The sequence below is a fragment of the Zosterops lateralis genome, assembly GCF_965231275.1.
Source record: "Zosterops lateralis genome assembly, chromosome: 2".
Taxonomy (NCBI): Eukaryota; Metazoa; Chordata; class Aves; order Passeriformes; family Zosteropidae; genus Zosterops; species Zosterops lateralis.
Window position 1 is genome coordinate 69,732,006 of NC_139763.1, and position 288,358 is coordinate 70,020,363.

Below are 288,358 nucleotides of genomic sequence, written 5' to 3' on the forward strand. Positions count from 1 at the left end.
GAAATTTTCATTTTAAGGGAACTTCTAGAGAAAAAGACTGAAATAAAACCCTGGAAGCAAGGAAGGAAGCATTGCACTAAAGTAATAAAACTGCTTCAACCCTTGCATGGTGAAATACTTGGCTTAATCTTTTGTGAGACAACACGTTCTGAAACTCATTTAATACAAGAAAAGCCCTGTCAGTTGTTGAAATGACAACAAACACCAGACAGGTTTCAAAGGATCTACTTGTCTTTCCCAAGTTTAGTTTTATAGGAATTTCTAAAACTTTCTGGTTTTGATCCAGCAAAGAAAAATAGCCCATTGCAAAACTGGGGAATTCCCCACATAAATGAAAATTCCAGCTCCTGAACAGTGCTAGTTACTCTCACTAGCTTTAGTTTCTGGCTTGAACACTCCCTGTTTTCCCTCTGCTTCTCAGGACACCATGATGCAAACAAGAGAGACCAGCCAGTGCTGCTCAGCTGTGTCTGCCCCCTCCCCTGCCTTCTGCAGCCACAGCCTGGGAAAAGCACCAGCTCAGCAGAGTGAGGAGGGACAGGGAGCTCATCCAGCATGGGAAGAGGACCCATGCTTCTTTGTGTTTTGCCCACAAAAGCAGTCCAAGAAGAAAGGAGAATGGGGCTGGCAGCTTGGCTGAATGTGGTCATGAAGGCTGGGAGTGCCCTCGTGCCCCTGGAGGGGACATCTGGCTGAGGAGGGAAAGTCTTCCTCCAGACCTGCAGGCAAAAATGAACTCAGGTTTGGGCAAATTGTTTGCAAAAATGGAAAAGCAAAGTCCTGCTACAGCTGCAGCATGAGATAAACCTGGTCCCATCTGGGCTTGCCTCTGGCAGGAGTATAGCCAGGTGGCTCCTGTGCCGAGGCAGGAGTGAACTCTTCTTCTCTACCTGGACACCTGTTCTACCAAATGAATAGGATAGCTCCTCCTGCAGCTGATCTCCTCTCTGCAGTTAGGCTAAGGGATGTTGAGGGATGGAAAGAACGATGTTGAAGCACTTGTGGGAAAACTGCTTTTCTCCCTCCCCAGCATGACTGCGCCAGTTCACCTTGAAAACTTGGCCAGAAGAGGGCTGAATGTAAATTGATTTAGCACTGGATAAAAAAATTGTGAGAAAGTTTTTCCCATTCCTACTGTTCTTTGGTTTTTTTTCTCTACTTGATTTCCCCACTTCAGCATCACACAGTTGCTTTCCATGGAAAAATTATACTTACCACCAGGAAAATAAAATTTCTGCTCTTATGAGCAACAGAGCTGCTTGTCCTGGCCAGGAGTTTGCTGTCCCAGATGTGTGTTTGCATGGGCTCACCCCATCTGGACCCAGACAAGCAGCCACAAGGATACATGTCCTTCATGGCCCACAGATCCGTAGCACAGGCAGCCCTTGTGCACCTCAGTGTGATGGTGCACTCATACTTTACTCTTTGACATGCTTTAGGCTCTTTACAGCAAAATATTCCAGCGTGAAGCTTCCCTTTAGGATGAGAAAGATGCTGCACAAGAGCCCCAGCTGCGATTCCACACTGCAGTTCTTAAGAGCATACTTGTATCATGTATACAATTTTTACATAGTCCTGGCAAACATTTCTGGGCATTGCTGCAGCATTAATGAGAACCAGGAGTATCCCAGTGTGGTGGTGCATTTTACAGTTTTCTGTTTGTTGTCTGTAACCTTATTGTATTTCCATGTGAGTTGGTTTGTTCCATGTACCCCCCTCCCACCATTTCCCTTTGGTTTCTCCCTTGTTACTGTTAGTTGTCAATCTTATGTTATATAACTCCCGGCTCCTGTCCATCACTCCGGGGCCTCTCCCTGTGCCTGGAAAGTTCCAGGGAGAGCATCGAGTGATTGGAAGGATCCCAGCTGTCCCCTCCCACGTTGCCCTGATTGGTTATTGTATTTATCAGTTATGTTCCAGGCTTCTCCCCTGTTGCCACCGATTGGATCCTCACCGAACCCACCCCCCTGTACCACCCCAAATAAAGGTTGTTGCACAAGGGGGTCCTTGGCACTGCCGAGGCTGCCAGTCTGGAATGTAGTTACTCCTCCTGTGGGACAATAAACCCTGTTTGGTTCACCTCAGCAGTGTCCCGCTTTCATTCCTTCGCCATCGTTGCTCTCAGCCAGAAGAGCCTGAAGACAAGCCAAGACTCCCAGGGTCCGGAAGGTGGTGTGCCCACTGGAAGGTACCTGACTTGCCGTGGTGCCAGGGCTGGCCAGGGTTGAGGAAACCAGCACACTGTGACATCCCAGCCTTTGAGAGCATTCCCACAGGTAGGTCCCACCTGCACCCCTGAGTTGAGTGACAAGGGGAATGCACCAGCACATGGACTCGTGGCAGGATGTATCTCCAGCCAGCAACAAATAAGCAACTCTTACAAGGGAAAAAAGGAAGCAATTGGGAGAAGGAAAGGCAAAAGTAACAAACTGAAAGAATAGAGTCATTTGATATGATAGAAAATAATTCTTTAACAATACAGAACAGAACGTGGTCTAGTTGGGTTTTTAGGTATGGACTGAGTCGTGTCAGAGCATCACTGGTTATATAAAGGGATATATTCTTGAAGGTATCTTGTGGCCTGAAATTTTCACAATGGAATTTAGATAGGGGCCTCTATTGTTACATGGCTGGATCATTCTGGCAGTGACATACTGCAGAAAGAAGCAAGAAGAGGGCAAACTTGAAACACGTGCTTTAAAATTAGGAACTCGTGAAGTTTTCCCCAGAGAGGGGCAATGCTAGCACCTCAACAGACACATGGAGCTCATTGCTCTCAGCTTCCTCCCCACCACCACAGGCTACTGCAAACACTGCTATCGCCCTGTCAGGGCACATCCCCCTGCTGCAGTGACATCTGTTGCTTCTACTGTGGTCCTCGAGATGAAATAGAATCACAGAATTATACAGGTTGGAAAAGACCTTCAAGATCATCAAGTCCAGCTGTTAACCCAGCACTGTCAAGTCTACCACCAAACCATGTCCCTCAAACATCTACTTGTCTTCTAAATACTTCCAGGGATGGTGACTCTACTGCTTCCCTGAACAGTCTATTCAGTAGTGCTTGAAAACCTTTCCCATGAAGAAATTTTTCTAAAATCCCACCTAAATCTCCCATGGAACAACCTGAGGCCATTTTCTTTTGTCCTGTTACTTGTTACCTGGGAAAAGAGACCCCACCTGGCTACAATCTCCTCTTAGGTAGCTATAGAGAGCAATAAGACCTCCCCTGAGCCTCAGTTTCTCCAGACTGAACAATCCCAGGTCATGATCAGGATTTTGGCAGAAAATGATCACTTGAAAGAGCTGTATCACCAAATTTTCCACATTATTAGTGTTTCACTCAGAGGAGTGGATATTCTCTACTGGATGTGGATAGCTCCTGGTACTATAACCATCTTCAGGTGCTATGAAGGTGGCCCATGGACCCTGAAAGCCCTCATTTTGAGACATGGGCTTTATCAGGGGAGATCAGGGCACAAAGAGGACCAAAAGGCTTATGAAACTGATGAAACTTTTAGTTCTAAAGAAATACTTCTAACTTGTGGTGTTTGATGTTGATGCTACAGCCACATTCTTCATGTTGTCTTACTGTGATGTGGATTTAATGTTTAGATTTTTTCCTTTATAGAAAAAATAATTGCTTCATCTATTTTTCATTTCATGTTTTCATTTATAAGATACAACTATTGTCAACCTGGAATACTTATAGGGAGCAATTAGGATAATTGTTTTTATTAAGGTAACACCAGAAAGCCTTCAGTGAGGGCGAGGTCGCTATTATTTCATGCATTGTTCAAAGAAAGGGCAGAGGCTGTTTTTGTTCTACCTTGTTGTCTCTGTCTTGCTCTTTATTTATTTTAAAAGGTAAACAAGCCCAGAAGAGAGACTGAGCAAGAGCTGAGGATTTGGCCCAGTGATGTTGCTGCAGAGTTAGAGACAATGCCATGGAGAGTAGTCTCCAGGAACAGAGCTCCCTCCCAAATGAAAAGCCTGGGGGGTGCTTTTGGGCTCAGAGATTGCTGGGGCACATGAATCACTGCTTTGCTGGCTGTGGAAATATTATGTCCAACACCACTGCAGTAGGAAGTGCAAATCATGTGGACTGAGCTGCACCAGGTGTAGGATGCTGAGGACTCACAACCTCAAGCCAATGCAGAGCTACTTCAGAGGCCAAGAGAGAACGTGTTCACTCTCTGCTCTACATAGGCAGTAAAAATGAAACAATCTGCAATAAAATGAACCTGGATGGTTATTTATGAACAAACTTGTCCAGTGAAGAGTGCTACCAAGGGCTAAGCATTAACATAACAGGTGGTTGAACCCTTAAGTGTCCTGCTCAGATATTTCCTTTGACATTGATACCCAAAAAAGTGGTTTAGACGTCAGACTTCCCAGTGTTGGCTCTGTATAGACTGTGAGGAGCAGGGCCTGTGTTCAATTCATAGTCTACTGGCACCTCCCTAGGGTGTTTGGATGGCTTCTCTTTATGGACCACGTAAGCAGGCAGGGTCTGGGCATGCTGGAAAATAGGCCTTTGAATTGCTGATTACTCTCTCAAACATAAACTCTACAGGAGGCACCAGTGACAATTGTTGGTATTATAGAAAATTACCTCAGTATCATCAAATTACCTCAGTCTCACTTTTTGAGATGTTTGTCTAACCCAGGACAACCATTGATCTGGACACAGATTTGTTCTTAAATGATGGTTTTCCACAAATAGAGCTCTAAAAGATATCCATGATTAAAAACTTAATTATTGCATAAACAACTTTAGCTTAATTGCAAGCTCCAGCTGAACAGACCCACTGGGACAGTGGGGAATTAAAGCTAATACAAACAGAACCCTGATGTATTTCTCCACAATATTGTGTTAAGTAAAATCCTTGAATTCCTCCAGTGTTATTTTAAAGAACTGTGTGTGATAAGTCAACTTGGTTATATGTGCTTGTGTGACAAATTGCCAAACATCCCACAGGGCAAATATGAAAAAACAACAAAGAAGTAATTCTGAAGAAATGAGACTTTATTGACTTTTTTTGTCCCACTTTCAAAGACCATCAATGACATATTGTTGAAGACTCTGATTTCACAATTTCATTGCAATTCCAGAGGGTGGGTAGCAAAGTGAATCTCACGTTGGCATATCATCGATTGTGTAATTTTTCTTTTTCAAACCAAAAAAAGAAACAAAGCGACTGAGAGAAGAGTGACAGAGAGCGAGGAAACAATGACAGTCTTTGATTCACTCCTTTCTGATATCCATGACAGCTGGTGCTGGTCTGTTACAAGGACAGGATCCACACAGAAGAGGATATGATGGGAAAGCAAAATCCATCATTGGGGAAATCACTTTTGAGCAGATCAAGAAAATCTGGATCCTGTACTTGGGCTGATTTGTTTTGGGTTTGGTTTTTTTTTGCAGAGAAATAATAACTAGAGACACAGGTATCTAGTTAGTCCACAGTGGCATTTTGTTGTTCTTTTCTTCTTTGCAGTTGCCAAATACTGCTGTTCCAGCAGATCAAAACTGAATGAGGGCTTTTACTCTGTGCCACGTCATGTTTCTGTTTTGCATGTGGTATTCCTTGAGTAGAGGAAGCACTGTATGACAAACCCATTCGTTCACACAGGACCACAGCTGGGCTTCAGCAGCAAAGTCCCTGGAGCAGGTGCAGAGAAGCACAGCTGTCCCCATGGGCTCCACTCATGCACAGCCTTCTCCATCCATGTCATCACAAAGATTTAGGGCCTGCTCTACCATCTGGTTTCTACCATTTTCTCCAAACCTTTCAAAGTCCCACATCACACACTCCATTACCAGAGGTCACCTTTGATTATTCTCTTTGCCCTGTGTCTCATAGTTCAAGAGCTGGTTCTCTTTTTCCTCCTTGCTGTTTAGACTCCATATTGACACTATCACCATGTTTTTGTCTATGGATACATATTTTTACCTATTGGCAGTGTAGTCCCTATCTCAGAGAACATTGTGGGCTTGACAACAGCAGTCTGTATCTTCCAACACCTTCAGTGGCCTCGAGCTGTTAATTGTCAAAGACCGCTATGAACTACATCAGGGGAGGATCTGATGCTGATAATTTACAAAAGCAGTAATTTTTGAATGCAATCTTCTAAGTGAGCTTGTGATGTGAACAATAATGGAAGAAGGAGAACTGGGGAGAGATGCATGCTGAGGAAGCAACAAGGGATGCCAAGAATGAGCATAATTGCAGGTGAAAGGGTAAGAATACAGACAAGCCAGGCAAAAAATAACGAGGTAGCTTGTACTAAATTACAGCACCAAGCTGTGAGTGAATTGTTGCCATGAAGTGGCGTAACAGGCAAACCCAAACTTTGTGTGAGCCTTTAGAAGTTTTTCTAATATTCCTATTTCCAGATGTTGCTTCTCAGGATTTGGGTCCTGCTGGAGGTAGGGCAACATTAATTCAAATGCTGACAGTCATTGATGCTTCTTCCTGGAAGGCTGCGAAGTGCTGTTTTTCTTAACATTTCAAATGAAATGTCCTTGAAACGTCAATGAGTGTGACAGCCTGATGAAAAGGATTTACAGCAGACCTGCCTGGAATGTGTATGAGGGGACAATGACAAGCAAGGAAAGAAGAAAAGAAAGTAGGCAGAGCTGTAATTGAGTGAAAATATAGGGTTTATTTATTAAAACAGAATTTAGTATCATAGTAACAATCTAGTTGTCCATTACACCAGAATATGTGTTATATACCAGCACCTCCTGCAAGTATCAGAAACATCATCCTGTTTCTCTTAGCAGTGGGAGCCTTTCTTTCCTGCCAGATTTTGAATCTGATTTCCAGATTACCTTAATTACTTTCCAACTGAGTCAAGATACTGGAATGTTTCTTTTGGAATTGTCCAAAATGAGCTTTTTCTTCTTTTCTTGGAGATTCACTTCTATTTCTGTACGGAGTTCAAGAAGTTCTGAGTGTTTAAATTTTCTTCAGCTGAGCAGTGTCAATGGCAGCTCCAGACACAAAAGGCTTTGTACAAACAGATCCTTGGCACTACTGCAGATGAAATGCATTAAATGACCTGTGTGAAACCACACAAATCAACATGTATTTTCCAGCAAACTTAAAGGAAGGAGAATAACCTGGACAACCCTGACCAATTTTGCAGCTATTCCTGCGGTGAGAGTGGCTGATGAGAAAGGAAATGAAGGACGTGAAGATGCATTGAGACACTTCTGTCTGTCATGTCTTAATTAATACAACTGAAAGGCAGAAGCTGTAATTGAACATGGGGTCCTGTGCTGAAGTCTCTGACAGACACATGCTTTGAGGAGAGCTGATAAGCCAAGCTGGTTTTGGTACGTGAATATTGCTATGATTTATGTTTACCTAAGCATTAAGGAGATGAAAAAATTGAAGGGGAAAATGAGCTCTTCTCTGAGTTTAAAATATTAAACAGAGGTTAAACGATTGGTTCTGAGCCCTAAAAAGCCTCCTTAGATGAATCATTGACGAAGTGAAGACATGAACTTTATTTAATATATCAGTTCCTAGAATGGGACTCTGGACTTTTTACTATGGAAAAATGTTCCCTGAAAGTAATGGCTTCATCAGTGTGATTAGCACTGGCCAGAGTGTACTCCCTTCTGAACTCAGTGGTCCCTTGTGAGAGGTCCAGGACAATACTTGGCTCTTGTGAGTGGTTGTCCTTCCTCATGCACAGGTGCGTAAAACAGGGCAAATGTAGCCAGGTGACATAGCTATAGCTCATGGGACTGGATTTATCTGTATGCTGGGGAATGAGCTGATTTCTCTACTTTTTCATGAACTGATTTATTTTGCATTCTGCTTATGAATATAATTCCTTAAGGGGAAAGACTTCCTGATTGCAGTTATATTTGTTCTTGCCACGGAGCCACTCCCCATCTCAAAGTGCTTAATTTACCTTCCTAATGTTGTCACGTTGCTCTCAAATTTAGAGTTCAAGCTTTGATGTAACGAAAATACCAGGCAGGACTCTCTAAAGCACAAGTAGTCTAAAGCCTGTGTAGAATCGCTGCCCTGGAGACTAGTGAATTAGCCGAGAATTTTTTTTAGAAAAGGTATGGAATAATAGAGCTATATTAGGATCTTCTTTTAAAATCAGTGGCTGTCTAAGAATGGTAGCTCCTAGCACAGCTTCATTGTAACTGGAAAATGGATCTACCCAGAGAGTCCAATCACACATATATCACACAGGCTGACAGCTCACATTCTATTACCTTTCTTTAATGCTTCATTTCTAAGTTATAATTATTTTAATGAGTGATAATTCTATTTTTTAGCAGTTTAAGCAATTTCTGGTATGGGTAAGCAGGTGTAACTTTTAAAAACCTTTGCTTCATGTAAATTCTCTATAATTGATCATATCATCTCTGTGATACTATCGCTAAAAAATTATCTAAAACCTATCATTTTATCTCCTTTGAGATACATATATCCATTAGTCAAGGTTCTCCATTCTCTCTTTAATTATTTGTTCTGGCAATGAAATCTTCAGTGGCTGTTTAAGAAATAAACCTGGAGTCCAAAAACTCCCAGTAGAAATTGTGGTGAATATAATTTCATTATACACAGCACAGAAAACATTCTATCTGCCGAACCCTTTGTGGCCTACTGGGAGAGTCCTGGAACAGATAGAGGAAAATGCCTCCTTCTATGGGTTGCAAATTGGATCATATCTAAGTTTTAATTTTGAGCTGAGACTGCAGTGTCAAATGAGTCACTGGCCAGATGAAGAAAAAAAACAACAGACTCCAGTTTTCTTTTTTGTTTCTCAGCCTTCTCCTGGCCCTTTTCTGCATGCAGGACAAAAATAAGAGTTCTAAGCCTCCTTCATTCTTCAGGAAACCATGGAAAGCAACTGTCTGGCCACAGGAGCTCCTAATTAGGTGGTCAGTGAATGAGAAAGAAAGGCATGGACACAAAGCTGTTCACACCAAGTCTGTCAGGAGAGAGATTCAGGATAGGGTACTGTCCCTGCCAAGCAAACTGCGATGAGTGGATACCCAAGGAAGGAGAATATCTGCTTTTCAAGGACCACCATTGCAAGGAAAGGCTCTGGAGCTACTGGTGCATCTGCTTCTCACGTTCAAGTCTGGTGTGGGTGTGGATACATCTGTGTTGGACCTTTTCCCACTTACTGCAATTATGAAGAGGGGATTACCCAAGGATTTTCCCTATTTTGAATGGTGACAAAGGCAGATGTGCCAGTCTGTGATGAATACATTGGGAAAGGGGAGCTGCTGCAAAACACTGTGTTCCCTCCTGGTCATGGGGTAGATGGGTCAGGATCTGGTCTGGTCCTGTTTCTTATAACTCCAAGAGGGTGGCTGGAAGGAAGGCAAGGCAAGGCTAGGCAAAGCAAGGCAAGCTGTGGTAGGGGAGAAATAAAACAAATGGAATCCTGACTTTTTTTTGACTACTGCATGAATGTACATTCCATCACCAAAGAATAAATTCTCTCAAGAGGCCTGTGGTGTCCAAAATATCCATAATATTTTCCTATGCTGTCTAATCTCATATTCCTGATGAATATATATACATATGGAGCACAAATTTGTGATAAACTGGAATAAATGTGCTGGTAAAAAAAGGACACAGTCAGTGTAGGACACAGTAAGATAATAATACCTTGTATGTGTGACCAGCTCCTGCTAGACAGATCTTCATAGTCTTCATCACTGTTTCAATGCGCTTCATGAACAGGAAGGTCTCCAAGTGAGGTGGCTAAAGCTGCAGGCCTTGGGAAAAGTCAGCTCCCTTCTGGCAGTCCAAAGATGGACTTTAAGGGATTAAAAACAGTATTAGAATAAACCCCATGAAGTGTGGCTGGCCCAGAATTGTGTGATACTGGTCAGACACGAAATGGTATTATTTGCTGGTGAGATGAAACGAGTCAGCTCCTCTTCTTTGACAAGGACATGGGAATTTTTCAACCTGCAAAGTTCTTGGATGAGCAGAAAGTATGTCTTTGTCAGCTCTCCAGGAGGATGGGTGACCTTTTGTCTGCATTTCTAGCTGAGACTTATTCAGTGTCCTGAAGGGCAGAGCTCTTTGATCATGTTTCATCAGCCTGCTTTGCTGAGCAGGTTTCAGCCAACTTTTGATCTGTGGCTGGTACCACACTCCTAATAAGCCAACAGTCAGTTCTGCAATCAGTCAGCCTCTGCCTTCAGGCAACGGGCTTCTTGAGAGGGCACCTGCTGTGGCAAGAGTCTTCCCCTGGGCTGCCAGGACCACAAGCTAATTGCTTTATCCCTCACATCTGGATTCACTGCACTCCCTGGGAGAGCAAGTTGAGACAACCTGACAGGAAGAATTGCTCGTGATCAGCTGTGAGAACTACACAGAAGCCTGTGGTGATGTTTTTTTCTCTCTGTGGGACAGCACTCCTGAGGCATATCCCATCAGCCCAGTCTCACCATATCCTTTCTCAGTGGAAGATCTCCTCTTTCAATGTCATGGCATTGGCACATTTTGCTGGCAGAAAAGAGGTGGGCTTTAAATAGAGCTAATGATTGTCTTGTAACATAATTCCTCCTATGCCAACCATCACTTCTTTTTCTGCACTTCAGTCAAAGTACCACAGTTCAAAGATTGCCAGGTGCCAGCCATTTTGGGATACCTTTTTTTTTTTTTTTTTCCCCAACAAGTTGGTCAGGTAAGAGTTCAGCTCCATGGTGATGTTCTGTAGATGTCCTCAGCTGGCTCTTGCCAGGGGAGTACTGAACATGGAAATGAATGCTTTCTCTTGTGAATCCACATCTGCTTGCATTCAGATGAATCTGGATTTTTGAAAAAGTCATGGTATTTTGGTCAGATGATCACAAAGCATCCAGACAATAAAGCCATGCACTACAATGTGGTGAAGGTCACGCTTATGAATATTACAGTGGGTGGCTAATTGTCTTTCCAAATGTCTTAGATGCAAAAGAAATTTCAAATAATAAATATCTGAGCTTGCACCTTCAAATGCAGCTAGTGGGTGTTCAGAGAGCAGCTCAGACATGAGGGAGTGATACCCACAAAATACCATTCATTTTAGCATGTTCCTGGCACCGAGTTTACCTGGCCAAGTGCATGCCTGGCTTCTAGCCTAGCTAAAGGTTGTGTTCCAGCTTTTCCTGATCTCTAAATTGTCAGACATACCCAGAGGACTTTGCCACCAGAATGAATGCACACACCAGCCAGAAGGCACACAACCAATTCACCAGCTGGGACCATGCCATGGTCCATCACATTTCATGAGCTTTATTTTGCAGAGTTAATTTTAAGGAATATCAGATAGGCTTCCACAGGAAATAACCTACAAAGAAAGGCTAGTTCCTCTAATTTTTACCAAGTCCTCTGTGTAAGAAGTAGAGGCAGGAGCAGAGAGGAGAATCTGAGTGTCACTGAAACTGATGGGCTTGTCTGTTTGCATTGGTGTCAGTGATTTAAGTCTTGTGACAACAAAACACCACATTGCAGTTCTGAGTGGGGCTGTGTGCTGTAAGACAGCTCGTTTGCAGGAACTGGAGCAGCATGAGGCCTGTTGGCCAGCCATGGCTTGCCTTTAGCTCCTCAGCTTGAGTAGGGAATCTCATTAAGCCTCTGTCAGGGCTAGTTCTTCACTTAAATTACAGCTCAGCAGCACTATTTAAAAGGTTTTAACTTAACAGATGTCTTCCTGAGTGGACACCATTTCAAACCATGCTGGTGTCCTGGATACTGATTCTGGCTGTGTGGACCTCTTTGGTACATGTAATTGCCTACCAACAGGGCAGGGCATGTGCTGAGCCAGAATAGATTTGTACATCTTCTCAGGAGTATCTGTTCCTATCATAGTCCTGCAGCAGACTGTACTCTCTCAGTGTGAAATCTCTCTATTTCAATGACTTACTCCCTCTTCTCCCAAGAGTCAGATGTGTGTCTAATGGCCCTTGTGTCCTTTATTACCTCAGCCATTGGAATAAGCGGCTACTGCTGCACCAGATGCATACAAAACTGTTTGATTTTGCCTTATTTAATACAGACTGTTTTTAGCTTGTTTGGAAAAGCTACTGCAGTGCAGGTTTTTGCTGATATTTCTTTAACTGTTGGCATCAAGTAATAAGATGGTTGATGTTTCTTAGGGGACTACTGGACCCTGCAGTGTTGCCTGCTGCTTCTTGGAGTTCTTGGTTTGTGTATCTGCTGTAATTGCTCTCCCTGGCATCAAATCAGTGTCAAGCTACAGCCTCTCTGACACTCAGCGATCTCTCTCACAAAAAAATAAAAATAATTCCCGTAACATTTAATCATGAAACCTGCTGGTGAATTCCCTGTGCAGTGCTGGGATGTGCAGTGGTGTGAAAGCTTTGTCAATAGAATCAATCTTGTACAAAAAAAAAAAAAAAAAAAAAAAAAGAATCATGTCTCATATGAAATATTAATTCAAGTTGCCAGCTTCAGCATTCTAGGCTTTTGCATTTTCAAAGTCATCAGCTTGAAGGAAAACATATTTTCAGCTCTTGGCCCACCAAATACAGAGCAGAGCTGTTCTGAGAGTTTGTCAGCCTGATCCTTGGCTAGACTGCTTGAATCTTATTTTCCATTTGGTCTAATCATCCCCAGGCTTGAAATAAATTGTTCTGGAGCCAGCATCTGGCAGTGGGAGGACCCAGACCTCAGGGCCATTGTTAGAGCTGGATTCCTGCAGAGAACATTCAGAGAACTCTCTCATTCTCTTCCCAAGTTTTTTCCCCCTCCTGTCACCATAGAGCATTTTCTCGTTTAAACAAAAGCTGCCCATCTGCTCTGGTCTCCACAGCATGCTTCTACTCAGCTTTTAGCAAACTAGCCTGAGGAAGTGCCGTGCTTTCTGGGAAAAATCCCAGCAAACCCCCTTCTCCACTAGCCAGTAAATCAAAGCCCACGCTCCAGTACCCTCTGGCAGGAGGGAGCAAAGATGGTATTACTGCAAAGGGGGAAAGAATCCCAGGAACACACAGAGAATAATAACAAGAGGAGACTCGTGATTGGGCATTCCTCAGCAGTAACAGTGTTTTAGAGGCTTTTGCCAGAGCTACTTAGGACATGCTGGTGAGCAGAAGTGAGGTTCCTGCTACACAGTGCTCAAAAGCCAGTGATGCTGAAGGGAGCAGCCTCTACCAGCCGCCTTAGTCTTGAGTGGTTACTGCACAGTACATGGCACCACATGTGAAATAAAACGGAAAATACCCCCAGTGAAAAAGGGAAGCCAATCAGCAAAAAGACACAGCACAAGGACCTGCAGGCTCTATGGCAGACACCATAAACAGAGATGATGCTTGTCATTTGGAAGATGCAAAACCTGCAGCAGCTCCAACATTTTGCAGCATTGACAGAGGTTGCCAGTAGGTGCAGAGCACACATGGATGATCAGCTCCAAACCAAACTGGATATTTGTTTATTTAAAATTGGGTACACATGTCCAAACTAGTGTGGTGCTAAAAACAGTTTTATCAACACTGGAAGCAACACTATAGATAAGAGGAGACATGCAGTAAACTCTAGAGACTACACAAAGTGATCTTTAAAAAGAAGAGTGTGAAAAGCAAACTCAGAAAAGTACCAAAGCGAGTGTAAATTTGTTACATTCACGAATGTATATGTGCAGGAAACAGTCTCTGTTATTTGGGAAATCCTACATGCTGAATTTCAACAGAAGGGTCGGACACCAAAGAAAGAGGAGGCTGAAAGAAGGGAGAGATCAGAACTCTCTGATGGAGAGATTTTAAAGGATTCCTGTAAATGTGTTGGAAGGGAGTGATTTCACTACATGCAAAAGGAATGTTTTCTTTAGGATATACTTGAGGCCAGATATTTTTCTACAATTCATCATTAGCAGGTCTCTGGTAAGGCTGTAAAAAGACAGCACTTTTTTTTTTTTGCATTCTGTGTGAGAGATACTCTTGTCTACAACCACTGCTTAATTTGCATTCAGCAGCTCAGAGGTTTCAACAGGCCAACCAACCATCATTTCTTACTGTGGTGAGGGATGGAGACTGCCCTCACAGATCTTTCAAAGAGCATCTCAAGCAAACAGCTATCTGGCATAGTGCTGGTAAAGATGATTGTTGTGGTTTAAGTTCCATTGTGAATGAGCTGTTCTGTATCCCCCTGTTTCCCTGAATTAATGGTTTTGTCCTGAAAGTTGTTTCCACCCCCTGAGCTGTTAGTAGCACCTAACTCAACCCCTTTTTCCTGAATGTTCTAAGTCAATCTTTCCCCAGGGCCAACCCCTGTCTAAACCCCTCCCAGGAATCCTCCTAATCCACGATGCCCCATTGGTCCATGTGACCTGTTCTCCTCCCACTGTTTTCCCATTGGTTCTTGAAGTATGAAACTTCTTGTTCTCCTCCCTATTGGTTAGAATTTGATACCCGCCCTGAGACCTCACCCATTTATAAGATGTTGCAGACTGCATTCTAGATCATTTTTGTCACTGACTATTCAGAAGAATAAACCCCTCTGGATTACAAAGAAAAGACCTCCCTCTCATTCCTTGTTCCCATCCTGTGCTGATCCAAAGGCCTTTGTGCTGTAGAGCAAGAAGCTCTACGCCGTCTCTCTCATCGCCCACTTGGAGATGTGTCCCACTCTTGGCGCTGTGCCGTGGTGGCTGAGCTGGCTAAAGGACTCTGGCACAGTGTCAGATGATGCTGCATTTGGGCTAAGAACTGGAAACAAGACCCCTTAATTCTGCATCTCATATACGAAGACCTGGGAAAACAGAGTAGCAGAGATGGTGCCAGCACACCAAGTTGGTCTGACACCAGCTGGAGCGCTTGGGCTAAAGCAAAATGACAGTAATAGAAGACAGCTGCAATATGCTTGTCCTGCCAGACAGAAAGGTTTACAGGAAAACATGTGTTTCGTCTTCCTCAGGCAACACCTGGAAGCTGCATAATACGGAGATAGAAAAAATAGGAAGCAAATCTCATTCAGGGGGAAAAAATGAAGGAATGCTTGAAATCCTGCTGTAAGGGCAACACTTGGTTGGCTGAGGTAGCTCTAGGCAGAGCCAGAGGATAGATTTGTCCAGGGTGCAGATATTTCAGCAGAAGTGCCAACACATACACCTCAAAAATCAATAGGACATTTTAAATCAGTGAGGTTGTTTATTTATGCTGGAAGCTATGTGTTAAGATTCTTTCAATTCTTACTTGCTATTACCTTTGGCTTGAGGAAGAAAAAGGCTCTCTTTAAGGGAGCCTGGTAAGAGCCAGACAGAAAGAGCTCTGCTTCCAGAGCTGTGTCAGGCAGCCCAGAATGGCTGGATGTCCAGCTTTGAAGGAGCCTGTCCCAGTCGGTGTCTTTTGCTAGGACTGAACATATTTAGCTTTCTACCATTTAAATGTACAAAAAAAAAAGCATAAACAGCAGCCAAAACCCATGAGGTCTTAGAGAATTGCACACAAGATACGTGCATTAAAATAAAGTCGTATTACAAACCTAGGAGAGGGTAGTAAATGACTAAGAATGCCTAAAGAGGAATGGGCCACATTAGGCAAGCTTAAACAGGACTCACCACATGCACATAATTCCATGCTGCATTTTCATTGTCATCTTCAAGTTTCCTGCAAGGGTAGTAGCCCTTTCTCCTTGAAGACTACATAAAACTTTCCTTCATGAATTCCTGGTTGTAGGCACCCATCTCGGAGCAGGAGAGGGAGACAAAGGACTGGGGCTGGGGAAAACCCACGAGCAAGCACAAGGGACAGATTTTGCTGGAAAGTTGGTGAGGAGACATACAGGAAACACATTCCTCTCTGGGAAAGATGTCCATATCTGCTTCTCACCGCCTTGGTATGGGGCAGCTCGAGGGAAGGAACAGAACAGAAGGAAGAAATCTCAAAGATGCTAGCTTGGGAGATGCTGGTTTCAGGCTGCACCCAGGCTTGACCAGTCTACCCTGCATCAGGAGAGGCTGTGAGACTCTAAAGCAGAGAAGATACAGCCTGAACTGTCTCATTGTGGCAGGGTTAATGAATACAGAAGAAGAAATGCTGTGTTTGAAGGGATGGAAAAGGCTAAACAAATCACATGAAGAGAGGATCTGATCTGAAGTTCTTTGTGAGAGCTAGGTTAGACCATGGAACTGGAAGAACCTACTTTTTCAGGAAATGGAAAGTTTTCTGATGGACAGCAGGGTCTAGATAGGGGAATACTGGCAAAAAGAAAAAAAAAAAAAGGCGCCATTAGCTCAGATGAACAAAAATTTTGTAGCCAGGAACAGATGGCAAATTGGTAAACCCAAGTAATATATGGCTTCTTGTGGTTTAGGAGTGGTATTCTTCAATTTAGTAGTCCCACTAAAAAAAGTAAAATGTTGTCCCTCCCCCCTCCAGTTGGAAGCACAAAAAGCAAAGAACATGGGTAGAGATAAGAACAATTTACTGGAAAGAGTAATGAGATAAGAAAACAGACAGTAACAGCAACAATATTAATAATAAAAGTTATAAGACAAAGAAACGATCTACACAGAAAGTCCCGGTAAATACCGGCCAGCTCTTCCCCACCACATCACGCTCTCCTGATTGAAAAATTGCCCTTCTCCATGGAAGCCAGAAAGTCCCTTACTCCTGGCCCCAGCAACCGATGCAAGGTGGTATAGAATAACTGCCTTAGCCATGTCCATACCCTCCTCACAGCTACTGCAAAGATTAACTCTGTCCTGGATGGAAACAGGACACTTACGTGTCAGCAAAAACACGAGCTATGGAGGGCAATGACCCCACGCTTCACAAACCAGTGGGGAGACCAAAAGGATATTTCTAGAGGATGTGCAGTTTTTGTGGGGGAGACAATGGACCTATGTCAAATGGAGGAGAGTCGAAGTCTAGGCATTTTCTGGTATAATTAAGCAGATTCAAGTAAAAGCTGCAGTGATGGCTTCTTTTGCAGGCAATATATTTCTTACTTGGGAACCTTTAAATAAGGAGAAGGATGCTCTTCCCTGAGGAGCATTTCTCCCAGGCCACATCCAGGAAGGCTGCTGTTATGGCAGTAAGAGCCAGCTTCAGCATAATATGATTTGAACCAGTGCCCCATTGTGTTGTCCCCACTGCAGGCCTGGGGAGGGCTCAGCAGTCACTCTGCTCAGCGTCTGACCTGGCCAAGACCTGGGACACTGCATTAGCCTCACCAGCACTTTGCAAACTGTATCCATGGTATTTAAGCCAGCCAAACCACCCAGCCTCTCTAGAGCACAGTCTCTGGGTAGGAATAGTTTTCCCCTTAGATGTTCTCCCTTTTGTTTCATGGGTACAACGTAATTTCTGGTGGAGAAACACGGTCACCACCTCTGTGGAACACAGGCGCTCCACAGCTACATGGTTGGGAGTTTTGCTTTACTTTATTTTTATGTCAATAAAGCATAGTTTTTAGGGAGTTTCTTGGGGAGTTTCTCCATTAGCCCAGTGGGAAATTCCACATTGCCTGGAGAATGTGAAAGAAATCAAGACCCACACATGTATTTAGGTACCAACATCCTACTGAAATTGGAGGATTGATGTGCCCACATGTCCTTGTGGGTTGGTTCCTTCTTGGAGAGAGGGAGCTTTGGTGGTCAGAGGTCCAGCCGAGGGAGCGAGGGTCCGCCCTTAGAGCCGATAGTAATCGCTGCGACAGGAGCCCCCCACAAACCCTGGGGACCTCGGGGGTGCGGACACCTGGGCTGTGGCCCGGCGGGTCACAGGGTGCAGGCGCAGCATCACCCACTGTGAGCTGGGGCTGGAGCCCCGCCGGTCCCGGGGGTGGGCTGGGGCTGGAGGCGGGAAGGGAACGGGAGCGGCAACGCCCCCGCAGCCCGCACGGGGGCGCCGCAGGACGGCGGCACAACCGGAGCCTCCGGTGCCGGGATGGGCCCCGGGGTGATCCCCGGGCGGGGATGGATGATCCCCCGCTCCTCCCTCGGCGATTCCTGGGCACCAAGGTGTGAACACGCCCTTGGATCCCAGCATGGTTCAGTGTAATCATGTGCGCCCTGCTTAGAGGTGGTGGTCACAGGCAGAGCAGGCTCGCTTGTGGCATGACTTGTCTGTTTTTTCCCGGCCCTTGCTCATGTGCCCAGAAACCATCATCTGGACCAGTGGCAGAGTGAGAGTTAGGAATTTGGCTATCATGGGTTGCCTGGGTTATTAAGAGGGACTGGAAATGAAGCAAGGCCACTAGTTCCTGCTGCACAGAAGATGCACATGGAGCTCTAGCATCACAGTTCGGTCCTGCTAAAAAAGAGACTGTCTAATTCAGCTAGGAAAGCAGAAATAGCAAAACCTCTCTATTACTGCAAGGACTAAGCGGGGCGGGGGGGGGTGTGTGGAAGGGCGGAAAAAATACTCTCACTGGAGAATATTCAAGCACTATTTGTTTGCAATCCTGTGCTGGGATGACCCTGCTTGAGCACCACTGGTGTCTTCCAACCTGAACCATTGTTAACGGTATCAATAAAAACAAAATTTAAAAAGGAGGAAGTGAGGCTGCTGCGTAGGAGGCTGAGATCAAACACAGTATCATCAAGGGCCGGACCGAGGGGGGTACATAAGCTTGTAATGCCAGGAAGTTAATTTAGCCCTGGGAACAAAATGTACAATGCTGAGGAAGCTTCTGGCTGGTAAATGAAAGTCACGTTTTCTAAAATTTTCTAAAATCTACAACAATTGGTGTGGTGTCTGAGCTGTTCTAGAGGAAATGCCAAAGTCACCTGTCAAAAACTGTCTTGTCCGGTTCTAGGTTCACAGCAAAGCTCCAGCCTCCCTGGCTACACCTGTGTCAGCAAATAGAGAATGGTGAGGGCTCAGGATGGTGTTCCAGTCCTCAACTGCCCATGGTGTTAAACAGTTCCTGCCACAGGTATGGTCTGAGCAAAACAGCCCTCTCCCAGGAAATGCCTGTGCACAGTTCATTGGATAGAATCAGATTGTTGTTCCCAGTCAGCAGTTCGGAGGTGGTCACCCTGCTATGGAGTTGTTTTGGAGAAGAAGAGGGTTTTGCTCTATAGATGTGAGCTGTGCTGTGCCATGTGCCCTCAAAGACAGAGAAGAAGCCCACTTTCTTTAGTAACAGCAGTCTAGCTTCTGAGACTGGGATGACTTGGAAGGTCAGATGTTGTTGGGATATACTGGACGACCTCAGTCATGTACTGTTAGATGTCATTAACCACTGGATAACTGTCTTTTTTGTTAAACTGGTAGACAGCTGCTGCATGTCTCCATTTACACATTTTGTTACGTCTTCACATTTGGCTTGATAAATTTTGCAGGAAATATTGAACTGCTTAGTCAAAAGCGGCTCTGCCCTCCTCACTGCCTTATCTATCATGGTCTTATGGTAGACAAGGCAGTCTGGCTCACAGTTTCACACATCCAGCCCACATCTGTGCTTGGTAGTTAAACATAGGGTATGTCCCTAAGCAGTGTTCCACAAACAGCTGTGTTGACTGCTTTTTATTAGTCTACTAAGCTTGCTGAAGACAAAAAATGGGTTAATGCCCACCTATTACATCCTCTTACCTTCCAAAATAGGGTGCTCGTGTGTAAACAGGGAATGGCCACAGGCTTGTGCTAACAGCTCTTGTGTCTAAGGATTTTTCCAGATACTGGTAGTTGGTATGGATGTGTTCCACAGATTAAAATGAACTAGGACAGACTGACCAGCTGCTTAATTAAAGAGCAAGGAAGGATTAAGGTGCAACCAATGATTTTTGAACACAGAGTTTAATTCTAGCAAAAGGAAGAGAAATTTCAGAATAATGGTTTGCTTGGGGTTTTTTTTCTCTATTAATTAGTTCTTGGTGTTCTTGGGTACTTCAGCTTGGCATAAAAGAGAGTTTTTTCCCAGAACAATTTTAAGAGCCGTTATCTCAAACTACCACTCCCCTTATTTATGCAACCACATCTACACAGGAGGTGAAACAGGGCTCTCTAGCAGTGATGGGCAGAAGCAGATGGCAACATGACAGGTATTGTTACTGATCTCACATGGATCCAGTGATGAAGAAACACAGCAGTGAAACATTGTTTTAGGGGATTTTGTGACTGCTTACTCCCAAAATGTCCTCCAGCCTCTCCAGTAGGTAATTGTTAATGAGCATGGTCTAGTTGTAATTGACATTAAACAAATTCTTTCCTTCTTTAGTGTTTATGCCTTTGCCTCTTAAATCACTGAAGGATTGTTCTACTGCTCTACTTTCATCCTGGAAAAAAACCAATTCCTTACACTTTTCTTTAATGAATGTGGTTCTTACCAGCATTTTTTTTTCCAGATTCCACCAAATAGATGGATTTCTGTATGGTTAAATGTCAAAATAAGCACTGGACTAAAGTTTCAGCACTATTGATTACAGCTTCATAATTACTTTCTGTGTACTACTGTCTTGGTTTGGAAAGAAAGGTGTCTGCCAGGGAAAACTCGAGCTTCCCTTGGAATGGAGAATGTAAACTCCCTTCCTCCAAATTATTACAATTTTGCAATTAAGGGGCTTTCAGGCAAAGATATGGGAATAGGAATAACAGTTTTTTACTAGGAATATTAAAAATACAAATGTAGTAGTACAAAAAACAAGCAAACAAACAAACAAAAAAAATCCTAAAAACCTTGACAGAGTCAGAAGATGATGGGATACCTTGTTGGTGTCACCCTATTTAACACAGTCACAACCCTTATCAAAGTCCTTCTATGGTTCTTTGGGATCCATCTTCAAAGTCCAGTGTCCTTTTTAGGGGGCTGTTCTTCAACCTCTGCTTTTGATTAAGTACAATATCATTGTTTCAGTTAGCTTCTATTTTTTCAGCCTTGCAGAGCTGAGCTGGCATCCTGCTTGCATTTTGCTTGACTTCTTCTTTGCCTTAGTTACATCCTTTATTTCTCCAAGACTATGTTGTTCTGTTCTACTGTCCTTGGTAAGAAGTAAAATAGTTGTCCTTATCAAGTGAGTAAAAAGCTGTTCTGTCCTTATCAGGGGGTGTTCAGCCTGGAGAAAAGATTGTGTGGAGACCTCACGGCAGCCTTCCGGTATCTTAGGGACGCCTACAGGAGGGCTGGAAAGGGACTCTTTGTCAGGAACTGTAGTGATAGGACAAGAAGTAATGGCTAAAAATTGAAAAGGAAAGAAGTTAGGTCAGATATTAGGAAAAAGTTTTTACTGTGAGGGTGGTGAAACACTGGAAGAGGTTGCCCAGGGAGGCTGTGGATGCCCAATCCTGGCAGTGTTCAGGGAGAGACTGGATAATGCCTTGAGCAACGTGGTGGAGCAGGAGGTGTCCCTTCCCACAGCAGGAAAGTTTAGGACTGGATAATCTTTAACATCCATTCCCAAACCTTAACATTCTATGATTATCCACTGCATCCGTTTCACCAGAGATGGCGTCCCTCGCTCAACCATGTTCTGCAGAATCCAGCAGCTCTAAAGAGCAGGACCATTAAGCTGTGCCTTACACCTGATATAGTCCAACCTAGCCTTCAGTTCTCATTGCCAAGGAGCATGAGGAGAAAATGGAAAGCTGAGCAGCTTTTAAATCCACGCCAGACAAGCGGCATAAGCGGTTTGCAGGTGCTGGCCTGTGCCCTGGCCTGTGCCCGATCCAGCGATGGTCCCACTGCAGGCCGCAGCCCCCGGCCCGGCCCTGCCCCTCACCACGTGGGGCCGTGCCCACGTCAAACAGCTCCACCCGTTCCACCATCGGGCGGGCGGGCCCGCGCAGGAGCTCTAAAGCTTCAAGGGGGAGCCTGGGGTCGCTGCTGTGCCGCTCGCCCGAGCCCCCGGCTGGGTGAGTGTGGGACGGGGCGGGCGGGGGCCCCACGCGGCGCGTCCATTTCGCGCGGTGCTGCCGGCGCGGCCCTGCGCCCCCGGCCCTGCGCCTCCGGCCCGCCCGAGCCCCTGCGGGCCCCACAGCACAGCCCCACAGCCCAGCCCCGCCGCAGCCATCCCCTCCTCTCCCCTGACCCCCACCCCAGGCTACCAGGGCCGTGCCGCGGCCCCTCTGCGCCTCCAGGGTGCCGGCGGGGAGGGCCTTGGCGCGGGAGCCTGTGCCCCCGGCCATACTGTGCTAGGCTGCCAAGGGAGATGGATTGATTAGTCAGGGAATTCATCATTAATTCTGTTGCCAGCTGGTAGAAGCCTTGGTTTTGGAGCAGGGCGGTGTTTCTGTAGGTGCTGTGGTGAGGGAAAGGCGGTGGCGGCTGTGGAGAGGCTGCGGGTCTGGAGGGGCAGAAGGGCTGCGGTGATGGTGCTGCTGCAGGTACAGGCGTTACCCGCCCTTAGCTCGGCGCTTGTGCCACTTGCTGGGGTCAATTGCAAATGTTATTTTCTGCTTGAGCAAGAACCGCATGGTGAATCAGTCCAGCATCAGCTGAACTAGCGGATAGCCTGCCCCGCTTCCCTTTTCCCCCCTCTGTGGGCTCTGCCAAGCCGTGGGCCGAGGGGTGGGGATGTGGTCACAGGTGGCCATGGGGGTGGCATGTGGGACCCTCTGCCGTGGCACAGTAATGACCCCTGGAGCCATTCGTTCACCCGCTGGTGCTTGACTGTGTGCTGCCTCCGAGTTAGAGGCAAACACAATGAAAACTTGGAAACAACAGGCAGAAATAGGTGCTCTATGGACTTGTGTTGCCTTTAGTGGCCATCTGACATGGTTTTTGGACAAGCTTTCCGTATAATGCAAAAGACTGTGTTATGGCGCAGGCTCTATAGCTGCAAGTGCTGACCCTGGCATAAAGCAGGAGCAAGCTTTTGGATTGCTGTGAGGTTTGAAAGTTACTTTGCTTTCAAGTGTTTCAAGTATCTTGCATTTTGAACCATCTGATAGGGTCAGACCTTGACCGTGCTCTATCCCATGATGGTTATATTGGCTTTAAAATAAGGCCTTTTCTTGGGCAGAGGAGCTACTGGGTGTTTACTCCACGACTTATGCCCCTTTGGTGGTGTTTGTAAAATTTTGAGCCTTGCTGCTTGTAGGGCTGTGCTGAACAGTGCAGAGATGTGTTCATTCAGAAGGCACTTGAGTGGGCTGTGACAGAAACGTGAGGCCTAGTAGGGTTCTAATTATGGCAGTTCACTTGTGCCATGTGGGTGAGACACAATATGCTCTTGCCTCCTCGTGGAGTATATTCTTGCAATACTTTTTTTTCTAAACTGAAGAAATTAGCTCAGAGAAGAGGAAGCTAGTAACTCTTTAATCAGACCGGAGAAACCAGTTCCAAGGTGTATTGTTGAAAGGTTCTTCCTCATTTTTCTTGTGTAATCTGTTGCCAGATGGCAGGTAGCATTCATTCTCATGGTGGTGTGCCTCAGTTGTGTGTCGCTGCTTTGAGCTGTGTGACATGGTGAATGGTTGGATTTGGTCATCTTGGAGTTCTTTTCCAAGCGTAACAATAGCATGGTTCTGATACCACAGGAGTGAGTTACAATCTAGCTGGTGTTGAGCACAGTTGCTGGCCTGGTGTGTGCAAGAGGGAGGGGAAAAAAGGAGTGGTGGGAAAAGAAGAAAAAGCAGATAGGAAAGATGAGAGGGAGAAATATGGTTTGAGTGAAGGAGGACAGGGGTCTTACTGCAATTACTGCCTCTCCTACCTTTTAGTTCACTCTTGATCTAGCAAGTTCCTCCACTCCGAGGACAGGTCGTTGAGACTTTAGTAGCCTTTCAGAAATGTTGCTTCCAATTGTATCTCACTTTTAAGTGAATAGAAAACAAAGTTTTAAGTTTAATTGTCTTTTCATGTTTATCTGTGATGCTAAAAGCACCAGTGTAGAGTGGGGCAGGAGGAAAAGAGAGTGAGTGTGCTGGGTAGTAGATGCTGGCTTGATCCTTTTGGGATTTATTGTCTCTGCCATCCTGGTGACAAAGACAGATAGGGATGTGACACAGCCCCTTTGCTGCTCCAGAAGGATGAGCAAAGAAGTCCTCCTGACTTAACTCTGTATGTGGAGAAACTAGAGCTACTGACCATTGGCACTGTGAGGCTGTGTGCTGTGGAGAGCTCCTTCAGTGCTTTGGGCAGGGTTGGTTGGGGTCAGCTGCAGTCAATGCTAACCCAGAGTTAGTAACCCCGGGTGGGTGTTCTGTATCCTAGATTTTTTTTCGTTACCTGTTATATCCCCATCCTTCATTATCCTAAGGTCAAAATTTCTGAAAATCTGTCACATGCTGAATGGTGTTGAAGGTGGCATTCATCTGGCCATAGGTACTCATCCATGTCCAAGGTGGTCAGGAGAGGGATGGATATTCATGGGGTGTGATTCACCTTAGCCCAGTACACTTAAACAAATTACCTGGCTTGCTTATCCGCTTTCCACTGCGTATAAAAAAAGTCATGAATGGTCCAAGTATTTATCTCAAGAAACTTGTGAGTTTCTTGGAAATCTCAAAGATTTTGGGAAGAGTTATGGCAGTTTTGCTGTAAGAGTGGGTTTGTTTTGGTGTTTGGGTGCCCCTACATAGTGCAGTTGTTGCAACGTTACTGGCTACTAAAACCTACCTAAGGAAAGAAAAAGGCATAACTGAATCTGATGCTCAAACAAAACAAGGGAGCTATCACTTGACATATGATGGGCCCACTAGTTGCATGATTCTTGACTGTTGCCTGTGGTTCCTGGGTAGTTTGGGGGGTGTCAGGAGCTGGGGCTCCCACCTTCCTGTTGTGGTTTGTAGAAATCTAATGCCGTGGCAGCACTGGCTGGAACGGCCTTCCTCGATGGTGAGTCAGCAGCTGCTGCCCTTCCAGAGTCCCTGACGCTGCCGGAGATCACCAAGGTGGTGGATTATAAATCCTGCGAGTGGTACTATGATAACCTGCCTGGTATGTGCAGAAACACAAGGATGATCCCTAAAAAAGCTGTCAGTTCTTGTGTGGGAACTGAAAAAGCAGAGGACTTTCACAGTGTTGCAATAAGCTTACATAGATAGAGATTTGAAACAGAGTTGAATTTTAGGCTTTGAAATATTTGGCGCATACAAAGTTTCTGAGCTGCAAAAAATATGAAACAAGCAACTATTGTATGCTGTAAAGGTGTACGTGTAGTGTTCATTGATTGGCCTAAGTACATGCTTGTAAGCTTTTAGCATTATCCTATTGGCTGAAAAGGTTTTAAAAGGCCGTGTAACAAAGAGAACTTCAGCTTCTGTTATAGTGTGAATTTTACCATCTTTCATGTCTCTGCCTTCACTAAGACTGATAATGCAATAAAAAGCTCTTGGAACGCCTCTTGATCACCCCATCCCGTTATTAGTGATTAGATCCAACACTGTTGTGCTTTGGCTGCTACAGACAAACCGTCACAGATGTTGGAGCATTTTTGAGCCTGTTTTTTCCTTTGAAGGAATTACCTGGAGAGCAGAGCGGCATGGTGCAGGGCACCATCAAAAACACAACAGCAGTGCTTTGTTCTTCACGTTCCTGTTCAGACTCTTGTGGGGGAATGGTAATTATCATTTGTTTCCCTTACTTTCTCTAAAACCACCAATTTTCTTTTGCAAGTCCCAGGCAGGGGAGCTAAGCAGAATATTTACAGCCAGTTGTAAAGCACCTTGCAGCAGCAGAATTTATTATACTTCAAAGTTTTTTGTTCTAGATAAGTGACATGGGGAGAGATGGCACAGTATGTTCTGAGAGGTGTTGCATTATACATTTCGCCATACTTCTCCAAGACTGTCGTATCTAGGTCTCTCTGTGTATTCCCCCAGTCCCATAAACATAATTAGGAATTATTTCCTTTGATGTCAGAATGATGATGTGGAAAAATATACCAATGTTTTAAAAAGTTGAGCAGTTTGTATGATATTAGTCATTTTTCTCCTAATAAAAAGTGTGTACATATCCAAACACTGTATTCTGCTGATAGGGACACAATTATTTTTAAGGATAGGAATATAACTTCCCTTGACAGGACTATGTGCTGGGTGAATTCACTTACATCTGTCACTGGCTTGCAGGAGCATTTTTTGGGGCAAATCAGGCTTCTGCATGAAGGGCAGGGAGGTGCAGGTGACAATTCCAATACATTCAGAAAACTGAGTTAAGATTTTAGCCTACAGATTGCATAACTACTACACTGATGGGGTTGAATAAAAAGTAGATGACAAATTTGGTTTTTGCTCATGGGAGTTAATTAAGTGAGTTAACTTCTCTCAGTTGTCTTGTGCTTCCAAGGGAGCCTGAACAAGCCTTCTTCATGGAGGGATGTGGATTGCAAGACCTGGTATTCAGCCATACAGATGGCAAAATAAACTGTAATTTATAATAAATAATAATAAATGTATAAATAAATGTGTCTACAAGGTAATGCTTGCTTCTCCTCATGAAAACCAGGGACCTGAGTCTGCATGGTATTTTGCAATGGCCTCTTGGCTAGGCCAAGTCTGCCAGCTTCTTGCATTTCTTACCTCCTGGTATCACTGTGTTGTCTTTGAATGGCCTGCAAATCAATGGGAAAACTCCCAAATTAACAAAAATATATTCTAATTACTTTGCTAATGACTTTGTTTTGATTGCAGAAGCCTAAAGGAGTGATGTCGCATGTTTTGAATTTTCATGGAATCCTAGAATGGTCTGGTTTGGAAGGAACCTTTGAAGTTCCATGCAAGGGAACTTGGAAAGGGTGACCAGGGTCTGCAGCTGCCTCATGGTCCTGCCTCCAGCTGGAGCTGCCACTGCTCTCCATGACCTCCCTGTTGGCCTCCACCTGTTCCCCGCTGCTCAGAGACTTGTAGCAAAGTCCAATTATTCATACCCACTTTGATCTGTCCCTTGTCTGCACCTGAAAGTCCCAGCTTGGCTGTGCCCTTCATCCTGGTGAAATAATGGTGTTTGGGGAAGTCTTCTTCCTTTATTCTGTCTGTCTGATCGGTCCCATGTCTGTGCAGGATATTTTTTGTTTTGCATAAAGATTGCGGCTCTTAATGTTTTGTTTGTTTCTCCACTATCGTTTTAACTAACATACTTCCTTATCCCCCAGGGGACATTTCCCACCTTCTTCCAAGTACTATTGTCCAAGGACCACTGTGGAGTCTCTTGTGCCCTTAAAGGAATTTCCGATTTTGAAGTAAGGTTATGTTTGGGGTAAGGGTAGTAAGCTGGCCAAGGCTACAGGGGCCCCTTGAAGGTGTGAGGGGATCCCGGCCCATACTCAGTCTCCACAGATAAGAAACACTCCCCAAGGCTGTGCTTTGGGAGGGAGTGAGAACACAGAAGCTGTAGGGCTGGTGTAGTTGCACCAGTTTAGGGGGGTGTAATCTTTGTTGAATGGGGTTACGTCTTTTTTATGGGCGGACCGAATGAGTTCAGGGTGGGTCAAGAGTGCATTAGGAGGTTGATATTGAACCATTATTAACCTCCAAGGCTCATTACTGCATTAATGAGTAATGAGCCTTGGAGGACCCCAACTGCTCTAGTTCTTGGGGTTCCTCTGATGTTTGCGCTAGGATCTGGGTCCACTCGTCCCAAGTGTCTGCCGGATTGGGTTTCTTGTCTGTGTATGGGTATTCATTTGCTGCTAGGGAACCCCCACCAGGCATGTTGACAGTGGGTTGTCCACACTGCCCATTGACACCAAAGAGAAGATTGCACAATGTTTGGAAGGAGCCATGGGGGCGAAGTCTTTTGTTACACCTGGGAGGGGTTGCTTTTCCAGGGCAAAGGAGTTGGAAATTCCTTTAAGGGCACAAGGAACTCCACAGACCACAACTGGTTTATGCTGAATGACATGGCCAGGGCTTTTGGCTGAGCAAAGATCTGTCTTCATTTTATCCGTGTTTAAAGAGACAGAAGCTCACTTATTTAATATTGTTTCCCAGAGCATTAATTTTTTTCTGCTCAGTACCAAGGCTGAGTCCCTGGCAGATTATGAACGATGGGTTGTTTCATGTGAATCCCTGCCAATCTGTCTCAGGCTTTCATTTGGGAAGTGTAATTATCAGTGGAGATCCCCTTTGCTGTTATGACAAATTGAGGGAGTTAAATCAAGCGATTTTCTTGCAAGGTGTAACTTGAAGTCATGCTGAGGAACTGTTTAACGAGACTGTACTAGAGCTGGTAGGAGACTTTTTCATCAGAAAATAGTGATTCATGTAATTAGAGAGGTGTGATGCCCTTTAATGGCTAGGCAGAAAGACATTTCCTTAACTTTTTTATCTCTGAGGAGCTATGGATGGCAAATGCGCTACTATCCTCCTCAAAACATTGGATGCTGTTTGGAGCTGACAGGATCTTCACCAGCTGAAATTTGAGATGTGGGCCAAAAGGGCTGAGGGAACTGCAGGCACCTTTCACTGGATGGTACTTCTCAGATGGGAATGTATCCTGGAAAGTGTCACATCTCTCTTCTTTGCCCTGGCTGCTCTTTGTGGTGGTCTGCCATTCGCTCAGTTGTAGTCACAGTGTTGAGTTTGTTTCAGTGGTGATAGTTTTCAGCATGATTCCCCAGGTGGTTATTCTGGTACAGCTATGGGATGATAGAAAGTAGGCTAGGGAGAGGAAGATCTGGTTTCATGATTTAACCCTGCCGAAACAAGCGTTGTCTGGCTGCACCTGTTTTCCCTGTTTTAAAGCAGGGTGCACTATATCCAGTTGGAGTCTAAAAGGTATTTTTCTTAACCTGTTTTTTGCAACACGTGGGTGGTGGAGTTCTATTGTACCTGGTCCCAACCTTTCATTGTGCCCGCAGCTGGAAAGTGATTGTAACATCAAATTCCCCATTGCAAATTAAGCATGATATGATGTGTGTTTCTGCATTAGGGGAATTAGTGTCTATCCAACTTTTTCCCTGTTGAATGGCTTATTGTGTTCCACATTTGATGATAATCATAGCTGGAGTTTTGTGCAGAGGAAGGAGCAGCACAACTTCCATTTTGGAGATTTTTTAAGCATGAATCCTGAGTGTTTGAAGTACTCTTCTCATGACTTCCACAGCAGGAACCTCCGTCCTTTACTTTGGTCAAAAATGGCTGCTCATTTCAAAATGGATTTTGCATATCATCAAAAATAACCCAGACTGACTTTGCTGCAGGTATTGAGACAAAACACTGAAGTTTGCCTGCTTTGAAATATTGAGGAAGTTGAAAATCTCCGTCTGAATTTGTGGAAAAGGATGGTCTTTGCCATCTTGGAAATTGTCCTGGGATGAGAGGATTTTCTGACCTTGAAAGTCAGTAGCCATGACTGTTTGGAAAGCAACTGGGTGAGCTGCAGCACCCTGGTGTTCTCCCAACAGCAGTAATTGAGCACTTCCTTCATGTCCAGTGGGACTTGGTGGTCCCCTTTCAGTAACCGAGTGCCGGTCAGTGGGTCATAGGGGGATTATAAAGAACACTTCACTGCACCTTCTCCAATGGAATAAGATCCTCCAGGTCTGTGAGACACCTGGAGAGGAGTAGGCAAATGCTGCTTTGAAAATGTTCTTTATACTCAGGAGACTGAGGAATAGAAACCTGTAGCATGCCCAGCTGTCCGTGACAGTGGGCTGGTCCCCCAGCACCACCTCCCTCCTGGTGTTAAAGGACCAACAAAGGAAAGTAATATGATCCCCTTCCCTTCAGACAGGCAGTATGCCTTTAAACAGGTGAATAAGATTGGGTTTTGTGTACACTGCACACCCACACCTCTGTGTGCCCATACCTTTGTTTAATGTGTTGTTTGTATTTAACTGCCTAGCTCCCTTCCTTTGAGCAGCAAATGCCTTGCTAGTGGCTGATCTTGATTTTTAATGACAAAATTGGGAAAGAATTTAACATTAATGTCCACCTATATGTAAGTATATGCACTCAAATGTAGTCTAGATTAACGGATATTGAGGTATATGCATACATTTGCACACATATTAAAAAATAATAATAATAAGGAAGGGAACAATTTAATGCCACATAGACACCTTCCTTTTCTGGTTAAAATACTTCAGCAGGACAACATCTGTTCACACACAATAAAACAAATGCAAAGAATTGCAGCTATTTTGGTGGCTTTTGACTTGGACTTCTCGCTATTGCTGCTGCTATAGTGAGATAACTCCCAGCTTTGCATAATGCTTGGTCATGCCTTTGCTTTCACTGGCCACTTTGCTGGTGGCTGCATCTGCAAATGGCTGCAGTCAAAGTCCCTGAGTTGGTCTTCAGCATTTGTCCCAAGCATGTCTTCTTCAGCAAGGTTAGGCTTAGATTTTCTTCTATCCTTAATAGAAAACGCCTTGTTCTGCTTAATCTGCTTTAGTTTTGTGCTCTTCTGCAAAGTGGAGAAGAAAATTCTCAGGAATAGCAATGCCTTGAAATAGGTAAAGAGTGGCGTTTCAGAAATTGTAATTGTTGAGGAAGTGATAGTATTGCTTATGTAAAACGTTACCCTGTTGGCTTATTTTTACACATGGTATTTTATGTTTAGCTGGACAGATGTTTATTATGGTTTCCTTTTTGCTGTCAATGACATGGCAGATTGCTTATTTTCTTATGGGTTTCTTCTGAGGAATGGGGAAGGAAATCTATCAACCTGATATAATAGATATGTTAACCATTAGATAAAAGGAAGAATCTTATTTTATTTGAAAATACAATAGTCATGACACAAAAAGTTGGACAGGGAACAAAAGTAATAAACATAAAATGCACTGTAATAAAAACATGAGTAGCAGTTGGACTATTGAAGTTGGTGGGAGCTTTTCCACCGATTTTAGTGGGACAGGATTCACCCAAGGATGTGGCCCCTGTCTTGGGGTCCACCCTGCTAGGCTGCCTGGGTGTGTCCTGCTTCCCACTGCTCCCAAAACCTCTGCTCCAACCAAAACATGGAGATACCCAAAGTGTTGGGGTGAAGCCATTTCCTAACCAGGGTCTGAGTGTCTGGGAGTTGCCGCTCAGTGTTTCTAATTGGAGAAACCAGATCTAAGGCAGTGGTGAGAGCTGGATATGTGCAGAACAAAACTAATCTATATTCATTCAGATTCAAATTTCCTCAGCTTGAAAGTGGTTAAGGTACCATCTGGTAACATTTCTGGAATAATATATAGTTTCTTATGTTATTTGGACTGCTTTATGCCACAGGAATACTGACCGTGGTGCATTGAAAAAAAAAAAAAAGGCTCATCTTTTTTCAGGTGAGGTTGGGTGTGGGAAGCAGCCCAGAACAAAGGGTCACTTCAAAGTCAAGGATGACTGTTTCAGAAGGCGAAATCACAGCTGGATCCAACTTCTAAGGAGAGGAAAGATCATAATCTCTGCCAAAATCACCCTTTGATATGCTTGCAAAGATAACAAATGATACCGAGGAGGTTTTAGGCAGAGGTGTAATAACTCTGTACTACATCCTGCTAAACCAAAAGATTGTTCTCCTGAAAAAAATCTCATTTCTCTTCACTGAAGGTCCCTTTGTCAAGCTACAGTGAATATAATTGAAAGTGGAAGGTTGATTTGGTACCTGCTGTTACAAAAGCAAAGAAAACATGTAAGAGATGCTTAGGATGGTGATTAGTGGCCTGTGAGATGAATGACAGTGCTGTGCTTGAGGGCCACAGAACACGGCTCCATTGCAGGCTCCCTGTTTGTTACCTGCAGGCTATAGGAAGTATTCTATTCACAACAGAGATGCTCAGACTTTGATTTTTTTGGGAAAGAGGGAGTTGATATCTTGATCTGGAGTTCAGCTAGAAGAGCACTGTCCAGTGGCATCAAGCCAATTGCAGGATGTTGGTCTTAATTTCCAGGTCTGTCATAATTAAATAGCCCCTCTTCTAAGCAAATTATCCGTAAAAAGCAGTTCTGCTTTATTCTTGATGGCCATAGTACAGCTTTGAACCTGTAGATAGGCCCAAGGGAGCTTCCAAGTGAAATTGGCTTTGAAATATGTTTTTTCTGGGATACTCTTGAGTGATACATAAACTTGAAATAATTCACTAGGTTATTTTTTTTTTAGTGAATAAATTGTACATCCCCCTGCCCCCTAGGACCTTGCCAAGTTGTCACCCTGATCCTCCATCTCTGCACTACGGGTCTGTTCCTCTCCTGGTGACATTGCCCCTCATCAACCCTGGTTTTGCCAAGGAAGTGATTTCTCATGATGTCTGTGTCTGTGACACAGCAAGAAATTGGAGACTTCAAAATCCCCTTCATTTTCAGTGCAGAATTAAGACCACAAAGTTATGTTTGTTTTACAGGATACAAGATTTCATTAAGGTAGATGTCTGCATAAGAAGTAAAAGGTTTACCGTTGTTGTTAGATAGCATCCCAAAAAGCAACAGAATTCATAGGAGATACTCCAGTGCCACAATCTTCCTGTCTGTTTAACCCAGTTCTGAGTTTGTGACTGCCCTGTCCCAGCTTTAGGGAGTTGGGCAGTTGTCCAGCCAAAAGCAGCCCTGGCTGACGTGGATTTGGGTAAGGTTCAGGTGGAAAGGAGATTGAGTGTACAGTCATGGCATATGCATGTATTTAGGTAAAGACTCAGGTTGTCTTCCTGCTGAAGGGAGAAGATAGTTTTCCTTCTCTGTGTGTGTTGGAACTCCCCTGGTTAATGAAACAAGACTTCTGTGAGATTGGCCTAAAACCTGGCTTTCTTTTTGTCTAAATCCCTGTCTGTTGGGAGCATGTCTGAGAGCTGTTGGTGGGGTACAATTCCTGACACAGTGGGCCTTGTAAATCCTCAGCCCTGTTCCTGCAGTTGTAATTACTTTTTCATAGTAGGGGAGTTAGTGTAAAGCCAAGAGAAGAGGATTTAAGCCAGGACTTACGGCCAGTGTCTTGGAAAAGTGAAGAGGATTTTTGGTTTTGTAGTTGATGCTGAGATGACAAGATTGAAGCATGGATTTAACTGTTGCCTTAGTTAATTAAGTTTCTTAGTACATATTTTTCCACCTTTTACACTAGGTTTTAGCTGGAGCTGATGAAGTACCAATCTCACTGAACTGTACTGTAAATTGCATTTAGGAGTATTTTTGCCTGCTCATTATTCTCAGCACAGTATTGATGTCCATGTGCAATGTGTACTGCTTGAAAGTGTGTGCCTCAATCCAGCATTGCATCTAAATAAAAGGACCTTTTTTCTTTTCCATAATTAATGAAGAAACATTTTTAAAGCCATGTTGCTGAAGCCAGGCTTAATGGTACAGTGTGGGTATCAGGGTAGGGCTGTTGGAGCTAGAGGACACAGTCTGAGGTGGAAGATGAGGTTCGTCCTTGTAGGCTGTGGCCACACAGCCTGTAGATTTGTAGAGCAAAGCAGAGAAAATCTGATGTCTGCACAACCCATCTTACAGATGAGGTGGTCCTGGAGTAGCTGTTCCCTCAGGCTGAGAACCCATCAGGTTGGGATGTGTTACATACAACCCTGCAATGTCCTCAGGTTTAAATTAATCGCATTAGTACAGGGTTTGTGCATTCCATGAGCTCTCTGCACTGTGAACCGAAGTGTAGTAAATGGGGCAGCTGGAACATTCACTTTTAAAGTACTCTCTTGTCCAGGAAAACCCCTCTGAAATCTGAAAGACAAAATTTGTATTTTTAGTTTGCCCACTTGTGTGTGAAGTGAGTGACTGTGGGGCAGGGTGGAAGCTGGGCTGGAGTGTTGCCTCTCTCCTGGGATTGCACAAAGTTTGCAGCGTGACTGAGAGTTGGAAGCAGAAAATGCTTCGACGTTGTTTTTTAATTCCCCATCGTAGGTCTAGATAAAATGCCAAAGGAGGTATTTCACCCTGTAAAAAGGTGGAAAATGGAAAGTTTCATTTGCTGAAATGTAACAGGGCTGTAGCACTGTACATGTGCAGTGATTCAGATGTAGGAGGGTATTCTGGTCTCGATAATGATGGCAGCATCTTCCTTGCAGGCCCAAACAGGAAGATGGAGTGTCAGAAACTTACCAATTTTGGAAACCAGCTTCTTCGTCGGAAAAATGTGGACTGCACTCGAGAAGACAGTCGCCTCTCGCGATGCCTTAACACGTTTGACTTGGTGGCTCTGGGTGTAGGCAGCACTTTGGGTGCAGGTGTCTATGTCCTGGCTGGAGCTGTGGCACGGGAGAACGCAGGACCCGCCATCGTTATCTCCTTCTTGATTGCCGCCTTGGCTTCAGTGCTGGCTGGACTCTGCTACGGAGAGTTTGGTGCTCGAGTTCCTAAGACAGGATCAGCTTATCTCTACAGCTACGTGACTGTGGGGGAGCTGTGGGCCTTCATCACAGGGTGGAATCTAATCCTCTCCTATGTTATTGGTAAGTATGGTGAGTGTGCTGCAAGACCCTGGCTTTAGTTCAAGGCGGTAGCCTGGCCTGTAAGGTCTCCCTTATTTGGGTGCTTCTGTTACTGTTACAAAATAGATGCTTCACTCTTGCACTCATGGAGGATTTCACGACTCATCAGTGGGATGCATTTTTGATGGCTCCTGCCAGCTGGTGAGGTGAGTGTGCTGCTGGCTGAGGGCTTATTGCTGCTGGGAATTCCTCTGAATCTCCACCTCATCCCTCTGGCATCCCTTGGCTGCTGCACACTTGTTAGAGTGCAAAACAGTGTCCTCTCTGCTGAGAAAGGAGCTGCTCACAGAAAGGTGCTTTTATACAGAGCATCTGTACTCACAGCTGATCCAGGATTAATTCTGGTCCCTTTGGGATCTATTTAAAGTATCTGGAGATAAGAGTTTTGTCTTGTGAATTGCTGCAGAATTAATCTTGAGATGATCTGCAGGTTCACAGTCTCTGGAAAGTACAAACCAAATCCCTTATAAGCCCTTGACTCCCACTAGGAGAGGCCCTGGATCAAGCTCAGAGCATGTGCTGTGCAACTCAGCTGATTCATTAAAACTAAGCCACACTTTGCTAATCAAGGATTCATGTCTTTTCAAGCACATTCTGGGCAGGCTGCTTGTTATCACGCTTCTAAGGCTGCAACAGACTCACCAGTTGAGACTGAAAGCTTGCTAGTTAAACTGAAAACCGACTATGCTAAATTACTAAGGGAGTTGGTTTTGTTGTTTTTTTTTTAATGCATTTTATGGGATTTGTAAGCATTACCTTGGAATTTAGTTTCCATGGTGCTTGGAGGGTAAGATCATATGACGAACAATATAGTGGCATAGCAGCTGCCTGTCTGAGATCACACTGGCTTTCCTCTGTGTGTTACCTAAAATATTTTTCTCCTCCTTCTTCTTTTAAAAAAAAGAGAAGATAAAAAGCCAGAGTCAATTAAACTCCTGTCCTTAAGAAATCAGAGTCCCGTAGCTATTTTGTGAATTTCATTCACTGCAAGGAGTAGATAAAAATAATTTTAAAAAAGTAAGCATATAATTTCCTCCAGACTTCTGCGATGGACTCTGCTTAGGCTACACGAAGAAAAATTGAACAGACTTCTTGGTAATTTTTCTTCTGTTCCAGAAAGGTAATGATAAATCGTCTCCTTCATGCCCTTCATCTAGTTGGTTTTGGGGTCCTTTCTACCATGATACTGGACGACCAAAATGAGTGATATAGCCGTGGTTGCTGTCCTAAAACCCGATTCTGCAAATGCACAATGAAAAGTTTTGCCTACTGAATGTTCTGCTCCGAGGATCTGGGCTCAGAGTGGTATTTCTGAGATTTTTTTTTCGCCTCATAATGGATTTTGAGCAACTGCCTCAGTTCTTATTTCAGAGTTGACTGCTCACTGTATTGTCACAAGGCAGAAAAATCAGTAAAAAATAAGTAGATACTATCTGTGGATGTGTTCAAATACAACTTCCTTATTTTTGTTTCAGTCCTGGGTCAAGAATGTGTATTTTCAAACTGTCTTTTGCATAATTTGTGAGAAAGGGTAGCTGAGGTGGAAAAACACTGGGGGAGGATACAAGGTAGAGGAGGCCTCTTTGCCTTACCCAGCTTTTCTCTCAGAGCTAATCACCCCTTTTGTGAGCAAGGACAACTCCCAGCAGCTTCTGGGGTGTGGAGGAGAAAGATATGTTGACTGCCACTGTAAGGCCCCAATCAACTTGCTTGAGGAGACTTTTGAAAGTGTTTATAATGGTTACTGTACTCTGGGTTAGATACACAGGAGAAATACCAACCAGATATTCTCAAGAGGTCAAAACAACACAGAAGTTTACTGGCAAACTTGAAAAATCAGAAAACTTTGGCTAAAGGCTTAGTACAACACCCGATCAACATAAGACACTTCTCACAGATTAATTTAGCCCATCCAACTTAGCACACTTTAAACCCATTCCATGTTAAGTTAGTCAAAATGTTCCAAGAAGAGAGAATTAGAAGAAGGAGCAAAAGACAGAAGATACAGAAAAATACAGATAGTTACCAGCATCTGGGTTCCAGCAGTGTTCAGATACAAACTCCAAGAGGAAGGTAGGGTCAAGATGTGCTGCACTCATGCTCAGCCTTAAAAACCCCTGAGTCTTCATGGACCCTCCCCCCAGGTGGGACTTCTGGTCATGTGGCCACTCAGGAGCTTGATTAGGCAGAGTGGAGCCCTGCCCTTGGTGTGCTAGTGCAGGACTGAAATAAAAGCTGGGGAGTGTGGGGGCAGGGCACTGCATCACCAGGGAAAAACTTGACTCACACACACATGCAACCCTAAGTGTCTTGAGACATCAGTCCTTCCAGTCTCTGACAGGCACATGCTGCACTTCAGAACCAGCGCTTGAGAGGGGCAGAAAACCATTTTTTTTCTTAATCTTGCCAATTAGAAATGAGAAAATTGAGAATGTCAAGAAAATGAGAAATTGAAAATGAGAAAATTCCAAGCAGTGCATTGAAAATGTGTATCTCCAAGGAGCTCAGCCAGTGTGGTGTTTTCATGCTGAGGTTCTCAGACATTGGCTCAGGAAATATTACAACAGTGGAAAAAGAAATCCTGGGATCCCAAGGATGGGTGGCCAGTAGCTTTTAATTAATTGAAGTGACTTGACTTGGGGGAAGGCTCGTGTGGAGTCTTGGAGATGAGTGATGAGAAAAAAAATGGGCATGCAACTTATCAGTTACAGTCTAGAGAGAAGGAGAAAGGTGTCCAGGACCAGGATTTGAAGTGTACTTTCTTCTGGGATGATGTAGGTTTGGGAAACTGTGCCAGACTGTGGGATGTGTTTCAGGAACTAGAAACTGGTGGGAGCTGGTATAATGAGTAATGGCATCTCTGGTAAGTAGATGCTGCTAGGGTTTCCTGGTGCTTGGTAACCTCCTTGTCTGTGCTTGTTCCTGCAGCATGACCAGCACCTGAGCTCTGCAGTTCTGGGAGCTGTGTGCTGTAGGCAGGAGCCAAATCCTCTCTGGTGAGGCTGTGCTGACCCAGAACTAGTAAATCCTCCTGGGTACAAGCTGAATGTCTTTGCACTGTGCTCTCTAATAACAGCAAGATATTATCCAGGTGTCTGTGTTGTTGAAAGAATGTCAGATTCGCCCTGCTCCCTCAAGCCTGTTGGTTACAGAGAGTTCTGGATAAATGGCTGATAGTTATGTAGAACTGGCATCCAAGCAGCTGGCCTCTAATATAACTCATGCAGGAGCTGGGTGTTCCCGTCCTAGAATGTAAAATATTAGAAGTAGGACAAAAAAATAGCACTAAAATAGTCTTTTTCCTCAAATCGTGCCAAAGCTAACCTGAAAAATTGTAATGTGGTGTATGATAACTTTTGCAATTTCTCAAGATTAAATTGGTGGCACTGGTGTCCAAACTCTCTAAAGGTGTTCGTTCACACTTTGCACTTTTCTGTCTTGATGAACAGAAGAGTCTCCCAACAGATCTGTTCTGCAGCTTAATTTTTATGCTGTTGCAAAGCTGGATTGGGCAGGTGCGTGTTCCCAGCTGTGCTGCAGGTGCTGCCCATTGGTGCTGCAGAGGATTTGGCTGTGGGTGAGCACAGACATTGTTTGACAGGATTGCAGGTGCCGAAGTTGGGACCTGAACATGCACTCACAGGTGAGTGTGGCAGGACAGACTGTTCTGGGTGGAAAGGGGCCCCTGATGGCATCCCTTGAGGAACTGCTCTGCAAGCCAAAACCAAGCCAGTCTCTTTTTTTAACTAGGTAATTAGGTACAGTAATAATTATGATATGCAATTAGGTGCTGTTATATACAGCGTATGTACTGTATAAGACATTGGGAGTGTAGCATTAACACAGGAGAGAAAGAAGTTGGCTTTTACCGAAGCCTATTTACTTTACAAAATGCTGTCGCTGTCTGGTGGTAGCTCTTTGTTGTTACTATTTCAGTTCTCTAAAATGGCTTTTATGGCCCAGACGCTGTCCCCAACTTGCTTGTCCTGAGACCCCAGGTTTAGTCATCACCCCAGCAAGCTGTAGGTGGTTGGATGCACTCAAGTGGAAACAAAAAGCAGCCCCAGAGGGCAGAGCCTGAGCACTTATTGCAGGCAGGAGCTGTTCCATTTGCTGTGGTCATCACTAGCATTCTGCAATAGGCTGACTTATGCTCAGATAACATGTAAATTGTATCTGAGTCTTCTTCCTGCTTGGATGCTCTAGCACTGGAGGTCAGAGCAGACCTGAGTGTTGCCAGAGTGCAGAGCTGGCCACTGGTGTAGTCCAGGCTCTGGTGCTCCAGCATTGCACTGCTGGAGGTCAGCTGGATTCTTTAAGGTGTCTCTGCCTGGGCTGCAGCCACCTAACTGGGGCTGCCAGGGACTTCTGCCAGCACTACATTTGGACCTCTCTGGTAATGGAAGTTACCAGGTTTGGGGGAAGATCAGGCCCTCGGGGATGTAAGGAAAAGATCAGTCAGGGCAGTATCTAAGGCAAAGTTGAGGTTTGCAAAGAAGCCAGACTAAAAGGATTTTTCTCATCTTGTCAGCTCAGCATGAGTCTGAGGCCCATCAGCTGTGTGTGTTACCATCAGAGCAGATGCCAAGCATGAACACAAGCTGTGGGCTGGGTATGGGGAGGAAAGGCTACTCCCAGCACCTGGGAACATGTGCAAGGCTGCTTTGAGGCCCTCCATACTGAAAAACCTTTCAGGGCTCCCCCTGTTTTGGATCATGTGCCAGCCACAAAGGGTGATCTTTGTCCTTTCTATCCTCTGGCAGGAACCTCAAGTGTGGCCAGAGCCTGGAGTGCGACGTTTGATGAAATCATAGGGCAGCACATTGAAAAATTTTGTGAAAAATACATGACGATGGATGCTCCTGGAGTGCTTGCAAAATACCCAGACATCTTTGCTGTGGTGATAATCATCATCCTGACAGGTAAGGCACTGGAGGGGTTTTGTGGGTCTTGCACCTCCCTCTTCTGTAATCTCATAGTTTGCTTTTGGAATGAGCATGAAGTCCTGATTTATTCTGAACAACATATTAAAGACTCTTTCTTTGCTACAAGTGTTGGATTGACCTATATTGCTGCTGTGGAGTTAGCACAGAGCATAGCCTGTTTACAAGGTTTTTAATTAGAGGGGAGCATTCTCTATATTTTTTGAGCCATTTTTAAAACCTTCAATCAAATTTTATATAAGGAGGAAAAGAAAAGATGACTTGTTATCCTCAAGCAGGTATAGGAGTTTAATCCTTTTCTCCACAAATCCTATTACACAAGAATTTCGTGCAGTTGGTCTATCAAACTTATTCCCCCTTTGATAATCTTCCAATTTTTGTTGCTTTGAGCCAGGAAAGTGAAGAGAAAAAAGAAAGAGGACTTGGTTGCAGTCTCAAGTACTAATGTTTTGGTTTTTTTTTTTTTTTTTTTTTTTTTTTTTTTTTTTTTTTTTTAAATGCATGTGGGCTTCAATTTGCAAGTGAATACAAGACTCCAGAGAAATAAATGTAGCCATGTTCTCCTTCAAGAAGACCAAGCTGAAATCCTGCTCTCACTGAACTCGCTGGCAAAGCTCTTTCTGATTTAAGTTGGAGCAGGATTTCCAAGATGCCATCTTCTTCTTTGTCTTCAGCTCTAGTAGTAGCTATTAGAAGTAGAATCCTCCTGGATTTGGTCCCTGCTCATATTTCCCTGTTTCTAAGGAAAGTTGAGTGTTGTTCATAACTTCTGCATTTGGCTCTAAGACAATGTTCCTTCATTGAAAACCACCTGTTGTGCTTTCTCCTGGTCTCTGTATGGAGTTTGAGGCTGTGGGAGTAGTTTAAGTGTATTAGCAAAGCACTTTACCAGGGACACGGTCCACATGGGTTTGCTGGGTGGGAAGGTGTGTCACATTCTGCAGCAGTAATGTCTGAGCTGGAGTGCTCATCCTACTTCTGGATGAGTTAATCCTGAGCTGCTTGGTTTGTGAAGGAACAAGGTGTGATAAGTTGGGCAGAGCACAGCATGAACACAGTTGAGCTGTGTCTGCAAGTCCCAAGCACCTGCTGCTGGTGCTGAAATACCTGACCTGTGCCATTTCTTCCCCAGGGCTTTTAGCTTTCGGCGTGAAAGAATCTGCCCTGGTGAACAAAGTGTTCACCTGCATCAACGTCCTTGTCCTGGGATTTGTCGTGATCTCTGGCTTTGTGAAAGGATCTGTTAAAAACTGGAACCTGACTGAACAGGACATTTACAACACCAGCCATAGCACTTTCAAAGACAAGTAGGTTGGATGTTTTCATCTCAGAAGCTGGTGCATTTTCAAAAACAAGTTTAAATGGTGGGGTTGTGGACTCAGTTAGAAAACCATTGAATGGGATGGCTGCCTCCTTTGCCAGATACCTTGGAGGCAAAGCTGTCTTTGGTGTGTGTTTGCTGAAAGCAGGCTGTGCTGATGGGCTTAAAGTGCTAGGAGTAGGCTGTGCCATCATGGGCCCTGCTGCAGGATTGACCATTTCTAGCCTTATAACCAATATAGCATCCAAAGTTGAGAGAAAAGAGCGCTTTAGACAATGTCCTACTCAAGTCTACACCAGGCTGGGTCTGGTGCCTGTATGAAGCCATGTCCAAGTATAGCTGTGGACTTTCTTTGTATACTTGAACAATATTCTTGGGGCATTGTTATACCTTATAGAGACCTTGTCCTAAGTGCCTCAGTAAAGTGAAGGTGAGTTGCAGATTATTTTAATGCATTGCTGCAAGCATACAATAAATCTGTTTTTAATGACATTTTTCTGCTTGGCCAAAATTCTGTCATCCTGCACAAGATCAAAATTAAGGAGCTTACAAGGCTTACCAGTAAGACAACGCTATTAATTTTTGCTTGAGACTGTACCACACAGAATAAGGGCCTTTAAATATCTCCACATATATCAGCTCAGTCCTGGCTTGCTACCTAAATACTTTATGATGGTCTGCAAGGAAGCACAGTTGGACAAAATCTGGTGAGATTCATAAATACTGTAGGCATAAAATTTATCTTGTGTAAAAAAACTGCTTCTTGAGCCTCTTTTCAAAATTCAACCTGCCTCAAACAAATTGCTTCTACAGGACAGGTCCCCTCTCCTTTCCTCCTGCTATTTCCATGCGAGGACCAACTACTGCAAGAGTTTCAAAGTATGAGTACAGCTCTTTGACCTGTAGGACTTACTATTTTTGTAAAACCTGTCTGAGGTTTATTTTATCGTTGTTTCCAGAGTAATCCACATTTGGGTTGTGCTATTTCTGTAGGCTACTTTTCATCTAAGTCTCAGCAGAGCTTCTGTGAGAGAGTTCAGATCTTTATGTGTGAGAAGACTTGCAGATTTGAGGTTTACTTTAGTTTAACTGCCTTAATTCATCTTTACAAAGGCTTTTCACTAATTAATCTTTACAAAGGCTGAAAAAGTGACCTAAGTCACTTGAACTGAAGGGTATGCTTGTTATATGTCACTCAACATAAGGCACATGGATCTGGGGTCACAATCCAGGGTGTACTGGGATCAGCCTGTGTTTCTCTGTTGGCTTAAATGAACTATGGATAAGGCTCAGCAGAGCATTTGGTGTGTCAGGGATCCAGGCTCCGCTTCTCTCTCACGGTTACAGGCATGGTTTGAGTATGAGCTTTGCATACAGAATTTGGAAGTTGAGAATGGACCATGCCACCCTGCATTCTACTCTTATGTCTACTTACCTACCCTTTATCTGAGTCCATCTGAAGTAAAAAGTGGATGGTTCACGTGTTTCTCAGTCTTCAGCTTTTCTAAAAGCTTTTGTTTATATGAATATATGTATCTACACACATGCAGTAATGTTAGGAGAGGATTTTTAACATTCATGTTGTTTTCTCCTTGTCTTACCTAAGATTTTTTTCCACCCCACAAAATCATGAAAATCATGAATCATTTTTATTCCATGCATTCCCCAGGATGTTGCAGGCCAGTCCAAAGCTCAGCAGTGGGTAGGGCTTAGCATTTTGCTTGGTATTTGTATGAAAGGGAGAGCCTGCTTCTTCAGACTTTGGCTATGGATTTTGTTATAGGCTGTATCAGCAGCTTTGTGACTCCCAGCTAGGCAGGATCACTTCTAACCCAGTTCCATGCCTTTCAGTCAAACACAGGAAGAAAAGCTCTACGGTGTTGGAGGGTTTATGCCCTATGGATGGAAAGGAGTCCTCTCAGGGGCAGCCACGTGTTTTTATGCTTTTGTGGGATTTGACTGTATTGCTACTACAGGTAAGAGAGAAGATGTCTTCAATCTAGTTGTGAGCCTGGCTGCTGGTAGATTGACTTGCAGTAACATTGCTGAGCACAGATAAAAGGGAATTCAGGACACGGCATTTGTCGTCCCTCTGAACCTCAGGCCAAAATAGGCTTTTGGCTCAGCTGCTCCTAATAGTGAAAGTGCTGGATTTGCTCAAGTCCTGGAGTGCCTAAGTGCTGAGTTCTGGCTGCTGTGGCACATGGATAAACTGTATAACCACGAGATTCCTCCCTTCTTTGCCAGCAGGGCCCAGGATTGTGGCTGGTCAGTGATGACACCAACCAGGTCAGACTCCGCAGAAAACATGTCCAGGTTTACCACCTAGGCAAACAGGGAAGGCCCAGGTTCACATGACTGGTATGAGTTTGAGCCTCTAACTCCAGATGATACTTTAATCAATAGGTTATTCTGGAACAGTTCTTCAGCGACTTCAGCTGAAGAAGCTCTGATGGCTTGGAGTATTTTAAAGATCCAGAGAGAGAGGAAGCCTCTGGGGAGTAAAATGCACCCTAGAGCTGTTCCTCAGAATCAGGAGTTTTTGCCTGTAAAGTTCAAGAGGTCTCATTTTGAGAGAAAAGCCGTCAGCGTAGTTATATTTCTTGTGGCTGTGATGAGTCTTAATTCCCTGAAGAAAGGATTATTCTTAATTTCACATTTGGCAAGAACGGTTGGAACAGAGAGAGAAGGGAATAATCACAGATAGATAAAGCATTTCTGCATCTCGTTCCAAGCAAGGAGTTGGAGAAGTGTTGGCTCCATTACTTCAGCCAGCCCTGCCGCCTTTCCTTGTGGGAGAAACATTCATCTGCTTTTGTCTTGGAGGTGTATGGATCTGTGTTTATCAGTTCATCCTGCTGAAATGCTATACCTCAGGAGCTTTTGCTTTCAGAGCCGTTCTGTAGAACTAGGAAAGCGCAAATCTGTTCTGTAACTGATAGGTGCCTGCATTTTGAGGAATTTTGCGTTTTTACATACATTTTTTCCTACCTGGTTATTGAAAATTTTCTATAAAAGCTAGAGGCGGGCCTTTTGTTAAGAGGCGTTTTCAAAGACTTTCAGGCACTCTGCCTTTCTCTGGAAATGGATACCTATGGTGTCATGATCATGGTGTATTAGTTCTGGTGGAGATGTTACTAAAATCAACATGCACAGATTTTCCCTACAGCTGCACAATAATTTCTTGTTCCATCATCTCTGATCATTGAACTCTTCTTGGGTCTGCACTATCAAAAGGATAAGAAGGAGTATAGGATAGAAGCACGATCTGTTTTGGGGAAAGGATTATTTTTTAATCTGGATTGTCTCTGTGCCTGAGTTTACAAGGCTTCCACAAATGTGTGTCAGAAGAAGTGGATGTGGTATCCCAAGTGGATGGAGCAGGCCGTCAGCAGGCCATCAGCATATGGTCAAAGAGCACCTGTGTGCCCACAAAAACTTTGGAAGTCCCAGCCAGCACACCTGCTCTAGGTTGGGATAAAAGTTGTTTGTAATCTAGCTGATAGGTAAATTGCTTTCTTCTAGGTGAGGAGGTAAAAAACCCTCAGAAGGCCATTCCTATTGGCATTGTGGCATCTCTTCTCATCTGCTTTGTGGCTTATTTTGGTGTGTCGGCTGCCCTGACGCTCATGATGCCTTACTACCAGCTGGATACCAATAGCCCTTTACCCAATGCCTTTAAATATGTGGGTTGGGATGGAGCCAATTATGCAGTGGCTGTCGGTTCCTTGTGTGCACTTTCTACAAGGTAAGACTCTGCTCTTGATTTTTGCATCTCTCAAGGCAAACATGTACCTCCACCTCCTTTAAGAAATGGAGCGGAGACCAGGGATGAAATTCAGTGCTACTGACCTCAAAAGGACCAGGAATTCACCCTGTGGTAGGTACCAGAGAACCAGGTGACCAGTATCACTCCAGAAACTCCCATCTTAGCAGAAGATCCAGCAGGTGCATCTCAGGAATATAAATCTGGATTGAGTGACTAAGTCATGGAGGCAGCTATGCTATGCAAGCACGGTTTGGGTGCAAGACATCCTGGCCTGCTGGGTGGAGAGCAGACTTGTATCAGGTAGTGCAGGGTGCATCTTTAGGAGTGCATGGGGCTTACCATATCCAGGGCCATCTGTCTGCAGGTTACCTGCAGGACAACCATCTAGATGGGAGGCAGGACAGGCTGGAGGCAGAACATGTCATCTCCTGAACTTGGAAGGCCTATTTCAGATCAACTTAGATGTACTCATTTAGGTGAGCAACTCACAGAGGCTCATAGACGTTACAGCTCTTCTACTACTGAAAGTCAGGCTGGTTTTATGCCCCCTGGATAAGTTTAGCTATCCAAAATCGTGGAGCTGCACCTCAGTTGCCAACTATTAGTAACATGGGTGTTCAGAGGGAGCCCTTGAAGCAAAAGCTGAAATGAACAAAAGCCACCTGTTCTGTAGTTACACTGCCATAAACTTGCTTTTGCTTGTGTGCCTATGCTCAGCAGGAGGTGATATAAGTAGATTATTTCTCCTTCCTGTGTCCGTAGTCTCCTTGGCTCCATGTTTCCGATGCCTCGAATAATTTATGCTATGGCAGAAGATGGACTTCTCTTTAAATTTCTGGCTAAAGTCAATGAGAAGAGAAAAACTCCCTTAATTGCAACAGTGACATCAGGAGCTACTGCAGGTAGGATCCAAAGACTTGCATGAATCTGTGGAAAGGAGACATAAGCTCATCTTCAGGGCAAATAAGTCTGCCTGACTCTAGCCCACTTACTAATTGGATATATTGCAGAACACAACATCCCAGAGGGTGTCCTGGATTTCCAGGGCATGCCCCGGAGAGTCTGGGTGAGCATGAGTAGCTCACTGTGTGCTTGTCCCTCTTTCTCAGAGCTCATTGCTGCCATCCTGTCTCATGCCAGGAACTACCTTTATCTGCTCAGCCAGCCTTAAAAGTAATTAACGCCCTGCAAGGTAGCAGCCAGTGGTGCCCCAGCATCCTTGTGGCTGTTGGCCTGGCTTGGCTGAAGATACAGCACTGCCTGTAGGTAGCAGCTCTGCAGAAGATGCCAGAGCAGCAGATGGCCCGTGTGGCACTGGCATTTGTTAATCACTTAGTCACAGCTGGCAGTCATCCTGTTCTCTCCTTCCTTCTTCTGGCCCCCCAGAAATATGGGAATTAAACCTCCTGGACAGCAAGGATGAGCAGCTTACCCTGTTCTTGCAGCTGCCCCCTTCCTCATGATGCCTGGCAAAGAGGAGAGCCTTGCTGCTTCCTCTTTACCTTCTGCTGCAAATGCAGGATGAGCCATGGGTACAAGAATGTGCCACTCTTGGTGGGGAGTTGCTGCCAGACTGCTGCCCTAGGCTCTGAGCACCTGTGAAAGGGCTCAGTTCCTGCTGCTGGAACTTGCAGAAGCCTCCTCAGAGCTTCCTTTCTCTCGCACCTTCCTCTTCAGGCATTCTTGGGTCCAGACCATGGTGGGGTACGAAGAAAAACAATATAAAGTTAAAAAAAGCTTTGCAGTCTCATCCGAGTGGTCCACAGTGCCTATGACCAAAACTCACATGAAGCTGCAGGGGCAGCATTTGCCAGCTGAGTTCAAAGGTTGGGCTGGTTGTTGGGCTTCAGGTTGTGCATTAAGGCTGGGTTGGGCCAGGCTCCAGCTCTGAAGTCCCTACACTCTCATATAACTGTTGATGTTATCTCATGTCTGACTGTGTGTCTTTTATCCACTTAGGGTATTCATGCACCAAGGCCTGCCTCTCCATGTCTTGAGACATCTTGAGCTCCCCTACCAAGTCCTAAGCAAGAGTCATGTGTGTTCTGCATCGTTATTAACGCTCCTGAGATGTGCATGTTCTGCCATGCTGCTGATTTTTCTTCTCTCTTACCTTCCTCTCCTCCTACAGCTGTCATGGCCTTTCTCTTTGACTTGAAAGATCTTGTGGATCTCATGTCCATCGGGACCCTCCTGGCTTACTCCTTGGTAGCAGCCTGTGTGTTGGTACTGAGGTAAGAATGTAGAAGCTTTGTCTCTTCTGGCACACAGAGAGAATTCCACACAGCAGTTAGATGCCTTCATAGTTTCTATGGGCACATCTCCAGCTACAAGCATGTGAAGAGCTTGTTTCTTTAAGCTCATAAGAGATTGTGTTGGATCTACAGGGAGGTCCTCTGAACTTGGTTAACCCTTGTTCTGTGCCAGTCCTGCTGTGGTCAGTTCTAAACGCCCCAGGAGATATGCCAAGGGTGTGGAAGAAAGATGTGTGATCCTGGATGCCTGCCTTGTCACCACTCTTCTCCTCGCTCTGTCCCCAGTGGGGATACCATTTCAGTTTGTCCTCCTTTTGAAAGGGGATTTGAGATAAAGTCTAGCAGCAGGAAAAGAGCTGAGCATGCGTTTGCAGGATCAGTGTGTGTCTTTTAGAAGTGCTGGGCTGCCACAGCTTCCAAAACCTAAGCTAAAAATCTTGGGTCTTCAGTGCTTGGCACCTTACAGACAACTGCACTCGATAAATGAAAAAAAAGTCTGAAGATCATGTTACTGAAAAATACCTTTGTGTATTGAATGACTTATGCAGAATCAGGTGGAGGCTTTCACAGCAATTGCACTGAACTAAAAACAGTCTTGCAGCAGGTGAAGGGCCAGTGCTGTTCTGTAGTACCATTGCTTTGTGCCTGTGCTCTCCTCCCTGCCCCTTGAAAATTCTTGCCGATTGACCTTGTCCATCTTAAGTTTCCTGATTTCCCAGCCTACTTTTTTCCTCAGAGTTAGAAATGGCTTTTTAATTTGTTTTTGCAAGCTGCTGTCTGTACCTACTGCATGACATTTCCCCCATCATGAGCTGGTAGAGCTGACCTTCCTTCCTTCTGTGGCAGGAGAGAGGCTGGCAGAAGAGTCTGTGGTGGAAGAGTTGGGGCACTAGGAATGTCGCTGCAGGGTGTGATAGCTGTTAGCTCAGCCACCTCCCTGCCAAAATGCAAGAGCTGAACTGCCACAGATGACACGATGGCCTGGTTATGACCATCAGTCTGTCCCTCTGCTGTTTTTTTCTCCTGTCACCCAGTCATGTCTTGGTGACATGGATGAGAGGGTTCATGAAAGGGAGCACTGTCCACTTTAAAACACTTACGTTACACCAAGGTGTGGGTGATAAGAGATGGCCATATTTGCTTACATCATGACGACATCATTCCTCAAATTTCCTCTTGAAGCAGAAGGGTATAGATGTGACGTGGGCCTATTCTGGAGCTGTAAAAGTCTGGCATGCAGCCATGACTGTCTGCATGGCTTTTAAATGAGTGGTACCCTCATTTAAAATCCAAACTAACAGGCTCTTTGTGTCATTTCCTTTTCCTAGGTACCAACCAGAGCAGCCTAATTTGGCATACCAGATGGCTAGGTCTACAGAGGAGACAGATAACAACGAGTCTGTGAGTACCAGTGAGTCACAGGCTGGATTTCTGCCAGAAGAAGAGGAGAAGTTTTCCTTCAAAGCTATACTGTGTTCCACAGATTCAGATCCTTCCAAATTCTCTGGTTCAGTGGTGAACATCTCAACCTTTGTCATGGGTAAGTGCTGGGCAATGTGTCTCTGGGGCCATGAGTCACCTGGTTGGGCTTTGTACCCACCATGGTGGGAAAACTCACCTTCCTGATGTGATTTTGATCAGCTCTTGTACTGGCCAGAATAACTGAAGATTAAATTTCTGACTTAAAAAGAAATCCACAGATGGAGTGTGTAGGGGTGTATGGTGGGAAAGGCGTATTTGTTATGGTTAGGGGTTTTGTGAGTTGCTGTTTTGTTTGTGAGCTTTCAGATTCTGCTTTGCCTGCTTATGATTTATTCTTGGGTTTTCTTTGTATCTAAAAAAAAAAAAATATCAGTAACCTTTGGTGTGTGTTCACAGGTTTCCTTATTGTGGGTATCTGTATCCTGACTTCCTTTGAGGCAAGCATTCTGATAAACACTGTACAGATTATTGCTGCCATCCTTGTTGTCACTATCATCTTCATTATACGGAAACAGCCTGAAAGCAAAACCAAACTCTCCTTTAAGGTGAATGTCCTGGGACATGTAGCTAGAAAAGAGGTGCCTGGGAGGTGGTTGGAGGAGGAAGTGCATGTGTTGGCCCGTATCAAAGGGGGTCACTGGCCAAATGGATGTCCATAGAATTTAGGCATGATGTGAACTTTTCTATCCAGGAGAAGCTGGAAAGGCAGAACCTCCTGCAGAGGTGCAGCTGGAAGGGAAGGGCAGGACCCTGCTTTTGAAAGCAGATGGTTATAAGATAGGGAAGAGACAAGAGACTGGAGGAAAGGGGATGGTTGTGAAGAGCCATATCAGATCATGGATTCAAAAGGAGAAAGAACACAAGAAGTAAACTTGTTTGCGAAGGTCTAAGGCTCTAAGAAAGTGATCTTTTATGTCCTCCTTAGCCCCCATGGAGGCTAAGGGATGACCATGCTCTCTTAAACAGTCTTAACTATGAGGAACTCTGTTGTTTTCCTGCCCTCTCCAAGCACACCATCCTTTCTATATTAAACAAACACTGGGATGGGTTTTTTCTCCCAGTGTTATCCCAGGTCATGCTTTATCATACTGATTGCAGGTAGTTCGCCAATTTATTAAATTAATTTTGGATTTTAATTGTGTTCTCTAAACTGCTTTCCTTTCAATTGCTCTTCAGTTAAAGTTTTTCAGTAAATTCACAGATTTTAATAGCTTCATACAACCAGAGTTTTCCAAGATTGTGTTTGCAGCTCATTTTGGCGTTATGATCCCAAAGGTGGAAACAGAAATGTTCAGGAGCAGAAAACTCAGGAACTCTCATCTAGATCTTATTTTCTGAATGTGCTTCTGAGGAGGTCTGTTCACACAGGATCCTTTTACTCAGGATATTTCACCTCCTTTTTTTCCCCTCAGCCACTACCCTGTCCAAGGAAAAAGAAAATATACCTGTCACAGCTAAATCTGTAATCATAAAATCATAGAATCATTTAGGTTGGAAAAGACCTTTAAGATCATCAAGTCCAACCATTAGCCCAGGACTACCAACTCCACCTCTAAACCATGTCCCTCAGTGCCACATCTACATGCCTTTTAAACACCTTCAGGTATGATGACTACACCACTTCTCTGGGTAGCCTGTTCCAATGCTTGCAACCTTGTTTCTTACCTCCTTGCTGTTCTTTGGGTATTTGCAACCTCACTGTGATTGTTCTCCAAAATCACTCTGGAAATCCAAGGCTGACCTGTTTGTTTCCCAGTTGTTTTTCTGTATTTTTTTAATAGGTAGTTTTTCTCCCTTCTCCAGTCTTCAGAGACTTTACCAGTCTACCAAGAGCTCTCAGAGTTGCTTATTTAATAGTTTAGAGATCACTTCTCCAATCTCTCGGTACATAACTCACCCACCTAGGGAAATTTTATTTGTCTCTACTGACTTGACAAAGTCAAATTTAGAAAAATATTCTTATTTTCTTCTCTAATTTCTGTGCCTATCCCCTTTCTTTAATGATCTTTAAAGATCCCTTTCTTTAAAGCAGCTACTTTACTTTTTATTTTTTTTTTGGCAAAGCTTAAATCAAGAAAGGCCCCCATTTCAGCCTGTTTGTTTCTGTAAACCTCCTTTTCCCTTAGGAGTCAAGATTGCTTTCCATTTAATTCCATCATATTCGAAAACTTTTCTATTATTATAATTTGCCTTGCTTGATTTTATATTTGCAGTGCTATTTTTTGTATTCTCATTTTTGCATTTTGGCGTTGCTGTCTCATTCTTTGATTCTCAGACCACCAAGGCATTCTTAGTACAGCTGTAGTCATCTCCTGCAGTATTTGCTGGTTTTCTTTGCTTTGGAATAATTTGCTCTCTATTGCTTCATTGCCTTGTTACCTGATGGGTGAAGTACCTCAGGTCCCTCCTCTGACATTCCCCTTACCTTCATCTCTTGGCTTTCAATAGGTACCTGTCATGGTACAGTCCTTGGTTTTTACTCTTCTCCCCTTTGCCCCACAAGTATTTAGTATTGCCACTAAAATTTGCCTCTTGCCTCCTTCCAGACCACAAGCTTTTAAAACAGGTGAACAGCATCGTTCACATCCCCCTCCTGTGGTGGACTGATGTCCTTTTGGGTTTTATCTTGCCTTTTCTCAGATCTGGCAGCTGAAGAGTTGGTAGCAGCCATCACTTCCCATTTTCAAGTGATGTGATGTTCTTTCCTGCTCATTAATCATGCTTGTAGATGTAACATATCCCTTGTTCTTTTTCAGGTACCTTTTTTGCCCTTTCTTCCTGTTGGGAGTATTTTTGTGAATGTTTACCTCATGATGCAACTCGATGCAGGCACATGGATTCGGTTTGCAATCTGGATGCTCCTAGGTGAGTTTAAGTGAAAAATCCTATGTTCAAAGTTACTAGATCTTGTTAACCATAAATTTATTGTAGCATTCCAGGGAGGCATTCTGCACTCTTATTGTCCTTGGGCAACCCTGGTGACTTGACTGAAGCCATTTAGCCAGCCTGTAACAAGCTTTGTTTCAAATTCAAGGGTCTTGAAGCTTTTGCGTGGACAAAACAACAACCCATGAACCATTTTATGGGTCTTGTTGCCAACGAGAAACCATAGAACATTCTTCTTGGCTGGCCTTGTGTGCTGTCCAGGTGGTGGGGCTTGTGCTTCTGGAGCTGAAGAAACTGAGCTGCATTCCAAGATGCTCCCAGAAGCCATAGATAAGTCTGAGTAGTGTGAAATGCTCAAATCAGAATCCCATTTGGGGCTGGGATAGATAGACTTTTAAAGACTGGTGCCTGTGTTAATGGCTTTTTTCCCTAAAGAAGATAGTGGCTGTCTGCTAGAAGCTAATCATGATGGCTAGGCTTACACTGGTGGAACTTGTGTCAGTGGCTATGAGTACCTCTTTACAGAGCTAACAGTGCCCTCTCCCTTGGCTTCCACAGGCTTTATCATCTACTTTACCTATGGAATATGGCATAGTGTGGAAGCCAGCTACGCAGCCTCAGCAGAAGCGGAGAGAAACACAGACACTGGCTCAGACAGCTGTAAATGACTGCGTTTGGCGTACGGGCGACTGAAAGAATGGCTGCAGTGAAAGAAACTTTGTGGTGGGGATCCTGAACCAGATTACACCTGTAATCAGTTATGCAGGAATAAGGAAGTGGAATGCAGGCCTCCCCAGCTTGGTCACTGCAGCCTGCAGTTTGTTTAGCAGCAGAGTTAAAAGGGACCATGAAATGAAAAGACAAAACTCTGGCATGTTCCCAGCAGCACTGGCAGCTCAACTGGGGTGCTTCCCTCTCCTGGTTTTTTTTTTTAATCCCAGTGTGTAGAAAGAGAACTGCTTCCGTGTGCAAATGCTGCTATGAAACCAGGCCTCACAAATGTCCTTCTTTCAGTAGCCCCAGGAATTACCTCCCCACAGATATTCTACTTGATTATACATGGAGCAAATTTTGCAGTGCTACTGGCAGGCATAGACCAGGATCCATTCTTCATCCCATGTAAGCTGTACCTTCTGTGTACATAGACAAAAAAAGAAAAAAGGTTCTCACCAAATACTAGATTTCACCAGGTTAACAAAGCACCTGCAAGATTTGCATTCTTTAAAATATCAGGTCTTACCTTTTTTGTTTTATTTAACAGGGTTTTTTAGCTACGTGCTCACATGCTTTAAAGCATGTCACTGCTGTGAAATGTTGGGAAGGTTTGTGGTCACTGATTGTCAGGTGAGTGATCGCTTGCCAGCACACAGGTAGCACCAGCAGGTGTTTCTCCCAACTGTACGCGCCACAGAGGAATTGCCAGCTTTAGGCAGGAAACCAGGTGGTGCAAGTACTGTAAAGACTTGAAAACAATGGGTGTCTCCAAAGAGCAGTCCTGCCTCTTTTCCTCAGAAATCACAAGTGGTGTGACTGTAGTGGTGGGGGTGGCCAGCAGAACTGAGCTAGCTCTGACACCAAGTGGAGCCCTGTTCCTCCCCCCACATCACTTGTGTGTGCTGGCTGCATGGCATTAGCAACTTTGGTTTGGCATTGGTGGGTGGAGCACATTCCTGCCCTGAGAAGGGAAGCACAGGAGGATCCTCAGAGGCATGACATTCTTACATGGGCAGTGCCTGGTGTCTGCCCCCTGCCTGGGGGTGGCTGTTGGGTGTGCAGGGACTTCTCAGTCCTGGCAGAGAGTGCAGCCCAGAAAACACCATTAAGCTGTAGGGTCTGACTTGCTGAGGGGAGCTTTCTCTTTGGGGTTGGAGATTGTCTCTAGAGCCTGCCTATAGTGAAAGGCAAGAAATCTGGAGTTGAGACCAGCGTCTGTATTTGATTGGCAATGCCTTGTTTTTGGCTGTGAGTTGATTTTCTGTTTTAATTCTCTCTAATAGCTTTCCCTAGCCAAATTAATCCACTACCCTAAAAAGGCTTATTAAAGTACCGTGAAGGTGAGCCATGCACAAATAATACCACTGTTCTAAATTAACGCTTCAGCTTGTACTGAAAAACAAATCATAGAATTTGGAATGGTTTGGGTTCAAAAGGGACCTTTGAAGGTCCCCAGCTTACCTGACATCAGCAGGGACATCTTTAACTAGATCAGGTTGCTCAAAACCCTGTCCAGCCTGCTCTCAAATACTTCCAAGGTTGGAGCATCCCAGATAGATACTGCAGAAATCCCCTTTCCCAATGTGAGTGGATGCTTTCCTAGGTGTCCTTCATACTACTGCTTCTGAACACTGGACAATCTTTAATTTCATTGTCAGCATGGCTCTTGCTGATGAAGTGACAGGTTCTTGTGCCTCTCATCAAGTTGGAGACCCAAACAGATCTCTGCATGACTCACCCAGGGTCTTGTGAGGCATCTGATGCAGCAGAAAGGGAATCAGACCATCTCCTGGATTACATGGCTGGATTGTGGACCATTTCTCATGTTTCCAAGAGACTCTGTAGCCTTTCTGCCCACTGAAGGGTTTTAATCTTTTAATTCTAGTACACTGGGAGGTTGTTCTTGTCAGGATTGAAATTTGAGGATGTGAAGACAATGTGTTCATTGCCTCCTAGGTGCACTTTAGGGTGTGTTAGGAATGCAGCTTCCCCTACAGAATGAAGCTGGGGGTCTGCTCCAGTCAACGAGTCTTGACCATCCGCCAAACCTTTGCTCCTCATGCATATACATCTTATTCAAGCAGGGAGAGATGAATATAAAAATTAAAAGCCATTAAGTTGAAGCCTATTTGGCTTAAACACAGGTAAGGTTGACACACTCCACAGCCTCCCAAAAGGCACTAAAAATGTGGTGGGAGGGCAACAAGATGAAAACTCAGACAGGATCAAAGTTTCATATTGTACTAAAAATATAAGAATGTTTTTCCTACCTGTCTGCCAGCTTGTGTTCAACGAAAACATGATGCTTGTGTCCTTGCCAAAGCTTCATCTGCACTGAGCAAGCCAGGGGCTTGGTGAAAAATCTTTCAGGAGGATGTTGTCAGGCACATTCCCAAGGTGGGGTATGACCTGGTCCCTTTTTAATCCTTGTGGCAAAGCCTGAGCAGCTCTGTGGCTCTCAGCAGGAAGGCGGGGTGAAGGGGACAGGGGATGGATAGGGTGTTGAAACTGAGTGAACTGGGACAGTGGGGAGTTCAGGTGTTTGCTGATGAGCCTGAATCACTGGCAGAAATGTTTCTGTTACCACATGCCGCAGCATGACACTTCAATGGAAACATTGCAGATCACAATGTTCTGGGAGCCCCGGTCATACTGGAAACATCCTAGAAAATGAGTCCATGGAAACTCGTAGCATCTGAGCCACTGTCAGGTAATGCAGCTGACCAGCCCTGGTGCCAGGAAGCTAATGACTATCCAGCTTCAGTCTTTACCTTTATGGGGTAACCCTCTAATGGGGTTTTGCTTTTTTCCCATTCATCCCAGCTTCTGTGTTCACAAAAACACGGCAGGACATGCTGATCTGTGTGCGTCAGCCCACAGGTGCACTGGCGCACACATTTATTATCAGGAATATATTACACTTATCTGTACATCATAACTGAAATAATACAAACTCTTCCTGTAATCATTAACCACATAATAAATGGGACCACAGAACTCCTGCTGCATGGGGAAACTGTACAGAGGCTCCTCAGAGTGTCCATGGGACACAACCACCATCAGTGCAGAGACAAAATACCTGATTTTGCACTTGATAGTTTTTCCTTTCCTCCTGCCTGCCACCACCATGAGCCTTTGCCACTGTGCATCAACTGAGTCAACCCATCTCTGCCAGCAGTCAGTGAAGGTGCAATCCCAGTAAGGCCAAATGGTACCGTCTTACAATAAAAAGGAGTTTTCCATGCCCAACACATGCTGCTGGCTCTCCTGCCTTCCCATGGTGGATACCTGCTCCCAGTGCCTGTCTCTGGAACCTCTTGGGAGCAGCTGTAGGCTGGTTTTATTGCTGCTATGCCCTTCTGCATTGAATAAAGATTAACAAAATCAAACAGCTTCCTTAAAGACAGAGATGATAAACCCTTTCTGATAAGTGCTGGCTACATTCCCTTTTCTGCCAAAGGCCATCCTGTTTCCAAATGGGAAAGTCTCCACAGTGGCCATGGCCTTCAGGAAGCTTCCAGCCCTGCAAAAGCAAAGCAGACACTTCCTCTTTCTTGTCTTTGAACAGGGACAAGGAGCATAGAACTATGGCCCTGGCCCTGCTGAGAATGCCAAGCTCACCTTGCATGGTTGCAGCTCCCTGGCCAAGAGCAGGGCTTACCAGCTTGGCACCCAGGGTGCACCCACCTGGGGCTCTGCATTCCCTGGGAATGGCTGCCCCATTCAGGGGCTGCTACCTTTCTCCCACTGTCCAAATGACCTGGGCTTTTCTTTTACACCTACTTCAGCATGCAGAGGCAAAGACAGGACAGAGAGAAAGTATAAAAAAGGAGTAACCTTTTTTGGGGAAAAAAGTCTGTTGTTTATGGGCTTGCGCCAGAAGGAGCCACTCTTCACATCCCCCACAGGGACAGGTTGCTGGGTCCCTCTGGTTAGGCAGAACTTCCAGCAGCTTTGCCTAGTGATTGGGCAGGCCCCAGAGGATTTGCCAAGGAAGAATCCAGTGAGAGGCAGGATTGGGAGGCAAAAATTAGATGGGAAAGGAATTGGCAATGATACCAAATGATGATGGAGCTGGGTTCAGTTGTCCCAGTTTTCCCACCATAAAAGCCCTACTCCCAATTCACTGCTGGAAGCATCTCTTGAATATGACTTCAAACCAATAAAGTAATAAGGAAAGCACCAGATGTAACGGGGAAAGATGAATAAATTACAGCAGGTTCAGCCAGCCTGTCCCTGGGCTAATAATATGCTTTAGTGCATTTAAAGTTTTGAGTAGCATCAAGGTAACAACTCCAGTTGTATCATCTCAGCCATTTTTACAAAAGGTAAAATGGAGAATCCTAGAAACTACCAACAAGCCACTCTGACTAATCTGATGTCCTCCTGCAATGGTGTGACTGTGTTGATGAGTGAGGGATGAGCAACTGATGTCATCTACCTGGACTCTGCAAGGCCTTTGACATAGTCCCACACAGCATCCTAAACTGGAGAGATATAGCTCTGATGGATGGAAGCTGGATGTGGAATTGGCAGGATGGTTGCATCCAGAACAGCTCAGCATCCAAATGGCAATCAGTAAGAAGTGGTGTCCCTCGGGCCAGTACTGGGAACGATATTGTGTAATGTCTTAAACGATGCAGACAGTGGGATCAGGTGCATCCACAGCAAGTTTGTGGATTGACACTAAGGTGAGTGGTTCATTTGGTACACTGCAAGGAGGGGATGTCATCCAGGGGATCTGGACAGGCTTGGGATGTGGGGCCATGTGAACATCATGAGGTTCAACAAGACCAAATGCAAGGTCCTGCACCTAGATCACAGCAGCCCTTGGTATGAATACAGGCTGGGGGATAAAGAGATGGAGAACAGCCCTGCTAAGAAGGACTTGGAAATACTGGTGGATGGGAGGCTGGACATGAACCAACAATGGGTGCTCAAAGCTCAGAAAGTCAATTGTATCCTGGGCTGCTTCCAAAGCGATGTGGCCAGCAGGGCAAGGGAGGGGATTCTGCCCTTCTACTCCACTCTTGTGAGACCCAGCCTGGAGTGCTACATCCAGCTCTGGGGATAAGAAGGACATGAACATCTTGGAATGGGCCATAAAGATCTTAGAGGGCTGGAGCACCTTGTCTATGGAGACAGGCTGAGACGCCTGGAGAAGAGAAGACTCAGGGGTGATCTTTTAACAGCCTTCCAGAACCTCTAGGGTGGCCTATAAGAAAAATGAAGAGAGAAATTTTACCAGGGCCTGTAGTAATAGGACAAGGGATAACATTTTTAAACTGAAAGAGGATAGATTTAGATTGGACATAAGGAAGAGAATTTTTATAATAAGAGTGGTAGGATACTAGAACAGGTTGTCCAAAGAAATTGTGGATGGCCCATTCCTGGAAGTGTTCAAGGCCAGGTTGGATGAAGGTCTGAGCAACCTGGTCTAGTGGGAAGTGTCCATGCCCATGGCAGTCAGGGCTGGACTAGATAGTCTTAAAGTTCCCTTCTAACCCAAATCACCCTATGAGTCTGTGATCTCACTGTATCAGAATTATATTGGTGGAATGAAAAATGACAATGCTGTAGGTATTGCAAATAGCTGTGCAGTTAGCAAGTATCAAAATGATTAAAGTTATACTTGGCAAGAAGGGGCTTTGTGTGCATGTGCGTGCTAGGTATTTATCTTTCAGGTTGTACTTGCTGGACACACTAAAATGCATTTCAACACTAGTAGCTGGGGTGGTGTGATCTATTCTAACAAGATGCTCAATTTACTCAGTATCACAGTACCATGCAAAAGCTGCTACAAAAATAAATTTCTCTAAAAAGGAGAAAAAAAAAAATCTTTCTTTTTAACACTGTGGCACAGGCCACAGGTGCTTTGATGGTAGTTGAAGCTGTATCTAAGCTGCAGTCTGTGAATCCTGAGTTTTTCCCAGGAAAGCTGAAGCACAGCTCCCACTTGGGCAGGATGGCAGGGCTGTGCAATGCCACCCCTGTGGGTGCAGGGCCTGCTGGTGCCACCACACACCCGGGTGAGAAAGCCACCATCCCTGCAGCACTCTTGCACCTCAGGGATTTCCTCCAGGTACTGTCTCCCTGCTGACTTTGACCCCAGTGCACAGAGCAAGCCTGTATGCAGGCTCTTTGCCCTAAGCTGGGTAGAAAAGCATCCCACGGATCTTTTTGGTTTTTATATTATGCTCAGGGATATTTTTATCTAGTTAGCAAAGAGGGTCCATGAGGGCCCTGTAGACAGTCTCATCCTTACTACTTGGCCTCATGATCCCCTCAGGTGGGAGGCCACCCGAAGCCTGGGTGAACATTTTTGCTTCCAGATGGGAAAGTTAAAGGTAGTTTAGCCACTCATTTCCACGAATCTTCAAAGTGCTCTGTAACTCTGGGTAAGCTGTAGCAATGTGAAATAATGCAGATATGTGGAAGGAAAGAAATTGACCTCATCTGCACCTATGAAGTTGGCTATGCTCTATTTGGCATTTGAGGAGAAGGAAGCTAGAGCTCTAGCAGATGCCCAGTATCTCATCTTACTATTGGATCCTCTCATCCAGCAAAGGTCAAGGATAAACAACTTATTTTCTCCTTCTTGCTTCCGGGACTTGAAATAAAACAAAATGGACAGAAACCTACAGCCAGAGATTTTGATTGCATCCTAACCACGACAAGGGAAAACAAGATCTGAGTAGGATTGAAATAAAGACACTAAAATTGAACCATGTTAACCAGTAACCTCAATCAAATTTGCTAAAACTCAGTTTTCTCATCTCTAGCCTATCTCCACTTACAACATCAACACTAAGAGTTAAAAAGCAGTGGATGGTATGCATATCTTTTCTGGTGTTCAATGCAAAGGTGATGGTTTTGAAGGCAGTATTGTCTTAGAATTTCAAATTCGCTGGTGTTCATGTTACATAGAGTACCACTTGGTGGTCACTTGGAAGGCGCTTCTACTTCTGTGTAACTTTCTTCTAGGTTGGGTATAAATATTCCTGGGAGGCTAAACAGAAATGCATTTTCTTTAGATACAAGTCTTAGGCACGAGTTAGAAAACTGCTGACTGTAATGAAAATATATCAGCACTTAATAGTATCCAATAATATAAAAAATGTAATTCAGAACATCCGCAACTACATTTATATGTGTGTGCGTCTATATATAGGTATAAAGGTACAATACGTACATGTATATAAACACAGACACATATACAGAAATATTCACAACTTGAACTATATTTGAAACTAACCTGAAATACTGCAGCAAAAGTTCATTCTGATGAACCATTAATAGAGCATTTCCCAACTTTTGGCTCTAACCATAGTTAAAATGTTCACGCATCAAACTAAACCTTTTGCTATCCTAACCTTCTGGTGTTCTAGTTCTCGGCTATCTTTTTTGCTACCCTAATCAACATGTCAGAACCAAGAGTTTCTATATGGGGACTGTAAGAGTGCCCTGCCTAGTGTAAAGCTATGCAGCTACTGAACATGCTTGCAGCCATGAACCCTGGGCGCCTGTTGATGGTAGTACTTCCTTGTATGGTAACAATTTGCAGATTGGAAATGCATAAAAGGCAGGGAACCTTCAGCACACAGCTGCTGATTCATCGCCTCAAGGTTCTGACTTTTGCTGGAGAGGAGTTCCCTGATGAGCAGCGATAAAAAGGAGTGGACGGTGTGGGTGGGAGTTTGACGGGGCTCACGGCATCTCCCTCCTGCAGCTTCCAGAGGAGCTCCTCGTTAGTCCTGCTGAGCTTCTTCTTCTCCTCCACCTCTTTCTCAACATATTCTTGAAGATTCGCATTCTCCTCTGACAGTTGCCTGGAGAGAGAAGCAGGACAACCTGTTAGGTACTCCAGGGCAAAGATGGTGGCATTCATGCAGCCAGGGCCAGGCAGGACATTGAGCACCTCATCCTTTTCCTTCCCCTCCCCTTCCCCTGCCTCTAGGGCTGCAGCTGAGCTGCCAAAGCTGTGGTACAGCTGTGCCCAGATCACTGCTGAGTGAGAAAGTCATCTTTGCAAGTCCCAGCTTCCCCCCAGTGTCTGATTCTGCTTCCAGATGCACCTGAGTCTTTGCTCTACACCTTTTGAGGCATCTCAGCTGCCAAAGCTTAGATGGGACAAGGCCCAGCCTTTCTCCCTGGCCTTGTGGTACTTGTGGAATGTCAGAGTAAGTGCCAAGAGGGGTGGCAGCAGTTGCATCCATGATTTTTTCAACTCGCTGCTACAGTATGCAAAGGAAAAACAGTCTGGCCTTGCCATGCTCTGAATTTCAGCTGATGTCCTGATGCAGGACACAGCTCAGCTTCAAGGCTTTCCCTCTACTCTGTAAAAGGTCATGCGGTTATGGGTCCTTTTCCAGCTCCTTCATCCTTGCTCCCAAAATTGCCTCTATTCCTGAGTGCAACCCTAGAGAAACTTCACCAGTAATGACCAGGGAGGTGCTCTCCCCAGAAAGCCCAGTAACTTAATGGCTTTTTTTGAGCTGGGGCATGAAAATCTCCTGTGGGCATAGAAATCTCCTATGGGCACCACAGCCTTAGTGAGTCTGCGCTCATCAACCAGGTGACTGCTTTTGAAACAAATGGGACAGGGCAAGTAGACTGTGGGACCTGGTAGAGGTGTGTTTTGGGCATGCGCTGACAACACCTATGTGCCAAAGGATGCATGCAAGAGCACCAGGCTTCTGCAGCCCCACTACGCTTGGGCAAGAGCCAGCTCCTCATGTGATCAACCTGTGGCAGCTCTGGGCAGGCACCTAGCCTGACTTACTGGCAATTTAGGATTTTATAGAAATGAACAGGGAGTAACCCGACCTTCCCCTGGGTGGTTTCAGTGTTCAGCAGCAGCTGGGTGTGGATTTTGGATGCATATACAAAAAATTCTGTACAACTGCTTTTCTGGGTATTGCCTGAGGGCTGTAGCAGATGTCATGGACTGCTGGTCCACTCACCAGAAGTCTATGAGAGGGTGGGGTTGGCATTTTTGATTTTGTTTAAAAGACATTTTTTAAGGATTTGCTTTTTTAGCCTCAATTCCTACAGAAATGTAGCTCAGATAATTAAGAATACATCTCTTTCTTCTCCCAGTCCCCATAAGTTCTGAACTATGGAGCAGTGGCTAGCAGAGCCACTTTTATCTCTTGGGGGTTGAAAACTATCATTCTTCAGACATCCCCAATCCAAAGGATAAAAAAATGCTGGTTGATTTGGAGGGAGGATCTGAAATGCTGGGAGATCAGATGATCTGTTCAAGTGCTTGGGGAAGTCCCAGCAGGGGCTCTGTGTAGCTCCCCCATCCAAAACTGGGTCATGATCTACCCAGGCTCTTTCTTGTCCTTCCCTTTGTACCTGCCCTTGTCCTTAATTGGAAATACCTCTGTGGTGCATGCCTCATACCCCAGTGCCTCTGGGACCCCCTCCTGATGGTGCTGCTGAGCCTGGCTTTGCTCTGTTTCCCCTCCCTCCCCTCACTGCTGCTGGGCTGCCACAGCCACTTGGGCTCCCAGACTGCAAGCTGGCAGAAATAGCTCTAATCCAGGGCAGCTCCCTGAGCTCGTTCATGCTGCACTTCCCAGGCAGTGCCAGTACCATAGAAATCAGCAGTCAGGGTGGTTACTGCTGCCAGGAAAATGCATGCTTTAATAACTCCAACTTTAAGGCCCTGGCTGTTCCTGTAGCTGCCCCACAGCTGTCCCCAATGAATTACTTGTTGAAAATTCTTCTTGAATTTGACTTCCCAGGCTGACCTTGAATTCAGAATTTCTCCTAAAAGGTGTTTTTGAAAGCAGTACCTACACAGTTGCCGGCAACAAGCAAAGTGCTGCAGCTGGATGCCAGCAGGGAGTGGAGGGAGGGTGCTGTTCTCTCAGCCAGAGACAGGGAGCTGCAATGCAGAGATGCCAAGCATTGAACAGGCACCCTGGCTGCTGTCAGGCGTGGAGAGAGACTGCCACTTCCAGGCCACAATTCATCCAGCTCAAAAGCAGGTGTCTCAAACTGCTGTGGTGAACCAGACATTAAAAATACCCAGTTTTCCTCCCCCAGCCCAGAAATGCTGTAGACACCCACCTCAGACAGTGAGACGTGTACTACAAGTATTTACAATCGGGTGAAAGAAAACATAATCCTCATGCCCATCTGAATGTTAGTACAAGCAATGCTGCCTTTTAAGAATATCTACATGCTGGAGACAATTTCAAAAGGCTGAGTCATGAAGAAATGAGGCACGAGAAAGACAAAAACTAAAATTAGAGATGAGACACTGAAAGTTTAAAAATTAAATTTTTGTCCAGTGGCATCATTTCTGGATGCAATGACAGCTAGGTAGCTGCAGTGCTGGGACAAGACCAGCTCTGGTTTCTCCCTCTGGCACCCCTTTCTTCCTGGCTGCAACTGCAGTCTCCAGCCTTACAGCATGACATAAACTCTGGGACAGAGACTGTCCTACCCTGCTCTTTATATGTCCCCTAACAAGGAGCCTTGTTGCCCTTGTCATGTTGTGACAATGTTGCAAAAAGGCAGCGCTGATGAAAAAATCTGTTAAAGGTTTATCCTGCCTGGATGACAATGGCATCGTTAGGATGCCTTTCCCAAGATTTTCCCATTTTGCATCCTCATTGCCCACTGACTAGTGGGTCTCAGATCAGAATCACTGGCAAGCTTGTTCTCAGCAGAATGTCAAAATCATGGAAATGCATAGACAGGTACATGGCCTTCCTTATGTCAAAGGAAGCAAACCCCAATATAGAAACATTTTTTAATAAAACAAGCAGAGCAGAGGAGGAAATGAGTTTTTCCCCTTCCGAAATAAGTGTCAGCCTTGGACAATTAAGACCTTCCAAGCTCAGACAGATTGCAAATACCAGCACAAACCTTGTAATGACGGTATTTTGCTCAATCCTGGCTCTGAGTTCTTCATTCTGCTGTTGAAGCATGGTGATTTTTTCTTCCAGTTTTAAATTTTTTTCAACCTGCAGCAAAAGAAGATTTGTTAAGTCTGAAGAACACTCAGCACCTGTTCCAAGAGAATTTGTTCTATATTAGTCTGTGGAGCAACTTCTAAAATTTGAGGATAGGTGGAGGTGGTTTTCTTGACTGCAACTGAGGCTTAAGAGATCTGACTCACATCACCACATCATACTGGTGAAGTACTTGGGGCCATCAGCAGAGCACCGAGCAGGGGCAGAGCTGAACCAGCCCTTTCAACTGAGGAGGAGGAGGAGGAAGGTCTTAGTTTTGTTCAGCACAAATAGATGTTTTCCTCAGTGGTGCCCCCACAACTTTTGTAACCCAAGGAGCCAGCATTACCAGACGTTGAAGAAAGTGCTGGTGACACTTGAGGAGCACCCAGCATGGAAAGCTGCCCAGCACTGTGGTATGAGTGGTCAGTCTAGTGATGAAGGAGGAGTGCAAGATGGGATGATGTACATCTTCCAGACATTACAGTCTGACATCCAGCCTCCAGGATTATGATTCCTTATTTACAGAGAGGAAAGAGTCCACCCACCAGGGCAGATGATGCCCAGCAGCAGCCTTAGAGTGCTGCTGCATTCTCATGAGGTGGGCTGGCCTCTGGAGACTCTTCTCACTACTGCTGACAATGTCGGCTTAAATGACAGGCATAAACCAGACATTTAACTTTAAGCTGTAATTAATTGAAATTAATCCTATCCCAAGCACAGGTTGCTTTTATTCAGCACAGTTCAAGGGCAGAATTTGAGGGCATCAGTAGCAGTGTGTTAGAACATCAGTAAGATGTTTACAGGCATGCTCCACAGCCTCAGGTGCCCTGTTTTCCCCAAGATTTGAATTTAACACACTTTATCACCTTAGTCCTTGGTTTTCCAGCAGTTTCAATTTTGCTGAATTCAACACTTTTGAAAGAAAACAAGATAGCACAGGGTAACCTTATCTCTGTGTGAGCTTGGTTATTGAATTTCCCAACCTTTTATAAAGAAGCAAAATATTGTGCACTAGAGATAGCAATAACTCACAATGGTGGAAACATCAGATTTAGGTTGTGTTTTCTGGTCTGTGCAGGTAATTTTAAAGGATACTCCTGATTCTCAGATATTCTGATCTGTCCCAGTTTATTTTGTTACAGCAGCACATGGATTCTGGCCCTGTTTTGAAATGCTCTGAGAGAGGAACCACCACCACGGGCTCTCTCTCTGCTTCTTCAATAGTTTCCACAAGTAGCAACTATGCCACCTTCATTTCCAGCCTCCCTTTCAGCTGCCAAGGAGCCAAGGCTGACCCTGTGTTCGGAATGCCCTCTTGCTTCCTTGTGAGGCACCAGAGCATTTGGAGATGTCCTGTAGGTGTTCTGGCATTTAAAAAGGTATATCTTGAAATGGAAAACTGTTGTGCCTTTGGGCCATAGTATTTTATTGTGATAAAGGGCTGTGTATTTTACTGTGATAAAGGAACGGGACTGTGCACTTGCATGTGGTTAATGAGCAAAAGCAGCTAAATGACCGGGAATTATATAGGCTGTTGTCTGGGATTTTTCTTCCCAGTGATTCCAAATGCTGGCTTAGCTCCAAGAGTAGCACATTGGAAGGAGCAGAGATAATAAGCCTCAGTTGCAAAGAGGCACTTTTCTCTACATCTACTTACTCAAGCATCTGTTCAGCAAAATAATCATCAGAGTTCTCAAATTTCCCTGTAAATGGAAACAAATCTTGCTGAATGCTGTGCTGAACCAGCTGCCACAGCTCCCAGCTGAGGTATTGCCTCATCCTGTCACCACACTATTTTACTGTCACTGCAGGTTATGCTGTACAAAATGAATCCTCATTCCCACAAAAAATGTAATTGATGGTGAACTGGGGAGTTCTTTATTAGGGAATCCCACTAGCAAAGGATGAGAAAACAGCATAGCCTGCAGAAAAGCATTAGTGGAGGGCTGGAGAGACCTTTTCTAGAGTAAGCCTTGCTAGGGACTGCTTGCTGAGTATTGCTAATCCACACATGGCTCCCTAAATTGCCTGCAGGAGCAGCAGCAAGACAAACCATGGCTCAATCTTCCTCCATGTGCCCTTTTCAGCCCTAAAAGGCTACCTGACTCCTGTAGGGGCATATGGTGCAGGCTGGTGTACCCTGGACTACCACAAATTTCCCTTTCCTCCATTCTTCCTCCACCTCTCGCCTTGCTGTCTAACCTACCATGCTGAGCAGGTACTGCATGAAGAAGCAATCCAGATCAATGGATGTGAACCTCTTTGACTGTCTTGTCTCAACCTCATGTACTCACCTCTCTCAAGCTCATCTGCTGTACCCAGACTTTTCCTTTATTACCTCAGAGATGTCTCCTCTGTAGGAGAAATGACAACTCACCTGTTTTTCTAGCTCCATAATCATCTTCTCCTGTTGGTGAATTTGCAGGTTCTTCATTTCCAGAACATGTTTTAAGCTCTTCAAATCTTTTTCTAAGTGTAGATACGGAGCTTGCACAATCTAGGAAATATATCAGGGATTTGGATATGTCAGCCACACATATATCTTCAGCCATAAGAGTGAGATTCCTTAATGTAATCCTTGGTTTAGGAGAATCAGTGGTGTGTAAACTACCTAGACCTGGACCTGATCCTCTGCAACCCATTTGACCCCTCATATTGTCTCCTTGACACCCCTTTGGCTAAGATTTGTGTCTCTTCCTCAGAGCTCAGTATTGGGGGTCTCAGCTGGGACGTGCCTCCTGTCTCTGGAGTGAAGATTCAATTGCTCTTCATTGCATCAGGTGATGTGTAATACTTAGAAATGTATCTTGATGACTGTATAGTTAGATGGTCATCTACCTTCAGCTGTTCCTCAGTGTTTTTCTTCAGAGCCTCTTCAAACCGGTCTGCTTTGGCCTTAAGAGATTGATTCTGGAAGGTGAGAGTGTCTATCTGGTCCTGGGGGGGGAAACACACCAATTAACACATCAACTGTGTTATCAGCCCACTGACATTCATATAGGTTTGTCAGTCTGCACTGCCAAACTACCAGGGAAACTAAATAAGGCTTAGACACCCCTGTAAGGTGATAGTTTTTAATGTAAGGCCACTTGAACATAGAATGGGGTATTTGATAAGCCTCAGGGAATCACAAAATCCCTGTAACAACTGTGGCTGATGCCAAATCACCCCATCATCTTGTGCTGCATGAGAACAGACATGCCCATCCTTGGAAGAGCAGAATTTATATCACATGCTTTTGTGTGGTCCTTAGAGTCTGAATGAGTCAGGAGATACCTGTTTCCTTCCGTTTTCTAAGCTTCTAACATGGTAACAAGCAATGATGAGTTAGTGGAATTTAAATTCTCATCATTTCATCTCAGAGCTATACATGGGAACAACATGTTATTTTAAGCAACCATATTTCTGTTACCATCAAAGGCATTTCTGTCTATACAACACCTGTAAAATCCACAGTTGCTGTGAAAATGGTATTTTTATCTTTCACAGTTGTGATTTCTTGTCTGGAACATTACATCAGCCCTTATTGCAAAACTGCTGACATGCCTCGAGCTGTTGCATCAGTGCAACAATATCTACTCATCAGGGCATTTAAAATTTGTAATTAATCTCTGCCTGTGAAAACAAACAGGGTTTGCATTATTTGCTGTGGCATCTTTACTTGTTCACACGTTTCCAAACTTAGCTTGTGTTACAGGGGCACAGTTTTGCCCTCCACTCCTTGTGATTTCTCCATCTAGGGAGTTTTTAGAAGGGATTGACGACTTTGACCTTGGTTTTAAACACTGGGATGTGGGAACTGTGCAGGGCTGACCCTGGCCATCCACAGCAGGGCCAGCCCTGGGGCAACCCACATCATGGCCTGCACTGGCCTCCGGTGGGACTGGAGATGTGTCTGTGGAGATGGTGGGACTGTGAGTGTGGGACCAGCTTTCCCACATTCAGGCAGCAGGGAGGAGTTTAAAGCACAGACACAGGCACAGGGACAGGCAAGGAGAGGTCACCGTTTCTGAGCCCTGGGGGTGCTAGCTGGTGGGTACCATGCAGACAAGGTGATGCTCACAGCCACTGTAGGTGCCAAAGTTTGGAGAGGCAGAGCAGCAGAGGTACCAGAGCTGGCAAGAGGCTGGGTGTCTGGGGCTGCCCCGTCAGCTGCTCCCCAGCACCATTACAGGGTGGGAAGTAAAGGAACTGCTAACCTGGAGTGACAGACGCAGCTTTTCAAAAGTCTCTTCTAGTTGTGCCTTTTCCAGTTTGTGAGCAGTATTCAGTTCTGGAGAAGTTACACAGACATGACATTAGTGAGTGAAGTCCAGCAAACCAGGGTCTGAGAGCACACATGTCGTGAGCCAAGCACAATTTGGGATGCAGTTTTAGGACGTGGATATGGAATAGGAAACTGGTAGCAATATGCTCTGTGACCTTAGGTAAATTGTTTTGAAAATCAGAATTTCCTGATCTTTCACTGTTTGCAGATACCTCTGTGTCTATGTGACCAGATTCAGATTTTTCAGAACTGCTCAGAATTCTCAGCTCCCAGGCACTCTGAACTGAAAATGGTTAGTCTGACAATGGGCAATTTGCCGGTTCAGAGTGAGTATCCCTAGATCAAAGGACTTAAAATTGGATACATTTAAAAGCTTGAGTTGCAATTTCTTTGGGGGGATAGAGAGGAGGGCCACCACCTGAGATGCAAAAATACAAATGATAGTGCTTCTCCCCAGGCTGTGGTAGATAAGCTAAGAAGTTCATTACAGTAGAGAAACAGAGAAGAAAAAAACTTGATTTAAGTTTTTTCTGCTAGAATAACTCACCCTGGACATACTAATAACCAAAGGTTTAATAAACAAAGTGAAATAAAGTTTAATCTCTAAAGCAATGGCATTGAATCATCATTCAGTGCAGTAGTAGCAGCTGCCTTTTTAGTCTATGGACAATGTATTTTTGTGTTTTGCCCCCCAGGACCATGGGTTCTGCTCTCTAGCCCCAGCTCAGCAGCCAGAGTAGTGATGATTCTATCGCTCCAGTGCAGCGGCTGCAGTGCCTTTTTCAGGCACAGGAGGGCATTTCAGACCCGCACCAGGAGCACAGATTTTGGCCACCAGATCCTTGATAAACCACAACCAAACTTTATCATCAGAAAATACTAAAAAAACCCCGGAGAGATGAGAATATCCTCGAACAAAAATCAGGTTTTTTTGCTTATTTATTTTCAAAACTGCATATGGTAATTTACAAATGCTATGTTAGATACCTCCTCTGCCCATGAGAGAGGTGAATGGACTGTTCTCAGTTCACATTATGCTCTGGACTGTGTCTCTAATTGACACAATGCAGAGCTAAGCAATATCGCCTGATCTGGGAAATGTGGGAAAACCTACTAGAGATATTTAAAATGTAGAAAAAAAATAGGGAGATTGTACAGATTACTGTTAAATGTCAGCTAAGGCATGCACAAAGGCATATGTTTAGACACTGAACTGGTAGGGAGGGAAGAGCTCTGTATGCAGCATCAGTCCCGTGGCCAAACTGTAACACAAAATAAAGGTAACAGTGCTGAAGTGCAGATTTGCACCAGTGAGAGGCTTTGGTCTGCTCAGCATGGCCAGACGTTTGCTACTGGAAATAATGAGTCTTGTTTTTAGAAGCTCTGTGGTTATTTAAGCACCTAAATTCAGAGATATCCCGAGAGCTCTATCCTCCTGAGCATCCAAGGATTAGGCTCTTGAAAAAGCTTGTGTGCGAAGTGATGTGGAATTTGGATTCTATTTTCAGCAACACATTGAGAAAGCCTTATCTTTGACCCAGAGACCCCACCCCTCAGATAATCTCAGGTCAAAATTAGATGCTGTAGACTGCAGACATCTCTCTCTGCCCTAGTGTGAACCTGGTGGTCCACCCCACGTGAAAGCACTAGATCAACACAATTTTTCTGTGTATTCTGCTCTGGAGGAAAAAGCACAGTGTCACAACAGCATTAATTCCTGCTTTGGAACAGCTGTGTAGCTGTTGGGTTGTCTTTGGCTTACCTTGAATCTTGCAGTCATTCTCATCCTGCAGTACTGTTATGGCCACTATGTGGTTATTTTCCAACTGTGATATTGCAGCTTCATGTACAGCTGTGAGATCTTCCACCTGTTCCAACAACAGTGAGTGCAGACATGGACACATGGTTAGACAGGCTGTGGCACACTGACAAGCCACTGCTGGAGAGCTCCAGTGGGCTGGAAACAGCAAAGGGATCTACTGAATGTGACACTTCCAGCACCTCAGCCAGTTTTGCCATGTTGATGCCTTGAGTGGTAGCATGTAGGCACTGCTGATGGCATTTTTGTTCTTTTAACTTAATGATGATGAAGAGGTACATAAGAAACCAAAAGGTCCAAAAGCCCTTAGGTGGAGATGCTGTTTACTAAATGTTCAGAAGTCTTGACATTTCATTAATCTAAATTATAATAATGACCACACAGCCCACAGCCATCAGGGGGGTGAGGAGTGCAGCTGGAAGAGGGCTGTGGGCAGCCTGTGTTCCAGAGCACCCTATGGGTTTGGGACTCCTTCAGTACCTTGTCACTAGACTTGGCTAAAGGCAAAGTGAGATCCCTAATGATGGTCATTTGATATGACTCATTAAAGGAACTACAATAAGAAATCCTGATCAAGATTAAGTCAGTGATCCAGAGCACTTTCTGAATGCAATGCATCAACTTGCTTTTCTGGGGTTTGTAGCACAGTGATTTTATTCCCTACATTTAACACAATAGTACCTGTGATATGTGGCAAGGCAGAAGAACAAACTATTTTACATTTACAGTGAAACAGTTGTTCTGTTCATGGCTAAGTGACTTTACTCTAAACAGCTTTATTTGCTCACAGTTATGTAAATAATGGTAGAAGTTTACTGCAGCTGAGTTTGCCTTGACTGGAATAAATGTTATTTCGCTGCTTTTAATTATCAATCATGTATATTAGGTAACCCACCAGAAGGCAAATTTCCAACCATACTGGAGAAAACATGCTCTTAGAATGAAAGCTGGGCATTTAACATATAGAATTCAAAATTATCCAAACTAATTTTGATAATAATGTGGGAGATAACTCAGTGATGAAGAACTGTTTGCAAAAGAATGGGGACTCAGCCTGCTGATGAATTTCATGACAGAGCTGAGCAAGGTGGAGGGCAGATGACTCAAAGGGCTCCTAATGGGGCAAGGACTATCACCTGGCTTTTCTCAGAGCACAGTGTCCTATTATATGATGTCTGTAAGCTGAAGCCTCATGAGCATTGCCATGTTCTTTACCTTGCCCTTGCTGAAGCCTTTATTTGTACCCTAACTGCTTCTCAACTGAACAGCACCCCATTAGAATGATTATCCTAAACACTAACACCCTCAGAAGGTGAAGGGGTCTCCTCTTGCTGCCACCATCCTTGCCAAGTTGTTTATCTATAAAGCCAATTAAATATGTCCCAAATTATCCATAGGGATTTTTCTGCCTTCCATGTGTTTCATAGCCACATCTCAAATGACTCTCTTTAATCTTCCAGTGTGACGTCCTGTCTGCAGTTTTTCATGGCAGATAGTCAACTTGGCACTGGGAAGCAGCTCTCTTGGATGCTAATAACTTACTCTGTGGGCTTGATCACCTCACTTAACACAAGTCATGTTTATTTCTGGCTATGGAAAATACCTCAGGTGGGATTTTTAAGGCTTAATAAAGTAAAATCAAGAGGAGCTCTAGTGGGAGAAGTTCAGTAAGCTGCTGGACAAAATAGTTTGAACTGAGCACCTCAAGTGAGAAACACTGGCAAGACAGATCACAGCCTTTCCTTTGCAATTTTGCTTTAGCTGCAAGGAGATGTGAGAATGCACTGGTATGCAAGATCATTTTGTGAGGAGTTTGGCTCTCATGCTCTGCTACCTCCTCAGAGACAGCTGAACCTCCAAAACCTGACACAAGAACTGTGTCTCCAAACAAATAACAGCTATCTGGTAGTGAACTAAGTGGTGACTGAAGCAACACAGCATGGAAGGTTAAGCTGTGACTGGAAACCATGAAAGTGGGATGAATATCTTCCAAATTTGATTTATGGATACAGAAATACATGCAGATCCATGGTCAGAAGGATTTTGCTATTGTTATTGCCTTCAAGAATGCAAATTCAAACCCCCCTCAAGCAGATGGGCAGCTCAAGGACAACTCTTTTCTCATGTATAGTGTAAGAGCTCCATTTCCTTGGCCAAGCAACACTGGTGAGCAGCTTTCCAGCATGGCCTGTCAGCCTCCACTGATCCATGAGCACTCAGCACAGGATGGGTATACAGCAGAGTAGGAATTCAAAGGGAAAACCTGCTAAAACTCATCATGCTAACCGAACTATGAATTGAAAATGTGGGCTACACCTCTGAGATAGTAGGGTCACAGCTGCACTTTCAAAGCAATGGAGAGGAATGTTTGTCTTATTTTCAGTAATCAGGGAACACAGAGCTCTGGAGCAAATCAAGAACTATTTGCCCCAGAGAGGGAAAGATATGTTTCCACTGCTCCTCTGTGATGATGAATAGAGTCACAGCAGATGAAAACATGAGGAAAAAAAGCATACTTCTAGTCAAGTCCAACAATGACCTGTATCACCCTTTCTTGCACTAATCAGCTTGAGAGAATGAGAACCAACATCTGTTCTTGTGGTCCTGAGAGCTTCAAAGAGTAGCAGAGCTAAGTTATAAGCTATTTCAGCAAAAATTTAACAAATTCCTTCACAAATGCTGATGTCTGGTGATCCAGGAGAGGTAAGCCTTTGCAGCTACAGCCAACATCTTCCACCAGGCAGACTGACACACTGACACAGTGAAAGGAAAAAAAATTGTTAAGGCTTTTGGGAACATAACCTCTCCTTCAGAAAGAAAAGCAGAAGGGCATTTTGAAGGGCATTGCAAGAAAACCAACTTGCATAAACTGAAATGAGAACCAAAAGACATGGCTCAGCGTAGGTTCTAACCATTTACAGAGAAATATTTTGAAAAGTCCAATTTAGAATATGAAAACCTATTTGATATCACCTTCTAATACATCTTTAGAAATCAGTTCATGAACAGAAATTTGTCCAGGACAAAACAGCCCAGTTGCATTGAATTACAGTGCTTGTTCTGACAAAACCAGGCAAAAGCAGCTGGTTGTGAGAATACACCTGTCTAGACATAGAAAGCAAAGCAAGGAGAAATACCTGGAATGTACAGTCCAAGAGATCAGACTGAATGGTGGGGCAGCAATCAGGGGACCCAGAGTGTATCACGGGCTTGATGTTTAGGCTGTATGTGTGCTATCACTTCACTGTATTGCCCTTTAACTAGCAAATAACAATGGGCTGGCTCTCCTGGCCTTACCTGTGTGGAACAGGTTCTTATAACCCTTGGTTTTAGTCATAAATTGACTAATATAGGTGGATTGAGCACCAAGTATGTGTGGGCAGCAGAGCTAATCTTAGTATTTTTATTGTAAAACCTCAGCAAGCATGTCTTCACATGACAAGACATGGCAATGTAACAGAGCAGTGTGTAGGAAAAACAGTAGAACTAATAAGGAGAAAGAGCAGTAAAGATATTCAGGATTACATTTTTCCACTCATAACTCATTGTCAGTGTCTTCATGTTGGAGTGTTCAATATATTTCATTACCTAAACCCAATCAGTACTAGCATGGACTACTCTTCAAAGTCAACAGGTGGAGACTGACCTGATCCTGATGCTGCAATTTGGCTTGTTCCAGCTGCAGCCTGTGCTGCTCTTGCAGGCTCTCCTTCTTGGTGTTGTACTCCTCCTGCAGGCGCTGCTCCAACGCCTGCATCTCCTCCTGCTGCTGCCTGCGGAGCTGCCTCCCCTCCTCCTCGAAGCGCCTCTCCAGCTCCTCCTTCTCGCTCAGCAGCTTCTTCCATCTCGCTGTGTTGAGGTCTGTGGAGACAAGACCACACAGTCCTCACACTGCCCAGCACCAAGCAGAGGCATTGGACCCATTTGTAGAGCAATGATCTTGGTGCTTCTCTCCCACTCTGTTATACACAGGATATGACTGACCACTTGACCAGAAGGATTTGTGTCTCACACATCCCATTTTCGAGCTGTTCAAAGCTGCTCATCCCATAAACCTGCCTCCAGTTCCAGCAAGGACCATTCAAATCCATTAATGCACACTTGCTTAAAATATTTTTTGTATTCAAACCACTAACTTGTGTGCTTCATGGCATCAGAGAGTACAATGAAAGGCAGATACTGAAGGCAATCAGAAAGTATGAATTTTTTACTCTAACGAACTGACCAGTGATTATGTCTGTTTTCCAACAGTTCTATCAAGTCAAGGAAAATCAGTCCATTTCCCCATTTGGTTCCTCACCTTTATTGTCCTCCAGGTTCCAGGAAAGCAATGTCACAAATACTCTGCCATCAGCCTTTTGCTTTGCTAAAGAACAGTGGCAAAAAATCCAGATATTGAAGACTTGATGCAAGCTGGACAAGATCAGCCAGAGTATATTTACAGAGCAAGTTTGCTCACTTGTAAAGATCTAACAGGTAAGAAGTGATTAAAATTATCATGATCATAACATTCAGAATACTAGAGAAGGAGAAATGGGGTTCTAGTGGCACTGCTAGATCTTCTTTCTGATTTAAACCCATAGCTGATTTAGGAAGATGATCAGGTTTTTGAACAAACTTATGGCATATTTATCCTTCCCTTGCCTTTCAAAATGCACGTGCCATGCACAGACCTGTATGGCACTGTAAGTCAGAGGATTGGGAGCAGCTGTCTCTCTGCTGAATGCTTCGAACCCATATTTATCCTATGACAACATATTTGTTCAATATCTGTATATTCATCTCTGTTTCTACTATGCTGTCAGACTGTGCTCATTTTTCTCAGGACAGCAACAATTTGTCCAAGTTACCAGTGCTGTCCCCACACCTTATGTGAGGTCCATCTTCTTAGCAGGGAGATGGACCTTTGGGCGTAGCTCTTCTTGGACAGACATAGCAGAAAGCAACACCCATGGAGCCCAAAGGTCTGCAGCTCTCCTGCCTGGGGAGCAGGAACCCGGGAGAGCCTGTCCTGCTGGAGTCAGCTGTGGCTTCAGCATGTGGTCCTGGTCAAACAGCTGTGCCATCTCCAGCAGGGACCCCATAACAGATGCCTAAACAGAAGACCTGCTACTGCTGCTGGAAAACTGTAAATTTAGCTTTCAGGCATCAAGACAAGGATACTGTTAAAGTGAGCTGCTCTTGTGGAAAAAAGAAAAAATTACTCAGAAAAGTTATATGGATGTATTATGACATGGAACAAGGTAAGCGGAGCACAACTATTACTGGTCTGTTGTGAAGAGTCACACCCTGGTTTTATTTTTCCTTCTCTGTAGGTATCTCCATTGCAGCTTACAGGCTGGAAATGACTCTGACACAATGTGGCATTTCCTGGGATTACAGTGTGCTGGGTTAAATGAGACCAGCTACTGCAGCTTCCCTGCTCCCTGAGCACTGAGTGCACAACAGATGAGCAAAGCCCACTTCAGGCTGGGCTGGGAAGGTGAGGGAAAGGTAGATGTCACTGCTGGACTGACATTCCTTACCCCACTACATGCAGTCAGAGCCACAGTGCAGCCTCCCCAGCCCTGGCACTTTGCATTCAGTAATGCAGCTCCTGTGGGAACTGGGGGCTGGTGCCTTGTGTTCTTACAGAGGGACTGTTTCCTTCTGACATGAGAAATGGGCTCTTCTTCCTGACCCTGGGCCCCAAAATCACAGTCAAATCACAGCCACCACACCCAGGTTAAGTGTCCTCTGACTGGGAGGCAGGAGGAGATGGAACAAAGGCTTTGGCTTTGAAACTCTTGAGAAAAAAGATAATACAAGTTTTAAATTGTCATCTCATTGCCTTTCCTTCATCTAGGTTTTTTATGCATCTCCATACCTCCTCTCAACACATTTCATGTCATTGGTCTGACAGTAAAGGAGCAGGTAATTTTGACATTTAATTTCCACTAGGTTGAAGGGAAACAGCTGGTTTTCAAAATCTCTTCATTGCAAGAGACTCAGTGTTGCAGCTGAAAAGTGCTTGTATTTATAATTTATGAAGATCGGTGTCTTGAGTGTAGGACGATTGCTTGTCATGTTTTCCTAGCCTTGCTATTTCTAGCAAAATACATGAGCAAACCTTCTTGCTATAAATTACAAGTCCCTCAGTGTTTATAGAGGCCAAGATTCCTCCCCAGGATTGGGAAGGGAGAATCACTTTCCTATTTCACTCAAGCTGGTTTCAGATGTGATGTGATATTTTCACAGGAGTGCTGGGGGTAAAAGGGGACAGTGTTTTTTGAACCTCAATATTTTGTCTGGCTCCAGAAGGATGCAGGTCTCCCTAAACTATTTTTACACATGGTCCATCACTGCTATGGCTTCAGCAATGGTTTTATTTACCACAAGAATTTTCCTTAAACATATATTCTTACTTTTCTGAACAGTGGATTCTCTGTTGCAGTTTCATTGCTTTGCATAGCAGAATCCTGGAGATTCTGTTGAAGTTAAAGACTGCCTGCTGTGAAAACCAAGCACATTCAGCACCCAAATTATAACTCTGAATTACAGCTATTGCCCAAACAACAAAGTGTTGTTCTCACTGCCTGTATCAAACTTGGCTAGTTCAGCCTTGTTTTACTGATTCATTCAGGTGTTTGCATAAGTGAGTCTGACATGGTGAATTTACACATGAAAAATCAGGAATTTCTGGCCAACACCCATGCTGCTTAGCTGGACTGCTTGTTTTTAAATTAAAGAAAAACTACTTATTAAAGCGACAGAGGCAAGTCAGAACTAAAGCTTGGTTGTAGTCAAAATAATTCTCTCTGATTTTCCCTGAATTTCTTCACAGAATCACCTAAGATTGCTGTTGTCAAATAAAAGACTGTTTCATTTTTATTTGCATAAATCATATACAATATTGTACAGCTGATTGATCTGCTAGTGAGACCAAAATAATCCTCCTATAGCACAGGTGGCCAGTAGCACCCTCATGTCTCCAGTAATAACCTCAGCTTGAATTGCTTTAGAGACTGCAAAGAACTGCACTGATGAGAAATGCTCTCATGTGCGTGGCATTTACTATTTCACCTTGTCCACAGTTTTCAAACACTGGTTGTTTCACAAAATTAAGTTTTATAATTTTATACCAAAATAAAACAGACTGTGCAGCAATTTTTGACTTATACTAAAAAGCATAGGCATTTACCTTCCATATGTAGGGATATATACTAGGAATTTTATTGCTGATGAATTATTTCCCATTCTGCTGAAGTGCAACATGTGCACATGTTCATCTTTTTGTTCATCCCTACTGGGAGTGCTTCTAGCTGGCCATGTTGCATCTCAGGGTTGCACAGAGAGGATTACCTCCATCAAGCAGGTGATCAGCCCCCTATGTCACCCACAAACAGCCTCTGCTCAGCATCTCCGTATCTTCCAGAGTGATGGGAGGAGGAGGTGGACTGTAATGACTCCTCTCCATTACAAAGCACAGGGAGGATCTGCAGTTCTGCCCATCCCACAAGGGTTTGGCCTGAGCCTCCCTTTGCTGGCCATGCTCTGGCCACATGACACAATCTGTGTTTAATGGGTGACCCAGGAAATGGGCTCCCACATGCAGGGAAAGCTGAGAGGTCCCCCCCAGTCACAGCTCCAGTCATCAGTGGTTCCTCGCCTGACGCAGTGGCCCTGCTTTCTATTTTCCCTGGGGCAGATGAACCCAACATTACACTCATTCTGGAGAGATTTAAGCCCAGAAGAGCTCAGCCTGTTGGCTGAAGCCAGAGCAAAAGCCCATCTTCTCTCTCAGGAGTGGCAGTATCTTTACACTCTCTCTCCTGTCAAGATCAGAAGCTAAAAAGGAAAAGAGAGGCATGCAGATACAGAGGGAATACACAGACCAAATGAGATGCACTGCTCTTTCTGCCTTTCAACCAGGAAGATACCTTAGAGATATCAACGAGCAAATTCTGAGCTTGGTGTCCTTTGGTTTGTAGGTAAACTGCAAAACACAGCCAAGTTCATAAGCTGGTGATGCATTCCCAGTCACTGTGCACTGCAATGGTCCCAAGCTCCCACTTCTCATACACTGTGCTTTTTCCTCAGTAGTGCTGGTGTTTGAGGGCAGAAGCTATGGATTTATGGAGAACAATTTGTTTAGCAAAGATGATGCACAGCTGGCTCCAGTGTGTGTGGTGAAGAACCCATCTGCAGAGTGAAGATGTGAAATAAAGGTTCCCTGAAAAGTCACAAACCCCTTTGCCACTGGGCTTCAGAAAACACTTCATCACATGTATGGAGGTTCCCCAGGATGAGTTCACAGGGAAACATAATAACTGCATTCATGTAAAGTGAGAAAATCACTTTGTTGTTATTTTTCTTGTACTACTTACCAACTTCCTCCCTGATCTTTGCAAGCTCGACTCCTAACTCCTTTATTTTCACAAGGGCATTTTCATTCTGTTTAAGGAAAAAGAGAGAGAAATATGTATAGCACCCAGGTTTATCCCAGATAAGCACTTTCATTTAGTAAAGCAGATTAGATCAATTCCTCATACTACTTTTTTTTCCTTTTTTTTTTTTTTTTTTTTAGGAGAGGGGAGTGGGATTATAATGAACTCATTCAGTTTTTAAATCAAGCTTAGGAGCCACAACTCACTGGCCACAAATACCTTGTGTGTCTACAAGTACATGTACACATGCTCATGTGCACACAACAGTGCAGAATGCTCTATTTACTCCTATGTGTCTAAAAAGGCATCTATTTTTTTATAATTTTGTGGTCAGCCTAGGTACTATTTATGGCTGGACTGCATGTACAAGATGGATTTATTAAAACTGTTAAATTTTTTCATCTATATGAGCCTGCCTCTAAACCTCTCCAATCATATTAATATGTTCACTGAGTCAAACTTACAGAGCAGACTGCTGCACTCACACCATTCTATGCATGGTGAGCATTCCCATACAAACACCACTAATAACCTGATGTTCATGCCTATCTCCACATCTATTTCTGTCATTTTATTTATTAGGGATAAATAAATGGTCCTTTCCTTGACCAGTCTTAAAAGAAATGTGAATATTTAAGGAGTAAAGCAGATGAACCAGCTAAAGGAAAATTAAACCATATTTACATGAGCAACGTTAAGGTGTTACTACCAAAATGCAAGGATTTTGACAGCAGATATCTGACTAGTGCTGTGCAAACTGACAAACAAAATTCTTATCTCCATCCACTGCAGTCTGATTTAGTACAATAAATCCCAGCATAGAGGTTCAATCATATGGGCACTTTAAATTGGGATGTATCATGAATAACATTAGAAAGAAGACAAAAGAATGTACCCTGCTGGGAAGATCACTAATGATTAATAAAACTAGATCAGGTTACTATAAATATGTCCTGGGTTAGAAAAGGTCAAGAAACCTTTAAGGACACTACAGAAAAATCATGTTTAAGAGAAAAAGCAGTACAGTAGTAAATTGAATTAAAAGGAGTCCTAGAAATCAAATCTTTCCATATTAAGCAAGCAAGGCTAATAAAAATTTAGGGCACAGACAGGATTAGTTTGGCTGCAGGATACATAGCAGATAAGATAGCAAGTCAGTTCTATATTTCTATATTACAAAAATGAAAGGGAAAAAAACCCCCCACATTTCAGAACTTAATGTTTTTGTGTATTTTTCCTGCACCTGACTTTTAACTCTGTTAAGAGAAGTAACACAACTTTATTTCTGGTAATACCAGAATAACAGAACCTGGCGTTTGAATTAATCTTTAACATATTTCCCTTTTGGGATGATTTCCACCAGATCCAAAGGACACACTTTCCAGAAAGTTTGCTGTAAATGGAGTGATTAACTGAACTGATTTGAGAGCCTTGAAGGCTTGAGGAGACCTAGATGATCTTTCTTATTCTTATTCTTATTCTTATTCCCTGCAGACCCAGAGCATCTTTCTTATTCAGTTATGGGAAGAAGCCAGGAATGCAAGGCCTGGCTCCTCCAATGACTCCTCCTGGCTCCATACCCTGCTGAGTAATGCACAGGGGGCTGTGTGCCAGGACTGCAGAGTGTCCAGTCCTGATCAACTGCATTAGGCTCAGAATAAAATTATGGAGTTCCTTGTGCACTTCTTTTCCCTAATTAGTCAAAAAGTTGTGGGGAAAAAAAAAAAAAAAAAAAATCCAGATAAATACAGCCTGATACATTAAAAAAACCAGATCTCTTCACACAATTTCCCAAACCAGCAGTCTTAGAGGAGTAAGGTTTCCCCTTTTGGAGAATACCATTGCATCTGCCCATATGGTCTGTTTAACCCACTAGAGTCATTTTAAGAAGTGCTCTTGACAGACTGCCAGGCCTGGTGCCCTTGAAGGTGCATGCACAGGATATACTGGATGCAGGATTTGCAGGTGAGAAGCACCCACTCAAATCACCAGCTCTCATTCTTTGAAACAGAAGCCACTCAAAGTAATGGAGCTCTGCACAAATCATTACCAGCACCTACAGATGAGCAGAACTCAGTGGGATTGTTACTATTCTCTTTACATGAAGAGAATTAAAAACAAGTAAAAAGAAGAACTTTTTTGGGGAGAAAAGGTGTTTAAAATTTTGATCCTCCATAAGAAATATCACAGGCTCCACATTTTACATGATGGTTTATCTTAGATAAAGTTTTTCCTACCGTTGAGGATGCTTGGTGGTGGCATCCTCTCCAAAAATGTGGAGAATTGCCATGGTGTCAGTTTAAAAATACTATCCCATAACTCCAACTCCAGCATGGACAACAACCCACCAGGGCAGTGGGAGTCATGTCTGCCTCCCACCACATTGGGGCTGTGGTTTCCAGAGCAGCTGGAAACTGATCTGGCTACCTCGGGCAGCCAGATCAGCACAGCTCAGGTGCCTTCACTGTCATTTTACTGCTCTGCTAATACTTCCTGCATTGTGTTTTATTTTGGTCAGAGCTTCCTGTCTGCTCTTTGGGACCTCATATTTATGTTTCCTGGGAGATCAGGTGTGCAAGGGTTGCCCACAGTGCCAAGGCCTCAGGTAGTTGCTCTTTCCCAGAGGGTCCTTCTAGAGAGAAACAGCACAAGTCCTTATACTCCTCTTGTGGAACAGAAGTGAGGTGCACTTTTGGCTGAACATCAAATCAGCTTCACAGTTTCCCGGATGTGCAGTGAACTCACAAATCCCCAACATCTTCCGTAACTGCAGCCTGCTTTGTCAGTGTGACATGATAGGTTTGGGCTGCCCATGTTCCTGTAACACTGTAAACACGACAGCAATGCAAAATAAAAAAAACCCTGCTTGTTATCATCAGTGTGGCTCCACAGATAACCAGCACTCCACTGTCAGTGTAGCCAGAGAACTGGGAATGCCAGCACTAAGGAAACCAAACATTACAGTAGAGCAAATCTGGATCTGATTTCAGAATGCAAAGCTATCACATTCAGTGCTGGGATTCCTATACATCCACTGTCAAAACATCAAAGCAATTCAAAAATTCACAAGGACATAAGTGGATAAGAAACCAAGTTCAGAGGATGTTCCATAGGGTTAATCAGTCTTCATTAATATTTATCTCAATGAAGTGTTTGAAAGAGAAGGCAGGGTAAGCAGGTGCCCTCCCAAGAGTTTTGTGTCCACTAAGGCTCAGCATATCAAAGGAGCTTTGTAGTGATTCTCTTCTAAGTCACACTTGGAGTTGAGACATTGAGGGTGAGCATCCAAGGGCCAAATCTAACTTAGGTTTAATAAGGTTCATCAGCTGTACACATCTGTTTTCAGCAGGTGAAAACATCAGAGACCCTGTGAGGAGAATGTGCAAATATCCACCATTTCCAGTGCAGTAGTTAAATGGCAAGGAAGAAAAAATATTGCTTTGATGTGATCTGGAATTCCCTTTTTTATGCTCAAAAATGTGAAACCAAAACAGTACATTTTGCACAAATTAAAATGTCGCGTTTATTTTTCACATGCTTTAATGAAAGATGGACTGAGTTACTTTTTAGAAAAATGATGACAAAGGTATCTTCTCTTGGCTGCATCCCAAGAAATTACTCTGATAGTGAAGTAATTTTCATAAAATAAGATTACACTCATGATGGAGATGAAGAAAAACTTCTTCCTCATTCCTGAATTCTGCAATATAATGATTAAGTCTTGTGTCTGGAATACGTCCCATCTCCTCAGACAGAAAAAAAAGTAGAATAAAACAGGTAGAATTATATGTTTGCCCTGCTGCTCTGTTGAATAGAAGAAATACTTTCCTATCATCAGCTCTATAGCATACAGAACTCCAATATTTCTCTTGTGAAGGGCTTGATGTTGGACAGCATTTCAGCAAGTGAAAAGGACACTGAAAATGGCATATGTGAGTTCTCCATTCAACAGAAAACACCCTGAAGATGGACTGAGGCATGACCTACATTGGTGCAACAGCTCTAAAAAACAAGGCAGGTAGTCAGGCAGGTAGGCAGAGGCGTAGGAAGAAAGCAGGCAGTTGTACAATTAAATAACAGTGGCCAAACCTAGCAGTAGCTCAGAAAAAAAATCAGCTGAATTTAGATATAACTGCATGCAAGGACCTAGAAAAATAACTTGGTAAGGAGACGTCATAATATGGACCTGAGGATGGGCAAGATGCTGGTGTTGTCCAAACAGACTAAGAGGGAAGTAGTAATGAAAGCTTGTGGACAGATGCTGCATGGGGCATCTCATCGAGAATGTATGTCCCTGCTCATTGCAGGGTCTCAGACTAGATGATCTTTAAAGGTCCCTTCCAACCCAAACTATTCCGTAATTCTGTGGTTCTATGAAAGGCTCTGCTTTAGTTGTGTGGAGCTTCAGAGGACAGGTAGACACCTTCAAGGAGACATCACCAGGGAGACAAGTCAAGATTTTACCTTAGACCAGGAATAATTGAGGGATGAGGAGGCAGATTTGAGGTTTGTCTTAGACCCTCTCTCCTCTGAGAGCTACAACCTAACTGAGAGATACTAATGAATTAGAAATACTAATTAAGTAAACCTCCAGGTACTTTTTTAACAATAGGTAGGTAATAGTAGGTCCATCATAGAAATGGAAATGGGTCAGATCAGGCAAAGAATGTCAGAAAATTGTTCAGATCCACATAGGAAGTCAGCAGCAGCTAAGCAAACATGGGAGCCTGGAGTTACCTTCCCAAATTGACATGACTCTCCACCCTGACAACTTACATTTTTGCTTATACTCTAAGATCAAAATGTATGCTGGACAAACACTTCTGAGTTCTCTCAGTATCTCCTAAAAACTTTCTGCACACAGACGCTCTGTGGCACTTGTTATTAAAACTGCTCCTCCAGAACAGCTGTCTTCTATGCAGAGCTTTAAAAATACTAAAAAAAAAAAAAAAAAAAAAAAAAAAAAAAAAAAAAAAAAATCCCTGACCTGCAAATGGTGCTTAGTCACTGTTGTGCTGTATTCAGACTTCCCTGTGGCAAGGTGTTCTATTATAATTGGAAAGAGAATCATATACATTGGGAATTCTCTTGTACCAATAAATATTTCAGATGATACTTGTAGAAGCAATAACTGAATCCCACTGCAGCTGATATTCAAAATTACCTACAGCCTTTCTTTAAAAAGAGGTGTTTTAATGCTGCTGTTCAATCATGCTGATTGTCAGGTAATCCCTCCTCATAACATCCTTTAGGTTAAAGTTTACAAGCACTTAGATATGCCACAGTGACTGCACTTTGCCAAGTTCTATATTAACCCACACATTTTTTCTTAACATGGTAAGTGGCATATCTCAAGCTATATTTAAACTATTATTAGGTAAATGGGAGACACTGTTTTTCATTTAACAGAGTTATATGAATATATCATAAAGCCAAACTCTAACAGAATGCACTGCACAAACATATTTCTGCCAAGATATTTTTCCACTAAGCAAATTAAATGCATATATGCATTCTCTCACTATTCTGTACATAAAACCCAGGCAAATTTCCAGAAGAATAATGGTAAGAGCTATGTGTTCAAAGTGTCCCACAACTTCTCTTGCACATGCTATTTTCCTGCTGCCTGTAGCTGTGCACTTCTGCACTGACATTTCTTACATGACCCATTTTGATGCCTAGGAATGTGTTTGATTTAGATTGACATAAACATAAGAAAACAGGTAGTTTTGTCTTGTTTCACTTCTCCTAGCCTGGAGGATCATTCCTCTGTTAGAGATGTAAACCTTTAAGACAGCTAGAGGCTGAATAACCTCTCTTCAAACTTTAAAGTCTCCTTTATAACTTGTACTCCACATGGCTATTAAAAATGCAAGAAAAGCAAAGTATCAAACCGACTGTTGCTACAGAAGATGCCAGCAGTCCCTCCTTGCTTCACGAGCATCCAACCCTTCCATTTAGACTGCAGGATAAACTTATGTAAGGCACTGCAGTGCACGAGAAAGCGGCACTTAGACCTGTCCCTGGTGCAGGGGAGACCAGCGCTGCAAACCAGCCGAGCATCGCTTCCCTCTCCGCCCCCGGGAAGCGCCTCCGCCACCGACCCCAGCGAGAAGCATCAGCACAGGCTCTAACGCGGCTTCCCTCGCCCTAAAGGATAGAAAAAAGAGGCAAAAAGTACCGTCTCGTCCTGGCACAGAGAGGGGGGGAAACACGTGGAGCAGCATTTGCCCATCCTGGCAGGACAGCCGCCCGCCGGACCGACACCCGCCGGAGGATGAGCCCCGGCCGGTGCCACTGTCACACGGGGATGTCACACGGGGATGTCACAAGGGGGTCCCCGCGCGCCGGGACCGGGCAAGCGGACTTGTCACCCTGATGCCTCCCGGGGCGCCGGGGGGTGCCGGGGGTGCCGGGGGATGCCGGGGGGTGCCGGGGATGTCGGGGACGCGGCCAGGGAGCGGGGAAAGGTCGGGCGGCTGCGGAGCCCGGCGGGGTCACCCCCCGGCAGGCGCTGCCCGCTCCCCGCGCTGCCGCCGCCCCTCTGCTCGCCCGCTGGGTCCGGCCTCTCCCGAAAAAGGGCGCTCCGGCTGGCCAAGGCTTGCCCACGGCAGGGCACGTCCCGCAGCGCCATCGCAGGGAAGCGCCGAGGCTGGCGGCCGCCGGGACGGGCTGGAAACTTCGCAGCGACAGCCACAAAGGCGCTGAAACCCGACACGGATCCTGGGCTCTCTCAGCCGGGGTGCCGCTGCCTTCTCTTCTCTGTGCCGCATCCACAGCAGCTGATCACGGTAGTGCCTGTCCTGGTATCCCGCTCGGATGGTGCCTTTGAGCGGAGCGTGTCCCGCCTGGCTGCCGGCGCTCCTGCTGTTCCGGAGCGCTCCCGGATCCGCTCCCGGCTCTGCCGCACTGGGCCCCGTGGGATCTGCGGCTGGGCACGGCTGCCCCGCGGCTCTGCGCGGCTCTGCGCGTCTCTGCGCGTCTCTGCGCGGTCCTGCGCTGTCCTGCGCGGCTCTGCGCGGTCCTGCGGGCTCTGCGCGGCTCTGCGCGGCTCTGCGCGGTCCTGCGCTGTCCTGCGCATCTCTGCGCGTCTCTGCGCGGTCCTGCGGGGCCGGGCGTGGGCACTCCCCGCCATCAGCTGCCTCCAGACTGAGACACCGGCCCGGAGCTCGGCCGCGGGCCGTGGGGGTGTCCCCCCGCTCCCGAGACACTGATCTCCCCGAAAGGACTTTCCCTGAAATCGTCTGTTTAAATCGCGAGGACGATCAACACCCTTGTGATGGCAAAAGCAGGTCTCTGCAGCGCACCCCGACAGTTCTGTCATTCTCAAGGGCCGGCGTAATGTTTTGGCCATGTAAATATGTATTTATGTCACATAACCTGACCCTAACAGTCACATACACACGGTGTGCTGTGTGTGCCCGCTCTGTACCAGTTTGCCCACTGGGAACAGATTTTCCCAGCCGGACCCAGGACACGGAGATGCAGTAGGCTCGTTTCTCCTGGGCTCTTGCCTTAGGCATGACAGATTTTCCTCGAACAATTTACGTTAAAGACAATGCTGGGAAAAGGCAAAAGAGTTCAATGACTCACAGCCAAGGTGGTGTTTGTGCTGCGTCCACTGTTTAAACCTAAAAACCACTGTTTTGCTGAAAGGCAAATCACTACCAAACACACAGAAAAGTGACATTGCCCTTATTGCTGAACAGCTCTGCCTTCTGGTGGGAAAGATGCTCAGGTCTCTCTGGACAGGAGTTTTTGTTTGAATGTATGTTCAACTGTGACTGGTGATGCACAATGTGATTTTAAAAATAATAGGAACCAACAAGAATGTCCAACAAATTATATTTAAATTCTCAGGTAACTTCAATTTGTGTCACCTTCTTATTCTCTCTCTTGCTCTTCCTCAGCCCTGCCAGGACTTTAACTAAAGTTTTAGAATATCACAGTCAAGTAATTAAAAACAAACAAACAATTCCAACAACATAGAAACCCCACCTGATAAACAAACAAACCCCCAAACTCAACCACCGAACCAAATTTACAATTGCGCTCCAAATACATGTCTTCTAACATTTGCATTCAAGACCTAACTTTCTTTACAGCATCTGAAAACTAATTTGGTTGGCTACTGAACAGCTACACAGGAGAGGTAAAAAGAGACTTTCTTGTATGGTGAAATCAAGCATTTCATCCTCACTGTAGGAGTTTCTTTTTTTGCCACACAACCTGAAGTCTGTAATTTGGATCTTTTACAGTCCAAATCCCTACTGGAAACTTTATAACTGCCATAGAGAAAAACCTACATAACCACTTGCAGACAAATTACCATGGCCATTTCTCTGAGCTGGCTATTAGAACTACAGTATTTAGATCCATGTCTGACTGTCAGGCAGAGACAATAAAACCCAGTCATTATTCCTTTTGTTATGCTTTTAAAATGAAGTACTGATCTTCAACTGCTTTGCTAAGAATGGGGGATTTGCTGCTAGCAGTGATTATAAATCTAAGGTAAAGATTAGCTAGCAAGGTCTATGCATGACTTTAGTATCACTTAAGCACTAAACTGGAAGAGAAGATATTGAAGTGAAACTTAAATTAAGCAGAAATCATTTGTTATCCTTCTGGCTAGGGTGAATTGAGGTCCTGGAGGCTGATTTAGGATTGATAATGGATAAGGATGTGCTTGGGAGAGCTGCTGGGCTCTTTGGTCAGCTTAGATCCTTTTGGGGAAAGTGAGACCAAACTCAGTTTGAATTAAACCTTGTTTTTCAGGTTGTAGCATAAAGGTGAGAAAACACCAAAGTTAAGAAAGCAAATGGAAAACAGAAACTATTTTAAAGAGCAGTTCCTCAGAAAAATGCACAAACGAGGAGGATGAAGAAAGAATTTAGCAGGGGTGTCTGTGGTGGCAGCATGCTGACAGGTAGGTCACTATGTGGAGGCTTCAAACATGCACCTCAAGGCAGCAATGCCTCGGGAATTAAGGATATAGAAAGGGGAATGACCATAGGAATAACTGAGAGAGGAGCAAAGCACTCAGCAAAGCAGGCACAGCAGAGGAGAGGACAGCCCCTACACCCAAATTCTATGAGAACTGGCACTTCAAACAGCAGGTTCAAAACAAGGTTTTTAAATTATTGATTCTTAATTTTAAACTGTTAGAGTCATCTGCCTGATTTCAGTGGCATGTGGCACTTGGGTCAAATACTGAGGGGAATAATATTTTAAGAACACCTTGTTAATTACCACAAAGCACCAAAGGCAGATAGATCCACACCAGTGCAGACTGCTGCCTCTGTACACCAAAAGAATTGATATTTTTAGATAAGGGTAATATGTAACTCCCACCTGTTGAGGACCAAGTGGCCATGTGGTGCCAACCACAACATTGATCATCAGGCCAGGAAAGATTGGGAGTTACTGAAGAAGTGTTAAGTAGGGAGGAGGCCTCTGGAGGACGAGGACAAGGAGTTGCAGTAAATGGAACTACTGGGCTGAGTGGAGATCATGAATAGAGCTGTTTGAAGATCAGTCCTGGGGACAAGTCATGCCATTCACTTTTGACCCTGATCAAATATTAGTGAGTGCTAATGAGAAGCTGGGATGCACTGTCCATCAAGGGGGAGTTAAAACACCATGCCTGTCAAGCTGGATGCTATTTAGGGCTGTAGGAGTGGTCATGATAAGAAATACAGAATACTGAGCAGTCCAAGGTCCCAGTCACAGGGACAAATAACAGGAGATTCAAGTGATGGAAATTCATCAGTTGGAAATAACAGCCAAAATCTGTGTTGCTTATCCAGTGACTAAGAACGATACCTACTGTACAGATCTGAATAAAGCAGATAAAACCTTAGGCTCTAGGAAACGCTAAAAGGGAAGTTTAAATGCTTTAAGAAAAGCCACAGAGAGATCCCACCTGAAACCTCACACAGTTCTGGTCCCCCGTGTTTTGGGGATAGCAGTAGTGAGGCAGGGAATATATAGGCCACACTGGAGAGGTGCCATGTAAATACACATCTGCTTCTTCTAAGAAAACAACAGTAAAGTTGGAAAATTACAGCTTTCTATAAATATAGGGAGAACACTAAGAGAGGCAGAAGTGCTTCAAGGTCAAAAAATGTATTTACATAAGGATAAAAGGGTGTGAACTTGGGCATACCTAAGTCATAGGAGATTCTGAAACAGTCCTCTAGTAAAATAGAGGAAAATATAATTATTTTCAGGCTGAAAATCAAGCATTTTAGGGAGGAAGTTATAGTATTTGTCAACAGGGAGGGTCTGGATTTGATGACCCAGAATGAACTTTGCTAGCCTTTCCTATCCATGCAATACTGCTTGTTTGTGCACTGTCATGAATATATTGCTATGGATTTTGCTGATAGTCCACACCCAGAATGTGAATGTGCCTCTGCCAAACTGCTTTGCAGGGAGCTCTGTCCCAACAGATCTGGCTCACATTTCCCTTCAAGGCAGGATGAAGAAGTCTGTGGATAAGACAGAGATCAACATGAGCTGGGAAAACCTGCACTGTTAGCTAAAAACCCATCCTTCATAGAAGTTGTGGTTTTGTTTCATTACTGGAAAGAGAAAATACAGATAAGTTCACAAAGAAAGGTGTTCCTTATGTATAGGATTAGCAACAAATATAAGACGAAAGAAGTCTTATAAAATTAGATTTTAAAACATAAAAGTAATTGCACAAAACAAGTGACTTAGCAGGGTATATTTTACAATATTTATTGACTTCAGTGGAAACGCAATGTAGTTAGCACCTGACAGGGTAAGGCTCCTAGGGTAATTAAAGGCCAAGGAGGACACCTACATGTTCCTAAATGTCCCAGAGGAGTGGCTTAGTCTATAAACAACCTATTCTAATGGTAAAGAGGCACCATGGACAACAATTTTTCTGTACAGTGACAGAATCAATGGTTTCCTCCATGATGTACATAATACAACTCCTATTTACTGTCCAAGCAATTCCAATATTTTACATCTATCTGAACTAAATTGGGAGAGGTAGGGATAAATTAGCCACATTTTATAATTTACTATGGTCCTCAAATGGGGCACATTATTCTTTTTAGCTCCATAATGGTCTTTATGTATCAGTGCATACACTCTGCTCTGCTGAGAATAAACAATACATCATCAGGGTTCTAGACATATATTCTAACATATATAAGAAGATGGGATTCCTAACCATTAGTGTCCAATGTTTCCCTGTTTTATGGAGGCTGGCTAACCTTCCTGGGAGAGATATAGTGCTTTCCCTGGATTTTCACAGTGCAAAGTGTGAAGATGGAGATCCATGGAGAAGGAAAAACGGAACCAAAGTCTTGGGAAGGCTCCGGAAGATAAAGGTAGTAATGCAGTGCCATGTGTGTCACAGAGCAGGAGAATCCTCAAGGGAACTGCATATTATTCATCCTTTATGAAACGCTGGAAAGGCTTGCTGAGGGGCATAGCATGTGAAGTATGTCAAACAAATATTTAATTCAATTCAAAGAGATAACACTTTGAGGGCATGAGCAGCCAAAGACAGTACAGGAAGCATGAAGGGATGCAAATTTGTTTGCAAGAAGACTGCCAGCTCTAGGAATAAGTTGATAAGGCAGTATATCCAGGGCTCCTGGAAATAAACAAAAGGAAAAGGAGAAAGCTGAAGGAGACAGTGGTGAGGAGCAAGGAGACTGAAGACAGCACCATAGAAGTATGGAGACAGATAATCGTGAGAGAAGGCTGAGGTGGGGCATACCAAAAGTTCAAAAACTGCTTCACCGGGTAAAGAAATAAAGGTACAGATTCAAAAAAAGAGATGAAACTGAGGAGAAAGGAAAGATTGTTCTGCAGGTGGCATTTCAGCATACAAAGGGATATGCAGTGGTGGAGGGAGACAAGGAACAGGAGACTGCGGGAATGAGGAGAGATGTGCCAGTCAGACACAGAGGACTTGGTGCATAACTGAGACACTGCAATGTCTGTAATGTCTCAGCTCTGGGGAGTGATGGATAAGCCGGGCTATCGGCAGCTGCCGCCTCCTGGCATTCCCTGCAGTCAACAGCGGGAGGCGGCCCTGACACCGACACCAAGCACCTCCAGAGGACAGAAGTCTGGTTGGCGGCGCTCACTGAGGGCGGGATTTTGTCTAAGGCAGTGCAGAGTAAGAACAGGGCAATGCTATTCCAGCAATGCATTTTGAACAGGAGCCTCAGAAAATGATTGAGTGGCACGCCAAAGATGGGAGAGCAAGGCAAGGAGAAGGGGCATCCAGCACACTTTATGTGATTATCACAACCTATTTTTCTGCATCTACTCCTCAAACACTGTTTGTGTGACAGAACACACAGGTGGACTTTGTCAGAATTTTGATATCTACAAGAGGGAAGCTGAGTGTACTGACAGACTTGCAGACAAGTGGGGAAACTGAATCTATTTTTCAATAAGCCAAACATTGGCTTCAAAGACTGAAACTGATTCATTGTCAGTATTTTTAATTCTTCAATTCTGCAAGCAGTATAATTTGAAAACAGTCTCAACTAGTCCCAAATTCTCTTTCCAATTTCACTTACTGAAATTTCCAGTCACACTGTATTTCTGTGAGTGCTTGAAACCAATGAAGATGAGTGCTGCTGTCAAAAGAAGGGTTTTAATCTTCCCATCTCCTTGTCACTTGCTTTGTCCCAGCTTCCTTCCTTATAGCCCCACAAGTGTTTGGGCACTGAATCAGGTGGGAGTTAGAGCTAAAGCCGGGATAAAATGGTGAATTTGGGTAGAGTCAACTTCTCCAGCACAGGGCCAATTCCCCAGGACAAGGAATGGAATCCACCCTCTGCTGTTAGCCAGGAAGAGAATCCTCTGTCACAAGCCCCTGACCCCTAATCTTGTCAAACTACAGTGGCCCGTGGAAATAAGAAAAGCAAATACATTCACTATCGCACTTCATTTTCCTTTTTGGAGCTGCATTACAAGTTTTCTCTGACACAACTCTCTCATCAGCAGCACAGTTCTGCAATTGCTCTTAAGACATAGACACATGATTCATTATTTTCCAGGTTGGGGTTGTTATTTTTGTTCTTGCCTAACTTAAAAAAAAAATAAATCCGAAAATGTAATACAGTGATTTGGGGATTTCTGAAGCTATGAGCAGTCAGTAATGAGTTTCAGTGAGATGACTCAGCTAGAGCTGAAAGTCATGCCAGATGGCCCCAGAATGGCAATTTCCCTTGGATTTACAATGAGGTTTCACATTTTGTGCATTACTCAGTACCATGAGGTTTTAATGATCCTCAGGCAGCTTATATGGAAGCAAACATTTTTTAATACAGTTTTTCAGCTATACAATTATGCTATTGCATACTTGGATGAATAGAATGTTTACTCTAGAATTTAACAAATTAACATGGATTACATGCCCTCTGTTTCTCTAGTGAGAGAGCCCAGCCAGATGACTCCTTTTAAATTCAGTTCTCATATAAAAAGAATGCGAGGATCTAAACAGAATTCCTTCAGAGTTTTGTTATTTCTGCTAGTGTAGCCTTACATTTATTTTAGTGTCAGTACTTTGCAAGGCCATGGATTAAAATTCATGAGAGAACAATGCTTTATTACTATGTTTTCTAGTTCTTGATGTCTGGAAGAGTACAAAGTAAGCATTCCAAATGAACTAGCTCTCGCTGTCAGGGAATTCGTATTTCCTCATGTGAAGTATCATTTATGCACCAAGATCACTAGGAAAAATGCATGTTTTCACTGAACTCCTCACCTGCCCTCTACGCAGGAATACATCCCCTGCAAGGTTATATCTAAATTCCAAGCCTCTGAGTAGCTGCAAGCAGATGGTAATTTTCTTAAATCAACTTTACAGAGGAATGTTCCCTTCTCCCAACAAACAGGTAATCTCCTCTCCTCCACTCCACTGGGCCAAAGCCAATGACAACTTCAAGCTGCTGTACTTTGAGGCCAAGCAGAGCAAGGCACAAGTGCTGACAGCACTTCTATGACAACAATGTCAGTGGCAAAAAATTCCAGCAGCTTTACATGGACCAAGTTTCTCCTATTGGAAAGATTCTCAGTGCTCTGCTGAGAGGAACAGTACTAGCAAGTACCATTAATGAGAATTCAAACTATCAGTTGTGGGCTTGGGAGGTTTTTACACAAAGAAAACCTAGCTCAGGCGATTTTTAGAACTCATTTTAGAAACACATAATTTATACTAACTCTTCTGTATTTGGAGCTAGTTTTAATAAAGAACTATAATAAACAGTTCTCAAATCATTATAATAACCACACCACTGCCTTCTGAAGTTATGATATGTGAGAAGTGATTGTAGGAAGCTGCTTGTGAATTCAATCTCAGGGGAGTGAGCAAGGCCAGAGAATTTCAGGAGGATTGCAGCTTTGAAAGCTTGAAACCTTTCAGAGTTCACTTCTGGAACCAGATAGCTCAAACCTAAAAGGGAGGGTTAAGTGAGAGACAGGTTGTGCATTGGGTATATGATTCAAAAGTGCAGATACATACTCTTGGATGGCTGTGAGGACACAGAAGGAGTATCAAGGAGATATATTTTCCACTTGAAAGGATAGCAAAAACATCCTTGGAACACAATAATTGCCATTTATATATATATATATATATATATATCTTTGAGTCATGGTCTGTTTAATCTAGATCCTGCATCGAGCCATGATTATTGCCAGAAAATTCAGAAGAAGGTGCAAGTAACCCTGCATTAGAGACTGTGATGAAAACCTGTTCTGCATGGAAAACTCATCTGAACATCTACCTGAAAAAGGCTTCCAACCTTAAAACAGACATCTCCCCTCTACGCAACATGCATTGCACCACCAAATATCAAATATCCAGATACTCCTGCTGCCTACAGATCTTAGTAACTTTAAAGGCAAAGAACCAAGGGGTGGTTCAATAAAACAGTATGATTTTTTAATCACAGGACATGACATTTTACACAGTTGCTGTTCTATAACTACATTTGATGGAAACATCCTTTCTATAAAGGCGTCCATTGGCAAACTGCTGATATGTAGGCATGGATCTGCTTTCTCTTCTCACAATGATTTGTTCTAATAACTGATAATCTCTAGTCCTAAAATTCTGTTCTTCCTTCACATGTTGTTGCTCCAAAACTTCTGCAAAAGTTTAGCAGTGGTTTCTGCTAAACATTCCCCTGATTGGGGAAAGTGCTTTCTGGTACACAGCAGTACCTCCCTATGAGAATTCTTCTGCTCTGCACTCAAGCCACTTTGCCCTTTTTCACAAAGAGATCAACAGTTCTCTGCTGTCTCTTACAAAAAGGGATTTTTCCAGATCTCAGAGATGCTTATTACTCTTCTCTTTTTCCTCTCCATTTTTAAAATTGCCTTCTAAAGATGTGTGAGCACCAGTGCTAAATGTCATATATTCAGTATCAGTCTCCCAGTGCTGAATGTGCAGGTGTTGTCACTGCCTCACTTCTACTGGCTGCAACTCTGCATTCTCACCCAAAGATCTTGACAGCTTTTCATAACACTTGTTCACAGTAGGAGCTCACATTGGTTTGTGCTGACACCAGAAACTCTAATTACTCCTGGGTTTACTCCCTTCCAGCTGATGGCCAGACCACAGTTCCAGGCAGAGCTGGTTTCAGCCTGGTTTTGCTGCTTCCATCACCCAAAACCAGTGGGAATGTGAGTGTGTTGGGTTTATATGCTCAAAAGTGCAGGCAGCTTGCAGTCCACTCATCAAATATGTGGCTCTCCAGCTGCTAAAATCTGTAACCACAATCCACATGGACTGCAAAGGGGAGGGGAAATTGTACTTGAAAAACTGAAGATCAAATCAGAACTTCACTTATAAAGGAAGTGCTGCATTTCTGTCAGCATGACCTAATAAGAGGTTTTTGCAGATGTGGCACACAGTCTTGAAACACATAAGGTGAAATAGTTGTTATGGTCTATCTGTATTTTCAAGCTTTGCTTTGCACTGGAACAACTTCACATCTGCCAGGAATTCTGATCAACAGGGAAAGTTCCACTACATTGCTGCAAAATCCCTCTTGTGTGTCAGCTCAGAATACATCTGCTGATGGATCTACATAACAGGACTTCTGATATTTACACTGTCACCCCCTGGGATTGCAGCAGTAATTTTGGAGAGACAGAGAGTTTTATCAGCAGAGTGTTCTAGTCTAGGAGTATGCAGTGGTGAGGGAACACAGTAAATAATCTGAAATCTTTCTACAAATGACATTTAAAAGTGCCTTTGGGGCAGGGGAAAGAAGACAGTTTTTTTAAGTGCATCCAACACTCAGCAACTTCTAGAACTTAATTCCAACTAAAGATTGGTGAAATTAAGTTTTCATGAAACAGAAGATATTCCAAGACTATGAGAAAGAAGTTCAAGCATTATAGTAATGTGAACAGCATCTACATAAATATATGGTATATACCCAACTGTTCCCTGTTTATTTTGAAAATAATTCTTTTGATGTATTTAGCCATTGCTTTGATTGTGTTACACTTCTTTGTGATGTGTTTGTTTTTAAGAATACCAGTTATCAAGAGGTGAAAGGAAAAAAAAATCAGGCCAAATACCTGGAAATTTTTACCAAATCAGGAGGTAATCTCTGTATTTTAGTCAGAGCAGAAAGAAATACCAAAACCTTTTTCTTTTGCAATATGGATCCAACTTGAAATGCAGAGATATCTGGACAACATCCAGTCCCTCCTGAGCATTTTCCTTCAACTTTCCAGAGCAGAATAATTCTGCAGACGCATCTATCAAGCATATCTTGCCCTAACCTGAAAGTTGCCTGTGGGTTGTCATTGCCCCTGTCCAGAGGGCTGGGGAACTTTGCCTGTCAGAGACCTGCATTGATGCCTCTTTCCTGCATGGCTGCTAAGTGTGAGACAGCTTAAAGCAGGCTGCTCAGCATTACACAAATTTTTCCAAGCAGCTTCAAAAACCCTTTCGAGAAATGCAGCCAACTTCAGCTGCTGAAGGGATCACTACTTAACTGTCCTGTGGTCAGACCAATCCCCCAGGCTGAGGTTCAGCCTGAGCAAGGTGCCTATGCCAGGCACAGGAAGAATGTTCCATGTGCCAGATAATGCAATATTCCAAATTAAGGGGGAAAATAGCTTTCTCTACTCTGGGGGAAGCCAAGACCCTGCACAGAACTAAAGAGTGATGGGACCAAAAGGGTCATCCTCCAGCATGCAGCCAAGTGCCTGAGTACCAAAGTCCAGGTGTATAAAGGCATCTCCAGCCTCAAATAAGGTCCAAGTTCAGGCACCTCTTGCATAAATGGTGGTGAACGCCAATGCTCCCCAACCAGCACACCAAAGGTGCCTGGGCTTCTTGTACAATTCATGTGCAAATACTCAATACATTCCCTGAGGATAGGCATTCCTCTGGGTCTATTAATTGACTGTAGTGTGCTAAGCAATTAAAAAAAACCAACAAAACAAAACAAGGAAAAATACAGCTAATTTTCCCTCACAGATGAAACCAGAGTGTGGAAATAAGAATAGCTGTGGAGCCTGTTGGCCTCAGAAGCAGCCATCAGCCCAGCAGTGCTGCTGAGGACACATCCTGCTGCTCATTTCTGCAGCTGCCTGGAGCCATGTGCTGCACCACGGGGAAACACCAACAAGGGCAGATGGGACAAACCTGTGTGGGATGTAAAATATTCATCATACCCATTTGGTGTAAATAAACATGAATACTGCGAGTATCCCTGTCTGCAGAAGTGAAACTGCTCACAGGGCTCTCTTCTACAGCCCACAGAGCTGCATACACACAACCACTGTTGCCTCTGCACCTCCTGGTGTATGTGGGTTTGCTTTGACTTCTTGGCTGCCCTCACTATTGCATTTGGGTGATGTACTGGCAGAACATCTCACTGTCCAGTCCTCATCCAGTGGTGCCTATCACTGTGACCCTGTTGGTGATCCTGGGCCCTCTGGTGCTCTGGCCCAGTCCCCTGTACAGTCATTGGAAACACAGGTCCTCTTCCCAGAGGATTCCTGAAAGCAGAACATGCAGCATAGTGTGCTCGGTGCATGTAGGTGTGTGTATCCAGGCACACACACACAAACACGTGCCTGTCTTCCCATACAAATCCCCTAAGAAACTAAATATATGGTAATCTCCAGACTCAGTCCCTTTGACATGACAGTTTTAATCAGGCTTTTGCCTTTTTAGATGCTAAATGCTCCAGGACTGGAACATCATCTTTGTGCCATCCTCAAAATGTCTAGCACTCGTTGAGATAATTGTGGAATAACAAAAACCTTAATGTCTTAATTTCTATTAAGAATGCTATATAGAGTTCAAATATTAACAAAGAGGAATACATTAAGGCAGCCAAGTGCTTTCTGTTTTCAACAAACCCAGTTCAATCCCATCATCTTTTTGTTCTTTGTTCTGTGTAATTTGATTAAACACAAGCCAATGTTAACTTAAAGAAATTGTATTCCACTGGTAAATAAGAAGATAAAAATAGATTTTTTAAGTGAGGCCAACCTTCATGTTTTGTGATGGCTAAAACCCTTGTATCCTGCAGTTAAAAAGCTGGCACATAGCTGGTTTGATGGATATCTAGCATTGCCAGACATTTGCTATGGATAATAAATTGTTCCTCTTTTTAGACTGTAGAAGTACTAAGATCACTTGAAAAAACTGAGCTTCTATTGCACAGATCATTGTTGCCAATATTATTTAAATACCTATACAGGCCATTATTGGGCATGTCTATATTAATGGAGCCCTGCCACTTTGACCTGAGGAGGATGTAAAATCACCAAACAAAAATATTGCTGCCAGAGGTGTGAAAATCCAAGCAGGGAAAATGTAGGGAAGACCACAGGTGTGGGTCTGAGGGCAGGAGAGCTCCCAGGATGCTGCAATGGATATCTCCAGGGAAGGCTTCATCCATAGAATTAGTGATTAAGTGGTGCCTGAGGTTGGCCACATAGGAAAGAAGGACGTGGATCTGCCAGAGGGACAGGTTACTGAAAAGAAACCACCAGTATGTAAATATGTTACATATCATATATGTTAAATATCAAGTTACTCAGTGGTCATTGCTTCTTCTGGGAGGGGAACTCAGCATTTGACCTCTCTCCAGGCTGATTCCAACCTTCCTTAGACTTCTGCTCAAAATTTTCATTTTGAAATTACTTCTGAAGATTATTTGTGAGTTAAGGCATGGCCTTCCCCTTAACAGCAGCTTTAAAGAGTGACCTATGGTCTTGACATAAATATTTTATGCACACAAATATGTGTGTAAAACAAGAGATGTGCTGAAAGGTTTGCTTTTGAAGGGAGGCTCCACTTTTTGATTCCCAAAGAGAGGATGGGTCCCTCTGACCTGGACAGGCCAGATCTTGTCCACCCCACTGCTAATGAGAGTTATGGTTTCCATACTCACTTCCTTTAAGGTATCTGCAAATTTTGATTTGTTAAATATTTCTGTTCTCACACGGAAACAGAAAAATTCTTCAGTTTCTGGTGTGATTAATACTTTCATACATGAACCTTGCCCCTATTGATCTACACCTAATGTAAGGCCTTTGTTCTGTTACATTCTTACTAGAAATCTTGGTAGAATGTCTCTGGGGAGTAATCAATTAATCAATCAAAGGAAAAAACCTCCAAAAAACAAAACACCAAAAAACAAACAATGATTGATCTGAGGATATTGTCTCTTTGCTGTAAGAGAGGAATTTGAAACACATGGAATTTAAAAGAGGTACACATTTCCATTGACTCCTTTGCTGAACTTAAAGAACAGTATGAAAACACTGTGATTTGGGTTTCCCCTGTCCTCTTCATGGTGAGAGGCCATGATAGCACTGGACCCTGTTACTGATCACTGCTTTTCACACCACTTCCAACGTGTTGCCAAATCCCTCAAGCCCAGGAGTGTACCCAGCTTGGAGGCTGCCAACATCACAAGAACCTCTTCCAACTCCTGTATGTTTTTTCCTCTGAACCCAGCAAAAAATCAAGGCTGTCAAAGTTAGTTGCTTACACAGGATCGATAATACAAACCAAAGGAGAAAATAAATCCACTTTTACCTGATGCTTGGCACATATCCTAAATATATTTCTCTTCAAGGACAACATGTAAATAAAGAGATCTTTAATTTTTAATGGCCATTTAAAACCTCTTCAAGAGGAGCATTAGAATGCCTGGGGCTATTTATTTTTTATCTCAAAATTTTAAATATTTATGTGTAACTAACAAAATTCTTTTCCTGACAAGGATACAAACATAGTCTAATTTGGGGTGGGTTTTTTTTTCAAAACAAGGCCACGTAACTAAACCAGTACTTCCCGGGAAAGCATATTCTTCCACCTTCCAAAATGAGAATTTGAAATTTTGTTACATCAGTGTCTCTAAGAAGGCCACTGAGGACACAGGGAGAAGTCAAGAGGTTCCCTACACATTTTTCTTTCTGTTTTGCAGGGCCTGAAGTAGAGCTGGCCATCCTGTCTCAAAGCAGTGTAAGGTCTAGGTACCCAAAGGATGAGGAGGGGAGAGATACTCAGCTGCTTTAAGGTTTCTTTTCCTATAGCACCTTACCTACACATTGCCTGAATTTTAGCATACACAGCAAATAAGCAGGGGGCCTGCAGAAGTTGAGTTCCTTAATTTCACAAACCCCAATCCATTCCTTGGGTAGACTGACCATGTGTGAGTGGCCTGCAGGTCCCATAGCATCTGCACTGTAGAGCCTTCATTGTAATGCTTGCAAATAAAGGAGTACACCTGTGGTTTCATACTGCTCTGTTTTACCATAACTAATAGCCCCAAATACCAAATCTTGTGCATTTTTCCTTAAAAAGCAGTTTAGAAAGCTCTAAATGATGACAGAGCTTCTTTCTCATTTTTTCCTCCCAAGTAAACAAAGTGTTTTGTTTTCCTTGCAATAAAATGTTTTTGAGTCATAACCCTAAACTGTCAGCATTTGATGAGTCCAAAGTGTATTATTTTTTCAGGATACATAATGAAAATATTGAGCTGCTCTGATTGCTCTGGTCTTTGTCAGGAGCAATGGAAAGAAGGAACTTGCTCAATACAGGACATGTAGTCTAACTGTAATAGTGAGAAGGGAGGAATGGCACCTTTCTGAGGACTATTCTTGGGCCAAATATTTTGCAAGTGCTGGGAAACCATTACCCCTGAAAGCCAGAAGTCAATCTTTCTGATGAGTGCTGGCTTCTTACCACTCTGCTAGCACCAGGCAGGAACAATAGATATATTTCTCTTGACCTTATTCTCTGAGACAGTTGTGAAAATAAACCATTTTCAGCTCAGCCTGAGATAATCCCTTGAAATGTTAGCTCAAATTAATGCTTTGGAGGCAATGGTGGGAAGTGCCAAGTGACTTTTAAATAGCATGCCCAATTTTTGCCTCTAGCACAAGTGGTCATTAGCATCCAGCCAAAGATGTTACATGATGCTGGGTGGCATATTGTCCATTCACAGGACAGGAATGCTCCTCTCAAAAAGGCACACCAGCACACACCTCTTTGTTATTTGAATGAGTGAAAAGGTTTTCCTTGCCCGTCCTAGATTTTGCAGGATATTCCTGTGTGTGTTTACTTTTCTGGAATCCATGTGTTGTTGTATACCCAGGATTAGATGTGCAGACACACACTCTGTGGTAACTGGTGACATGCCTTTCCCAGCCCTGGTAGACATAAAGTCCTGGGATGTCATCAGGTACTGCAGTGTTGTCCCAACTCTTGTTCAGGACATCTCTGTGGTTCCTCCACTCCCAGCTGCACTCATGGTGGGACCTGTCCTGAGGAGTTTTTCCCCCATTATGAAAACTATATCAAGAAGCCATGCTGCAGGTCTGGAAACTCCTCCAGGCCCAAGAAGAGTATGGGACAGACTACCCCAGCCTAATCCTTTCCTTTACCTGCTCCCACCCTTGAGGTGTGCAGCCCAGAAAGGATCCTTTCTCCGCATGTGCACTGTCCTCTGAATTTTCAGAGGCTGAGCTAGGACTCCACTTTCTGCCTGCTGGGGCAGGCTGGATTGCAGAGAGCCATTTAGCCCAGTTCCCAGGACCTTGGTGCAGTTTGGCCACAACAGCCCTCAACACAAACACTTCTAGGAGTATATTAGAGACAGGAAAGTGGATTTTTTTCCCCTCCCTTTTTATGTGTGGAAAGATTTTCTCTCCCAGATTTGTCACTTTGGGTTTCTGTCCTTTAGATGGCACTGTTACCTCTTCCAACAGAGATCACTGCTGGCCTCCTGACTGAACAGGGCTGAAATTGGGCCAGGACTGCTGTCACTGGGTTAACAAGCCACAGCAGGTCAGGAGTGATCCAGACCAGTACTCTGGAAATATTTACTCTACAAAGTCTTCCCGCTATCACTCCAGCTCCTGTCAGTCAGTTGTTCACTTTGGAATAGCAGCACAGCAACAAGGGCTGTATTGGCAAGACGGAACATCTGACAGTATTAAGGACAAACTTAATTTGCTCCTCTTCAGAATTAATTTTAAGAGTTCCAAAAGTCAAGAAGAGTCATGTGCATATACAAGGGTCTTAAGCTAAAATATCTGCTAATTAAATAATAATTAAAAGCCATGCTCTGCACAGGCACTGCAATCGTTACTTTTCATGCTTATGTCAGAACCACTGCTTTAATATTTTTTCTTACTGCCTCAGTTATCACCTGCTTTGATTGCCAAGGCTTTTCCCAAGGGTAGAAAATTGGCTTAATGTCATTCAATGGGTCCGTATTAAATACTGCTATGTGTTGAGCACTTCTAGATGCCAATTAAAAGAATCTTGTCAATTAAAAGCATTTTCAACTGAGGGATGATTCCAGGGCACCATTCAGCAGTGGTCTGAAACAGTCAGAAAACAAATCCAATAAAATTATAAGAAAATGGTCATGTAATCTTAAAGCAGTCAAAGAAACTGCTGGTGTGGTCCAATACTCTTAATTACGTACAACACTCTCTTTCCACACAGCTAAACATGTCTGTTGGATGACTTGCATTGGTGCTTTCCCCAACTTTGGAAAGAGAACAGCAACAGTGTGAGCAAGACAAGAGATTCACAGGCATGGGCAGACTCCTACTTGCATGCAAAACACTGGTCTTGGGCTGTTTTTTAAGACTCAGTCCTGTCCTCACTGCCTAGGAGCACATTTTACAACAGATTTTAGGTCTGAATCTGAGAAAAATCTGTGTTTTGAACATTATTTTGTTGTGATGTAAGGAGAGAGAGAGAGAGATCAGACACAAACTACTATCAGCCCAAAAGAGGCTCCCTAGTAGCAAAATAGTATTGGGCCCTCTGCTAAACAAGAGTGGAACTTCTAGCTGGACAAATCAACCTCAAACTTCTCTGGAATAAGGCTGCACCTTTTTCTTGAATGAATGCTCTTCCTTTGCCAAACTACAGTTCCACTCAGACCTCAACCATTTTGCCTGCAGGGTTCTCAGAAACAGATACACCCAACTGTCATTATTTTTATAATGTGAAAAGTTGGTTTATTTTTTCCCATGCTACCCTAACTCAAAAGCCAGCCAATTCAATTTTGCTCAAGCTTTCAGACAATAATACCACCTCAGAAAATGTCTACAGATTGTATTTTGAATGACACTCAAAAACTTGTAAGCCTGTGTGTATGTTGCAAGACAAATGACTGCCCAATTACACAACTGCTTGAGTAGTCCCAGATTGTCCCACTGCACATAGACTCTCAATTTAAGCATTGAATTTAAGAGTGCAGCAGCCTTAGTGCTGCCTGGAAGTCTCAGATGAGACAGGTGAGTAACTCTAGCAGAAATTCAAGTCTTTGGTGCTTTAAATAATCTTCATTAAGTGCCCACCTGTCTGCATGCACTAAAACTGGAGCCTAAAGTAACTGTACTCCTAAAGGAGGTACCACATCTCCATGGATCTGAAATAAATCTACATCTAATCCTGCCCAAGCCTGAAGGAGGTTAAACTCTACAGGTGTATTATTTTTCAGCACCAGGCACTCAGAGGAGCATTGCTGCAATCCTCAGCTGGCCTGATAAATACAGAGGAGCTGGGAACATGAGGTGTGGCTATGCATGGCCAGGACTGGACAGGATGCTATTAAATAAAGACTGAGTTGTTCAGTTTAGGAGGTATTTTCAGGACAGGTCCAACATACACCAACAGCAGGACAGTCATCTCAAAGCTCAGTTGCAGCAGCTGTTCTCACTTAAATCATATCCAGAGGAGATGAAGGAGATATGCAAAGATCCCAGAGTTCCTCCAGCAAATTGTGAATGAGGCATGTGATGAGAAATCTCTCCCCAGTGGATAATGCACAGACAAAGCTGAGCTGACAATGCCTTGCCCTTTTTTATTTCCCTCTGATTTAAACAAGGATGCTTCAGAGCCAGCTCAAAACAAAACAGAACACCAGCAAACTAAAAAAAACCCAACCAGAAACACCCCCCTCCCCCCAAACAAACCCACCCAAAAGTGTTTAGAAACATCCAACAAGTCCTGAAGTACAGAAATGTTAAGTCTAAAGAAAAACAGAGGGGGAAGATCTCCTGGGAAGGTATTTAAAATATTTAGGACATTTTAAAAACTCCCTATTTTTTTTTCATTTCAGGGGATCTTCCCTGGAAAGATCAGCTCCTTCTTAGGGAACAGTGTGAACCATGGTTATTTATTCAAACATAATCTTCCCCACTAATATTAAAAACTCTCAAAATGAAATAAAGTATTTCAGAATTTTTAAGACTGACTGAATTTAGGTTTTGTTTCCTTGCTTTTCTTTCTCTCATTTAACAAAAAAAAAAAAAAAAAAGAAAAAAAAAAAAAAAAAAAAGAAAAAAAAAACCAAAACAACAAAACCCAACAAAACAAAACAAAATATTCTTGTCTCTTCCAAAAGTAGACAAACAGGCAATCAAGGCTATTATCCAACCCTTGGGTCCTACTGTTTTGCAAAGTAGCCAGGACACCAGCTTAACCTGGGATGTTATAAAATACATGGGCATGGTGTGAACCAGGCCTGGACCTCAGAGCCCAGCTACATTTCCTAGATCACTAAACAGCTTTTGAAACAAGCAGTACCTTCAAGTCTTTCATGGTTATTTTGGTTGTCTTAAAATTTATTAATTTTGACTTGAGTGAATAAATAAGGTTCTCTAATTACCAGCAACATTTTCCTTATACCTGCTGTGTGTAATCTTCTACCTGCTGAGATAATGTTATCCTAACATTTTCAGGACTTGGTAACTCTGTAACAGGGACACCCTGCCCAATTCATGGTGAACAGGAAGAGTAAATAATTATTGAGGGAAGTCAAATAGTTTCCTTCATCTAACTTTCATCTAGCTTTGGTTGCTCACAAGTATTAATATCTCAGTTATACTTTCCATTCCAGCTCTAGCAACCAGAGACTGGGGCTTCTAAGTTTCTGCATCTCTTTTACTCCCAAAAACCTCTGCTTGTGACAAATACCTCTTTCAAAATTCTTCCTTTTCCAAGTTCCTGAACCCTTTTTTCCCAAATATATGGCATCAAATTATTCAGTTTATCAGACTGGATGACATCTACACTTTACACACAATTTCTTTGGCCACCCAATCCCCAAGCTTGGTGACTTAGAGGTGCCAGATTTCCTCTGTCATTGCAGTTTTCCTTTCATATAATTCTATGAAATTTAAATTCCCTTCTCATAATAATAATTGTAAAGAAATTACATGCTTTGGTCCAAGAACAAATTTTCAGTGACTATGTAATAAATTTGGGCAAGTGACAGGGGTAAAGGCAAAGAATTTTTTCAATGGTAAGAAGCACCCATTGCACTTACCTGCCTAAAAAAGTACTGTGTTGTTATAACAAAGACATCAAAGCCACAGCTGGCCCTTTTAAGCTCATCTTGGATATTGATTAATTGCCGGGACTGCTCGTCACACTTTTCCTTCAGTTTCTGAATGAACTGCTTTTCAGTGTCTCGCCCCTCTCCTGGCTTGGGGGAGAACCCATTCTTTGGGGTGGTTGGCCTTTGCTTGGGATGTCCTACAAAGGAGAGAAGAAAAGACCATTCAGGTCACTTAGTTTACATGTACAGACCTTTGGGACTTATCCCTAAAGAAAAAAAGGTATGTAGCACTCATACAGAATTTTCAGTCCTTTCCCAAAAAAAAAATAAAAGGGGGCAGAGTGAAATATGTTTTACAGGGGCCAAATCTCAAAGCTTTTTAGCAGTCATTTCACCTCAGGCTCTGAGACTGAAAGTCTTCTACAAGTCGAGAGCTGTCCTAAGAGTGTATCACTGAGAACTGAGGTTGTTGGAGGAAAGAACCCTAGAAGCCAAATTCAGGAAGAAAGAGGGAAAAATATGAGCCAGACACATTTGTCTCATGTGTTACTAGAGGTGGTGGATGTGGGTCCATTATCTGCTAATACAGAATAATTTCTGTATTAGTAGGAATGTGTGTAGAAATTCTTGTATGTGCAAGAATATGAAAACAGGGGACAGTTTGTAGTTTTATAGTCTTGTAGTATGCAGTCCCTGAAAAACAGGAAAGAAACCATGCCTACAACCAGTCTCCAGTAATTTATGTCTTCTGCCATGAATACTACCTATCCCTCTCCTAAAAAGCCAAAGAATCCTTTCACAGAGATCCCTCTGATGATATGAATCTGAGTCAATTTGTAAAGTAGTGCATTACAAATTCCAGAGGTAATTTTGTCAGATGTGCTTTAGATCTTTTAGATCTTTAAGGCTCTGGTCTGGGTGTGCAAATAGATCCTAAGGGAGTTTTACTAGATCAGCCAGGGGAACAGTATGGCTTCCCCAGAGCAATACCCCAGGAGCATATTCCTACTTTTTCAGGTTCCCAGCTTGTGTGGAGCCATTGGGAACATATCTTCTATCTTGCCCAGCTACATCTTGGCTCCAGGCTAAGCTTACAGGGAGCCAGCTCCAGCAGACACTCCCTCATGTCTCCAAGCATCTCATGGTGCAACTGCAAAGAGCCACGAGTGCAAAAACCTCTTTGTGTCCATGCAAAAAAACCTTTGAAACTCTTTGTGTCCATGACTTGTTTTTGTGACAAAGAATACCATGTTCTGCAGCATCAAGACTAATGCCATGTTGTTGGAAGACCTAAGTAATACAGCACAAGGAGGTTTTGTCCTTAAGAGAGTTCAAGCAGCATAGATATTGCCCTCTTATAATTTTTAAAGCCTGTCAACCCTTTTGTGCAGTAATAAGAAAATAGACTCTTCCATTCATGTCAAGGGGCTCTTAACTGTTTGGTAGGTAATACCACAAAATAAGACATTCATAAAAGCAACAGCCATAAAAAGCCAACAGCCATAAATATCTGTCTTTTTAGTATAAAAATCTTGGGTGGTTTAAGCAAGACAGTGATGTTACAACAGAAGGCTTAGGGTGAAGTGTAGAGGAAAGCCCTTGAAATCATTTCAGTCTTAATTAAAACAGAAACCCATCAGGTTGCTTAGTCTTATATCTTTCTAGCCTTCTTGTTCACTGGAAGATTTGAAGTGCACATTTCTGTGTTGTCCTTTTCAGTATTATAATCTGTCCTTGTAAATTAAATGGTGCTATTCTCCTTGGGGATAAATCTGAATTTCTTGGTTCATTTGGGTCTGAAAGGCAGCTTACTAAGCTTATTCTGCCATTGATGTCTCTCTTCTGTTTCTCTGCACAAAACAGGGTATATATTAATGATGCTGGCCCTGATCCTCAATGTCCTTTTCGCTGATGGTGCGACCAGAGGGGCAGACCCAATGTATGCTGAAATCACTGTACCCCTTTCATCTGCTTCAAAACCCTGAGTCTTTTTTATCTATGTGAGTGTTTGAACTAAGGAGACATAACAAGTATGTAGTCATAATTAACACTGTCCATGAGGATTTAGATGGGAAATGCAATTTATTCATCTTTTAACTGTCCAATTTCCAACATTTTGGTAAGGAAAGTGAACAAATTACTTGGAGACAATTATACCAAGCATTCTGTAGGGCGACAGATGCCAAAAGCAGTTGGCACCATTCTAAAATGGAGTGGAAGGAGAGCACTTGCATCTATGAACACCTGTTCCTACACACAGATCTCAGGGATAGTATTGCATCAAAGGATAAAACTGAGATCCCTGCAAGACTCTGCACCTCAAAACTTCCTTGCAAGTCTTCAGATTCAAAGCTCAAAAAATTTGTGTATGACAGTCAAAACCCAGCACTGATTAAAAGGAACTGAATGTGAGAAGGCCAGTAACAGGCAAATACAACCTAAAAACAGCACCCAGAAATTTTAGAACCTGTATCATGGCCAGATGTAGCTGTGGTGGAATTACCTGTGAGACACATTATCTCCCATCAAAAAGTGTAAATGATGCAAGAGTTTGTGTTTCTGATGGAGGAAAGTCTGTGACTGCCCCTTAGCATCAGCTACACTGTGTGTCTTCTTTAAAGGATGCTTTAACTATTTTTTGAAATTGTTAAATAGGTGAAAAAAATGTAATTATTGCTTTGTTATTGCTGTAGTTATTTCAAAGCATGCCAAAGGCTACTCTAAAAGCAATAAATGAAGATGAGGTTTATTTTCCTACTTGATGCTTAGAGTGATAAACAAATTTACACTGGCTTAATTGCAGACAAGCAAGCTGAACAAATTCTAAATCAGTCTGATGGATGGAGGTCAGTTACTCAACCTCTCATGAGAATGCAGAAACCTTTGAGGCCCTTGTGAATTGGATACGCCAAAACTTTAGGCCTTGAAAATTCTTAAGTCACCCGTGAAAATGCAGACCTCCTTAAGACAACACAAATACACTGAGCAAATATTCCAGTGTTCCATTTTGCTTTGTAATCCTAGTGGAAGCAAATCAGCTGTGCTGTAACATGCTGCTACAGCCACAATCAGTGCTGATGCTTAAACTGGACTCCCACTGTTATAAACACTGGTGAGCTTCTGGTCTGGCACTCTCTGCAACAAAATTCTTTGGATCTCTCTGTGATCTCACCAGGTGCAAAATAGCCTGTAAATTATATGACTCAGAGGACAGTGTTAAGTTCATCTTTTTACTCTAGTATATTTGTAAGGAGAAGAATTTTGTGTCCTGTTGGTGCCTGGGAAGATTAAATTTAATCTTCCATTTTCTTGATTTTGTTGGTTGAGAAGAAGAAGAAGAGGGATTGAGTTTAATAATAATGGAAGAAACTCTTGGTGCAAGTTATAGGAGCTGGAGAGCTGTTCTACATGCTTTATATCTTGCCACCAAATGAAGCAACATGGGGTTCTATCCTCCCCAGTTATAACTTAAGTATCACATAGCTGTAGAGATGAAATTTTAAGCATTCAAGCTGAGTCTGAAAAATGAGGCAACAGAAGATAAACAGCAAGCACAATGAAATCAGTGAGACCATGCACACTCATTTCAGAAATATTTAGATCAACCAAAGGCCAGCCTCACAAAAGCCTTTAGGCACCTTATCCATTTGTTAATGTACACTCAGTAGACAAATAGAAACAAGTTCTCTTCATTTTATTAAATAAAAAAAGGTATTCTTCAGAAATGTCACAGCCATGTGTTTGTTGACAATGTCCTGATATAACTTTGGAGGTTATTTCTATAGATAATTCCTTTTCCAGTTATCCACAGAAATAGCCCAGGAAATGTAGTGACTTCACATAAAAGTAAGAGTAGATTCTGAGCAATACACCATCACTCCAGGCAATTGTCTGAGATGTCTTTTATTTTGCTATATGTATCTGTTCTCTTTTTATGTAAGAAAATTGTAACGATAAAAACACGTTCCTGTACCCTTAAACATATAATAGCAACAACTCTTTTGTTTTGAAAGAGAGATGATTGCATGGTTATAATAAAGAGAACAAAACTCTATTCAGCTCATGCATTGGTATGATAAAGCCTGCTGTAGCCAGCTTAATGAACCTTGGACACAATCAATCCTCACTTCACAATAGTAGGTCTCAGATATGAGTGTGTTAACAAGAGATGCAAAGTCAACAAGTTTAAATCTTTCCTGAAACAGTGCTTTCAGGTTCATAAATACCTGGTGAATGGAGTTTTGTGGCTGTTACTGCTGATTTCTTAGGGGATGAGACAGCTGGTCTGCTAGCATCCTGATCTTTTTGTACTTCTTTCTTCACACCTGTTTCAGAAAAAAAAAAATCAAAGATAGAAAGACATTTGGTTTATAATTCTGTTTGTAACTGTGCAGAACTGTGTCACAAAGATACACATCAAAATGGCAAAATGTATTTCACCAGTACATATCCTGGGCTCTGCACAGAATGGTGCTACACAGCACTTCTGGGTTGGATGCCAACCTGCCATATCTGCAACCATGACTGTGTACATGTGGCTGAGCTGACATGCATAGCACTGAAGAAGGACAGAAGAAGGCCTTACACACTGCCTTGGCTTTCCAGTCATCTGCACCATGACAAATGCCTTTAAGGCACCAATAGCTACACAGGTAACCCATCCTATCTGTTCTGAGTGTTGTGTTCTGTCTCTTTACCTTGCTGTGCAACCTCATTCTGGGCTGCAGGAGAAGTGGAATAGGACTGTGCAAAGCTGACTGAAATTACCTGCAAGTCCCTGCCCTGTCAGCTTTTCCACAGGTGACTTTCCACAGGTAAGGAAGCTGTCTTTTCTGGGGACCAGCTTTCCCAAGATGGTCTTGTGTAGTCAAGAGAGAGGCTGGAACCAGAAGCAGGCAGATGTGTCAGAGCTGTGCTGGATGTGGCTGCCTGGACACAGGAGAGTGGGTCTCTGTGCAGTAAGGCAGGGACACAGGTGGGCAAGTACCTTCAGGGCACAAACCTACAAGACACTGTGCCAATGTGGGATGAAACAGGTTATGGAATATTTCTGAGAAAGGCAATTCAGTGTCTGTTGTTATTTGTCCCACCACTGGAGCTCTCTGGTCAGGGCCTCGAGATGGTCTGCCTGCTGTCAGAGTTCTGCAGTCAGAGACTGCCTCTTGCACCAGGGAGATACAGCTTCCTCTGAAAGCCAAAGTGGCCACCCAAGCTCAGCTCCTCCTGCCCACCCACAGCTCCCATCAAAATATCTGTGGGGACCATGCTGAGTGCAGTAACATGAGGTCCTGCCCTGCTTGTTTGACCATGGTGTGACAGTCACACACACAGGATTTCAAGCAGAAAACATTCATCAAAGCAGTAAGAAGAAAGAGCAATAAAAAGCCACCCCCTGAGACAGTAATATATTTTCCTATTTGCTTTCTTTTTTTAACCATTAGTGTTTGTTGAGGGTTGCATTTTAACCTGAAGGACTGTGTCACAGCCCCTGGATACACAGGAAAAAAGAGAGAATTCAGGCAAATGACCTGCTATAGAGGGAAAACAGAATCTGCCTTACTAACTTTCCCCTCTCCTATGAGTATGTTCACAGACATCTTATAGGAAAAGGTCCCATAGAATCTGAAGTATCTGAATAAGGAAAACAAAATCAGATTTTCTTGGTGGTGCCTAATGACAGTGGCAGTCCAAAAGCTGACACTGTCTTCCATTTTGCTTAATGTGAATGTGACCTGGCTCTTCCAACAGCGGAGAAAAATGGTAATTTTATATGGGGATCATAATCTTCAGGGACATTTACTGGTTTACTAGTTTTCTGCTCCCTCCAAAGCCACACCTAGTCACAGCTGCAGTATATAGGTTTATTTCTGATGCATCTTTCACCCTTCCACTTCTGTCTGCATCAGGACTTGCATGCAGAGAGCTGCAGACGCAGCATTTGCCACACACCAGAAGCTGAGCTGCATAATTTTTAGCACTGTCTCTCAGCATTTGCTTGCAGAGTGCTTTTGGAAAGAGCACATGCATCTGCATGTGCAATTGTTTGTGGGAGGGAAGCATGGGACAAGTTCAAAAGCCCTCTTTGACTCTCTTCCACTGTTCTTGGGCAAATCACACCATCAGCTGTCAGGGGCTTGTAAAGACTGAACACTTGCTCATACTGTTACTTTTGTCCATCTCCATTTTCTCTCCTGTTCATAAATACAACACTTTGAGGCTATGAGTCTCATACTTTTACAGTGAAGTGACTGAAGATAAAAATTGCCTGTGCCTGCCCCCTAGTACATTGTACTTTACTACAGAGTAAGAAATAAAATAAGTTTATGGTGCCTTTTCATTACTAAGGACCAACCTGAGATGGTAGCTGTGAGACAAAAACAGAGCTTGTTTTATAAGATATAGTTTATATAGTTATAGATTCAAGCATCACTTTTTCACAGTAATATGGCTTTGGCTTTTCTGGGGCTTTCAAAATAAAAATATCATGCACAAATGGGCCATATACTGAGCTCCTCCATAAATTTTACTATGTCAGATGCCAAACACAGGCAATAGTAGAGATATGTGTGTGTTTTCTTTATGCTTTCCTTAGGCTTGTAAATAATTAACCGCTTTTGGTTTTGAGACATTTTCAATGAGAAACACCTGGGGAATTCATTCAGTCCCTTGACCTTAAGCACAAAACAGAATCAATTCCCTAGTTAGAGCTTGGTTGAAAGAAAACAGCGATGAAGCCCGGAATTTTGCAGAGGGCAAGGCAGGGTCTGTGGAGAGCAGTGGGAGTTGTGTATGGGTGCTGCCTGGCAGGCACAGCTGCATGGGGGACAATGGCTCCAGAAAGTGGAATGCCAGCAGAAAGAAGGTGCAAACATATATCTGGGCAAGGAAAGATAAGTAGGACTAATAACAAGGAAGATCAGGGTTGTTGTTCAGTTTTACAAGACTAGGAGAAGCTCCTAAGGTCTGGTGGGGCAGAGGTGCAGCAAGGGAGGAAGGGCTGTGCTGCAAGGGAAGAGCCAGTGCCCAGCACAGCCTTGCTGGGAAAGGGACAGGGACACAGGGAGCTAGCAACTTCTTCTTCAACTTCTCCTTCAGAAGTGGAAGGGCCCTGGTGGCCTCCCTGTGGCCCTCCTTAGAGCAGAGGGATTTAGAAAGCACACAGCAGGCAAAAGGAAGGATGGTCTGCGGGAACAAACTGTTATCGTTTTGCTAAGCTTATCACCCACAGGGAAATTTTAGGGGAAGAGCCATCCCTGGCATCAGACCTCATATAAGAGCTTGAAGCTGAATGCTTTTCTAAAAATGGGGCTTGCTCTTGTCTTTTGAAACAACAGCTGTTAGCTGGTTCGAAGAGAAACATTCAGAAAACATGTTGATTTCCTGCAGGGAAAATAAATCTTTAGATTACAAGTGTTTGGGCTCAGGATTTGTCATTTCACAGAGATGTAGAATTTCAGGTTAAAAAAAATATCTGGGGGACAGCACTTGTGTAGTAATTAGCATAATGTGCAGTAGCAGAGAGTATGGTGCAGCAGGAGGTTATAAAGTTTGATCTTTTCTAGCATACAGTATACTAAAAGTAATTCAAAGACTAAAATGCACAAAAAAGTCTGATGCTCCAGGGCAACTCAGGAAACAAGACAAACATTTTTCAGTAGTTATTACAGGCCTGAACACATGTAAAACCTCAAATCATATTCTGTGACATATATTTTGAAATGTCAAAGGTGTTACGTGTGCAATCATAAAATAATAAAAAATAAACGAAATTACAAAAGGAAATTAAGCACCATAAGTGTATATTTCTTGAACTTGCACAGTTTTAAAATCTTCTTCTTCTAAATTTGTCCTTTAAAATACATAATCTATCTGATCTGGAACAAAATTTTCTTCAAATTCTTAGTGTTATTGCCCACAGAGTGGAAATACGGAATTCCAAATTAGCTTTTTGTTAAATGCCTGTACATTAGCCTTATTCCTGCTGGCTGCATAATCAAGGCTCTTAGCACTGATTATGATCCCAGCAAAAAGCTCCTGGCATCTCAGGAGCTACCTTAAACTTCCAGGATTCCTGGAACAGTTTCCGAGGCTCTGCCAACTCCTATCGCTGACAGGAGTCATGCAATGAGAAGTTTTTTTCTGGTAGCCAGTAATCAAGGTCACAAAGTACTAATTTGTATGTGATTCTACATCCCATTTAATGTTAGAAATCTCTCAACATTTCCCCTCTTTTAAAAGCTATACTTGTGTAAAGAAATAAATATTTCAGGCCATAAGAGAACAATGAGCATAAATATTTGTCTTTTCTACTAGTGTGCTTACAACATTTTCTTTTGAGAAAGACCTCTAAACACACACTTCTGTAAAGGTATTTACATTTCTTAATTAACATACACAGCCTTCTCCAAATGAAACAGAAGGAGCAAATGCAAAATAATTAGAAACACAAGGCAAAATATTCCAGAAATCACTTGGAAAAATGGCAGACAAAGAAAGCCATTTCTCTATTCCCTCAGCAGTCCTGAATGCTAGCCTAGGAACTAGAGGAAAAGACACCTTATCCAAGACATCATCTCCAAGCACTGCAGAATCAGCACTTGTATTTGCCTGTACCTCTTTGAGTCTTCAAAAGCCAGCGTACTGGCATAGGCTTCAGTTTGCTTTCATACTTCAGACTGAAAGCGCATTAACAAATTGTACATCGAGTATTTATTCCAAAACAAATCCTAACATGCTGTAGACATCATTAACAATTCAATGGGACTGACTGCATTCAGATGGATTCCAGCTGTTCTCAGGAGTATTTTACAAGTTAACTAATGCAGCCTGCAAGTTTAATAAAAAAAAAAAAACAAACCAAGGAAATATCTTCAGTCACTCACAGACACAGGGAGCCCCTTTGAGCTTTGTTCTGCCTTTCCCCCTGATACCCACGACTAGTCATGTCCTTGGTGAGTAATGACACATCTCTGCATGCATTGTTTGAGACAAAATGAGCAAAGCTGGAAATATGATGGATTCTGTAGAATGAGAGCAGTCTAATTCTCTCTAGAGGCTCTCTACTTCCTGTGATCTATGAGACACGGAAAAACTGAATAGATAAGTAGATGTGGAAGAAAGACTATGTATTTCTTGAAGTAGAAACTGCTAATGCTTGTGCTTTTCCCTTTGTGTTTGTTTCAAATTTAAAATCAATATGATTAAAAAAATAGGACAACGATTATTTCATGGTCTTATCTCAAAATGGTTGCCTTGTTCTTGTATTAAAAAAGGTAAGTCTCTTTAGCCAGTGTTTAAAAAAAATAAACCTGATGAAACAAACCATTCTTTGGACTCACTAGAAAATCTCAGGGTAATTCAGAACATCCAACATGAGCTGAAGAGTTAAAACAACTACTCCTCTTTCTGCCATTTTGCCTGGATCCTATGGCATTTTATTGTCTCTTCCTCACACAGTTGTGCTGTGGCATGTTTTAAAGTGGTTCCCAGAAGAAAGGTAGGAAAACTTGCAGATGAACTCCTACTTTCACCTGCAAGGTAGGGCTGCTTATCCCTGTGTTCAGTACAGGTACAATATGAATGTAACCCACTGCACACTTATGTTCAACTTTGAAAGGAAAGTGTTTCCAAGGGGGAACAAAGCAGCAGCAGACTCTTCTCCCTTCATCCCTGAAAAAGTGCTGGGGCTTGCTCTTCCCCCCTCAGGTGACCTCAGCTCATCCCTCTCCCTCCTGCTGATGCTGCGCTGTCTGGATTTTGTAGAATCTGATCAAAAAAAGCACATTTTACACTATAAGATTGCTGGTGAGAGCTGAGATAACACTGGCCTCCTATTTTTCATCTTGACTGATTGCATTTAATAGCCTGTCCTGTTATATATGATTTACTAGTACTTGTAGAAGCACAGGAATTGACCAGGTGATTTTTTTGAACAGTGCTTTTGATTGTCTTTAATTTAGAGGGCCAAATAGGAACAAGCTGCTTAAATAAATTCCTTATTGCCACTGTCATTGCAGTCAAATCTGGATATTTCTTATGGATGACAAGAGTCATTAAATAATAACCAAGCAGAAATAGGAATCCCATAACACACGCCCCTCAAAATCCATAACAGGGCATAGAAAATATAAAATCCTACAGCTCTCTGATTTCATAGATAGTTGGGTGGCAGAACCAGCCTAGTGCACAGAACTAAATCTCTGAACATTGCCTTCTGCAGATATTCCCCCATTTTAAGGGACATTTAAAAAGAAAATTCATATATATATATGCTTCAAGTACTACATATTTTAATCAACATCTGTGGAAAGAGGAAGCTTATATGAATTTCGGAGCTAGATTATAGTTGCAAAGTTCCTGATGGAGATCTGCTTTCACCTACCGCTAAACAAAATATGAAGCAATACAGAAATGGTAAGTTTAGTTAGGTTATCACTGTACTTCCCAAAGTAGCTAATATATTTAAGTGAAACTAAAAGAGCTTTTTTTCCCTTTTCTCTAAATTGACAGACATGTAAATATAAAAAGGGCTGTGCAATACAGTGAAACCTAATTAAGTGCACTCTTTTCACAGACCAGTCAAAAGGCCATCAGTTCATGCCTGCAAAACACTTTGCATGACAATGATCTTTCACTGCTGTTGTCCCATGCCAGAATTCTTTTATGATCATCTGAAGCACAGCATCATCTGCTGCACAGCAGAAGCTAAAGGAGTCCATTTTCATTAATTAAATATTTTTTTATTCCCTGCAGTCCCATTTATTTCACAAGCACTTTTAGCAAAATATCAAGAATATAATCTCTCTTGAGCAGTTGTGTCTTTATTTTTTTAAGTGAAAATTTACAGTTCATGTGGTCTTCTCAAGTAACATCTAATACATGAAAGCTTTCATCTGATGTTTGATGGATATTTTTGATTAATTAATATAGGTAGGTATTTTCATTTATGAATTAATTTACTATTCATACATAGATAACATTATGCATGTCTCTGAAATACAAATGTAATTTTTATTGCAGTCTGATATTGCAGTCTTTCAGAAATATTATTTATATTTTAATTACTGCCATCTTCTTTCTGAAATACTTTCCTTTTCCTTTCACAAAATATGCTGTAGGTAATAGACATAATGCCTGTGCTCCTCAGCTGTAACTGTGGAGTGCTCTAAGCACTTCAGTTTAGTAACTGCAATGTCTTGCACAGGATATGGGTCGGATGGTAAGTATATATGCAACATCAAGCCCATAGAAATCACTGTCCAAAGGATACCTAAACAGAAAAGTTTACATTCTGTAGGTGTCTCTATCCCACTGGGATCTACACCCAGTGTTCATATGCTATTGCAAGAGAGGTAAGATTAGAGCTGCTAAAAACACATTGTCTTCATAATTCCTTTGATTTATTTCAACCCTTGCTCCTAACAAATATTTAGCATTTTGAGGAACCATGACACTGCTTTAATAAAAAAAACAAACAAACAAAAACAAAAACAAAAACAACAACAACAAAAAAAAAAAAAAAACCAAAAAAAAAAAAAAAAAAACAAAAAAACAAAAAAAACACTAAAAAAACCCACGAAAAAAAACCCCAAAAAACCAACCAACCAACCAACCAACCAACCAAAAAAAAACAAAACAAAAAAAAAAACAAAAAACCACTAAAACAAAACAAACCATGAATTGGCCACAGATACATGCTGCTAAGTTGGCTCATAAAAAATTAAACCAGAACCTTGGCCTATACATAGCTTCTTTTGCTCCTGTCTGTTATGTGTAATAACAACTTCTTAAATTTGTCAGCTGCCCCTGTTCAGGAACTGTGTCTGACTGTTTGCATAACACAGGCAGGTAACCCTAGTTCCATGTTTAGTTTCCTTCCAGAATAAAACAGGCAAGTTTATGACATGGTAATTGCTGAGTTATCCCTTCATCCTTATCTTGACCCATGAGCCTTTTATTGTATTTATCTCCCTCTGTTCTGTTGGTTTGGTTGGTACCTGGTGTCTAGCCAAGGTCAAACCACTGCAACAGGTTAATCTGTCTTGAAACCAGGTGACAAGAACTAGCAATTCATAAAGTCTTTGTCTCATATTTTGCACTGATTTTCCCTTCCCATGTTCATTTGCAATGTGCTATCAAACCCAATGGAACTTACATAGAGATGAAACACTATTGAGTACATAATTTTTGCCAGCCTGGATAAAATTATTTATTTTGGACTCTAAACTGTTAGATCTAATCTGAACTTGATGGAACTGGTCATTTGAGACATAACTGAATTGAGTAGAAGGAGAGTTTAGGCAAGGAAACAATTTGGAAACATGACTAGAGGGTTTTTTGCTTTGTTTGCTTGTCTCCTTCTGCCTCTCTGAATGAAAAAAAAAAAAAAAAAAAAAAAAGATTACTTAAACCTAGAGGCCAATATTCTCATCACTGCAAACATACCCAGCAATGAGTTATGTGTTCAGTTGAATGCTTTGGTCTCTAAAGCAATGCAATGTTTTGAAGAAGCTGCTTGTTGAGAACCAACAATATATACACTAAATCTCTGGCATATGTAGTTAGGGACAGTAAATGCCTTCCATTCTACACATAACTCACAAAATGAGATTACAGCTGTGTTGTTGACTGTGTTTTGAAAGAGTCTGCAGTACATGGAGTCCAAATCAGCACACCGGCAATAGGTCAAATGAAAATTAATTAAAAGCAAGCAGTAAAAGACCCTCACAGCAAGCATTTTTTTGCTTAATGCAGGTGGTGTTTGAAGTTTGGAGCACTTACCAGCAGGTGCTGTGGCAGTTTTTGGTGCTGGCAGTAAGCTCCTGCGTGAAGTTGCTGTGCTGCTCGATGCCTGCGTCGTGCTCTTGCTGCTCCCCCTGGGAACATCCTTAGGAGGTGCAGATGCCTTAGGGGTGGTCTGCTCTTCATTTCCAAAGCTGGAACCTGCAGGAGACCAGAATTGCACTAATTATAAGTCCATAAAAAATGTATGTAAGCTGTGGCATACAGACTGAACTTCTATCAGCAGTTATAGTCTACAGTGACACGTTCTCACTGCAGCTTGGGCTGAGTTACACAGACTTTCTCCAGTATAAACCCTGAGGTAGGAAATAAAGAGTTCCCAACAACTTACTGAAATACTGAGTCTTGGCAGCTGTTACAGTCTGATTCCAACAGGAAATTAAGACCTCCTCTTCTAGCTCTATAAAGGTATGTGTCTGCAATGCTCATAGAGAAATCAAGGAATTCCTAAACATCGGGGTGGAAAAGCTGTTTATGGTTTTGTAGCTGCTAGAGGAGCCACACCACACATTCACCCTGTCACCTGGAAGCTGCTGGTGTTTGAAATAAAGGGGAATAGCAGGGCTCAGTGGTGCAAAGTTTCAAATTCCCCTGTTCAGGTGGAGATTTCCCACAAAGAGTCCCTCAGATCACATTCAGACATTTGAATAATATGATAAAAAACAAGGAAAAAATTCTGCCTTAACTCTCATATCCACTTCAATCATATTCTCATAACAAATATTGGATTGCCAAGTTTTCCACCTCATATTAACCTCTTTAAAAACTTTTAATGGGCTTGGTTTCCTCCTGCTTTTACTATCTAAAGAATAATGACATCCTAGATTCCTTGTAGACATAAGGAAAACAATATTTTCTTAACATTTGAAAAAGGCAAAGTTGGAGTGTTGTTTTTTACCTATCTATCTACAAGGCCTAAGAGGAGCAAAAGATTACAGCAGATCTGGACTTGAACATTTGCAGGAGAATGAACATTTTGTTTGAAAAAATGAGTGGAGATGGTGCAATACAAAGGATGTCAGAAAAGGCCTGTAATTTTTATTTCAATTGCTTTACGAAGACATACTATAAGATTGGTTAGGTACTGCCTGCAGGAAAATGACAGCATTATCTTAATAATTGGCATGTCCAAGTCTCCAGTATTTTTAAGACGTAGGCTTCTTGGAAGTGTGCAAGTAAAGAAGAGATTTCATTTTTGCCTTTATTACTGAAAATCTACTAGGAAAAATAAAAGCAGGTTGGAAAAGAAAATCCTCTTTCTGATAAATGGAGAATATAGCTTTTGACTCTGAGAAAACAGCTTTAAATTTTGCTATGTCTTTGAGGCTGCCTGCATATAAGTCTTAATTTAAAGTGTGTATCTGCAGTACAAATGGACTTCTACAAACATATTTGACCTTTCCCAATCCACATTAAGAACTCAAAACTGCAGTGTACTCTGTACAGGAAAAGAAAGACCTGAAGCATTTGTCACCTTTACAGAGCTCTGCACAGAACAAACCCTCAGCACATCAGGTTGGTGTTGAATATCCAAACTGTATTGATTTTTCACCTGTGTAACAAACATTTATGTGCTAAATTAACTGTAACAAAACACTGCTGACTTCCATAAAGTCACAACAGCAGAAAATCTGACCCAACCTAGCTCCTTCTCCTCTGCAGCTGTGCATGAGGGCATCTCTTCTGCCAGGTGTCAGGGGAATGCTGCAGCGTGGTGGTGTCCACCTCAGGCTGTCTGCACCACACTCCTGAAGCTACTCCTGAAGTCCTCTCATATATATGCTTACCCAGTCACTTCAGGTAACACCACTTGCAGAAATTTTTTTTCTTTATTCAGCTATTTTCTTATAAGTTGTCATTGCAGAAGCACTAACCTTGAAGAGTAAATGACTCTTATTATTTGCAGAGAAATAAGAGTTCAAGTGTTCTTTAATGGTTCTTTAAATGTTCTTTATTCTCAGTTTCAACATTCATTCACCGCTCTCCAGTGAGGGAAGAAGTGTGAGGCTGAGAGGGAGCAGGTATTCCCTACAGAGCCTGGAGAAGAAGGGGGAAGCAGGTATTTCCCTGCAGCTTGTGGAGAGGACTGTGGTGGAGCAGACACTCACACTGCAGTCCATGGAGAACCCCACACTGGCACAGGTGGACATGACCCAAAAGAAGCTGCATCCATGGAGAGCCCTCAGAGGAGCAGGGTCCTGGAAGGAGCTGTGGGCCTGGACATGAAAACCACGCTGGAGCAGGTTTATCCTGAGGGACAGCAGCCCTGGGTAAAGACCCAAGGACAGGAAGAAGTGTGAGATGGAAGAAATGGCAGAGAGGGACTGGAATGGACTGACTGCAACTCCCATTCTCCTCCCACTGCACTGCTCAATGGGGATATGGGATGGAGGAGGTAGAGGAATTGGGAAAGGAGAAATGAAGCTGAGACTGGAAAAAAGTGGTGGGGGAAAGCTATTTTAGTGTTTTGTTTTGTCTTTGTTTCACAGCTTTCAACTCTATTTTGTTAATATATTAAATAATTTTTTTCCAAGTAATTTTCTTTTTTTTTTGCCTGTGACAGCAGTTGGCAAGGATCTCCATGTCTTTATCTCTACCTGTGGTCTTATTCACCTGATTTTCTTTCCTGTCCTGTACAGGAGGTGAGATAGTGAGACAGCAGCAGGGTGGGTGCCTGGCAGCCTGCCAAGCTTGACTCACCACAGCAGCAGTATCAATACATACAGGATTTGCTGAGATAAGGTCAATGTTTAACTTAAAAGACATTATCTCTCTGCTCTTCACTCATAGATGGAGATTGGAAAGAGACAGTGGGATACAACAGCACATGCATGTATAACATGCCCCAAACACCCAAATGTTTGCTGCTTGCATGGATATCACAAGGGCAGCATCTAGTTCCCCAGCAGCAGAGGTGGGGGAGTTTCACCTTGCTACACATAGTGCAGGATTCCAGGGTTCAGATAGCATTCAAAGAAGAAATTAAATTAAAGACCTAGGAGAATGCATATTTCTCATGATCTAGGAGGAAACTAAAAGTTTTCATTTGCTTCAAGTAATCAACTTATAGGAAAATCAGAAAGATTATTCATCAGCTGGTCCATCTGTTAGTCCCTCATGAAATAGTGCCTCCCACTATTATCTGCAGCAGGTGAATCAGTAGCATCTGCCTTTCTATGATACCACCACTTATTTTTCAGTAAAAGCCTGTACATAAACACCAGATGTGCAGTGGGTGAACAGTTTCCAGGTGACCACATCCTGTGTTGTATTGTACCTCTTCCCTTCTACTCCTCTACTTTGGCATTCTGTCTAAACCAGGGGAGGCTCTGCTTGCCTTTGAAGCACCTGGCGAGTCCCTGCATTTTTTCAGATTCTGTGCTCTATGAGGAGTAGCACTGCTGACTTTGCAGTACAGTGTTCTGTTGGGGCTAAAGGCCTTCAGCCTCACTTTTATCATCTCCTCACTATGAGCCCCAAGGAATCCTACACTTCTGCTTCTGAAAATAAAAAAATACAGAAAAGAAGAATATTCCTTTGAAGACTTGCAGTTACTTTGGAGAGTCCCAGCTGCAGCCACTCTTCCCCTATCCTTGTTTGCCAGTAGACATGGGGAAATTAGGGCTGAGAATATACTGTAGGCTCCATGTTTAAAGAAAACCATAACCACCAAAATCCCACTGGCTCCTAGATGTCTTTGAACCATTCTCTCTCAGTATCTGTCACCACTCTTTTTATTATCTGGTTGCAGCTCATTTCAGAGGCCCCTTTACCCTCAGAAAAGGAAGACTCTCTTGTATGCGTCACTAGAAGTTTGTGCCTCTTGTAGGTGTTCCTTTTCTGAAATTCTTTACAAATTTTTATAAAAAAGGATAGAAGTATCATATGATATTATATATAACTGTAAAACTAGCATGAACATGAACGGGAAGAATTCTGTATTTGATGAGAAGTTAATTAGGCCATGTTCTATGGCACGTCTTGATCTGAGAGTAGACAGTGATAGGAAGGGCTGTGTTCTGGAGCCCCACAGATTTCCCTGTCTGCAATCAAGGGCAATAAAATCTCCTTTTGTTGGAGAAATTGCATCCTCTGTAGAAAAGCAGCTTGTTTGACAGTGCCTACGGGTCTGTGTATTGCTGACAAACAAACTGCAGAGGAGTGTTACAGCATGAGTGCAGCTGCCTCTGCAGCTCCCTGTCCTGTGGACTGCAATGAGCAGCCTACAACACTCATAGACGTGGACTGAGTTTCCAGCTCTTCACAGCAGGTCAGCATTCCCTGTGCTGGCAGGAGGCTTGGAGCTAATAGCTCCTGCCACAGCTGTAATCACACTCACAACACTGGGAACACACTGGCATCGTGCATGTTCACTTAAGGACAAACAGTTACCCAGGGTTACAGGAAGGTCTTTCCACCATAAAGATCCTGGGACACTACTTGATGCCAAGTTAATGACGATGAAGTTATGCCTATTTGTTGTATCAGTGGTCCCACTTAGCAATTCTAAATCACTTCCCAGTCACAGAACTGAAGAAGATTTAAAACAGGATTTGAGCCACTTTCCAAATTCACACAACAAGGAAACAGCAGAGACAGAGAAGTGAGCAGAAAAACCTGATGATGAACGAGGATGGAACTACTTTTTTTTCACCTGCAAAACACTGGGATGTATTATTCCTCTGGGTTTTACTAGGCTGCACTTTTGTGCCCCAGTTTTCAAGCAAAAGTACAAGCACAAAGTGAAATTTAAAGTCATTGCCATGGGGAATGATCGGATAAGAAAAATACCTAAACTGCTGGAAATAATCAGGTGATGTTTAAAACCAAAACCTGCAAGACACATTTTTCACTATGTTGGGACATTTGCCCATCTTTCAGTTAATGCCCATTCTTTATTCCTGACTGTTACTTGTGAAGTGGTAAGTAAATTTCATAGAATGATTATCAACCTGTCAAACCAGATTTTTATTTCACTACCTTAAGGGTTGCTGTTTTGAAGTCCAGCATGGTATATTTCAATATGAGGCTTCACAGTGTAATTTTCAAGAGACATGATTGAACAATTGAGCTCCATAGCTCAAGCTGAAACAAAGCTATGGACCAAGAGGTAGGGTGTGATCATTAGCCCTGAAGGCTAACCAATGTTATTAAGATGTTCTGATAATACATAAGCTTACTAGCTGGCTAATTGGTTTTATTTGTCTTTGCAGAGAGACAGTGCCTGGTATTTCCTAACAGGCCAAATATGCAAGCAATCAGGCACCAGCTCATGACAGGTTTCTTTTCCAGACAGAAAAGAAGATGCTTAAGAATTGATGTCCACACAATGCTTAAGCCTAACTTATTAGCTCAGTCTTTTCTCTCACTTTTTTTTTTTTTTTTTTTTTTTTTTTTTTTTTTTTTTTTGTCTCAGACAAAGATGTTTGAGCAATAATTCCCTGTAAAATACTTATTTTTCAGAAGCCTTTACATTCAAAAATAAAACTTGAATTTTGAATTCATGTTAATCATTCAGGTTAATAATTTCCACCAAAATAAGGAGCCAAATCAGCAGTGCCTGTCAGCACAGCTTTAGATAGCTTTGAGTCTCTGCACTGGCAATGATTACCTCTGAGGCAGCCCTCTCACTAATAGGGTGGGAGTTTTGTGCCATAATTTATGATGAATGACAACTGTGATCAGCCATGGCTTTTGTACATTAACACACTTGTAAAAGAATGCTGCATATCCATCCTTCTCCTCGTGCCCTCCAGCCCCAGAGCCAAGCACCTTTCTCCTGTGTCACCTGCTGCCAGATGGTTTGGGGCCCCTGGACCTGGCTGTGCAGAAAGATGTTGGGCACCTGAAGGGTGGGAACCCTGCAAGGTTGACCACCACCAAACTGCAAAAGCAGTTCTGTGCAGATGCATTGGCAGGCTCTTCCTTCACCTCCAGCTGCCCTGACTTCTGCAGTCAAAGGCTGTATCCTGCACTTGCAGCTGATCTAGGCAAGCAAAAGACAGAGGTGGTGTTTCTGGCAGGGCAAAGAGAAGCATCACCTCTTCAGGCTGTGCTTTCCTAACTCAGGTGGGAGTTGAGCTTCCAGGGCAACACTGGTAACTCTACTTCCAGCAGGATGCCCTTGCACACATGGCCTTTATTTGAGGCCTAGTCCATCAGACAGTATCTACACTGTTAAACAAAAGCTGGCCAAATACTGTAGGCTGTCTCATCCTGACACCACCCAGGCTGATCATAGCAGCTTTTCCTGAGAGGGTTGGAGCAGACAAAACCATGACCACAGTGTGAAGAACAGGGTGAGGGATCAGGAGATTTGGCTTAGCCGGCTTCAAGGCTTTCCCTTTCTCACTAGCACAGCTGGAATTGCAGCCAAGAAGCATCCACTGAGCTGGGACAGGTATGTTCCACGTCACTGGCAAAGGAGGTCATTCAGCTTAGTGTCCCTTACATCAAAGTGGGTTTAAGGCAAGTGGAGATGTTTTGCCTCTGCCAAGTGGAATTGAAATATCCTCCTTTACATGATTTACTGGTTTTGACGACACTGAGTTTTTGAAACCTAGATTAATTTTTGTGACACAAACCCATCAGCAGTGTCCTTCATACATAATACATAGCAGAAATACAGCCTTCTGCTGATACACCTCCTTGTATCAATGCTAACTAATTCATTTCATATCACCAAATAAAATATATATTTGGATCTGGCTATATGTATTTTTTACTTGAGTGGAGCCATGTGCTGCTCCCTCCTGAAGGTAGTTACAAGCGTCCTTGGCCAAGGTGAAAATTTCACCACAAAGTAAAATCTCTGTATGTGTTACTGGGAATTGCAGACAACTCACTGACTTTAGAATTACATAACCCATTTTATTTGGATTCTGGTGAGATGTTACATCTCTGTCAGGAAAGATGAGCATTTTAGTATGTAATAAAGTCTGTATGTTGGTGGTGGCTTTTCCTGCCACTTGCAAACTCTACAGCTGCTTGAGTAGTTGAGACCTTTTGCATGGCTGGCTAATTAAAACCCCATAGGACATGGAGTGAAAACAGCACAGTATTTTGCTGATCAATTGTAATATTTGTAAGAAGGGATAAGTTTTTTGGAATCCTGCCAAAGATACCTGGGCTGCAGAGATGTTTTAAAATGGGCCTCAGACATCACTGTGTATCTGCCTTCTGAAAGAGGAATCTCCTGGCACTACTTGGAGCTGAGCTATCAAAGGTCATTCATGACCAAATCTTTCCTGCAAACCTTCCTCATTCAGTGCATGGCTCTGATCACAGTGACAAGAAACATCCCACATCAGGAATATTGCACTGAAGTGTCTCTCGTGGTACTTGGAGGAGCTGACGCAGTAGAATTATATACTGGGGAAATGTTTATTTCTCTAACTGAGAAGAGAGAAACATACCTGCTGTAATCTTCTCCTAGACATATGGATTAAGATTTCTAACAGATCAGATCAGAGTAACCTGGTCTTACTCTGTAATTACTGAAGCCTATCAATTAACTGTTGCAAGGGCTGGTTCTTAAAACCTGAGATACACTTGAAAGCAAGCACCTACTTATAATATTTTGGAAGCTCTTCTTGCTGACGCAGGTTAAGAACATATTACAAATCAGTTACACATATAAATTCTTCTAAGGTTCATTTTGGGAGAATAAATAAGTAGCTCTATCCAAACAACAGGTTTTTTGGGATCCTGTGTTCAGTAAATTTACTGAAATGAATTGTTATTGAAGGGTGAGTTTGTAAGAAAAATGGTATTTGAGTCCAGTGAGGGCAACTGAGGTGTTTGTCTTCAGTGCAACAAAATTTTGACTAAGGCTAAATGTTTTAGGCAAAAGACTACATTCTATACCAAGCAAAAAGCACATGAAGAAAAACAGAAGCACAGATTTACTTCAGGTGTTACCTGACACAGTCATGCACTGTCTTACAGAGGAGATGGATGAATACAGGTCCAAGGGCCACTTCTCCCTCCTGTTGCCCAGTAGGGTAGTCCTCTACACCTCAAAATTCCCAGGCACTGTAGAGCACTCAAAGTAACACCAAGCTTTGATGGCATTTTTTTGCCAAAGACATTTGTATGATTCAATGCCCTCAGCTGCCAGAATGACCCCTGGGATCACCAGAGGCTGGCCAAAAGTTGAAACAACCAAAAAGAAAATACCAATAACATCCATTTTCTACTACCACTAAAGCACTAACGGCATGTATCAGCCTACTTAGAGGGAATTTTCCTGCATAGGAAGATTTTGATGTTCCTGGGTAGTCCTTCAGTCTCAGCACTCACACTTCTAGAAGCACCAGTTTTGTAGCATGACTTGTGCTCATGACCATCTGCTTTCATGGCACTGAGCCTGCTTCTGAACTGGCATACCAATTCCAACAGGGCACAGGCACCCATGAAAGACAGGATTAGATGTGACATCTGCTCTGCAAGAGGTTCCTCCTGATGGCAAGAAGTGCCAAATTAGAGCCACATGCCTTATTATAAGGAGTGACATCTGTTGGCCCTCACAGCATTTTGTCATCAATAAATGCCTCTTCCCTGGAATCGCTGCTTTGAATTGATTTCCTTGAATACTGGCTTGGAGTATTTTGACACTTAAATGTATATATAATCCTTGGGAAAAATGTTAATGGCATCCCAATAATGATAATGAATCTCCACCAGCTTTAGCAATCCATGCCGGTTGCCACAGCTCAGCAGACTAGGAGAGGTTAAGCAATGCCCTAAGAATTGTCAGTGCTTAAGGCCTGGTAGCATTCAGTCCTGCTCCTTCCCTGCCAAACCCACAACAACGTGTGTGCTATGGTTTACATGGAATTATGCTCGATCAAAGAGCTGGTAAATGTGTCTGACTCCTTACGTGGCATAATGATGACTTTAGAACATGTGGCACAGGCTAAGGAGGGGAGATGTCATACTGAAACCTCAAGGATGGAAGAGCCTTAGAAAGTCCCTAGTTAGTCACTAATTAATTGCATTTTATGAGCTCAAGCACAGATCCTCAAAGCTGCTTAGGAACTTAACTCCTATTTCATTTCACATTCAAATTTAACTCACTGTGCTTATTCTTAATCACTATCTCAGCCCTGAAGGAGTTTCAAACCCACAGATGTCTCCATTTCAGAGTATGAAGGATGCAAGCAGCTGAGCAGAACCTCCCGTGAATGCTGAACAGTGCTTTGGTTGGAGGAGAAGGGAGGTGATAGGCACCAAAACTGTGCTTTGGAAACAGGCAGGGAGTTTTCTAAGCTGTTCAGAGCAGCCATTTGCTGTGGTCACATCATGTTCATCCTCTTGGACAACATGCTGTTCAAGAAAAAAACATGAGAACCTGCTTTTCCCAGTTAATTTTCACAGACTCCTATGTAAGTAATGCACAACATGTACAGTGCTGCTCTGGGCTGACTCCTGTCTAGATCTGTGTTTTGTGGCTATTTTGGATGTAATACAGAAAAAAATATCTATAGAAATAAAAATCTGGAAAAAATTATTTGTGTAGTCCAGAGTTTCAACAGTCAGGGAACATTTTTCAGTGAAAAGCTTTGTTTTTAACACATGCACTGGCTACATTGCATATTTCAAGACTCCAAAAATAAGTTAGGCTTGTAGAATTCTGCTGATTAAATGTCCTCCTCAAAAAACATCTTAACCTGTTCAATCAAACTAAGGTGTTTTTTCTAATAAATATTGTCAGTTATAGGGAGCCTGGCTATAAAACTGCAATTCAAAACAACCAGGAGAGAGAAACACAAGCAAAAGAGGCTTCTGTTATAAATGGCATTATCCATGGAGAATAAACATGAATTTTTAACAATGTGAATGTTAAAAAATTTTCTTATCTCATGTTTACTAAAACCAGTGCCTTTAGTAGATGATTTTGGGCAAAATGCAATTATTTTACAATACACTAATCTTACAACTAGCAATACTAAATGCTGTGACTTAGTGATCCAGCTAAATAAGTTTTGCAAAGTGTTTTACCTATGATTATATTTCTATGAACTGAAGTAATGTAAACCAGTTGACCATAATATTTTGCAGGGAACAGATGTTTAATTGCATTTATTTCACAAAATGAAAGCTCTTTAAAGTATACAAAGTTAAAATTCCACTGAAAACTGCAAAGGTTAAATAGAGGAGGTAGATTCTAAAAAAATGGCAGTGACTTTCTAGAACAAATCATTTAACTTTTCTACTTGAAAAGTATCAAAACTTTTGTTCATTTGATCCTTTTACAGGTTTTTATTTTCCCTTCATACTTGAATGTACCTGACTAGCTGTAGCACAATCAAACTGAGTGGCTTCTCTTCATTACAATAAATGCTACTGATTAGAAATGAAATGTAAGAACATTTCAGTGGAGAATCCACAATTGATTTCCACAGGCGCAGTCAGAGCACCTACCAGAGCACTGTGGAATGCTCCCCAAGTCTTTCCAAAGGCAAGGACACACAAAGTCTGTGCAACAAACAGGAGAAATGGGAATTCTGTGACCACTCTGAGATTTATGATGTGATAGGAATTACAGAAACTTGGTGGAAAAATTCTCAGGACCAGGAAACCACAGTGGATGGCTACAAACTCTTTCAGAATGATATAAAGGGAAGAAAAGGAAATGGAGTTGCATTTTCTGTAAAAGAGAAAGTGAGTCATGGAATACTCCAGAGTCTCCAGCTCTGCTCCCCTAGATCAAAATCAAAATGGAAAAAATGGAGAAGTTTCACAGGAGGTCCATGAAAATGATCAAGGGCTCTAGAACCTGCCCTAGAGGAGAGACTGAAGGAGTTAGCTCTTACCAGCTTTAGAAGGGAGGCTCAGGGGGGACCCAATCACAGTATTCCTGTACTTGAAGGTCTCCAGCAGAGAGGATAGTGGCTCTCACTTCACAAGGAGCCACATGGAGACAACAAGAAGGGACAAGCTGCACTGGGAGAGGTTTCATCTCAACATAAGGAGCAATTTTTTTTACAGTAAGAACAATCAGTCACTAGAACAACCTCTTCAGGGGTGTAGAAGGAAGAGTCCCCATCACTAAAGCTTTTTAAGATGTGACTGGACAGGGTGCCAGGTAATCTCATCTATGCTTCCTTTTCCACAGAATGTTGGACCAGATGATCTACAAATTTCTTTCCCACATTGGCTATTCTGTGATTCTATGAAAAGGGAATAATCAACAAAGACCCTCAAATTTTATTGCCAGGATTAAAGTAAGGACTGTACACCATCATTTGGTCAGACAGTTTAAATATAAATTATGGTATTATAATACCATTTATGCTCTAGACATGTATTCCTTGTTGAGTTTGTAAATGTGAAAGATACCAGTCTGATTACTCAGAAAATCTACTCTTCAGAATGCAAACACAGCCTGGGCAGACAGGCATGAAATTCTCTGTCTGACTGCAGCACCCCAGTGGTCTTGCCACATGCTCTGGCCCCAGGGAGCCTTCTCTGAGTGGCTTTTGTGGGCAGGTGTCATGTTTTCCCATGTCAGCACATTACATCATGTTACCATTGAAATTAAACAAGTTATAAAAAAGTAATTAATCTGTTCCTGGTCTTCTGCATCAGTGGGCAGGTTGCTGCCAGGCTGGATCCATGACTGCAACATCCATTTTGGCATGATATAATACTGTGTGGCTTGCTCCTGGCCTGGCTGGGACACCCAATAACACTGCTTTGTTGGACAAGTTTGTGCCTCTAAATCCACTGCTTTTAAAAAGCAAGATCCTGATGTTACAAAGAGAAATAATTACCTATACCCTCACTATTGCTCTTTTTCTTAACAGGATCTTTGAAGATAAATTCACTTGCTCATCTCTGGCATGTGGAAATGGAACTGCAGGATTAATGAGAAATATCCTGTTAAGTTCACCTCCATATGAATTGTTCTGTATTTAAGACTTGTAAGGGACTACTTAAATAAAAGCTTTTTAATCATACATTGAATATAAGGGTTATTAAGTAAACCACAATTTCTCGTTTTGTACCATTTTAAATCCAAGTATTTTTTTCAAGACTGCTGGAATTATCAACAGGAACAAGAACAGGTTTGTGTATGTGGGGAGTGGGTAAGGATGTGAATGAATGTAAATTATTTTGAAGAGGCACAAAGTACAGTTAGGAGTATGATCTGTAGCATGTTATACCAACACAAATAATATCCTTCTGTATACCAGTCACACTTAATTAACTTTGCTTGTATAGTGTAAGTGCAGAAATATTAAACCAAAGTGTTGTCTACTGGAAGATTGTAATTTAAATTATTTCCACAGTACTTTTTTTTTCAGATTTAGGAAATTATCTCCAAAGCCTCGTACTCTGGAGGAGGAGTTGGATAGCTCTTAGACCTGCTAATGAATGGCAGAGGCCTCAGGAGAGTCTAAGTAGTAGATCTTTGAGTTGTTTTGCTGGTTCTGCAGATTTTCCTTCTCCACACTGGCAGAATCTGACAGGACTCTCACATAGCCCTTGGTGCTTCTCTTATATTCCTGAATCCTGAAGGCAAGTGGTTATACAAAAACCTCAGCTGGTATTAGTGTAAAAGAATTACACTAATATGAATAATAAAAGAATTACAATCTGCTCCTTTTTTTAACCTCCTTCTTCAGAACTTATATGTAGCCTGAGAGCATCTCTAAGGTCTTCCTTTTTAAGAAATATCCTGGTTTTTTTTTTGAAATGGCATGAGCAGTGCTATCACACCACACCTCTGTGATGACAGGGATGTTAAAGGTGCATTTGCTCTAAGGAGTGCCTATAAAGCTCCTCCTTCTCTCAGTTAAACATGAACACATATCTCAGGACACTTGAGTCCTAGTCCCTGACATTTAAACGTGTGGATGATGGTATAGCTTTAGAGCACTGATAATGAAGACAAAAAAAGGAGGCTCTTAGAGGACACAGAACAGTTTTACTATTCTGCAGAAAGGTCAGTTTTGGTTAAAACTGCATGTATATTATTTGTAAACTCCTTAAGATCTGTGAAACAAGACAATGCACCAAACCCATCTGTTTCTTTCCAAATTTCCAAAGTCCCATAGATGAAGGAGGGAGTGGAAGATACTGCTGAGGCTCTTTGCAGAAAGGATATTATTCTTTACTACATCAAAATTAGAAAATAGGTCAAGAACTTATAGAAAACAGCTCTGAGGAGAAACACTTGGAGGTCCTGGTGGATGAAAATTATTGCCTGAGTGCAAGAAACACTACTAGCCCCACAAGACACACATGGAAATAATATTTTATATTACAGACCATAAGTCTCCTAAGTGAAGCATAGCCATTAGAAATAAAAGATCCACTCCACCAGAATCCCAACCTCAGAAACAGTCAGTGGCTTCTCAGTAGCTGGGAAAAATCAAACAGCTTCATATTTTATGAGTGGTAACAAATTTTTCTTCTGGAAAAACTGTTAGGAGTTTGTTTTGGTTTTGTTTTCTTATTTATACAAAGAAAATACAATGGAAGGCCTAAAAGACAATAAGGACTTTTTCAGATTAATCAACACACCAGATATCACTGTTTTCTCTGGAAGGTTGGTGATTTTGTTCAAATCCGTAATGAAATTTTAACTGCTACACCCCAGACAGGGTTCTTATCCTCTTTGTATTCTCTAAAATGTAGGGAAAAAAAGTTTAGAAAAGGCTTCCTGTGCTTGGAAATGTAACATATTTTGCTGAAAACCCTCTAAACTAGATAAATTGGGGGTGGTGCTGGTGCTTCCTTAATAGTATTTCACCTTCTTGCTCCTGTTAGCAGAATGCAGGGAGCTGCAACAAATGTAAAAAACTCTTTGCACTTTGGGCGATCTGGAAGACCATCCCTGTTTAACAATGCCAGTATCATTGCCAACTTCTGCCCATCTATTCATTTTTTCAACAATCTGCTCTGTGAATAGGAGGACTAATGTAATCTGGTCTCTTTTGAATTTTTGTGCTGTGTGTTTTATACATCTCCAGTGCACTGATGATGGCAGCACACCCAAGTGCCAGTTATTCCCAGAACAATGTTCCCAGCTCCCCATCAGCTACATGAGCCCCTACCTGTGGATCATCCTCGTGTCTGCAGTTTCAGTGTTTCCCTCCTGAAAAGGCCTCATAAATGACACAGAGAACCCTCACTACCTGCCAAGGCTTCTAACTGCTATTCAGGCTCTGGTACCACAGCAGGTTTTATTCCAGAAGGCCAGAAAAGCTCTGCACCACTGAGATCACAAGATAGGAATTTTCTTAATGGAAAGCACTAATTTGGATCTTTTGTCTTTAGCCAGCTGCTAATTCTATGAAACCTGTAGAATCTGGAGTGGCTCCTCCCCTCAGAGCAGTTAAAAATGCAGGAGAGATGGAGAATTAATAACAGGACTAATCTCACTGAATTACATAGATTTTGTTTACTTGGGAAATCATGAAAAAAACCAAAATTGAGAGAGAAACCCCAAACATTTGAGTCACTGTGATCACATTTAAAAGTGCAACATTACCTGGAGCAACAGGGATGGCTTTTGGGACCAAAGGCAAGGAGGAAAAGCCCTTCCTTATGTCTGTCAAAATGACTGCACTGATATTGGAAAGGAAGCATGGATCTGGGCTTTCCAGCTGGTAAACTGTGGGAAGCTTCTCTAATGCTATACAGACACTCCTATTTAGAGCAGGAATACAGTCCTAAATTAGAAGGCTGGACAATAAGTTCAGCTGTCATACATTCGCTACTAAAAGAACTATTTTTAAGAACTATTTTAACATTATTAACCTAAATGCTACATGATTCCTTCAAAAGCTATGACTCTGAGTGGATTAGTCAAGTAGGAGTGCTTTCAGGCTATGCTTAATGCATGTCTTATTAATTTAAAGCCTTTTGATTGCCTTCAATGTGATTATGACCCAAAGTCAACCTCCATTATATCTGTCAAAGTTGTTGTAAGACTCTTTATGTGGTGGAACAATCACTTCTAAAAGCCTGACTGTTTTTTAGAAGGTAAATACAAGTCTCTCAGTCAGATTACTTGAGCCTCAAGGCCTGGACTCTTTAGGGGCTCCCTTCACAAAACTGGGGCCACCCAGCATCCCACATTACACATACACACATCTGCATACAAGGGACTTGTAGAGGGTTATGTTTTCCATTTGCTCCCGAGAAGCAGGAGAAAGTCCAGTAAGGCATGAGGAAGACCTGCTGACAGGTTCCCCTTCCTGGGCCTTTCCCAAGTTCCAAATGGATGGAGAGCAGCTGGGTCCCTTGGTATTGGGAAATCACCACTGGGTTTGCAGTGGAGCAATATCCCAGCTGCCTGCAGCCAGGATGGATGGCTTTAGGTGGACACCTACAGCACATGGGGTTTTCTGGGCTGGACTTGTCACCTGGACCATAAGGACCCTTGTCACCTGGCAAGGGTTACAGCCACCAGCTGGTTCCTGTGGGGTGCAACATGGCCATGGCTTAGCCAAGCAGCAACACAAGCAGAGACTCCCTGGTCCACAGCCATGGTCCTTCCCACCACCCTGGTCAGGTAAGACAGTCTGTCACCTATTAATTACATGAATAAGTACTACCAGACTATATTTAATACAAACTCAGCATCTGACAACTGCTAACCTTCAAGATGAAAGTTCTCTTTATTTATTGCTTCCCTTTATGTAAACATATAGACTGCTTACACTTCAAGTGGTTTTGCAAATACAACAGTCTATATAAGCTCTTTTATGTACCTAGAATAGGCCTCCCTAGCAGGGCTTGGAAATAATTCAGGTTGCCTCTAAACAATTCAGTGGCACAGCATGAAACAGAGATAGAAAAGAGCCACAATTACAGAGATATCTGATATCTAGCAACAACTGTGACAACAACAATTCTTTGAAAACTGTGTAGGTGTATCTATGTCATAGTTTTAAATAGGAGCACTCAAAGGTAGCAAACACCTCAGTAAGAAAAAAAGCCGAACTGTGAGAGCTCTTGAGTTTGTACAGCCCTCAGCACAATGAGGCTGAAACTAGTTGTGCTTCTTTTTCACCCCTGCAGTCTGGGTGCAGAGCAACAATACATAATTGAATTGCTTTAGAACATCAAGCCCTGGATTTGAAGAGGTCACTCGAGAACAAAACATCAGCCCCACTGGAAGACAACACACCCAGTTAACCCAGTTTTCTGTTTTCACTGGTGATCAGCAGCAGAGACTGAGAAAAAAAGAAAGAACACAGAAACAGAGCAAAAGAGAGTGAAATTCCTCTCTTCCCGTGTATTTTCCAGCCTTAAAAGTGCTTTCTGTGTGCAGAGCCACAAAGGGCTTTCACTTCTATGGGCCTGTCTAGTCTTTCCTTGTACCCATGGAACCTTTTAGCACTCACCACAGCGGTGCCACACTTTAGTCCCTCCCTCTTTTGCTCTGTACCCACATTTTCGCATTTCTGAACATTCTTGCTGTTTCAGTGTATAATCAGCATGCCTCTGATCATGAGGCAAACACAGGCAGTTGTGTTCAACAGGCTATGCTGAAAATGGAGGCAGGCTGGCACCTGCACAAGCCCCTCCAGGCAATCAGCTGCAGGAGGAGCACAGTGCTGCTCTGCCTGCCACCCTGCCCACTGCTGCCCAGCCCCAGAGCTCGCCCTTCCCTGGCCCCACTGCCCCTCACCTTCCTGCTTCTCTCCTTTCAGCTGGGAATGTGCTTTCCTGACACTGAAGTCAGCCACAAATGCCTCAGCTTGGTGCATGTGCTGGTGCTGGTTCCTCAGAAAGTGAAAAGCCTCCTGTGGAAAACAAATCACCGAGGAATATCCCAAAGGAGTAGCTAAATGGCATCTAGGTATTTCCTAAGATCTCTGCCAAAGTGTACAGTCAGTTCACACATAATGCAGAAGTATTTGATTTACACAGTCAGCTTCTACCTACATTCTGATCCCCATGCACTCTTTCTTCTCAAAGAAAGATGCTTGGCTCCCAGACAGTTGGAGCAAGTCCAATATAAAGACCAAGCCTTAATGACCAGGAAAGGCCTAAGATAGAGAGAGGGTGGGTGGTCTCCCCTGACTTTCTTCTGTCCTTTCTCTTCTCCAGCTCTCTTGGTGTGAAGGCAATGTGTGATGTGGAGCGCTGCTGAGTGTACGGGGTGACTCATCTGCTTCCATCACTGAGCCCGGTTACATACAGACTTCAGTCATGGAGAAGAAAAACAGACCTTTGCATTGGAAACGGCCTGGGAACCAACCAGCCTAAGCAAAACCACACAAATCATCTGGATACTCAGAGCTCAGTTGCAGAGAAACGTGTTTCTTGAGATCTCAAGTTCCTTTTTCACACACACACATCGTTGCTCATCAGGAATTAACTATGGGAGTTTTATTGCAAGCCTTTGCCTCGGGAAAAAAAATAAATATTTGTAAAGGCAGCTGAATTCAGGCTCAGCCTCGTATTCCTTTTGCATACATTTTCCCATGGATTTTCCCTTTCCTGGGCACAGGGAGCGTTTGCGAAGCGCGGCCGCGGGGGGGCAGCACCGATCCCGCCGCTCCCCACGCACAGGGGAAGGATTGACATCTCAGTTTACCTGAGGGGGAGGAACAAAGGACTGCTTGTTTTCCTGCTCGGTACTCAAATCCTGGCTTCGCTGCTGCTTTCTGCCCGTGTGTTTGTAATTTTGTCAAATTAATTATTCATATCGTCGGGAAAATATTTAGATGAAAATTCTTCAGTCTGTTAACACTAGATAATGGAATAAGAAAATAATAAACATAGCAAAAATGCTAGAGGATGAACTGTTTCCAGTGAAATTGAATTCAGCATTTGATGGAGTGGGAGTGTTCTACAAATGTGTTGAAAACAGTTCTTTAGTTACGAGGTACACAGTAAATTCATAATTTTGCAAAGAGAACAGGAGTCATTCATTGAACTGATATCAGCTGTCAGATATGAACAGTAGGGTTAAAAGAAAATAATTTCTCTGGAAATAAACCAAAACACATTTGTCTGTTCAATCTCTCTTATCCAGTGATCCAGGAAATAATCAGCCTGACTGTGCTGGTTTTGGCCAGGGTAAAGTTAATTTTCTCTGGCTGTTTTTCGGATTTGTGATGGAAATTGTGCTGTTATCAACACAGGGATGCTTCAGTTGCTGCTGAGCAGAACTTGCACAGCATCGAGGCTTTTTATGCCTGCATTGCCCTGCCCGTGAATGGGCCGGGGCTGCACAAGGAGTTGGGAGGGGTCACTGCCAGGACAGGTGGCCCCAATGGACCAAGGGGATATGCAAGACCACATGACATCATACTCAGTATATAAAGCCTCCAAAGGAGGAAGAGGGAGAGGTTGGAGAGATTAACTTTCCAAGTCACCATTATGTGTGATGGGGCCCTGCTCTCCTGGGGATGGCTGAGCAACTGCCTGGGTTTTTTTGCTTTGCTTTCATGTGTGTTTTTCTTTCCCTGTTAAACTGTCCTTATGTCAACCCATGTATTTTCTCACTTCTACCCTTCTGATTCTCTCCCCCATCCTGCTGGTGGGAGTGAGTGAGCAGCTGCGTGGGGCTTAGTTTTTGACTAGGGTTCAACCATGACACAGTTGCACCTTTGCTCATTTACTCAGAGTTTCTCTGTATTCCAGCATGAAATGGTTCTGCAAGAACTGAGACCATGGCCCAGTGCAGCACACTGCAGTGAAGGAAAAAGCATGTTGCCATGGGCCAGTGACTGGCTTTTATTTTTGGAAATCAATACTGTCAAAAAGCTCCACGTTTCATTCTGCTGCTGCACAATCATCAAAGACTCAGACTAGAACAACAACATGTGTAGCGACACCATAAAATACAAATGTGACCTATGATGTAGTTTGTGGGAAGGGCAGCAGTGCTTGGAGGGAGGTTGTGATGAGGATGCTGGACTTGTCTTGCCCCATACATCTGTAACTGCTCCCATGCTGCCCTTGTCCCTGCACAGGTTTGCTGCCAGGTGACATTTCCCTTCACTAGTCCCACATCTCAGGAGGATTTGAGCAAAATTCATAACTACCTGAAAGGACAATGTCTCAAGTGAAAGGATGGGAGGAAATGACCTTAAATTGTGACAGAGGAAGTTCAGATTAGGTATTAGAAAAAAATTTACACTGAAAGAGTAGTTGGGCATTGGAATAAATTACTCAGGAGGCTGATGGAGTCACCATCTCTGGAAGTGTTCAAGAAGCATTTGATGTGGCACTTGGGGATACGTTTTAGGGGTGATTATGCTGGGTTGATAGTTGGACTAGATGATCTTCAAGATCTCTTCCAACCTTGACGGTTTTGTGACTCCATGAAAATGCACAAAGACCTTGTTTGCTTTTAACATCATACTACATCTAAATGGAGCATTTCCCTGTGATCCTGGAAACAGGAGAAAGAAGAAGAAAAGGAGACAAAAGATGTGACCTCCACTGATTTCCCCATCTTCAGCTTTTCCTGGACTAATGAAAAAGTGTTGAAATAAAAAACTTGCCCAGAGAGGAGCCAAGAGTCAGGAGACACATTCAAGATTTTGGTAATGCCATGATGGGACTCCATACTAAGATGGAATACTAGATATAAATATGACTCAAACTATTAGGACCAACTTTTAAACATTGCAAGTTGTGATATTAAAGGGGCTTTGGGGGACAGTGGTTGTCTCCCAGTCCAGTAGGAGAACCCCCTAATGCCAAATTCAGCTTTTCACCATCACTTTGCTACAGAGGAAAGCCTATTTTGGCAACTCCACCATCTCCTTCCCTGGGGATGAGGGGGGCAGTAGAAGATTACCTCCTGGTTCTATATACTAGAAAAATGAAGTTTAACAAAGAGAAACACACAAACGAGGGCAAAACAAAGCATCAGGGCACCAAGCTTCATCTCATATTAGTTTGCAGGATCAAGATTTTAGGATTAGAAAAGGATTAGAAGGATTAGAAAAATCACAAATATTTGATACTGATAAATCCAGCTGTGGTCATCTGGAGCAGATGTGCACCGACAGCCAATGATTCCTCAACATTATTTATGTTCAGGTGTCTCTAAAGCTGCTGACAGAGAAGTACCACTCCCTGACACCTCATAACAGTTCGTGGTCTTTTGTGGCATTGGACATTCATGTCCAATCTGAATTAGCAAGAAGTTACCAAGTCAAGGTCCTGAAATGAAATATCCTAAAACCCAGAAACCAGTGGGGGAGTCAAAGCATAGATCAGAAAAAGCTGAACTTGAATTCAGTTTTCACATTTGCCACTGACACTTTTGTGACCACAATGAACTCAGCAAAAATGTTTCCCTAAAAAATTGACTACCTGAATTTGAATGAATGACTCCACAATCTCTTCATGGTCAGCAGAGGAGACATTTGCAAAACCTCTCTTCTAGGAAGACCTGAGTTATTTTCAAGAGCTGCCTGCTCCTCTTTGCTGATTAGAAAAGAAGCCTATGGTGAGTACTGCAGGCTGAAGCAGTCTAACTTTGAGATATCTAATTAGGATAGATGAATCTCAAACCTAATCTGCTTGGGCCTTTAATATCTCATTTGCAAAATAATACAATGGACAATAATAGTAAAAACAACAATAATTATGCTATTAATGCAGAGATGACAAAATGTAGCTCACCAGTCATCTGTAAAACACCATTTGATCCAGCAATGCATGAAGTAGTATAATATTCAATTTCATTGTTTTGCTAAGCAACAAAGAAACTAGAAGGCAGCCAAGTGCCAATAAAACAGAATAATATCTGCTGCTGATATCACTATTTGAAACTGAGCTGACTAACACTAAGTACCATCTACCATCAGAAGGCTCTCCTCCAGCTCAGAACACGCTTAGGTGTTTAGTGCATGCTTAGATATAAATGCCCAAATAAGTTAATGGTTTAAACAGGGCAATTAATGTTGCTTTACTGCTATGCTGGATTGTAGCCTGAGACTGGACCTTCAAAGGACTACATTTCCAAGAAAATATAAGATCTGTTGCAGTGGGTCAGGCTGATGCTCCATCTGGGTTTGTATGCAATGATAACAATGCAACTGTAATAGGTACATTTCAGGGTAAGAAAAATTAGGACAATTGTGATGTCACAGTACCTAAAGAACCCACTTATTCTGGATGGTTTTTGACAAGTTTAGCATTGTAGATTTCTTAACTTTTATCCATACATTTGTACTATAGATTCAGAGTCCCATCTTCAGAGGATATCAGCATATCATAACTTGATGTAAGAAATTTACAAGAATTTACACTCTGTAAAAATAAAAAAAACCTTTCATCACTTATTCTGTCTGACAAAACAAGGTCTGCTTGTTCCATGTCAGAAAGCTTCTGAAGCACAAGTTTTATCAAGACTTCGAAGTCCCTGATGTTATCAAATGCAATTCACAAGAATTGAGCTTTACCCTAAGGAGACAATCTTCCCTAAATCTAAGATATTTCATGGATTAATTCTCTTAAAGCATGAAGCCATTAGGTGAAATCACAGCAAGCAATTTCATTTTAAAAGTCTGTTCTCTTAACTATAAATATTTAATAAGAAAAATGAAGCTATGAAAGAAGCTATGAATCAAAAACTATGAAAGTAGGCACAATGTACAGAACAGGTCTCTTGTGACTGACCAGTTTGACTGGTATCTCATATGGGAGGAATATAATTGTTGACCAACAGCACTAGATGTGCTTTGGGGTAAAAAGGGGTAGAATGAAATGACTGGCCACTTCTTTTCACGTTTTTGTAAAGCACAAATTACTTTCCACCCATGAGGAAGATACATTGTATGATTAGATGCAAGATACTAAACTAAATTAATTGGATGTTATGGGATTAAAAAATAAACAAAAAAAGCATGCATTTGCAATCATCTGATTGACTGAGGGGATCTAATCTTTGAAAGATAAAATAAGCAATTTTCCCTCTTATAATAGTCTCAATGAATATGTATTTTCTGCTGCCAAACTGAGAAATGCATTAAATAAGTATTAATAAAAAATGAAGCTTGTAGCTTACCAGAAGAAAGCTTCTATATGTAAGGTGAAACTAAAGCTATCACAACTGTGGTTATAGTTACAACAGATGTTATTTCATGAGCAAAAGAGAGGATAACTGTTTTTTAGGGTGCAACATTTTCTCACAGCTGGGATATTTATTAAGAGCCCTGTCCCACGCATATCCTCTGGTGCCTAACAGTATGTGAGCTCATAATTTTCCCTTTCTCTCTGTCCAAACACTTACAGGGTAGCTCTCCCTGGACACAAATGTTTACTTTTGGGAAATTTGCAGGGATTTAAAAGTTCTTGACCCCCTGTCAAATTCAGAGTTCAAAGGAACTACAAGAACCGCTGACACACGTGACTGCCTGAGACACACTTCCATAGGAAGCCAGGCCAAAGGGAATTAATGTATGTGGCCTTGGGTATCACTCCTGTCCTCAGCAGCCCTGCCATTTCAGGTGGATGTGCCCTCTCTACCTGCAGAAAGGGTAACCCTCTTCTCTCTCTAGTTGCATGGAGAACTTATGCAAATGAGAAAACCCCCAAACCATTAAATACATAAAAAGAACTATGGAATTAATCATGGACAAAAAGACACTGTTAGCCACACACAAAACCCTGAGCCAACAATTAACAAGTTCGCTTTATATTTCATTGAGGAGGATGTACTCTAATAAACAATGTATTCTTTTTCAATGGAAGTAATTCAAGGTCATCTAAGATCTATGTACTCATGATTAAGCACTGATTAAGAATATGATATCAAAAGTATAAATTGCTGGAAGGTCCAGGACATCTGGTATGACCCTTTGTGTTTGTTTGAGGGCATAGGCTTGTGCTTACATTGCACAAAATGTACTGTGCAAGTAACTAATGTTGCAGTGAGGATGTGACACAGTAAAGAATATTTCAGGTCACTGTATGCTGAACTCATGAATTGTATAACATTTTCTGAAGCATAGCAACCTAAGAAAATCTTACAAAACTTACAGTGAAAGGCATACATTTTGTGAAAGAGGGGAAAAAAAGTTTCATTTAATAAACTGGGTCATTTAGTAAACAAAAGAAAGTTTCCAAAAGGGAAGCATTCTTTGCAAAGTGATAACATTAATGATGATATTCTCACTAGCATGAATCTCAGGCTGCCTGTTTTAAATTTAACAAAAAAAATCATTAATCTCTCTATTTTCAGCAAAAAAAGGCTTCACATTAGAAAACTGCTAGTAGAGTGTGGATTATTTTAAAATAAGGACCATTCAAGAAGCACTGTTTAAAGCAGACAATATGCAAACCATGATCTGAAAAAGACTACTATATTAGGAAACCCAATTTGATTTAAAAGGTTAGTTGGGGTAAATGATTGATTTTCACTTTTCATGCAATCAGAAATCAATTGTTCTGAAAAAATTGCCATCATCTGCTTTTCTGAACTAGAACTGAAGAAAGTGGAGACCAAATTTGCAGTTAAATATAAGATCTTAAAATGTCTCTGATGAGGGCTGAGACTGACAACTCGACTCAAAACTCAGGAAGTCCAGCAAGCCAAGCAATAGAAGCCCATGTCATCCAGTTTTAAAATCCAAAGATGACAGAATGACAATCAGAAGAAAAATGAACAGGAGATGCTGCTTTGCAGTTCAGTTCTGTGACCTTTAACATACCATTTTTGTTAACCTAATTTGCTGAGCAAATGTTTAAGACCTGGATGGACCTCTGGCCCATCCAATTTGATGCCAGCCATGTTAGAGAGATGCCACCCAGGGACCTTAACACTGAGCCCCAGTACTTGAGGCAGGTGCCCACATTTCTCCATTCAGCTGAAGGACTGCATGCTATAACTGGAGAGCACCATGGTGCCAGCAAATGTCTGCAGCCATGGCAAGAGGCTGCAGTCTTCCTCTAGTTCCCAGGGGCTCCTCCAATTGGATCTTGAGGGAAATCCTCCCATCTAATTATAATTTGGACCCGAGGGACTGATCAGTCACCTATGGCAGGATTGTTGTTCCACTTCAGGCCACCATCCATGGCAAATCAGGCTGAACTGACACCTTTAACACATTCAGAGAAAGGAGATTTGGGTAGGTGCCCAGAAAGCAAGCACACAAGCAGCTGTGTGGTGAAGGCAGTGCTGGCTGGCAGGGTGCATGGGGGAATCCTTGCTGACTGCTTGACTGCTGCAGGCAATGGGCTAAACCCTTGTGTCTCGTGGTCCTAATGAAGAGTGGGGTTAATTTGGGCTTCATTAATCAATTATTAGAACTCTCTTTGATCCTATGAATACCTTTCTATACCTATAGTGTCATCCCCTCCTACATCTCCTCACAGACCCCTTGGCCCAGCTGGTACAACTTTGTTTCTTCTTCACGCTCAGGTGGATACACCTCATACTTGCCACAATTTGCCAATTCATAAGCATTTAACTCCCTCATCCCCCTCTCCAAAAGTAGCAAAGATTACACCTATAAAAAGTTAGGAGATTAAATCCTGTGGTAGAAAGTTCAACACCAACTTCTGCAGAAACAGGGATTTACTCTGGCACAGCATTTGGGTCTTTATGGACATAGTTACACATGGGTTTTATTTGCATATATTAGCTTAGCTAATCTGTTTTATCTTTATCAAATATTTTACTGCCTTCCCTTTCTTCCATTGCCCCAAACAATTATCAGAGCTAAGACTTTTGTTGTTAGCTGTCTTCCTCTTCTGGCATGTACAGTATCAATTTGTTTGTTGGTTTGAATAATTTACATGTCTGTGCAGCCAGGATCTAAGAGCGAGGTGTTTATGTGAGGTCATAGGCAGGAAAGCAGATGAGACATTCTCTTTGATCCGACCACCTTTGTGTCTAGTGACTTGTTGCCATGACTCTTCCACTCTTGTTTGATTTCTTAAATTGTGTGCAAGGTTCAAAGCAGTGACAATCCTTCCAGAGCAGGGAGTTGGGAGCTCAGACGCTTCGAAACACCGTAAATGTCTGTGTAGACATCATCAATATTTAGCAACCTAAAACCTTGGAACAAGCAGGTTTTGTGACAAAAGCTAATGTTGTGACAACAGAGAAAAAAAAGGAAGCAAATCTTCTTGGGAGTTTCTGCCAGCCCTCCTGAACCCAGCACCTCAGCATCATTCAAACAGGAGGAGAGGAACATAAAACTAGCATCCATTTATTTTTCAAGGAGGCTGGAAAGCTCATAGCAAATACAAAGTAGGGGCAAGACTTCCAAAAGGGCCTAAGGATATAATCTCATCTCAGTCACCATCTAGCAATGTAACCTGGTACCAACTCAGGCCCACAGTTCCCTCACAGCCCAGTAGGCTGTGGGGCTGTCTGTGCACATGAACTGGTGAATGCAACACATTCCTGAAAAAATTGGTGCAATGGCTGCTTAGACAAACACCCCTAAAATCCAATTCTGTCTCCTGACCCCCAAGACTGAAGTGCAAGGTTGCAGGCTTAAATGCAGCCTTTTTCCAACACTTGGTATGTCTTGCTGAAGCAGCAGGTGCTGGGGTAAGGAGGGCAGCCAAGGGTCCCACCGCAGTGCCTGGTGCCATGGTGACCCAAGAGCACCAGCAGGGCTGCACTGACACACAGCCTGCCCTGCAGCTGCAAACCTGGGCAGTCCTCTGCTTCTCACAGAGGTGTTTGACCTCGACAGCTGCTCATATGGAACACAGAGGGTGACTATGGAAGAATCTACTCCTCTTCTGCAGGGTAGCATGCTTCTGGCTGCTCAAGCTGGACTTGCAGCATTTCCCTGTCTGTTCCCTGTCCTGTCCTCCTGGGTAGACCCCAGGTAGTCACCTCTGTGACAACACTGCCTGTGCCACTGCTGCTGCCCATGGCACTACTGGTGTGCTTATCTTGGTCCCTCTGAAGACTTGGCTGTGATTCCTTTGTTCACAGTGAGCAGTGCCAGTGGAGTCAGTGGATGGTAAAGTGTGGAGAGCAGTGCTGGGAAGGAACCATGAACAAATCCCTAGTCTGCTCTGGATTCTGTCAAAGCAAGATTGCCACCTTGCACTTGTCAATATGTTGATAGGTGGATTGATCTTTGCAGTGGAATAAAGCTTCTCCAGAAAGTAGTTAAATCTTCAGACACTGCACTTGAGTTACACCAGAGCTGTGCTCCTCAGTGTGCCTGTTAAATGTGTTTGTAATTAAAGCATGGGTGTTATAAGGAAGATGGTCTGTCTGTGAAAAAGGGTCTTATAAAGAGACAGTAAAGAATACACAGCCAAATAAGTATATTTATCTGTGAGACAAGTCTTTGGAATTAAATGAAGCTCAAGTCATCAAGTCAGGCACCTGTTCAATAAGCATAGGGAAGGTGTGCAGTCCCAAAATAAGGTGTATTCCTCTTAAGGGTACAACATCAAAAATTTGGGTGCACTCTAGTCCTTAAATCATAAGACATTGAGTCATCTTCCACTGAAGATAGACTTTTCTAAGTCTAAGGCTTAGAAAATGTGTTTTCTGTTCAGTTAGTCTAGAACAGGTTAAAAAGTCTTTGCTTTGATGACAGAGTTGACTCCAAGCTGGCAGATACCCACACCTCAAAGCCAAAACTCCATCTTCCAGCAGGCTCCTTTCAAACACCATCTATGCTCAAGGCACATGCAATGCAAAGCTTGTCTGAGGAAGCAGTGTGCAGGGGACAATAGATAACCACCAGACCTGCACCCTGACTAGGGAGAGGGCACAAGTGATGCTGAGCAGGGCAAAAAGAGCTTCTTGTCCCTCCTGCTTCCCCCAGCCAGGTCCAACAAGGCTCCTCCCTGACTCTGAGCCTAGCCTGGTCCACTTTCACTGTCTGTGTCTCTCTGCAGCAGGTCCTGGCCCTTGGGGCAACAAAACTCTCTGGCTGCTGCAATACCTCACGGTGGCTCTTTCCCCAGAGTTTTACTGCCTTAGGACCAACTGAATGCTGCCCAAATTGTGCAGCCAGATGGCAAATAAACCTCCCAGCTCTGAGGTTAAGTGCTCAACCCTCACATCCTCCTAGGGCTTTCCTTCAAAGGCAGTGCTGCTCCAAGGCTGACGGGTGCTGCTGGCCACTGTTATAACCTGGGACCAGATAATTCCTGTTTGCAGCTTGCAGTGAAACCTGGCAGCAGCCTCCCTTCACTGCATTCAGTTCTTGCTTTCTTCAGGAAACATTTGCAGCCACAGGTATAACACAATCTACTGTTGCATTAGAAAAACACAGGATTCAAATGTTCTGAAACACAGAGCATTAGTTTTTCCTGACATTGCAGCTTTAATCTGAATTTGTTCCTGCTCTTGGGCTACCCAGTGCAATTATAAGACAGAAATCCCTGAGGACTCTCATCCCATGCTGCAGCACTTTTTCAGCCTCTCTGTGACTAATCAAGTACATGAGCATGAAGAAAATTTGTACTACTCCCTAGTATCATCTTTTTTTGTCTCAGGCTATACTGAGAATAAACAAGTCTTTCACTTGACCACAACATACCCCTTGTTTAATCAATCCATTCCCTTCCCCCTGCATTACTACCAACAAAATACAAACACTCTTTACAGTCTTAGAAAACACCAACATATATCCACATCATGATTTTCTCCACGGTCACTCTCCTAGGAGAATGATTTTAACTGCTTTGGTAAACTGTGTAAGATATCAGAAAATTTATTTAAATTCACAAATAATTTTTGCTTCAGAAAAAAATATCACAAGCCTTGCAGAGGTGGAAAGGAAAACTAAATAGAAGTTCATGGACTGGACTGGACCCATATGAACCACATGGATCTTCTAGACATTTGAATATATTTGTTAAAATAATAGATAGTGAACACTGCATCTACACAAAAACAGGGACTCAGTGAGGTACAATAATCTGGATATAATGCAAAAGGGAGCAGTTTACAGAGTAAAATGATTTGCAAAATATGTATTTTTTTAAAAAAGAGAATTTTTGGTACTATATTGGTACATAATTGGTACTATGCCTGCTCTTAGTTCCTCCCAGATATATATACCATGCAAGCTGTGACCAGTAACACAGCTTTAGCCAGCAGCAATAGTCCAGGGTGTGATTAGCTTCTGAATTTTTATTGTTCTTGCCATAATTTGTAGTAAATCTGTAGGAGTGAGTAGGTAAATTTAAAAAGTGGTGAAAGTATGGCCTATTACTCAAGTGGAACTGACATTGAATTTAAATTGCATCAAAAGTGTCTTATCAAGTAATTGGCAATTCATCATATCAAAATTCCCTCAACTGAAAATATTAATAATTAGACAAAGGCTGTTAGCCCACCATAGCAGAAAGGATATTGGTTTTATACATACTAGCTCTGCTTACACTAACAGTAATGCCAGTAGCTATATTTAGTATTCCTGCTGACATGCATTTAAATTTCAGGGCATGCTTTACAGGCAGAGGTTGGCTCATTTCAGTCAGAGGTTTTCCTCAATAATAAATCTTTCCCAGTTTTGGTGTGTTTAAGCAAACCAGACAAAAACCTCATGGACAATGAAGTTGTCCCCGAGATTAGCAGAAAAGAAAAAAAAAAAATAGAAAAAAGTACTGAACTATAAGGACAGTTTAAAAAACAAACATAGCTTTTTATAAAAGAGACCAAAAGGTGTGAGACATCATAAATAAGACTCTTTTACAGCTCTTTCTCAGACTTTCTCTTCCAAATTCACTTTCTGCTCCTTTCTAATCCAACTATGTACATGGTTTTGCATTTGAGTCAGTTTTACAACAACATCAAATGTTTGAGCATTTTCAGCCACCAGAGAGCATCAGTCCAACCTCCACAAATCCAAGAAGCTTTAGTGCAAATACACTAAACCAGTCATGGTTATATCAACCCTGATGTGCCTTGAGGACACTGGCAATATGCACCTCACCAATCTATATTTTCTGAAGAGAACTGCTCAATAAGGACTTGTTTAGGAGCTTGGATGGTGTACATACATAGCAGAATACAAAATGTAAACCCCAATGGTTATGTGCTTCTATTCATCACAAAACATCCTGGAAAGGACAGAGGGGGAAAATCAACCAACACTTGGGATGATCATAAATTAACTTTTCCTACTACTGCCTTTCTTGGCGATCAGACAACCCCCTCAACGTGTCAGTCTTAACATCAGAAACAAATGCCTTGAAGGTCAAAATGCAGCAGCATGTAAGAGACCCCCTAAACCTCAAATCTGTCAGTTTCATCAGCACGATGCAGACTCTTCCAGTAACTGCTTCTCACACCGAAACATAACAGTCTGGGCATTCTGCAGCTCTGGATTTGCTTCCTTATACCCAATGCACTGGATACCCTCCGAAAAATGAGCCACTCTACACTAGAAGGCGAATACTTTAGACAGTTGACAGAGGACAGAAATATCCAGTTGTCAGTGGGAAATCTGTTTTCACAGAATAGCCACTCCATCTCTGACTTCTCAGTCCTTGGCCCCACAAAAGTCTTAAAAATATCTTCAAAGGCTGAGTCTGGAAACTGAAATTCATAACTCAAGTGGACATTTAAAATTATGGACTCGGAGAGGAAGGTGACTTTATGGCACATAACAATTTTGCTGATTCCCAGATAGACCCTTGCTGTTTCACAGCTGGTTATTACTTTTCTTTCTTTGTCCCAGAAGAACTGATGCTTTTTTCAACTCTTATCTAAGAGTCACTTATCTAAGATATACCTCTTCAAGTCTTCAAGAACCAAGGAAGTTTTTCCTTTACATCACCTAACTACTAATGTAATCAACTTAAGCTCAAAGTAGTTTAAATATAGTTCAAAGCTTGTGACATCTATATCAGCCCTGAGGAAGGTCTCACGTGTCTGAAACCTTGGCTGTTTTTTTCCCCAATTCTGACCTATTTTCTAATAAATAATATTGCTTTTCCCTGTAAATAGTTTGCCTTTTTATATCCTTGTGCCACCCCTGGCTACAACAACATAAATATACAAATATTTCTTATGAAACACAAAATCAGGAATTTCCAAAAAAAATTCACCTAATTTTTAAGAAATACCAATGCTGTATACCATCTGCATTTACGAAACATAGAATCATGCAAATGAGAATGGTTTTGGATCTGCTCACATCTGATAAAGCCTGGGGAACACACACTATGGCTATTTAAATATGAGATCCCATAAAACCTCTGTGCATGCTGGATTCAAGGATGGATTTGTTTTACAATAGTCTATTTATCTGTAGCAAAACACATAATTCCCAGGTGGAGTTAAAAGTAAGAGCACTTTGTTTCCATGTAGACACTAGGGAAGTCTGACAGGTGTCTGGATTGCAAGGTCTGAGACTTTCCAAGCCTGTCCTTGCTTCCCCAGTTCAAACTGTGACCTGCCACATGTTCCCCTTTCAGTTTTGTCCTGGGGGGCCTTTCATGCTCCTGACATGGGACCTGCATTTGGAGGTGCTGTGTATGAGCACTTCAGTGACAACTCAAACACTGGGCCCACTTTGTATCTTTCAGAAAAAAATGTGTCGAGGGGCTTCTTACCCCCAAAGCCCAGCAGTGTAACCCGTCCTGTGCAGGGAGTCCAACACGCCCTCCCAGATTGCTGGGACAGGCCTTTATTACCATCAGCTTGGTGACCCACACAATTTCATGGGCCCTGGCACCTGCACAGTTCCCCTCCCAAAATCTCCAGGCATTATTTTTGCTTTTGAACGTCGGTCATCACTGCCAGGGGCTCGGCACACTCTGCTCAGGAGCAGCTGTGTGCAGCAGGTGCCAGCCAAGCATCTCCCAAAACACTTGTGTTATTTCATGGTGTAACTGGGATAGCATAGCCAGGAGATATTTCCTGGACTTTTGCTTTTATCTTAAAATCACATTTCTTGCCTCAGCCTGCCAGACCTCTGACTAAATAGCATTTGATAGCTTTTCTGGACACAGTGTGAGAACTTGTCATTCCCTAGTTTTGAGAGCAGAGAAGGAGGAGGGAGAGGAAGCTGTCCGTGGAGCCCCAAGGAGTGCTGACAACACAGGGAAGCTCTGGCAGTAGCTGACACCAGGTAAAAACATTGGGAAGAAATCCAGCAATGTAGCTAGGGCAGTAAATGAATAAATAAATAAATAAATAAATAAAAAAGTGTAATTTTTATTTCTGGGTTGAATCAGACAGATGTTTTAGATCAGAAGGTGGATTCTGGCTCCATCATTTTTCATGATGCATCATTTTTCACACAAAGTGAAAACAGATTATGGAGAATGAAAATGGTTTTGCGAAACAAAGTTGGCAGGGACAATACAGTGTATGAGTTAATAATTAACTGTTGTTAATTTTGTCAAAGTTAATGTTATTTTTTTAGCTTTGACAACTATTTAACACAATTAACACAATTGTGTTTAATGCAATGCCTTCTATTTAATGTCTTTGCCACCTTATGTGAGAAGATTCCATTTCCACTGCTTTTCCTGTATGTCTAAAAATGCTAGTTATTTTGTTTTTTAAAAATTTTAAATCTCCCTTGAAAAACCACAGTGACTGAACAGATTTTTCTGATTTCCTGTGGTATTGTGCACACTGACTGTCTTCAGTGGAGGTCCCTGCCAGAAGCTGCCTCAGGGGATACTCTCAAGAATATATAACTTGAATGAAACATTCTTCTCATATAAGCAAAGCAATTATAAAAAATTACACAATTAATTCTGATATTGCTATATAGCTGAGAAAGCCTCATTTAGTTTGCTGAATTTAATGCAATTCAAGAAAATACCACAATTTACCCACAGCAAATTCCTAGCTCTGACCCTTCAATATTTAAAGAGCAAATTCAGTTTTAGTCTCTGCCAGGCTCTTTAAAAAACTCACTATCCGTGACTACCTGTGCTTTGTGGGCATAAGTCTGGCATACCACAATATTATTCAGGAATCTTTCCACCTCACACAGCCACCCTTGTATGTTTTATGCATAGGACTGAAAAGGACTCTTGCCACATTGCCACCATTCTTCCAGTGGTGGAAGAATTTTTTACAGTTTTCCAAAAAAACCCCAAACCAACAGTGTAGTGATCTGTGGACACCAACAGTGAGGTCACCTAGCCTCACCTGCCTCAGTCATGGGCATCATAGAGATTTGGAAACCTACAAAGTACAAGACAATTCAAGCTGCATATACTGCCAGTGCTTAACGTCATAGGTACCAGTTGTCAGAGCACTGTAGTCTGTCCTATGATTATAAAACATTCCCTTAATTAGCAATTCTAAAGGAATCACTTCTTGCATCTAAGTGGACATGAACTGGTGAATCCAAGGCAATGAATAAGAGAAGGAGTAATTTCTTGGATCAGATAGCCATTGATTCAACAATTCAATTATTTTTTAGCTAAATCCTGTGTTTACAGAGTGGAGGAAAAAGAATGTACACTAGGTTCAATGAAATTCCCTGAAATTTAAATACATTTTAGTCCTTTGAAAAATAGTATTTAATTTGTTCAGGCTTTTGATCACTTATGAGGAAATTCAATGTAGGACACATTACATCACTATGCTTTAAAAAAATGTTACTTGCTTATCTCAACCCAAACAGCACAATCATTCTGCATCTGTTTTACTAAGATTCCAGAAAGTAAAGACTATTTATTTTCAATATAAATAAATCCTATCAACGACGCCCATGGCTCAAATAAACTGTTCAAGATCCTTCTTTCCTAATCGTCTTTCCTGCAATAGTCTTTCATCTGGTGGCTCATGATATGATTCGGGGGAAGAATGTCCATGGCAATTTCGTAAACACACGATGACAGAGAAGAAGGTAAGACTGAAAGATCACACTGTGGCAGAGGGCTGTTGTTATGCAAACGTTAATAAAGCTCATATGCCACTTCACTTAATATCAACAACAGTCTGTGGACATTATTAGGGGATTTTGAGCCCTTCCTTTTCAATAAACTTCATATAACCCCTCTGATTTTCATAGTACAGTCTGTAGCCCAGAACTGAATTTGGAGATTATTTATCGTCCTTATGGATTTTTGACATGGAAGTCACCGGTTTTGTGTTGACACTCAGTATTTGCTTCAAACTAGGTTAACAGGAGAAGCAGTCAGGGAGCATTAGAAATACAGCAAACACAGATCACGCACTCATGCATTCCCAGAGGATGCACACAGACTGCTCCTAGGTTTCCAAATGCAAGCTGGGAGAATGCACATAAAGCTGGGGAAGGCACACAAACGAGACATGATGCCAGCTATGCAGATGGATGGATTACAGAAATATCCAATGCTGCAGGACATCCATGACCAGAAAAACACTGGCAAGTGATACCAGTGAGCATTCTCAGCTTGGTGTATTGGAGGAGGGGTTTCACTTTTTGCATACCTCCAGTGAATTCATGTCTGACAGTGATATGGCCTTCCAGATCAGCGTGTTCAGCCAAACCCATGACAGAGGCTTGCAAAGCCATTTTGTGCTGACATGGCTCATGCCCCCCAGTTGTGCTTTGAACAGGATTTGAGCATCCACACAGAATTAACCTTAAAAACACCTTAATAACTCAGTTGTCTATCTCACACCTCTTAGCTGTGCTCCCCATTTCCCTGCAGCTGTGATATTTTCACTCCACGATTTTTCTGATTCCTGTTTTTTCTGTTTCTAAGGAAGGCGGGTACTGCTTTATGGGTGGGTGCCAGCTAGATGAGTGGTATTGGAGATATGCATGGAACCTCTTATAAATTACAAACTGCTGATATTTAAGAAGTCAATCTTATTTTTTATGGATGTTGAGTTTTTTGTTTCTTTCCTCTATCATATCAAAGAGACTAAATTCAGTTTTAATAAAAAAATAGAGATGGGATCTAAAAGAATTACAATTTTTATTAGTTGTCCTTTGAATTTAAATCAGAACTTTGTGTCTCTTCAGGTCTAATATTTGCATTTCTAAAATGCCAGAGTAATTTTGTTTCTGTGACTCTTAATGACTTGGACATGGGTCATGCTGCTATCATACAAAGCATTACATTGAGAAATTACCAAAAGTCACAGTTCTGCATCTCTTGAAAATGTGAAAAATATTTCAATTGAGCCTTGTTGTTGAGAAACTATAGACTCGCTTGATTTTCAAAACAGTTTCTGAAAACTGTAACAAATATAAAATAGATGACAGGAAAAATTCTCTAGATATTCACTGTTGGCACCCCAACAGGCTAAAAGTCATAATTTCCAAAGACAATAAGCACACATCCCTAAGGGATGGCATCAACCTGAAGGAAAATCCATGGGTGTCCACCTAATTATGAAAATATACTGAGTAATCAACACATAGCCCTTCAAACCATCAAGGGTAAATGTGTATACAGGTCACACATTCTGTAGTTTGTCTTTAATTGTTATCCCCAAATGCATGAAACTCTTACTCAGAATTAGATTCCTACAATGTCTACTGAACTGTCCAAACATTGCAAAAGAAATATCTTTATGTAAACAACTACACTTTGAAAAATTAATGTAATTTTAAAGATGGAAATCTTAACCAGCAAACTATCCACTGAAGTCAAAATTAAGATTTCCATGGCAACCTGAGCTATCTTTGCATCCCATACCACCAAGAAAGGGATGTACTCCTGGAAGAAGGATGCAACAAAGCAGAGCCTGAAAGCCAAGACCAAAGGGAGGTGAGAGCTGTGTCCTGTGCTTGAGCCCCCAACACACTGCCATAGCTCACAAGTCCTCTGACATACAGACACATAAAAATTCTAAACTTCACATAAATACTTGGGCATACTAAATAATTAAAGATGAGGGGTCTTTGCCTAGTCCCTTTCATTCTTTCAGCTCAGAGCAACAATTTTTCTGGTTAAAAGATTAACTGCTTTAGTAGTTTAATTAAAGCAAAGACAGGTTTATAGTTTTAGTATTACGTAAAGTCCGATAGGATCTCCATATATTACACCATTGGGTCCACTTTGCTTTCCCTGTCTGAGACAGAAAAATATTTTTATTTTAAAAAAGCAGGCAAAAGTTAATTAAGAAAAAATACCAGCAGGCTTTTTTTTTTCCTTTCTCCTCACAGTTTCTTTAAAAGGGTATCATTAATAAAGTCACGTTCCCTCTCTGGTTATCAGTAAAGGATCTGTGGAGAATCCCCTGATAATAAGGGAAAGCCAAGCCTCAAAGAGCAGAAGAGAAATGTGAAAGGTCCGTAATCAGTGAGAGTGACTGGCTGTATCATTCCCAGTCTTTGGAATGAAATACTGCTTTCTGTTGTCCTTGACTTTTTCCTCTGAAATGTCTTACAGGAGACTGGTCATTATTGGAATGTAACACTTTGTTGTCTTGAGGATAGTGAAAATACAGTTCACAAAAATCTGAAATTCATTCTGCTGTCAGCAGTAGTTAAAATGATTGCTGCTTTTTCAAAATGTGTATCCAGTGTACTCCAAACACAGCTAGATTAAAAATACAGTATCGGGGACAAATCAATTATTTATTACATAATCTTGAAAAAATCTCTTAAAAATTTTTGAGCATGAAAATAACTCATGTGTGACAAAACCAAACCTCTAAGATGTACAGATAGGGAATGTATGACTAGAGAAATTATATTTCCTGAGTAGGGATTTCAAACTCGTCAATCCTCACAGTTCAGGCACTACTAGGAAAAGGTGTTCTCTAAACAGATGTGTTTTTTTCAGCTTTCAGATGTTTCATTATGCTCTGAAAACTCTTTTCTATCTTCCATGCAGAGAAAACCAGCCCAGTTCAGCACGTGGGACTCTTGGTAGGGTACTCAGTATACTGTGCCTGCACTGCAAGAGCCGGGCTTTGAAAGCCTTCTTGTCCCAGATGCCACACGCAAACTGTACCCAGGCATCAAACCAGGTTCCCTGTAGGACTTTCTTCTGAGCTAAACACCACAGGAACAGAAACAGGGAAAAGCAATCAAGGCTGCATTTTGTGTGTTTTGTGAATCACAAAGCAATGTGTGTCTGTGTTCTCAAGGCGGCAGATACAATGGATTACAAAGTAGGCAGGCCCTCTTTGATCCTTGAAAAGAGAAAGGAAGCCATCCTGCTCAAAGCCCAGCTCAGTCTGGGGAGAAAGCACATTTTCTCAACAGTTATTTTCTTTTTATCGCTGTAGTCATTTGCAGCTCTCCAGAGGACGTGATGCTAGTGTAACCCCCATGATTGATGGGCAAGAGGTTATGAGACACTGCCACAGCCTAATCGTGTGTGTCTAGGCATGGCTACATCCATTCTGGGGGGCAACCTCTCAGAGGGATAGGGGGACATCTCCACCCCAACTGCACCTTGACTAGAAAAGTGATATATAGGCCAAAATGGCACTGCTGCTGAGCAGCTGAGCATGAGCAGACAATTTCTATTGAAAATCCCATTTTCAAAAATCTATCATCTAAATACGCTTTAATAACTTGGAATATTTCCGCCTCCCCCATCACTTTATTAGATTTCTTTGTTTATTTTTAGCTGAAAGGGTTCAGTGCTTTTCTTTATTTCAGCAGCACTGCCTCCCTCAGCCCACAGGCTGGATTATGCTCAGGGAATAAATCCAGGCTGAGCAGTGAGAAACAACACTGTGCAGCATATTATTGTTCTTGTGCAGAACTCCAAGGTTTTGCTGCAGATGCTGGAAAACCCATGTCTACTAGCACTCCACTGGAGGGTTGCCCAGTGCCACTGGTAGGCTGTCAGTCAATGGGGCAGGAGAGTAAAGGATGAGAAAGAAGAATGATTTTATGGTTAAGGCAACTGACTGCCACACTGGAGAGTGACCTGGACTGCAAAACCAAATTCCTCACTTTGGGAGAATGATACATCACCCAAACCAAATGTTTTACAGGTCGTTGCAATTCACATGTTCCTCCTCCTCTAAGCATCCCACACAAGGCCTTCTGAGGTGATTTTGGAAGGGGTGTGTCTATAAAGGTGACAGTGAGAAATGCCCTTCCAGTAAATAAGAAAAAGATCAGTGATAAAAATAAATTCTCCTGCCTTTGTGTTTGGAGCTGGCTACCGCTATTTGTTACAAATTCATAATAGAGTTGGAAATCAGACAGTGGATAAGGATTGAGGCCACACTTTACACAAGGAAACCACCATAAAATGGTGAGGAACTCTTTTGCCTTTAAAGTTTAATCCTTTTTTTTCCTGTCAGGTTGGGTTTTTTTGTGCACAGCTACAAGTATTCTTGTCTCTATAATTGGTGTGCTCATATACAGTCACGAAACCTTATGAAGCTGGAAGAAGGATATGCATCTTTTAAAAATTGCTTCTACTCCAAACAGTTTTCATTCCTTGAAATGAGATTTTCATTAGTAGATGGTAGCTGGATTAAAAGCTGTGCACTCAGCTTTTCTTCTAGGGTACCAAATATGAAGAATATTTAATGTGACAAAAAACTCACATGTTTATCAATATTTTATAAGTAGTGGAATGTGTCTTCCTCAATGCCTTTTGGCAATATTAATTTACTGTACTCTTCACAGTTAAAGGAAATCACCTGCTGTTTCATATCAATATAAAAAAGGAAAACAGAAGTCTTCAAGTACTCATTATCAGCTTCTCTTCATAAAGAATATCTTGTTTATTTGATTCCCTTATTAGGTTGCTTTTTTCTTTGTTATCCAGAAAAAAACCACACAACAACAATAAATCTAGTTAATTGTATGAAAGGCTTTCATGTACTTTTTGTGTGTACAGGAACAAACAGATTTTGTACCTCTCAGTGTTTTTCTCATTTAAATACATTAATATTTTCAAAGACAACAAATAAAAACTTGATTTCAAAGCCCTACTGTTGAAATATTACTTTAATTTGGAAGACTTAAAAAAAGATTGAGAGGGAGCTGCAGAGCTAAAGATTTAGAATGCAAAATGTGTCTGGCGTTGGAGCTCCTTTTAATGTGGCAGCAAGAACATAACAAATTTTCTGTGACCTTGCTTTGTGACCAGCTCATATAATTTGGTGGAGGATGTCATTTGTGGTAATTACATATTGGGTTCCCTGCTGCCGTAGTTATCCATGGTGGTGTGGGGCTTGGAGGAGCAGCGCTTCAGTGTGATGGATTGCTACGGAAAATTGACCATGCTAGAAAGCAACCTGTCTGATAAAAAGGGGCTATCACACAATTGCTTCCTTGACCACCACCCCAGGGAAAGGTTTCATGCATAAAAAGATGTATTTTTGTGATTAGAAAATGATGCTTTGCACAATATTGTTTCACTCTCGATTCTCATCGGCCAATTTGTTTTATTTGAATGCCAAGTTCCCCAAAACTGAAGATATCAATAACTAACAGTTTACACAGCCAGGACATCTTTCTCCAGTCTATTGAGAATATCAGATATGACCTTGGAGGTCAGATAATCTCTGGTGCCTGCAGCAGAATGGGATATTAAACATGACCCATTTCTGCAGTCACCCCAGAATTTCTCACGCTTCTCACATACAGAAAGAAAGGCTTTATAACAATGAGGAGACAGATAATTCCCTCCTATTTTCTGCTTATTACAGGCTGATGTGCTGCTAAATCACTATATTAGGTATATTTTAATTGTAAAACATACATTTCCTTAGAAAGACTATGATTATTCTTTCACAACAATGGACTGCACGTAGTGAGCAACACTTTTTTCCCCCATTATTTAATTTCTTTCTGTGAGCTTGCCTTCTTTCTATCTAACAAAGGGATGGCCCATTTACAGTCACATTTCCAAAATCTCAACTTGTATCTCCACTGAATTCTTTCTGAGAAAAACTCCACTTTTCTGTTTTTCACTAAAAATATTTTGTTGAAAACAAATATTTATTTTCCTTCCTATTCCAATTGTTTGCAAATGTCATGGAAGTCTTGTTCAAAATCCCATTTTTGGATGGACCAAGGTATATTAAATAAAGCTTCATTCTAAATTAAAATGTTTAATTGATGCAATTTTTATAAGAACAAAAAAAGACCTTAGAAAAAGGAACATATTTGCACCAAGTAATTGGAACATGAGATCCAGAATACTGTTTAGATTTGAAAAATGAAGAACATTGCAGAAAATTTGGCAAGGAAATATTAACTCTATCCTCCTGTGCAAATAGATTATGATTATAATCTTGGATTACACAGCCATATTCTGGTTTCCCACTGCTCCTTTCAGATCCCAGTTCCAACAGTCTGCTTGTCTAAAGGTTTCTGGAACAGCCTATTGGTTCATACAGGCAGGCACTCATGCTGGGGAGCTCAGGGTTTAATGTTTGAGCTCTTAAAGTTGAGCCTGAAGGACATACCCAAAGATGGTGAAGAAAGAAAACTGGAGTGTCTAAAACTTATGGAGAAATCTCAGAAATTTACCTCCCAATTTTTCTCAGATTGATCAGAAATAGGTTATCCAAAGTACTGTGCAGAAAGATAAGTTTGGAACACTTAATCCAGCAAATTCACAGAGAATTAAGAAAATACACACATGGGTACAGCAAATTGTGAATTTATAGGAGTGTTTGTACAAGAAGGAGGCAACATCTCATTAGGGACTGGGAATCTGCACAAGAAAGACTAGGAATAGCTAGAAGGGACAAGTTTAATATTTTCTATATTAATAATTTCTTTGGGAAGAAACTAGAGTCAGTTCAACAGAAATAATTAAACTGAAGATCAATGGCAAGGATAAACAAGGAAATACCCATAGTAGATATCAGATAATTTGTTTTATGAATGAAGCCAGTCAGTGCTTTCCCTACACTGTACAAGCACAGCCAGGGATTGTCCAACATGTAAGTACTCATCTAGGAAAGCCAATAGCAGGAAGGTAGCAGGAAGACTCCCTCTGCTAAGGCTCTCAGCCAAAAAAGTCATTAATAATTGAGGGGCAGACAGAGTATATATATGATGCAGGTAATAGAATTTTAAACAATTACCAATACAGAACTACAGACAGAATTGCAGACAACTAGCACATTTTGTCAGTCCCTCTTAATAAGTCTCTTCAGGATGCAAGTTTTTGCAGAATAATTTCTGTTTTTCTATATATGTGCAAGCATGTGGGTTCCATGTACATGTGTGTGCACCCAGTATTTGACAGATTATAGACATAGGCATATAAATAAACACCATGAGTTGAATGCTACTAGAAGACAAATTATAACTAAGAGCCAATAGGGAAAATCACTTTGAAAAAAAGTAGTAGAGAAAAAAAGAGATAAATCTTCAAGCAAATAGAGATTCACAGAACTATGAAAACTGCTGAAATCAAGGAAATTCGTAATACAATATTTCATGGACAATTAGACATAGCAGAAAAATCTCCAGCCAGTAAAAGTATTCATGCACAATGTATTTTTGTTGAATGGATTCACTCATTCCTTTGTGCATTTACTTCTCTCCTATAGCCAATGAAAATTACACCCAGGAGAAATTAGACACTAGTATTGCTGCATTAAGCTGGTGCAGGCCAAAACATGTTCTCTGTAAATCAGGACTATGACTACTTAAAAGATGTACAGCAAGAGTTTCTAAACCATTCTACAGAATTATTTACCATGTAAAACAATCTGCTTTACTAAAACAGGGCACTAAAAAGTCATAAACATCAGCTTGGGGCAGCTCAAAGAGCAGTCATATGGATGTGTTTTGGGTTTTTTTCCTTTGGGCTGGTTAAGATAACCTTTCATGCATCCATGAGTCCATGTAGGCACACATGTGCCTTAGCTGGTGACTGTGTACTTAAAATCCATGTGCACATAACAGAATGCAATATATGTTCCTTACAGCTCTTCATCAGATCTATGGTATGATCCAAATGATGTGTCACACTTTCTCAGTAGTTCTTCATGCAGGTATAGAAAGTTATTTGCTAATAACAATCACAAATACAGCAAGTGGAAGAACTATTTTCACAGAGTAATAGAATGGTTTGAGTTCGAATGGACCAAAAAATCATCTCATTCCACCTCCCCTGCCATGGGCAAGGACATCTTTCACTAGACCAGGTTGCTGAAAGACCCATCCAACCTGGCCCTGAACAGTGCCAGTGACAGGGCATCCAGAGCTTCTCTGGGAAATCTGTTCCAGTGCCTCAACACCTGCACAGTGAGAGATTCTTCCCAATGTCCATTCTAAACCTGCCCTCTTTCTGTTTAAAGCCATTAAACATTGTCCTATCGCTACAACTGACAGACCTTTCTGACAAGACTGGCCAGAAGAAGACCCCTTCACACTGAACCAACAAAATGAAATATTAAAACATCTAATAGAAATTAGTAATTATGCTCTGAAGTAAAACAAGTTGGGAAGCATTAGGAAATCCAATACTGCTTTCTGCCTGTTTTACAGAGTGTGACTCATAATGAAACACTGATGAATATGAGTGGTGTGAACAGTTACTGTATTTATGAATGAGAAAGAGTGAGGAAATATGTGCTGATGCTGTGGGAAAGATTTAAGTCTCTGTTGTTTTAGATGGTACCAGAGCTAAGTGAGACTGCTGTTTGCGTGCTTCGTGAAGGCTTCTCAGTGTGGGCAGAGGAACTCATTCGAGCATGAAAGAGCAGCCAGGAAATTCTGGCCTTGAAGGAATAACTCGCTACTTCATTATTAACCAGGTGTAAATTATTTAGCCTGCTCTTTACACAGATTTTCAGTTGAGGAGAAAGCAATGAAAAATCACCAGCAAGTATCAAATCTGTAGTCTTTGCCTCAGAAGATGAGAATGTGTTGAACTCTGCCAATCTCCCTTCTTAAAGCACTCCTTATCAACCCCTTTATACTTCTATTTGCACTCTTTTGAATTGTACTACTCTCAGCTTTTAGGAGGGAGACACACACTAAAGAACAATAACTATCACCAAAGTGGATGTCAGAATCCCATGATCTGTTTTGCTCATTGCTTTAAAGGGATTGTTTTAAAAGGGGATGGTTGTTTCCCTCACTGTATTCTGTAGTGATAACTTGCTCTTCAGTCGTAGAGAGGAGCATTCCTTTCTTTTTCAAAAATCCTAACACCCTGAGTTTATGCCTAATGTGGTGCTGAAAATAGCATTATAACATCTACTAGGTCTTTTAGAGGCCAATATGACCAGAACACAATGTTTATTATAAATTACCTTTAAAAATTATCTCTGGAAACACTAAGCTCTGCAAAAATCAACGCATTCTCTACATTAAAGAAAAGACAACTTGTCTATTATTTGTGCTGCTTTCAGTCAGAGTTCTTATGGAGAGTGTTGTTGCCCAAGTTATCAAGGCATTATTAAACATCTCTGCCCAAAAAATAGCACAAGTTCATAACTTCAGATTTCCCTTTAGACTTCTGAGCTGTACAACTAGAGAACCTGCCCAAGAGATGCTTCTGGGCTGCTCAAAAAAATTGCACACCAACTTATGGACATAATTTAAAAAAAAAAAAAAAATCTTGCCATTACAAATAAATGACCAAAGTATATGCAACAGACTAAATCAGAAAAAGGAAGTATGATTTTTGTTTTGTTTTGGTTTGTTTTGTTTGTTTGGGGGTATTTTTTCTGTTGGAGGTGTGTGTGTATTCACATCTCTCCAATTTAATAGTACTTATTGAGGAGACACATTTCAGCAATGGACAGTGCTGGTCCCTTCCTCAAGCCAGCCTGGGAGTCAGCAGGAGCCTGCAAGAAATGCTCAGTGCCCCTGTGCAATCCAGTGATGCAGATGCAATACACATCACTTCTCAGGATCTCCTTTGGATGACAGCACTTGCACAACCTCCCACATGACTTCCTCTGCCTACAGCACCTGTTATTTAAAAAGGGGTTTTATAATGTCCCACTTCAGTGCTTCTGCAATTTTCACCCATTAGCTACTCGTTCTATCAACTCTAGGCATTGAGAACAGACTATTACTTCTTGTAACACCTTTTCATGACTTGAAGACTTACTTTATCCAGCCAGATTTTTCTTTCTTATGCTGTTCATGTCAAATTGACAATATTTCATCATAAGGAATGGGTGTTTTCTGCCTTCCCATTTTTTTGTAGAATACAATTTGTGCTATTCTAGCTATTGCACCAATCTTTTGAGGGATTTTCCCCCTCTTTCTGCCTATCTCCTTTTTCCTTTTACCTTCTCTTTCAGTGAAAATAATAGTAAAAAAAAAAAAACAAAAAAAAACAAAAAAACAAACAAACAAAAAAAACCCGCAAAAAACCAAATCAAAGTTAAAAGTCTAAAAGGAAGAGGTTGAAAACTTCTGCCGAAGAGAATTAATTTTTTTCCCCTTTGAAAATATGAATGCGCAATAATTTTCACGTTTTCTGGAACAAACAGCAATAGTTTTCTGCCACCTTTATACACAGTTGGACATACACAGCAATATCTCAAAAAAATGTTATGAATGTGCTATTATTTCTACTCAGTGCAAAAGTAAGACAAGGAATGCAGTTAATATTACGATGACACATCTGTGATTCTGAAAAGGAGACTTTCTAAATGTAGGCAGCTTCCATTATACTTGAGTGAGTTAAGATGAATGAAAGCACTGATGAAATAATCTTGACTATTATATATGTGTAAAAATCAAAGCAGGAGAATTTCAGTTCATACAATGCTGCTGAAACATTCCTATAATGCTAAAAAATGTTCTATGTGTCTCATATCTTGGTAGCAAAAAAAAGCAAAATACAGAGACTGACTGGAGAACCTGTGTACTGAAATTCACTGCCCTGATATGGTTAGGAACCATATCACACAGTGATATGCTGTTCAGAGGCTTAAAAGGTGTGGGGCTTTTTTAGCTATTTCTACATAGAAGTTCTTTCCAAGTCTCTTTCCTCCTACATTAAGAAACTTCTGATTTCTAAATTTATTAAAATTTCAGGTATAAGTTTCCACACAGCCTTATGTAGCCAGATGTTTTCAAGCCAACACAGTCCATCAATTTAATATTTCCTTTATCTTCACTTTTATACCCCCATCACAATATTTATAGACATGACTAAGTAATAGTAAACAAGACAAATCTTTATGTTTTATCTTATATATCAGGCTGTTCATCCTTCTAATCACTTCAGTAGCCATTTTTCTGCATCTTTGGGGGGAAGGACACATTTATGCTGGAAATCAGGGGAAAGAAAAGCAAACCTGGAGAAAATTTGTGGATAATTTTCTGCAGACACCAGCTTACATGTTCAGCTGTAACTGCAGTGTTCCCTTAACTATTTGCTAGCAGTTCTCAAAAAGTGAATTGAAATAGATCCACCATAACGAAGAAACCATCATCACTGGTCACTAAATGGCGACCTACCTGTATTTAGAGGTTACATCTTCTCTGGGCTTCCACTTTGCCAAATTATCAGGAGACATGGGAATTTCCCCTCACTTGTGGCTATGGACAGTTTCCTGCCACTGGCAGGCCTTTCTGCCTTGGTCCCAGCTGGAACTAAACTCTCTGGATTCAGATGAACTTCTAAAGGAGGTCTCAACAAAGTCAATGAAGTGGAGTTCATATTTCTCTGCTGAAACAATCCTTTCTGTGAAACTGTGGGATTGTTTCTGATATATTCAGAGTCACAATTATATTAAGGGTGACAGGGTAAGAAATACAACCAGATATTCCCATTGAGCTTTTTCCAGCTCATCCTCTTAGCTTGTAGTAAAAATTTCTGTCATTAGTTTCTAAGTGCAGGAACTTGTATTTTTGTACAATTGAATTTCATCACACTTATATTACTTGAGACTTCAAGGTCATCTGACTCTTTGCATGATAAACAAACCGCGTCTTCATTGATGCAGCTTTCACACCTCAGATAGTCAGCAAATTTCATTAACAAACCCCCACCAAGGTCAGAAATTAAAATACTAAATAAGATTAGTCCCCAAATCAGTTTTGGAAGGACTCTATTAATATCTTCACCTTAGCCTAATAATTCTCTTTTCAGTGGCACCTGAGCTTGTCTTTTCTCTGGCCTGTTCCTCACCAATAATGCAATTTGTATACTAATGCTGTTTTCTCCAGATGAAGCAACACTTTTTTTAGGTATATTGTATCAGCAATTTAGGGAGCTGGCATCTCCTGTGCCTGTAGACTCAGTTGACCTACCACAGAGCCAAATGATGCTTTTAAAAGGAAGTGCCAGGAACAAGTGCCTGACTCTTATGGACACCCAAGTGTGCTCCTGTCCCAGCAACAAATGGGAAAATATTACCCCATCTCAGTCAGTGTGGAAGCAAAAGGAAAAACTTTTCCCGGATGACAAAGGAAGCAATCAGCACAGTGCCCCCCACAGATGGCTGCTCCCCATCCTGCTCCTACCACAAAGACCAGTTCAGAAATGGAGGTCAGAGCTGCTCCTTTTTTGGGAGAGAGGACCTTGGGAAGAAGATGGGAATGTAACTCCTGCCCGTCGATTGCTGTACCTAAATGACTCCCTCAGGGATGTTTCTCTGCCCACCCTTATTAAAGACCCTGATCCCTTGATCCTTCTCTTTTTTTCTTGCCAGTAAGACAGAGTACTCTGTCATCACACACACGCTCACTCATCCTGGCTCTTTCATCTTTAATTCATGATTATTTTTTTTTTTCTGACAGAGAAGATTTATTCAAACAAGAATCACTTGAGTACTAGCTGATAGCCTTCTTTATACAAGTAACCAGACTAGAGTTTCACAACCATCCCTGCATGCTAGCATTAGCTTAATCTAAATGATGCTTTCTCAGAAAGCCCAGAGTGCCTTCACCTTTTATATTACACACTAAAGACCATATGGAAACTCATTTAAAAAGAATGAAGTGCACTGACCTTCTGTCTTATTGCAACACTTCCAAAGATCATCAAAAGCCAGTACAAAGCTATCCTGACAGATATATGGAGCATGGTGTATTCTTTCATTGTTACCAACTGAAAGCTAATTTTATCAATTACACACACATCAAGCACAGATTACACACTGGCTACAAGTTATTGCTGTCCTTATGGTTATTTTCAGTATTCTGCTGTGTTGGAGCTGACAACATTTTGAACAGAAAGAATCATTTTCATTTAAGCGGTGAGGGATAACTGCACTTAGTCCATACCAGCAATTAAATGAATTGAGCCTGCATTCTGTAGAGCTGCTCATTCATGTATTTTTTAAAAATTTTACTTCTTTCCCTTTGAAATAAATAGGCAGACTCCAACCCTGATGACACTGTACAGTGACTGCAATGTAAAGCAACAGCACAAAGGAATAAACCTTCTACTGTGATAGCTAATAACCAGACTGTGGGCTCAGAAAAAAAACAGATGAGGATAAACACCAACATGAATCAACTTTAATGGACATTTTTAAAGACCACAGTAAAGTACCATGAAGCCCTCATGATATATTTTTTTTAAAACAGTACCTTTTCAATATCAACTTAGTTTCCCAGAATGTTCAATGGGTTATTTATTTCAAAAGAAAACTGAAAACACTCCCTAATGTGTAACATTTTACTGACATGAGGGAGGAGGAAAGAGAGAACAGGAATAGGTTTGAGAGTGACTTGGATCATGTACTGGAAATTTTGAAGTATTTTGGATTCTCTGCTTGAAACGGCTATTAAAGTGTTTCCTCAAGGGTGAATCAATTTAATGGCAAGAGAGTTCAAAACAATGTCAAATTATGCATTTTTAAACAACACTGAGGATTTTTGCATCACCAAGTAGTATACAAGTTTGATTTATCTTTTTCTAGTATGGTCAGGATTTAGCATCGAGCCCAGAATTCATCTTTTGCCTCCTCAGTTAAAAATGCTTAATGTTTCCTAATCCAACATGGAGAGCTGGGAGACAAAAATAAATGGAGCGCACTACTTGCTGCTCTATTTTTGATAGCTTGCTGATTTTCTTGAACACTACTGCTTGCAGCGTGTGAAAGATTTCTCAAGGATAAAAATATTCAAAGTACAGGCAGGCCCTTTTCCTTTTGTTGTCTATAAGTTGGTTTCCAGTAATCTCAGAGGTAACAAGAAATGGAAGGGAAGAATACACCCCAACATGCAGTACAGAAAAACCAAAACACATTATGCCAAGTAAATGGCACATGCCTCTCGGGTAATTAAATAGATGCAGGAAAACATCTGGACTCTTAAAAAAAGGAGTCAAGGGAGTAACTGCTGGGGAACCAAACAAAGAAAAGAAAGATGTTTGTGCCCAGATTTCCCTCAAAATTAACAAACACCACACTGACAGCAAGTGCAGTGACAGTGGCAGTGACAGCTCCCCAGAGCAGACCTGTGCCAGCAGACTGGCGCCTGAGAACAAAAGCCATAACACTAAGCATGAAAGTGCCTTGATGGAGGAGAGCTCATTTCAATAATACCCCAGTTAAGCTCCCACATTCTACCTCCAGGCTCTTGTGATTGGATACATGTCTGCACTGCAGCTGGGAGATGTGGCTGATATGCATGTCCGAGACAGATATAATCTAATAGTGGGGCTGGTGTGATGATTATTCAGCCAGCTTGAGCATATCAATCTGTGTGATAGCCACATATCCAATGGTAGCACTGCTGGAACCACAAGCAAGATGTAGGACCTTCTTAAAGGAAAATCCCAGTGCCCTTGACCTGCAATTGGAAATGAATGTAAAAATAGACATGATCTGATCTTCAAAGATTTACTCTGCATGAGAGGGAAGGATGGAATTCAGCTCCAAGTGAGGCACCTGTACCTTGGTACAGCAAAGCAGGTGTGTCTCTGTGAGCTGGGTATGCTACCAGCACCTCATCAGCAACCTGGAAAACACAGGTGGAGAAGTATGGTGGATTGTTCATCTCAAGGAGACACCAACACATGGTCAGCTGAACACGTTTCTGTGCTGTCCCCAGACTGCAGTCTGTGCCAATCTATTTTAACTGGTCAGAGGAGACATTTTCTGATGACAGTGCATCCTGATATATTTTCCATATCAGGATTTACTTTTGCTCTGATCTTCTGAGTGCTGTTGTCTTGAGGACTTGAGAAAGGAGTATGTGGAGATGGAGCTCCCACAAAGATCAGTAGATATTGCCCTGAGCTGTTACATAGAGAGGCCAGTCTGCATAAATCTGAACTGAATCACTTTCCTGACTGTGTGAGGGGTGTCCCAGAATTTCTGGGTGGATAAGATCTCATACTTCAAAGAAGCAAGAAGAGGGAGAGCTCCAGGAGTAATACAGATACAGGAGGCAGAGGTGCTTTCCTAAAGGTTTTTGTCTTTCTCCATGGGATAGACCTCGCCTATGGGCTATACCTGGGTTTTAATTGTCTTTAAAGAGTAAAATAAAAGGCTACCAAGGACCAAACTCAAGCACTGGACTCTTGATTGTCCTAATGATTAGTTCAGTTTACTAACTATGCTTTTTGGCTATTCCAATTGTTTCCAGCACAGTTCTGCTACAGAGGGAGCTAGTCCCCAGTTACACATTGCCTGTTCACACTGCTTGACTTCTGAGACAGGAATCAGTCTCTGCTTCCATTTTACCCAAAACTGTGTCAAATTCCCAGACCCCTGCCACTTATTAGATCTCCAAACAGAGCTGCCAACTGCCCAGTGACCAATCACCTGTGAACAGCTCATGAGTATTTAAAAGCTAGAGGTAAGCCATGGTCTATATGGGGCTGAGTCCATGAAAGGATTTGCTATTAAGACAAAGTAAATGTTGCTTTAGTATGTTCAAATGCTACATCATCCCCTCATTCGCTGTAGTATATTATCAGCATTCTCTTCCTCCACTGAAAAAAACATGGACTGTCACTTTGAATTGTAAATTGTCCCAAGAAAAGGGAAAGAAATGTATTACATATAGTCTGATATATCACCCAGACTGTTTGTCCTTCTCAGTTACAGAGCAGTTTGAAAGAATTGCTAAGACAAAGCAAGAATGGTGTGTCTGTCAATGACATTTCTGAGTAAAATCATGAAGGACCTGGAGAATGATAAAGGCTGAATAAACATTTAAAGCTCTCAGAGTTAATTTTTTTCTATTACACTTTACCTTAAAAGTTCACAACTATGAAGTCTCGGCAGCAAGGTAGATGGAAATTTTCCTAACTATGATTTTATGCAGGAATACCTACTACTTAGCTTACTCATTTGCACAGAAAATAAAAGGTGAAGAAGCAAAATACACACTAGGGGAAAAGTGACAAGAGAAATGCCTAAAGTAATTCACAGATAATCTCTGCAAGTATGAGTACATAGTTGCCTAATGTCACCTCCTATATTGTCTCTGAAAGGAAAGAGACTTTTCAAAACAATCCCTGCAGGTTTCTGCTGGAATTAACAATTTTTGTAAATATAAATATCCTGGACCAACAGTGTCAGCTGTGTCAGGAAGATGCAAAATGGTCATTACAGACACTCCATTTTTCACTTTCAAGACATCACCAGTCAATGCGATCAGTGCAGTTTTATTTCTTTGATCTCACTTTGAACTACATAGCTCCAATGCTCAGGTCTTTACACAGAAACTGGAGTTCAAGATGGGAAAACTCAGTACTTTGGATAGTGTTTTGTCTCCACCACAGCAGAAAGATCAGGCAGATGTGAGGGATTTTTATCCCCAAAGGGGCAAAGCAATTATTCGCAGTCGGAAGCTAGTGTATGTAATGAGAACAGCCTCCCTGGACCATGCTGTGAGAATAAGTGAAGAATCCTCCTCTTCTTTCTGCCCAGCGAGAGTTCCATAGCTTTTCCCAGAACACTCATGTTTCCTAACTTAAAAGCATTCTCAAAAGAGTAAATATATATCACTAATTTCACTCTAAACATGAGAAAGGGGAGCACAGAATATTTATATTTACCTCCTTAATAAAATGCTCCACCAGGTGCTTTGATTCCCAGTATATTTGCTATCCATTGCACCTCAGTGTTTCTACCTTATCACAGGAAGTGTCATCAAGCAATAAAGAGTCCTTCTGTAACAGCAGGAGGAAGGTAGCAATATCTATTTGATTGCTGGTCAGATGCAAAGGCCAAAGTCACTTGGTCTGTTCAGCATGGAGGAGACTGAGGGGAAACCTCACTACAGAACAAAACTTCCTCATGAGGGGAAGAGGGGCGCAGACATTGATCTCTTCTCTGTGGTGACCAGGGACAGGAGCCAAGGGAATGGTACCAAGCTCTATTAGAGAAGGTTTAGGTTGGGTATCAGGAAAAGGCTCTTCTCCCAGAGGGTGGTTGGGCACTGGAACAGGTTCTCCAGGGAAGTGCTCACTGCACCAGCCTGACAGAGTTCAAGAAGTGTTTGGACAACACCCTCAGGCCCATGGTGTGACTCTTGGGGATGGTCCTGTACAGGTCCAGGAATTGGCTAGGGTTGATGACCCTTGGTCCCTTCCAACTCAGGATATTCTATGACTCTTTAAAGTTTAAAATCAGCTAATACTGATGTTGGCAGTGAGAAAGGAAAAACACTGATGGGTTGAACTGCAAAGATAGTATTTGTCCTACCAGCACATTGCCACCAGACTACACCATTTCCTATGACGGCTACAGAAAATGTAATGCTTAATCATGCACCAATACAGGCCTTTGAGATTTGAGAGCAATACTAATAATAATTGATGTTAATTAGCTTCACTCAGCAGTTCTTTTACACAAGTTTCTACACAAGTTTCAAGACTAAATTGGAGGCTCTCTTTATACCAACATGAAATTTATTAAGAGCACTCATCCATATGCCTGTAGGCTCATTTTACTAAGTAAGGCTTCCTATTGTCACTGTCTTATCTTTGGAATTTATGGCTGTATATATAAAAAAAATGCAAGATATTAAGTTACTAAATTTGTTGTAACTGGAAGAAGAAGAGATAAAAATATCTATTCACAGATGTTCCCAAATAGCAGATGTAAGAATGATTCCTGGTTTCAGTTAGTGTCCATTAGTTACTGACTCTGGAAATTAATAGGAGGCCATACACAGTGGAAACATTTTTCAAACCCCAGCAATATTTCATAGATTCTTCTCACAGTGCTTCAATGCTAAAAAGTGTTTTGAGTTGTCTGACAAAAAATCAGAAATCATTGTCCAGAGCTCTAACAGAGGAGCAAATGGTGAGAGGCTACATTCAGTCATGGGTTCATCCTTAGAAGAAGAGGTAGGAAGCTTCAGTGAGGCCACTTAAAAAATGCCACAGACATTGACCACCTCTTTCATAGATGGTTATGTGGCTGTATGTATGTGATTCTTGGATTTTTTTATCCTAACCCTGACTCATTGATTTGTGTTCCTGCCTTAAGTGCAGACTGGCCTCATCCCCACAGACTGAACTTTCCTAATTACAAACATTGCAAAGTAATGAGGGAGAATTGGAAAGACAGATAAGCATTATATTTCAGAATTTTATGAATTTCTGCTTAATATTTTGACCTATATCTAGATTGAGTACTTTTAAGCAAACTACTGGCATTGTTCCTGCATATCTATGAGCTGCTCAAACTTTTTCAGCTCTGAAATTAGGCTAATGGTTATAGCACTCCTGTGGTTTCCTACAGGCACCACAGGAAGTCCAAAAGAGCTATAACATTTTTTTGGAAATTAAACCCTTCAGGAAAAGAATATAAATTAAAATAATTGCAGTGACATGGCAGCCTTTCAAAAACAATGCATTAATTATTAATCCCCTGAGATACAACATGCAGAGTTCTTTAATGGGTGCAAACTATATGTAGGAGGAGGTGGGTGAAAAGGATCCAGCTTGGACCTAATTTTGTTTCTCTGTTTCTTTTTGCTCATCTTGAACTATTGGGCATCTTGCAAAGAACAATCTGTGATTACTTGGCAGGTTGGAGAACTCTTCATCTTCTCGTCTTTAAAAGCAATAGTTCAGACATGAGAGATTTTTCAGCCTCAACTTGCTCCATCTTTATGAAGACAGACATATTCATTTCTAAATACCCTACCTACACCACTATGTGTACAAACTACGGCATCTTTTTCCTTCCCATAATACAAAAGTTATTCCATTGGGTTCCAATAGTGGATTTAACACAACTTATCTAAATAAACCGAGATATACAAATTGTTCACATTAAGATTACATTGTTTCCAATGGTTTCTCACTATGACAACTACAAGGAAATTAAACGTCTTCTACTTTCCTTTCAACAGCTAATGTCAGGAAGGAAAGGATTCTTTTTGCCATACCTTGCTTTATTGAGAATTTATCTACAATCACTCTTGAAGAGAATCTGTTTATATTTTCATATTAATGTTTGTAGATGAACATAAAGAGTACCAGGTGATTCTCATAACAATAATGCTGATTTATAATTGAGAGCATACAAGATACAAAATAAGCAGATAGTGTTCTATGATATCAGGAATAATTTCAACTGTAACAGTTGAACAACTCCTCCAAGTGAATGCACAAAGAAGGCATGGATGGGCAAAAGCAATATTCAGATAGCAAGAGAAAAATCAGTGGAAAATACCTTGCAGAATTTCCTTACTTCTATTCATCAAGAGATTAAAAAAAAAAAAAAAAAAAAAAGACAGAAAGGTAATTAGATGCTTGTCTCACAAGACATTAAGGAAATTGAAGTAATCCTTGCCTTCATATTATTAAAGATAGAACACGATCTTGCTTGCTGACATGTAAAATAAGTTTTCTAAGATTTACAGCTTCCAAGCATGCTCAGGGATATCTGTTTCTCTCTTCTGTAGACATGTATGTACCACAGGGGCCTCTGCTTCTCTGGTTAGTGTGATGTGCTGAGAGATGAAACTGTAGGGAGAGCTCCATGCCTGGAGGATGGAAGGCACATTGCTCCAACTTCCCCTTCCACAGCACTTATCAAACATGCCTGGCCCCATCTTCTTGCTGCAGAAGGTCCTCACGTGCCTGACTTTCAAAAGACAGGGTCCTATTTTTGGGGCACAACTGGTAGGAAAACATGTTATGCTGGATTTGTCTGGTAAGGCTGATGGGCCTAACTCCTTTCTCTGTAATTTCTCTACTCCTAATGATAAACAAACACCACTCAGTTTTAAAGAAAGGTTTTTGGAGTGTAGTGTCCAAGCAAAAGCCTACAGATTGCAGAATCATAAGGACTAAAAGATCAATACAGTAATGCTGAGGACTGACAAGAATGACCACGCCAGGAAGAAGAACGATCCAAAAATGAAACCAAATAAATCACCAGATGCCCCAGAAGGACCAAGGATTAGGTACTAATGGTACATGTGCCAAAGACAATGATGAAGCACCAGGAGGTGCCCAACAAACCTGAAGAATATATCAGCTTTCAGACCTTAATTATACAAATAGACCAAGACACTGTTATTCCTCAGCATACACTGTAGAACTCATGGGGCAAAGTCATGCTTCTATTGTTTCTATTTTTCAGTATGCTAGAGGACTTACTGGGAAGCTTTTTTTCATAATAGTTGCATAATTGGGAAGCTGTGAGATGCTCTGCTGGGAGCTGTTCAGTAGGAAGCAACACAGAGCTCCTCTCAGATAACAGCTGAGCAATTCAAAACCAAGATGTGCCTCAGTCTTGGGATCAGAAATCCTAACATAAAGCAGTACTTTCAAAACCCATCTTTTTCAAGTACTGTGAATACCACCATGGATGTCCCCAAATGTCTTCCATTCATTTTTCAACAGCTTGATCTTATCGGGATTACAAGCATGGGTTGGTAAGTGTTTAAATTGGTTTATTCACTTATAGTGATTTCTAAGACACATTTAGTTCCTGGGGTGGAAACAGGTAGAAATTATGCAGATTTATTTTAAACAATTACTGACAGCACTGATAAACCATTCCAAATGATGCCATAATTTATCATAATCAGTTACTCAATTTGAACTTGCTCCAGTTAGAAGTGAAAAATTATTTTTAATCTTGTAAGATGTCAGGGCAATGTCAAACCTTGTTGCAACAATGCAACACTAAACACTGCACAGAGAAGGCTAGGAAAGCACGACCAACTCAAAGCAATTTCTTAGGTTTCTTTTCTTTAAGAGTATGAGGTCTATCACATTCAAATGTTACAAACAAGCACTGATCAATAAATGCAAACTCTCCTTTTATTTGCTATTACAGACAGGATATTACAGATACATAGTAAGGCTGTCTTTCTTTTGCAAGTGCAAAATGCTTAGTCTACAAGCAGAGCTGGTAGCAGTATTTCAGATGGTGATTATTTTTTGCAAGACTATTAAGAAGTTATTGGCCATTGCATTTAAATGATAGCTACTGGAACCACTGTGAGCATGAACGGTGCTGAAGTGGCGTATTTCTGAGCCAGCATGAATCATGTGGAATCATGGAATCATTTGTGGCTAAATCTCAAAAACAGCCCAGTAAACAAATTGAGGTAGATTCCTCAGAGATGAACACACAGATGAAAAAATAATTATATTGTATTATAGTGCTCACTTGCACAGGAAAAAACAACAACAACAATAAAAACATCAAAAAAATGCCTAACAAAGTAGTTAGAACTATCTAAACTATTGGTTCTTCTATGGCTTTTGACTGACAGGCTGGTAGGCTGTGCTTTCTCAAAGTTAATCTTTCTGAGTTGTGAAATTTTAAAAAATTGCCAGGGACAAGATGCTTTCTTCTGGTTGAACATTTCACTCACAAATAACATACACCCTCGTAGCAGGGTGACTCAGTTCACTAGCCATTTATTTCTGACAGCTAAGATGCACAGAACTAAGAAAATAGAGAAACTTATCCTAATGTGGGTTTCTGTACTGTCTCAAATTTGGACCTGAAGATTTCTTTCTGCTGTGGAACAGTTGGTGCACCACTGCTCTAGGACGCTGAGATTGTTTTCTCTTCCACTTTGCATATCCAAGACCTGCCTTTGATAACTTCCATGAGACAATATAAATGTGACCAACAGCACAACAGGTCACACCAACAGTTTTGAAAGCTAGCACAGGACAAACCCATCTGTTTTAATCTGCCTTTTCTGCAACAGGCAATTAGCCCATCCATTTTCTGTACCTCTTCCACTCAAAATTGTGTCTATTCTCTATCACTATAGGAGGAAAATAATTTGACTTTCTAATTCTAAAGTACACCATCTAAAATAGCAATATATGTGGAAGGAAAATAGTATCTTGCCATTGTTGGGTATCCTCAGACAGTTTTGGCCCAGTTTTCATTTCATAGCACATTAACTAAACTTGTACATTTCTAATACTCATTAATCACAACACAAAGAAAACAGCTAAATGCATGGTAGGCAACAAACTACAGATAATACAAATACTCTTTAAAAAGAGCAAAGACACAAAGACATGATTGTAAATGAGAGTATTTGGGACTTCTACTGACTGGATTTGCAGCAATGCATGGATATGCCCCATTCATTTACAGAAAGAATGGTGAGAGCCATCAACACTGTGGTTTTGTATTTTTTTAATATTTCTATTGCAGGGTATAAATAGGAATCTGTTCTTTGTTTTGCAATACATCTTTTCTCACTCTACACTGTAAACTACAGTCATCTAAACATAAAAAAAAAAAAAATCACTGAAGACACAAATAACCCAGATGGTTAAAGATACAGAAACAAATAAAAGCAAATTTTCTGTCAAAATACATTATCTGCAATAAAGTTGGCAAAACTCTATGAGGGCACGAAATTACTAGGCCATACATTTGCTTAGTTTTACTTAAGTCTATTGGGAAAGTCTCCCATGGGAGAACATTAATGGAAGTTTGCAATTGTATGTGGAAATCCAAGCGTTTTGAAAAAGAGAAAAGAAGTGATAAGGAAGAATAAATCATTTTCTTGCCAAAATGAAGTTGTAGGTGCTCTCAATATCTCTGCAACTCAACAACTTTTTTTATATTCTTGAGAAGGAAGCAGGAAAGGTGGTGAATCTGCTGAGGAAACAGAATTATTTAAGTTACGCAAAATGACTGAGAATGGAGAGGAATTCCAGGAGGATCTAATCAAAGTGGATGATTGGGTAACACAACAGTAGATAAATTTTAATGAAGGTAGGCATGAAGTAATGCTTAGTAAGTAAAACTGTTCACTTCAACTTTATATTTACTGATTAGCCAGCATATTTGGGGAAAATATGCTAGCAATGATGATAATATTGTCTTCCCTCTTCTCAGTGTGATAAGAAAGGGTCATTGAGAAAAAGGGTTTTCTTTGTGAGTATTGTTTATTTTTCTCTCCTCTCAGTGTCTGCTGTCAGTTTGTTCAGTGTTTTGGATACACGTGAAACAACGATTCACTTTTCAGAAGGAGAATAGGGAAGAGTAAAACTCCTGAGACTGTAAGAAGTTTAAGAGATGTCCCCTTTTTTCCCCAGCTTTCTAAAACATGTGAAAGGAACAAGATTTTGAAGAATAGAGCATTAGCTGGTTGCAATTAAGTGATTCTAAATGCAAGTGAAAGGGGAAAAAAATCTTATCAGCATTAGAGCTAATGTAGTCTGGTTCCTCATGTCTTCTGGCTGGATCCTCTGGTGTTAAAGCAAGAGAGTGCTTTTAAGGAAGGTTTCTGCAGACTGGGACACTTCCACTGCCATTCTGCTGTGAGGATTTCCTGCTTTTAAAGATGATGAGCTAATTTTGCAAGCTTTGCTTCAGTAAGAGCATCACTAAGACCTTACCTCTTATTTCTAGCTGTTTATGATGAAATTTATGTCTCTGATGAGTTTGGTTGGATCTGGACAACAGTAGTGCCACTGGTTTTGGAAACAAGACACATGGACAAGATGACATTGCTTGGTCAGAGCTGACCCCTCCTAGACCTGAGCAATGCAGGTTCCTCAAGACTGGTCCAGAATCTGTTACCCACCAAAACACTGGCCAGACTTTCCAGCAAGCAAGAGCCTCTGTATTTGGGGAAATTGGCCAGCAGTGTCTCCCCATTGTTGCTTGTAGTGCCAAGACTGACTGATTTACCTGAACAGCAATACCAACAATGTCACCATTACTGGGGCCAGACATGGGCAGCAGTAAATCAGGAAATGCATGATTGCCATGGAGTAGGTAGTCCCATAGACAGTCCTGCAGGCGGAGGTAATAGATACTGGAAAACTTACTGGAGCTCATCCTCCTTTCCCTCTCCAAACCTGACAGTTTAGTCCTGGTATAAATTGACTTTAGCTGTACAGAGCACATGCTCCTTATTCAGCTGGATGCACTGCAGTTCATGTATGACAGAGAAATCCCCACTTGAGGAAATTGGAAGTGGCCTTTGGATGTGCACCATTAACTGTGCCACAGGCAAAGCAGTGAGAGCTGTGTCTCCAAAGAACAGCAGCTGCAGTGAGTGACAGCACCTTTGAGCTTTGTGTGAAAAGCAGGGCATGTGGCAAGGCCATCACTACTCTATGGAGAAGTGGAAGAAAGCTGCCCACTGAGAACACCCCAAAATCCCCATATATCATCATCCTAAAGAAAGCAAGGAGGAAACTGCTGTGGCTCTGCCTGCCCCTCAAGTACCCTTTTGCTGGAGTAAGATTCAGAGAGCATGAGGAGAGGTGGCAATATGAATTCAGGCTGTTACTCTTCCCAGCAGATTATCCTCCAAGGACAACCAAGCTGTAATCAGTCCCTATATACAGGGGGTTTCACTGGAGTCCCGCATGTTCAGTGAGAAGTTCCTCATCTTTAAAAGTCCAACTTGAAAAATGCATATTTACTCTGAACTTGTTTAGGGATTTACATGGCTATGTGGGTACTAGGCTGGAGCTCACAGTGTGCTGAAAGAAGTTCCTGCCTCTGACATCTTGTAGCATCAAATAAAAGATCCAGAAACAAAATAAGAAACACAGGAATATAAGAAATAAAAAAAATATATATTATCAATTACTAAGTGACTAAGTGTTTACATTCACCATAGTTTAGGCTCTACATTTAAAAGAAAAAACAAAACAAAACAAAACAAAACAAAACAAAAAAACCACCACCCAAAGTACTCAAAATGATGGGGTCTTTAAGTAACATTCTTCCTTGAACCAATTTCAACAGCAAGATTAGTCTGGGGATACCATTTGCCTGATCTTCTCTTGCCCCATGAAATGCATCTTAGAGGAGCCCTGTGGACTAGGAAGCTGCAATCAGTATAATCACATTTTTATAAAGAAATAGCATGAATAGGAAATGAGAAGATCAGTAATCTCTTTGGTTAGAGAACATGCTAACTCCTCAGCAGAGGAACTTGAAGGCATTCATACAGAAAGGGTTACACAAAGAGGGGAAACACAATGGCACAGGTGCCATTAGGATTTTGCCTAAAAGATTTTGGAAGGAAATAGTAAACCTTTAAGAAATATCTATTTCATAACAAATTTTACATTACTTACATTTCCTCAGATGAACTTTCTTGCTGCCTGTGCAAACATTTTTGGCCATTAACAGAAATAAAGACACCGCATGAAATACAGCAAGTATCAGAATCTCAAGGACTTCATGCATAAAAAATCCATCCTGAGAAGCAGAAGCTATCATTATTTTAGTCCCTTATTTACTGCTTCCAAATGCAAAAAACCCCATGCTGCTCCCCAGCACCTCCAAACTTTGTGTTACCATTCTCACTCCTGTTAAATATGCAGCTGGGAGGTAATCTGCTTAGCAACCAGCACAAACATATTGCACCAGAGGAAAAGGAAGGTTCCTTGACAAGCAAACTTGGCTAGAAGCCAGCTAAAAGACCCAAAGGCACCTCAGTCAAATGTCTGTGTTTTCTGAATAAACTATAAATTAATAAGAGGAACAGTGGGGACAGACTAAGTCCACAGTGATTTCAGGGCATTCCCAAGCAGGTGAGCCACTGCTTGTGCACACTGTTACTATGGCAGATAGACAGAACAAATGACAAGTAGTTGGTTCTTAGTGCAGATTTTCCACTGTGTAATCTGTATCTGAAACTAATCATTTGGCCTCCTGGTGGCCCCAAGTCACTGCAGCATTGTCCCTGCAGCAGCAGCAGGGGTGGGCCTTCATCAGAAAGGTACCAGGTTGCCCTGGTATGGCCACATGTATGTGGCATATGCCAAATGAGACTAATAATTTTGGGCTTTAAAAAACATTTCCACAGCTGTGTGGGCAATCAAAATGGCATTGCAGTTGAGGTGTTCTTAATAAAAGCACCACAACAGAAGTGAAGGACCAAATTTAGGCATCTTTTACAGAGTCACACAGGAAAAGGAGGAGCAGGGACTGATGTTACTGATAGAGACAAAGACTTTGAGGATGTGGCTTCAAAGTCTTCCAAAGACATCCAGTACTACCTTGGCATGGCTCTCACATTGTGCTTGCAGCCTGTGCACAGAGTAAACATTGTGAGATAGGCAAAAACCTCTCCACAGCAAGCAACACTTCCTCTGGCTCAAGCATGAGCATAAAGTCAAGCAGGTCCCTCTAGCCTACTTGAGCATGTTGTTGAATTCAGCAAGAAATCACATCCCAGTGCATGCTCCCCCACCAGATCCATGCTCAGGACCTGTGAAGACTTGGGAATTTTCTGCTGCTAAGAACCTTTCACTGCAGCAAGGGAGGACTGTAAGAAGATCCTCAGCTGCTCTTCAGGCTAGCCACTCAAAACATGTTCTCAGAATTTTATTCACACCATGTCAGAAGACCCAAGAGCTTCAGCAGCACAATTTGGGGGCATAAATGCATGAAAACTCTCCTGAGAACTGATGAGGTACACCCTCACTCTGCAACATATGGCTGAAAATTTAAGAGAGGCTGGGACACCTGATTAAAAATAATTGTCAAGGATGCAGCATGCTCAGAATGAAAAAGCATAAATTTTTGGACTCCATTCTGACAAAAGGTCAAGACAATAATGACTCTAATGAGGCAGAAAATATCTAGGAATGAGTCTTGGCTGCTTCAAATGGTATGTAAGGCAGATCTAGGCAGACCATATGTTCTGCTAGAATAAAACATATGCTTTAAAGGACAAATGATTCATGAAGGGTTGGTTAAGTGGGATACATCATGTGCAGGTATGGAAGTTCAGGATGCTGCTACTACAAGCAACAGTCTGGGGGAGATGACAGCCCACTACATTATCTGTACATGGGGGTAAAATTGAGGACAAAAAATACCAGAGTTTGGGTGGCAGTATTGCAATCCAGTTTCTGAACATATTAACATGGAAAATACCACATAACAGGAACTCTTGATATTGACAGAAATAATCTTTCCATTAATCTTCACTTGATTACAGTGACTGTTTTCATAACAAGAAAAACTCTATCTCTGATGTGCCATGTAGCACAAGAAATAATAAATTCAGCTTTAAAGCATGCACAGCTAAAGAAGAATAACAAATTTTGGAGAGAACTGTGCACCATCCATGATGACAAACAGAAAGTTAACAGAGTGGAAAGCAGGCAGATCAAAAGTAACCAATGTCTTTAAAGATAAGCTATGGCATTGGTATTTAAGGTACAAATGGATCAGAGCTGACTCAATAGAGAGCAACAGTTTAGTTACCTGTACTACTCATTTGCTTTCTTTCTACAGGGTAAAAAAAAAAAAAAAAAAATTGGCTTGGGAGGTAAGGGAGGCTGTGAGGCCCAAAACCAGCAGTGACTTTGGGAGGGGGCACAGAGCTCTGGCAGTCTTCATACTGAACCATGTCTTGCATTGCTAGAGCCACAAGTAGCTTGCACACAAGGAGCATTGCAAGTGCCAGGATCTGCATATCTGAATTTCTCTCCTTGAGATAAGATTCATCCATGTAATCACAAATGTCTAAATGCTGGTTTTAGATATCTTTATGCCCCTGCAACATCCACATCGTATTGGAGACATCATATGGTCAAACAAGGTGAAGGGGATCTTCTGGGATTTCCAAGTCAGCACAAGAAACCTACAGTCACGCAATTGAATCCTCCTCAGAGCATCTTCCTTGTGCATTTTACCCAGGCACTATTCTTCATTATGTGTTCAATACAGCTCATCTATCTCATTTGTGATAGGATTTTTTTTTTTTTTTTACAAAAAAACCCCAAAACCCAGCAAAATCTTCTATGATTGAAAATATGTTTATTCTCAGAGGATAATAAACTGTCCCTCAGTCAAGGCCACTCTATCCAAACAAATCCTTTCCCAATCAGGCTTTCTCAGACAATACTTAGCCAGACCTGAGCAGGTGGCTGGAGAGCTGAACCTTTCAAGTTCATTTTATAGGATAAACATGCCATTTTAATGCCTCTGACATGGCAGTGTCTTGTCCAGTGCATAAGCAGCATCCTGTCTCTGGCACTCACAGGCATATCTCCAAGGCAGTAGAGGTTCACAGGCCTGATTTTTGTTTATGGTACTTTAAGGGCAAAGCTTTGTGGCACAGAAGCCCTGTTTATATTTCAGCTGCTTTAGAGGGTAGGAAGTGACAAGGAATTTCTTAATGCCCCTTGTGCTGTGTCAAGATCCCCAGGGCTCTTGCAAGGGAAGGGGCTGCACTTCCATTTATTCTGACCACACTGTGGCTGACTTCAGAGAGTGTTGGAAGGAGCTGACTTTCTCTGAGTGAAGAAAAGCTCATGAGCAAACTGCTGGTCCAAGTAATACAGAGTACCGTGCCCTACCTCTGGTTTCTGAATTAGACCCTAGGAAAAACCGATAGTTTATCTGTATGTAAATATGCTCACAGTTAAACTCTCCCTTTTCTCCATAAGAATTCTCTATCCTACAGTGCAGTTATTTGTAAACTAGCTTAAAGTGCTCTTTCACTGCTGAAGTCTACTTATGGCAGAAGCAAGCAGGTTTATTTGCCCTTGACACAAGAAGTACATTTAAGCTGGAATGATGATCATGACTCTTGTGCTAAGCAAAGTGAGCCAGTGCTCTCTGAGGAGGCCTTCTGCTCCAGATGGTGCAAGAGATGCACGACAGCAAGGACTACTCATCTGACCTGTAGTCAAGGAGTAACCTCAAATGACATTGTTGCAGTGGGATTGGAGGAGGAGGATGTGATGAATCTTCAGAGGAGGAAGTACCTGAGGACAATATTCAGGGCAGGTGTACCCTTATGATAGGTGTATTCAGCAGCAGCTCACAACAGGCAAGCACAGATCATGGTGGGCTTTACCTGCAGTGCCACGACCCAGTCCAGCACAGTCAGTTGCACTGGGGACCTGGAAAAAACCCACTTTGCTTCTTCAGAAATATTCTTGTTCACCATGCAAAGTCTCCAGTATATGATAATTAGCAGCTGGCCCCTGTTACACAGCTCCTAGAAAGGCCCACCTTGATCTGCTGATGCAGATGGGTTGATAAGGTGAGCCCAAAATGCCTATCACCTTCAAAATCCAGTGCTCCTTCAGCTGTCTATGCAAACAATATCACACTGCTGACAAGGCTGCTTCTTTCTTCTCTCTCAGCAGCAGCTTGGGATACTTGTTTGGCATGGAAACATCAGTGCTAAGAGGACTCAGGGACAGGGTGAGTGACATGCTGGGTCTCAAAGTGTGCATGGAGCAGGTAAATGGGGTAGTGGTGTAGACAACAGAAGAGCTTTTTAAGCAAACAGCAATGGATCTGAGGATGGATAGATGCCTGCACAGTGCTGCTGCTGTGCAAGGCACATCTCAGAAATGCCTGAGATAGGCATTCATTTCAGATCCTCTGATAGGATATTTGAAATTAAATTGCTTAGATGGCAACTAATCAATCCACATGGCTGGACTACTGTAAGCAAAACCAAACAGTAAGTTCATTCCTTTTCTTATTGCATTCTTTCATTTTAACTATGAAAAGTACCATTTGAAACAGAGAATAAACATTTAACTTGACAGCATCTCTCTAAGCACAACTAGTTATGAGGCTAGACACTAAAATATTGAAAGCTGCTAATAAATATATACATATTATAACTTGTAACATATAGTTTTTAAAAGCTTCATACAGTGGGGTTTATTATGACTTATATTGGTGCATTCATACTGATAAACACACCTCTATTGCTTCAGGAAAGATATATACTAGACATTGTACTATTTAATATATAATAATTTTTTTCTGCCCTCTCTGGAACAGAAATAGTTCATAGGTAAGGGGTTGCAGCTAGTGATGCTAGTAATAAAGCATTCAGAGACCTCAGCTGCCCTGAAATGCAGTTTAAGTCACGTTAAGACCACCGCTGTACCTAAAAGGAAGGAAAAGCATTTACTTTTCTTCTGTACTATAGGGAAGATTTACATTTGAAAGAAACAATTATTTGAGTTCAAATCTTTCAGGAAATCTCCAGTCAGTTTTCTTGCCACAGTATCTGATAGCACTGCGAGTTTCAGCATGCACATTTCCTAGTAACTAAGCTACGTTTAAAAGGGCAGAGCTCACCACCACTGCATGCAACACAGGCCTGTGCACCCATCACAGAGCTTCTGCCTGGAGAATACCATCTCCTCAGCTTGCAAACAATGCTCATCAGCACTTGCAAAGTCCTGAGTAGGTTCCCAGGGTTCAAAAATTATTTGGATTAATAAAACCGGAATTAACTCCCACACATGGCAGTGCGGAGCACAAGTGTGTCACTAGGTCTCCAGTGTGTGGATTCTTAAGTAATTCTAAGGGCATGTTTAAGAGATCAAGTAGCACTATCCAAGGATTCAGAAGGATTTTAAATGCTGACATATTTATTAGGTAAAATATATATATAACCCTAGATTGTTTTCAGCAATGCATTAAATGCATGCAAAATCTTTCTCTAATGTAGCTTCAGCTACAGTTCAAAATGAGGTAGTGTAACAAATGTATTTAGGACAATGAAAAAAAAAAGAAAAAAAGAAATCCATGTGTGGGAACCGGACCAAAGGCTTTATTCAGAATCCTTTGAAGAAAAGTCTCCTGTGTTTTTAAATCAGCAGTGTGCTGGTGCAAGTGCTGTATGTTCATAAAGTATTAGTACACCCTTTCTTGCAGTGGGGTCCCTCTAGCATTGGGTAGGTTAAGCAATTGCTGGTATCAAATTAATTCACTGATTTCCACTAGTAACAGTTACTGCATCTTAAATTACAGATAAACTATTCCAATAGAGCAAGAAAGAAAATGAATAAATGTATCTTATTAAAAAACAAACAAACAAACCAAACCAAACCAAACACCAAACCACAAAAAATCCCCAAACAATTAAAAAAATAAACATGCCCAAGCCATTTCAAAGGTAAGATGTATAGATCAGTTGAATAACAATTAGAATATTTTAGCATTTTTAAATTTTTAAACGAGATAGATAAGTATGTGTTTACTCAGTGTGGATGAGATGTGCTGTGGTTCAGCAAATATCATATAGCTAAGGAGAAGGTGGAACATCTTAATGTACTCACTACTGCACAATAATTAAGAAGAAAAAAAATCCTGCAATTGCAGCTCATGCTGGGCAAGATCTCCTACAACCTCATTTTAGACATACTTTTAGTTTTTCTTTATTGAGTTGGTGAAGTGAGGTCTGGTTGGAGCAAGCAGCATACACCAGCTCTTCTTTTTTAAAATATTCTGCTTTTCTCCTCTAATCCATAGCTAAAAGGCACAAATTTACCTAAATAGAACTTAAAATTGGATGCCCATCTCCATTTATGGAAGGTTTTGAATGTGAGAGGGAAGAGGATAAAGCATATTTTAAATTGCCATGCCTTCAACCTGCAAGAGACTGGAGCTGGAGGAGTTCAGCTGGGTGAATGCCATACCGAGAGCAGTCAGCACATAAATACGAGGCACTGCTACATCTCACATTTTGCAAGAAAAAAAGACCAGTCTGGGGGACAGTCCAGATCTTTTAGTGATTCCACATGGTGCATTTTTCCAAGGAAAGGCTTGCAGGTAGTGTGTTTGCCAGTCTTCAGAAGGACTGGCAAGGGAGTTCGGTCATCTTCCTGGCTCTGCCTCTTCTGATTGGTATCCTTAGGCAAGTTCATATCAACTCTGAAAGATTTAATTTCCTTGACCTTGATAGGTGATTGACTTCCATTATGAAAAGTTTTACAAAGTGGGATTTATATTAGCTTTCTGTAACTAGTCTAGGTCAGGGAATCACACTCAGGCAAAGCAGAAGTCCAAAGGCAAGGAATAGAAAATCACCAGAGGCCTTTGAAAGCATGCCATAGGAAAAAGCTGAAGCACATGGATTGATTCATTTCTATAGAAGGGAAATGAGATGAGACATGACAGGAGTCTTCAAATATGTATTAGGCAGAAACAATTCTCTGCATGTGTATTGGGCAAAAACAATTCTCTGCATCCTCTTCAGATGGAACAAGACAAGCAGGTATAAACTCTTGCAAAATAAATATAGGTTAGACGTCATGAATTATTTTCACAAAATATAACAGGAACAAACTTCCTAGTCAAGGTCCATCCTTTACACATGTGATAAACAACAGTAGAGAAAATCTGCCCCAAATCATGCTCAGTATTACAGATCATCCATCAAGAGCAAGGACTTCTCACCATGCTGCCCTGCTGTCAGTGACCCTACGTCTCTGATCTCCCTGAGAAAGCTTTGTGAAATGCCTCACATATATTCATCACTATTTTTTAATGGAAAAAGTATCTTGTCAAACAAAGTCTTTTCTGGCTGCATTCTGGCTATACTTTTACTTGTGCACTAGAGTATAGTACACATTAGGACCACGTTTCTAGGCTCATGTCTTGTCTATATGAAAGCACCTTTAATGTCTGACTTCCATCTTTGCTATTTTTTGATTAGCTTGTTCTAATTTCCCTGCAGTTCACATGACACAGCTCTCTGTTTTCCCAGAGAAGTTTTAACAGAGAGGCAGCTCAGCTGCTGTTTCTGTAAAAAAGTCACCCATGGGACTAACTGAGCTCCAAGAAACTGTTTCAAAAATTTGAATACTTTGATATGATAAATGCCAAAGCCAGCTTTGATGAAGGACTATATCTACTTCACTGCTGAAAGATGCCCATGGAAGTTCTCCCCCAACTCAGAAAGTCTGGAGGGGACATCATTGCGTCATATAAAAGCATAAATGTTCCTAAAACATTCCCCAAGGAAGCAGAGCTTTGTTCCACTGGAGCTGAGAACAAGTGGCTAAGTGTGACATTGGTGTCAGAACACTTCAAACAAAGTCTCAAAGCATTATCATGCTTCCCCTCACATGGCTTTGGTGAACTTCTCATCCAGTGCATTGTTCCCACAGCTGCTGGTCATTGTTCCTGTTGTGGTCCCAGAAAGCCCATGTCTGAGTCTCAGAGCAAGTATTCTGGGACACAGAAGGTTCAGAGAGCTGAACCACCTGGGCTTCAAACATCCCACATAAACCTTCTAATAAGCTCCAAGATGGCTCACATGAGAGCTCCTCCTTTTCACAAGGCACTGGTAACAACACTTGCCTGCCTACCAACAGTTTTCTAGAAGAAAACAAATTATCATTTACCAACAGCTTTTTGGCAAAAATTTTTTTAGAAGTATTGATGTATTAAACTGTCTTTAAGAGCCAAAAAAATTGACAGTACAGGTTTGTCCACCAAAAATAAAGGTTTCTGTGTCTAATGCAACAGAAATGCTAAAATCTGTCATCACACTGCATCCCTTCAGACAGCAGAAAAGTGCAGGCAATTTCTACAGAATCAGTGGAGCTGGTACTAACACTACTGTATGGAGAGGCTCTTCATATTTCAGCTGACTGGAAGTCTTTATGCAGCTGTAAATAGATTAATCTTTAAGTGTCTAATAATCTGTTGTGGGGGCTTTTTTAAACAAAGTGAGATATTTGAAAATGTAGGTTGCTTTTCATCTGTTATTTTTGGAGTTCCCACTTGCAGTCACAATGGAAACACCTTGTTCCCAAGTTCCCTGGATGATATGAATTCCCAGCTGGTGCTGCAAGCAGACTGCTGGAGACCTCTCCTTCCAAGGTATACAGTGCTGACTAGACCTTATGAAGCCAATGAAAACAATTATTCAAGTTAGTATGAGTGCAAGTGATCCTTAAGCCCTTAATTACTCCCTGTACTTGTACTGTTTAATTCCCATGCATCACTCTGAGTCCTTGGACAGTTTCTCTTAAAGCCCTGTGCTGAAAACCCCTGTGGCTCATGGACAGTTTAGGACTCCTGAAGCAGGGTGGGTGCCAGGGTGACCCCCAACTCTGTCCCTTCTAAGCCATCCCTTCCCATCTCTCAGTACTTGCAGATTGCTCAGATAAGTTTTTATACCATGTATCCATTTCCTTTAAATTGCTACCAGAAAAACTGCTTCATCTCCAGGAAAATACTGCAAAAGAAGAAGGAAAGTGTAAAACCTAAAGAAGAAGGAAAGTGTAAAACCTAAAGCCCTCCAGCCCTTACCAGATGAACAGCAATTTACAGAAGGTGATTTGTTAGTGTATCTTTGCTAAAATGTTGCCAGAACTGAATAGCTAAAAATCTGCTAAGCAGAATAGAATGCGATGAAAGTCCAATGTCAACTGTGGCTTTTATGTCTCCAAGTCTGCAAGCTAACGGTGAAGTGAAGTTAAATTTAAATAAATTTATTCTAAGTATAACCAAAATGCTGTAAATAACCTACCACTTGATATGCAGGAATATTCACATATTGGGGGACATAAAACACTAAGTGCTGTACCAACCTAGTTTATTTTACTGCACTAGGCTCCTACATCTCGTGTCCCACTCTCAAGGCAAAATTGTATTAATATTATCAGGTCCAATGCCAAGCCAAGGACAGGGATCAAGAAAGCTGAGAGTGTTTGGTTCTCAGTTGCACTCCTGGTGCAGCAGGACCCCCAGATTCTCAGCACTGCAGCTGCATAAGGTGAAATGTCCCAAGGTACCAGCAGCCGGCTCCTCTCCCCCACACTCACAGGCAGAGGCAGCAGTGCCTTGTTATCCACAGGCAGGATTTCTGCACACTCACAGGGCTAATAAGACTGAGCACATTATTCACCACAATTAGTTCATCCTGCCAATGTGAGATGCCAGCCCACCTAGCCTGGCTCCAAGTGACAGGGCATTATGCCAAGCAGTGGGAGGACTTTGCGTTGGTGATGGAAGTTGCAAAAAATTCAGAAATCCAAGTCTGGGGAAAACCCTGACTTCTTTACAATCCACCCACTGAAAAACATCTAAGAACTCCAGCAGAGCTTCCTTTCCCAAAAATCTTTCCTCTAAAATACCTATACAGTGAGGTAAACTTTCAAACAAGCATGCAGTATTTTCCTGCAAGCATTATCAAAGCTAATTACATATATATATTTCATAAGTTATGAAATATGATATATTTCATAAGTTAATTTCAAACTGCAAAAAAAGCAGGCTGAAGCTTTGTGTCTGCTGTAGTAGAGGGCAAATGTTACCACGATTCTTATTTAGCCCCAGTCTTCCAAATCATCGTTTGGTGCCATGCCAGTGATGTGCAGCAGCAGTAAGAGAGGGAGCTCGTTGTCTAAAGCCATGAGAGAAAAACAGCAAAACAGAGATAGTGGACAGACATGTTGGAATCAAACACAAACAGAATGATTACACTTAAAGAGCTATAAATCAACATTATACTGCATTTTAGCAGGATAATCACTCCAAATATCTGGCTATATGGGCAAGGGAGAACTCATAAATGGACTTCCCTGCTTTGCTGCAACCCTGCCAAGATGCTTCCCACTACCCTGGCTAAGAGCAGAAACCACCTGATGACAGCTGCTGGGATACCACTCAGGGAAACGTCTGCCATCAATGAAATTAAAAAGAAAAACAAAATCAATAATTACAGTAACAAAACTGTGGGCTCTGTGAAAAAGCCAGTCTGATTTAAAATGTACCAGACTGATGTTTTAGACTAGTTTTAGTAGTTGGGCTTATTTTTTTTAGACATGATAGCTGGCATGCTTCAAAGTGGGGAATACCAAATGAATTGTAGCTGCAAATTGTTTAGCATGACAGTCCACAGTTTTATCTTCCAGCTGTGACTGATAGCAAGCTTCTAGCACTTAGTGAGCTGCTTGGAGGCTTTTCTCAATTAATCTGAATTTTTTGTCTGCAGGTACTTTTGATTCACACAATGGGTAGAGAGATGACAGTTCAGGAGTGCACACATTCCCCGAAGCCATCACAAGTGAGCTCCAGAGCAGGACTGTTGGTAAGCCATGCATAATTCAGTACATTTCTTAGAGCAGCTATCGCTTTGCCAAAGAACTGGGACTGACTTGTGCACACAAGAGACAGTTTCTTAGCATCAGCTTTTTTCTTTAAATTTTTTTTGCATCTTTCCTTCAGGATTAAGCTTTTTTAAATGACACCTTTTTAAACTACATCTTAGACATTTTTAGAACATACTTACAAACTATTCTTTGGAAGGCATACAGAGACCATGACGCTACCTCTAGTTCTTCTTTCCCACACAGTTTGACAGTGTACAGGCCTGTTCTGTATCTAAATTTACAAGCTGTGACAAGTGATAAATATCCTAATTCTAAAACACTATTGTGCACCTCTGAGACAATTAAAATTCCTTGGATACCTACATGCAGTACATAATGCATTTAGTCAACATTAGAACATGTCAGAGAAAGAATGTTTTATCCCAGGACGTCCAAGCATCTAAAAATAGGCCTTCAGTTTAAATAAAAGTATTGTAATAACATTCATTGGGAAATCCCCTGTCCTCAGATTACAAAAGTAATAATAATTCGTAGAGTGTCTCATGTATAGTAAGAACTGAGCAGAAGAGTTTATAAAAAAGCATCAAATAAATTATATATTCTCTTTTTTAGGAGAAAAATTCTGGTTAAAAGTGATGGATTTTTAATTCTCCCATTTAAACCCAAAAAAATCACACCATACACTTGAGGGCACAGACTGAACTCCAGCCCACACTATTCCATACAGTTTAGCAGCAGGGGAAGACAATACACGGGTTTCCGAGATTTGGCCATAAGATGTTTTGATTGAGGTATGCCATTTTATTCAAAACTCAGCATTCCTCACTCAGTTTTTCTTAGTTTCTCTGGAGGTCGTGCATACCTTTCCAGGAATGGCTGGCAGGAGCACAGTGTAACTGCAATGTGTGACAGACAGGAAGTTAACTACTGACTAAACTTCAATATTTCACTATCAGGACACCAGAAATGCACACTATTTCTGAGATGCATGGCAGCGGTAAGAGACAACTCATTTACCTTCATTTAACTTCATTCTCTGTTTTTAATGGTGAGGTAGAAGGGCGTATCCTGACTCTTCTCTGAAAATTAGAAGCTACTTTCTTTCTTTGTGGTAGCTTAATTAAGGACTTTAATGGAATTCATTTTCTTTGGGAGGCTTACTTTAAATAAGAAAACAAATAGAAAAGACTGATGTCATGTTCAGCTGGAGAAGGGTTCATGACATGCAAAAACTAACTGATCAGGCCTCATTTTGTCTCATCAAGGTCCACTGTGCAGCATTAGTGTTGCCAGAAGTTGCTGCTGGCATCAGTCCAGCAGCTGGCCAGTGTATGCATTCATCTCCATTGCGTTCAGGTTAGCAGTTTTTGCCTTTTTACACAGAAACAGACACTGCTCAATGCTGAATGGCCCAATGTGGGCAGACTGAACTAAAATAACAGAGTACCCTTGTGACTGCTTGGTGAATCAGCACACAGTGAGTGACGTGCCCCATTCTGAGACAAACCCCACTGACACACCAGTTGATGTCGAGGTTTATGTGGGAACACTGACAGCTCTTCCAGTGAGGTCCAGTTCCCACCTCTAAATCAGAGCACTTTATTCTCTCATCCTGAATGTTCATATTTCTGTGTAAGTACTTCTGACTGTTTAGCTTTCTGTGGAAGTAGTGATGGTGACTTACACTGTGTCCAGACAGATGAGCAGATCATGAAATTGAGAAGAGCATTTATTAAAGATTTACACCATGTGGCCCAGCTTAACTGACTCCTTGCCATAGGGAACAGACAGTCAAAGGCTTGTTTGTAAACCACAGAAATGGCAGCACCTTTCTTCTCCAACCACACCAATTCAACAGGTAGACCCCTTAAAGCTGCCACGTGGGAAGCACACTACCATTTCTTGGGCTCACCTCCAAGGGACTGAATGCCTGCTACTGCTGGTGGTGGTGTCACCAGCATGATCTCTTGTGTGCCAACAGCCCACAGTTTCTGATAACTCCTACCCTGGATGAAAGGACTGTGCAACTGTTCCTGTTTTATTCAGCTTAGTGTTCTCGGATGGAGGGTCTCACTCTGTCATTTTCCTACCAGTGGTGGTTTTACTTTGAACCTTTAGTCAGCTTTCTTCTAGCATTTAAATTAACTCTGCAAATCCCAGGTTGAAAGCCTATGGTCTCACACCTGCCGCAAGACAAAGAACCACTTCATTCTGAGCTTTTTACAGCCTCATGTAATCTTGTCCAGGCCTCTAGAGATTGTCAAGCAGCAAGCCAGAAGGAAGCTGTTTAAACTGCAATTTTCAAGTTCTTAGACCACAACTAATAGACTCATGACAATAATGAAAGCTGCAAAAGATGCTATTCCTTCCTTTATTTCAGATACTTTTAAAAGCAACTGGAAGACTTACATAAATGACCTCAATTTTAACCTGTTTTGACTAGTTCAGTGTGATGTAAAAAAATGTCACGAGTGATATTCCAGCCCAACCTCTACACGGAAAAAGTTTTTCCTCTAAAAATAGCACTGCACTCTTTTGGCTGTAACACTTCTCACGCTGCTAAATTAGAATTCACAAGTCTTCAGCAGGATTCCTAATGGGATCAAAGATTAGAAACATCTTTGAAGTTTGTCTTCCTTTGCTCCAATGTTAATACATACCTGCACTAATCCACCATGGTTCTCCTCAACTAATCAGTCACTCTCCCTCCCAAAAGGGACAGTTTACAGGCTTTTTCCAAATCCCCATTTGTTTGTGTTCATTATCCACACTTCATTTTGCAAGAGCATACCATTTTGTTAATTGATTTTTCATGTTCTATAAAGAGGACAGTTTTGTTTTCTGAAACCTTTTAGTCTAAATGCGATTTGCCGGTAATATTTACAGTACTTACAACTTCAGTCCTGTTTATTGCTGGTAAGGCAATTGGACTGAAATGTATGTGTGACAAATTCACAACATTTTATTTTTGATTACAGCTATCAATAATATGACTGCAAGGAGATTGTCTCAGTTTCACTTTTTAAATTTGGTCCTTGTTGAAAGAGATCAAAGAAACACTGAACCTCAAGCTTATTTGCTTCTTGTTTAGAAAAACAAGCTAACAGCCTCACTGACCCTAAGCAGAAATCACACAAGGGAAAACATAATTTTAAAAATCTTTTCAAAATTTACATAACTCCAAACTATGACACAAGTATTTTTCTTTGTCTCACTGTGACTCAAAGTTGGCTCATAACTACCACATCAAACTTCTTGTATGTTTAAATTGATACTTATTTTTGAGGGGGAAAAATAAGTTATCTTTGGAAGAAAGTCTACTATCATAGAGTCTGTAACGATTTTTGTCACGGACAGTAATTGGTTCAGTCAGGCAACTGTTTGATTTACTTAAAAATTTCAAAGCCAGAATGCCTCACTGTGCTCACTGGCTTCAACCTCACAGACAATACAAAATGCAGAATTGAACCAGAAGCAATATGTGGTGCTTTTTGAAGATGTATCTTTATGGAATTGAATGTATCTAGATTACCACAAGTTTGAATTTCAAAAAGCACAAAAACTGCAGATGAAGTCAATGGAATACGCCAGTGATGAGCCCCATAGCCAGACATCCAAAATTAACCCTTGTTAAGTATTCATTTATAAACGGAAATGAAACGCATGAGAGGGACATGGTGAAGCAGAAAGTTTCTCAAAAGTCCTGCAAGGTCATACTTCATTAGTGGGGGACTATGAAGATTTTAACTGTGATTCCTTTAGAAGGCAAGGGAGAAAAAAGGAGAAAAAAATTAGGAAAAATAAAAAAAAGAAAAAGGAAACGGATGAGTTCTCATTTCTTCAAAGCTTTATTCCTTAATTTTTCTCTGGGCTAAATTAAAACATTAATCCATTTCAATGAATACCCACAGGGTTCACTTCTAAACGAGTATTTCCCCCCTCAACAGATAGAATAGGAAGATTAGAGTATGAAAAGGAGACAATTTATAGCGAGTTTTCTGGTCTTAAGAGGGTTTTTAATTTGGATGTGACAGACATATTCCAGCTGCTACTTGTCTTCATATTTTCAAAAGGACATTTTACGTGCCACTGTTCCAAGTGCTGAGTGTCCCCAGAAAGATGAGTGTTGTGCTTGTGCCTGTTAGGGGCTCTGGACAGACTGAGGCTTTTCCCCAGACTGTAAAATTCACACTGCACTATCAGCTCTCTTCTTCCTCATGTTTCTCTCACATCCCTACCAGAGGGGATATCCTTCAGGAACACCAAAAACTAGATGTTTTTAAAAATGTGATATAAAGATCAAAAGAAAAAAAAAAAGATTGTTTTAAAAATGGCTTCATTGCTTTCTTTGTATCCCTCTAAGAAATTAATGAAGTTAATCATACTGCAATAAATAGTCACCATCTCCATTGTCCAGAGAAACCCAAAATCAACCACAGGGCACCTTTAAAATAAAGAAGGGGCTGATAAAACCCCTCAGTATAGGGGCACCAAGCAGGTTGCGACAGTAGCTACATTCACAACACTGATCTTTGAATCAACATCTTCCCACAGAGTTAAAGGACAGAGACACTTTGGGCGTCTGCAATGGGAATAATCTAATCCTGGGGCAAAGCACTGCCTTCTCCAGGGAAACTGGTGTCTGGCACCCTGGTGTGCAAGTGGTTTGAACTACTTCTTACCCCTCTGCAGATTGAACACTAAGATGCCTGTGACTAAATTAGGTGCACATAATCAGTCAAATAATCCTGTGTGGAAGTGGGCCAGGAAAGAGGATTTGTCACTATCTGTTTCTTCCTTGTCGTCCCATTACCCAATACATGTGCAAACATTTGTACTCTCCCACTCCATTTTACAGACAGGAAAGTGAGGTGGATAATTTAAGTCACTTTTTAAGAGCCAGACAGAAATAAGTGCCAAAAACTGGAACTGGAGCTGCCGGGTATAAGCAGGACAATTTTAGAACACAGACACAGAATCTCCCAGACCGGACTTCTTACACTAAAACCACAGATTTTATATGACACTTTAAAACAATAACAAACACGATGATTAAGCACTTGAGTTGAGCTGGCACTAGAGCTTGGCAATTTCTTTCAGCAGTTCTCCGCTCATAAAAAGCAAGCTTTGCAGAATTCAGTTTCATGGATTTCTTCAGTTTTGATAAACTTAAGCCCAGCAAAACTGAAACCCCTTTAAATATTTCAGGTTGGCATCTTCATATAAAAGTAGTTCTGCCTTTCCAAACCAACTCGATCTTTCTGCCTCTACTTATCCATTACAAGGGGTGGTGAAGATCCTCCCAGTGTGGAAGTGCTCCCCTCTGCTAGGTACTCTGCTGGGCAGGGGAAGAGATAACAATGGGGATAGCGAAGACATTATCTAAGCTATTAAAATAATGCCACATTTAAAATACTATCACAAGCACCATATCTAAACCCCCCTGAAATTAATAGCCAACTTATACTTCAGCACTGTTGTTTCAATCTCTGCAAACAGAGAGAAACCTCTGTGACAACACTCCCAAATAATTATTTGAATTTTTCCCCCCCATCATTAGCAATTAGAGTATGAAAAGTAAATGCTGCTAAGTAAAGGCAGCTAAAATGTCTTACAGCCCTTGCTCTTCCTGGCTGCCATACTGCACTTTTCCAGATGCTTCACCTCACAAAGCTGAGAATCTCAATACTGTTCCATTTTAGTCCTATTCACAGTGAAATGGTGGCATAAAGTGATTCTTCCATCAAGGCATTAATATCAGAACAAGATCAGAAGGGAAAAAATTTGAATTTGTCATGTAGAAAACTGAGCAGAAAATCAGTCATAGAAATATAATTGGAAAGCATTTTCATGCAGGAAATTCTTCATATTTACATAATAGTTATGTATTTAAGAAAAACTGGTATACCTGTCTACCAAGTGACAATTTTGAATGTTCTACCCATTTTGGAGGCAATTAGGCATCTATTCAAGTCTTCTGTGCTCACTTTAATTTCTTCATTTCTCCACCCACCTGAATATGACACTTTGACATTTTTGCTTATTAGAATGGAAATTCAACATTTAGCAAGGCCAGGTGATTCAAGGTCAAAAACGAGTGAGAAATATATATATATTGAAGAAAGAATCATGGAGGTTTACATCAATAAAACATGCAGTTTCATTCTTCTATAATTTTTAACAAAACAATAGCTGTCATGAGATACTAAAACAAGTTTTGAAATATTCATCACCATTTTCTTGTTCGGTCTCAAAATAAACTGCTTCAGCACTCAGAGCTGTGGGTAGATATTGAATAGCATTATGTCTTTTAGTCTAGCACATCAACAGAGAAGAATTGCCTCTAACACCGTGCTATTGTTCTATTTAAAGAATCTTAAGCAACAGGGATTTCATCACTTGAGTTGAAAGATTATTTAATAGACTAGTAGACCTCATGACTATTAAGCATTTCCCAATATTATACCGACATTCTTCAATTTCCTGAACTCATAGCAGTTAGCATACCTTAACTCATTCTGAACAATCCACCCTTTTCCAATCCTCCAGACATCGAGTTCTTCCACAGTGCTTGACAAACCCTTTCCCACACGGTACTTACAGCAAGTTAGAGTCTATGCTGATGAAGTACATAAAGCTAATTATGTGAGCAGGACATTCAGCTGATCACTCAAAATGCAGATACAAGTGAGAGAACTCTAAGCCCCTCAAACCAGTAAAACAGAATGTACAGTCCGAGCATTGTGTTACCTCACTGCAGAATCAAAAGATAACACTGGGAACCACATCCCACAGCTATGGGCCTTTCAGGGATGACGAGAGCCACTAATGCAAATTTTACTGGGGCAGACACAGGGGAAGCTTCCATATGGTACATTTAAAATTCCAAAGGAAAATACATAAAGGTAAGTATTTTGCTATAAATTGTTTAAATTGGAAGTTTTTCTTTATGTTTACACAATTGTTTCTCTACCTGCTAAATCATAGTGGTTTCAACTTCAACTTGTCATTCACTCTTTCTCATATTTTGCAGAATACATTCACACTTCTCTTAGACTGAAGTACCTCAATTTTTCAATTCTAGTCAATTTAGACCTTAAACAAGCAACACGTTTTCAGACATACAAACCCATTTTTTCTAGTTAAAGAATAATGGTTTAAAATATCAGGCATTTTTTGAAAACCTCAAAGGTAGTACACAAGAGGTGGGGCTAAATTTGAATTTTTCAGGTAATTTTGAGCAAAAGTATTAGTGAACAAACCTATCTGTGCCACAGAACACATCTGTGGAGTAATGACAGCAAGACCTGGAGCTGAACCTCAGCCTGGGCTTTCCCAGAGCTGCCCCTACAATCTCAACACAAAACTAGGCAGAATCTCATAGGAGCAGAGTCCTGTTACAACTGATCCTGATTAGCAGCTTGTGGCAAGACTGTTCACTGATGGCATGTTATTGGCAAAGAGCAGCCTGGCCGATACCCACAATCCTGAGATGGAACTCCAGGAAAGACCCAAGGACATGCAGACAAGTACTGAGCAGTGTGTCCCGTCTCACCATGGGAAAAAGCTTCAAATCCAGTTAATTGAGTCAATATGAATATGTGAGGTATTGCCAGAAAGTAAACCAAGAAGCACAGCACAGGCTCTGTGCACATCCAGGCTTACTGTTTTTAGAGGGGTCACAGGAAGGGGAGAAATCTAGTGAAGAACAAAGCTGCCACATCGCAGCTCCATTAGCAAACTTCCCCTCAACACAAACATTGTCTCCTTATTCTAAACAAGTGGGTTTCACTCCCTAGACAGAGACACTAGCTGAAAAGAAATGTATTTAGGCAGAACTAGCACCACAAGACATCCGGCAGAGGAGAGAAAAGCAAGAACAGGATCTCACTGGGGTCCCTTGAAGAATCACAGTTTACCCTAAAACATTCTGTCCCTAAAATAAACCAGTGTTTTCCTCTCACCTAGCCATAGTCACTGGCTCTTTAGTAACCTGCACTATGTCATGATTTTGAAATGAGCCCCTTGATTTACAACAGTAGCAGTTCCTCTGTTTATAACAAATGCACACTTGTAAGATGTTATCAACTACTTTTGTCTCCCTTGACATGCAGAGATGCTGCTTAAATAGAAAACAGTGTTATGTGTGTTTGAAGACTTCTAAAGCTAGATAATTTTACATTTTTGTACCCTACTGAGCTAGGAAATTAATGGTAAAACTTTTTCTTGCCCTCTAGGAGACCTGATTTAGTCAAAGAAATGATCTCAGGTAGTTGCTGCAGGATCAGCTATTTATTTAATTTAAGTAAGACTGTTGTTCCAGCAGACAGTGACGGGAAGATATGTCATGCTAAGATTCCTGAGCCAGTACGTCTCCCCTACATCCTTTCTGTGCATGCTGAAGTGCACTGCTGCTCTGTGTTAAATAAGCTGTGGTAGCATAGAAAGCAACTAATTTGTACTCCCTGGGTGCCTGGGTAACCAATTTAATTCTTACTGACACACAGACTATAAATAGAAAAAGATGGTACTGTGTCATACAGATAACAAGTCTATGAAATTAAATTAACAGTAAAGAATCATTTTTCCTTCCTACCTATCTGCCCCATGAACAGGAGTCATGTTGTGTTTAATCCAAAGCAAGCAGGTGATGTTAGGTGTCACCTTGTGTGATGACTTACCAAGGGCTAGCACCCTAAACACCAGGTGTGCCCTCACCTGCTTGGCAACACACCTTCTCCTCCCCTCACCCTTGCCCAGGAGGAAGAACTGTCCTTTTAGAACTAAAGAAAAATAAAAGACTTCTGGGCATGTCACAGGAGCCATGTGAGAGAGATGACCCCTGGGAGGGGCTAATTCTCTTGCTCTCACATGGAGGTGGAGGGAAACTACACAACAGCTTCCATGAGTTATCTAACTTGGCAGCAAGAGCAAAGTCATAGGTGCTGTTTTTCATCAGATGATGAGCTGAGCCCATCTCTACATGAATTCATACAAGCAGAACACTTCCCCTGGGTAATTTTCATGTCCATCAAAACTGATCTTGTAATATGCACAAGCTGTTCACAATGTCCTAGTCCCAACACTAAAGAGTGCTACCACCCTCAGCTGAGTCAGCTGAAACCAAATGCTTCCACGTCCTTCCAGTGACTGGAATGTGGTTTCAGTTTTTATGGAACTAATGTAAAAAAATAATATAAAAATACACCAGAAAAATCAACTTCTTTTAAGAGAACTGAAGAATCAGATGTAACTTTCTGTACCTGAGATTACTAATGCTTCTTCCACAGTTTTTTTTTTTTAAATAGAAATCAGTTGATTCAAATTCAGCAGCTTGGAGTATTTTGCTTTTAGATTTGTATGAACCTGTATACATCCAGTGTGTTCAAGGATAGTGCTGTACCTACAGATGTCATTTTTTTCAGATTCCCACTTGAAATTGCTAAACAACAATATTACTTATAGAGACATAGCTTAGATCTAATCAGATATCAGGTAATTCTGTCCTTAACACAGGTTTTATGTAAATAACGACTAAAAGATTACAACAGCAGATAAAAGGACTAAAGGCATAAATGTAAGGTAAAAGCACAAAGCGAAAGAGGTTGACTAAACTCAAAGTAAAGTCTATTAGGAAATAACCAAAAATGAGTGATCAGTCCAACAGTAAAACAAGATACAAGCATGTTTAGGGGCATTGGAAAAGTTAAAAGTCCCTGCTGACATTAGCCTTTTGCATTTCAATCATCCCATGTAAAGGGGAAAGAGAAATCCTTAGGGTTTTGGATTATATTAATAAATTGTATTTACTTTAATTAATTTCAAATTAATACAAACAGTGAAAGATTTAGGAGCCTGCAGCATCTTGTCTCCTCTGCTGCTTCATGTCACTTGGTGGCCCTATCTGCACCCCTCCTGGGCTGATACAACTTGCTTTGATATTGACACAGTTCAGGCTCAATCCAGTCTTCAAAGAAAGACGGGCATGAAAATCCCTCAATCCCCCTTTCTGCTCTGAGCCCAGGGCATGCGCACATTTCCCAAGGACTGCACAATCCAGTGGGTATTATTTTGTACTTAATAAAATTAACAGCCTTTACAGAAAATAGGATTTGGAATGACATTTCTGCCCACGGGATCATTCAAAGTCTGGTAGATGTACTACGATATCAGTCCTGATCCCTTTCCTAACACTGGCATTATTTGCTCAGTTTTCTAAACTAAATTTTTTATACTGAACATTAAGAAGCAGAAGAAAAGTAGATGAGAAATACTATATCTCTTATTTTAGATAATATTTGTCCTGGTCTGCATTGGCTGCCATGTACTTGCCAAACACAGTTCACTCTATTTATTTACTATTTCAGCTTGTAAGAAGATATGTTCCAGGTAAAAACAAAATACAAGAAACAATGCCTCAGATTCACTCTTAATGGAATTTTCTCTGTAGCAGGGAAAACAACCTCTTCAACATTCAGGTCCTATTCATCTGTTACTATCAATATTTTAAACAGTTGTTAGAATTTAATGACTGTTTATTAATATTTAATAATTATTCTTAATATATTAAAAAACTTCACTGGGCAATCAAGACACCAAACCAATGTCAGTGGCACAAAAGAGATTAGCGAGTACTGCACAGATTTCATTAGTCCTGAACTATATGGAAACTACAGTGTGGCCAATCCTGGAACACATCTGTTTATTATCTCTCCAGAAAGAAGGGCATTTTTGGGACTTACGGTTAGTTGTCCTGCTCTGGTCACTCTGAGCGCTGTCGTTGGACTGGTTGCTGGAGACAGAGGACACACTTGAGCTCCTGACAAAACCAAATGCGGCCAGCTTAGCTGCTGGCAACCGTGAATAACCTGGAGGACGAAGTCCAGACGGGCAGGGCTTGGGGAGATTTGATTTTGCAGCACTTGGACATGATCCTTTCTTGAGATCAACTGAAAAAAGGAAGAAGAAATTTTTGTTAAATAAATTAACTGGGAGACACTGAGCATTACCTGTATCTCCCCACTACATAAAGGCAGTATTAATACTGAACACAAGTTTTAATGGCTGAACTGACATCCTATTCTTTGCTGCATTGAAAAGATATTTGGTAGAAAAATTACAGGTCACAATCATTTTTAAAAGGTGAAATGTGCCAAGCACCCATGGGGAATAACTCAAACTTCCAGCAAAGTAACATAGTTCAACACTGCTACAAATTTCTTTAATGTTATCTTCTTCAATGCTGTATCACTTTCTAATTTTACATTTAGTATGTGCCAATTAAAAAAACTCACAGAGACAAACACGCTATGCATAACCTCAGATTCTGGAAAGTATTGTAGACCAGCAACAATCCTCTTCAAGGACACAGGACTTCTTTGTATTTCATCAAAGAAAACACTTCTTTGAAGTTTTTCTTTCAAATTGCACTAAAAAAAAATTCCCTTTTCTTGCGCCAAGCCTGGGGAAAAGGACATGACCTGTGAAGTCCTACTTTTATAACATACCACTGGCCATTTCCTCTGGTGGACTTCTCCTTGTTAAGACATCAGCCCATGTGAGTGACATCCACCAAGTCTCAGACAAGTGCCAGTAGCAGGTTTATGAGACCTGAAATTATACCTGAAGTCACCACAACAGCAGTTCAGCTGTGACGTCTGCCTGTGGTTACCAACCACTCATCTGTCTTCAGCCTCTGTCCTAACCTGTACACTGCTGCTCTTGCTCAGGAAAACTTTTCTAGGCAAATACAGAAAATTTTCAGGTTCATAAATGTTCCTCTTTCCCTTCACAGGCCAAAGGTCCATGATCATGGCAGTCTTGCCTGCAGGGTCAAGGACCAAAGATTAGAGTTTGCTTTTGGCTGGAAGGTCTGGATACCAAGTGACTCCAGACCTCAAGTGTACATAAATTTGACAGAGCTTTTCTTCCTAGATTGCAGAATATCAGATTCGTGCTCCTTGTGGAACCCTGTGCCCCAAAAATACATATTTTTTACAAAAATATTATCAACAGTCTCCAAAACCAGATGCTAAAGTGTTTAATCAAGACCAGTGGGACAGGAGGCAAGGCACCATTAAAAGCTATCAATATATTTAGCTAGAAAAGGCCACAAAGTCACTTTTTCCATTCTTATTCAGTGAACACTATTTGTACACTAGCCCGACACAAACTTCAAAGGAAGAAGTGAACATTCATAATATAAAGAAAAATACAAATTAACGGCTCAGTAAGAATATGGTCATATTATTACAGTATTTAATTCTTTTGTAAACTATGTAGGTCACAGCCTTATTAATTTTAATGAAGCATTTCACTTTGAGAAGACTTTAGAGAAAACAAGACTAACTCCTTTGAGCAGAAAAATGTTACAGGGATTTTGAAAGATATTTGTGTACCTCCTCACAATACTAATGCTAAGTTTTGTTTAACATAACTGAGCCTTTCCTTTTGAAACAGAAATAGGTGTAACACCAAGCTAAAAAGAGTTTTGTTCTCCTATAGAACACATTCCTATAAAGACATAAAGAAAGCTCCTTGCTCAATGAATAAAACAATTTATATACTCTAGGCTCTTAAAAATGCATTTTTGTACCCACTTTTCCCAGGTTAAGGCCAGTATTAAGACGTAAGGAGATGGATGTCTGCCAGCCCAGAGAAGAACATGCTGTGCAGAGTAACCCAAATGAAAAGAACAAATATCTATAGTGAGTAAAAAAAGACTGCTAAAATCCTCATTCACTTTTCTAGCACCAGCAGAAGCAATTTTGGACTATGATCCTGAATGTGGCTTCATTTGGATATTGTGAAGAGGGGCTCAGAAATAGCCATGGGTTCCAGGTGCAGGTGGTGAAGGGCAGAGCAGGCACATTGGCACAGAGGAGAGATAAGCAGTGATGGTCACCATCAGTTTACTGCCAGGTTTGTGCAGTGCTGCTTTGACAGTGGTCTACTGCAGCTGATTTATGGCTAGCTGCAAAGCACCCAGGTTTCTTCCCAGGCCAAGATTTCTTGCTTACCCACTGCAAAATACTGCATGTGCTGCATCAGTGACAGGACCAAGCCCTGGCAGCCTCCAGATGTGAAGCCAAGACAAGTGCTCATGATAAGCAGTTGCAGGCGCAAGGAACATGCCCAGCTCAGAGGCAGCAGGGACTGTCTCTCATGGGTTTTACAGGTTTCCAAAAAATGCACCTGGACTACATAACCTGAGATTTCTTTTTCTTAATCATCTCTGAAAATTGAGGGAGAGATGTTTCCATTTTACAGCAACAAACTATAAATATCACAGACTTCCTGCAACAAAATAGGGGAAATTCCATTGGGGCACTGGGATTAAGTTAGAAATGGCTTTATTCAAAAAGCATTTCAAATGTGCTTGGCCTAGGGCACTGTGGCTCACCTGAGACTCCCAGGTCCCCAGCTCAGTCACAAGGATGCCCACATCAAGTCCCCAGACTGACTGTTCTCTGCAGTCTGTGACCAAGCACCATGAGTGTCACTGAAGAATTTCCTTAAAACCAAAAGGGTTTTGGTAACAAACTGCCCAACCATCTTTACCTTTTCTTCAAAGTCCTTCTTCCAGACTTGGGCAGAGGATTCAGTGATTTTTTTCTCATAGCTTTTTGTTTCTAGTTTATAACTTCAATTCAAATTCCCCCTGAACTAACAATATTTTGCATCTTGAACTCATCATAACCCTTAAATTATTTTTTCACTTCTCCTCTTTGTAATCCTGTTCTTCTGTACCATGAAGACCTGGGGGCAGGACATTATCCTCATTAGGGATGCATTCAAATCCTTAAAGCTAAGTAATTTTGTGTATTCTTTCTCATTAAAATACATGAGACATCAGCCTATTGTATGTATTTTCTGTTCTAAACATTATCAAGTTTTCTCATGCATGTTTTTTGCTTTTTTCTGTTCCTTAAAAGTATAGAAGTACTCCTGCAAACAAGGTCTGGGAGTTCAAAACAAAAGTTATTTTAATGAGCAGCTTTTATTTTAGTAAAAATCTGCCAAAATAAGCTGCAAAATCTTTCTAGTTTTCTCACTGCCTGAAGCTAATTATAGAATTAAGTATTGTTGTCTGTATGCACACAAGTGATTTTCTATGACACTTCAAGCTGTTCCCATCCAGAAACATAAAAATATTTTGAGTTAGGGACTGATTGACATAAATTAGATGTGCCTGGGGACACTTAATAAAAGTCTGAACTTCACTTCTTATGTGTCCCACTGCACAAGAATTGCATCTTCATGCATGAGTAAAAGGCAACTTTCATGTAACTTCTTTGTGAAATTTGAAATATGTTTTAACTGAAATGAATGAAAAATTAAAGAAATGAGTTATACAGATATGGTCTTATGAAAAAGAGTAGCAGTTCAAGACTTTAAAACTCCACAATTCAGGGATCCTTGGCAAGTCTTTGTTATCTGGTCATAGGGCATTTTGGTTTTCTTTGCCTTCTCCTTTTTCAATTTTTTTTGGCAGCATTTCTGTTGAAACTTTAATCATTAGATGTCATTTTCTCTCACTTACTGATGATCTGGATATCATTATTCTCATTTTGTATTGGAAAATCTGGGGTAACGGACTTACCTCCAATGTCATTACATCAGTCAGAGATAATACAAGCTGAGTTAACCCAGCTCAGAGTTAACACAAACATTGCCATCTTTGCAGATTAGAAACAAATCACTAAGGTGAGAAACCTCTTCTGATGCCACTACCTTTGTGGTTTCCCTGTATAGACATAACAACTTCTCTCTGAACAAGAACTGAGGAAAGGGGCTCTAAAACAGAGGCTTTCATGATTTACACCTAAACAGCAGTGAGCAGGCTGGGCCCAGCTGTCCTGATGGTCTCTCATCCAAATACTGTCAAGCCTGGGACAGTTCAATTCCAAAGGCCAAACAGTTGTCACTGCTGAACATTGACTAATTTCTGATGGGTCAGTCAACCATCATATGTGGGTAGTAAATCCTCACCTCCTCATGATTCAGATTTAAAAGCACAAAAAAAACTGCTCTGTGCCTTCCCAGCTCCCAGGCAAACCAAGGCTGGTTAGCACATTCTCAACACCCCAAGAACTTGTCATCTCACAATTCATTCAAGCTGCAAATGTCCATGTTCGCTTGGTAGCTAATGTGAAAAGCACGGCATCCCTCAAAAACTTGCAGCACAGAAATCATCCCTGCATGGGCCAAGAGTCTAACTAATTGCATTTTCCACTGGCAGCCCAGAGCAGCCAGAACACCTCTCTGCACCGCAGCTGCATCTCATCTGTCCAGCTGCTGCTCACTGGCTGCTCAGAAGGGCTGTGGGTGTCCAGCCAGAGACAACACTTGGCTCTCACCAGGAAGGAGGCAAGGCAGGAAGTATTTGCCTGCTCCTTCACCCAGACTGCTTCACATACTGTTCTTATGAATGACAGCTTGCTACAACTGTCATATAGACACCCCTTCTAATATGATTGAAGACATAGTAACTGGAGCAGAGAGGTGGCAGATGGCAATGTCTCAAGTAAGATGACGATGTCCTTAAAAAAACTCATGAGGACGTGTGTGTGTCCTTTTGAATCCTAACTTTTTTTAATGAAATATAATCAGATTGCTCTCTCAAAGAAAGCAGAGTGCCAATTGAAAACTCTGCAGGTTAGTGGAAGACAGAGAATATTTTCCTCTCTAAACTATTCTCTTGTGCCTCTTTCCTCAAACAGTTGAGAAGCATACCAGTTCAAACCCAAGTAGCTCAGACTGCAAGTACAGACAGAGCTGGAGTAGCAGTAAGGCAACATTTCAGGAAGTAGCCTCAAAGCCTCTTTTCTATCACCAAATCTAATTTACATGTTCAATTAATAGGTCATTATTAGGATGTTTATTCCTGAGAATAAACATGAAAATAAAGCTTTCCTGCAGGGAGAAAGCTGTAGACATATTGTGGCATTTGAGTTTAAATATGTTATACATTTGCAAAGACACAAATAAATGCATATATCTGTGTCTGTCCGAGGAATGAGAAATATTGCAGTCTTGATTTATGGGTAAATTCTGTCTTCAATGAAAGTTGACTTGTTTAGAAATGAGAGGAGAAGCTAGACCCTTGGGACTGACAAGTTTAATGCACAGAGATGTGATAAAGAAGTAACATTCCATTAACTCACTCTTTGAGAAAAAAATACCCCAAACATTACTGAAAAATATAGAATTAAGTTAAATTAATGAGCATAATTAAAGTGAAGTTTTAATGATGAGATCTCTGTTACACTTTTCAAAATCAGACATTAATTCCATCAAAATAATCAGCTAATGAATGCAAATCCTAACACACTTGCTTTGAGAAGTCTTTATAACCAAGGAAAACATATTAATATTTTACATGTTATAGACACAGTATGCCTCAATGCTTGTTCTGAATTACAAGTTTCCCATAGAAAGAGCAGTCTATTTACATAAAATAAACAAATATTAAGCTTTCAGAGACTTAATGGCACCTATAAATATATCATAATTCAATGACTTCCTATTTTACCTACTTTGCAGAACCCTTTTTCTTACAGTCAGGCTGCTTTTCTGATCCACCTGAGGCAAAGCACCACCAAAGGAGCAGCACTGCTTAATAAGGCATTTGCAGCCAATGCCACCACATGTCCTATATCCTACTGATGTAGAAGTACCACTGGACCAACCACACTTTAGGCATTACACTTAGAGATCACACTTGAGGGAGCACTCATCATTACTTTACTTTCTACTTGGCATAACGTAAAACTAACAAAACCCTTAATGCACTTATAATACTTGCAGTCCATCACAGCAGTTCAGGGATTTAATTATCAATTACTTTAGAGTCAGTTTTATGAGGATTAGTATTATACATGGGCCAAACCACTCAGCTTATCAGTGCTGCTTAACCAGACTGCTGCATTATGAATGGTATGGCAAAGGGGAATAAAATCCTCATGAGGCACTGCTGCTGTCCTCGATACTGTGCCACAGCCATTTCAGTTTAAAAGCCTCCGCGGTACTGCACACTTTGTCATGGGATAGCAACTGGCTAGATCCTTCTGTTTCCATTACCTCAGGGCAGGACTGATAACACTCGGATTGGAAACTGGATTAAAAGCTCAGGATCAAGCTGCAAGAGGTGCTGATTAGCAATCTTGAAGGCAGGCCTGGTATCCCTGACAGAAAAATACCCCTTAGTGCCCAGCTGCTTTTGCTGAAGTTACCCAAGCTCTCACACCTCACAACACCCATGAGCAAGTCTTACTGGCTCTGCATCTCAGATGCTGACCATATGTTCATGCATGTCATTTGATCATGTTTGCAAATATGACTCTATCAAAGCTGTGTTTAATCCTGTTTTTCAAACAGTGCAGCAGAACCAATGATGCAGATCAAATATACTGTAAATAATGCTACAACTAACAGCCAAATTAAGGAAAGTGGTTGAAGATGGTGTTGAGTGCCTTTAACACAGATGGCTAAAAGGTCCTACTATGAGCCCCTCTAACTAACACCCCAACAGCTCTGGCATGCCAGGGGTTGCTATCCCATCCATCCCCTCCACAGCAAACAGCAATCCATCTCTAGTCTGCTTGTGTGCTCTGCTGTGGATACAGGCACAGCAATCAGTTCCCTGATGCCTCTGCACTCCTATACCAGTCTTGTCCTATCTTCTGTCACCTCAGCCTCTTTCATGAGCAGTTCATTCTCCTCAAAAGGAAGTATTAAAGACAAAAAGTCTGGTAAGCTGACCTATGAAGCAATACACTGCTGAGAGAAAAATTAAGTCATTTGAAGCATGCAAGGAAAAAGGCTTTAGTCAAGGAAAAGGTGATTATAAGAAAATCTTGAATGGATAATTGTGACATAAAATACCAAAAATAAATGGATGTAAAGAAACCAATATAAGATTTCAGAAGTACACGAAAGTAAGAGGAGATATTGAACCAAAGGAGAGCAATGGAAAGTACTTTGTAAAAGAATAAGGTATTGCAGAAAAATTAAACACATTCTTCATCTTACAAGGAAAATGGAAGGTGAGATGCCAGAAGTGAAAACAATGTGTCCTGGGGTGGACAGTGAAAAACTGGAGACATTAGCAACCTCTCCAGAACAAGTCTTGTGTAATTTAAAATCCATAAAAACAGTCAGAGCCCAAAGACCAGATGAGACACACTTTGGGGTCCTGAAAGAGATGACAGATTATTGGACTGCCAGGAGTTATCCTTAATACCCTTTCTGAAACAGCAAGGTATCAATAGACTAGAGAGAAACAAGTAAAAAAAAAAAAAAAAAGTTGTAGGAAGAAAATTATGGAAAGCCATGAATTAAATTTGACCTCCAAAGCAGACAAGGTCCAAAAAATAATCAGTGATTAAAAAAAATGTTAAAAATAACAAAAAAAAAAAAATCTTTTGAGAAATACAAATATGTTAAGAAATACAACTTTAGTGGAATAGAATCACAGTAACATCTCGTGCAATTTTTTACTTATCCTTCTCATTTACTGGCTTTTTTAAGTGCAGTATTACAGACAAAAAAATGGGACTGATGAGCTGATCCTGTTTAGATTTTAGAATGTCACAAAACATAGGAAGACAGTAAATGAATACATGCAAGACAAGCTCCTGTATGGATTAAAAGTGGCTAAGGAAAAGTCATGTCTGCCAGCATCAATGATGCAGGATAATATGGATAACGGATGGGTGATGGATGAATAAAAATGAAGGCAGTGTTCATTTCTGAGGATCAGAAAAAAACATTTATTTGGTAATAGGTCCTGTTTGCATTTTCTCTCATATCTGTCTCTGAAATTTGTTCCTGTAACACAAGAGCTTACTCTACTCATATCTTGAACTCATTGCCTCTTGTAGTTTCATTTAAATGGAAATTATGATCCAATTACCTGTATTCCCATGTTCAGTGCTGACTAAACTCAAGTCACAGGGCTGAAACGGTTTTTACAATCCAGCCTGCAATCTTGGGGTGTCCCAGAAGTCACATACAGCTGAGTTTGGTCAGCTTCTGCTAATGGCATCAGCACAGATAAACTCCAGATGCAGGGTCAGATAGTAAAGGATACTAGTAGGAGGCACTGTATTACAGAGACACTTGATTTTTCTGATAAATCCCAAATCCTGCCAACCTGTATTACTGACTGAGACTGTCTTCTCAGGGCAAAGTCATGGTGCATTTCTGTTCTAAATTTTTCTAAATTTCTCCTGCTTCTTAGTATGGAGAAATGGATGCTGGAGAGAGATGGTAATAATTTTCAAATACCTGCAAAGAGGAAAAGACCCCACAACTACTCCAGATGAAAGAGGAAGCGAACTGTAACAAAGGGGGTTAGGCAAAACACTAAGGAACACTTTCAACTTGAAAATAGGTAATGCATTGGAGCAGTCCTGCTTTTGGAGGCTCCAAGATCTCATATTGAAGGTTTTTATAGTTTTTCACGAAAAGGTTAAGTAAGCATGCATCAGAAGGAATCCCATCCTGAGGCAAGAGGAGGGATCATATAACCTTAAGTCATTAATTAACTTTAGCCCTTATGACTATTTTTAAAAATCTTTGCAGCATTCTAGGCTGTTAAACAGCTGCTACACTCCACTCTGGCAATGACTGATTTTTAGTTGTCTCTGAACTTGCTCCTGTTGAAATGTGCATTTTTTAAACCTCCACGCTTATCCAGGCTACTAAGGCATGTCCTGCAGAAGTAATTACTGTTTCTTTCTTGTGACATTGTACACTTCTCCTTCCAGCTCTTCTTGTGCTTTTCCCTCCCCTGTAATTCTGCTCAGGGTCATACTGAGCTGGGCAGGACTAGGAAGAGAAAGGTATTAGAAGCGTTGTCTTCAAAGAGACGTATACAAGGCCTTCAGAGAATCAAGATCTCTGTTTTTGAACATTTGAACACTGCCCAGGTTTTCAGGGCACAACATGGTGGGGAATATCAAATCCAGACTGAATGGTGGGGTCTTCACGATGGAAGAAAATGTCTCATTACCTTCCCCAGAACAAAACCAAAGATTTTTCAGGCATTTACAAGGTGGAGGAAGATAAAAAGATGAAATATGTGAATTATTACTGAAAACTATTCCCTTTCTTTGGCAATGACCTGCTAAACAACCTTTGCACAAGTCCCAGACTCCCTAGTCAGCCTTACTGCAGGATCAAAAGACACACCTCAAAGAGTACTGTTGGAACTTTGTAGTATCAGGTCAAAATGTTCCTCATTTTGTGATTCTTCTGTTGCAAAAACAAAGGTATCTTATTGGTGACTACAGTAAAGGGAAAGGAAAGAAAGTTCATACTTTACCTGAAGCATCAGGATGGTAGAGGCTGGGAGCACTTGTTATTTCTCCTTGCTGATGGAGACAACTCCCTGAGGACCTTTGACTTGCAATGAGAATCCTGCTCTTGGCAGATGGCAACCTGGACACTGCACCCAGCCCTAACTGTGGCTTCAGGATCATGGCAGAGCGATAAAAGCTTGGTGGCACCTCATAGTGACTGTACGGTGGAGGGCAAAATTCCTCTTTCACAGGCCTTTCCTCAACCTGCAGAAAAACCATTAACACAGATATTACACAATAAATCAGTAAACCCAGACAATATGAAGCTCCAAACCACTTATAACGGCTGAATTTCCCTCCTTGTAAATCTGATCTTCAGAGCACTGCAAACTTCCAAAAAGTTATGGTCTTACTATATGAATTGCTCGTCAAAAATATGTATATTATACTCTCAATATGCAATTACACCCAAATAAAGAATTGATGCCTTCTCCAAAAAAAACCAGACAAATGGAAGACCTTCAATTAGTGAAAATAAGGCTACTGTTAAGTCACAAAAGGTTCTATTATTTACAGAGGTAGAAACACTAAGAGACCATGTAAGTGGAATTTTTATTAGAAGTTATTTAAAATATTCTTGCCTGATTCTGGGAGAAGTTGGTTTTAACTTAGCTAAAAATAAAGCTGGAGGTGTTTTAGGTACATTTTATCAGAGAAATTGTACTGCCAAATAATTTCTGTGAGAAAAAAAAAAACTAACAACAACCAAAAGAACCCAACAACAACAAAAAACCCCACTAAAACTGCAAAATGTTCATTCTAATCTGTGCCCCTCTAGTTCCTGGAAAGAGACCTGGTTGTGGATATGAGCACACTTCTCTAACTTATGCTATCAGAGGCCTGTTGAATATTCCATATTGCAGCTATAAAACCCATCTGCCCATGTGAATTGGAGGGGAAAAAAAACCTATCAGGTTTGCAAATGTGAAATATTTACTATTGATCATAAATAAAGGATGCTTTGTTAAAATTGGTGGCAAATGTCTCTGTATTTTAATGGGCATTTACTGTAAGAACAGCAGAATAAGTCCCAAGCTGGAAGTATTTCCAGCTCATATCTGGCTCATACCACTGAACTTGCACCAAGGAATGACCTGGTTCCATGATTCAGCTCTTGCATCTTTGTGCATTCAAGCTGGGGTCTGGCTCCCACCTTTTTGTGCTGCTTCATGACTCAGGACAAGAGTGCAGAGTTTTCATCTCTCACATTTGCAAAGAACTGTTTGCTCTTCTGAGTAGAGTACAACTCCTTCACCATTTTCTTATGAAATGAAATGTCATCAAAATATAGAGGGGACCTATGAATATTTTTTCAGTCAACCCATTTAGGCTATGGGAAAAGAAAAAAAAGCATAGGAAATAGGAAATCTAAACTAAATTTGTTTAAAAATTAATCAAAAAGTGCCACAGGCTACCTAGGAAGAAATGTAACTGCCAATTAATTAACTCTGCTCTAAGTTATGATGCATATAATATGCCAAATCAATTTCTATTTAGCAATTATAAGCATTAGAATATGCACTTCAACATTGGCTTTAAAAGCTTTGATCCTAGCTCCTTCAAGAGCTTTAATCCTAATTTAGCAAATCTTTAATATGCTAAGAGACAAAACTGGCCTAAAACTATGAAATATAGAGCATTTGAGGCTTTTGCACAGGAACTAGGAGGGCAGATGCAACAAACATTGAGCTTTATAGTTTTGCCCTATATTTTTTTCCTCTGTTTGCCGTCCTATTTCCTGCCATTAGATCTTTCTCTTTCCTTTTTTATTATACTCCCATGACCTATTTTAAGTTAGGATGTAGTTTTTTGCTGCACAATATGAATGATTCTGTAGGCTTGGACTGCAGATGTCTGGCTTCTTACTTTCAGCTTCTAGATATGAGATTGTTTTTCTGGATAAGCCTCAGTTATCTTCTCTCTCCCTCATAAATTTATTTCTATCAGATTACACTATGCATACTATGATTTCATATTTAAACGAAAGTTAAACACTAGTGCCAAGTATTTCAGTATAAGGAAAAGAGAAAATCTTTACACATAGAAAATAAGCATTTTTTTTTATAAATTGGGTCAGTTTATTCAAATCTTCTCTCACCCCATTTCTTTTTCTTTATTGACAGTATGCTAGGAGTAACAGAGAAAAGCAACAAACATGGACACAAAACAAAACCAATCAATCACAAGCATAAAACCTCTTCTCAAGCTGAGAGAAGTGAAAAGGACTTAGAATAGAATCATTTAGACTGGAAAAGACCCTTTAAGATAATCAAGTCCAACTGAATTTGCCCAAATATCTTTCAAGAATTAGACACTATTTTTTGAAAATCTCAGTTTTGGAGAACATAAATATGTTATGAAGATACACTTTTTTTTCCTTTCTATTTAACTGCTAATTCATGAAATGCAAAATTCAACTGGTCTCAATAGAACTATATCAAATTATTACCATTTTAAAGCTCTTCAGAAAGATATAGATTAATAAGATCCCTTTTAGCACCCTGTACTAAATTTTTGTATGAGAGACTTCTGGGGAAATGATCTGTTGTAGTCTGTCCACCAAGAAGGTCAGCCCAGAGTTCTCTTCTGTGGGGCTGTCTGCTCATTACCCATACACCCATGAATTAATTTGCTAGAAGGAGGCAGGAAAGCCTGCAACAAATAATTTGAGCCTACAGGAATTTCCACAGGCTGGGTATTCCTGAGCAGAGCTGGCAGCGTGGCCAGCAGGCACGGATGCCCAACACTTTCCTTCATGTTACTTTGTTTATAACATCATCAAACATTAACACCTCGAGGAAGAATTTGCTTGTCAAGTGCCTGCTTCAGGCAACTCTTTGGGAAAGACTTGGCAACATCAGTTCAGGCAGTTCAAATAACAGGATCAAGGGGAGAAACTTTTGGTTTGACTATATATAAAACAACTCCCCTAAGTCCTTTATACCTCAGCAGGCTTTTTTAAAGACTTTAGTCTATCCTTTCTGGAGCACAATGATGCCTGTGCTGAGGAACAGACCCGAAGTGGTGGTTGAATGGGGTCAGCACAGTCTTGGTGAGGCAGGCAGGAGAGCTGGTGATGAGCAGACCTCCTTACAGACCCTCATCAGATCAAGGCTCTTGGCAGGAGCCATAAAATAGTGAATAAAGTGGCCAGTGAGCACTGTGACAGTACACAGACTGTACCTGTGCAGGTAAACTCAGTCTGCAGACCAGGCTGATCCATGCTGGTCCTTGGGAGCAGCCTCTAGGTGACCACGCTCTGACAGAGCTGGATCCTGAGCTGGGGAGTGTGCTCCCAGTCCAGCAGTACAGACAATCTTTTCTGAGCCTTGGAGGCCATCTCATTTACTGTTCAATTCACTAGGAAGGACAGAGCCTTTGGGTCCCTGTAACTTGGTTTGCCCTGTAACTTCCCACAGAGGCAACTGGGAGAACAAAGAGCCCACGAACACCTGCTGGTGCTGACTAGAAGAGGGTGAAGTACACAATGAGATGGGGAGCCCATGCTGGGATGAAAGATGTGGATAGCAGTGACCTGCTCTGGAAAAGAACTGGCTTTCTTAAGCATCTTCCATTTCATCTTGAGAGGTTTTCTTTTACTTTCTTTTTTTTTAATTTTCTTTTCAGATGAAGACAGCAATGAAAGATCTAGCTACACTCTGCCAATCTTCTGAAGAAAAGCACTGGGGGAGCTGCCAAATCCAGAGGCAAGTCTGCCCCTTCAGCCTTAGCTCAATTCCACTATGGACTCAACCCCTCAGCACAACTGGACTGCCTTTGTGCTGGAGTTGAGATTTTTTGTCTGAGCTGCCCTGAGTGGGTTTGGCACAGGCAGTTCAGGAAGCCCTGCTGGCTTCCCACTGCACAGAGGCAGCCCTCGAATCTTTCTCAAAGAGTTCTCCAGGCCTTTTCTTGGAGTCTCCTGTCCAAGATGACACCTTCCTATTTCTTCTACACCTGGGACCCAGAGGAATATTTAATTGTTCCTACCACTTAGCTGAATGATGCTTAGAGTTTACAGGTTTGACTCTTAACTGCTATTAACCTTATCATAACAATGTAAGGAGCTACAGAATGCTAATTAAAGCTCTCCAAAGACAATACTGGATGTGTGAAATAGTTCAATCTGGGAATTTTCTCTCTAACCAAGACAGTGGCCATCATGCCAGAGTCTCCTTGTCTCCAAAACCTCTGAGTCTTCCACACTCTCCCTTCAGCTCAGTGATTTTGGTCTATTTCAATGCACCCTAATTGGTTTCTTTTCAATTACACATCACTCATCTGCTACTAACCCATACTATGCACAGCTGCTCCTTTAAGCATCTATTCACCTCCATGGATTGATCATTTTCCTTTCTCTTGATCCATACTGAGCCAATTCAGGCCCCTTTGTATTCCTCCAGCTGGCAGGACAGCCAGTTTATTGCTTTTAAGGTGGCAATCCAAGAAAGCAGATTCTACCTTCTGCTATCAGCTCCTGACTCCATAATGCAAACTGCACTTTGACTTTTTCTTTTTAGCCTCTTTCCCAGTCAGTCCAGCTTCTCTAGAGAAGCAGCTTGCTTGGGTTCAGATATTCCCTGGTTGAAATACCCACCAAAAGTCATATTCCTTGGAGGAAAAGGGGAAGATGCTTTGTATCCTCTCCAGTCCATAAGTGTCCTACTTCAAACCCTAGTCTAGAGAAAATCATGCTGCAGACTTGCCACAGCCTGAGTCCTTCTCATGCTAAAAACAGTCCTCAGCAGTGTCCAGAAATCTGTCCTTTGTTCATAGATGTGTCTGCTGATCCTGACTGATTATCTGAACCCCAACTCTCACAGATACCTGAGGTCTTCAGAGGATCATGCCACCTACAAACAGCCAAACAGCCAGTGTACAGTTTGGGTCATTTTTGCTTTCATTCCACTGGCATCCATTAAACAGTAATAACCTAATAATTTCCCCTCAACTTACAAGGTGATTGTGAAGATATACTGATGATGGCTGGAATAGACAATCTCCCAAACACTTTAGTAGTTCTTTCTCTGGACATAAAATATAAGGGCCAGAGCTGAAAACTGAAGTTAAAGGAAAAAAGACAGCAAACACTGTTCTTTCTGTATTTGTGATGAGAAATAACTATAATCTTTGCTCACCTCAGTAGCCTTCTGGTTAATATGCCATAAGGGTCAATCTACACTCATGCACAGTATCTTAATTTGGGTATTTGCCAGGTTTTAACCGCCAACACTGTCACTAAATTTTTTATTTCGGTGCTGTTCCTTGGATCTATACCATAGGTAGAATGAGGTAGGGAGTAAAATAGCCTTAATAACACCACAAGACACAGAGCAAAAAAACGTATCCTTTTTTTAAAAGACTCACTCAAATAAAACCCCTTGTGTTATCTTCAGTGTTTATATGAAAAACTTGTTGAACTACCACAGGTCCCAAGCAGTGGATGCAAGAGCACATGACAGAGACAGCTTGCTCTTCCCTGTCCTTTCTCCACCTACCAAGCAAGCAAGCTCATCCTTCCTCCACTGTGCTCACCTCCCAGCAGGGATTTCAGGAACCCAAGGTTCTTGCCCAGTTTAGCAAGGCAGAAACACAGAGAGATATCTGGATCCAGAGGTGTCTAGAGGGATTTCCATCACATTTTGGCTGCTCAGGATGGCTTTCCGAGGAAAAGAAGAAATCTTTTTTGACGTGCAAGTCAGTGTAAGAAACAGCATTAAAATTAGTCGAAAGTAAATCTTCTTTTGTATTTTATGTATAATACAAAAAGAGCTCTGGTAGTCCCTGGGTTTCCATACAACTAAATAGAATGGAATTAGTTTAAACCTCTAGTGCTCTGTCTACAAAAACCTGCCAACTTTCCCATTAGGAAGGAAAATTCTGTATGGGCAAATTACAATCATTTCCCAAAGCTATTCTCTAGGAAGTAAAAAAAAAAAAAAAAAAAAAAACAACCAAAAAACACATTACTCAATTCAGCATGTCTTTTTCTTTCTAAACATTCCTATTTATAATACTAGCAGGTGACCCATTTGCTGCAAAATACTGGAAGAAGACAGTGACAGTGTCCAGTAACAGCCAAGATACCACAACAGGGTCAATACCAGAAACAGTTAGGTAAGTTTATTCCTAATGATCACACACTGTTTTAGAATTTCTTATTTGAGGTTTGAGAACAAACTTCTGGCAGCAGCAAATAAGCAAAAGATCACCACTTGGCACACAAAAGCAGCTGTCTCAGCTGCAGAAACTTACCTCCTGCAGAAACTTCTCGCTCATCGGAGTGAAGTGATGACCTGGGGGCCTAATTCCTGAAACGACTAGTCCAGAACCAAAGAGTCTTGGTTTCTGGAGGTCAGGTTTAAATTTGTCATACAGGATGCCAGCGGGTTTTGCCTCCCCTCCACTGGGCGCCTTCTGCTCCGCAGGGATGGGCACGCTGCAGGCGGGGCCCTCGAAGGGCAGCCCTGCCGGCGCGAACAAAGGGTCCAGCTGCTCTATGGAACGAGGGTTCCTCCTAATGTACGTGATGATTTTAGGTCTCACAGGTTTGGGCCGGGGGATGGCAGGTTTTATCTCAACCCCTTCTTCTAGCTTTTCGCTGCAGTCACTGTCTGCACCAGCTTTATCCGTGAGAGAGCCCTTGGGGTGGACCAGGATAGGTTTTGGGATGGCGCTGCTGCAAGCAGTCTTGATAGGCACTTTAGGGGATATGTTTAACAACTGTGTGCTGTCAATGGGAGGTAGGACTGAGGAGGGTGACAATTTGTCATCATGAAGTGCATAAAGGTCCTTCAAATGACTGTTTGATAGCACGGGCTGACCATTAACGTCCGGGTGCACAGGAGTTGGGACACATAAAAAGACATCCGCCTTTGTTGGAATGTTACAGCTCTCTGGTGCTTCCTCTGGAGGATGCTTCTGTGCATTAGCTGTTTCTTTACTTGATACCGAAACATTTGAGGTTTCCACATCACTGCTGTGACTGTCAGGTTGTTGGTTTGACACTGTCTCTGCACTGCGTGCTCTGTGATGCTCTGAGGGATCAGAAGCAGGCACAGCAGCATCCTCAATGCTTTCTTTGACTAGCATCAGTTTATTCTCATTAACTTTCAAGGGTTTGCTGTCAGGCCGATTTATATCATGTATAGGAGATATCTGTTCACACACTGTTTCAGTGCAACCTGTGTCAACCACATGCAAATTTTTGTTTTTTCTTGGCGTCACTTTGATGCTGGATTTGCTACTGCAGGTGAGTGGAAATATTGTTTCCATTTCCTCATCAGTAAAACATTCCTCACCAGCCTGGCTGGTTGCCCTGCTGTCACTGTCATTGCTTCCTCTCCTTTCTCCACTGATGGTGATGTTATCATTTTGCAATTTATCATCAGGATGAGTTACTACCTGGCTTGACAATGGGTCCTCTACTCTATTACAGGTGTCTTGAAAGTGAGATACTTGTAATTTTGATGTGTCAGTCCCAGAGCTTTTCTGTTCCTGCCCTGCTGTATTTTCAGCTCTTGGACACTCCAAGAACTCTACCAGCATAATTCTCTCTATCTTTTGTGGGCATGTATTTTTATATTGTAGAGATGGTGCAGTCCTAAGCTCCAGTTTTTTGCTTTTATCACCCTGACCTAATTGTGCTTCTGATTTACTTGCAACCTCATTGAGCTTAACAGCTGAATGTTGAGAATGAGAAGTATGCAGTGTGCTTTCAGTGCTAACATTTGGTACATTTTCTGCTTTACTTGTTTTCTTGTTCCCTGAGGTAGATGGTTTGGAATAAAATACAGTATTTTCCTCTGAGGTATTGTCAAGTGGACGAAACACCATCCCAAGAAAATGATCCGTGGATGTTTTTTGGGATTTCTCTGTACTTCCCACCAGCTGGTGAGACCTGTCAATGGAGTCCAATGATGCAGAAAGCAGACGTTTACACGACACGCGGCCAACGCCATCTTTCGCAAATGTTTCAGGCTGAGGAGAAAATTTACTTGGTCTTCCCAAAGAAAGCCTTTTAATTCTCTCCACCTCCACAGTCCTGGACATTTTTCCCTTAGGAAAGTTCTGAGTGAAGTCAATATCACCTTTGGAGACAATCTCCAGGTTGGCATCATTTGTGCTACTTTTTAAATTGGACAGACTTTGTCCTCGGCTAATCCTGATATGCCTTGATATATCCTTAGCTTCACTGGTCCTACAATCTTTCCCCATTTCCCTGCCTGTGGTGGAGGGCAGCTTACTTTCCTGTGCACTGGTGTGACAGGTTCGAGAGTCTTTGAAGGTCAGAAGTTTATTCTGCTCTGTAGGCAGATGAGTCACTTTCTCTGTTCCTCCAGAGTATATATTCCCACTCTCATCAGTCACATCATGTTTCTTAACATCTCCGTCAGTGGTTCTAACTTTCGTTACAATTTGGTTGGCATTGGTATCCCCAACATTCACTAGGCTTTCATTATTGTTTCTTATTTCACTGCGGTTGTCCTGAAGCTGGGAATAACATGACTTGTTTGGAATTAGTGGAGCACTCATTTTGTAGCTTCAGGTGACTGCTTTCTGGGGTTTTTTTAGGCAGTTCTAATTAATGAGAAGGTGTTTCCTCCTATCAAATTAACTTTTATGCATGCTTCAGTTTTACATTTAAATTTCAACTGATCAGTAGAAAATTCATCATCAGAAGGCTTGAAGTCTCTTCTCAGAGTCACATTTTTCTGCTGCTCAGTTGTCTCTTCTGCAGCTTCTGGACCTAGGAAATCTTTATGATGTGCTGTAGAGAGGTTCAACACAAGCAAAATAGATCTGCCAAGTTCCCTCTGAATGAGAGCCAGTTAATCCAGCCAACCTAAGGGGAAAAAAAAAACCCAAACACAAATAAAACAAAAAACCCAGACAACATTACACTGATGTCAGGAATCATGGTAACTAAATCAAAGTAAAAATCAACAGCACTCCTAGGTAGTGCCCCAGGACAGTGTTTTCAAACACTTTAAATACTGTTTCAATCACAGCTTTGCTTCCAGCAAAGGTTCTTAGTGTAGCACAGATCTCTGACTCAAGAAGTTACACAGCAAAAAACTGTCCTGGTTATTGGAGTGCTTGTTACTGTTTTTAAGACACATAGGTTTACAACTGTAAATAGGCAAAAATAGCCAGGTGAGGGTGGGGTCCAGTCTTGAAGGTCTAACATTTGCATATTGCTTCAACAATTATTACACCAAGAGGGGCTACTGAAGCATTTAAAGCATCACTGTATAGATTATCCATAAATAATAAAGTTCCAGGTCCACAGAAGTTCTTTATGGGTTTCTGTCCTTGCCTTGTAGAAATCACTGCCATTCTTGTGCTGACACCCCATCCCCTTTGACATTTCTTAGCCAGATCTATAGATTTCAAGAAAGCAAAAGCTATGGCTGGAGGCCTGCAAAGAAAAAAAAAGTATTTTTTTCTGAGACAGATGAATGTGTGTATTTTTAAATACAGAGGATCATACACCAATCCCAATACAGTGCATCTCCTTTTGGTTCCCTCACACATGTGGCTTTAAGAGCCCAGATTTTGTCCTCTATCACCTCCAATAAGACAAAGGTGAGACTTCTGTCTATTCCATGCCAAAATTACTCTCTGAGATATTTCTTGTACCCTGTGTGTTCATATCCTTCATCATAAAGAAACATGGACACTGGAAATTGGAACATGCTCCACAGTTTTCAGAAGCTGGAATTCAAAGCACTCATGATATTCCCAAGCTGTGCTGGGTTTCCAGCCAGGGGCTCACAGGGGCACTAATTAAAAGTGCTGAATAAGTCCCATGCTCTGTCTACAGTATCTGCGTGCCAGTCTGGGTCCCCGTGTTCACTGAAAGTGCGTAGAAAGGCCGTGCTGGTGTGCTTCAGAGACCAGACCAAGCACTTTGGCTTCATGTTGCTAGTACAAATTTTTTAAAATGAAGGTCAGCAAAGACCTGACCCCTCTCAAACACAGGGTACTGCTCAACCTCAGTACTCTGCCAGTAGAGACTAACCCCTTAAAACTGACAACAATGGACTCTGTGCACCCAACATGCCAATTTCATCTCTTCTTGTGACATCCAGCCTCAGATTAGGGATGTCAAAGACTTGAAGAACCCACTACATTCTTACAATTAGCATCCATACAATTAACCAAAGACACTTTCTTTTTTTGCAGAATATTGCTTGGTTAACTTTATAATGTGTTTTATGAGTACCATTATAATAACTACACAGAACAATGGTTCTCTGATAGCAAACAATACAAGGTTCCATTCTGCTATAGAACATACAGGACTCCTACTAAATTAATATAAAAACATAATCTATTTTCCTGTTAAGGAATACAAACTTTGGAGCGTGGTTCAGCAATGGGTTGAACATTTACATATTGTGATAGGCCCATTTGGAAGTAAGATACATGGTTTTGTGTTACATTTGGGACATTAGATTTGATCATTCTTGTGTAAATAGTTGCTATTTTAGAAGCTTTGGCTTGGATTTTCTGCAAGTTAGTTTATTTTAAATGGCACTGTCCAGGCTCAACTTCACTATGCTCTTTGGAGTCCGTGAGATGAAAAGACTCAGCTGTGTCTGGGTTCTGCTGGCTCTTCCTCTATTTTTTATTACTCATCTCTCTTGACTGATGTTGGCTGACATATACACATCTGAAGTCACTCCCTGCTGTGGAGGAATGCTCTGAGATGAGAGGGATACGAACCTCCTTACTCCTCACATGCCCTCCTCAGCACAGGAGAAAGGAGTAAGAGTCTCCAGCCCAACAAAGACAACACTACATCACTTAGCAGCACATCACTAGGGACTCTGATCAAGAAACATGTCTACCATCTCAAAGACTGCACTTGGTACATGTGAGGATTTATATGGATAAATTTTTCTTGACACTGTATAATGTAAAAATATCCCCTCTGAACCACTGAGAGTAGAAAATAAAGACCTAGTTCTCCATGTCACAGCATCTTGGCAGGATGCAATAATTATATTTGTGAGGGGAAAAAAAGCAAAACAAAAACCCTTTACAAAGTGATGTGAACATGCTAGACAGCAGAACAAAATTATATCCACCAGACTATGTTTAGCTATGAATCCTACAGGGAGAAGAAAAGTTCAAGGAGCCAGAAACACAATTAAATACTTCTGTTTAACTCCAGCAGTATCAGGTTCCTTCTAAGATGTCTATCTCTTATGAGACTCTATTTTAAACCTGAGCCCATTTAATGATGATCTAGGAAAGAAATCTACAAGAGCTTCTTCCCATCTGATATTGCAGTTCCTCCACTACATTCCAAGTTACATTTGGCCAGCAGGACTCACCCTAACCTCTGGAGACATCAGGAAGAAGAAGCTGAGCTGGATGATTTTTGCCCCAGGACATGCAGCAGGGACTACATCAGCAGAGCTCAGTTTTGTAAAATAAAACTGGCTGGGAAAAGAAAGCAGCAGCTCGCTTCTGAATAGTAACAACAGTACTTTTTTTTGGTTAAACAAGCAGCTTAGAAATATTGTTATCCTCAGTAGGAATTGAAAAAAGAAAAATATTTAAGAATTCCACACTATAGGCTGCTTGTTCTGTTTTTAATTTGCCACAAAAATAGAACAGCGATAATTATGATATATGCAAAGGAATTATCAAAACATGTGAACAAATAAAAATGGAAATAAAGAAATAAAACCTGAAACATGTTGAGAATTTTGCTTCTTCAATAAACATTTTGTAATGCAGGCTGTTACAGCTGCTTACCTATCGCAGTACTGTGAGTCTAAATCCAGAATATTTACAGCAAGATACACTAAAAACATCTGGGTGTTCTGGTAACACTGCACACGGCTTAGACTGATTGCTCTTTCAGTACAACGCATATAAGAAACACCTAAACACTTCATTAAACATCTGCCACTGAACTGATGCCTCTTGCTACTACCATAAGACAAAACAAAAAAACCCCAAACAACAAAAAACGATGGGTTTGTAAATTGCTGGGTGGAGCCAGCAGCCTGTGAAAGGTCAGGCATGGGCCAGCATCCCTCATCTGCTGCCCACTCCTGCAAGGTAAATGTTCTCAACCCAACAGGGTAGTGGGTCCTGCTGCCCAAGAAATAGGATTACACAGGCAGGTTGTCCACCTGGAGAAAAGAGGGTTCCAGGTAGACGGAACCCTCTGCATTGCAGCCTTTTAGTACTTAAAGGGACCTTATAAAAAGGTGACTTTTTACATGAGCAGATATGCATAGGACAAGGAGAAATAGTTTTAAACTGAAAGAAGAGAGATTTAGATCAGATATTAGGAAGAAATTCTTTACTGTGAGAGTGATGAGGCACTGGAAGTAGTGGATGCTTCATCCTTGGAAGTGTGCAAGGCCAGGTTGGACAGGGCTTCGAACAACCTGATTTAGTGAAAAGTGTTTCTGTCCATGGCAGGGGGTTGGAACTAGCAAATCTTTAAGGCCCCATTCAATCCAAACCACTCTATGATACATGGGGAGAAGCCATGCTTCAGCCCACCTGGCAATGACTCAGAGAGGAGTCAGGAGGTCTGATGAGGTGTTTGTACTCACAGAGGGCAGCTATGACTGCTTGATCACAACTCAGTTCAAAGCACAAAGTGAGAAATCTCCATTTCTCTATCTCCATCTCTGAGCCATTTCCCTCAGAGACTATCATGATCAAGAGCTCCAAGTTCTTAAACTGGAGTATCCTGGACTGAAGCATAAACTCAGCTCTGCTGCCCTCCACACAAACAGCACACATCCAAAGGATGAGAGTCTTGAATGCATTACAACACCCACAGATAAAACTCCTGCAGAAAAAGACCCTCAGGAAGAAATCTTGGCCCATGAGAAACACAGATTCCTGTTGTCTGACCAGTGCAGTGATGCAGGGAGAGGGATGGAAGGAGATGAGGGATATATTTGTATGAAGTGGGAAACAGATGCAGTTTTTAGAGTTACTACAGAAAACTGGCATGAAGAGATGCCTCCTGATAGGCACAGTCATCCCAAGAAATGCCACTGGGGAGAACTGGCAAACCAGGCAGAGCCTGGCTGAGGCCTTCTCTGGGAGACAAGATACCCCCACATCCAATGCCAGCACTGCACACTGCCAACAGCTGAGCCCACAGAGGAAACAAATACGGTGCTGGATGGAAAGGAGGTGGGAATATCTCCTTGGGAAGCCCAAATCTTCATGAAGAGCTATTTCTAATGGTGACAGAAGCTGAAAACTGATACTAGGGTATTAAAAAAAAAAAAAAAGCCAATAAACCTTTTGGAGTGGGTAACATACAAGTGGAATTAATTAAAAGTCGTGGAAAAGTGCTCACCCAGGCACGTGATAATTTTGTTAATGTGATTTAGAAGGGTGAGAACTAAGATTTGGATACAATCCCCGACAGCTTCTATTCATAATGAAGCAGACACAGCTGTTTGAGGAAATTACAGCATAATCTCATCTTTGGCAGTTCCTGTGGAATCGTTGCTGTCTGTCATGAAGAGGACAGCCCTTCAGAGAGACAACTTTCTGCCTGACAAGCAATTAGAACATAGGCAGAAAAGAGATGACAGAGCAAATGTTAAATTTTTACACACTGGAAGGTGGCAGGAAGGCAGTTCTGATTCAAAAGTAAAACTGAAATTATTTGAAGATATTAAAAGCTTTTGTAGAGTGTGGCTCTGTAGCATTTCCCGAATTTCAGTGTTTTAGTGTGTTTAATGTCTCTATAGTCAATAAATTTTAATTATTTCATTATTTACATGATTGCACATTTTATACCTATATAATTTTAAAAACTGACCATAGAACAGCTTATGGCTTCATAGGCCAAGGGAATTTTTTCTGTTATAATTTAGTTTTTCTTCAATAATAAAACAGATTTCATTTTATCAAAATCATTATTAAATTTTTGCTGGTCTATCAAATAAATTTTATAAAAATTATTATGAACAACATAGACTTTCAACATTTGCCATATTTAGCTTCAAAATTTTCTTAATCAAACATTTTAATTTTCAAATAACATTTCAAGATCAAATTTACTTCATCTTGCCAAGGTTTCCAAATGGCAAATCAGGTGACACAGAAAGGTCACTTTCTCCACCCAAATTAGTATTTTTGTTTTCCTAAGTGATGGGGTGATAACAAGCCTGGTGGACAACTCCTAGTTCTTGCTTTCATTAGACTTAGGATGAGCCATTTCTTTTTTGGCTCTCTTCACTGTGTTTCCAGAGAGATTTTTGATTCAAGCCTTCAGTAATACAATTTCCTTATACGACACACCTGGGACATCCCTTGGAAGCAGCACCACTTCCAGTTTGCTGGAAATCACCACCACATGCAACACTCCTGAAAGCACAGCCAAAGGTAAAGGTGCTAAAGCAAGGTTGTCCCCTGATCTTCCCAAAGGAGTGGAGGTGGCAGCACCTGAAACAAGAGGATGGAAAAATAAGCTGCCAGCATGAGACACCAGCCCTGGCAATCACTGTAGCAGCTGGCAGTATCGTGGTGTGTAATCGGCTTGCAAGAGCAACTTTCCTCTCTGAATAAACTGAAAAAAAAAAAAAAAGAAAAACCAAAAGAAATGTTCCATGCTTGAAACATTTCTATGCATCCTTAAATTGCCTACGTATGGCAACTGGAGGACATCAACACAGCAGATGGAGCACAGGGAATGCACTGCTTCTCCTCTGGCTAAATACTCCTCCCAGGCACTGGAGTGTTTTATCTCACAGGCTCCACTGAGGATGGGAAACAACCATGACCACGTGCTCTTGGCTAAAAGAACGTGCATTTTCGTGGTCTCCCTGGGGAACAGAAAGACAATTTTTCCTGCCATGGCAGTGGCAATGGCAATGCAAGAACAGAAATTTTAGTACAGCTTTGTAATTTATTTCCAGTTACGCTGTTGGGATCATTATGTCTTCAATGCAAACTCATCAAAAATTTTCCCAAACAATGTATATCATTTTCTTTTTTTTCTTTTTGTAAGAAAGTTGTAAATGTATGAGTTTGGTGCTGGTTTTTTTTTTTGTTTTTGTGGTTTTTTTTTTTTTTTTTTTTTTTTTTTTGTCAAAACTGCATTTTGTAAGATAATACTCTAATAATTTATTACCTGTGAGGGCTGAATTCCCAAAGTACATTATATGGAAAGTATCCTGCTGACTGCTATTTCAAAGGAGTAGAAGATTTGGGATTAAAGATTCTCTTTATCAAAACTGACGAATTATTTTCCTTATTAACATCAATCAAGTCTCAACCAGGCATAAGCCTGAATAGTTGTTTTTCAAGACTTCTTAATTTTTGCATTTCTACTTGCTTTCAAATATTCACAGTTGGATAAGACAACATACTCTGATATAAGCAATCCTATTAATTAGTTATCCCCCAAAAGGCAGAAGTCTCTGTCTTAGCAATGGCAACCAGCAGGCTGATTGATAACCATAGCACCTAACCTTTGAACAAATGTCTGATTTTATTTTAATTCCAGATAAGGACATCTGGCTAAAGGTATAGGAACAGCTCATACTTTCTGGGGAACAATGCTGTTCAATTTGAGGACTTGAAAGAAAAATAAACAACAGAACCTCAGGGAAAGCCATTGTGAAGACAGTATCAGATAAGGGCATCCTGCCTTTTTAAGTAGTATGAGCTGGTAAATCGAGCAAGGCAAGACCTCAGCCCAAGCTGTGTATATCTTTATTGCCACAGCCACAAGCAAAACACAGGCAGTACAAGAAAAGCTCGAATCAAAAGCCCAAAGGAGAGAAAATTATCACTTATCACCCCAAGGCACCATAGAGCAAATGAAAATGGCAAGAAAGAAAGCAGTAAAGAAGTTTTCTTGAAGAAAAACTACAGCCAAGGCAAAAACTGATTCCTCCCAAACAAGTGCAAACAAACGGAAGAAAAATTATGTATCAAATCAAGTCCCTGCTGCCACAGCGCAGCCCATCTGTTACACACTGAGACATTACCCAGGGGTCAAGCCCAGACACAAGGCATGAGGACAGTCCTCTGCACACTTCCTATTGTCCAGAAGCCAGAGGGGCACCACACATGCTCAGCTGCATCACTGAGCACTCCTGGGCACAGTGCCACTGATGTGACCAGGAGATTGCAGAGAAGGTGAGAGAGGCACCATCAGCTCATACCATTCTCTTTCAGAAGGGAGGCAGCAGCAAAAGGATCCTTTCTGCTGCCTTCACCTCACAGAGCCCGGCCAGAAACTCACTATGTCCCTCTCTATCCAAAAACATCAACCACAGTTCATCATAAAATCTGCAACAGCTGGACGGTGGATGCATGGGGCCCCAAAACACTGCTTAATTTATTTCTGTGCAGCACAAAATCTTGACGCGGAAAGGGGATTGTGAAATGTTCCCAAAATGATCATTGTTTTTTTGCTAAGACTGCTAAATCTTTCCTGGCTTCCAAAAAACATCTGGGAGACAGAAATAAATAGATTTAGTTATAACCCTCAAACATGAAAAAGAGTTCATAAATTTGCTTCCTATTGAGCAAAAAATCCAGAAACTCAGAAGCTTTGTCTACTCCAGCAAATTTACCCACTGCTGATAAAGCAGTTACAGCTGGTACTGAGCTCAGTTTAACTTCAAGTGTAGCCAAGGGTAAACTGTCTTATCACATAATTTTTGGAATTCTACTGAATTCAACGGCAGGTAAATGTGTCAATTCTTAAATTAATACCTAAATATTAATTTAGAACCCTAATTTTAGATTGCTAGGTTTGCACATTTCAGTTTGAACCACAACCAGTTCTGTAATGCTGTCAAATTTCAGAAATGCTACTGCACTCAAACTTTGTAAACATTACTGCAATCCATCAGTAAAAATGGAAACAAATGTGAAGCATTATCAGAAATTCTGCTCATTTACTTTAACTTCAGTAAAAAACATCTGCCATAATTGGATCTTTATTTCCAAAATGCCACTGTATTTCCAAAATATAGATCAAACATTGGAGATCTGGAAATCTACATTTCCAAACACAGAACAAATTATGACTTGTGACTACAGACCTAAGGGAGGAAAAAACACTATTAATTTGTTTTAAAAAGCAGTATCAGGATAAAAATTGTGTTAAAACCCAGACTGGGCTCTGGAGTAGAGAAGCCTAGTTACAACAATAACTACAACCAAGTGAAGGGCCTAAATCAGTGTGGTTTTATTCACACTTTAACTTTCCAATCAGGCTCAGTAAAGTACATGAAGTAGGTTTCCAGGTGTAATTCCAACTATTAGTAAAGTAGGAGTTCAATGCCACACTGCCCTCCTACACCACATATCTCTGGAGGCCAAGGGCTCAGCAAGGGAGAGCTGGCAAGGGAGTTCTCACCTAAGAGAGAAGGCAGAATGCAAAATCCTAATATTCAGAAAGGTGAAGTACAACTAATGCATTACCTACCTACTGCTATTGATCCTGAAAGTGTACTACAAGCACTCCACAGCCAACACTGCTCTGTAAACAATTAAATTTATTGCACTTTAAAATTTTTGCATATATTGCTCAAAAACACAACAAATTGTCTGTCAAAAGATTGCACCCCCATTTTCGTAAACAACAGAAATTTGATTCAGCTACAGCAAACTATCACCATGCATTCCTTACATGTGTAAATAAAATCAGAAAGACTCATGAACTTAGGGACTGTTTTCCCTATTGTATTTTTCAACAGCAAATTTATATGTAATAAAACGATGGGATTTAATAGCTTTTTGCTTATGGTTTTGGTTTTTTTTAATGCTGTTAATTAGGACCCAAAGTTGTGCCCCAGGCATCTCCTATCAGATACAGATCAGCTGAAAACCAGTAAGCCTCCACCTCCTCAGCCCAGAGAGAAAGGGATGTTTTGAGTTCAATGTTTCAACTTGCAGTAGTCCCACTCTCCACTTACCCCAGCCATACAAATGTTTTCCCTCCCTTTTTCTTAAGTTGGGAAGATTTTCAGGCTTTGAAGCACGTGCCAAGGAGCTGGGCTTTCAAGGCAAAACACTAAAATCAGGTAAAAAACAAAAAAAACAGGGTGCTGTAAAGGAAGCACCTGCAAATTCCCTTCCTTCTTCCTGCAGTTTGACTGCATCTGCAAACTGGAGGAAGAAGGATGTGGTCTCCCAAGGAACTGCTCAAGACTTTCCAGCTTTGCTGGTGGAGCTGGTTGGGGGATGAGTGCTGGTGGAGGAGGACAAGCTGAACGTGAGTCAGCAGTGTGTCCCTGCAGCAGCAAAGGTTAGCCATGTACTGGCCTGCTTTAGCCAGAGAGTGGCCAGCAGGCCAAGGAAGTGACCCTTCCCTCTGCTTGGCATGCATGAGGCATCTGGAGCACCATGTCCAAGTGTGGGGCCTCAGGCTGCTGAGACTGAAGAGGATCCAGAGAAGGGCTACCAAGAGGGTTACAGATCTGGGGCATGAAAAGGATGAATACAGGGCCAAGAGGCCTGGATTGTGTTAGCATGAGAGACTGGAGTATGGGAGTGACCTCAGAGCTTCTTCTCAATTACTTAGAAAAGGGAATAATAGAGAAGACAGAGCCAGACCCAGACCCACCTTCTAGGTGCTCAGCCAAAGAAGGAGCAAAAAGAAAATCAAGCTACGATGAGGAACATAAGAGGAATGTAAGGAATATAAGATGGGAAAAAATGTTATAATGGCAGTAGTGTGGCAGAGGGGTTATATAGTCTTCATTCTTGGAGGACTCAAAAGGGTTCTGAGCATTCTGACCTAAAATTGGTGCAGTTGTGAGCATGGCTTGGAGTAGGTGAAGTCAGACAGAAGTCCTTTTTTAAAATCAACTTTTCCATGATTCTGACAGCAGCAACTTCAAAGGGAGAGAAATTCCTTTGGCAAGGACACACTGCTGGAAATGCCTCTGAACGAGACACAGTGCAGCCTGAAATTATTATTTTTATCTACAATAAAGTGAATTTACCCAAAAAGAGTACAAAGAAAATGTAGCAGCCATTGCTTGCTCAGCACTCCAGGAATGGAGAAGAATCACCCATAGTGTGAAGCTACTTTGCAGTAGCTTTGGGTTAGAAGAAGCAATAATGCAGAAGCCATCCTGCATGTGGCAGAGACAGGGTACCTAACATTTAGTAGTGAATTAAAGTAGCTCAGGTAAAACTGGCAGGCACAAGTTCTCAGCAAACAGGAGAATACAATCCTTCTTTATGCCACAATATTTATCTTCAAACCTCTTGAGTTTTAGGCTGCCTCTATCTCTCCTGGCCAAGGCATTTCATAGCGTGGCCATGGTTAGATGACATAAAGTAAGGAGACAAAATGAATGAGACTCCTATAGGGATCTACTTAGTGCAGGTAAATCAGTGCTACTTTGTTAGTGAGTGCATTTGCTAAAACTCAGAAGATCATTCAAAACACAAGTTTCCTATATCTAAACACTTAACTATCCATTGTAAAAGCTCTTAGCAATGACTAGCTATCCCAGGATTCTGCTAACTCCTGTGTGGAAAAAACTGAAGGCAAAAATGGCTCCCTACTCTAAATACCCTCTCTGCTGAACCTGGCATGTGAGTGCTGCACTGAGATCCTTTTTCACTCAAAAGTGTCAGAGAAACAGGACAAGAAATTCCCTCTGTTTGACATCTGTGACATTTTTGTCAGTGAATTATTACTGCCAGAAAATTATAGTGCCTATTTCCCTCATTATGTTAAATAATCATTCTCAAAGTGACATACAGACAAGAATAGACTCAGTTGCTCAAATTCACCTTGGTGGAGCAAGTAATAGTTTTAGGCTACTCACTGGCATGATGGTGTGAGAGAGAGAAATGGCTTTGACTCTGTGCAAATGCTGCTCAGCAATAAAGAAAACATCCCTGAATTATGAAACACTGTTTCCAGCATAAATCCAAAACACAGTCCCATATTAGCTGCTGTAAAGAAAAATAACTATATTCAAACCAAAAGCAGCACACAAAATTATGTTAAAACTTCTTTTACTCTACTTGAATCAGCAACATATTCCTTCAATTAAACCCCACATTCTATTAGAGTAACAAATTCCAGGTTATAAGGGTAATTACACACGTTACTAAAATAGAAGTCTTTTCTATCAGGAAAATAAGCAGAAAATCAAAAAGAACTGAAGAAATACGGCAGACCATTTCAATCTGTAAGAAAGAGGAAAAATTTTACTACAACCTACTCTACCACTTATTCATCTTAATCTGAATAAATATGCAATGGTGACTAATGAGTAATACTACAAGAATTCATAGCTGGACATGGCCAAGCTTTGGTCTGAGCTGCAGCAGGGCAGTCATCCAACCTGCCCTTACCTTCTTCATTTATATGGATACCATTAAAACTACAGGGCTGGTCATCAAAACAGAGAACTTTCCTATGATGCCAATACAGCATCATCGACTTTCAGGCAGTTTGTGGGACTGTGCCTTTCATTTTCCCAAAGTAAAGAAGTCTCATTGACTCAAAGTTGCAATGTTTTCCCTTTTCTAGTTACTTCAGGATCTAAGGAAAAAAAAAAATCTCTAAATAAAAATGTCTACTGTTGGCCTCCTTCAACTTCATGATGCATATGGCACCAGTAGCCAAGTAGTCTGTCATATTCACTCACTGTGTCCTTAATTGGAAAGATATTATAGATGTTTGGAAACAGTTATAAAAGAAGACAGCACTTTACCTTTGTGGTCTCAAAGAACTACAGAAGAAATTTTTATGGACTAACTACTATATTTTCAAATTAATTCTGAGTACTTTTAATATACGTAAAAAGTTGTTAGGCAGATCACAATACAACCCTCAGAAGTAGAAACGTTACACTCATGGTAAAATTAAAGATTACTTTTCCTTGAAACTGCAGAGATCTGCACCTCATGTACAGCTCTGGGCATGTCAATGTTTCAGTAAGAAATCGCAGGTCATCAAGAAAAACGCGAGATAAATGCTAAGTAGGATAGCAGCATCCCATAATTAACCTCTATGTGCCAGTAAGGTAGTTCATCAAACATTATACTTAAATTTCATAAGGAGACAGGGAACTATCATTAGATGGTTTAAGAACATTTTAGACAAATCTTTGAAATTATGTGATTCTAGATTATCTCGCCTTGAAGAAGAAGAATGGATAATGTGACCTCCCTCCCAACCTTATTCTGTAACTTATCTGTGAAACTTTGGGAAAATGCGATAAAAGAAACTAATATATGCAACATGGATAAATAATGACTATGGGAACTATAAATTCCTGTCCAGCAAATGCTTCCATACATGCTGAACTTTATTATCTTCAGTCATCTCACAGATGTCAAGGGGATGACTCAGAGCAGCAAAATTATGGACACGCCACAGTGTTTGCACTGTGAGTACAATAACTCTCACTTCTGTACAGCATGAGGAAAGATGACTGTTCACACTTCTATGTTGCCTCTTTGAGAGCTTCCAAATAAAAATAATTAATGTCTGGAAATGTCTGGCTAGAGAAGAGTTCTGTACAAGGGTTTGTACAAGAAACAGTTGTAGGATTCTGCACATAAAAAAAAGTGATGGGGCAATGAATCAGTAAGTTTGTAATGCATGTGTACACTCATTTGGAGGGTATGGAGATGGAATAAGAATGATCTAGTGTCAGAAGCTCCCACTTTTGCAGTCAGGATATCTTGACATCAAATGTTTTAGGATACTGGCACATTCTTAATGTGATCTATAGAGAGACCTTAATATTGTCAGTCTCAAAGTGAAGTGGTTTTGTTCAATATTACAGGATACTTTTATATAGTGAACAAGTGGATGAGTCAATGATGATTTGCAGATATAAATTCAATCATATACCAATTTTGTGGAGGAGTGTTTCTCGGGATGAGATCTCTGAGAGCTGGTCTGGTTCTGGCCAATGCACAAATAGTAGGCATGATCCCTAGACAGAGAACTGGGATCTTCTCGGAATGCTTACACAAAAGGAGTGATAAAAGGCTGTTAAATCACACCTGGCTTGTCTTTACTGGACTAATATGCATTATGTCAGATAACCACTTTAATGGCTTTGATGTAATTGCTTAGAGGGTTGGATCTGAAAAAGAAATAGCTGTTAAGCCGGTCTGTCTAACATACAATGCTCCTAAAGTCACACTATTAGTGGTAATAGAAAGAAAATGAGAAAAGAAAAATGAAAGTGAAATGAACATTTCTCTTGCTGTGACTCAGTCCTGCACCATGAGCTTTACTAGGGGCATTTTTACTGCCTTGAATGGTGCAGGGCCAAGCCTATTGCTATAATCATTAAAAAGTGATTAAAAGAGAGTACTGAAAAATAAACATCATGAAACTATTGCCCTCATGCTACAAAATGGATTATATATGGAGCTTGTTCATTTAGTCTCATTGTTTACTTACAGTAACTTACACAAGGCAATAAGGGAATATAAATATCCAAAAGCACAACGGAGGAATGAAAATATCCCCTTGCCAGGAGTAACACTAAAGAAGCAGGGTGCCTCTTGGGTATTCCACTCTTCTGAAAGTGAATTAACTTTCAAGAAAGTTTCCACTGGTTAACTGACAATGATGGCAGTAAATACAACACAGAAACTGCAAGAGTGCCTTTTTAATAACTGTGTGGTTTGTCTTCTTTTATTTGGCAAAGTGTCTAAATACCGTCGTGGCATTATATTAAACCATCTCACAAAAGACTCAATCAGCTAATGTACCATTGCTGGGCTTGAAAAAACATAACAAAGACATATTTATAAATAGCTTCTCTCTGTTCAATGTTTTGGGGTTTTTATTCTTTCAAGGAAGGAAGGCTGTTGCCAAAAACTACATGCCAGTATCATTTGGCAAACTTTCTGTAGTGTTATCTGATCTGCAGAGACATTAAATCTGTACTACAAATATATATTCAACAACTTATTAGAAGGTGGAATTTGTGGCCTATTACACAAATACATATACAGTTGATAAGACATAATAGAACAGATGTTGTGGAGGTATTTCCCCATAATTCACTCAATGCAAGCAACATATATGCTCCTGACTTCTTACTGAAAAATCTTGGAAAGCCTGCTGACAGAAGTGAGTGAGCACAAACATTTTAGCTATGCTGCCATTCTCATATACCTTTGTCCCTCTTTGCTTTTTTTGCACTCAAAAGCTGTATCTTATACTAACTGTAGGCTGTGTTTTAAAAAGGGACTGATTATGTAGGAGCTTTAGCATCTGAATCACTATACACCAGGTAATTTTAGAAGTAGGAAACAGCCATGTTAAAGCTTTTCTTCCCTTGTTTGTGCATAAAGTTAAGTTTAAATAACTAAAATACGTTTTCAGGAATGACACACTAGACAGTAAATTTCAGGCTAGACGTAGATTTTTTAATGAATGAAAAGAAACCATTTACAGAAGGGTTTTTTTAAGACAGGAGGTTTTTTTGAAAAACAGTGATAGACTCTTCACTGTACAACAGCAGTGGGCATTGCGGTAATGCAAACGTAGGATGTTACAAGCTGTGGGGACACTTCTGCAGATCTTAAATCCATGCAAAACCTATCCAAGACCTTAATTACCTCCTCTGTAATACATGTATACCTAATCATGTTTCAGCTTTCATCTTCTCTCCTTCCTCTCCCATAGTCTTGACATCTAATGTTCTGCTCAAACTACAAGCATGCAGAAAATTCTTTTATCTTATCCTTGGGGAAAGTGCAAAGCATCAACGAGAGGTAACAGTCTCTACAATATCTATCCTCTTCATTAATTGAAAAATGCCAGCCAGTTTCATATGCTGCAGGAGTAGGCAAAAAAATCTAGTGGTGTGAGTGCATAAGGAGTCAGATGTTGTCTCTGATCCAATTTCTGCTACGTGATATCAAGTCTGTGCTCCTATCACAGACATGAAAGCAAAGACATAAAACTGCACTGGCAGCAACTGAAATGCAATCAAAATTTTTCTGCATTTTGGTCTTACTGTACATACTTACATTTTTAGGATGTTCTTTAAAGTTATATGATTTAGCAAGGACATTTTCTGCTAAAACACAAGGCTCACAAAAACAAGCTACAAGAAACAGATTTCAGAATAGACAGGTTACATGTGTTAGGGCATTATTGATTTTGATTCTGTGAATTGATTTGTAGGATGAAGGGAATATTAGATCACAGAGACCATAGTATTTGATCATACAGTTGAATCTTGGGTATTCAAAGGCATTGTGTGTTGACACCAAGAATGTGGATAAATTAAAGGATTTCAGTGCCTTTCAGGCACAGACATGCAAAATGAAGGTATAAGAAGGTCTGAGATCCATGCACAGCAGGGAGCTGATGTGATGCCTGCACCAGCAATGGTCCAGGCCAGCAGTGATGCCCCCTGACAGTGAAAAAAATATGAGTTCTCTTGTCTTTGTTAATTTCTTCCCAGTCTAAAATCTGTTCAGGATTTGGAAGCTCAGTATCTTAACAAAGGTTCATAATCCAAGTAATTAAGAAACGATTGTTTGTACCTCTTATCTCTGGTACTCAGAGACATATCCACCGTGTTTCACCCCCAATTGTTTAGAGAATGCAAAAAATCCCACAAGCTAAAGCAAGCCTGCATTCCTTCCTCCCCATCCCCATATAAATAAATCCAAAAAAATTTGGTAAATTGCATGTTAGAATAAAAATACCAGCAGATTAGTGAAGGCCACTAGCAGAAGTCCTGTATCATAATTGCATCAAGAGATTTTAAATTATAAGCTATTACAGTCACATACTTGTATATTGAAACTTAGGAATGGCTCAATATCTCAGTACTCAGAGAACACTTGGAAATTACCTAATTTTATCTTGGTCTTACTTTAAATATAATTAAAATAATATAAATAAATAATTTAAATAATTTAAATACTGCAGTGAGGACAGTATAAGAAGCCACGTGTGAGCAGTCTTGACTTAAACACAACAGGAGTCACATTAAGTTTGAATTTGTCGTTTTCAAACCCTGTGTTCACACAGAGAATAAAATACCTACATATATTAACAAACATGTTAGCATGTTTTTATATCTAACAAATACTTGTTAGATATTAACTGTCCTGGGATTAGCTGAAAGACTACACTGTGGGAAGCATACGTGAGTTCTTCTGTAGAATAGCTCTTATTGGCAAAAAGAGTCTCTTTGGATCAGGTTGTGCATATAAAAAGACATTATCAGTGAAAATTATCCTATGTGAACTGTGTTACTCTGTTTACACAGAATGTCCCCTTTAATTTCTTTATAATGAATGGTATTTCAAATTAATCATGTCATATGAAGATACAACAATTACACCTTTCAAATAGCAATTACTGCTATTTGTGCAAAGGTTTTCCATCTGTTTGGTTTAGCTCTACTGTTGTATGAGTTACACTGGCAGGAATTTTTCCAAACAATAAAAATGCCCCTTTGACACCTCACTTTTTTCATAAAATACGATCATTTATGTTCTCATAGCATTGCTCCCTTGGTGAAATTACATACTTACAATCAAAAAGGATATTAAGCATTTAACAAAAATAAAAAGGAAAGAAAGTGGTATGGTAGCACTTCAGCCAACACCTAGACTAAAAGTACATATGGCTAAAAATATTCCTGGGCAATGGAGACAGCTGGCTTGAAATGGCCCATCAGTCCATCTTTATCTTTCCAAAAAGGAAATCATCCTCCAAAAGAGGATGGATACTTGTAACTACATCTCTGGGTGTTCAAACACTGGAGATATTCTAATGAAATATTTGGGAGAATATTAACTTTCATGGACCAAAGTTACACTGCCTGCCACTCCAAAGATTTAACCAGGAGATCAATGAGTGTTCAGGAACTCTCCGTTTTTAGTTTACTTGCATAGATGTGGCTGGGGGAAATACAACAAAATGTAGCTGATGAAACTGTAACTTTTTGGAATTCTGTGGAGAACCTCACCATACTCCGGACTCCAAATCCCAATGAAATAAGCCTGAAAGGCAGGAATCAACCATTGAATAGCAATGGCCTGCTACTCCTGAAATGCTTTTTCTCTGTGTTCTTGACTTTTCACTCTGGAAAAGCGCTTATGTACAAAATACCCCAGTAAAAATACAATCATACAAAAATACCTCATTTATATAGTATTTGTGGCTTCAAATTAGAAACCAACCATATATAGTCGGTGGGATCCCCCAGAGTGCAACTGAGTATCTTCTGCCCCATTTCTCACACGGTACCAAAGCCAGAGTCAAACCCTGTCAGGAGGAGATGCAGTGCCTGGAGCACCCCATTGCTTTCGGCATCAAAATGTCTTTTCCTGCCCAACTGCCTAGAGCACTGTGCAGGACAGGCTTTCATTCTCTAGGTGCACATGAACCTTGCATAAGTTCCTGGCAAGAAATCACAGAATATCTGGAATTGGAAGGGACTCACTAGGATCATCGAGTCCAATTCCTGGCCCTGCACAGAACACCACAAGAGTCGCGCCCACGTTGAGAGCATTGTTCAAAAGATTCTTGAACTCTGTCAGTGTTGGTTCCATGACCATTTCCCTGGGGAACCTGTTCAAGTGCCCAGCCACCCTACGGGTGAAGAACCTTTTCCTAATATTCAACCTAAACCTCCCCTTCAGGCCATTACCTCAGGTTCTGTCACTGGGTACCGGAGAGGAGAGATCAGTGCCTGAACGTTCACAGCAAAACATCTGCTGCCTTTAAGAGAACAGGTTTTCACTCCTTTGGGGTTATTAATGCAGGTCAATTTTTTGCCATCAAAATAACCCCATCACCCCATTAAAATTCTATACATTTTTGGCAGGAAAGTTTCTGTCTTTTTTTGTTGTTGTTGGTTGGTTTGGTTTTTGTTTTTTGGGGTTTTTTTTTAAGTAGATATGAGAAGAAGGGAGTTATGTCAATGTAAGCATATATTTTAAAAGTTAATTCTGAAAAGTTTGGGGTTTCTTCCCCCGCCCCCCCCCTCCCCCCCATAATCCAGTAATCCAGTAAATGGGGTTTTTTTCAGCTCTTTTTTCCTGACATTTCAGGACAAAGTCAGCCAGTATGAAGCCACACCATGACCTACAAAGAAAGTGCAAAGCCTGTATTAATAAGTCTCATCCCACAACAGCTACAAGGACAACATCAGAGTGGTGAAGAATATTTGCAGAGACAGCAGAAGGAAAGCTGAGGAAAAGCAGGAAGGCAGGAAACAGTTCATCAATCTTAATGGATAATGAGATTATTTATAAAAAATTAAAGAGAAGTGTAGAGAAATCCATTATTTGCAATGAAAGGACAAATAAAAGTAAAAGAAACTGGAATAGGCTGATAACCAGGAAGATGACAGGGAAGTACAATCATAGAAAAGAAGGAAATTGCACCCACTTGCAAATAACAATTCTTGCCTTTCTCAGGCAGAACTGCCATTCACAAAAAACCCTTTGGACTTTGGGGAAGTTGAAAAATAATGAAAGAAAACCACAGTGTTTGCAATCAAGACTTAAGAAGGGAATAAAGTCAGCCTAAATAACTCCCTGTATACATCATTTCCCAGTATTTTGCTAAAAAGGACACTGGAGCAACCATATCCTGTTCTCATCTGAACTAGATACTGAGAAATTCTTCCCTCTTCTTGCAGTCTTGCAGATTTCTCTTGCATTAATTAATTTTCTTTGCAATGGGATCCAGACTGTGAGCTTTGCACCTACCTGGAAACCTAAGGAGAGAGCTGCTCAGCTCAGAGAGGTCCCCAGTGCATTGGGGAGCATCTGTCTGCCCTGACACACAATCAACCAACCTCCGTCATTTTCTCCACCAGCTCCCAGCCAGCCTGGCCTAGCCCTGGCCTCCTTGGCAAGAGGAATATTGCAATCAGCCAAGTCCTGGCTTAGCCCAATCCCTGTTTGATCAGCAGAAGATTATGTTAGCTAGGAGCTTTGCTATCTGAATGCAGCATGTGAGCATTCAGGATGGTTTCTGCCTCCTGTTGTAACTACTTCATAATCACCATCAGTGCACACACCTTCTACAGGCACCTCCCCTGCAAAGGGCCCACAGCTCTCCTGCCATCAGCCCTTTCCGTGTCCTTGGAAAAGGGATCACTGGGTGAGAAATTGTGGCATGAGGCCATTATCCTTCCTTATCATATACTGGGGGATGTTTTTTCAGAAACACAAATGCAAGCAAAGTGATTAGCCATGGCTGTGCCCTACAGAAATAAAACTGCTTCCTTCTGATAAGCAAAGTTACCGTTTTGAATGTGACTTCACCTTATTCTGTGCTGCTACACAAATCAGGGATGTTATCTTGGAGACAAGGACAATAATGAAAATAATGTACTTCCATCACTTCCATGATGGAATGTTCAATGTATCAATGTTATCTTGCTTAAAACCAGAACATTTTACAAGAAAAGTCTGATGTCACATCTGGCACTGGTGGCATCAGGCTGTGTCCAGGTCTGTCCTTGTTCCAGCACTTGCTTTCTGTGGCAGTCAGTAAGCTCATAACACTTTTGTCTTGCCCTCATGGATTTGTAACACAAGTAACAGCTAAATCCCAAACACTCAACAGCTGGAGTTGCTGGAATCAACTGATCAAGTAATTGCAAGTTTCTGCAATATGCAGATAATTACATTTAAGGTAACTGAGGGAGATATAAACCTCTTTTGGGATAGGAGCAAAGAAAATGTGGCTTGTTTAGTCTAGTAAAACAAAAGTAAAGAGAGACTGATCTCTCTCTCTCTAGGGGAGCATACAGGGGTTAATCTAAGAAAAAATAAAATGAGAATGATACGTGAGAGAAGATACTTAAATTTGGGTCATAAAAACAAGTGAGTACAACATAGCAGTCAATACAGCTGGGTAGAAAGTAGAAGACAATTCCCAGCCTTTACAGCAGAGACTTTTGCTATCCAAGTATTTCTAAAACAGAAGACAGGAAAATTCAGGAGGGATTAGATGATGTGAAACTTGTGGCAGGTGGTGCAGGACTCATGGACCAGAAAGTACCCTCCAGGTAGGTGTCATAGTGAAGCTCTGCTAAGAAAAAGATGAGACAATTTTACCCTGCTATTGGGAGTCCTTTCCTATCAACAATAACACGATCATGCACACACAGCTCTGATGGGAGCAGGGCTCTTGACAGAAATGCATCCATTTGAGAACTCTTGTACAGCCAGTACACAGAACCCTTGAACATCTTAGCAAGGCTCAGATTTGGATTCCCTGTCCACACAGAGTCAATCTGCAGCTAAACAAACACATTGTTATGATCCTTCTCCATTAACAGAAACAATTATTTGCTGCAAGAAGTCATTCCATTTTCTTTTCAGCCTGACTTGGCACACAAAAAGATCAAAGTAAAGTATTTAAGAAGAGAAAATTTGAAAAGAAGTCTAATCTCATTAATTTGGAGAGACCTCAGAGATTGACTATGACACAACCAATACAAGAGAGAAGAATGTAATAAAATACATTACAGATATTTCACTTAGAAGTATAGATTAGTGAGGAGGTATTATTTGAAATGTTGCAGCACCATGTTAGGGTTGGGGGAAACAGGGAGAGATTTGCTTAATCTTTAGTGATACAGGCCTTGCTCACTTGCTCATTCCTGGCTCCACCTCAGTCTTTGTTAAAAGCAGTAAATTGAAGGTATGCCAAGTAATTTATAAGATCAGATCCTTTATTGCTTTAGCACCTTTGAATTTATTATTGAGGATTGATTCACATGCCGCAGATGTCTTTCACCTGCTTGATTACCATGGGCCACTAAGGAATCCAAGAAGAAACAGAACAAAGCCTAAAATCAAATTGCAAAAAACATAAAGATGTGCATACTCCACTTCTTTTTGATTCATGGTGAGCTCCCCACAGACTTTTCTCTCCTATTTTGCCCTTAACTTGTCCTATACGTTTAACTCACTTGTGTTTTTTTTAGTCAAAGGCTGTTCAAGACTTGCCAAAAGACTGTGGTATTTGGTCAGACTGTACAAAACCATTTACACTCCTTGTACTTCACACAGCAAGGTCCTGTTCTCAGCTGGATGCTCTGTGAGGTAATGTAATATAAATAGCAGCTGGAAAGTTAAGACAGAGCACTCAAACCTCACATCCAGCCTACTCCCTTTGCACAGACATAGCTCAGGCACTCAGGGCACCATCATGCTGTGAGGGAGCAACAGATTTAAATCATCTGTGATGCTCAGGTTTATCCTGTCTAATGCTCTGTCATTCAGCTATTCAGTGGGAAGACATTTCATACCGCACATCTCAGGGTCATTTCAATATTTCTACCCTTACATGTTGCTTAAGCCAACCCAAGCTGCTGTGACAACAGGCTGGTCCTACATTGAAAGGAAAAAAGCTTAGAGAATCTGGAGCAAGGAACATATGTGAAAAAAAGCCCCAGTCCTATAATCCAGAGAAGGGGCACCAGGAAGATGTTTGTCTGAGAAAAGGGGTCTCCAGAGCACTGAGCATGAATAAGTGAGACAATGAATAATACTGTTGAAAACTGTGTGGATGGGGACCTTAAATTTAAATGGCCATAGATACTGAAGTTGTTTATTATTAGCTCATGTCCTGTCTGCAATAACCTGCAACAACCTATCCTTTGCTTTTATATTGGTAAAAGTAACTAGAATCAAGATTTAGGATTTGATTTACTTGTGATCCATCACTTACAACACATAGCAGCAGATTGTCTTAGCTGTGTTCAAGACGGAAATCTCAATTGGCAATCTCCCAACCAGTCCAGTCTACTCCCTATTCCATGCACAGATCCAACAGGAGCTGCAATTTACTGCAGTCTGTTGTTATTAAAGGCCAGCATTTGTAGAGTAAAGGTTACGATGAGAGGCTGGACTCATCTCACCTTTCTGCAAGCATCTACAGCTGAACTAGTCCCCTTCAGTTCCTTTCATAAACAATAGAGAGAATGAAGTATTTCCAGGGCATGGTTCATTCCACTCATTTTATGTACCTAGCTCAGACTAAGATCAGTTGATTTTCTCTGCTGAACTAAACTCTGCCTGAGGGGTGGTTCAGACCTAGGCACTTACAGTGCAATCTCTGCATCTGGCCAGAGTCTGAGGCTTGGAGATCTGAAGTCTGTTCTTTGGACTCCAGCCAACGTTAGTGAAGTGCAAAACACTTCATCTCCCTAGAGCAGAGGTTTTTTTCAACAAACTTTTGTGGCCCAGGATGTAAGCAATTCATACAGGCACACTCTGCAACCTGCTGAGAGAAGAAGGCTCTTCTTGATGGAAATTCACGTTAAACTTGTGGCCTGAATCATCATGACTCTTTCATATGGTTAAACTCAGGTAAATCTTGGCTCTCTGTTCTGCAGCAGTATTTCCTACAGTTAGAATGCTGGATCCTATGGGCAGGGCTCTGGAAAAGCCTTTGAAAAACAGGTTTGACTCCTTCAAGGAGAACCACCATCCAGGCTTCTGGTAGCTGAATGTAAATTAAGCAGTCAAATAGTCTGCTTTGTAAAAGTACTCATCTTCTTGCAGTTCAAGAGTTTGTCTTCTGTTGCAGGGGTGACTCAGCTTGTATGTTACCTACTCTGGACTTAGAACCACAGAGAGGTTTTAACAGCTTCTCTGGGAAGCCAGCACTGGGAGCAGAGAGTTGCTGCACAAGGAACAGATGTAATTCTCTGGGTCATCACTAACAGTCCTGTCAGCATCATTCTGGCTCTACAGCACACATGCCCTCATTGGGGTAGGAAGTGCCTTTTCAGTCACAGTCACAGAGTCAGGGTTAAGCAGACACTGCATTAAGAGCAAACTTTTGAGTCACGCTGTGCTAGAGCTCTAAGAGACTCATGCAAATAAGAAAAACCTTTGCCAAGTGCAAAGGTAACAAAAGAGAAAGAATACAGGTTTTATTCTGCCATTCCTAAGAGGTTTCTAGGTTGACTCCAGCAGTCATTGTGATAAGAAACAGTGAGTGACTGTATCCCTGAAGCAATTTAATAATCTAAGATAGAGAGTTCAGTAGTCTCATCTTACCTGTTCCTCTCTCAATTACGAGCAATGATGGTTTTTTTTCCTGAAAAGTTATATACTAGCTTTGGGGTTTGGGTTGGGTGATATTTCTGTGCACAGTGTGCAAAATCCAGAGCCTTTCTCCCAAGTAAGAATACCCTTCTCCCTTGAACTGCAACCCTGCTTCATTTATAAAGTGCTTCTTGCTACTCCATAAATCTTACCTTTCCTATTTAATCCCACCCCAACTTTCACAAATTCCATTACTTTCCTCTTTCCGCCCTCAGAGTCTAAAAAGACTTATTTTTCCACACAGACATCCACCCCAAAACCATTTTTATCTTATATAAACTCCCCAGTGTTCTTTAAACTCTTTGATTCCTTTTTTTTCTCTCTGAAGGGATAGCACAAGGTTTTTTCGCTCTCTGAGGTTCCACCAGAGATTTTCTTTTTATCAATGAATATAGGTCAGTGAATTTAGACCATATGTGTTGTTCCACTGGGTGATTGTTCCATTTTTCAGTAAATAAGGCAGGACATCTGCCTAAACAACACAAAAACCTAGAGGGGTTTGTCATATCAGACTGGTTTTATATACCTTAAGTGCAAGAAGACCTTGAAGATTCAGTAACACAAAAGGTCAAAGAGAACTGATGGGCATCTTAATCTGAAATTATTCTTAATAAGACATCTGTAGATAAATCAATTTAAAAGGAACAGTTCTTTGATTGGATGTGGAATTACACCAGAATTCTGTGTTGGGATGAAAATCATCATCAATCAGAATCTAGTGAAGTCATTAAGGGAAAAACAGTTCAAACTTTAGTATTTCTAGTATTTTGAAACCAGGAATATTTCTATTATTATTTTAACATTTCTGACGGTTACATTGATTATGTTGACATTTTTGATCAAATTATTGATGTGTCTCCATGTGCATCATAAATATTTTTAACGTGCATAACTAATGCTGTATTTTTCGTATGCGCATTACAACATAACAAATATCCTATCTTAGTTACAAGGTATATGAAAGTATGTCACTTCTCTTAAGAAGGAAAAATGGAAGTTAAACAATGCATTAGAGTCTTACACTCCATTTAAACTGCAGTGCCTGAGAGCAGTTACACCTAGAGTACAACCCACAGAGCATACTGTTAGGAAGCAGACTTTGACAAGCTTTAAGAGGAAAACGGTGTTAAAAAACCCCAGATTGTTTTAACACTTTCTATTAAGATTCACGTAATCCAGGCCCTTAAATCTGAAAATGGAAAAATCTCCAGAAAGTTCTGAAATAAATACTACGGTATACACAGATGGTGATGTTGGGGCAGAACGCCAGCGCACAGAATCACAGTGTTTGGCATATCACAGGCAAAATAATTAATGGCATTTCTAGCAGCACAACACCCTGAAAACATACACACTGCCTCGTGGAGTACTTGTCAGCAGTATTAATCTGGGAAATAATTAGTCCCATAAAGTTCTTTCACACTCTTTCACCAGATGGCCAGGCAAGATCGTCAGCTAAAATCCTGCTGTTTCAGCACTGGAGGAAATGCCAAGGAGTGATGCTTTATGCTACCCTGTGCAAGGTCTGGGCACACTACACTGTGCTCATGGTTTCATTCTCCCAGGTACTGCATAGCAGCACAACATGCTTCACAAATCCCACCAGATCATTTTCCAAGCATCACTGCCAAGCATGCTTCACACCCCAACATTTGCAAGCCACTCTGCAGAAAGTTCTGCCATCTGCCAAAACACAGGACCTCTCCAAATGGAATTAGATCAGAATTTGTATATTTAGAAACAAGATTAATTCCAGAAGAGACAGCATAAAAAAAGAAAAATGTTAACAGTAGCTCACAATTACAGTGGCCATCCAATCATGTAGAAGCTCCAGCTTGACAATCACCTAACCTTCACTTGATCACTTGACTTTGTTATTGAGCCAACATTTAAGGAACTTCCCAGTGGCATATTAACTGTTCCCACAAATATCCAAGAGTGGTTAAATCTACATAGGCTGTATATCAGCTACTGATTTCATGGCAGCCTGGTAACATAGAAGCATAAAGCTGGGGTAGGGCTATCCAGCAGAAAGGCATACACTGGCCTAGAATCACACGCAAGCACTGGAATATGAAAACATACCTTCTATTTTGTTTGGGGTCCCTGTATCCTAGAGCTAGCTCCAGGACTCTGGAAGTCAGAGAAGAACAGTCTTTTCTTAGAAACTCAAGACCTGCTCAAAGACATGGATTACTGTATATGACATTTGACAACGTCTGTAAGACTCATAAGCAGCAGCACAGGGAATTCTGGAAAGTTAACACTTCTCCTTTGAACAAGGAGCAGTGAGTCTGATTTGGCTGACTAGGGGAAAAAGAAAACAAAATTAGGCTCTGAGCAGCACTGCTGTGGCTGTAGCTGAGGCAGAATTTCCATTTCAAAGCCTGGTTTTCCATGTCCTACTTCTCCCTTTTAAATACAAGCTGCAAGTTAAAACTTGGCCCAAAGAGTTCACCTGTCACATTTAAGAATTAAAGACTGAATCAATTTGCTAATAAAAAATGGAAAAGGAAAAAAGATACTATTGTTAGTACAAATACATTCACAAAAAAAATCTGCTGTTCTTTTGGGAAGGCTGTGGGGAAAGAGAAAGCCTTTGGCTGGTTGGTTTTCAAGAGGTCAACAGCATGCCACAGCTGCACACTCCTGCAAGGCTAGTGACTATAAAGCCCAAGACGGCTCTTCAGACAGGTTTAGCTTCAGTACAAAGTCATCTCAGGTCTGGACTTGAGAAAGGAACTTCAACTTTGCAGATTCAGTGTTGACAGTCACTGTGTGCCATGTTAAAGGGAAGCATTTGAGCTGTGCACCAGCCTAGTTTCAGTCAGAGTTAGCCTCAGCTGTTTGATATGTCAGTTTGGCCTGAAGGACACAGTTCAGCCAGTCACTGACCGAATGACTGACTGATACATCCAACCCTGCCTGGTAACATCCACAGAGGTTTCAGCTATCTAGCCCTGAGTGCAAACACAGAATGTATTGATTCACCAGGATGTTCCATCAAAATCCCACGCAGCTCAACACAGTACTTCAGTCACTTTGAGTGAGCCTGAACTGCAGCACTCCTCCAGGAGCAGTGAACAAAACAGATGGGGTTTTCCACACAGCTGCCTCCCCTGCCTGCCCATCAGAGATGAAGAAGTTTTCGAGACCAAATTACCACCATGCTACTTATCTGTGAAAACAGGGAAGTAAACAGAAGGGCACACAGTGCAGGATTAAAGCTACTTTACTCTTCTGTGCAGCTGTTGGATCAGGTTACTCTTAACAGCATCCAGGCACCTTCCAATAGTCCGCTAAGTGACGTGGTTAATGTCTGTTATCTACGGTTCACTCACTACTTCATCCTGTGTGATTATTCCATCAATATGTGGCAAGTTTCCCACTTTATATGTAGCCATGACCTTAGCTGTCTTTGGCACATTAATCAGTATGCAGCTTGCATTTTTCAGTGGTACAAAGCTTTTTCTGTGGATAACAATATCTAGCAATGAGTACTGCCCCCCACCTCACAGTCACTACTAAAACACACCAAAGTAATCCCTGGTGAGCTTTGGGGAGTGCTGGAGATTAGGCCATGGGAGTGATCCTTTGAAGAGTCTGAACTCTACAATAACCATCAGGGAATTCCAGGGGTTGGTTTTCCCTGCAAGAGCAATGAACATTTCAGGCAACAAAGCAGTCAAAGAGGAGATAATTAAAGAAGACTCTACTGAATAATTTATTTTGTGAAAATGAAGTTTAGTGTTTGGTGTTGCTTATTTAAGGAAAACGTCAGCACTTCAATGGAAGAAGTTGTTTTCTGAAGATACAGAGACATGAGAAACACTAAAATATTAAGAAGTGCATTAGAAAACAGTGATTACATTTTAGGATCATTAAAAAAAGTCATGACAGCTCTGCTGTATTTTGTAGCCATTCTGCCCAAGACAAATATTTGTTAGTACATTAGCCTGGCTTGCCACATTTTCTAAAACATGAAGAAACTTCAACAGGTTAATTCTAAAATCAGAATTGATTTCTTTAGAAAGCTCCATTTTGGATTCTGCTACTGTTCTACCATACAACAGGCATGGTTCTCAGCATTTAGATAATATTTGACCAAGGTTAAATTGCCAAAAAACATTATCACCACTTCACAAACAGGGACACAGATAAAGCAGAGATTCTTAATGTTTTCTTTGCCTCTGTTTTCATCACTGATGACAAGCTAAGAGGGTCCCAGTGCCCTGAGCTGGATGACCATGGCCGTGAGAATGAAAAACTCCCAGTGAGCCCTGAACTTGGGCAGGATCTGCTGCTCCAGCTCAGGGCATGGTATATGGGTGCAAACCAATAGGTGTGAGGGTCTGGAGCAGAGAGCAGCCCTCAGCAAAGTGTTTCTCCTCCCAGTTTAGTTCCATTACAAGAGATAGTAGATGCTGGAGCAGTTGACGTTTACCCAGTTTACCTTAAAAGGGGAGATTACTGTAAAATACATCAGCAGAAAGATCAATCTCACCTAACTTTCCATGCCTACACTTTACAGTGTCTACACACACCACCTCAATTTTTACAAACAAGCATTTAAGATTAAGCATTTACATCTGTTTCACAGTCTTGTGCAGAAATAATCCCTGTAAAAGTCTAAAATAATCCTTGAGAATCCCACTCTAGAAATACCAATGTCTGTGCACTGACTGAACAGAAATGCAAGCAACTACTTCCAACAGGAACCTCAATATGTGCCTGCTGCTAAGCATGACAAATGCCAGCCAGGATGTGGTGGAGTTTATTAGCCAGCCTTACTAGGAACAGATTTAATGCTCACTCTAGCTGGAGCCCAGGAAAAATGGAGACTATAGCCTGTCATGCCTTGTGCTGATGTTTGTGCCAGTGCTGGATCTTGCTATTCACTCCCACCCCAGAAAAAGATCAAGCAATTAGCAGAACACTAAGTTGGTAAAGGTGAGGCACTGGATGAAATTAAGAGGTTTTGGAGATGGAAGAAAGGATAATAAATTATCACAGTACTATCAAAATAATCTCAGTTCCTCTCTAGAAGACAGCAAAATGTCAGCGGAAAAGGATGTCAAGAAAAGAGGCAAAGGGAGATGGGAAGAGAAAGCTTCAGCTCCACCAGACACCATTTCCCTGACTAAAGAAGGCCTTCCTTGGTCATCAGGCAAAACAGATGTGGCTACATGAGCCCCTAGCACTTCCCATGACACTGGGTAGGCAGAAATCCTATTCCCAGTATCATGAGGTCAGGATCACAGGACCCTCTCAGTTCTTCATTGCTCCTTTAGGCAGAAGACCAGGATGGACCAGGGCTATACATCAGTTTTCGAAATGAGCTACCACACCTTTGAGGAAAAAGGAGATCACCTTTTACAGCACAACAGCTACAGACAGGAATTAACATTAAATAATACTTTCAAGAATAGTGAGTGGGGGAAAAATTAGTTCAAGACTACGAGCAGCAGATAAGCACCTTTTTTCAGATGAGAAACTGATTCTTACCCTTTATATCTATAAATATCACACTAATAGGAAAGGAAATGTGATGCCATAGAATAAGGCATCTTCTCATCATGTCTAATTACACATCCCTAAAATGAAGCTTCCTAACTTGATTTGCAGGTTTTTTGTTTTCGTTTTGCTGGGAGAATTATCATTGCTTTTCACTCTGAAAATAGGAGCTTACCAATTTCAATTGCAGCTGACTATTAGAATAAAAATCTGATAAAACATGTGGTTCTTGTAAGGTACACTGATTCCTTAAGCTGAAGATTTTATTTTTCTGGAACAGGTAATAGTAGTATCTGTATTTACTGTGGAATAAACTCAGTAATGAATGGCATAAAATGAACAGAAAAGTGTCGTCACAAAGCATTCAGTCACACATTTTACTCTTTTGTACACTGTTTATCTTCTGGTATATGTCACAAGAAGTAATCATTTAAATAAACAACTTCTTTAGTAGGTAATAAAATGTTATTGAGTTTCCAGTCTCACAATATATGCTACGGCTATAAATCAGATTATTCCAAATTTGTACTGATTTGCAAGCACTGGGAGGCATTTCAGAAATGCCACAATTGAAAGGGAGGCACTGGATTTTTGTTTCTCTATGATTTCTGTCTCTGCAGCAATCCCGAGAAGGCCAAGGGTGTTTGGAAACATGCCCATGCCTTTCCAGCTACATCAGCTGTTATAACATGCAATGTTACCTCTCCTGCAAACCTTGCCTAATGTTTATATTGCCCAATTTTTTAAATGAGTATAAACCACTTTCAGATGTCAGTTACAGTTATTGCTGGAAGTGTTCTGCTGTAAATTACCAAATGCAGTGCCCTGGGAAAATCTGCCAAGAGGTGATACAAAAATGACTTTGATCAACACTGGCATCCCAGATGCAGAAGAACAAAGCAACAAAAAGAGCAGCTTTTATTGTACTATCCTCTCTGGTTTTGAGACACATTTGGTGCATCTCTCTAATTAGAGATGATAGCCTACCACTAGCCCCACCACCCTCTGCTTCAAGGCACCTTAAGGAAGAAAAGGTAGCAGCCAGCCATCCCTTTTTACTGATCTCTCTACTACTAAAAGTCTTCTCTTTTGATGAAGATGATAGCATCCGTGAAGAAGATAGGGGGTTTCCTCATCCTGGATGACTAAGATGGCCAGTTACTTCCTGTGTTCAATCTCTGTGCGTTCAGCTCATGTCCTCCTTCCCACAGAGTGTGTGCTGTCCCAGGAATGTGAGAAGAGCTGGATGGCTTGGGAAAGGGATTTCACAGTGCTCTAGGATGCGTGAAACCTTCCTGACAGTTCAGAGGATGCAGCAGGGTGATTAATGTTGCATGCTGCCACCTGAGAACATCTGCAGAGAGACAGGGAGATGCCTCATCTGTCCCTTTCAGACAAATGTCATCCAGACAAAGAAGAGGGTAGTGTATTTTGGACAACTCATTATGCAAGGGCAGTCCCAATCCTATAACAACCTCTCTAGAAAAAGCTTTGCATTAAAAACAGTATATTAACTTCTCTCTGGCTCATGCTCACAGTATGCCTGAGAATCTTACATAGCAGCAAGTGACCCAAGCCAGGAAAGCACAGCACCAGTTCAGAGTGAAGTTGGACAAAGCAGTTACACAGAAATTTAGCTTCTCAGATCTGTACTGGGTAAAGGATGACAAAATTCCTGTTCCTTTCCTCATATTTTCTGCTACTTATATTTGAAATGAGGCAGAGTTACACAGTATTTTATCAAATCCTATTTTTTTTTTTTCTATGTAGCAAACAAGGAATTTTAAAACTGTTTCAAAATCTGAAATACCACTGGACACTCACTGAAGCATAAGGATTCCAAATTTTGGCATGAGACCATACAGTCTACTTTTAGCCATACTTGAAACAAATAAGAAATTCTACTTGGAAGCTGTTAATACACAGCTAAACTCTCTCATCTCTGCACAGTGCCCAGCAGGTTTGGAAAATCATGATTTGGAGGCACCTATGCTGAGCTGGCCCTGTGCAAACACACTCAGTCCAGTGTACCTGGGGGTAAAATCTCTTGGAGGGTCTCATGACAGATTTTTCCATTAGTCCCTCAAGAAAGAGACTAGATCACCTCTGGATCATTTCTCCTGCAAACACAGGCTGAGAGAGCTGGGGTTGCTCAGCCTGAGGAAGAGAAGGTTCTGGGGACACCCTATAGCATCCTTTCAGTACCTAAAGGGGTCCTACAAGAAAGCTAAAAGGGGGGCTTTTTACAAGGCCACATGTCAATAGGACAAGAGGGAACAGCTTTAAACTGAAAGCCATTACACATGATGGGGCCCTGCTCTCATGGAGATGGCTGAACACCTGCCTGCCCAAGGGGAGCAGTGAGTTAATTCCTTGTTTCCAGCTTTTATTCTTCCAGTTCTCTCTCTGATCCCACTGGTGGGAGGCTGAGTGAGTGGCTGCCTGGGGTTAAACCACCACAGTGCTCCAAGTGATTAGGAGTTAACAATGTTCTGCTTTCTACATTATGGGCCTTGGTCAAGTTCAATAATGACTGCATCAGAGACTTCTTGTAAATTCAGGGTTGCTCCAGGAACAGAAAAAACAGAGATTATGACATCAATTCAGAAAGAATTATGACATAATTTCAGAAAGAAAGAAGAATGTACCAGGCAAAGAAAACAGTTGAGGGAATGACATGTGGCAGATGTTGACCATGTGGCTCACTCTCAGGTACACTGGAGGTGCCAGTAGAAGGTCTACAGTAAAACTATCAAACACTAGCTCTATTAACCTAGATGAATCCCCAAGACTCTCTTGGGAGGTCATTAATCTTTGGAAACTGCGCATACAGAAGTTGGAAAGAGGAGGTATCAGCACCAGGCAAATAGGATTCATTGCCTTGAAGACTATGAGTACTGGTTTGGGGACCTGTAAAAGCTTTATCATAATCTCTGGAGAAATCCGGTCTTCATCACAATTTAGATTAAACCTTTAGTAACCTGGGAAATTTCTTCTCCCTCCAGACCAAGATTTTTTCTTAATGCCTTTTTACTGCTGTGTTGCTGACACAGGAACTCAGCTGGTTTTGGTTTTTTTATTCCCATTTAATTTTATAATCCTTCTTTACAATTGTATTCTTATTATTACTTATTATTATAAATTATCTATGTCATTATTGTTAAAGTAGAAAATTAAAAAAATTATTAAGAAAATTACAGTAATTAAACGTGTACATGAAATGGAAGATTTTTTACAATTCAGTGCACTTCCATATGCAATCTGTTGCCACCGTTTATATGAGCAGGGAATTAGAACAGGCATCTAATTTTCCTGGAAATATTTCCCATGAACTACAAGCTGATAAAAGTTTTCAGAGACCAGAAAAGGGAAGGCTATCTTTTCTTATACCTCACATCCATTTCTTGTAACTGAAGTTCAACTCTATCAAGGCCAGACTGTAACTTTTTTCAGTCTAAGCAGAGTCTCATTCTTCAGGCATTTCTTCCCATTACATTTATTTATGGAGTTGAATGCACAGTTGGCAGGATCTGACTCTACACAGATAAATAAGTTGCCCCATACAGCTTCTCATGTCACCATCACACAATGGAAATCATCCCAGGTTAGATAGATGTACTATGACCAACACATCGAGAACTTTTACTTCCCTTCTGCTGATTGATTGAAGAATTATACCCATGAAATGGGATGATTTACACAAGTGCATTTCCTCTTGGCTAGAATAAGTTTTTGACAGTCAGACAGTCCTGAAGGATGTCTACTTGTGGAATAAATCTGATGTAATTTGATACACAGCATGGCACTCAATCAAGATGAAATGATCCTTAGATAATTATTCCATTTGCAATCATTCCAGAAAGACAATTTTAATAATGCTATTTTCTTTTTTATTAAGTTCTTTGGACTATTTTTTCAGACAATGAACAATTGCATCCAGGAGAAGTAGTTATTGTCAAATATTTTATTAATCCTTTACCTGGGGCCAATATCTTAAAAAAACAGAGGAGATAACTCTCACTGAAATACTCAATACTGAAGGCCTTTTCCAGTCTAGACTTCCACACTACCTCATTATTGCAAATGCTTATCTCCCACTTCTAACAGTCCCAGCTTGGTCATGCCAGTGTTTCACTTGTTTGTTTCTCCCTTTCTCTTCCACACTCATACTCCTCCATTTTTTCTTCCCTCTTGAAAAACAATAGTAAAGGGAAGTCTTAGGATTGGGAAGCATGAATATAAACAGATAACAGTGTTTAAAAAATATGTGAGTCAAAGCACCATGCCTGCTCAACAATAGGGACAAGCCATGTCCAGGACTGAGGTGATGAGCTCCCAGTGGAACATACTCCAGTCTGATTAATCAAATGTGCCACTTCCTCAGTAGTGATTAGGATGAAAGGAAATTAGTACTGAGAAAAGTCCCTGTGTTACCAAAGTTGCAAACTTAGAAAAAGCACAGTTTTTTGCTTCATGTCTAGACTTTTTTTCTGAAGTAAAGGCACATTGATGTCTGTGTTGCCAAGAGTAAAAACTTCCATGTGACATTCAAAAACTGGTTCCAGAACAATTTAATTTCATCTTTTATAGCATGCTTCTCCCAAAAAAAGCTCTTCATGGAGGTGGGATTAACGATTAAGAGATGTGGAGGGTGGAACACATATGTCTGTGAAAACTGGAATTAATGTGATTATGCTAAGCAGAACGTATTCTGGGCATCAGTGGTTTGCAAAGATTTAAGGAAATGTGCCCCAAGCATAGAATATCTTCTCTGGAAAATAAAGCATGATATTCAGAGAAGGCTGGGATAAAGAGGTATTTTATGGGCAAGCAGAGAAAAATCAACTGTCACTTTATATGAAATACCTTCTCTATGTTCTGCTCTTTTAATCTCCACCATAACAAAGCAGTTATAAGAAATTTATGATTCTGAAGTATTGTTAGAGCCATATTTTTTCTCATTGAAAAAAAAAAAAGAAAGAAAGGAAACAAATATATATATATATATAACACAAGCAGATAATAAACTAATCAATGCAAAAGAAGTATATTGGGCATGAATATTATCAGTTGCTACTCATTCTAATACTCCACTATCAGATCCAGTTCTGTGAAGAGATTGTTCCTTAGAGGATATAAGAAATCCCAAAAGATTTTTCCAAGTCCATGAAATGTCACTGTTTTGATGTTACAATTTGACAGGTTTCATGAAGCATGAACTTAGCCAGAAGGACAAACAGTCCGTGATGCCAGTAATTCTCATTGCTTTGAAAAACATGTACACCCAGACCTGTGCACAAGGGTGAGACCAATCACATCTTTTTTATTATTACACAGGTGATAACAAAAGAATTCTGCCTTTTGCTTATGCCTGTTGCTCACCTTGTTCTCAACCACCCCACAAGTCCTGCAAGCTTATCTTATATCCTATACTTTACTGCATTTTAGTGTTGTAGCATGGTGGTGTGTTGTGACACACCAGAAGAGTCAAAGGTAGGACAGGTCATCTGCAAAGTAATGTGGCTTTAAAGAAACTAAGCTGTTCCAATTTTTTCATGTCATGGTGTCTCTAAATGCCATAGTTACCTTTCATGGCTTACACAAGCAATTCCTCTCACTGTGCTCCAAGGCATTTCTGCACAGTGGAGACTACTCCAAGCACAAAGCAAAAGTTCAGTGATTCATAGTGTCTTGTCTTCAGAAAACAGACAAAAATATCTCTTGACCTTGGTCACAGGATGACCAAGCATACACATGAAGGAACTCTATCTACTGGTTTGGTTTTAGAGCCAGAGTCAAAGCAACTACAAGATATAAGATTTTCCCAAATGATAGAAATTTGCACCTAGGTAACTCTAACAGCAAACAGCTGTATGTATGTGAATGTACTTATTTGCATTGTTTTACTCCACTACAGAATTTATAGTATTCAAAACTGTGTTCCAGATGTATTTGGTTCTGAGAAGAACATACCCACCCTTCCTGTGCATGGCAGCACACATGGAACTATTGCTCACTAATGCATAAATTTCACACACAGAATCCCACACATGCAACAGCAGAAATAACCTGCACCTTCTGCAGCGGCAAGAGGTTGCCTTCAGAAATAAAAAAAACAACTTACCCAAGCATTTATGCACAAAGTATGGCAGACAACTACAAGGTGTTTGTTAAGACAGTGTGCTTACAACTAAATAGTTATTCTAAGTTGCATATTCAAAACTTCATTGATCAAAAATATTTGTTATTCTTTTTATAATAGGAATTTCAAATATGGATGTCTGCTGAAGATGTGGTACAATAGAGAATTCTGAATATTTTCTTTATTGAGAAGGTAAAATTAGGCAATTAGACCAGACTACACTAGCACAACCGAAAAGCTGGGTAATTTTCATAACACAATTGATTTCTTACCACATGGTGCCATTTAAGGGATTAGAGCAACTCACCAGGGTAATATCACACTTGATTAGAAGCCAAGGGGCCTGATTGTTATCTCCATTAAGCCAGACAAAACGTAATTGACACCAGCAACTCTCAATTTTCACCAGCATAACTAAAAGGAAAGTCAAGCACAGTATCTTTCACTTGGGTAAGTCATTTTCATATCTTTGAGGGATTAACAGTGATTGTTTCAGCCCCCTTGAAAAATATCAAAGACAGTGTCTCTGGTATTTTCGCAGCTAGGTGTGCTGATATTACATGGGTTTGAGTGCCTTCATACAAAGAATAATTCACACAGCAAACAAAAGGAATATCTTACACAAACTTGGAGAAAACCTTTAACATGCTCAGCATGCCAAGACCTTTGCCCCTCCACAAGTAAGCATCTAAAGATAATGGGATGAAATCTTCCAGATATTGAGGTATACAGGGGAGGAAGTCAGATCTGGGAAGCTTTTCAGGATCTCCTGAGACAGGTGTAAAAAATCACAGTCAACAGATACTTCAGGGCTGGATTCATCTGAACTCAGACATCTACAATGCAGGTAAATGTGCACAAGGTTGTTGGCTAAACTACTTCTGTCCACAGTGGTTAAAAGAGTAACTTAGTAACAGCAGGGTTTATCTTATCTTAGATTAAAAAAGTAATATATATGAATGTGTCCCCAAAACTGAATATTTCTCCTCTTAGGATGGAGGAGAGGGACTTCAACCAGAAACCTCAGAATTGTATTTAAACTTGAAAACAGAAGGAGCCAGAATCAGTTGAAGCATAGATTAGATATAATATGCATTGAAGATGAGGTAATCTGGGGTTATTCACCTCTGCTGGTGAGCTGCTGCAAAGAACCCTTGCAGAGCAGACGTTCCCTGCAGAAATAATGAGTGTCCATAAAAAAACAAACAGCATGCCATTATTTCTCAGTCTGTCTTCCAATTTTCTTTGCTCACCACTGAAATACCTGCTAGCCTACTGTCTCCATTTTCTATAAACTTATTTTCCTTTTTGTTCTAGTTTATTTTTATAATCTACTGAGTATCACAAATGACAGGTAGCTAACACATTTATTTACCTATATGAATATACCTTTATAACTTCAAACATTGACAGATGATTTAGTTAGAAGATAACCTTTCATAAAAAAATTTGTCTAAATTTACAATCTGTAAAAGTAACACAAATGTTTACACGATTTTAGTTATATTTTAGTCAAGGCTTTCTCTAAACAAATAAACATCTATAATTCACACCTTGGAGAGGTCAAATATGACTTGAGAGGATGGCTGTAAACTAAAGCAAAACTGATCAGCCAATTTTCTTTCTCTGTGTTGACTGAACCCCCAGAAGGAAAACCACCTGTACATGAAATTCAGAATTTTTCAGTTCTTCCAATGGGAAGCACTGTTAGAAACAGCTCTGCTGTGCCGGGCAGTTTAAAGCCAGCAGCATCCAAGGGCTCAGCTGAGGAATGTCCCAGGACCTTCCTTGGAAGCAGAGAGGCTGGCAAACTGAACACCCTTCCCAAAGAGGTGCTGAAAGCAACAAGGTGTGCACTTCAGTGCACAACCAAAACCCCCAGCTTTGGTCCTGCCCTGAGCACAGGCCTGGCCCCTTTGGCTGCTGAAGCCAAATTTCTCTGCAGTAGGTGACATGTCCAGGCAGAATCCTTCTAGGAAATATTAATTGTAACAGGGTAAGTATTTCAGGCATCAGCCTATGGAAAATGGACCTAAGAGACACCAGTGTGACAGTTTCATTAGTGTCCTTGCCCTCTGCAGCTTATGGCTTGGTAGAGGGGGTTGGTGTCTTGCATGAAATTTTTGTCCTTCTTGGATCAAAAAATGCCCAATATATGAGAAGTATACAGAAAATCACATTTCAATCAAGTTATTAGCAGCTAAAAAAGCTATTACAGCAACTGGTAACCATGAAGATTTAATCTGCTCTGACCATGCTCTGTCTTTCCATTCCTGCTGCTGATTAGACATCACAGGCACTACCTTCCCAGGAAGTCATATTGCTTTTCCCATAGGAACAGACAGAAATTTTCTCCAGACCCATGACTCCCCACTCAGTTTGAGTTAATCACATCTCACAAGCAAAGCACAATAGCAGAACTTTTGATTTCTTTTATCATGTTTCTGCTGGCCAAACTGGCTGTGAATCATGCCCCAAAAACCAGCAGCACCAGAAACAGGAGGAACAGACACCTAGGTGATCCTGGACTGAATGAGCCATCCCAACCAAATTTCCATATGCTATGATGCCAAGCAGGAAACCTCCATGCCGGCAAATTCAGGAGCAAAACTCTCTATTTTCTCAGCTGGTTTTCATTTTTGATGCCACAGTGATGATTGCACTTGGAACAAGCAGTGGCACTTCCGCTATCACATGCTGCTGTTGCTAGCATAGCAACCTACAATCAGTGTGAGGCTAGAAAATCTCCTGAACTGTGCAGTTCAACAAAACAGCAGGTCCTTTGGATACCATCTATAACTGTAAGTGAACAATTTCAGTAATGGTTTTGTCAGTCCTTCCTAGAAGCAGTACTAATGGGCCACAAATAACAAAATGAAAATCACCTGCTAAAAGACGAACACAACAATCTGTTGAAGGAAATGAAGGGAAATTATTGTCATAAAACATTTGTATGGCCTTGTGAATTCTGCACTGCACTGGACAGAACAGAGAGCACACCTTGCCCTGTCCTAAACTTCTTGCTGTTGCTAAGACAACTCCATCAATGTAAAAGAAGCAATGCAGAGTCCAGTGGCAAGACCTCCAAAGGGGATGGATCGAAGAGAGAAAGTGTGTTGGTGCAAAGGGCAGGATGGCTGTTGTGGCTGTGGAAGACTGACACAGGAACTCAACCAAGCACAGAGACAACGGGGATACAGGTAGAATATCCCAACAAATAGCAGGGGCTCCTTGAAATGCCACAGAGTCATTCTGAGTCATGACTTCTTGACCAAGTCATGCTCTAGGGAACATTACGGGAGCTCCTAGGAGGACCATGAGGTTCCAACAACAATGTCTCCTCCCCAGACCAATTATCCCTTCTCATTTCTGCCTGTTGTATTCCAGCAGCAATGTATCTGCCTAAACTGGGAGTTACTGAGCCTTTAGGGAAAGCTTTTCCCTCCAGCACTGAGCTTGAGGCCTTGACCTAGGGTAAGACAAAAATGACATGTAGCATATGCAGATAAAGGAGACCACACAGCAGCTCACAGTACCAGTTCAGGAAACCTATCTGGAAAGCCCTTTGCAGGAACAAAATTCCATGCTATGAAATGATCCACATTCTGGCTCCTCCCATCAGTTTATTCTAGTTTCATACCACATTTGCATAGAGGCTCTCCTTTACTGGAAGCTTCTTAGTCTATTTGCAGACCATCTTTCACAGAATATTACTTGGATTATCTATCTGAAAGTCAAAATGTGGATCCTACAGTATATCATAGGATGTGATGGATCATACAGTATATCACTGAAGTTAATAATTCAATGTTTTCTGGAGGAAAATATCATTATCCTTGAGGGAAGCACACAGAAGTGCATACCTGACAGAGCTCATCTAGATTCCCTTAGGATGCTTCACTGCTTAACACAGCTGACTGGCCTTCCTATACCAAATTTATGATTTCAGATATAGAAAAGAAGGCAGATTTAAGATTGGCAAACAGAACACATTACAAGAAGGCAAACATCTGTAACTTATCCTCTCAGGTGTTCACGGCTTAAAGCAATGAACTGCAAGTACTAACGGAGTGAAATCTGACAGTTTGTTTGCATTAAGAGGTTCATATGCATCCATATCTTTGCACAGGCAAAAAAAAAAAAAAATACCCTGTCTCTTAACAGAATTCTTCCTAACAAGGAAATCCAAATCAAGAAATTGTCTCTTCTCTACCATGACTTTGAAAGACTTAGGAAATGTTTTCATTTCACTTCTGGAGATCTCTGCTGATGCAGAGAATTCTGATGGGAAGAGAATTCCAGCAGCACATACATCTCATATGTCCTACCACTGGTTTGCCATGATGGGGGCTTGGTCACATTCACTGAGGTGACTGGTAGGTACCTGCTGTGCTTACGTGCATTACATCACCTCCCTCACAGTGCTACTCATTCCTCCTAGGAATTTCTCCTATTTTACTACAGCACCTCTAATACAGCATCAACAACATGGGCACTAATACCAGGATTGGGACATGACAGACATATGTCTAATTCGTATGTTTTTGGGTTTAAGGTTTCCTGTTCTTCTCCCTGCTCACATATTTCACATGGCTCAACTAAAGGCAAAACGAGATACTGCCAATTGTTTCTTTCTCACTGAAAAAGAGACAGCTATTTAAAGAATGTTGTTACGCTAGACACATCTCACGCTAGCCACAAAAAATGAATACCTATAATTACAGTATCTGTGATTATAGAATGTCAAACACAGGAAAAATAAGCATCCAACATTTTGAGGAAAAAATTGTAACCTGTATTACCCACATTCAGGCTAAAAATGCTGGATCTTGTCCCAGTCTCAGAAATAAAATATGCCCAGCAGTAATTGCAAAACAAATGAATCTGATTATAATCTTACCATACTCTAGCTTTTGCATTCCACAGCTATGTGGCAAACAGATGGAAAACATCCCATTACATGCACCAGGAGACAAATTTTTAACCTATCTCTGCAAACATCAGTTATCTTTACACTTAGATATTTCTGGCCTTGGAGCTTGAGTCCTATTGCATTACATCTGTGAAATATTTGGCTATTCATTCATAATGCATTTTGACACTGACAGTGGATCCACTGATTAAAAATGCTGTTCGGTTTGTGGGTTTACCTTCACATTCAGATGGTGGTAGCCCTGGCTTCCTTTTCACCTGGTGTCATTTGCAAGGGTTTGAAAGTTTGTCCATGAGGAGCTGAGCAGCCCGTTTGGAGGCAGTGGTGGGGACACACACCCGGAGTGAGCCAGAGCCTGGCGGGAGGTTATTTATAATGCCAAAATCTCCTCCAACACCTGAGAGGGTGCAGAGGCCACCCCAGTTCACAGCAGCTCCCTAACACCAGACCTGGGCAGATACATTCTCGTGTAACAAGCCAGGCAGAAATAAGAAGGGATAATTGGTCTAAGGAAGAGATGTTGCTGCTGGACCTCCTGATGGTGTCCCTGGGAGCTCCCAGTAATGTTCCACAGGGCATGATTCAGCCAAGAAGTCAATGGAATTTCTGGGAACTAGGAGCCCCTGTTATTTGTTGGGATATTCACTATCTTTCTCCAGATCATGCTCTGTCTTCCTTGAGCTTTTTGGGCTGTGGTTACCCTCAATGGGCAGGTGTGTAACAAAGGGTGTGAGAGAACTGTGCTATCATTTGCCCTCAGCTAGAAACCACAGGTTTCTCTCTCGCTGGATGATACGAAACTCTGTCAATTGGCTCTTTCTCTACAAGTTACCAAGATGCCTTTACATTACTTGTATATAGCCCTATTGATTTTTTCAGTACTTAAATGCTTTAAGAAAATCAATGTTTCAGCAAATAGAGTGGAGCAGAAGTATCATAGAATCCCATTTGCCATTCCAGCATCAGAGATCATGGTTAAATTAAAGGAAATAACATGTACAATGTGGGATGATGGATTTAGAGAAAAAACTGCAGAAGACACAGAAAATGGGTGAGTGGAGAGACATAAAATTAAAAACAAAATAGAAAAAGATACGCTGAAGATAAATATAGTGGCCATGGATATGACTTAGTTAAATTTAGCGAATCAAAATTTAGCTGTCTAGTCCAAGATAATAATTTTAGCTCCTGCATGTAGTGAATAGAGAGCAGGAACAATCTCCACAAAGGGTTCAGCCTGAGGCAGGACAATGCATCACATGTTCCTTCAACTAATCCAAAGTCTACACTCAGAGGAGATGCATTACTTCTGTGTTTTAACAGCACTGGAGTTGATACAGGATCATGCATAATTTTGAGGGTTGTACCTATTTAATAGAGGGCCCTCTATCTCAACATTTTTTGAATATATCAAAAAATCTTGGAAAAATCTGACATTTTTTGTGTCAGAGGAAAGATTTCCTTATAATTGCTAATCAGCAGGTCCTGGTCTTAATATTCAAATAATTTATGAGCACAAAAATTTGTTGTATTTTATTAATAATGGGCCAAATTTATCACTAGCACAATCTCATGTATTGCCATTCACTTCAAAGTTGCTACATATGTTTATACAGCAGGGAATTAGGCCAGATACAGTCAAAATGCTTCAGTACTAGTCAGGTCAGACAATAAATCAGATCTTCTCTTTGCAAAGTACTGTAATTTGTGTTTAATGACTGGAAGAATTGGTATATAAAGTAATTATCAAAACTAGAAAGCAATCATCTTATAGATGTGCAAAACCTCATCTAAAATTTGAAAGAGAAAAAAGGATAACAGGTGTAAAAAAAAAAATAATCTTGCTCCTTCCCTTTATCTGTAACAGTTAACTACCAAAGTCTGTGGGCCCAACAAACCAGCCAGTTTTCCACTTATCTAGAGTGTCTCCCAAGCAGAACACAAGTATTATGCTGCATCAAGCTGTATGAAAGAGGTCTGGCGTATTTTACCCACCCTCAAACTGAACCTCTATGTAGCGAAGTTGCTCGTGTACCAGGCATTATCTCTTTACCAGCCTCCATGTCTGCTCAAAGTTAGAAACCAGCAGCCAGGCAGCAAAAGCAAGATGTGCCCCAGTAAACTACAACTCTTACTCCTACCAGGAGTAGGGAATAGGCTTCATGCCTACTACATCCTTCTCACGCATACCAGGAGTTTTGGCATATTTTATAAATGAGGACATTCCTTTGCCCCAGGACCCTGAACATTTCTGACACCTACCAACCACTCTGAATTTCCTCAGTGACCCTGCCAATTTTTAGTACACAGCCAATTTGCTAAGTTACCATCCTTTTTGCATTGCTCATAACACATGTTGTCAAAAAGATAAGAAATATGATCATATATACAGCTTCTAATTAATACATGACTGTTCTAAATAATTTGCCTAAAGTGTCAGTTACAAAGTAGGACAAACTTTATAGTCAAGTTTCAAAAAATCTAATTAATTATTTCCCCTCTGCATTTTAAGTGATGAGTATACTGAACATATCTGCAAGTGACCTATTATTTTCCATAAGAGTCACAGCCCAAAGGAAGTCCCCAAAGACAAAGCACACCTGGGATGTCTAGTTCAGCTCTTTCAAAATTAGAACAAACACCCCAGAGTGAGATTTTCTGACTATGAAATAGGTGAGCTTTCACAGTTTTACCCAAGTTTGTTTCTCTTACATTCCCTTATTCACTGCTGAGATGTAGCACATGAACTTCCAGAAAGATGAGCCTTCCCTCATGGGAAGTTAAGTGTAGGATCAGAACTTGGTTTACAACAGACACCTAGTTTCAATTTCAATACAACTCTTTGTTTCTTGTAAAATGACTAATATTAATCATCTAAAGCCAGCTGGCTGAAGTGGGATAAGAACATAGATGTTTAAAAATACTTTTATTTTACAAACTCTTCTTTAGTTTGTACATCTGACAAAGAGGGGATTAGAAAGCTTTCTGTGTAGAAAGCTTGCTGAAAAACAGGGCAGTAATCTGTCCTACAAGCTCAAGTCCAAAACCAATGCATGGGCTGCCCATAAACTGGGTATCATACGCTACTTTACAGTTACAAGGCAGTGCAATTTCTGGAGGTACCCATTAGACTACATGGAATTGAGTAGCTGTGTGCAAGCTGCACCCTGTATGCCTCCTGTATTACTTACTATTTGGTTTCTGCTGAAGATGCTCCTTGGGGAAGACTCTTGCTCTGTTCATCAGAAGCCTTCAAAAGATAGCAAAAGGGAAAAAAAATCACTCTAGGTCAATAGGAAAATTCTTTAATTATAGAATATCTATTAAAATGCCAATACTTTTTTTTTCTTCCACACAAGCACCAGTCTAGATTATGTTTGAGCTACCTTTTCTATTCATTTCTATTTTCTAGCATAGATTTTCTATTAATTTCATTGCCTGAGTTGCAGGTTGTGCTTCAGCACAAGCTTTGGGCCAGTGCAGTGCTGGGAGAACTGAACACTCTGTGAGCAGCTTTGAAATGTGGATGCAGTGCTTCTGTGGCAGAATGAAATTCTAGGTTTTAAAAGTCAGAGAAAATGAAATTTTCAGCTCAGAGAATTAGTGACTCCAATGCACTAAAGGATGCAATCTTTAAGACAGTGACGTGTTGACAGCTTAGGTGCTGTGTGCCACAGAGGGTGTAGGTAAATAACACTTTTTAATTTCTCAGAATTGTTTTGATGGGGGAATTACACATGCTTTGGAAATTCTAGCGGCCATGGAAACTTTTGTATAACCTCTCTTAGGACAGTACAGAGAAAATGCAATATTAGATTAAATACTCATTAAATATTCTGAGAGCACAATACATAAAGTAACCTCTTACACTGCTATCTATTGGGTATACTTTTCTTTCCTCATTTGTTTAGAGTACAAGTAGTGATGAAAATTGACTATTTCTTCAAAAGAGCATTCTGAAAACTTAACAAGTAGAAAGTTATACTTTAGTATGCAGTTAATTTTTTTTCTCTCTTTGCTTTATCTTACTGTTTGCAGTTAGATTTCTTTACTACATACTTTTCCTGAATCTTGCTAAATAAATATTCATGCTCAAGAAGGTGAGAGAAGGCTTATATTTTACTGATATCCTAGAATAATGAGATTTTTGGCTGTGAAAATGTGATTAGACTGACCTCTCCCCATCCAGGAAAAAAAAAAAAGGCATTCATAAATCAAAGTTCCTATATAATTTGGTTACAGGTATTCAGTGGAAAAACAATCCTCATTGTCAGTTATATATTTCCATTTCTATTTAAAAACTATTGATTCTGAGGGATGAGGAGGGTAACTCTCTGTGCTTCATTATTCCAAGTGACACATGACAAATTATGTTTTTCCATGGACTTTCATAGAGTCTCTTTCAGAGAAGACTCTTTTCCTTCAGCACTCAGCTGTTAATCCATTTTTTTTACTGGAGGAGATGCTATAGCAGAAGATGAAGAAAGTGCCTTTGAGCATGTTAATCATGGAGTGATTGATGCTGCCATTACAAGGAAAGGTTAGACAACATCCTCAGCAGTTTTCACCACTATTTACAACACAGTGCCACTCATCCAAACTAAGGACTGATCAATGCACAGACGTCAAATTAATTCAGTAAGAATCCTCTGAATGTAATGGCAAGTCTGATAGCATTCATCTATTTTTATTTCCCCTCCCTCTTTCAGCATAATGCTGAAGTATGAAGACATCTGAAACTTATGAGACTTTAGAAAGAGATTAAGTTATTAGAGAGTGTCCAAAGGAGGGCACTGAAGATGGTGAAGGGTCTGGAGGGTTGGAGGAGCTGCTGAGGTCACTTGGTCTGTTCAGCCTGGAGGAGACTGCAGGGACAGCTCATTGCAACTTCCTCGAGAAGGGAAGAGGAGGGGCAGGCACTGATCTCTTCTCTGTGTTGCCAGGGACAGGACCCAAAGGAATGGCCTGAAGCTGGATCAGAGGAGGTTTAGGTTGGATATTAGGAAAAGGTTGGTTGGGTGGTTGGGCACTAGAACAGGCTCCTCGGGGAAGGTGTCACAGCATCAGCCTGACAGAGCTCAAGAAATGTTCGAGCAACACTCTCAGGCACATGGTGTGACTCTTGGGGATGGTCCTGTGTAGGGCCAGGAGTTGGACTCAATGATCCTTCTGGGACTCAATGATCCTTCTGGGGCCCTTCAAACTTGATATAGTCTGTGACTCATGGTCAGAATATCAAAAACAACTTCTTGCTCTGGCTCCTTGCACACATCCTTTCTCATACTGGTATCAGCCACTACTATACCCACTAAGAAAGCAGTCAAAAAGGTAGTAGCCAAAAAAAAAAAAAAAAAAAAAAAAAAAAAAAAAAAAAAAAAAAAAAAAAAAAAAGTGTAAATTATCACCTCTACAATTTCTTCTGTGAAATAGTTTCACAGAATTCTTGCATGCTGCATTGTCAACATGACTTCATGTATTTTTACTGGAAAAAACATGAATTCTGGAATGTGGGTACACTACTAATGGAAGCACTATTGTGATGTGAATCTAAAAAGACCAAGTTTTTAAAACTTCTGTGAATCCATTTATCTACATAAATTATTTGAAAGTAAATATATCTATTGAATCAAAAGAGCAAGGAACTACTGCTATATACTATACTTTCTTTAAAAATTGGTTTGATTTCCATATATCTTTTTTATTGTCAGCTCTAAAAAAATCACACCTGAATTGTAAGAAAGAACAATTCAAGAAATTATCATTCAAATAAAATTACCTTCTTTTAAGTCCAGAATTGCATTATTTATTTCTTTTATGCTAATTTATTCAATAATTAGAAGGATCAGTATTAACTTATCAGTATTTTAATTCCTTTAAGCGATTTAATTGCTATAACTAAGACCTGCTGCATTTTATTAGAAAGTATAACAAAACGGTTCTACAGCAATGTAGATCTTAACTATACCTGGGTAGTAGATGTCCCTTTCCATCTCCATTACTGATTTTCTTAATATCAGTGTCATTGCTCTGAAACAATAACTATACCAATGACCAGAGTTTTACCTAGTTAGCTGAAGACAAACCTTGTTCTCTAGTTTATCTTTCCCAGCTTAGTCCGACTATTTTCTCAAATAATACTTCTAAGCCTAAATACTTCTAAAACTAAACCAGCCAAGCTGCTACCTGGTAAGTCGTCTTTTGTGGTCATTTAAATGATCAAAACTGAGTATTACTGTGGTCTGAAAAGGCTTCCCTGAGCTTTTAAAACCTGTTGTGAGAAGCTCTCCTTCCATAAACAAACACTAACAGAATTACCAATGTACCGCTTTGCTAAAGGCTTACTGGAATTGCAAACTCATTAGGTGTTTTTCACTTGGAGTCTCAACCCAGCCAATCATTGCACAATTACTCAGTGTACATACTTCAGTGCTGTCTGAAGCGGGTCATGGTCATGTCAAGCATTCAGAGATCATGTAGGGTGAAAAGCACAGAGCCAGTTGCAGTTTATCTCCCTTTCACTTTATCGTGGACAATGAGTCAACAATACAGCAATTAATTGCAAAGAAAGAGCTGACAAATAGCCTTGTATACAAGATATTTAAAACTAAAATAAACAGAAAGGGAATTAGGTACATTCTCAACAACCATATGCAACAACACACTCAATTCAGGTACTTAATTTGGGTGACCAGAAGGACAGCATTTAAGTCATAACACAGCTCATATGTGCTATGAAGTTTAAATACTATCAGACCATATCCCTATCTTTAGCAGGTTTCCTGCTGTTACTCTTTGAGCAGATCCCAACAAGTTTCCCCCTTCTTCCAGTCATGCAATCAACACAGTGTTTATGCCTCCAATCTCTTCTGAGAAAGAAGCTGACATTTGCAAACCCTTCTGCCTTTTGCACGGTTACATGTGAGCAGACTTGGTTGTACCTAGTGGTACGTCCCCTTGCAACAACACAGGACAGCCTTGCAAAATGAAAGGATTCATGCAAGAATGTGGGGGGAAAAGAACTAAAATTTTCATGTGCATCCATGGCAACCAGTCCAAGTGCTCCCAAGTTTGAGGTCTCCTGGGTAGCTTTTCTTTCTAGCTGACAGCCTCCTCTTCAATATTAACTCTGTTCCAGGGGTCCACCATTCTGCTCCTGGCACCATAAGGAAATGCCAGTCACTAATATTCCATTAAATCCTCAAAGAAATTCTCTGCATGGTTTCCAGTAATTCCTCCGTTTCAGACCAGATACGCTTACTATCCTCAACGTTTCACCTTCCCCATTTAAGAGGAGAATTTAACTCCTCCATCCACCCTATCACAGTGCAGAGAGAACAGAAAAAAATGCCTCCCAACCATATTTAGCAATAGCAATCTCCACATTCTGCACCAGTTAATAGGAAGCTTTACTGGGGAAAGACCTTCTTTGATTTTGCATTGTAGATTATGATGTCCCACATATAAAGTTTAAAGCAAAGAAACATTGCTAGGTCTTCTTTTTCTTATTTACTACTACCCATTAAGTAAGGGATACTACTCCACTTACCTTTTGCAGCAGGCCATACAAATCCCTTTATCAGACAAAATATGATAGGCCACTTCAGCTTTCTGGTTCTCACTACTTCTCACAATAAATCCCACAACATACCGCAGCCTTAAAAAACCTTTCACAATTCTATTTTTCATGCATGAGGTGTAAGAATCACACAGAGAGAGGCCAAAGGCACACTTCTGCATAGAGGAATGCCTCCTCATTTGTATGCAGCAGAACAGATTCCCACAAGCGTGTACCTAAATGTCAGTCCTAATACGTAGTTATCACAGTGAGATAGCCAAGGTGATTTATCTTAATGATGAAGTCAAAATATTACTGTGTTTCATGAGCAAAAAGGCACATTTTGACTCACGTCTTTTGAAATAGCTGAAACAATAAACATATATAATTTTTTAGCTGTTCTTTAATTTCAACAAGTTATGTGTTGCTGCTAAGGGCACCAGCAGTTGAAAAAGAAAAAGGTTCTTTGGACACAGACTCCTAGGAAAGCAGAATTTTTAGAAGAGCAATTTGTTTGCTGTCAATCAGGAAATGTCCATAAGTGGTTCATAAAATCTTTTTGAAACTGAGGGATGCAAATTATGCTTATGAACACCGTTAGACACAACTTCTAGATCTCAAATTTTCACTGAACAAAGGGCCAAACTAACCCATAAAATTAATTTATTTTGCCATATCCTCATAAATAATTACCTGGTAATTACCTTAACAAAATGTTGAGGTCAGTGGGAAGAAATCTTTGTTCTCTGTACTGATCCCCTTCCTGGAGCCAAGAGACATAGAAACATCTCCGGAAAATATATCAATATATCTCCAACTACGAACTTGATCATTGTCTTCAAAACCCAAAGTATTTTAATAAAAATCCCAAAGGAATAATATATATATATATATTAAAAGGCCTCCTTACCAGCTACTAAAATGGAGAATAATTAGGAACTTTGAATAAACATTGTCCAGTCTCACAGGAGCTGTAGATCAATGCAGTATTCAGGAACACATAGGTCTAAAAGCCCAAAGTGAATTTTAAAGAAAGATCATAATCTGTCTGATTGCAAGGGGCTTCAAACCCTCCATCTCCTTCAAGAGCATGGCTCCCAGCAAGGAGGAAAACTTTCCCAAGTGGAGAAAGCTTGGCTGAATTCACCAGAGAGGTGCTGTGTCCTCACACAAACTTACTAACAGAATAGGCAACCAGCACTTCTTGTCTCTCATCACCATGACCTTCATCTGTTCACTTCCCCTCCTAGAGCCAAAATTGCCTTGTTTGAACCAATCAAAGGATTGTTTGGGCCAGAAAAGGCCTTTTATATCACTGAGTCCTGCCATTAACCCAGTTTTGCCAAATCCATCACTAAACCATGTCACCAAATACCACTTTACACATCTTTTAAATACCTCCAGGGATGGTGGATACCTCCACTGCTTCCACAGGTTGTTTGTTGCAATGTTTGACAATCCTTCATGGGAAGCAACTTCTAATTTTCAGTCTAAACATCTCCTGGTACAGTTTGAGGCCATTTCCTCTTGTCCTGTCATTTGTTACCTAAGGAAGAGGCTGACTCCTACCTACACCCTCCTTTCAGGCAGTTGTAGAGAATAATAAGGGCCCCCCCTGAGCCTCCTTTTCTCCAGGCTAAGCACCTCCAGCTCTCTCAGCTGCTCTTCATCAGACTTGAGCTCCAAACCCTTCCTCAGCTCCCTTGCCCTTCTCTGGACATGCTCCAGTCATTTTGTTCCTATGGAGCACAAACAATGCTGCTTCACTATATGTGGAAAGGTTGTCATCAATGCTCAGACTTTGGAATAGGTCTTGGTTACAGCAATGCACTGCTCACACTTTCATTTTACCTTTATAAAAACAGTTGAACTGGGAACAATGGCAATTCCCTTGAATCCAGTCTATAAGCTGTCCCCTTTACCATTGCCTTTTGTTGAGCAGATATTCTGATTTTTATTGTAATCTTACAAAAAAGCATTTGCATGGATTTTTTCATACTTTTAAGAGTAGTTCAGTCATTTAAATCCATGGTAAAAGAAATCAGTGTTCCAGAATCCCAAAGGCCACCATGATTCGCATGCAAAGTATGTCTGTCTATTTCACTAGTATTTCCTAAGAATAGTTCCTATCTGCCAAGTTACACACAAATCCTTCACTGATGGGGAGGTCATATGCCAACAGTGTATTTCTCTTCTGTCTTTAATTTAGATTTATAATAGTATTTTTTTCAGAGATAAATACAAGCTGGCAAAATACTGGTCATACTGCAAGGAGTTTCATTTTCCTTAGGGGAAAGTAGATGCCGAATTGTGATAGAACGCCAGGAGGCCATAAAAATGGCATTATAAGTCCACAGATATTCTATGGTAAGTTGACTAAATAATTTTTTTTTTCCCTGCCAGGGGGATTATAGCTGAATTGCTGCATCTGCAAAATCCAAAGTCCTTTGCTGCTACAAAATTATTTTCTACTTGGGTCCAAGCTTTATGGTAGTTGGCTTCCCAGTCACAGAAAGTCATACATTATTTACAGATCTTTGCGTATAAGTCTGTTAGGAATATATTAACTGTTCTCTTACCTTCAGAACTCATTAGCAACAGGAACAAGTCTTCTAATGCTATTTTCCACTATATACCCCCTGCATGTGCTGAACCTGCTGTGCCACTCAAAAGTGGTGTATTTCCTATGTTAGCCTTATTTTAAAGAATGAATTGAAAAAACAAATTTACTATAAGGAAAAAAATCTTTACAAATTGCCCCAAAGCATGTTGACCTAGTAGGTAGATATCTAATGGGTCTTCATGACCTCTGCCTAGATGCAGGGATTTATTGTTGAAACACTGCAGAGTTTTTAGCCTTGCTTCTAAGGAAATGGAGGATTACAAAATCACATTCTATGGCATTCATCAATCCTTCCTTCCTTAGACACCCTTGAACCTCTCGGCCAGTTTCAAGCAACTTTGACAGCTGAGTTCAGGGAAGAAAGAGGTCTCAGAGGCAGAAGTTCTGATAGGTCTTGTGAAAATTAGAGGCTGGGTAGGTACAGAAGACAGAGAGGAGTATTTTGTCCACCCTGGGATGCAACAGCCTGTAAATCCCCACACACCTAACTCACATCAGCCACAGCCTGGGCTGATGTTTACTCACCAGGCTGGGAAAATAGAGCAAACACGGCATACTGCAGGAACTGAGAGGGATTAGAGGATGAAGGACACAAACCCACAAACTCAAGTTCTCCCATTGAGGCTGCTTGGTTTTTCATAACTCTTTTCACGGACAACATCAGTGAGTCGAAAACTCATGTTTTAATTTGTAAGGCAAACAGATATAGTTATGAAATCATATACTCTGCCAGGCTGGTTATAAGAAATAGGCAGAGTCTGGTCATATGGGGCCAAATAGTATAAACTGGATTCATTCCACCAAATTCAGTGGAAAAATGGCACTCTGCCCTGGAAAAGATTACAGACCTCACGGAAACCAAGGAACTCCGGTGAGAAGTGAGACCAAGATGGGGTGGGGGCCTCCTTTCCCTGCAGATCCCAACTGCACAATGCCATGGCTTGTCCATGAGCAGGCAGGATACTCTCCCTTCCTGGGCTCAGCAGCAACTCATTCAAATCACTCAGCAGAGAGACAGGCCACCGCCACATTATACTGGAGCAACTTAGACAAGAACTGTATGGGAATTCTTAATTGTTGTACTTCAGTTGTGCCTTTGTGTTTTGCTATGGACTGCACAGATAGGCCAGCTTTTATAACTCTAGGGACATTTTACACACACACACACATATATATATATATGCACACACATTTCTCCTCAATGGTGAATTCTGTCTTATGTACTGAGAGAGCAGACTGCAGTGATTTGCTTTTAGCTGGTTAAGCTGTTTGAGATGATCCAAAAAAGAGAATTCAAGGAAAATAGAACACTATTTCACTCTTCAATCACTTTGCCTGGTTACAAGGCTCTTGCCAAACAAAAATGTAATATCTTTGCTAAAATTAGGATATTAGTTCTAATTACCAGGCACACAAAAATGTTAAAATTCTGGAGCTGAACTGATAATGTTGCTATGGAAATAAGCTTAATTACTACAGACCAGCTAACAAACTTCTCAATGCTGCTATCTTTACAAGCTACCTCCGCTCCTGAAAATTTGTGTTTTTTTCCTCCCCCAAATGGGACTAAATATCTCTAGTGTTAACAGTAATTAAATTCAGACATTCCAAGTCTGAGGCTATTCTGAGAAATACTTGACAGAGGCTAAGGCAAGAGAAACACAAAGCGCAGTGCTTCAGTGTAACCATACCAAACAGTCAAAACCTCATTTTTATCAATGTACTAATTCAAACACACCAAGCAATGCAAATTCCCCCGTACATAACAATGAATGCATACATGCTCGTCCCACTCATTTTTTCCCCCTCACACAGGAGGAAAATTTATGAGAAGGAAAGCCACCCAGCAAAGGCTCTTCCTGCACTCCCCAGACTTTGGTTACCAATTACTCCTTACAAATACATAACTGTGCCTATGGAGACACGCAGGCATAAGAATACATGAATACATGCATGTGAATGCATGCACACAAGAAAAAGATCATTCATGAGGAGACTCTGGTGTTTTGCTTTCCCACAGCAGGAAGCCTCATGCTGGAGCTCAGGTGCTGAGGGCAGAGGAAAGGCAGCAGTGCTCCAGTGTGACCATGACTCCACATGCTGGACACTGCAGGATAAGGGCCCCAGAGGGGATAAGCTGGGGATGGAGGGGACAGAGGACAGGCAGGAAGTCCTAGTCCAATCCAAGAATTACCCAGCGGCAGGGGTTGAGACAGAGCTGGCCCTGCAGGTCTTGCATACCCCAACAAGAACTGTACTCCCTGCCCCTTTCTGAAGCAACTTTCATACACTGGGTGTGCCTGTTCATCCTGCTTGAAAGACAGCATTGCCTAAGTCCAGCTGGGGCAGAAACACATGATGAACATGACCCAGTGGCTACCAGCCCACAGGCTGCAAAATGCAGATGGTCAAAGTGAACTCCACAAACACTCAGTGGCTGAAAATCCTTCCTTTCCAGCATTTGGAAGTAGTCCGCAAATTTTCACTGATAGAAAAAGAACTCAGATTTATCAGATAAGTTATACATCATGAATAATTTAAGCAGCTGAAATCAGAAAACCCACAAGGAGAACATTTTACAATGTTCCTTGTTGGTGGCCTGCAATACACACTTGCTTACATCTGATCTGACAAATGTCACTCTGCTGACTTTAGTTTAATTACTCCTAATTTATACCAGTCTGAAAGCAAAATAATTTGTTTGATTTCCCAAAGGATAAAACTACTGCTCAGTTCAGAAACATTAGCTTTTTAAAAGATTCTTCATTCATATTATTTTCCAAAGATTTTCTTAAATCCATTTAAAATCAGTGCATGCTTGCCAAATTGTACACAGTAATAATTCAGAGATAATTGGTCTCAGAATAACTTTACCAAAAAATTGAAGCAAAAAATGCCTCTAAAATTCTGACACTCTGAAACTGCATTTAGATCATAGAAAACATTTTCAAATTGGTTAAGAGTTGAGGAAACATTTTCCTAGTTACTACATTTTTTTTCCTTGGTGATACCACAGAAGATAGATCAGTTCTTGGATTCACAGAACTAAAGCCCAGAGGAATGAACCAATTATCTGGTCTGACCTCTGTATATGAGGAGTTATTAAATTTCATTCATTAGCTCCTTTATTGAGCCATAGAAGGGGTGACTTACTTCCAGCTGGAATTTCAATGGTATCAGCTTTAAACTATTAGTCCTTGACAGTCCTTTCTTCATCAGTCTTTTACTGTCACTATCCCTTTATGGCCAAGTTTATATATGACATTAAGTCACCTCTCAGGCTTTCTTTAAGGTGTTCAGTGCCTGTAACTGTGTTTTCTTATTTCCATGATTCTTTTCTGCATCTTCTCCAGTTTTTAATGTTCTTTTTAAAACAAGGATATAAATTCTTCAAAGAAAGGCAAAAAACATCTATATTTTTCTACCTTGTGGATTGTACACCCAGAGACTAAAATAAGAATTTGGCTATAACCTCATTAGAATGCTTCTGTTTTCCACCAAGTATTTGAAGAGAGCAAAAGTAGCATCCCACAGAACTTGTTTCTGTAGCCAGGTGGACTGCTTCAGGCTAACTGGCCTCATTAAACATAAGCAATGCCTCTTCCTCTAGCTTAGGCTTCCTAAAGGATACTGGGTGCCTATCTGATGCAGAGGATAAGTTCTGCTGGAGCCAATGCTGAGTACCCCATACAGACATGCAATCTGTATGATACGAAACAGACTCTGAAAACACATCTGCAGTTTAACTTCTTATTGTTTTCAGCAGCACAATTGTTGATATGAGTGCAAAAAGCAAGTTCTGCTTAAAGAGTCCAGCAGTGTCAGCAGCCACCTGCACAGGGGTGCTTCTCAGCAGCAAATCCCCTCATTCGGTCCAGAGAGGCAGCATGCACTCCATGTGAAAGGAAGAAACACAGCTGATGTGCTCTTCATTACTTCAGCTGCTGCTCCTGGAGCAAGTCCTCAGGTCACACTTGGCACCCTGCACATTGCTGCCTAAGGAAAGATCACCTTGAGAAAGATGGATAGTGCACCAGCATATCAGGTGTCAGGAGAGGCAGAAAGCAGGTTTAAACCACACTGGGTGTGATGCAGGAATCACCTGGTTAACTGTTCATAAGCTACTTCTGGACTCTCCTCAGTCACTTACTAGCTTATTACTTATTAGCTTATTTCTTATTAGCACACTAACACAGCTCTACAGCCGGCAGGACTTGCAGTGCTGGGGACATCCAGCAGATCTGCAGCAGCAGCTACAGGAAAGGCCAGCCTCCCACAGGAAATGTGCCCCAGTAAATAAGGGGCAGGAAAAGAAAACTCATCTCTGAAGGAAGCAAATACCACCTGATCTCTCCCCAAGGGCCAGCTGGGAGAAAGTCTGTACTGAGCTTTCTAAACATTTCCACTCACATACTGTAAGGAAAAGAGGAGCCAGACACTTTTCTCAGCAGTCACTAATATACTGAGCCAAACAGTGAGTCCTCCCTGCCAACTTGTGAGATATATGTAAAGCAATCTCCATAGTCTGCAGGTGCACAGGTAAGTCTTGGCCCAGGTGCATGACATGCCACCAGCTCTGGGGACAGGGCACAGGTGATAAGGCTGCAGCTGGTCAGGAAGAGACATGCTGGCCATGCTCCATCTCCACCAGCAGCCATCCTGCCCTATGCCACAGTCCTCAGACTTTTGCAGAATAAACTCTGCCAGCACAGGCAAGGGCATGTCCAACCCACGCACCAATTAATTTTGAGTAACGCTCTCCAGCAAGAAGCATGTGACATACCTTCCCAGCAAGAAACCAGTCAGATTTGAGCCCTGCATGCCTCTTTCAGATTTGTTTCTGCTAACACTGCCCTCAACTGCTCACAGAGACCTCCTCTCAGCCTCTGTTTCCACAAGAGCAGCAGCCTCCCAGGCTCCGCACTCAGGCTGGGAGTCCTTGCCCTCTCTGGAGGTGCAGCAGCTCCATCTGCTCCCTCCTCCCTAAAACAGAGCTGTAACCCTCAGCTCCCCACCACGCTGCTCACTGAGTGATGGCACCACTCCCGTGCCCCCCGAGGGCAGTCCCTGGGGACAGCACAGCTCCTTGCACAGTGCCTCTAGCACGAGTGGCACTCCCCTCCAACCTATTCGTGCCTTCCCAGGGGGAAAAAAAAAGTGCTGCGGTGAGGCAACTGCAAAGTAACAGAACGAATACAGGGTGGGAAGGGGGTGGGGGGAGTAAAACTGTGTCTTTAACCTTATTCTTGACTTGTGTTTGGCTTTGAGTGCTCCACTATGCAACTTTAATAGAGTTTCCCTGCGGTGGGGTTACATGGATCCGTGCAAGCACCTGCAGCGTCAGCAGACTTGGAGAGAAGGATGGAGCATGCCTGCTTGGAGACTTTTCCACAGAAAAGTTTCCAGGGCTCTGACATCCCCACTGAGATGACAGGGCACCGATTTTCAAAGGCTCTTCTGAACTCCCTATATGGAGCTGAGTTTATTTACTTTAAGGACATTCATCCCCTACGGCCAACAGGGAGCACAAGGGCTCGAGCTGCTACAAGAAAAAGGTCTGCTTGCCATGACCTTGCATCCCCTGAAGTTGTTGGAAAGCTTTCTGAGACAGCTTGGAGCAGTGCACTGGATCAGGAGGCTAATTATAAAACTTGACTGGCTCTCCAAGCATACCTGACTCCCATGGAGACTGACAGCAGGGCTTGTAGCATTTGTGCTGTGTACAAATAATCAGTTGGTTTCCAAATGATCATTAATATCATTTCCCCAAAATTCGTAGCACACTGAACCCCCTGCTGTGCAAACATGATCAGGCCATCAGGTTCAAAGTTCCATATGATTCCCACCTTCCCAGGCAAGCATCTTAAAAACCACTTTAAATGCTAACATTTCTTTTTCCGCTTTCCTCTCTCAAAAATATTGTTTAGTGAATCTGTAAAACCTCTAAAATCAGGTTGTCATCTTTGGACACATGCCATGTTTGGAATTTCTCATCTAGAAAGGCAAATGTTTCACTAAGTTCTGGCCACCAGGAAACTGTAATGAAAACTGTTTTACAATCTGTAGTTGTTGCCTCCTATATACTTTATAGTTGACATATTTGAAATACAAGGGGGATGTAAAATACATTCACCTAGATGATAGTCAGTGAGTCAAAAAAAGACCAGCACAGCATAAGTCCACAGCAGATTTTAGCTTCTCCCTGTTCCAGAGAATAATAGCTGGCTGTCTGGCTCTGCAAGTAATGGATTACACATGCACACACACAAAACACAGACACCTATGCAAATTGAGTGGTTTGATTCTCTGTGAAAATGTGGGCATTCCCTTAGGCTATTTTTTTTTCCTCTATCTACTTGGAAAGGCAGTACTGAGCAGAATATGTGGTATTGGAAACTATTACATTCTGAATGACTGATGTAATTGCATTTGAATCTTACCACAACCTCTGCATATCCCCAAACCCAAGGCCAATTTAACCAAATGGGCTGCTATTCCATTCACCTGCAAAAATACTTCCCAGATGAATTTGCAAGTCCTTTAAAGTGAGCATCATTTCATGATTCCCTGGCTGCCACCCAGTTCAGACTCATCACAGCACTTTTATTACTGCCCAGTCAAACAGCAAGATAGTGTTTGGGAATGCTGTTAATAGTATTGCAATACCCTATATGAAAAAGAGTCAAATGCAATACACCAGAACTCACCTCAGCCCAATAAATAATACTAACTAACTGTAGCAAAATTGACATGTCATCTAAGTGCAAAGTACTTTTGAAAATGTCTTTTTTGGGCACACAGTGCAGTAGCTCAGAAGTAGAAATCCGTGGTAGGATACTCACCAGCTCAGACTCTGGTAGGTGAGTTGGGTGCTATGGACTTGGCTGAGGAGCCTGCATGAGCAGCACAGAGCACTGCTGCTCAGAAATGGAGCAGCTGCCTTGGAAAGGGAAGAGACAGAGCCAAGATGGAAATGGAAGCATGTCCTATCTGGCCTGGGCCCACAGCCCCTGGAGGCAGTGGAGTTGGAGCAGGGAGAACAGGCACTTGATCAATTTTGACTAATGGTGATACAGAACCTGTACTGTTAGGGAATGAAATGAGGGGCTCCCCACAACCACTCGGAAATCCAGGATGGATATACAGGCACCTGTGCCCAAAGCACATGTTCAGCCATTCCTGAGTGCTGTGGTGGCAACAGCCTTCTGGGCTCTGAGGCCAGGTAAGACCAGCTGTGAGCACTCAGGGTGCCCTGAACAACAGAGTAGAAGAGGATATGCCTGGGTAGACCAAGACACATGGAATACTGGATTAAGTCTCACCCCTAGAACTCTTTCCTTCTTTTTAATGCACAGAGAGTGCCTGAAAGAAGGCTGCTGCATTTTCTTTGAATTCCATTCTAGTCTGCAGTATTTATTTGAAAGACCCTCTGGATGAGTGAGGAACAAGGAGAATGATGGCAACCATAACAGTGACCTCTGCTTGAGGGAAAGAAATCATTTTGATCAAATGGGTTAAAACTGTTTTTCAGCAATGTGAACCTCTATCTTGTAGGGATGCCATATAAATAGCTGGAAGAAAAGATATGCTTCTTGATGATCAAAACTTTCCAAGCTTTCAATTAAGGAACGAAAGCAAATTCTAGCTAGTCACATCTATGTCCTCTGAAAGATTACAAAGAGGGGAGAAATTATAGGGCATTTCCAATATTTTTTGGATAAAGAAACAGAGCATAAGAAAACTAAAAATCTTTCAGGTGACTTTGAATACTCCTGATGAAACAAAAGTAAGTACGAGTAAAGCTTGAAGGATTTCTGCATATGCACCTTACATTTTTTATTTTGCTTCTGGAGTTGCCTCAAAGATTTTTTTGGTTTGTTTTTTTGGTGGTGGTTTTTTTTTTGTTTTGTTTTGGGTTTTTTTTTTTTTTTTTGGTGTTTTTTTTGGTTTTTTTGGGGTTTTTTTGCAGAGATCAGAAATACAAACAAAGAAAGAAATTAGGAAGAAATCTAACAAATGCTGTCACCAGTCTTTTCAAAACCAGATCACAAACTGCATCACTGGATCACTGCTTTCATTACAAATGCTTAATTCCAGGAGCTTTTCAAACGAGAGCTAAGTTGCTAGAAGAGGACAGATGTCCAAGGCACGTTTTGTTTTCTTCACACGGTTTTTTTCCGGAAGCTGCTCTAATACAGCAGATACAGACCCAGAGTTACGAGGGCAGAGATGTGCCTCCATTTCTCCTTTCTGCCTTGCAAGGTCTCCAGAGACCCTCAGCACAGGGACACTGGACTCTGTGCTTTGCACAGGACCCTTAGGTACCACCAGAGCACAGAAGCAGAACAGTTGCTGTCATCCCTTCCATTACTTAGGACAACAGCTTTTACCCTTCCAGGATGCAAATTACCAGCTGTCAAGTGGCTACAGTGGCACTCGGCTCCACATGAAGGAGAAGCACTATAGAAATGTTAATCAATTCTAATCAATACCAGATCCTGTGCCTGAAATGAGCTGAGGTTCTCCAGCAAACACTTAGAGTACAAAGGGAAAACCACTGGCCCTAAAATATCCCTCACATTTAAAAGCAGGCTGCAGGAGTGACACTGAGGAGCTCTGGCACAGAAGGTAGCAACCTGAACCACCTGGAAAAGAGAATGGGTTTTGATTTCCAATGCTGTCCACATAATTACTTTCATTAAACAGGATCCCATGTCAAGTTTTTCAACCGGTCCTCCTGTGCTCTGTACTGCTGGGACCATCAGCATTGGCCCCAGGGCAGCATCTCCCATGGCAACTCATTCCAAACCCATGGAAAACAGACAATAAAGTACCTAGGTGGGTTTAAACCCCTGGAAACACTAATGGCTGTTTCATTTCAAGAAGAGGAGAAGACAGGCTGAGAAGAAAGGTTCATTATTCAGTGGAGGAAATGTGACGTGGCCCAAAACTGAATGACAGAAATACACAGCCAGTAAGATACATATTTAAAAAATAAGGTATTGCTATCAGAACAAGTCCAAACAGGATTCAGAGAAGGAACACAGACACTTGCAATACACTCCACATAGTACACTGATGGACTATAAACCTGTCTGAACCAATGACAAATTGGATGTGGCTTCCTGCATCTTTCATGGACCACCAGCTGCCATCTGTATGTTTCCATATTCATCTATCATTATCTCATACTTATTATAATTGTCACAAGCTTCATGAGAACACCCCTCACAGTGATCCCAGTCTGTCTTCCACATAAAAATCAATGTCAAAATCAGAGTCCCAATGGACTAAGTCTTTGTAATTTCTAATTCTGGGGACAGAACCATTTTTTCTGACACACAAGTCAAGAAGCAAATGACTTTGATACTAAAATGTTCAAGGAATAATATTTTACTGTAGTATTTGAGAGAATAAAATATTTTTAATAGCACCACAATATTGCTTGATTCTGCCTTTTACTTGTATTTTACTTGTATTACCTTATTTTAACCTCCCCAAAATCATGAACAAAACTATATTCTTTTATTTTGGACCTGCAGGTCCAGTTTTAAAATATTTTTGAATTTTCTATAAAATTAAAGATTCATCCAAACTTAAGAGTTGGGAGATTGGCCCATTAGCATTTTCTGAGGGAAGAAAAAAAAAAAAAAAAAAAAAAAAGAGGAAGAGAAAAAAAAAAACTCACACACCCCACACCAGAAACATGTTTGTCATCTCCTGAAAATACGTGCTTTTAAGGAATCCCAGCTGGGCTGGCTGGAGGCATGAAATATTAAATGCTTTTAAAAGAAAATAAACCTAATGATCTTTCCATGCATTCATATCAAAAGATCCTCAATTTTTTTGCATTTCTTACTTCAAAAACAGAGATATATAAATAGACAAATGGGGATTACTTACAAGTTGACACTGAAATTTCTGTTCATAGCTATGTGATACAGTAGGATGCTCTGACATCAGAAATCTTTAATAAGTCAATGTAGTTGAAGCGCTACTAATTCTGAATTCCTCGTGGTTTGCCACTTTAAATTAGGTACCAAATGAGATCAGATGGGGGGTGGCTTTTTTTCATTGTTTGCTTATTCTTGTGTATTTATGAAAGTAATTTTCTAATTCTCTGAATGAGCCCAGGTAAAACACTGTAGAAATTGAACACAAAAAGTATTACAGTAAAATACAATGAGACACAGTATTGTATCTTCTGATAAATAGCTCTTATTAATTGTGCATCCCAAACAGAAATTAATGCAAATCAATTTTCTTCTGTAAGACATAATTTCATTCATTCCAGTGACCTGAACCACAGAAATAATCATCAATATTTTACCCTGACACCCAGACATCCATTATAGGATCCCATCCAGGCACTCTCCTTTCAAGCAAGGAGCTCAGTTCTCCTGAATCAATTAATCTCTGTTTACTTATGTGTTTCCCCATCTATAACAGCACTGATTTAGTAAATCCCTTCTAAAACTAAATTTCAACATTAAACATAGAAGTTCGACATGTGAGCTGGCAGAATTCATCAGTGACATATGGATATTCCCCAGCTACAGGAAACAGGAATTTTTTCAGCTCAGGTCTATTGCTGGAAGTGCTTCCCTGGCACACAAGCTGCTTGGCTCTGCTGAAGTATGTGGTGTGCACTTTACGTCCCGATAATAAAATGTACTCCTAAAGCCAAAGAGTTTCAGATCCTGGCTCTAGCTGGAACTACACACCTCACACACACCTGCTCACCTGAAGTAGGAGGTAAGGGCCCAGCTGATTTGCTGTAATAAGTGCAGCTCACTAATTTTCCCCTGAACACAAAGGAGATGGGCAAGACCAATTTTGAGGAGGGAAAAAAAAATCCCCAAGGAGCAACAACAAATTGCTGAATGTTATTGTTATAATGTTAGTGTTAGTGTTTTTCTTATAGGACTTTGCTCCAGAAAGCATGAGATTAAATAAGACTGAAAGCTTTTACTTAAAAGACATAAGTTTTTATCCTCTATGTCTGCAGAGGAAACCTCCAAAGAGCTCAGAAGACCTCTTGTTTCAGCAAGTCACCACCCTAAAAAAAATTTGCCATAATCACAGCCCAGCTTAAAAAATCAGATTTGACGCATTTTTAATACCACACTTTGCATCAGGGTTGGATTCACTCTCTCTTTGGGTATCTGTTAATCATATTTTTGTTTTCTTCACCATGGGCACTAGACCTTTGGCTTCTGTCTCTACCGAAAGTTGTGACATTGGTGTCTGTGTCTGTAGGAGTGACCACACCAAAATACACAGGACATACACAAAACTGTAAGATCTACTCAAGTTATCACTCTCCTGGTAAAAAAAGGTAAAGTGTCATAGCCATCCACTTACACAAGTAAGCTCTCAGCTGGCTTTTCACATTTATTTATTATAAGATAGCAGATTTGGTCAAAATTTGTGAAGGTCAAGGAATTGTAGACTGCTTCTTTAGCTCATCCAACACCAAAATCTGAAACAAAATGCTAAATTCTCACTACTCCTAGAACCAGGTTTCCATTTAGTTAGAATTTGTATTATCCTTTTCAAATATACACACTGCAGCTTGATTTGATACTATCCAGTCACAAACCTCAACTTCACACTAAAATACCTCATCAGTAACTCTTCAGAAAGCCAAATATATTGAGCCATTCCAATTACCTTCAACAAAATTCTTGTGCTTTAATTTGGAACAAAAGTTCAAGCTTTCCCCTCTGGCAAAAGAATCTGAAACATTGCGAGACTTTAACAAAGTCCCTGTAATTCTGTGGAGAGAGAGGTTTTAAAGCAGTTCCCTTGGTTTAGAAACCCATGGTATGACCTGGAATAGCAAGTACAGACATCCAAGTGCTAAGCAGAATTAACACCAGTGCTCAAGAGGATTATGATCCAAGAAGTCCTGACCAACCCAGGTGTAGGCAACAGCACACCACACAACACTCATATTTCTACTAAACATTTCTACTAAATTTTCTACTAAATGTTTTTTTGTTTTGCTCATAATCTTCCCTCTTGAGCATTGAGAAATGAGGCCTTTCATGCATATACCTGCCTCCCTCAGTGGGGACACACAGTTCTGTGTCTAAAGGACTGGCAGTTCTCTAAGTCCTTTAGGGCCTCATTTAAGTCCTAAGGGCTTGATTTGCTATATTTGTTCAGATCCTAACATCCTAACCATGCTCAGGGCAAGCTTTAAGAATTGCCATGGTTTATGGATTTCTTATGTGAACTATGCCAGCCCTTGAGTCAAGCCCTGATGTTAACCTTCTCTTTTCCAAACTAGGAATCTCTTAAATTTAGTTACAGCAGCTTTAAAAACCTTAGACCCTCTATGGAAAGGCACGTGTACCTTAATCTTCTCATGGGATCTGCTCTGCAGTCAGTATGCCATAAAGCACATAAAGGAAAAGAGCCCTGCATGCAGCCCCTCCTCAAAGCATCATTGTGGGGCTCATCATCCCAGCCAAGTCATTGCCAAAGATCTCCTTGCTCCTCCTTGATGCCCTGTGGGGTGAGACTTGTCAAGAGTGCCCCTGGAAAGTCAAAGCTACACCCCATACATACCTCACACCACTAAGGAGTCTGCACTGGCACAGAACCCCAAACCCAGGTTGGGGAAATAGGACAAGGGAACAACCAACTGCACATCCTGGAAAGCAAACTCCTCAGGCAGTTTTTGCCAGTCCTGCTTCTATTTGCTGACTCCCTTACTCTGAAACAGGAATTCCCTAAGAAGAAAGTATGGGAGCAGCCCAGGCTGGTCTGAGCACTGCAGCAGTCTCTTCTTTCTATGGTGATAAAGAGTACAGTCCACAAAACATGCAACTTTTTCTTTTGCTTTATCATAGGAGAGTTTTTACTGTCTTATACTTCTTATATAAGCCACCTCTCTTCAGCACAAGCAGACACAACAAACACAAGATGGGGCATTTCTAATTTCTCCACATACATGGTCTACTCTGAGTACAGTAGACTGCTACTGAAAATCCTCCTGGCAAACAATGCAGGATCAAAGAGAAGAGCAGAATTCTGTGTAACCTATTACTAAAAAAATGAATGGTGGAGCTAAGCGAGAGCTTAGAAAATTATGTAAGGAGTAAGTATACGTTCAAAAAAACCCTTTTATGCAAACCACAGAAGACTCCAAATAACAGCTTTTAAATGAAATATAGTAATTGCTGTGCTATTCAATTGTCTTGATATAAGCTCATCAAAAAAGTCAGATAAACCTTACCAATCATTTCAATGCAACACAGTCACAGAAAATAAATCTTAAGTGACAATCATTTAAAACCATATACCAAAAAAGAGCCAAAACAAAACAAAAATTAAAACACACCCCCACCCCCCACCTCCCCAGTCCACAAAAATTTAAACCCAGTATAGAAGATCCAAGATGTTTTCTGTTGTAGGTCTACAAGCCAATTACCAAAAATTATTAAGACCGAACTCTTTACCACTGAAGAATACACAGAAAAACCAAACGCAGTCTGCCCTTTGTTCACACCACACAAACACAGCACTCCTCTTGGACAAGTGATGCTTACCAGTTTCCAAGCTCCTACACACCTCCTTTCCAAGGACTACACACCTCCTTCAACAGTGTCTCATAAAACAGACTTTCTTTTGCAGCTGTGTGGGCTACAAGAGAAAACTGAGCAGGTCTTACTTCAAGCAGCAATGGTAGTAAGAGGCTGTCGGAGCAGCCAGCAGCCACCACCGCTGATCCCACCCAGCTCAGCTGCTTAACAGAACCAAGATGCAGAGTGCACATGTGTCCTGTGCAGGCAGAAAACATTTCCTTGGTAATTAGCAGCAGAGCCTCCTACCTGGGGAGGCACTAAACTGCACTCCTCATGAAAAATTAAACATCACCGATTGAAACAGAAGCATTTGTTCTCAGTGTCAGGCTTTGGCACCATAACAGGAGATGACAGACTCAATATCAAACAGTGTTTGCAAGAGATGATGAAGGTGAACTAGTCAGAAACCCCAGCTTAGCATGCAGAGGATTACACTGGTGACAAGTCAAGGATTTAGTCCTCAGATCTGTTTGTGAGAAGCAGTTTTGTACATTCAGCAAAGGAATCAGAAGGGAATAGCAATTACAGAGCTGCCACAGCTGGGCTTTTTACACCATCACACCAGTGCAACCCATTTCCCAGCAGAATGCTCCTATTGGGAAAACCTGATATCTGCTTGACATTACTGTTCTCCCCACAGAGGTTCAAGCAGTAGGATGTTTCTGAACAAGACTGTAATGACTCGATAGAGAAATGTTCCACCCATAGAGGGACAAGACGTTACCTCACCAGAGCCAGCAGCTTCAGCAGATTTATTGCATGTTATCCCACAGCAGTTATTTTTCCTCCCAGTTCTAATTTTGCAGCACACAGTGGTTCCTTGGTACAAGAACAATTTACATAACCAAGCAGAGACTCATTTTGAAGCACACTTACAACAGCATCCCAATGCCATAACATAAACAGGGCTGGGAATGGCACATCAGGTTTCAGTCTTGTTATTAAATCTTAATACTTCCTGAGGGCTGTGTAGTCTCAATTGTATCTCATGTCTTTGCCACAGAACTGCACATAGTGTCATTTCAGTACAAATCAGATGAAAACCCATGCAGATTTATCTGATCTGCTCCCCATCAAAGTTTTTGAATCCCATTTTCTCTGGAAATCTATGAGAAGATAAGGTGCAATGCAGAGAAGTGAAAGATTAAAAACACATTGCTGTGTTTTTGTATTGATATAAAAAATGAAACAGCAGGGAAGAAGAGAGTGCAAAGTGCTTGCTGTTCTCCCAAAGACACCAAAGGATGTTTTTTGGCAACTAACACTTAAATTTCAGTTTGCTTCCTCACAGTCCCTCAAAATGAATTGCCTGGTTTTTTTGTTTTGTTTTGTGTTTTTTTGGGTTTTTTTTTCTTTTTCTTTTTTTTTTCCTTTGTTATTCTTTACTTTCCCTGTGGAGATATGGTGGGGCACCACTGCATGTTATCTGTGTAGATGGTGTTTTTAAAAATCATTTTAGGAAAACACACTGTGCCACATTTATTCAATCTTACAGTGGAAAGCAGGTTACTGATGCTGCTTTACTCTATCAGCGTGTGACTCCAAGTTCTGTATTTGGAAGTACCAAGCAAGAATTTGATGAGGATATTGCAGCACTCACTTAAAGACACAGTATGTGCATAATAAATAAATAGACCTTCTGGACATCCTTGGATTTTATGTAGCTCTTTGTTTATGTTTGCAGTCCACCCTGTGGTCTGCATTCTTTTTTTATATACACAGCTTCTGTGATGATCTTCTGTGAGATGTTTTTCTTGTGCTTCTTTCTCCTTTTTAATTATTCAGTGTCGGAATTAATAAACAGCTTAGAAAATGAAAATGTCACGGCTTAGTCCAGAATGCATCAATTACTAAAGTAGGATGCAGGACAGTTAAAAGTCTATTCCCCAGTGGCAAGAGAGCTGATCTTCTCAGCTGGAATACAAAGCAAAAATATCCCATTGACCACAATAAAAGCCAGCGGGCTTAAAAGATTCTCATGATCTTACAAATTAAGACAACCTACTTTTCATGAACAGTGACAGAACTTGTAGTCTAAGCATCATTTAAGAGCTATAAAGTGCACAATATGCTCAAAGGGATTAAACTTACTTTAAAAAAGCAATTTGCAGATCTCATGAAAAATGTTATAACAGTTTGATCCAAATATGTGTGCAATCAAAACTACAAAAACTTGCTAATCTCTCCCCTTCACTCAACTTGTCCTATAATGAAATACCTTGGGGAAGGAAACAGGCCATAGGATATAACTTTTAGGGGTTTTTTAATTCTTTGAAGTACTTGGTCTACGCATAAGCAAAGAGGTTGATAGGTGCTTTGGAGATTGAAGGGTAATTTGGGTTTAGCTTTAGCAAATGAATTTGAGGAAATTGCTGAGATCTGACTGAGGAAAGATACCCTTACGCACTGGCTTCTACCATAGTTTCTGCCTGTGTGGAAGAATGCATAATGCTGACCAAAGCATTCATGGGGCTCTGAAAACACCTAGTACAATCCAACAAATCCTGATACATCATTTGTAGAGGCAGAGAGAAGCAAAAAAAGGTAAAAATTGTCATCATGGTTCTTCACAGCCTCACTAGTTTGGATGCAGCAATGTCCTTGTTTCATTCTTTCACTCTTCAAGTCTCTTTTCACTGCAACTGCTTTCAGCCATTCATCAGAGAAGCAGGTTGGGGGAGATTTTCTAAAGAAGTGTCCCAGTCTCAGCTTGGGGACATGGACCAGGGGGCCAAAACCCAGACAGCGTGGGTCCAAAACTACATTTTCTTCCCAGGGACATCTGTAGCAAAGCACATAAACTATGCATATGAGAAAACCACTTTTTCTGAGGGATCAATGGCAAATTATGTATTATATTAACATGAAGAATCACAGTTCAGCAAAACAGGTATCTCTTAACAACTGTAATCCTCTCCAGCTGAATTCCTGTCAACTACATCCAATGTACTTCTGCTAGTAGAAATCAAAGTTTCCTTCTTGAAATAGGCTGGGCATTTTAGGTCCAACTGAAAAAATAAAAAATTCTCATCTCAAGTACTTACTATGTTTAACCCCTTGAGACATGTATCTTCTACTGTCCTGTCACCCCCAAACAGGCCCTTGTTTTCAGTTGCTCATAGGCAGAAGTCAAGTGCTGTAGGCTCTGTACAAACATGCAGTAGGAAATGGACACTGCTTCAAAAAGTTAAAGCAGGATGAGTTAAAAAGAAAGTGTGGAGGAAATCCAAAGTGATGTGGAAGGCACACAGCAGGAAAATTCTTTGTCCCAGGTCATTGGACAGGTAAGTAAAAGAGAGAAGCACTGATGACCTCCTGGTGCTCAGTTTAGTGCTCTGTTAATAGAAACTGCTCACTTTAAGCACTTCATCCTCCTGCTATAAAAAACAAGCACCTTATGTGGTTGAGAAGAGAGTAGGCTGTATGTTCACTTTAAGAAATCTGGAATTTCAAACACAGTGATGTGCTGCAATTTAATTCCCCAGGGCATCTATGAACACCTGTGCTCACTGTGGCTGGGAAAGGGTTCACAGAAGGACCTGCATTAGGTGTGTGCGAAAGCATTTTCTGAGACAACAAAACGTGCATCCTGTTTTAAGTGAGAAAACACAGAATCAAAGTTAAAGAGGAAATTATTTTAATCCATCCTGTGGCAGACAAATTAAATATAGAAGTGTTAATCCCAGAAGGCATAGAGATGTTTGATTAGGCAAAGTGTATTGATTGGTAAAAATTAATTCCAACATCAAAACCTGTATTGATTGGTGTCTCTCTGCTTACTCAATTTAACTAACGTGGCCTAAGAGACTTGTGTTTAGTGAGGGTGGCTCTGTGAAGGGGCAGTTCCCCTTTTCTGCTCTTTCCTCCCCATCTAACAGGACCCCACGGTGGTACCCTTCTGCCCCCGCATACCATGGCTGCCCACTCATTTTGCTTATGCTTTATTCCATTTCTATCTCCATTTTCCAGCAGCAGGAGCTAAGACTGAACACTGCAATGGGTGTTAGATGCAGAACAGGGAGAGTCACTGTGGGTACATGGGGCAGCTCACTGTGGTGACACAGCAGCCACTGCCCTTCACTGAGCCTTCAGTGCCAGCAGGGTTTCAGGGACTCTTGTGCCAGAAGAAAAACAAGGGTTTTGGCTACTCCCTTCCCAAGAGTCTTGAATGAACAGTGCCACAAGCTAGTGTCATGCTCAGTCTGGCATAGTCAAGGACTTAACCCTTACCCAGTACTAGGAGACACCACATCACACAATCACAACTTAAACTGCTTCTCCTTCCTCACACTATTGTTTACATCCTTTCAGATGATTTCCACATACCTGTGTGTTTATGTTTGTCTTACCCGATAGAAAATCTAGTATTTCTAGTTCCTCAGCTAAAAACTTCTCTTTGTTCTCAGCAGAGCTTGCAACGCCTCCTAGTCCAGTACTAGATTTAAATTCAATTGATTTTTATATTCACAAACCAGACTTAATGGAATTCCTGTGGAAACACAATGGACATTACATCCCAATTTAAAGTATGACCATCTATAATTTCCATTGATGCCACTTCAGGTATGTCTGATATTACTTGTGCCCAAGAAAACTTATTTAGCATGGTAGGCAAGAGTAGGAGGAGATAGCAGGTGTTCCTGGCTATGAGTTGGAACTATCTGGTTTTTAGGGTTCTTTTCAACACAAACCAATTTATCTTTCTACAAACTATATCGATATGAGGTCAAAATTAATAATGTCACCTTTAAAAGTCACTTTATATTCTGTGATTTTCCTTTATTGAACCCCATGTTCATTCCTAATCAGTCCATTACCTTCATAATAACTTATGATTTGTCTCTTCAGAGAGTTTAACTATTACTTTACTACAGTCAGGATTTAATACTCTCTAATGAAATATGCCAGAATAATTCTTTTAAATCATTGCAATATTGCCCTTCTCAAATAGAAGATAATTCCAAAATTCTCATGACTGCTAAACGAATTTGGAATGATGTAGTAAAGGTGTAGGTAATTCCCTATTTCATAGATCCTGTCCCTCGTACCTGCAGGGCATTTCTTACTACCTCCTATCTCACAAGTGTAGCTGTTTATTTAGTGTTTCATTTACCAGCTATCTGTGCACATTTATCAGCTATCCATGCACCTTCCTGGGGACTTTTTTCAGCATCAAATGCATAGATGGACAAGGAAGTGTGGGAGAGAGAAATCAGCTACAACAAAAGGGTTGAAATGCAAAATATTTTGAAGTCTTACTGCATTCTTTTCTGGGCTACTCAGAATAAATGTGAATGACCTACATACTGTGTATATACATGAACTTATCAATTGGCTCGGAAGGGTTACATCTACAGTGGCCCAGCTCCAAAGCAGTTGAAATAGAGCCTTCACAAAAAGAATCTCAGCCCTGCCTGTTCACATTAAACAGAGCAATTACTCTTTATGATTTGCTATTCCACAGTTCATGATTCTCATCTCTCTTGGTATTCACTTCAATGCTGGACCCAGTGCTTGTCATTCAAGTAAGGAAGGATCTCTGCAGATATAAAATGCAAAGCAAATACCAAGCTCCACAACTTCTTTATTTTTTTAACCAGCATTTTCATTTAATTTGATGTTCTGTTAATGAGTAGTTTAACCCCAAAATTATAGCAACCCTGAAAATAGTCTATAAAGTTTTATTCTGTCTGTTAAGATTAGACTCATATTTTTTCTACTGGCCTTCAGTGTTGAACCAAAATAAAACAGGTCTGGCATTACCACTACAGTTACCACAAACACATAAAAAAATAATGCAAAGCCTAAGCACTGAGCAGCATAAATCAGGATGCATAATTACACAGCAGCTGCTCACTGGCAGGAAGGAACCCTGCGAGCAAAATTTGGTTTAGTGATTTGGAATAGAATTCAAACAGATGCCTACACTTCTCAAATGGCTAAGACTTAGTTTAATGTTAAAGCATAATGCTAGCTAGATCCCAAATCATCATAACACTATACAATTTATTTTGTCTAGGATGTGGAGTCATAAAAAATAATGTTCAAGAGTCAACTCCCTTTTATTTCAAACCTCGTTTCGTTGTTGCCTCCACTCTTGGAATCAGAAACAAAAGATCTGTAGATGCCCAGAAGACGCTCTGGGAATGCAGATACTTCTTGGATATATATGTATCCAGCATACAGGGGTGTCAAAGGGTTTTGGCACTGCCCAAAAATTCCTGAATCACTTCTCTGAACTTATGTGCCAGCTTGCCCCTTGAATGGCAAACATGCATCTCCACCTGTTCTCCTGGTATCTAGCACTGGGTTCTGTGGCATAGTACTGCAAAAGGCCAGAAGCCTGAAAATGAGAAAAAAAAAAAATAGCACCTGGCTTTAAATAAGGTTTCTTGGCCCTTTACAGTATTTAGCCCTAGCTTTCCTAAAGCTCACTCATCAAAAATAGCATTTGAAAATGGGACATGGCTGTTTGAAAATCTTAGACATTACTAAGGTCAGGGAGACTGCTGGTCTGAGGTAGCTGAAAGCTTTAGACAGGAACCAACTACAGGAGCACAGGGGAAAAGCACTTAAAAAGCACAGCCCTGTTTTCAGCTACCAGCATGAGCACCCTTTTGGGGTGAACAAGTAGCTTCCCTTGGCCAGAGCTGTCCCAAACAGCCCATTCCCTGCTCCAGCACTGACCCTCCTATGGGCAGGAGGGGACATGCAGGATGTCCCCAGTCAGCTCACAAACATCTCCTGCAGCAAACAATGTAGGGAGTTCTGCTTGATGGGCTGGGTGACCTTCTGCACTCGCTCCCAGCCAACACTATATCCTGGATCCTAAAAGGAGCTGGAAATAAGCTTGTTGATTTACATATATATATATAAAATAACCTGCCAACCCCCTGAACAGGGAGGATGGGGGAAGTGAGCTGGTCTCAATATCAGGACCTGGGATCCATCAGATCCCAGGATGCAGACACATGGGTAAGCAGGGTAGCACACTTTTCACTCTTTCAGTAATGACAACAATATTTTTAATGTATTAAAATTTCAGCCAGAAAGGCGATAAAAGAGAATTTTTTTTGGGGGGTGGGGAGGAAAGATCAAAATAATAATAGTTTCAAAGCACTGTACTTATTTTAGACTTTCTTACAGCATGTTTCCATAGGAACTGGAACACGAAGGAGCACACTGCAGCAGTGTTCACAAATGTTGTGTGGTTTAGTGGCTTGTAAAGTATTGGTTAAGGGCACCATGACCACTCAGAGTGCCAGGCACCTGCTGCACAACATGATCTTAGCCATGATGTTTTGCAAAATCTAGGAAAATAATCTGTTTTCCAAATTTTTTTTTTCCTGTCATCCTGCAGGCACGGCTGCTTTCAAATCCATGTGTAACCTCATTCCTAAGCACTCCCCACCCTGATCCACTTCATGTAGGGCATGAAGACAGCAGCGTTTAACCCAGGTTGTTTGGTTGCTGTGGAGGTGGCATGTCCTAAGGAGTAGCATGTGGGTCTGGTTATTGTATCCAGCTTTAGTCACCCACCTGCTGGGTGACCTTGTGCAAGTCACGTCAGGTCAGATCTGCCTCATCTGTCAGCTGCCTGAAATGCATCTCACCCAGCTCTGCAGGCGAGCACCTCTCTGGCCAACAGGACAGGACCTCTCCTGCCTGAGACACCCTCACCATGGACAGGTTTATTGTTCCCAAAGCACCCATCTGGTCACATCCTCACACTAAGCCATTTGCCCGCATGTCAACGTGCCACATGGGAATTATTTTCTCCATTCAGAATTGCCCACTACCAAGTGAGGTCTGTGCTGCAGCTCAGCAAAACAGCATTTAACTGCATGCAGTGGATGTTGCATGCCTTGGAGCAAGCCATGGGCATGGGCGTGTTTTTGGTAACTTTGCTAGTTGGACAGCACAGGAGAATATTTACAATGTGGGGAGCCAGACCTGGTGTAGTGTCACCCTTAACTCCTCCTGTGTCAGCTCCCTCCATAAGCTGTCCTCAAAATTAAAATAGGCTCTTTCTCAGAGGGAAATAATTAGTTGCCTCCAAAACATAGCATAAGAAGCAAAGAAATACAGCCTATCAAATCCAGGCAACAAGAGCCTGGGACTGAGCAGGAGAATTAAGCTGTTTAACTGCATTTCTCAAAGAAAACAAAGATGCTCCAGAGTGTGATGAACAGTGCACCTCACCCTGTGGTGGTGAGCCTAAATGACCAGTTTAACTTTAGATGGTGAAAGTGAGACAAAATTCCTCTCACTTCCTGTGCTGTCATCCCTCAATGCACACAACACTGCAGTGGCAGCAATCCCATTTGTAAAGGATTTTCTCATCAACTTGTGTCAAGGGCTGTGCAAGCACAGGTTACTTGTGCTTACGGATTAAGAAAAAAGTAGAACTTTGTTACTTATGGATTTGAAAACCTAATATTTATATATATGGAGACCTGCCTGACCCATACAAGTAAAGGTGGATAATTTTTAACAACCAGGGTAAAACACATTCTTCCTTGGACTTGCCAAGTTTAACTTCCCATGCCAGTAAGAAACAAAACCAAAATGTGGCCAAATGCCTCATCCAAACCATAGCTAGCAGAATCACAGAGAATCACAGAAGTTGAAAGGGACCCACAAGGATCATCGAGTCCAATTCTTAGCCCTTCACAAGACATCTCAGCCCAAATGCTCCATCACTTGTAACCACCTACAAATATATTTATGCTGTTGTAGAAGTGCAAAAAACTTTTTTTTGCTTTTAAAGCTGTGTTTTGTAAATAAATTCAGTGGTTGCCTACAGCACAGAGGTATTTTATAAACAATATTACAAAAACATATCAATTTAGATATTTAGATACTCCACATACTGCAATGCTTCTTTCTCATCAAAACAACTTCCACTGTACATATTGCCACAGGAATTCATAATTAATTACAGATTTAACAAAGAAATATAGATGTAGGATATCTGAACCCAGGTCTCATTTCAAATGTTACAAAGACAGTTTCAGTCAGCATAGGGATAGAAGTATCTGGGAAGTCCTGACAGCCTCACACTGAAATTCTCTGTTTAAAACCTGATTATTTAAAAGAAGAAAATTCTGATTATTCAATCTGTTTCCCCACTTCTCCAACAAAGCAACTTTGGGAAGGTGCATTGAAACTTTCATTATGTCTGCACCTTGTATTTTAAGGAAGAGAGGCAGTACATTACAAATATACATATTTATGTTTTTTTGCCCATGAAGTCATACACCAAGGTAGCAGAAGACATGCTTTAATGTCAATTTTCAAATCTGAGTGAAATTTAATGACTTAAATCAATGTTGTAACAAAGACACTAAAGCAGGATGCAAGTTTTGCACACCTGCATGTATTTGCACAACTCCAGATGCAAGCACTGAAATTCTCAGTGGGGAAAATTCAAAGTCACAAGCCACAGTGAGATGGACTAAACACAGAGAGCAGCCTTCTTCACAGCCCAAACCGAACAGAACAACACATATAGCAGTAGCAAGTATATAGATAGTGCAGATATATTATGATTTCTGATACTGCTATTTTTACCTTGGATAACTCAGTCTATAATGAAGAAGAATACAGTGTTCTGCAGTGGACAAGCTAGCTACTGTGAACTCACCCAAGCATTCAGCTTTCTGTTCTGAGTCCCCTTGTGGGCAAGTCAGATCCAGGTCTTCTCTCTTGCATCCAAACTTTGTCTGTTTTTACCCAAAACCACATCTCACTCCGAGAAACCATCGCTTTCAAAAAGAGCACCGATGCTCAGAGTCAGCCCAGCAAGGGTCAGGCTGCAGGACCTCTCTAGGGGCTAAGAACAAGTAGACATCTGCCAATCTGGCCACCCACTCCTGAAAACATTTCTCCAGCTTAGCTTTCCCACCGTAAATTCTTGATGCAGAGAAACAAATTAAAATAATAACTTAAAAAAAGCAATCCAGTCATTTATCCTCCAGGCTGGGGAGAAGGAAAGAGGCTGCCACAGCAATGCCTGTTTTGAATGCTTGGCAGGTACACAAGTACAAGGGGGATGATGCTATAGATAAGCATAGACAGAAATAGCTAGAAGGATGAGCTGGCTCAGGATAGCAGTGGTGAAAGGCAGAAATCTCCCTTCTCCTGTGATTGCATGAAAACTAGCAGCTGACCTGCAGACTCACCGAGAGCGTTGGCAGGAGAGGGTCCCCCCAGTCTCTGAGCCTCACACTGGAAATATCCTCCTTGCACAGATCCCTTTCCCCATCTTGGATACATGCTTCAATGGCTGCATCTTCTCAGCCTGCTTCTGACTCAGAGCACAAAACCTGCTCGCTGCCTGTCGGGGGTTTTGGTGCTGTTCCCAGAATCCTGCCAGGAAGCTGCAGCTCACAGATCCCCCTGTGCCAGCAGGAAAATCCAGTAACTGTGGCTCAGAAAATACTGCCAAAGCAGCAAACTGAAGTATCTGAGCAGCACCTCATCTCTCCCCCATGATCAGCCTCACACAGCTCTCCCTAGTGCTGGTACCAGCCCACAAAGAGACAAGCACAGAGGTGTCACCTGGCACTTATGCAACTCTGCTGCAAAAACACAAAACAGTTAAATGCGAGAGTTTTACCCAGCTGCCACCAATTAATAATCATTCCTTCCCCACTAATTTTCTGTATGGCAGTAAATCCTAATTTTCTTCTAAAATTGGAAAACAGTCTCACCTGAATACGTCTGCACTGGGGAAGAAGAAGGATTAAAAATCCTCTTTTTAAAGCTGCTTGAGCAGGAAAAGATTAGTCAGCGCCCCCTTTACTCTGAGCA

At 41.4% G+C, this 288,358-nt stretch overlaps 2 protein-coding genes across 3 annotated transcripts; one reads left to right on the top strand and one right to left on the bottom strand.

The window, feature by feature from the left end:
- Window positions 1–21,720: 21,720 nt before the first annotated feature.
- On the top strand, window positions 21,721–53,143 carry SLC7A1 (solute carrier family 7 member 1). 2 transcript variants are annotated; one of them, XM_083883164.1, is made up of 12 exons: window positions 21,721–21,799; window positions 33,826–34,209; window positions 39,012–39,170; window positions 40,324–40,498; window positions 42,364–42,488; window positions 44,038–44,260; window positions 45,044–45,183; window positions 46,413–46,515; window positions 47,865–48,076; window positions 48,415–48,563; window positions 50,775–50,883; window positions 51,463–53,143. In XM_083883164.1, exons 2-12 carry the CDS (start codon window positions 33,840–33,842, stop codon window positions 51,570–51,572), a joined length of 1,875 nt encoding a protein of 624 aa, XP_083739290.1. In that variant the 5' UTR covers window positions 21,721–21,799; window positions 33,826–33,839; the 3' UTR covers window positions 51,573–53,143. The 2 variants fall into 2 exon arrangements, with proteins under 2 accessions (XP_083739290.1, XP_083739291.1); XM_083883165.1 differs by lacking the exon at window positions 48,415–48,563.
- Window positions 53,144–59,230: 6,087 nt separating this feature from the next.
- MTUS2 (microtubule associated scaffold protein 2) lies at window positions 59,231–213,643 on the bottom strand (the record flags this gene model as incomplete). Its single annotated transcript, XM_083855745.1, has 14 exons — window positions 59,231–59,447; window positions 62,503–62,600; window positions 64,969–65,088; window positions 65,430–65,528; window positions 66,791–66,864; window positions 68,621–68,726; window positions 72,324–72,538; window positions 77,044–77,110; window positions 102,951–103,159; window positions 107,189–107,287; window positions 115,743–115,904; window positions 195,485–195,691; window positions 205,072–205,312; window positions 211,364–213,643. 14 exons carry the CDS (start codon window positions 213,641–213,643, stop codon window positions 59,231–59,233), a joined length of 4,194 nt encoding a protein of 1,397 aa, XP_083711871.1.
- Window positions 213,644–288,358: the final 74,715 nt, after the last annotated feature.

What these genes read in the sequence shown, in the direction of transcription:
- SLC7A1 (XM_083883164.1), top strand. Translation starts at nt 33,840, where the DNA reads ATGGAGTGTCAGAAACTTACCAATTTTGGAAACCAGCTTCTTCGTCGG. An exon ending in GACATCAGGAGCTACTGCAG is followed by an intron (nt 45,184 to 46,412) that starts GTAGGATCCAAA and finishes CTCCTCCTACAG; the next exon opens with CTGTCATGGCCTTTCTCTTT. An exon ending in CATCTCAACCTTTGTCATGG is followed by an intron (nt 48,077 to 48,414) that starts GTAAGTGCTGGG and finishes GTGTGTTCACAG; the next exon opens with GTTTCCTTATTGTGGGTATC.